We start from the raw sequence: 288358 nt of genomic DNA on the forward strand, positions 1-288358 counted from the left end.
CGACGTAATGTCCATGCTCACGTGGGTGTGGCCATTGATTTGGTTAACTTCATATGAAAAACCCATACTCTCATTTAAAGGTTAACATCACATGACATCTTTTGTCACTAAAGCACTAAATAAACTTCAATTAGTGCTAAATACAGCTGCTAGAATCCTGACGAGAACTAAACAATTTGATCATATTACTCCAGTCCTAGCCTCCCTACACTGGCTTCCTGTTATGGCAAGGGCTGATTTCAAGGTTTTACTGCTAACCTACAAAGCATTTCATGGGCTTGCTCCTGCCTATCTCTCTGATTTGGTCCTGCCGTACATACCTATACGTACGCTACGGTCACAAGACGCAGGCCTCCTAATTGTCCCTAGAATTTCAACGCAAACAGCTGGAGGCAGGGCTTTCTCCTATAGAGCTCAATTTTTATGGAATGGTCTGCCTACCCATGTGAGAGACGCAGACTTGGTCTCAACCTTTAAGTCTTTACTGAAGACTCATCTCTTCAGTGGGTCATATGATTGAGTGTAGTCTGGCCCCGGAGTGTGAAGGTGAATGGAAAGGCTCTGGAGCAACGAACCGCCCTTGCTGTCTCTGCCTGACTGGATCCCCTCTTTCCACTGGGATTCTCTGCCTCTAACCCTATTACAGGGGCTGAGTCACTGGTTTACTGGTGCTCTTTCATGCCGTACCGGGGAGGGGTGTGTCACTTGAGTGGGTTGAGTCACTGATGTGATCAAATCAAATTTATTTATATAGCCCTTCGTACATCAGCTGATATCTCAAAGTGCTGTACAGAAACCCAGCCTAAAACCCCAAACAGCAAGCAACTCAAAGATGTCCTTTGTCCAACCTGGATTATGTGGGTTTAGAACCAATACTTTTTGCTTTCTAGAGTGCAGACTCCAAACCAGGACTATACTCATACTGTATGTGTGATGTGTTACTGAGGCAGGTTCTGTGAGTGTGTATGGAGTGCCCCAAGAGAAGTGTATAATAAACCATAAACACTCTGCCATCCTTAGTTTTATTTCTCTTTACGGAAGGAACACAGTGAATGTTTTCTCTTCTGTTTCTCACACTTCAATTCCCTCTCCACTCGTTTCCCCTCATCTCCTTGTCTTGTCTCCCCCTTCTCTGGTGAAGGTCCCATGAGTTGACGTGTGTTTTATTGTGGAAAACATTCATGTGCAGCTGATGGGGAAAACAACTGCACTAACACATCAACCTCCACTAAAATGGAGTCTTCGGTCAATATTGACCTGTGAAGGAATGCTCTTCATAATTGGCCTCTTTGGTCCAAGGCCTTCCTTCTGTGTTCACAGACCTGAAAGAGCTGAATGGATGGAAGCAGTGGGTGGATAGGGGCTAAATGGTGACTCCATTTCTTCCCCTTCTTATGATAGTGAAAGGGTATGCGACTGAGTTATCATCCTAGAATCTAGAAGTTATTGATTTTTACAGATAGCTATTATTTAGAATAGATCATCTTTATTAGACATTGGTATGAATTTGTACATCATTTAATATACAGAAGTACAATGCACAGGAACATGCAATATTTCAATACATACTGAGCTAGAGAGCAGCAAGTTTGTCTCTGAAAATGTTTCCTACTGGGGGGGAGAGGCACTATGTACAGGACAGATGGATCGAATGAGTTTTATGCACAGTACACACATTAGACCTTGTATGATCACTGATGTGTGAGAGCAGTAGACTTGATAATGTTGGCTTTGCCCCCAATCCCCTTCTCAAAACTATACATGAAATACAATAAAAGCACTACTCTGATGACCAAACAGTAGAAAAATAATTCCTCTATAAAAATAGTTGTGGACCGTGCCACAGCAATTGCCTTTCCACAGAAACAAGATACCTGCAGGGGGTTCCATTCATAATGCAATTTGCTAGAATCATTTTAAATCTCAATCACTATATTGGCCAGTTATGGTAACTACTAGGCCTATGCATTGATGAAGGTGGTGAATAACACTAACAACTTACCACCACATTAGCTGCTCTAAAGCTGTCAGTCTTTGAAGGACAGACATAGAAAGTCTTTGGTTTGTATGAAGAGGCCTCCTCGGCTCTACTGGCGGCCCAGCCTTACATCGTAGGACACGATGTGGAAGTTGTCCCAGGCGAAGAGCTTCCTCTGGGCATGGTTGTAGTCCACCATGCTGTTGTAGCGGTACTTATTCCTGAAGGGTAGCGCCACCTCCTTCCCCTGGCCAGTAGCTGTGTCAAACATAAAGTTGATGGTGGTGTTGGGAGCCGTGTAGCTGGCCACTGTGTACAGACGACCACAGATGACGAAGGCGTTAGCCACGCTGTTCTTCCTGATGCTGGTCTCCCAGCTCCTCTTCACCGCCAGGCTGTGTGGGTCCAACTGGGACACCACTATGGCTCCTTTAGCCTTGTTGGTGCTGTAGACGGCCCACAGGCCCTGCTCGTCCACCCCCAGGTCCACATCGGTGTAGCCCCCCCAGGAATAGGGGAACTGGCCGTGGAAGCCAGCGTGGGGCAGGTCTCGGCGGGAAGCGATGCTCTCAGACACCAGGTCGTACCTCAGCAGGGTGCGGCTGCGGCGGCGCTGGTAGTACAGAGAGCCGCGGTACAGAGTTGCTCCAGTACTCTCCACTGGCTCCGGTAACAGCAACACCTTGTGATAGATAATGATAATACAGTCTGGTCAATGCTCACACTTTACATTATACCTCAATATGTTATCATGGTTAAGGTAAAGGTTAGTTAGGGGAAGGTAATCTGATCCTAGATCTGTAGTTAAGGTTAGCCTCTAGGACTATCCCATGCCAGTCAGTCACCTTGGAGGGGAAGCCTTTAGAGAGCTGATCCATGTCTTCGTAACCAAAGAGCTGTCTGACCTCTGACCCCACTGTATCAATGCGCCACACCATCTTCCCTCCATAGGGCGCCACAGCCTCTGGGTCCTGCATCCACACCCCGTACTTACCAGCTATACTGTCAGCCTTACGATGGGACACTGGCTCACCTATTGATATCAACTCTCCACAGCCTGTGAGAGAGGAGGGGAGTGTTAGAGATATTAAGAGAGAGATGGGGAGGGCAGTTAGAGACATTAAGTGAGAGATGGGGAGGGGGAGCGGGGCAGTTGTTGTCTATTTTAGACTATTGAGATGCACCCTGTAAGAGAGAGAGTGACATTTGAGATGTCTTTATTCTTCTGTGAGTGTAATGTTTTTACTGTACAGTTTTTATTGTTTACTTTTGTTTATGATCTATTTCACTTGCATTGGCAATGTAAACATATGTTTCCCATGACAATAAAGCAACGTACATTTACATTTAAATTGATGTGAGAGAGTGAGTGAGTGAGTGAGTGAGTGAGTGAGTGAGTGAGTGAGTGAGTGAGTGAGTGAGTGAGTGAGTGAGTGAGTGAGTGAGTGAGTGAGTGAGTGAGTGAGTGAGTGAGTGAGTGAGTGAGTGAGTGAGTGAGAGAGGAAGAGGTGTGTGTAGAGATGATCTGTAGTAAATCATGTTGTTGGATAGGGGGATGGAGGGAAGAAGTCATGGCTTCTGAAAGATATGAGAGATGATCATCAGTCAGTAGAGACCTAGTAGGTCTACAGCGTGTTGGGTTGACATACCCGATGAGTGTGTGTGTGGTACAGAGTTAGTAAGGCAGCAGCTGATCAGATGCAGGAAGGAATCCTTCACCACTTCAAGTCTCTCACTCAGAGAATGATCAGGCTGCTGTAAATTTACCAATTCCTAAAATACATTCAGAATATTCAAGACAGAATGGTGTGTGTGAGGCAGAGAAGGGGGGGCTGTACCTCTGGATGTAAGGTTAAATATAAAGGTGTTACAGGCACAGCCATCACTGATATTAATTATTCCAGCACACACATTCATTTCAGCACGTTTACTTTGTTGATGTTTCAGTCGTTTTCGAGACGTGACAGAAACGGCAACGGAAATGTGCCGAGGTAACGCGTATGATGGAGATAATCTTATCATAGATGTGCCACTCAGTGCGCTCAGAGAGCTTCAATGGATCTCGTTCCCTGTAATAATGGGTCTGTTGGGACCGCGTCAGGTTAATGAACTATTTGATACTCCAGGTGGGTGTTCAGGACAGCTGTGTGTTCAGGTGTGTGTCTCACCTGTGTTGTCCTCTGGGCCCTCAGGACTAGGAGCAGGAATCTCAGTCACTTCAGCCTTCAACTCCTGGAGCACTGGATTACCACCATACTGCCATGCTGGGTCTGGAGTGAGGGGGGGTTATGTTACCAGTTATGATCAGTACAAGTGCCAAGGTCACATCAACCTCACTGCCAGGCGTATCACTAAGATAGCGGGAGAACACAACAATGCCAAGTGCGGATCAGAGATTGTAGAGGGTTGGCTGGTTTTGAAGGAGGAACTGGAGACCCAGACGTGTGAATGCCTGTTCGGCGGTTGTGTTTGTGTTGAGTAAAGCCGTGGCCTTTTGAACAGGAGGACCTATAGACCTAATATGTATTATTATGACAGTATTAAAGCATTGCACGGTGTCTAATGTCTCTATGTATATTTCAGAAATGTGGAACTACTATGATGTTGTCAGGCAGCAAGACTTTGTGAAGACCAACAACCCACTGGGCACACAGTGGTTGAACCAACATTTTTTCCACTGAATTTCAATGAATTGACATCTGTGCCCAGTGGGAAGGCACTTCGGGGGCTCTTAATAATAATAATAATATATGCCATTTAGCAGACGCTTTTATCCAAAGCGACTTACACTTGTTGGTGCCACACACCCCACGCTTTTGGAGTTCATCGATGCCCTGCAACAACAACAGGCTCTGACTGATCCTCAACTGGTCCAGTACTTCGCTGGCAACCTACCACCACCAGAGAGAGTCTGCACGAGCCTGGAGAAGGTAAAGCGGCTTGTGGGGAACTACCACAATCTACCCCTGATGGACTACCTGCGACACATTGACACATTCCAGCTGCAGGCGTGATGACTGCATCAAACCAACAATCATTAAAAGACGATCTCCTGGCACATCTGTCCATGACACTGGACACTGGTCTTCATTGTGTACTTTTTACTTTTTTATTAAGCTATATTCATTCTGTTGAAATAAGATATGTACACGAACATGCAAACACACACTCAGTGGTATTACAGAAGACGCCATACCTCTCAGGCTGCCAGTGTCCCATTGTCTTCCAGGTCTGGAAACCAGGTGAGAGAGAACACCAGCACCTGCAAACACATACTGGATTTAGTATCACACACAATGGTCACACTGACGGCACCAACACCGACCATGCAATGACCATTGAGGCCAGAGCAGCCCACATCAGCCAGCCATGGGGTATCTCTGTGTCTGTGTGTTGGGAGGGGGTCTGTGGCAATACTACTGACAGCAGGTAATGTAAGAGGAGGAAAGTAGGATTCCCAGCTACTGTGGAGTCTGTAGGATACACACACACATACACACAACCTTAAGTCATGGAGCCCCCCGCCATCTGCCCTGCTGCCACAGATAGCGATTCCTCATACCAGTTTAGTTCAACTAGAACAACTCCAAACACTAGCCCAAGCCTCACGCATCAATGCCCATCCCCTCTGCACCATACCCTCTCCTGCTCCCTTCCGTCTTTCAGCCCCTCAGACAACCATTACAATTGATCGTTTTTTTAATGCTTCAGAAGTGTTGATAAACAGCTGCCGTAACTGGTCTACAACAGTGATGGATGCTAATGTGTTTACGACCTTGTAATGGTACAAGGCATGTGTGTGAAGGGTTTACAGGCTCCTAAAGAGCGATAATGATGCAGAACGTGTTAGCCTTAGCATCTGGAAACTGATGTTGATTTCCTCTTTTGATGGAGAGAGTGGGTGAGGTTGGGGTAAAGTTGGAGGAGAAGGAGAGGTGCGGGGTTTGAAGGGGGGGAGACCAGGGCTAAGTTCAACAGGCACAAAACAGAAGAAAGGGGTTTTGAAATGGAGGAAGTACAGCCTGACCTTACACAATGAGAATGTCCATTATTGTTTGCTTCTGTTCATGCCTTGTATGGCCAGAGTCAATGGATGCTTTCTGGGTGGATGAGTATGGGGAGAGGGGGGTGGTGGGGTGAAAGGGTAAGGGAGGGTAAGGGGAAGAGTCTTGCTTCCCTGAACTACATAAGTGTTCCCAGAGGACCAGGTCATTCATCATCTGAGGTAAACAAGAGCATATTGTTTCTCTCTGTGTGTGAGTGTTTGTGTGGATGAGTATGTGGTGGGGTGAAAGGGGTGTGTCTTGCTTCCCTGTCTGTGTTCCCAGAGGACCAGGTCATTCAGCATCTGAAGTAAACAAGAAAGAGCATATTGTTCCTCTGTCTGTGTCTGTGTGTCTGTGTCTGTGTCTGTGTCTGTGTCTGTGTCTGTGTCTGTGTGTGTGTGTGTGTGTCTGTGTCTGTGTCTGTGTGTCTGTGTCTGTGTCTGTGTGTCTGTGTGTCTGTGTCTGTGTCTGTGTCTGTGTCTGTGTCTGTGTCTGTGTGTCTGTGTCTGTGTCTGTGTCTGTGTCTGTGTGTCTGTGTCTGTGTCTGTGTCTGTGTCTGTGTCTGTGTCTGTGTCTGTGTGTCTGTGTGTCTGTGTCTGTGTCTGTGTCTGTGTCTGTGTCTGTGTGTCTGTGTCTGTGTCTGTGTCTGTGTCTGTGTCTCTGTGTCTGTGTCTGTGTCTGTGTCTGTGTCTGTGTCTGTGTGTGTGTGTGTGTGTGTGTGTGTGTGTGTGTGTGTGTGTGTGTGTGTGTGTGTGTGTGAGACAACGGCCCAATCAGCCCTAACCATGTGCTATTAGAGTTATTAGAGCTAAGAGGAAATAAAAGGTTCTAATTTGGTTGAAGGCTGCTCTGCTCTACCTCCCTCAGTGTCAGTCTCTCAGCACGCGTCGGTCCACCTCAATGTTGCTGTGTAGCAGAGCTGTTCTTGGATGCAGACAAGCTCACAATGGGTCGCTTGCCTTGGCTGCTGTTGATAAAATCTATTCTACAACAAAGGTCTCTTCAAAACCCATTAGAAAATTAATGTAACAAAATATATTTAGGGAGAGGTGAGTCAGTCGCTACAGATGTTTTTAGAACCAATATAAAACCACTTCATATTTCAGTTCACCTGGTTAACCATCAACCTCATCTTCTATATGCCTAATTCTGACTGACCAGCCCTAGCTACCCACTATATAACCAGGAAGTCCAATTGAGTTAAACAATAAAAGGAGACCTGAATAAAGCATGGCCTGTTACAGGGCCAGAGAGGTGTTCTAATCTTACCCAGAGGAGCCCACAGTATTTCAACTGGTCCAGTAAAACTGGGCTCTATCAGCCAAGGTCAGCTGGGGATTTATGTTGTGTTTGTTGAGCAGATGGCTGTTAAAACCAAGGACCCCTTTACCATACCTCACCACACATATGCGAGCACACACACATGCACACAAGTTGAAGGTAGTTTCTCGAGCCATTGCTAAATATCGTTAGCGCAATGACTGGAAGTCTATGGGAACAGCTCGCAAGCTTGGCGTTCATGAGTTCATCTGAATCTGGATAAATCAAAAAATTTATTAATTGCCAAAATTGTGCAAAATTCCCTGAAAAGCTTTGTCTTGGCAGAAATATTGAATGTGTATTTTATTTTGTCATATTTTGGGAGTGTTGGAATATGAATATAGAGGAAACACTGTAATTGTTTTACTTTTCACTCTTCTCTTCCCTTTTCATGTTTCCTTCTCTCTGGCTGTGATGCCTGTCCCCTGGGTGTGTGTATGTGTGTGGCGCTGTATGGTGCTCCCCCAGCATGCTATCTGTATGTTTCAGCCTGCAGGTGCTTACATGAGGATCTAACCAGATGCCACAGAACCATGCAGGGAAATATATCAAATCAAATCAAATGGATTTATATAGCCCTTCGTACATCAGCTGATATCTCAAAGTGCTGTACAGAAGCCCAGCCTAAAACCCCAAACAGCAAGCAATGCAGGTGTAGAAGCACGGTGGCTAGGAAAAACTCCCTAGAAAGGTCAAAACCTAGGAAGAAACCTAGAGAGGAACCAGGCTATGTGGGGTGGCCAGTCCTCTTCTGGCTGTGCCGGGTGGAGATTATAACAGAACATGGCCAAGATGTTATATGAAATATATGAACTCCTTTTAGGGCTGCTCCAATAGGGCTGCTCCAATAGGGCTGCTCCAATAGGGCTGCTCCAATAGGGCGGCTCCAATAGGGCTGCTCTGGGATATGGAATCTTAGCAAAGGAGGATTTACGGTTTAAGACTATCTCAGTTTTACAAGACACACACAGAGTTGAGCGTCATCAAACCTAAGGTGAGATGGAGGTGAGACTGAACCCCCCTCCCCGTGTAATGTAGGAAGTTCAGGGAAGCACCATCATAGAGAAGGTTCTGGTCGTAAATACCAGACTGATCCTGTCTGTCGCTGGCTGTCTTCTGGAACCTTCTCCCTCCCTCTGCTCTTTAAAACAGACCGATAGCTGAGAAACCTGACCTTACTTCTGCATCCTTGCTTGTGTTGCCCAAACACAGACATGTACACACACATGCCCACCCATATGCACACACAGGTCTGTGGCGTCATGTTTTTACTCAGCTCTTCCAGTTAACTCAGAATCTCCTGACTCACTATAAAACCACAAGACACAAGATCTGCAGCAAAAATAGGTCTCAGAGGGAATGAAGAACACTTACAGTTACAACACAGTCTGTCTATAATGTTTGCACCACTTAATCAGGAATCTTATGAACTTCTGACCATAGCAGAAGAGAGAACAGACAGAGAGAATGTTGTTACTCACCTCCGGCAGGTCGCAGACCACTGTCCTGTAGTGGGATGCTGGGTGGCAACAGAGGGGGTTGTGGGTAACAAGGTCTGCTCTGCAGTCTCTCAGTCTCTCTCCTCATCTCCTCCATCCTCCTCTGAAGCCCCTCCACATCTCTCTCCAGACGCTCTTTCTCTCCCTGCAGCAGGATCCTCTCTCCCATAGCCTGGGTCAGAGCCTCCTGGAGACCAGCCTGGGACTGGGACCCAGCCCCAGGACCCCCTATCTCCCCTCCAGTCAGCCTGGCCACCAATACCTCCAGCAGGCTGAGTCTAGCCTTGAGCCCCTCCATCTCTGGTCCTCCGGAGACTGTAGGGGAGCAGCTGGTCTCGCTGGGGCTGGGCACGGTGAAGGTGTACTGGCAGCGCCCGCTGTGGTCGTTTCCCCTCCAGAGAGTGGCACGGTCCTGCCCCTCACTGCACCCCAGCAGACAGAACACACACACGCTAAGCAGCAGCCGCATGGTGGAAACAAACAGCTACACACACAGATGTAGACTAGACGTGGTTCTTCTGCTCTCTCACACTCTCTGTCTTCAGGGTCTCTCTTCCACCACTGTGTTTCAACCCTTCTCCTTTTTCTCTAGCTATGATAATTTCCCCTTCTATCTTTTCACCTAGTTCTTACCCAACTGTTTTCATTTTCCTTGTTTTTCTCAATGTGTTACAGCAGATTATTGTTCTTACTCTCTGATTAGTCTGTCTGTTTTCTTGCTGCTGCCTGTCTGTCTCTCTTCTTTCTGTTCTGGTCTGTTTGTTTCTCAGGTCTCTGAGTCCCTCTCAACAACTCAGGGATATTTATACAATCTGGGAAGGAGGGAGAGGAAAGAGAGGAGGTGAGTAAGGAGAGAAGAGGAAAGAGAGAGAGGGGAAGGAAGGAAGAAAAGGCGGGAGAGATGGGAGGGGTGAGGACTGTTTGTGTGTTTTCACGTGCATGCTGGTGTATGCATGCATGCCTGGGTGTGCATGTGCACATGCAGAGAGGGTAAGCAAGGAGAGACTACAGGCTCGCTCTCACTTTCTATATGCAGTTGCACTCCCTGTCAGCTATAACAGAGCTGGGCTATCTGTAGCTATGTGCAGTGTTTGGTCCCAGGGATAGGGGGGCATGGCAGGGGAGTCTCCACAGGGATGGGAGGGGTAGCTGGGCCTTGGGGGATTAAGTTACCATCCCATAAAGACGGAGAGCCCCCATAGGGTGCCAAAATGTGATGCAAGCAGACAATTGGTTTGTCATAAAAGAGACTGATCACTACAGGACTCCTGACCCATGCTGTCCAGATTCAAATCACCAGTTTGAAGTATTATTATCAGTATTATTAATATGGGCACATCTTTCCAGAACCCATTTCAAAGGGTCAAGGGGATGAAAGAGATGAGAGATAATGTAGGGAGTAGTTAAACCACAAGTCTCTTTGGAAGTCCTGGCTGGTGTTCCCTCCATGTTGTCACCCTGCTGAATATGTACGTAGTACTGCTGCTGTAGCCAACAAGAGTGGTGAGTGTCAGACTGGGTTGTTGTGATGCTGATTTATTCTCTACTACTTCCTCCAGGTAGCCACATCCATCTCCCTCCTCCTGCTGTCTGCCCCGTCCTTCAGTGTCTGGTAGTGTGTGTCTGATTCCGCAGTCCCTCAATAGGCTCATTTGTCCTGTAGTGAAAAGCAGGAGGTTGGCAGAGCAGAGTCTTACCCAACTACTATTTCTCAAATGTTTCTCTCTTTACCGGTATATGACTGCTGCTTTGTCTGGATTATGACATCATCCAGCCCCAACTGGACCAATACACGCTGTCCTGTGTCGTGTCTTTGGCTATGCCGGATTAAGTGATATGACATGCTAATCTATAAAATAATGTATATGTAATTAATATTACTTGATTGAGCTAATCATGTAAATGTAATTAACTAGAGTCGGGCACCACAAAATAATATTTATAGAGCTGTTATCTTCCGAATAAACTCTTAAAGACCTAGTAATATTTTACATCAATAGCAGTCAATATTAATCGTCATCATAATTCAGTCTCATCTGAAAGTTGTAAATTCTTGGTTATCTGCACGAACCCTGGCTCACAAGTTGAATCAGCAATGCAAAATTGGGTTTAATGATTTATTTACTAAATACCTAAATCATTACTAAAGAACTAAATCACACAGAAATACACATACACATAATTAAATCTTAACTTGATTACAAATTACGTCATAAAGGAACACGTCCCTAGCGGGCGGAACAGATATGACAGCTTGTTACACAAAAGGAAAGGGGCTGGATTTGAGTGAAAGAGCGGGAAGACTGAGGAACAAAGGGAAGAAGCTGTGCTATCGTAAATACAGTATCTTATGCATTCTAAATTACCGCCCATTTGGAAAAGGAAAATGCAATAAATATTTACTGAGCTGCGCTTCGGTAGGTTGGTGGTAGATGGAAGGCCGTGTTGCCCAACTGAGTCTTTTGAAGAATGTCTCTGGTTGTCAATTAGATACGTTGTAGTAACGTCGTTGTATGGTAGACGGGATACTCTGTCTGTTCCTTCCTAACCCTTGTTTGCATCTGCTGTTGCTAACTCAACGGCTAGGAGGTATCACTTCTGTAGTGAATAAGAGTTCAAAGTTCATACCATTCCCAACCAAAGCTCACCCTGATGTTGGCTTCGTTCTGTAGTTATCTGAACCATTCTGACAGAGGACCTTCGTCTTCACGTCCTCGGAACAGGAGGTTATATTGTCGTCAAGGGCTTATATAGGAAGGGAGATGAGGGCGTGTTTGAAAAGTTGTATAGCCCATTGTCCCTTCACAGGGGCGGGCCACTGATTGAGCAGAGCCCTATCTTATGAAAACCCACATTTTAGAAGCTAAAATCACATTTCATCCCATCACAAATAATTTCATATTCAAGCATTTAAATTGAACAACAATTCCATGTGAATCCGATAACTCTGATGTGTAGACTTTCCACTGTAGAGTTTGTGTCATCTTATCATTGATGAGAATGTCTCAGATGACAACCGAACTGACATAATATTCATTAAGTACCACCGCATATGTTCAATTGGTCAGATTACCAGAATATAGTTCATTTCCCCCCACGTTCTGATGTTCCCAAAATCTCTATGTTAACCAAGGGTTTGCAAATGTAACATCAGTAGGGTAAAGAGAGGAAAAACTGGGAAAGAGGTATTTATGACTGTCATAAACCTATCCCCCAGGCCAACGTCATGACACCTGCCAAAGTGTGTGTTGGTAACCCATAACAAGGTGTGTGTGTGTTGGTAACCCATAACAAAGGTGTGTGTGTGTTGGTAACCCATAAGAAGAATCGCTCTCTCTGAAGAGGTATAAAGAAGATTAAAGCCTGGGGTCACAGAGCTGGAAGCTAGAACCAGTAGTCATCTATATGACCATACGTACAACTTTCCACTGTGTCATTGACTCTACATTTACAAGTGGGTGCCAGGTACAGTAGTAGTGAGATGAGAGGCACAGCAGGAACACTAATATAACAGTCAGTCTGGGCTTTAACTACAGAGAGCTTTGAAAGTCACTAATAAAAAGGGCAGATAATGAGATGAGAGAAATACCAGCAGCACGGTCTCCACACACACACACGGCAAGATGGCACAGGAACCACCTCTCTGTCCCAATGATCACCTCTCTCTTCCAACCACTCCTCCCCACTACTCTGTGTGACATAAACAAGACCAAACCAGTTGTATACAGATATCCTTTAAAATAATTTTATTAGCTCAGAGAAACATTACAGTAGTTCAGTTTGTCAATGCCAGAGTATAGTACATCATTACAGATCAATATTTACACCTCAAATAAATTACATTAAAAAACAAAAGGAATGAAGATGTAGGGGTTATTGTATTGTACAGATATGCAAGACGCTGTGGTGTCATCACACTAGGCAGTGTTACACCGCAGTCTGTGTGTGTTTCACAGCCCATAGAGTCATTGTAACTCATTAACCAGCACTCTTCCAGACACATAACAATACAAACTAATAACATTCAAATTAAAACGAATTATGCCACCCAAGTCCCAACACCCTCAGAATGTATGGGTCACCCAAATCTCTCCCACACACACACACACACACACACACACACACACACACACACACACACACACACACACACACACACACACACACACACACACACACACACACACACACACACACACACACACACACACACACACACACACACACACACACACAGTGGTACTAGACAGCTTATGACCTCCAGCAGATGCAGTGGAATGAACAGTGTCTGTCCCTTAGCTCCTCAGGGTTAATGGGAATAGCAGCAGACATTCATAAGCTTCATGATGACCTTCCAGCAGAACTCAATATCACAGAGAAAATACATCATACACAATAGAATTCAACCATCTAGAGTTAGACAACTAACCTAGCATTACCAATGGGAAATTAGATCAAGTGGCCAAGCAGTACCACAGGGAAAGGGGATACCGCATTTATGACCTAGTGTGCCGTACTAGGTCAGTAGGACACACTGTGTCCCAGTTAGGCCTGGTATACCGTCTAATGTGTTATTTGGAAACAGCCACGGGATGGTTTTTCAATACTGTCAAAACTATTTATTTTAATTAAAAAAAAACATGTGAATATCTGTAGCTACTTTTTAAGTAAATCCCTCAAGTCAACTTGTGCAATACATTAGGAGATAAAGACAAATGTGATCTTCATTTCACCTGTCACATAATATTTTTCATTATGAAGCTTTTCGGTCGTCCCTAGCTACATGGTGACACAATGACGAGAGAACAGAGCCTTTTGAGTCACTCACTGTTGTTCAGCACAAGCCAGGTGATCTAGTTACAGCATGTCATTTACAACTAAATGTTTGCCAGCGAGATATCTTATAACTATTAAGTTAACGGTCTAAAATGTGGCAAATGCTTTGGTTTGCTAATTTAGTAGCTAGTTAGTGAGCTAAGTGGTTAACTTCTTCCAAAATAACGCTTTGCTTGGTAACAGCAGAAAATCCCTTCCTGGATCAAGATCCTTGCTAAGATTTGTTTTGTGCGTGCAACAAACTGTGACTAGCATTTTTTAGTTATTTGTACAACTTTAGTATTTAGTTAGCATTCTATATGGGTTTTTACATGTACTTGCATTGCTTACATTCGGATTACAGAGGCAGAGTTGGGTTTGAAAATAGCGCTCCTTGGGTGGCAGTATTATCGAATATCCTGGTATGGCTTAAGGTTTGTATGAAGGTAGGACAATCTGGATACCGCCCAAGCCTAGTTCAATACTTCACAGTGGCTTCCTCTCACTGGCTAGAACCTATCCTACTAGTGTTGGATCAAGCTGGGTGTAGAAAAGGAAAGCAGGAGACAAGTAAAGGAGGCCACTGTAGAGTATTGAGATACATCCATTACTTCATTTTCAGTTCTGGCTTGAAAGCATTTTAAATGTGTGAGAAGGGACGAGGGGGTGGTAGTGGGGCTTACTTTCTTTATCTTCAAATATTTTGGTGTGTTACAAGTCCTGTATGACATGTTCCTAAGCTGTTGATAGACAACCGCAGACAGATTGACTAAAAGTCTGACTAACAATAATACGTCTGACTATAATAATACTACTACATCTGACTATAATAATACTACTACATCTGACTATAATAATACTACTACATCTGACTATAATAATACTACATCTGACTATAATAATACTACATCTGACTATAATAATACTACTACATCCGACTATAATAATACTACTACATCTGACTATAATAATACTACTACATCCGACTATAATAATACTACTACATCTGACTATAATAATACTACTACATCTGACTATAATACTACTACTACATCTGACTATAATAATACTACTACATCTGACTATAATAATACTACTACATCTGACTATAATAATACTACTACATCTGACTATAATAATACTACTACATCTGACTATAATAATACTACTACATCTGACTATAATAATACTACTACATCTGACTATAATAATACTACTACATCTGACTATAATAATACTACTACATCTGACTATAATAATACTACTACATCCGACTATAATAATACTACTACATCTGACTATAATAATACTACTACATCTGACTATAATAATACTACTACATCTGACTAACAATAATACGTCTGACTATAATAATACTACTACATCTGACTATAATAATACTACTACATCTGACTATAATACTACTACATCTGACTATAATAATACTACTACATCCGACTATAATAATACTACTACATCCGACTATAATAATACTACTACATCTGACTATAATAATACTACTACATCTGACTATAATAATACTACTACATCTGACTATAATAATACTACTACATCTGACTATAATAATACTACTACATCTGACTATAATAATACTACTACATCTGACTATAATACTACTACTACATCTGACTATAATAATACTACTACATCTGACTATAATAATACTACTACATCCGACTATAATAATACTACTACATCCGACTATAATAATACTACTACATCCGACTATAATAATACTACTACATCCGATTATAATAATACTACTACATCCGACTATAATAATACTACTACATCTGACTATAATAATACTACTACATCTGACTATAATAATACTACTACATCCGACTATAATAATACTACTACATCTGACTATAATAATACTACTACATCTGACTATAATAATACTACTACATCTGACTATAATAATACTACTACATCTGACTATAATAATACTACTACATCTGACTATAATACTACTACATCTGACTATAATACTACTACATCTGACTATAATAATACTACTACATCTGACTATAATAATACTACTACATCTGACTATAATAATACTACTACATCTGACTATAATAATACTACTACATCTGACTATAATAATACTACTACATCTGACTATAATACTACTACTACATCTGACTATAATAATACTACTACATCTGACTATAATAATACTACTACATCTGACTATAATAATACTATACATCCGACTATAATAATACCCCTATTACCAGCCTGTTCAACCTACTCTTTCATATCGACTATAATAATACTACTACATCTGACTATAATAATACTACTACATCTGACTATAATAATACTACTACATCTCCCCTCTTCAAAGGGGGAGACTATAATAATACTACTACATCTGACTATAATAATACTACTACATCTGACTATAATAATACTACTACATCTGACTATAATAATACTACTACATCTGACTAATAATACTACTACATCTGACTATAATAATACTACTACATCTGACTATAATACTACTACTACATCTGACTATAATAATACTACTACATCTGACTATAATAATACTACTACATCTGACTATAATAATACTACTACATCCAATCACTATAATAATACTACTACATCCAGACTCTACATAATAATACTACTACATCTGACTATAATAATACTACTACATCTGACTATAATAATACTACTACATCTGGTCTATAATAATACTACTACATCCGACTATAATAATACTACTACATCTGACTATAATAATACTACTACATCTGACTATAATAATACTACTACATCTGACTATAATAATACTACTGCATCTGACTATAATAATACTACTACATCCGACTATAATAATACTACTACATCCGACTATAATAATACTACAAATGCACTACATCCGACTATAATAATACTACTACATCTGACTATAATAATACATACTACATCTGACTATAATAATACTACTACATCTGACTATAATAATACTACTACATCTGGACTATAATAATACTACTACATCTGACTATAATAATACTACTACATCTGACTATAATAATACTACTACATCTGACTATAATAATACTACTACATCTGACTATAATACTACTACTACATCTGACTATAATACTACTACATCTGACTATAATAATACTACTACATCTGACTATAATAATATTACTACATCTGACTATAATAATACTACTACATCCGACTATAATAATACTACTACATCTGACTATAATAATACTACTACATCCGACTATAATAATACTACTACATCTGACTATAATAATACTACTACATCTGACTATAATAATACTACTACATCTGACTATAATAATATTACTACATCCGACTATAATACTACTACTACATCCGACTATAATAATACTACTACATCCGACTATAATAATACTACTACATCCGGCTATAATAATACTACTACATCCGGCTATAATAATAAATAATTATAATAAGTTGACTATAATAATAATAATACGTCTGACTACAGTATATGATATGAAATGTAACCTTACTGGCAAAGGTCACCAATCGGTCTATCGCTGGTCGATCTTCAAGGCATTCCTAGACGATCACCAACATTTCTGTCGAAAAGCCAACGATAAAGGCAAATCACTTGCACTCCTTTTTTCCCCCGTGTTGTGCTGTTGGTGGTAGAAGCCTTGTCTTGTTTGTCTGAAAATACAAACTCTGCCTACCTGGTGGACCGGGAGATAATCAGATAGCTCAAATCACCGTGCCTACCTACAGCTTTCACGTCCCCGCCCACAGCAAAGTTTAATACTAGCCTATGTAAGATTTCATACCTTTTTTTGTGTGTATTTTACCCCCTTTCTTCTCCCCAATTTCGATCTTGTCTCATCGATGCAACTCCCCAACGGTCTCGGGAGGCGAAGGTCGAGTCATTCGTCTTCCGAAACATGACCCGCCAAACCACGCTTCTTGACACCCGCCCGCTTAACCCGAAAGCCAGCCGCACCAATGTGTCGGAGGAAACACCGTTCACCTGATGACTGAGGTCAAGCCTGCAGGCACCCAGCCTGCCACAAGGAGTCCTTAGAGCGCGATAAGCCAAGTAAAGTCAAACCCTCCCCTAACCATGACGAAGCTGGGCCAATTGTGCGCCGCCCTATGTGACTCCAAATCACAGCCGGTTGTGATCGAACCCGGATCTGTAGTGACACCTCTAGCACTGCGATGCGGTGCCTTAGACCGCTGCGTTACTCGAGAGGCCCTAGATTTCATAAATTTTAAAACCATGTCCAGAGAGAGACGGTCAAAGAATACAGCAAAGAACTGCTGTTTTTATGAGTGAGTTCATGTCTAAGTTTTATTCAGCACTGTCAACACTGTTTTAATTCAAACTATTACAAAACATTAAACACTCTTCTCTCCTCTTCCACTCACACTGAAGCAGCAAAGAATGAGTAGCCAAGTGTATCGATAGCCCTGCGTTTTATTATTATTAGCAGCTCATAGTGTATATTTTAATATCAAGGAGTATTTCACTTTCTTTGGTCATAGGAACAACAAGAATTTGTGCCTGAGGCAGATGCAACTTGAGTTTCGCCATCAGTTGAAAGAGTATGTCCCCTCTCTCTGGTCTGAGGAAAGGAGAGAGCAGGAACCGTGAGAGGCAGACCCTCTGCTGCTCTCTCCCTCCCTTGAGACTAATACCGTTTTTACAAAAGAACTGAAATCTCAGACTTCCCAGTTGTCTTGAACACACTGAAGTCGGAACTCTGAAAAAAAATGAGATCCAACTGGGGAAAATCGTTTTGAACGGTAATCCAACTCTGTAACTCCAGCATCTTTCAGTGCTCCGACATTCCCACCTGAAATTCACTGAAGTCATGATTTGACCTCGATTTTTCCGAGTTCCCAGTTGTCGTGAAAGCACCATGACCATCAGATGCAGGTACCATACGTCCAGTAAAATAATAAAGCAAATTCTAAAATATATGCTCAACTGTGCCTAAGGCTGTTGCGGTGACCGTATGTCATGAAGGCAGTCAAATTCCACATGACCGTTTAGTCACGGTAATTAGGCTTCTCCAAGCTCTGAAGTTGCTGCTGGTCATTAGTAGCCTACCAAACTTGATAACTACCTGGTCCTCAGCACTCTATTGTCCCTCTAATCACTTCAACATCAATGCAAATATATTCAAAGATCTAATCAAACACTTCATGAGAGCCGATGAGCTCAAGCTGCTCAACATTTCTATAGGCAATGCAATTGCGTGAGATTTTTTCCTGCTGCCCCGTTTCAATACAGGTGCATGATAATGGTCCATTCTAAATCAAAACTAATGTCACATATATTATTTAGTATATGTAAAGACAACATTAAATGAAGAATAGTCTGATGGGTGACAATATTAGCTTATCACGTATGAATGATATATTATCACTTGTGAATGATGCCCAGCATAAGAAACAAATACTTTTTTGTTGCGACTTGTTCAATCATATTCGCACACCTCGTGTAGTCTAGCCCATAGGCCTATATGTTTTAATACGGGTTGTATCACAACTAAAGTGGTCAAATAACTTAAAATTAAACATATTAATCACCTTTACAAGGGGTGTAGATCCTAACTGGCATTTACAAGCAGCGCGTGAGTTTCCAGTTTTCACCATTAAAATGCACCTTTATAGTAAAAGCATTACATGTATATGTATATTTGCATTTGCGGTCACTTTTAATAATATTGTTTCCCGCTAATGGAACATTTGCGCTTATTGCCTATTACCATGTGTGCATTGCTGCGGTTATAATGTGGAAGAAAATAGCCTAATAGTTTATTAACATTTTAAGCTATATGTTCTGATCTGTTGCGTCAGCCACATTGCATAAAAACGTTTTTTTATGCTAGTGGTTATATTAAATTGGGATCTATCGCATCCCACAACTGTCCCAGACTATGCTTGAAATATTAATTTCTCGCATAGAATAGGTCGGCTTTTGTACTATAGGGGATAGTACATTGACATATGCTAGTGCTTTTCGTTAGGCCAACTCATCTTGTTGGCGAATGAAAAGAAAATGTGGACAGTTCTTCCAATATCTTCAATATGCACTTCGTAATTGGATAAGGACGCGCTCAGTTGCGTCTCTGGTGTGTCAGAGCCGTGTGAGAGAGACGTTTCGGATTGCGCAGCAGACTCAGGGAGAAGGGCACAATGCAGCACTCCCGGCCACAAAAGGCATGGGTTTTTATAGGATGCATTACGGCCACAAAAGGCATGGGTTTTTATAGGATGCATTACGGCCACAAAAGGCATGGGTTTTTATAGGATGCATTACGGCCACAAAAGGCATGGGTTTTTATAGGATGCATTACGGCCACAAAGGGGATGGGTTTTTATAGGATGCATTACGGCCACAAAGGGGATGGGTTTTTATAGGATGCATTACGGCCACAAAGGGGATGCCGCCTTGAACTTCTAGGCGTTGTCAAATCGCTTGTCAAATTGTGAATGAGAGACTGTGTTCAGCCTGCGCAAAAAAACAAAGCAGAGATTTAAAGTTGCATCATGCGACCTTACCATGTATAAAAAATCTAAACATAAAGCCAGCCCAATGATTGTAGAACAAGTGACATAAATAACTCTAAATTAAGCAATATAGGAGTACCTATGTCTTTGTTAATGCTCAACACAGAACAGCCGCATGTGCACACTCCCTCAAATCATTTGGAGAAAATATGTATAATTTTATTCAGTTTTGTAAAATTGTATTCTTCATACTATAAAATAATATAACACCACGGAATTATAAACGAATCTTGTCTGCTAAATGAACTAGTGTAGCCAACAGCTATTTGTCAGACACATCAGGAGTATGCTATTATTTTATTCTGAAATAGAATACAATTTCTTCATATCATGCTTCTTTAGATCTGTCTAAAATGAATAATGGATTTATTGTGGAGGTGTAGGCTATATTACATGGATTTATTAGACATTTTAAATGGCTTGTAGGCTGTGTGTGGAAGTCAGGAGATGTTAAACATGTATGTTAATTTACGGTCAATTACCATGAGGCAGACAGTTATTTGCTTGACAATCACAGCTGATGAAATGTCATGACCGCCACAGCCCTAGCGATGCCTTGCAAGTGCTACATCAACTGATCTATTTTGTAATCAAAGCTCAAGTTGTGAAAAATAATTTGGTCTGAGAAGAACAATATTGGCAGTCCAGGCATATAGTCAATATGCTGTGAGAATGTATTAGACCTGCTGCCCGAACCTCATTCCTACATAACTATTGAGTTAATGTTAAATTTTTTAAGTAATGTAAAAAATCTAAGTGGTAGATCTCGGCTTGCTTTTTGACTGTAAAAGAGATCTTGACTCAGAAAAGTTTGGTGACCACCGGACTAGCTGATGTGTATCATGTATTGAATGGAGTTCTCCTTAAGTTTGGTGACCACCGGACTAGCTGATATGTATCATGTATTGAATGGAGTTCTCCTTAAGTTTGGTGACCACCGGACTAGCTGATATGTATCATGTATTGAATGGAGTTCTCCTTAAGTTTGATGAGAGGACTGAGACACAGGCAGCATGTCAAATGACAACCTTTTCCCTAAATAAGGTGTCATTTGCAAAGCAAAACCAACCCGTATGTAACAGCAACGTAATGCTACCTATGTCACCCTTGGCCCGGAATCACAGAGTAGGATGAAGTGGTCTCTAGTAGACACTGACCTTAAGATTGAAAACACAAAACTGACCTAACGGTAAAGGTTAGCATTGGAAGAGGGTGAGCTGGTCCTAGATCTGTATTTAAGAGCAACTTCTACCCAGAGCCACACAGGCTGGCACAGCAGTGGTCTGGGAGGCTGGGTGGTGGCCCCTGGCTGATGTGGAGGACTGTGTGCAGGAGAATGGGAGGAAGATGAGGAGATATTCTTCCTCCTCCTGGCGACACTAGCGATACCGCAATATCACTGGAACTGAGAGACAGCGTTAAGTGTGTATTCAGTGCTATACGTTGAATCAGTGTGATAATATTCTTGATTAATACAATATGTGTTGTTCAGGCTGACACTCACTGATGATGATAAGTAGCAGAACGACCACCACCAGAGCTATGATGGCCTTCATCTGTAGAAGACAGAAACAAGCATTTACACAAAGACATGGATACATACACGGACACACACACGTTGACTCACCTTCATATCTCTCCACCACATCCTCCTGTGCAGCTGCTTGGCTCTGGTGCTAAAGGCTGAAGCGTTGTCTGATAGGCTCTCTGGAAGGTCATATGACCAAAGGGGACACGTGCAGGGAGAGAAGATGGGGACAGACAGGGAAGAGGGGGACAGGGAGACACATAGAAGAAAACAGAAAGGTGTAAACAGCATGTGATAGGAGCTGTCTGTTGTATTCTCTGTTTCTATGATTAAGAACTACCTCACCTCATACTCTGGTATGACAGGGACAACCTCATGTTGCCAAAGCAAAACACACAACTTGTTCCTTCTGCCTCTCCATATTTTTATTTCTAAAATTCACCTTTATTTAACCAGGTAGGCAAGTTGAGAACAAGTTGTCATTTACAATTGCGACCAGGCCAAGATAAAGCAAAGCAGTTCGACACATACAACACAGAGTTACACATGGAGTAAAACAAAAATACAGTCAATAATACAGTAGAAAAATACATCTATATACAAATGTGAGCAAATGAGGTGAGATAAGGGAGGCAAAGAAAAAAAAAGAAAAAGACAATATAGCAAGTAAACACTGGAATGGTAGATTTGCAGTGGAAGAATATGCAAAGTAGAGATATAAATAATGGGGTGCAGAGGAGCAAAATAAATAAATAAATAAATACAGTAGGGGGAGAGGTAGTTGTTTGGGCTAAATTATAGATGGGCTATGTACAGGTGCAGTAATCTGTGAGCTGCTCTGACAGCTGGTGCTTAAAGCTAGTGAGGGAGATAAGTGTTTCCAGTTTCAGAGATTTTTGTAGTTCGTTCCAGTCATTGACAGCACAGAACTGGAAGGAGAGGTAGCCAAAGGAAGAATTGGTTTTGGGGGTGACCAGAGAGATATACTTGCTGGAGTGCGTGCTACAGGTGGGTGCTGCTATGGTGTAGACAGAAACTAAAACAAGAAGCTCCCGCGCTGAGGTCTGTTCAACGCTGGTCCGACCAATCTGATTCCACACTCCAAGACTGCTTCCATCACGTGGACTGGGATATGTTCCGTATTGCGTCAGACGACAACATTGACGAATACGCTGATTCGGTGTGCGAGTTCATTAGAACGTGCGTTAAAGATGTCGTTCCCATAGCAACGATTAAAACATTCCCAAAGCAGAAACCGTGGATTGATGGCAGCATTCGCGTGAAACTGAAAGCGCGAACCACTGCTTTTAATCAGGGCAAGGTGACTGGAAACATGACCGAATACAAACAGTGTAACTATTCCTCCCGCAAGGCAATCAAACAAGCTAAGCGTCAGTATAGAGACAAAGTAGAATCTCAATTCAACGGCTCAGACACAAGAGGTATGTGGCAGGGTCTACAGTCAATCACGGATTACAAAATAAAACCAGCACCGTCACGGACCAGGATGTCTTGCTCCCAGGCAGACTAAATAACTTTTTTGCCCGCTTTGAGGACAATACAGTGCCACTGACGCTGCCCGCAACTAAAACATGCGGACTCTCCTTCACTACAGCCGACGTGAGGAAAACATTTAAACGTGTCAACCCTCGCAAGGCTGCAGGCCCAGACGGCATCCCCAGCCGCGCCCTCAGAGCATGCGCAGACCAGCTGGCTGGTGTGTTTACGGACATATTCAATCAATCCCTATCCCAGTCTGTTGTTCCCACATGCTTCAAGAGGGCCACCATTATTCCTGTTCCCAAGAAAGCTAAGGTAGCTGAGCTAAACGACCACCGCCCCATAGCACTCACTTCCGTCATCATGAAGTGCTTTGAGAGACTAGTCAAGGACCATATCACCTCCACCCTACCTGACACCCTAGACCCACTCCAATTTGCTTACCGCACAAATAGGTCCACAGACAATGCAATCTCAACCACACTGCATACTGCCCTAACCCATCTGGACAAGAGGAATACCTATGTGAGAATGCTGTTCTTCGACTACAGCTCGGCATTTAACACCATAGTGCCCTCCAAGCTCGTCATCAAGCTAGAGACCCTGGGTCTCGACCCCGCCCTGTGCAACTGGGTACTGGACTTCCTGACGGGCCACCCCCAGGTGGTGAGGGTAGGCAACAACATCTCCACCCCGCTGATCCTCAACACTGGGGCCCCACAAGGGTGCGTTCTGAGCCCTCTCCTGTACTCCCTGTTCACCCACGACTGCGTGGCCACGCACGCCTCCAACTCAATCATCAAGTTTGCGGACGACACAACAGTGGTAGGCTTGATTACCAACAACGACGAGACGGCCTACAAGGAGGTGAGGGCCCTCGGAGTGTGGTGTCAGGAAAATAACCTCACACTCAACGTCAACAAAACTAAGGAGATGATTGTGGACTTCAGGAAACAGCAGAGGGAACACCCCCCTATCCACATCGATGGAACAGTAGTGGAGAGGGTAGTAAGTTTTAAGTTCCTCTGCGTACACATCACAGACAAACTGAATTGGTTCACCCACACAGACAGCATCGTGAAGAAGGCGCAGCAGCGCCTCTTCAACCTCAGGAGGCTGAAGAAACTCGGCTTGTCACCAAAAGCACTCACAAACTTCTACAGATGCACAATCGAGAGCATCCTGTCGGGCTGTATCACCGCCTGGTACGGCAACTGCTCCGCCCACAACCGTAAGGCTCTCCAGAGGGTAGTGAGGTCTGCACAACGCATCACCGGGGGCAAACTACCTGCCCTCCAGGACACCTACACCACCCGATGTCACAGGAAGGCCATAAAGATCATCAAGGACAACAACCACCCGAGCCACTGCCTGTTCACCCCGCTATCATCCAGAAGGCGAGGTCACTACAGGTGCATCAAAGCTGGGACCGAGAGACGGAAAAACAGCTTCTATCTCAAGGCCATCAGACTGTTAAACAGCCAACACTAACATTGAGTGGCTGCTGCGAACACACTGACTCAACTCCAGCCACTTTAATAATGGGAATTGATGGGAAATGATGTAAAATATATCACTAGCCACTTTAACCAATGCTACCTAATATAATGTTTACATACCCTACATTATTCATCTCATATGTATATGTATATACTGTACTCTATATCATCTACTGCATCCTTATGTAATACATGTATCACTAGCCACTTTAACTATGCCACTTTGTTTACATACTCATCTCATATGTATATACTGCACTCAATACCATCTACTGTATCTTGCCTATGCCGCTCTGTACCATCACTCATTCATATATCTTATGTACATATGCTTTATCCCCTTACACTTGTGTCTATAAGGTAGTAGTTTTGGAATTGTTAGCTAGATTACTTGTTGGTTATTACTGCATTGTCGGAACTAGAAGCACAAGCATTTCGCTATTCTCGCACTAACATCTGCTAACCATGTGTATGTGACAAATACAATTGGATTTGATTTGATTTGGTGACCAGCGAGTTGAGATAAGGGGGACTTTACTTAGCAGGGTCTTGTAGATGACCTGTATATATAAGCATATATATAAAAAAAGTTTGATTTGATCTCTATGTTTGGAGTCAGACAGTTGTTTGACATTATGTGTGTTGGTAGGGACATGAAAGCTGCTGAACTGAGCATGCAGAGATCTCCTGTTCTCATGGTGAACACCTCTCCTCCCATGTCATCTCCTGTGCTTGTAAACAGAGCTGAACTTGCTCCAGCCAATAACTAGCAGACTACCTACAGACAGGGATAATAAGAACATTGTAATCATGCACCATCTAAAATCTAATTGTATTTGTCACATGCACCAAATACAACAACTTGACAGTCAAATGCTTACTTAACTGCACTGTGAATTAAGGGCGTGTAAGATGATTTTTTTTTTAAATACAAAGGAGGTTGCGGCACAGAGTCAATGTGCGGGGGCATCGGTTAGTCGAGGTAATATGTACATGTAGGTAGAGATAAAGTGACTATGCATAGATAATAAACAGAGAGAGTAGCAGCAGCGTAAAAATGGGGAGGTCGGGACAAAGCAAATAGCCCCGGTAGCCATTTCATTAACTGTTCAAGAATCTTATGGCTTGGGGGTAGAAGCCTTTTTGAGCTAGACTTGACAATCCGGTAACGCTTGCCGTGCGATAGCAGAGAGAACAGTCCATGACTAGGGTGGCTGGAGTCCTTGGCAATGGCATAGAGCTCCTGGATGGCAGGAAGCTTGTCCTCAGTGATGTACTGGGCTGTTAGCACTGCCCGCTGTAGTGACCTGCGATCGGAGGCCAAGCAGTTGCCATACCAGGCGGGGATGCAAGCAGTCTCTCTCGATTCTCTCGATGGTGCAGCTGTAAAACAGTTTGCCAAATCTTTTCAGTCTCCTGAGAGGGAATAGGTGTTGTCGTGCCCTCTTCCTAACTGTCTTGGTGTGTTTGGACCATGATAGTGTGTTGGTGGACACCAAGGAACTTGAAGCTCTCAACCTGCTCCACTGCAGCCCCGTCGATGAGAATGGGGGCGTACGCAGTCTTCCCTTTTCTGTAGTCCACAATTATCTCCTTTGTTTTGATCACGTTGAGGGAGAGGTTGTCATCCTGTCAGGTATCTGACCTCCACCTTATAGGCTGTCTCATCGTTGCCAGTGATCAGGCCTACCTCTGTTGTGTTGTCGGCAAACTTAACGATGGTGTTGGAGTTGCACTACGGTGTTGAATGCTGAGCTGTAGTCAATGAATAGCATTCTCACGTAGGTGTTCCTTTTGTCCATGTGGGAAAGGGCAGTGTGGAGTGCAATAGAGATTGTATCATCTGTGGATCTGTTGGGGCAGTATGTAAATTGGAGTGGGTCTAGGGTTTCTGGGATAATGGTGTTGATGTGAACCATGACCAGCTATGGGTCAGTAGTCATTTAGGCAGGTTCTCTTAGTGTTCTTGGTCACAAGGACTATGGTGGTCTGCTTGAAACATGTTGGTTTTACAGACTCGGTCAGGGACAGGTTGAAAATGTCAGTGAAGACACTTGCCAGTTGGTCAGCACATGCTCGGAGTACACGTCCTGGTAATCCGCCCGTCCCTGCGGCCTTGTGAATGCTGACCTGTTTAAAAGGTCTTACGTCGGCTGCGGAGAGCATGATCACAGTCATCAGGAACAGCTGATGCTCTAATGCATGCTTCAGTGTTACTTGCCTCGAAGCAAGCATAGAAGTTATTTAGCTCGTCTGGTAGGCTCTTGTCACTGGTCAGCTCGCGGCTGTGCTTTCCTTTGCAGTCCGTAATAGTTTGAAAGCCCTGCCACAAGGGCTTCTCAGTGCTAGGGGTGTCACTATAGACCTTGGTTCAATTCCAGGTTGTATCACAACCGGCCGTGATAGAGAGTCCCATAGGGCGGTGCACGATTGGCCCAGCGTTGTCGAAGTTAGGGTGTCATTGTTAATAAGAATTTGTTCTTAACTGACTTGCCTAGTTAAATAAATATACACACACACACACACACACATATATATATTTTCCCCCATTAAAAAAACATAAAATTGATCAGAAATACAGTGTAGACATTGTTAATGTTGTAAAAAGAGGTCAGATGAAGCAGATGCTATGTTACAGGACTGTTTTGCTAGCACAGACTGGAATATGTTCCGGGGTTCCTCCGATGGCATTGAGGAGTACACCACATCAGTCATTGGCTTCATCAATAAGTGCATTGATGACGTTTTCGATGTTTACTTTCTCACTTAGTCACGATTCATTCAGGACTATCCGTAATCATGGTAGCATCCACATTAATGTACAAGTGTTTAGAAACATTTTGTTCACAATAAAGAGTCTCCAAAATGACACAATACACTATTTACCATTATTTTGTGCCCAAAAGAAATGAATCTGAAACAACCAAAACAAACAGATGCATCCAACAAGTTTGTAGAGTCACAAGCTTGATGTAATCATTGCGTACTAGGAATACAGGACCAAATACTAAAATGTTGACTACTTTAATACACTTAAGTAAATTTGTCCAAATACTTTTGGTCCCCTAAAATGGGGGGACTATGTACAATAAGTGCTTTAATTTCTAAAACGGTTAACCTGATATGGTTAAAAAAAAACTAAATTTAAAGCTGACAGTTTTCCCGTTAAAACTCAGTCATTGTATAATTTCAAATCCAAAGTGCTGGAGTAGAGCAAAACAATCAAATGTGACACTGTCCCAATTAGAGGTAGACCGAAAATGATTTTTCAACACCGATACCGATTATTGGAGGGCCAAAAAAGCCGATTAATCGGCTGATTTAAAAATAAATATTTGTAATAATGACAATTACAACAATACTGAATGAACACTTATTTTAACTTAATATAATACATCAATAAAATCAATTTAGCCCCAAGTAAATAATGAAACATGTTCAATTTGGTTTAAATAATGCAAAAACAAAGTGTTGGAGAAAAAAGTAAAAGTGCAATATGTGCTATGTACGAAAGCTAACGTTTCAGTTCCTTGCTCAGAACATGAGAACATATGAAAGCTGGTGGTTCCTTTTAACACGAGTCTTCAATATTCCCAGGTAAGAGGTTTTAGGTTATAGTTATTATAGGACTATTTCCCTCTCATTAACCTTTGACTATTGGATGTTCTTATAGGCACTTTAGTATTGCCAGTGAAACATTATAGCTTCCATCCATCTCCTCGCTTCTCCCTGGGCTCGAACCAGCAACACAACGACAACAGCCACCATCGAAGCAGCGTTACCCATGCAGAGCAAGGGGGACAACTACTAGATGGCTCAGAGCGTGTGACGTTTGAAACACTATTAGCGTGCGCTAACTAGCTAGCCATTTCACTTCGATTACACCAGCCTTATCTCGGGAGTTGATAGGCTTGAAGTCATAAACAGCGCAATGCTTGACGCACAACGAAGAGCTTCTGGCAAAATGCACAAAAGTGCTGTTTGAATTAATGTTTACGCGCCTGCTTCTGCCTACCACCGCTCTGTCAGATACTTAGATACTTGTATGCTCAGTTAGATTATATGCAACGCAGGGCACGCTAGATAATATCTAGTAATATCATCAACCATGTGTAGTTAACTAGTGATTATTATTGATTGTTTTTTATAAGATAAGTTTAATGCTAGCTAGCAACTTACATTGCCTTACTGCTTTCGCGTAACAGGCAGTCTCCTTGTGGAGTGCAACGAGAGAGAGGCAGGTCATTATTGCGTTGGACTAGTTAACTGTAAGGCTGAAAGCTTGGATCCCCCGAGCTGACAAGGTGAAAATCTGTCGTTCTGCCCCTGAACAAGGCAGTTAACCCACCGTTCCTAGGCCGTCATTGAAAATAAGAATGTGTTCTTAACTGACTTGCCTAGTAAAATAAAGGTATAACAAAAAATAATAATAATAATAAATGTTTAAAAAAAAAATCAAAAAAAATAAATCGGCAAATCTGCGCCCAAAAATACCGATTTCCGATTGTTATGAAAACTTGAAATCGGCCCTAATTAATCGGTCATTCCGATTAATCGGTCGACCTCTAGTCCCAATACACCAAAACTGTTTTAGGGTTCCTTCCTAAACACACACCACTGTGTTCCAAATGTGGATATTGTGCTGGTGGACATGACAGAGACAACATCTGTGTATGTCATGATGGACCTGGAGTACCCAGGACGGCTGTTCATCCCAACAGAGAAAGCAGGAAGGCGTGTGAGCGTGTGTGAGAGAGAGAGAGCGAGCGCAAGTGAGAGCTAGGCTGTTAATGCATTCAACCTGTAGAGATCATGAACACATGTAGAGTGTACTGAGCAAAGGGATCATGTCTTGTCTCATCGCTGCAACTCCCATACTGACTCGGGGAGTCGAAGGTCGAGAGCCATGCGCCCTCTGAAACACAATCCAACCAAGCCGCACTTCTTATATTATATACTTCTGTGTATTGATTTTAAGGAAGGCATTGATGTTTATGGTTTGGTACATTTGTACAACGATTGTGCTTTTTTTCGCAAATGCGCTTTTGTTAATTCATCACTCTTTTTAGCGAAGTTGAAATAGGCTGTGATTCGATGATAAATGAAGAGGCACCGCTCTGATTATATGCAATACAGGACAAGCTAGTTAACCTAGTAATATCATCAACCATGTGGAGTTAATTAGTGATTATGTGAAGATTGATTGTTTATTATAAGGTAAGTTTAATGCTAGCTAGCAACTTACCATTTGATGCTGCACTCGCGTAACAGTTGGTCAGCCTGCCACGCAGTCTCCTCGTGGATTGCAATGTAATCGGCAACCAAAAAGGCTGATTACCGATTGTTATGAAAACTTGAAATCGTCCCTAATTAAATTGACCATGCCAATTAATCGGTCGACCTCTAGCTCTGATCCATGATAACCAAAGAAGAGCAGTCAAGAGTGAGAGCTAGCCTTGTCATATCTCCCCCCACATTCCCATTCCGGAGTGAGTGAGTGGAATTCTCAGTGGGAAATTAGCTCCTGTAGAGGATGACTAATGGACCTGTCAGAATCCCAGGTCATCTCCAACAGGAATGTTCTCTTGCTTGTACAAACTTCTGGCAGGGTACACTCATAGGATCACATATACAGTCTCTTTCCCTTCCTATCTGAACTGTTTATGTAAGAAAGGAGTCTACCGTGGTTTTATGTTAGTCTCAGATTCTGTACATATCATTTTAAAGATATTAACCTGATCTGAATAGGATTTGAGTCTCACCTGACTTGTCCTGCAGGTCCTCAAGTCGCTCTCCCCTGTCGATCACCTTGGAGATGTTCTCCTGCATCACATCGATGACCTCATCAACCTGCGACTGCACTCTGGGGAGAGAAACAAACTTGAATGTCAACACACAGAAATAACAAGTTGTGAACAGTGTTGAAGGTGTAGGAGTTAGCTGGTACAGGTGTTCTTACTGACACATTCACAAAACCACACACACACACAGGGACGTTCAAATAAATGCACACCAGTGGAGGCTGCTGGGGGGGAGGATGGCTCATAACTGCCTGAATGGAATCAAACATTGTTGTTTTAACTGTATCAAATCCAAATCAAATCATAGCAAAGCAGAGGACTAGAGGTCAAGAGGGAATTAACGATCAATGGAAAGAGTTGTTTCTTTGAAGATGAATGGGTCAGGGACACGGGAGGAATTTCAGTCCTGGACTTATAGCTACATGTGGCAAGTTCTCATTGGTCCAAATTGTCTATACATTGATCTTAAAAGGGGTACTTGTTATTTGGCCATTGGCTCAATTTTACTACAAGGAATTCTAATTGATCAACCACAGGCTAGGGTTGGAATATAAACTTCATCCTGTCTCTTTGTTCAGTGGAGAAACATTAAGGACAGAGAAAAATAAACATCTACTTCCCAGCATAACAACTATGATTTGTTCTCTTTAAATACATGTGGAACTATGGAGAACTAATTTAATAACTTTTATTGTAAATAAGAATAGAATATGTTTCTAGGCCTCCCGAGTCGCGCAGCGGTCTAAGGCATGGCATCGCAGGTGTTGTGGCATCACTACAGTTACTCTAAATCTTTGAATTTTTCTCCCTGATTTGCTTTGGGGTCTGTGTTATTGAAGAATAACATCAACTGCTAACAAGGCCCGTCGTGGTATCGGCGTGAGGGGGAATATACACGGCTGTGACTATAACCAAAGACAATTGGGAGGTATTCTATTGGGAGGTAATACCATGAAAGATTCACCCCGCCTTTCTTCTTCCTGGATAGTTCTTTATTCCTGTCTGCGCGATGTACTGAGAACCAAGCTGGCTGTATGGACGTGGACAGTATGTCCCGAGAGAGCCACGTTTCCGTGAAACACAGTATGTTACAATCCCTGATGTCACTCTGGAAGGAGATCCTCGCCCTGTGCTTGACTACTTTATTATCCAGACACTGAACATTAGCAAGAAATATACTATATAAGCGGTGGATGGGGTGCATGCTTCCTGAGTCGGACGAGAAGTCCACTCTGAATGCCTCTTCTCTTCCGGCTGTGTTTTGGAGCAGCCTCTGGAATACGTTCAATTGCCATGGGGGGGTACAAAGGATTCAATTTGGGAAATTAGTATTCCTGGTCGTAATACCTGCACTCTGATATCCAAAAGTTATTTCCGGCTGTATGTAATAATACAAAACATTTTCTGGGCTAATAATGTTAGAAATTTAACACACAAAAAAATATACTGCAAAGTTGCTTAGGAGCTAGAAGCAGAGCTGTCATATCTGTTGGCGCCACTGATGCACGCACGCACGCACACACACACGCACGCACGCACGCACGCACACACACACAAAATTCTCTGGACCTATACATTTTTTAAACCTTTATTTAACTTGGCAAGTAATTTAAGAACAAATTCTTAACGACCTACCAAGAGGCAAAAGGCCTCCTGCGGGGATGGGATTAAAAATACAAATGTAGGACAAAACACACATGACGAGACACCACAACACTACATAAAGAGAGACTTAAGACAACAACACAGCATGGTAGCAACACAACAACAACACGGTAGCAGCAAAACATGGTAACAGCATAAACATTGTACAAATATGGTTAGGCATAGACAACAGCACAAAGTGCAAGGTAGAGACTATACATAATGTGAAGCAGCCTCAAGTGTCAGTAATAGTGTCCATGATGAGTCTTTGAATGTAGAGATGAATGTAAAACTATCGAGTTTGAGTTTTTTTTGCAGCTCATTCCAGTCGCTAGCAGCAGCGAACTGAAAAGAGGAGCAACCCAGTGATGTGTTTTTTTTTCCTTCATTTTACCTTTATTTAACCAGGCAAGTCAGTTAAGAACACATTCTTATTTTCAATGACGGCCTAGGAACAGCGGGTTAACTGCCTGTTCAGGGGCAGAAAGACAGATTTGTACCTTGTCAGCTCGGGGGTTTGAACTCGCAACCTTCCGGTTACTAGTCCAACGCTCTAACCACTAGGTGTGACCTTTAACAGAATGTGACTGGCAGAATGGGTGTTGTGGAGGATGAGGGTTGCAGTAGGTATCTCAGATGGGGGGAGTGAGGCCCAAGAGGGTTTTTATAAATAAGCATCAACCAGTGGGTGTTGCGTCAGGTATACTTAGATGACCAGTTTACAGAGGAATATAGAATGCAGTGATGTGTCCTATAAGGAGCATTGGTGGCAAATCTAATGGCCCAATGGTAAAGAACATCTAGCCGGTCGAGAGCAGCCTTACCTGCCGACCTATAAATTACGTCTCCGTAACCTAGCATGGTCATCTGAATCAGGGTTAGTTTGGCAGCTGGGGTGAAAGAGGAGCAAGGTCTCTCGAGGGGCGCAGTGGTCTAAGGCACTGCGCCACTAGAGATTCTGGGTTCGAGTCCAGGCTCTGTCGCAGCCAGCCACAACCAGGAGACCCAATTGGCCCAGCAGTGTCGTCCGGGTTAGGGGAAGGTTTGGCCGGCAGGGATGTCCTTATCCCAGTGACTCCTGTTGCAGGCCGGGCGCAGTGCACGCTGACATGGTCGCCAGGTGCACAGTGTTTCCTCTGACACATTGGTGCGGCTGGCTTCCGGGTTAAGTGGGCATTGTGTCAAGAAGCAATGTGGCTTGGTTGGGTTTCGGAGGATGCACGGCTCTCGACCTTTGCCTATCGAGTCATTACGGGAGTTGCAGCAATGAGATAAGACTAACTACCAATTGGATACCACAAAATTGGGTAAAAAAACTGAGATTTTTTTGTTGTGTGTGATTTCGATAGAGGAAACGAAGTCTAGATTAAACCTTAGCCTGTAGCTTGGAGATGTGCTGAGAAGGACAGTGTACTGTCTAGCCATATTCCCAAGTACTTGTATGAGGTGACTTCCTCAAGCTCTAAACCCTCAGAGGTGTTAATCACACTGATTGGGGGGGGGCTTCCTACTGCCTGTGCTATGTTGTTGATGTAAATTGATAGGAGTGTGGAGCCTAGTATCGAGCCTGGAGGGACTCCCTTGCTGACAGCCCGTGCCCTAAATAGCAGATGTTCTTACTTTACACACGGCACTCTTTAAGAGAGACAGTTGGGTAACCAGGCCAAAGACCTCTCAGAGACACCAATTTTCCTTAGATGATCCACAAGAATAGAATGGTGTGCCGTATCAAAAGCTTTGGCCAAGCCAATACAATAAGGAGCACAACATTGCTTAGAATCAAGGGCAATGGTGACATCAGAGGACTTAAGGTTGCAGTGACACATCCATAAACTGAGCAGAAACCAGATAGCATACCAGAGAATACACTAAACATCAAGCAAGCCAGTCAGTTGATTATTGACACATTTTTCCACTAAGATAAACAGGGCAAGATAGAAATTGGCCTATAACAGTTAGGATCAGCTTGATCTCCCCCTTTAAATATAGGATGCACCGTGGCTGCCTTCCAAGAACTGGGAACCTCCCCAGAGACAGGTTATAAATGGTGAGAGATGGGCTCGGGGATGATAGAGGCTGCAACCTTATAGAAGAAGGATGTAAACCATCTGACCCAAATATTTTTGGGGGGTCAAGGTTAAGGAGTTCTTATAGCACCTTAGACTGAGTGACTGCCTGCAGGGAGAAACCGTGTAGCGGGGCAGGGGAAAGAGAGGGAGGAGCATCAGGGATAGTTGCATTAGAAGGGCTGAGGGATTAAGAAGTGTTGGACAGGCAAGAAGGCATGGTGGAGTCAAATAGGAATCCTGACAATGTTTTGTGGTGATTAAAGAGCTCAGCCAGTAACATCCACATCACAAACAGTAAGGGACATGGGCAGCAGTGAGGAGAAAGGTTTATTCTCCAGGTCTTTCACCATTTTCCAGAACTTCTTGGGGTTAGACCCAGAGAAAGAACTGCTACTTAAAGTAACTAACTTTGGCCTTCCAGATACCCTGAGTGCACTTATTTCTCATTTGCCTGAACGAGAGCCAGTCAGCCTGAGTATGCGTGTGCTGAACCTTTAACCAAATGGTGTTCTTGAGGTGGAGCAACTCTGCCAGATCACGGTCGTACCAGGGGCTGAGCCGGTTTTACTCTATTCTAATCAATACCACTCAGACAATGCTCATCATAATAGTTAAATAATTCTTAATTCCATTATTTTACTTTTAGATGTGTGTACTGTTAGATATTACTGCACTGTTGGAGCTAGGAACACAAGCATTTCGCTTCATCTGACCAATAAAATTAGAGTAGATGTCCTCTCTCCCACGGTCCTGGACCACACTTAGACTGACCACTATCCTCACCTGTGCCCAGCCATGGCGTGCGTACACACACACACACACACACACACACACACACACACACACACACACACACACACACACACACACACACACACACACACACACACACACACACACACACACACACACACACACACACACACACACACACACACACGCACGCACGCGCACACACGCACGCACACGCACGCACGCACACACACACACACACACACACACACACACACACACACACACACACACACACACACACACACACACACACAGAATGAGGGAGAGGGAAAGAAAGAGTATGTGTTGCAGAAGAATTTAACTTTTGGAAAAGTTAAAACTGGGCTGATGATTATGTAAGATCCTCACATAACTGGAGTTCAATGTGCTGCTGTGTCCCTATGGAGAATATAACCATTAAAACACCACCAGAACACACAAACACAAGTTACAATCTGACCTGGGGCAGGGGTGAGGGGTGCAGGGCAGGGGTTAGCTCCCCACCAAACAAACAAACATTTCCAGGAACCTGAGTTATGATCTAATTAGGCCTAATTATTTATAACAGCATCACAGTATGACCAGAGGGGAACAGGAGAGTCCGGTGTCAATCAGTCTTAACAATGACCTGCTTTGTTCTCTATTGCTCTGTGCTGCTGTCGCGAATATGGAAAAACACACTACACGTCTTCAAAGACTAGCAGCCTTACTACCCAATGATGTAAACAACACTAAAAAGGTAGTGTTACATAATAATCAGAACACTGGTAAACAATGTTAGACTCTGTTAATTAATTCCAACACAGTCTGTGGGCTGGGCTCTCTGTCTGAACTCTGCCAGTACTGGGGTGTGTGTGGGGAGCACACATACGCTCATTCGCAAGCATGCACACAGAGACACACTCCATTGTCAGATGACAAAATAATTTGATATACAATCTGTGATATGATTTCAGTGAGTACAGTAATAATTTTCCCCCTCAATGAAAAGAGCCATGTTTAGATATGAGGGCAAGCAGTTCAACACAGGTAAGTCATATTATTCACCATTTTCAGAAGTATTGGTCCATTATGACATCACAACTACATAAGCACAGAATGTCATTGTAATTCTATGTGAGCCAGCCATGTCACAACTGATCAATACATTCCAAACATTCCCTTTGAACATTCTGGTGACTGAATACTGAACATATAACACCAGTATCAAGAAGACAATCTCAGATTCCACCTGAGACATAGTTATTACAGCAGCCCACCATAAAATATAGAACGTGTTACTAGACGAAAAGTTGAGATTGCAGAACAAGGTGTGAAAGATGACTGTCCATATCATTGATGCTGAGGAGAATCCTGCAGCCGATACAAGAAGATAATAATTCAATAGGGAACCTTGGTGCTGCCAGTACCAACTCCCTTCATCCTGCCCCACCACCTCAACCCAGGGCCACCGAGAAGCTTCCTGAGCGCAACCAGAAGGTTCATCACACCTCGCATCCTTCCTACAGAATCCCAGTACTGGAGTTGACTGAAGAAAGTGTGCTCTGCAATAAATTGCCAGTTTGAAGGCAGTGGGAAAGATTGTGACAGACGAAAATAAGCCACATCCTCCTTCCAGAATCCCAGTTGTGCAGAAGAGTGCTATCTGCAATGGGATTCGTTGAGGACTGCATGCAGCTCCAACATATCAGCAGACAGGGAAGGATAGTTTTCCTCACATTCGGAAGCCGAGACCAATGTGTAGTGGAAGACATCTTCCTCCATAGTGCCAAGCCATTGAAGGAAGTCCATGGAGCCAAAATGGCCACCAAGACGCCATTGCCTTCCATTAGATCCAGAGTCACTGTGCCTAACAATGGTCCCAAGAAGGAGATATTCCGGCCAGTCACACCAGAGGGCAACCCGCGTCCTACTTTAAAGTTCAGAAGGCAGGTCGTGAAGAAACATATTCAGATCAAGACTCAGACCCTAACTATACAGGATCTACTGACATAAGATGGTATTGAAAGTATTTTATTATGAGGCTGACCAGTTGATGGCATATCTGAAGGCCAATCTGATCAGTGTCACCCAGGAATTGAACCTGATGAAGAGTGGGGCCAAGATGGACACTCAGGCTTTGGAGGAGAAGAAAGCAAAGGAACAGTTCAAGGCAAAGGTAGAGAAGTACATCCAGGAGATTTTCCTGATGAAGGTGGATTCTGACCTACAGGCCTGCCATCATTCACTTTTAACTGGACTGTGTTTACAGGCATAGCGCGACTTTAGAGCATTAGAACACATTCGCCAAAAGCCACAAAATACACCTGAATGGAGTTCTGTAAATACTTCAGGTGTCCTCCTACATTTAGAAACTTTACAGTCCTATTGATCAAACAACCTCAGTTGCTTATACACATCAACAAGATCAACAACTAATGCTAGCCAGAGCGAGATTAGCTAAAAATCTAACGAGGGAACATTAGATTAACACTATCAAACTGTTTAGTTAGTTTGCCGTCAAAACTGCACTGATAAAAGATGGGGAATAGTAGCCTGTTCGTTCTTCTGCAGCTTGCCTACCAATGCATGCTTGTCCCGACCCACAACTGAATGGGAACTTGCCTGCTATGTCCCTGTCCACTTATGTATATAAAGATGATGTATATCGCATTAACATATTAAAACAAAAACAGAGAAATCATATTTGTCCAGCCTTTGCTGCTATACTTGCAGATCTGCATAATATACTGTGACCCAAATCTAAGAGTATTTAATAACTCTAAATAACAAAAACATAGGTTGTTGTAACATTTAAACATTTGCACTGCATGGATCACTGGTGCAGTTGAATACAGAATTGCTGTATGGTGTTTTGTTGCAGGTTTAGTTTTATGGTTATTAATTGTCAAGCTCTAAAAACCAAAGCCAGACTGCGCCATTTTAGTAGCTAGGACTGTGGCATGTGTCTGTACACTTTCCCTCCGCTGTAAATCTGACACATGAAAGCAGTGCAGCTGAAGTTGAATTCACCCATGCGAGCACATCAGGCTGTAACTAGTAGACTCATTTATACTCGCTTGTTTGTCCTATTCGGACCGCGGGCCTTTTGTTTGACACGTAGCCTATTAAACACATGATGACCGACTTGTGATCATTGCGCTTGCTAGTTTGATTGTATTGACATTCCCAGCCTTCGTTATAGCCTCCCATTTTTGTTTAAAATATTGAGTCATTGAGGCAGCAAACAATGTGTCAGACCAGCTGTGATTTCCAACCTGATAGTAATATTTTTTGGACTACCAAGAAATAAATGTCTTGTTGAATTATATGAATCATGCATTGAACTGCATCCATACAGTCTGCCAACAATTCCTTAGTGTGCGTCATGGAAGTTTGAGGAAAATAGAACCTATTTTTAAAACCTCTTATAAAGTTGGTTTTAAACTAGGAATTTTATATTTTTTACTGGTATGTCTGGTTGTTTCATATCTGCAAAGTAGTTAAAATGCTGTCAGATCCACTTGAAATATTTTACCACTTTCTGACCTAGTTATACTATTCTTTACAGTGCTATGCCTCTTACACCGTTTATGATGGAAACCTTAAAACTTGCAGACTAGTTTGGAATAGTGTGTATGTATACAGCTTTCTGATACTATCTATACTTTTTAAACTTTTATTAAACTTCATCCATTTCTATGGGGTTTCTTCAACATTCTAAAGCTTCCATTTTGACAATATGACTTCCAACATTCCAGTCACTGTGAATGCAACATGACACAAATCAGCTACTTTATCCACAAATTAGAGCATATTAGATATTCCTATATTTCTCTGCTATTCAAATCTGAAATCAGTTAAAAAATATCTTCTATCAATCTAACGATACAGCTGTTTTAGTAGCCGCATAAACAAAATTCTCTAACTTTTTACAAACTGGACATTTTTCACCACTTTCATAGCACTTTAGACAAAATATTATGTGTGTGACATCTTGATCTACTTCTCTGCTATTCAAATCCAGAATCAGAACAGAATTATCTGATACTAGGGTGACCGTATTACCGCCACGCCGGCAGTCATGACCACAGTAAAATTCCACGTGACCATTCACCGTAATCTCCTCATATGCACTCAGGACATGTGTTGGTAGTATCCAACTCAAAGCCTAACATCGAAATAGACAGCACTTTGAAAAGGTAATGGTTAATTCAAGACACCCATACACATATTAGAGCTTATACATACACATAGACCTATATATGTGCCCAAGACTGAAAAAATATTACAATGATGATTGTGCAGTTCCTTATACAACACATAGCCTATGCATATTATGCAGCAGAGAAACATATATATTAAAATTTAAAAAAACTGATTTAATATGTTTAATTGGTCTAGCCTATACTCCAAAATTGTGTGTGGACTGTATTATTATGAATACTAGATGAACTGGTTACCTTATGCTACACTTTAAAGTTTCTATTCATGAGTCTGAGAGAGAACGTATAGGCCTAGGTGATGCTGTTGGTTCATTGATTATGCAGGGTGGCTTACAGAGTCAGCCTACAATAGTGCATGTATATTTGATTTTGAATGGCCTAGTAATGGGACTTTTACAAATAATTTCAGAATGAATAGGGTGACACATTTACCTTTAGCTGCAGAATATATCACCACTGTGCTTTTCCATCTCCTCCATTCCTTTCTCAAGCAAGCAGAGAGAGTAGCTGTCAACAGTTTAATGAAATATGTTTCCTTGTGAAAACATGTTACTTTCAACGTTCCTGACAGATTTCACTTGGTTTCCCAAATTAAGCAATTGGCAGCTGCAGGAACAAGGTTGGGGAGCCCATGGCATTCAGAGTTTTGTTGGAATATCACCTGTCGTGCAGTGAGAAGTTGCATGCTCCTCAAACAATGTTTGCTGCATGGAGTGAAACACCCGGAGTATCCTACACTAACGAACAGATGGGAAAGCAGCGTCCATTCGCTATTCGACTGCATAAGCATTTGACATGTATTTTTTCCCTGCCCATTTGATAATGGGCCATTCTAAATCTAAACTAATTTAACATACTAGTGAAGACAATATTAAGAATAGGGTGATATGGTCACTTGATAAGAGTACATTGTGTGCAGGCTGATGCAAGGAACAGAGGCTAAGCTTTTTTTGCGACTTTCTCAAATTATCAATAGCCTATAGTTGAATCATGCAGCACATAGAATGTCTTAGAAATCTAAACATATAAAGGTTTGTATCATTAACAACTAAAGTTGCTAAATAACTCTAAATCTAGCGTAGCCTATAGGACTGGTTTCAAATGATCACTTTTACGCTCAACATAGCCTTCATATGCGCACGCGCTGCAGAATGGGGCCTTTCGATTGTATTCAGCTAAGTTCAATTATATTCTTCTTACTATCAAATCATATAAAGTAATGACACGGGACTTAAGCATATCTTGTCTGCTAAATGAACAAGCCTACAGCCGATGGCATGTCACATAGCCAGATAACATACAACTCATATTCAATTCATCTGAAATATATTTTTCATATCACAATGTTTCTTTACCTACCTAAAATAATGGATGTATTGTTATGGTTTATATTAAAATGAATTTATTAGACTTGTTAAAATGCAGATGTTCCAAAGGCACGCAGCAGCAGCTTGTACGTGTGGAGGCCTGAAGATGCTAAACGTGTGAGACGGGCAACATTTTGCTTGACAATAACCGTCTGACACATTTCATGAATGACCGCCACAGCCCTATCTGCTACCAATAAAACGTTACAACCGTTTGTTGGTGTTGAAAAGTAACTAGCTAGTATCAGCTAACAGCTCATTGTTATTGATCCCAATGCATTTCAATGGCAGAAAAAGGGCCATAGACTAGAATGGTAAAGAAATCTAAAATTCTAGACCCATCTCCTCTTTCACCATTTAAGCTATCAACTCCAAACCAGCGCTGACATGTTCAGACTAACCCTACTTAGATTGCCTGTCAAAATAGTTTTTATAGTATTTACACCTTTTGAACTACAACCATTTAAAATAAATAAACATGAGTTTGAATGAGAACCATAGGAATACAGAGGTAGCTATTCGAAATGGTCCTGCTCCTTAGCCAATTAAAAAACAAGACCAACTATAAAACATTCAGGCTATCCTAACTTCAAAATCTTTTGAATCTTTATCAAATGTAAACATTTGCATAAATTAGCATAGAAAATAATAACTCACCAACAGTAACTCTTGATCTGTTCAAGCTAGAGACACCAAACCAACTTTAAAATGTGCAGGCTATCCGAACATCAAATTCTTTAAAATGTTTATCAACTATAACTTTAGAAATTTACATAAAACAACTCAAAAACAGTAAAATATTGAACTGTTCAAGTCAGAGAAACCAAACTAACTTTCACATGTTCAGGCTATCCCAACTTCAAATTCTTTAAAACGTTTATCAACTATAACTAAACAAACATTCATACATTTGCATAAAATAACCTCCCACAGTAATAACTCTTGAACCGTTCAAGCTAGACAGACACCAAACTAATGTTCACATGTTCAGGCAATCCTACCCACTGCCACAAAAATAATTTACAAGAGCTGAATGAAGCAAGTCACATTTTCCTTAATGGATTTCTTTTCTAATTGTTGTGATCACATGTAGGCCTATTTGAAATACATACTGTAGTTTGTATGCATTTATTCAATTTAATTGTGTGTAAAGTGCCTTTAGAGTGCCTGAGCTGTGCATTCGCTTGCCCATCTGATAACGAGGAGGACCACAATGGAAATAATTATGTTTTATTCTTGACCATTTTAAATGTGTGTAGTGTTGTATTCATAATGACTGAGGAAACTCAATGTATTTGACATTTGTCAAAGTAATAAACCAATTAGGATAATTACTTCATTCAGGTGGAGACGAAACATCGATTTGGGATAAGTGTGGCCAGCTCCAAGCTGAAGACATGGGAGCACTGTGGCCGGTGCTTTCATCCCAGCCGCCTGGAGAAACACAGCGAGGTCTGTGTCAAGCTGTCCTCCAAGAGCTCCAGATGAGGAGGTCTTTGACTCCACCAAGCACCGGCTCAAGGGCACCGACTATGTCAAGCAATACGTGGTGTGATGCACCAAGGGTCTGTCTGGAAATTACCACTCTTTTGTGTTTTTTACTGAACAGACAGACCGGAGACAGACCGGAGACAGACCGGAGACAGACCGGAGACAGACCGGAGACAGACCGGAAGAGCAGCGGGGTTGGGATTCTAGAACAGATGTGCTGTGGGCATTGGCGGTGACATCAGACCAATCGCTAGAACAGCTGTTGCCCAAAAGATTACCTCTAACTTGGTAACAGCGAGGGTTCCAATAAGAGGCAGTACTACTAAGAGGCAATATTTTCAGAACCATCTAAATCAACTGTGTTCAGCAGTGCCACAGAAACATATGTAGTTCTTCAATAAAATAATGAATCAAAGAACTCATACATTTTTTTGTTGTCAGATTTGTTGATGGTTCAGAAAAGCAGAGAATATTAACAAAAAACAGAATGACATCTTTCGTTCATAATTTCAAATATAAGAGTGTAGACTCTTATATTCCCATAAGAGTGTAGACTCTTACATCCCAACACACACACGTCATGTGCATACACACTTACTGTCTGATTGTGTCACTTCCAGCTCCAAATCTGGGTCCAGTTGGTCCCCTCCTGAAAGAAACATACAAAGAATCTGTACCTCCACATACACAGCACTGTATAAGAAATAGGAGGTCAATTCAGTCAAACACACTAATGTTTTACTCACAGGAAGAAGTCCTCCTCTTCATCAGAGTCTTCCTCCAGCAGGTTCCTCTGTGAGGGGGCAAAGGTTAGATGTCAGGGGTCAGACACACCACCACTGATACTGATTGGAGGTAAATCAAATAAATTACATGATCATTGAGAAACCATGCAACATCTAATATATTTTCTGTTTTGCTTACATAAGCTAATAAAAAATATATATTTCTGCTCTGTTGTGCTGGTCTCCTGTGTGTCTTGTTGCTATAAACATTACTTGAGAGAGAATGTTGTTTGTTTAGCCTTTCACAGTGTATTAGAGTATGGAGTCTATTAAGAGGAGCTGAGTAGTATTTATTTTTCCCCCCTTTATTTAACTAGGAAAGTCAGTTAAGAACAAATTCTTATTTTCAATGACGGCCTCGGAACAGTGGGTTAACTGCCTGTTCAGGGGCAGAACGACAGACTTGTCGGCTCAAGGGTTTGAACTTGCAACCTTCCGGTTACTAGTCCAACACTCTAACCACTAGGCTACCCTGGTGGTTAGGCTTCCAGAGACTGGCTGATCTGAGGTCAGCTTACCAACCATCATATACCTACCTCCAACAAGACAGACTCTTCAATTGTGTTATATAAGACCCTATATAAATGTGGGTTAAAACTGGGCTCAGTTAAAACCCTATAATAGACTGTGTAAACTGATCCCAGTGAAGGAATGGTATAAAACCGACTGGGATGGTTTTTACATCTTTCTCAGGTGGCGAGTTGGCTACAGAATAAACAGAATGTCTCTGCTTATTATTCTTCTCCTGTCGTGTGGACTTTACTAGCCATTACCAGGTAACTCAGACAGACTGGGGTAAACCACATCCTTATCAGGGATATCAGATCCTTGTTCAATCTTATTCTACCAGGGACAGGTAGGATATGGCCTACAGCCATGGCTCTGGCCATAACAACCATAACATACAGCAGGCCTATCAGAGTCTGGCAACAACAGTGGAGAGGAATCCCCAAAAACATGCCAAAGAGAGCTCCATAAATTCTATATCTAGCCTCAGTCATATTTTTATTTAGTTAACTAGTTAAGAACAAATTCTTATTTACAATAATGGCCTACCCCGGCCAAACCTGGACGATGCTGGGCCAATTGTGCGCCGCCCTATGGGACCTCAATCACGGCCAGTTGCGATTCAGCCTGGAATTGAATCAAGGTCCGTAGTGACAACTTTAGCACTGAGATGCAGTGCCTTAGACCGCTGAGCTACTCGGGAGCCCACACATATAAATACACTATATGACTAAAAGTATGTGGACATCTACTCGTCGAACATTTCATTCCAAAATAATGGGCATGAATATGGAGTTAGTTCCCCCTTTGCAGCTATAGCAGCCTTTCCACTAGATGTTGGAACATTTCTGTGGAGACTTGCTTCCATTCAGCCACAAGAGCATTAATGAAGTCGGGCACTGATGTTGGGCGTTTAGGCCTGGGTCGCAGTCGGCATTCCAATTCATCTCGAAAGTGTTAGATGCGGTTGAGGTCAGGACTCTGTACAGGCCAGTCAAGTTCTTCCACAACAATCTTGACAAACCATTTCTGTATGGACCTCGCTTTGCGCATGGGAGCAATGGCATGCTGAAACAGGAAACTGTTGTCACAAAATTGGAAGCATAAAATTGTCTAGAATGTCATTTTAAGGCTGTAGTGTTAAAGATTTAGGTAAAGTGTTTAGTTCCTCCTCTTTCCCCCTCCACCAAGCTCGTCTGGAGGTTCGTTAACAGTGTCCAAAGGGCCAGAAGTATTCAGAATGGTGTCCTCTGCATAGAGGTAGATCAGAGAATCATCAGAAGCAAGAGCGACATAATTGATGTATACAGAGAAGAGAGTCGCCCTGACAATTGAACCCTGTGGCACCCCCATAGAGACTGCCAGAGGTCCAGACAACAGGCCCTCCGATTTGACACACTGAACTCTATCAGGAAAGTAGTTGGTGAACCATGCGAGGCAGTCATTTGAGAAACCAAGGCTGTTTAGTCTGTCGATAAGAATGTGGTGATTGACAGTCGAAAGCCTTGGCCAGGTCGATGAATGCGGCTGCACAGTAATGTCTCTTATCGATGGCGGTTATGATATCGTTTAGGACCTTGAGCGTGGCTGAGGTGCACCCATGACCAGCTCTGAAACCAGATTGCATAGCGGAGAAGGTAAGGTGGGATTCGAAACGGTTGGTAATCTGTTTGTTAACTTGGCTTTCGAAGACCTTAGAAAGGCGGGGTAGGATAGATATAGGTCTGTAGCAGTTTGGGTCTAGAGTTTCTCCCCCTTTGAAGAGGGGAATGATCGCGGCAGCTTTACAATCTTTGGGAATCTCAGACGATACAAAAGAGGTTGAACAGGCTAGTAATAGGGGAAGCAACAATTGCGGTGGATAATTTTATAAAGAGAGGGTCCAGATTGTCTAGCCCAGGTGATTTGTTGGGGTCCAGATTTTGCAGCTCTTTCAGAACATCAGCTATCTGGATTTGGGTGAAGGAGAAATAGGGAGGCTTGGGCGAGTTGCTGAAGGGGGGTGCCGGGCAGTTGACCGGGGTAGGGGTCGCCAGGTGGAAAGCATGGCCAGCCGTAGAAAAATGCTTATTGAAATTCTCAATTATAGGGGATTTATCGGTGATGAGTGTTTCCTAGCCTCAGTGCAGTGGGCAGCTGGGAGGAGGTGCTCATATTCTCCATGGACTTTACAGGGTCCCAGAACTTTTTTTGAGTTTGTACTACAGGATGCAAATTTCTGTTTGAAAAAGCTAGCCTTCCTAACTGCCTGTGTATATTGGTTCCTAACTTCCCTGAAAAATTGCATATCACGGGGGCTATTTGATGCTACTGCAGTACGCCACAGGATGTTTTTGTGCTGGTCAAGGACAGGCAGGTCTGGAGTGAACCAAGGACTAAATCTGTTCCTGGTTCTAAATTTTTTGAACGGAGCATGCTTTTTTAAAGATGGTGAGAAAGGCACTTTTAAAGAATAACCAAGCATCCTCTACTGACAGGATGAGGTCAATATCATTCCAGGATACCCCGGCCAGGTCGATTAGAAAGGCCTGCTCGCTGAAGTGTTTTAGGGAGCGTTTGACAGTGATGAGGGGTGGTCGTTTGACAGAAGACCCATTACGGATGCAGGCAATGAGGCAGTGATCACTGAGATCTTGGTTGAAAACAGCAGAGGTGTATTTGGCGGGCAGGTTGGTTAGGCTGATATCTATGAGGGTGCACGTGTTTACGGATTTGGGGTCGTTCCTGGTAGGTTCATTGATAATTTGTGTGAGATTGAGGGCATCAATCTTAGATTGTAGGATGGCCAGGGTGTTAAGCATGTCCTAGTTTAGGTCACTTAGCATCACAAGAAAATAGATGGGGGGCAATCAATTCACATATGATGTCCAGGGCACAGCTGGGGGCAGAAGGTGGTCTATAGCAAGCAGCAACGGTGAGAGAATTATTTCTGGAAAGGTGGATTTTTAAAAGTAGAAGCTTGAATTGTTTGGGTACAGACCTGGATAGTATGACAGAACTCTGCAGACTATCTCTGCAGTAGATTGCAACTCCGCCCCCTTTGGCAGTTTATCTTGGCGGAAAATGTTATAGTTAGGGATGGACATTTCTGGGGTTTTGGTGGTCTTCCTAAGCCAGGATTCAGACACGGCTAAGACATCCGGATTGGCAGAGTGTGCTAAAGCAGTGAATAAAACAAACTGAGGGAGGAGGCTTTAATGTTAGCATGCATGAAACCAAGGCTTTTACGGTTACAGAAGTCAACAAATGAGAGCGCCTGTGGAATGGGAGTGGAGCTAGGCACTGCAGGTCCTGGATGACCCTCTACATCACTAGAGGAGTAGGATAAGGGTACGGCTGAAGGCTATCAGAACTGGTTGTCTAGTACCTTCGGAACAGAGAGTAAAAGGAGCAGGTTTCTGGGCGTGATAGAATAGATTCAAGGCATAATGTACAGACAAAGCTATGGTAGGATGTGAGTACATTGGAGGTAAACCTAGGCATTGAGTGATGAGAGATATTGTCTCTAGAAACATTTAAACCAGGTGATGTCATCGCATATGTGGGAGATGGAACTAAATGGTTGGATAAGGAATACTGAGAAGGGTTAGAGGCTCTACAGTGAAATAAAACAATAATCACTAACCAGAACAGTAATGGACAAGGCATATTGACATTAGGGAGAAGCATGCGTAGCAGAGTGATCATTAAGGTCCAGTGAATGGTTGAGCTGGCTGAGGACACGGCAATTCAGAGAGCTAGCAGGCCGGGGCTAGCAAGCTAGCAGCGGGCCTTAGAGGGACGTAGCGACAGAGGAAAGTCTGTTTTAGCCTCCTTGTGCGTTTCCGTCGATAGACCAGTCGTGATGGATTTGTAGAGGTCAGTGTAGCAGAGGGGTCTAGTCCAATTGGCAAACGGATCTATTCAGCTAACAGTCAAATATGCTCTAGACAGATGGGCATGTCGTGATGGAGGGGCCTGTTGGAGAAAAAAAACCTTGGGCAAATTACGTCGGTAGTCCAGTCGTGATGGATAACCACAGCTTTGTGTAGTAAAAGGGGCCCAGGCCGATTGGCAAAATAGGAATAGTGGCACGAGAAATTGGCCGATGGACCTATTAGCTATCAGTCTGATATGCTCTAGACAGCTAGCGGGCCGTGGCTAGCAGATGGGCATTCAGGGGACATCGCTACGTAGGAGCCAGTTGAGTAACCCCCTCGAACAGATTACGTGGGTAGTCCAGTCGTGAAGAATTGGCGGGGTTCCGTACCCTGTATTGGTAGTAAAAGGGGTGCAGGCCAGTTGGCAAAACAGGTATTGTAGCCCAGGAGTGGCTGATGGAACTCTTCAGCTAGCCGGGAGATGGGCCTAGCATGGGTTAGCTCCAGGCTAATTGGTGCTTGCTACGGGACAGAGACGTTAGCCAGGAGTACTCACTCGGATTGCAGCTAGCTAGCTGCGATGATCAGGGTGAGAAGGTTCAGAGCTTGGGGTAGGAATCGGGGGTTATGGAGAGAAAATAGGTCCGGTATGCTCTGGTTTGAATCGCATTGTACAAACTAAATGTGATCCATATGATCATAAGGACAAGCCTTTATCTGATGAGTGGTCCAAACCCCCCTTCTTCCTCTCCTCTACCCATGTTCCATCCCAGCCATCTGACTGCATGTCACTGCTCAGCTCTGTCCAACTCCTGGATGTCTGATCCCAGGAGCCAGGAGAGGACTGAGAGCTAATATCAGAGAAGGGGGATGGAGGGAGGAGAATGGAGAGGGGTGTGTATGTGTTACAGATGTGGCATCTTAATGTGACCCAAATGATTCCTGTAGCACCAGCATCTGACTGGGCCATTCTGTTCCTGCAGGAAACGGATAGCCTCCCTTTTAATGCAAATTCTATAACTTGAATCTGAACCAATGACTTAACTGTCCCTGCATGAAGAGAAATGGTTTATTTGGGTTTCTGTTGCATTTATGTTAAACACAAAGCCCATTTGCGACCATTTGCTTTTTCCTGTGGAGGAGGAAAACTTGCTGCAACAAATGGGTGATCAAATTAAGATGCCAGATCTGTATGTAAGAAGTAAGTCTGTTTCTCTTTGAATTCAGCTGAACACAACAACACAATCCTGAGACAGAGGAGGGAGTCTTCTCTGAACCTCAGAGAAGCAAAGGGATAGAGGAACTATGATGGAGAACATACGTTTGGCTAGAGGGCTCTGGAGTGTCATCCCTCCATCTCTTGGTCTCTTTAACCCCTCTGTCCCTTGTGTTTCCAATGTTCCCCTCCTTTCATGACCCATCTGCGTCTCCTATATCTAGGATCATTTCCACTTGCCGGACGTGGATGCCTTCCCCTCTCTGTCTCCCTGCAATGTCCCGCTCTCAACCGCTCTCTCCACCCCGTCTTAAATAAGTTTGCACTTGGGAAATGTTTTTGTAAATGTAACTAATAAAAACCCTTGAACCTTGCTCCATCCCTCCCTCCACCCGTATCTCACCCTCTCGCTGCATATGGATCCCGTGACCTCTTCATCATTGAGGTGTCGTTTGAATTTGGGAGGCATGATGGCGTCTTCAGGTTGCTCCTCCCGCTCTGGCTCCCTCTGTAGGACAGGAGGAACACACCTGTTACAAACCTCACACACATATTAATGATACAGTTCAGCAGAAACCCTGGTCCTACTGGGGTGCAAGCTTTTTCTCCAGCCCAGCACTAACATCGTTTAAACTAATCAAGGATAAGTCTTTATTAGTAGAATCAGGCGTGTAAGTGATGGGCTGGAAATGAAAGCCTGCAGCAAGTCCTCTGCTGCTACAGTCATTATACCAATTGCAGACAATTACCAAACAAGCAAAGCACACACTCAGGTGGGCCTCAATACCAGCTTGGTTATCACATAAAATATATAGTATGACAAAGCTGGTCTGAATGCTTGACTCTTTTACACACTTTAAAAAAACCTTGGTTCAAAGTTATGACTGGTCCTGGTTCCTCTCTAAGTTTCTCCAAGCCACTGCAGACTCAGGTATTGCTCTCTCAGAGTTTAGGTCCTGGGGTTGTGAAGTGTTCTGTGACTGGACTGACCAAACAGAAACAACTAGCCTACTTACGGTATCAGCCTATATGTCACTTAGCAAACAGAGCAGTGAAGACGGGACCCTCGCGCTCATGTTGGGAGGTGTGTGTGAGTGCTGCAGGCTGATAACGATAACTGCAGCCTTGGCCTCACCATGAAGAGTGTGAGAGCAGAGAGGAACTAAACACTTCACCTAAATCTTCAAAACATGTAGAACTCATTTAGGATAGAGTTTTTAAACAAGCATGGTTTTTAAACCATTTCCCCTAACCCCTAAGACTGTAGGGATTATGTCAGGCTTGCCAGGATGTAATTGTGAGAGTTAGGCCTACTTATGCGTGGGTGGTGGCGTTGGACTAAATGTTCCATCTCAGCAGAGCGGCCTGGTTGTTATTCAAGGTTTCTCCTCTCCTGCCTGTTCCCTTTTGAGGGGTGGAACATGGGAGCAGTTTTAATGGGGAGCAGAGTTTGATTTAACTCTGCTGGCTGGCTATGCTGTGGAACCCAGCTCACTCAGGGGAGGGCTCCTGTGTCCGCTCACTGCTCCATCTCTATTCCCTCATTCCTGTCTCGGAGGCCCGGAGTAGAAAACATGCTGTTCCTCCATTTAGCCTCAACCATCCCTCTTCCTCAACCAGTTGATTGGCTGTGCATCAAACTCAGCCCCAGTAACATACAACACAACCCCTGCTGTTCAGTGGTTTTAGGTGGGGCACAAAGACCTCCTGTACCGCCTGTGAGTTATACAGCCTACATCAAATGGTTTCACTGAAATCAAATGCTTTTCGATGAGAAGAGAGCTAGGCAAGGCTCCTCCTCACAGAAGTCAAGGGAAAGGAAATACTTCCCCACCCCAAACCCATCGCTTGTTTCATTATTTTATGCTGCATATGAATTGCCCATAGGGGAATAAAGATTGAATTAATTTAACTGAATAAATTCAGGGTATAATTTTAGACAAATTTGTCTAAACACACCCCATCTCTCCTCACAGGTTCTACCCCGAGCCCATCTCTCCTCACAGGTTCTACCCCGAGCCCATCTCTCCTCACAGGTTCTACCCCGAGCCCATCTCTCCTGCCCCTTATGTACCATTGAATCCAGCTCAGACTGAAACTGTTGCTTATCTCAGCGTCTCCTTCTGGCAGGGCAGTTGGTAAAGGGACGTTCCATGGCCAGGAGCGGAACGTTCCGGTAAATAGAGGAGAGAGTGGTAGGGGTCAGAGCTCTATCTCAGGCAACTACAGAAAAGAGAGAGAGATGCACAGAAAAGGAAAGAAGAGGAAAGAAAAGCCAAGCTAGCAAATCTGGGTTGCAGATATGCAAGTAGACAGCTTTGAAAGAAGCACTTTAAAAAGGCATAATCTGTAACATCTACTTCAGGTAAGATGTTTTGTTCATCCAAAAATCAATGAAGAAGAGTGGGATGAGAGGAGCGAGATGTAGAGGGGGGTGTTTGTTAAGTTTCGCACTCGATTGTATTGGGGCGATTCCACACCAGGGAAAATATTTGTGGTTACTCAGATTGTTCCAGCAATTCTCTTATCATAACTTAATTGGGAGGAAGTATGTTTAACATGCTTTTAACATTTGTATCACAAACCATTTTTGGGAGAATCATGATGAAATTTAAACATATAGGCCCTTTTTAGACCTATACATGCCTCCTGTAAGACCCTATGACCTGTAGATGATACACTGTGAACTGTACATGATACAGACAACATTTTGGTGTCATTAAACTCTATTGCAGAAGTACTCAACTCGAATCCTACAGGGACCAGAGCGTGCTGGTTTTCTGTAATTAATTGCACACAGCTGGTGTCCCAGGTCTAAATCAGTCCCTGATTAGAGGGGAAGAATGAAAAAAAGGCAGTGGGACTGGCTGGCTTCGAGGTCCAGAGTTGAGTTAGAGGGCTCTATAGTGTTCACTCAAATATGGAGTTTGTATAGATTCTGAAATACAAAAAATATATAAAATATGAATCTCAAAACCACCCTTTCTGATTGTGCCTATTTTCACATTTTTTGTAACAAAACTCTTCAACAGTCAAATTTCCAGAGCCTTCTGGTACTTTTATTGATACGACCCATTTTAAAACAGAAATCGACATTATAGGTAATTAATCAATCACAGCCCTCCTTTAGGATTGCACATTCAGCAAGTCATCAGCAAAGGGTGAATCCATTTCAGAAAAGGGTGAATCCATTTTTCCATTCCCATTTTTGAATGGGAATCCATTTTCCCATTCACTGTGTTGGTGGTGCCAATTACGTTAACCATAGCTTCAGAATTAGCAGAGAGCCCACTATGGACATATTATTTACCCGAAGAGTATATTGTTCCAAACAGTACGTCTTAAAATTAACTAAATCTAATCTAATAGTTGAGATATTTTTGATGTTGAATAAATTAATATTCAATATCGACAGACTACTTATAGTGTACTCTCGAATATAGAGTATAATGACACCAAGATGTTGTCCGTATCATGTACGTGTCACAAATTATAGGGTCTTACAGGAGGAGGCATGTATAGATCTAAAATGGCCACTCATCATAATTTTATTAAAAATGGTATGTGATAGAAATGTAAAACACAGTTCAAACATCCTTCCTCCTAATTAAGTTTATATGTGAGAAATGACAGAACAAGCTGAGATAAAAAAAATATATATTAAAAATCTGCTCACGCTGGCATGGAATTGCCCTATGGATTTAAATGCATTTAAAATCAAGCTTAGAAAAAACAGGAATCAGCTGAAAAGGGTATAGCCTAGGCCAAGTATCTAGGCTAAATGGCAGAAGCTCATCAGCTACAAGGGGAATGAGGAAATGACAGAGAGCCTAAAACTGGTTCAGGCAGCCATGCTCAGTTTTTGTTGTTGTTGAGGGAAGTGGAACTGATATTATATTTGGCTGAAAGCACAGTTCACAGCCTAGTCTATGGACAGGAGGAAGAGACTGGCACTAAGACATGAAGCAGGACCTGGCCCTGTAGCACAGCTAAACTGCAGTTTACCATTTGATGCTCACAGTATTGAATGGATTACATTATCTAGCTAGCACTAAATAAAATCTAGTTTCCACACTGACACAGCTCCTCTGATGACATAACCATGTAATCCTGAACCAGTATCTTTGCGTTAGAGAACCTCTTAAGCACAGATACTGGTTCAATGTAATCCTGATCATCAACAACACTGATTGTGCAACACCAGCCAACTAGCTAACGTTAGCTATCCTCTGCAATTCGTCATCAAGAATAGAGTGAGCCATGCCATCTTGCAGTCCCGGTACCTAGCTTGCTAAACCCGAAATATCGAGAAAGCCAGACAGACATAGGTCTTCTGTGAATGGTAACTGTAGCTAGTTACCTAACTAGGATGACAACCAGCTGAGAACAGCGTAACGTTAGTTAGCTGGCTAGCAATATCATTAATACTTGAATTCAACAAATACAACCTAATTGTATGAAGCTATCAATCTAATCAAATCTGTTTGGTTATTATGCCTACTGTTCGCTAAGATTATTATCCAGACACTGACACAGACCGCTGGTAACGACTTTCATAGTCACACTGTAGAAAAAAACATTAGCTAGCAAACTAATGCTAACGTTACCTGCTAGATTCGCAATCTTGCATACAGACGACCAAACAAACTTAGTTTATCTTCGTTAATAAACACAGACTCACAATGTTCTATTTTGCGTTCTAAAAGAAATCCAACTGAGGATGGTTGCTACAGAGATGCCTTTCCCAATCCTCCCTACTCTCTCTGATCAGCTGACCACAGACCAGGAAGCTGGGGTAGAGCAATTGCGACTGTTTAAAATATATATATATTTTTTTTATATTTTTTATATATATATATATATATATATATATATATATATATATATATATATATATATATATATATATATATATATATATATATAATTAACAACAAGTACATGTGGGAACACAAGTATATACAAATAATATTCAAAGGACAATCGGGCTAGGGGGTACAATATCACATTACACAAGGACCTTAAGGGACATACATACACGTATTATTCTAACAGCTTTTTTGTTAGTAGAGTATTTAATTGGCTTAAATCCAATTTCGACAGTTACTAGAGGGAATAGAGCCACAGATAGAACAATTAGACATATATTTTACAGGATGTATAAAGGTGAAGCATCCGCTTGTCATTTCCACTCACTATCAAAGCCCATTGACCGGCAGTCGGAGACTATGAAACGATATGGATTTTGGCCGAGATTCGGTTAATTTTCCCATCGATGGAACATTTACTCTCAATACAGTTTTCTGCACCCAAAACTATAACCTGTTACGAACAGAGTGGACACTTTACACAGACTTTACACTTTTCCAAAGTAAAAAATATATAAAAAATGCGTTGTTTAGAAGGAGTGCAAAGGCTAATTGAGTTATTGCACATGTGCACTTCAGAGTAGGCGTTCCCTAACGGAAATATGCAAATGTGTTAATTCTGTACTACCATGAAAATAAAATTCAAAACCAAATAGATCCCGAACTTCTAGGGAATGGGTCCCAAATAGATCCATAAAACGCTGCTGCGAACATACTGACTCAAATCTCTAGCCACTTTAATAATTAAAAATGGGATGTAATAAATGTATCACTAGTCACTTTAAACAATGCCACTTTATATAATGTTTACATACCCTATATTATTCATCTCATATGTATATTCTGTACTCTATACCATCTACTGCATCCTGCCTATCCCGGTCAGCCATCACTCATCCATATATTTATGTGTACATATTCTTATTCATTCCTTTACACTTGTATAAGGTAGTTGTTGTGAAATTGTTAGATATTACTGCATGGTCAGAACTAGAACCACAAGCATTTCGCTACACTCGCATTAACATCTGCTAAACGTGTATGTGGCCAATAAAATTGGATTTGATAGGGTATATGTAAGGCCCTGTGGTCTCATCAAACACTATCACCACTTTCCACTCCAACACATCACTGCTCTTGCTTCCTACCTTGGCCCTCTTTATGCTTTCTTTACGAGACGCTCCACTGCTTTCTGTATCATGATCTCTCTTCTTCCTATATCATTCCACTATCAACCACTCCGGTCCTTGAACCTCATCCTCCAGCTCCATACCATCACAACTGAAAGCCATAATGTTTGCATTCCAGCACAGTTGTTGCTTCACCAACTTTTTTCTCAATTTCGTCCGCACACGTCACTGTCATTTCTAACCTCCAACGCTCTCTCACACTCCTGGGATACATCTTATGTTAAATTACATCTAAAGTAGATATTTTTTTCATATGTAACCCTAATCCTTTTCCTAACCTCAATCGAATTATCCTAACCTGCTTCGTTAATTCTCATAACCTGCTGAGCAAGATCTCCTAACCTGCTACGAAAAGTTAATTCTGGTCAATTGTGGCAAACTGTATTCTATCTAGTGAAATCAGTGTTTGTCCACTTCCTACATTCCTCTTCTTCCAGGGAGTACAGCTATGACCAGGAGTTACTTTTTGTAGCAGGTTAGGAGAGCATTTTAGCTAACCCTAACCTTTTGCCTAACCTTAACCTAAGTCTCCTAACCTGCCACCTTAATTATCCTAACCTGCTGCATAAATAATGCTAATGTCAAAAGTCTAGGTGATGCAGGTAAGGCGGAGACAGGCGCAGGACACAGGTGTGCACAATGAAGACAAAACAAATGGAAAATGAAACGTGGATTGGTGGCGACTAGAAAACCTGTGACGTCGACCACCGAACGCCGCCCGAACAAGGAGAGGGACCAACTTCGTCAGAAGTCGTGACACCTAACTTGCTTTGAAAAGTATCTTCAAGTTGTAGCTGTAGTCCCTAGAATCACTGCCTGCCCAGTGCCCAGTTTCTCCCAGATGTGAAGCAGCATCAATTAGAAGATTCAAATTCATTGATTTGAAAGTCAATACAATTGCTAGATGACTGATAAATACTGAAAATATACATTATCTCTCATTTTGAGTATTCTTTATTGAGAAAGAGAGAGAAATGGCTAAGCTTGGGAACCTTCATAGGTGTGTCCAGGCCTTGTATTTATTTATAAGAGGGTGACCACGGCTCAGACATGCCTACTGGTATTACACTTTTATGCCATGCCTCAGATGAGGTCTTGTCACCCAGGTCCCAAGCCTTCAACTCAGCCAGCATTTTTAAGGGGCTCTGTCTAGTATCCAGATCTACTAGTAACAGCCATAGAATAGTCTGTTCTGGTGTGTGTAACCCTGGCAGAGAATCAATGAAAGACCAAGAGAATTTGTAGAATGGAGCACCAGAGGTCCTAATGAGAGCAACAGACTAGCGCCTGAGAGGGGCTCTTGGGCTGGAGAGAGGATGAGGGAGCTGAGATGGATCGAACGCTAGAAGTGAATGAGGAGAGGAGGAAGGAGGGGAGGGAGGATGTTGAGAGGAAGACGGAGGTCATTCAGTACGCACAAACACACGCATGCATACACACACAACACCAGCAGCAGCACCAGGGGAGTTTAGGTTATAAACTACCCTAGAACAGGAACTGAGCTCAAACTTGTGAGTGATGCCTCCCAGATGTGCCGACAGAACACACATATACACACACACACACACAACTGTCCCCAGAGCTTAGCCCAGACTAACACCAGATAATTTATCTCACACACATACAGGTATGTCAAAACACACACACACTCATCAGCTGAAGCTGGATTTGTCCCCATTTATCAGTTACAGTTTACACTAATGGGACATCACGTTTCCCTCATGATCAACTGTTTATCTTATTAAACCATTCAGAGTCAAACTAATCAGTCTAATATAATCATTAAGTTTAGATTGGGCCTCAACAGTAAATGCTTTGTTGAGGAAAGTCTGAGTCAGCTCATAGTTAGTTTAGTTTATTGTATCTACTTTGGGAAACTTTCTCTTGCATCTTATAAAGTAGACAACTCTGTGTCTGTATCCCAGCACAAATGTGGCAAGTGATTTGTCCATTATGTGAAGCCATGGCAGGGCACCCATTATTTTAGAGGAGGCATGAACTACGTGAGGATGGAAGGGGGTTGGTCCGGAAGGTCTTCACCCCACTCCTGAAGTTGGAGAATTTAGCATGTTTCATACACCAGCATCGGCTTTTTCCTGCAATCTAGTACCAAATCATTATGATAATTATACAGTACATGCGGAAAGTATTCAGACACCTTGACTTTTTCCACATTTTGTTACATTACAGCCTTATTCTAAAATGGATGTTTTATTTTATTTGATCATCAATCTACACATAATACCCTATAATGACAAAGCAAACACGGGTTAGACATTTTTGCAAATGTATTAAAAATAAAAACAGAAATACCTTATTTACATAAGTAGGGCGCTGTACTGCAGCGCCAGCTGTGCCACCAGAGACTCTGGGTTCGCGCCCAGACTCTGGCTTAACTGGCCGCGACCGGGAGGTCCGTGGGGCGATGCACAATTGGCCTAGCGTCGTCCGGTTTAGGGAGGGTTTGGCCGGTAGGGATATCCTTGTCTCATTGCGCACCAGCGACTCCTGTGGCGGTGCCGGGCGCAGTGCACGCTAACCAAGGTCGCCAGGTGCACGGTGTTTCCTCCGACACATTGGCGCGGCTGGCTTCCGGGTTGGATGCGTGCTGTGTTAAGAATGACTTTCAACCTTCGTCTCTCCCGAGCCCGTATGGGAGTTGTAGCGATGAGACAAGATAGTAGCTACTAACAATTTGATACCACGAAATTGGGGAGAAAAAGGGGTAAAAATGCAACAAAAAAACAATCTCTGGAGACCTGAAAATAGCTGTGCAGCGATGCTCCCCATCCAACCTGATAGACCTTGAGAGGATCTGCAGAGAAGAATAGGAGAAACTCCCCAAATACAGGTGTGCCAAGCTTGTAGAGTCATACCCAAGAAGACTTGAGGCCGTAATCCCTGTTTCAACAGGGATTACGGGTATGAATAAAGGGTATGAATACACGTCATAGATGTTTTTTTTGTGGAAAATTGCAAACAATTAAAGCAGAAACAGGAAGTACCAGTGATGAGCTCAATACAGAAGAGGTTAGAATTAGAAAAACCTGTTTTTGCTTTGTCTTTATGGGGTATTGTGTGTAGATTGATCGGGGGGAAAACAATTTAATACATTTTAGAATAAGGATAAGAATAATAACTTAACAAAATGTAGAAAAAGCACTTATTAATGAAGCCGGTGACTGATGTTGTATTCTCCTCAATGCCATCGGATGAATCCTGGAACATATTCCAGTCTGTTCTTGTAGTTTAGCATCCACTTCATTGGACCTCTTCTGTATTGAGCTCATCACTGGTACTTCCTGTTTCTGCTTTAAGTATGAATCAGGAGGATAGAGTTATTGTCAGTTTTGCCAAATGGAGGGAGAGGGAGAGCTTTATATGCTATGTGGAGTAAAGGTGATCTAAAACTTTTTTCCCCTTCTCTAATTGCACGTGACATGCTGGTAGAAATGAGGTCAAACAGATTAGTTTTCCTGCATTAAAGTCCCCAGCCACTAGTAGCGCTGCATCTGGATGAGCATTTTGTTTTGCTTATGGTCTTAAAACAGCTCGTTGAGTGCCGTCATAGTACCAGCGTTGGTTTGTGATGATAGATAAGAATATAGATGAAAACCCTCTTATATTGTGGTCTACAGCTTATCATAAGGTACTGAGAAAAACCTCAAGACTTCCTAGCCCCCTTTCCCTAGTCCAGTGGTTATATCCCTATTTCCGCTATCTCACACCAGCCCTGTTGTACTCCCAGGTGTGAGGTCATGACCGATGCTAGAGCACACATGGACTCTCAATCCCAGCCTCGCTGCTCCGAGTAAGATACTGGTAGCCAAGGGGAAATTATGTCCCCCACTTAACACTGCCATGTACGAAAACACATGCCAGATTCTAAATCTGAAAAAAAGTGTGTTAATTATAATCACTAACAGTAAACAGAAGGTGTTGACGGAAACAACACTTTCCATTTGACTGTTTTCATCACAGGTCTGTGTCTTCTAGTGAACAGCAGTTTAACATGGCGATCATTTATTTATCCGGTGCTGTGTTTTTCCAGTCACAACATGGCTGTAAACAGATTGACCCCCGATGGGAGAAGTAGTCATATATTCCACTCTATGTAGAGGCTATGCAAAAACCCACACATAACGAAACAACCTGTAAACACACACTAAACAACCGTCAATACCGTGTATTTCTGATGACAGACAAATGTGATATGCACGTGCGCAAACACAAACACACGTTTACGTAGACTGGATGTGTCTGTGTCCTGACTAATAAAAGGCCAGTGATTACGATGTGTTCAAAAGGACTTTACTAGGGGCTTCATGGAGAACACATTAAAACACACATTATCACGCAGCCTTTCTACCCTGTAGGTGATTAAACACCACCCTCTCAGGTGTGAAATCACTCAGTAGTTTAAAGACTCTTTGGCTCTGCGTTGTGTGGAAATAGGAGCGTGACAAGTGGGGCTGAGGCTCATAACGTTCAGAGTTCCATGAAAGCCATTGTTCCACTATTCCTAGAATATTGTCTCCATGCAGCAGTTCTCAGTTGGGCAGGATAGATGTGTAACTTGACTGGAGCATTTTTGACTGAGGGCTGCATGCTTAGTGTTATACGTTTTATTATATCATCACGTTTGTCAGCTTTGTAATAGATGTTTAAACAGCAATAGTATGTAGTGTGAAAGTCCCTTTGCCAGTCATTCCTGGTATGGTGTGTCTGATGGCTGGTTCCTCATCAAGGAGAAGCAGGATGTTCTCATACCGCAGTCTTCAGAAGCAGACGCAACACATCAATAACACGTTTACCGGTACCTCTCTCCACACATACATGCGATGTGGGTGGACGGGAGACAGGACAGAGGTATTTCCACTGGATTAGGAAAAGAGGAATGTTGTTTAATTGGAGGAAGGAGAGAGCAACCCCACCCCTGCTTTTATGAGTTCTCTCCATCGTTAACCCACCAAGGGGCAGAGAGGGTTTGATGTGCTATAGAGGGGAGTCTGTCCTAGCCTCCTAAATACTTCCCTCTGAGGTTGGCCAAACATACCTTACTTCACCAGAACCTACACCAGACTTTCTCAAATGACCTATTGCCCATGTAGTACACTACTTCTGACCAGAGCCCTTTGTGTAACCCCAAGTTCTTCAACAGAATCGGTCCACAAATCATGACATGAATCATAATGGAATGAACTCCAGAGTTTCTTGCCTGTGACGGACTCCATATTTCCAAATTGGTTTCAGTTGACAGCTTCAAAGTGGTTGTGATGATTTACAGCCCACTTCTCATAGTCTCATAAATACTGAGGAACCCCAAATGAAGTGGGTCAAAGGTTAAAAATGTTGGAGAATCACTTCAGCATGAGACTGTGGTAGGACTGAATGGTCAAAAGTTGATCTTCCACATTCCTCCTAAATCCTGGCCTCTGGATTTCCACCCTAACTGGCCGTGTGTGCAAAGCGTGCGAGCAGTGTCATTTCCACTGTGATCTTAAGTAAATGTTGAGTTTTCCCTCCTACGGTACTTGTCTTGAAATTCCCATCTAGTGGTGCCATCTGTAAGTACATGTTGGTTCTTCAAACGGAATCAGGAGTTAATAGACTCAAACTACCCCAAACACAGGGCCACTTTTTAAACAGCATATTATTTTATTAGTTTCTTAACTAAAACCAAGAATGTAAGACCGTACATATTTTAATACAGCGATGTACCCCCTGTACAAGTAAAAGAAAAAACAAACCAATTACCCCCCACTCTGTCCTCCTACACAAGGTTCCTCATCCTGTGTTCTGGTTAGGGGTATACCCCTCCCCACTAGTGGAGCACACTACTGTACATTTCTGAAGGACCCTTGTCACCATGGTAAAACCTGCGATGAGAGTGGTGTAGGTTTGAGTGAGTGGAAGTGAGATGAGACAGGAATAATCTCTCCTCAACACTAACACCTGTCCTTCTGCCCTGAAATGCAGCAGAACTGCAGCCTGCAGTCAAACACAAAGCTATTTCTAATTGTTTTGTTTCTCCCCCTTCCGTCTCCCTTTCCCTCTTGGTGAGGGTTAACAGAAAGCCACACTGAACTGTTTTGTTTCTACAGTTTTGAACTCGTACTCACTCTCCCTTTCTGTTAGTAGCAGCAGGGTTGGGTGCCCTACAGGCAAGTGAGCAGTGGTGAGGTATTCTATCCTCCTCTCTCAAGGGGGAGGAGGAAAGCTCCCAGACTGAATTCAGGGTGTGTCTGTCCATTTACAGACAGCCCATAATAAGCAGTGGTGAAGAGGTATTCTATCCTCCTCTCTCAAGGGGGAGGAGGAAAGCTCCCAGACTGAATTCAGGGTGTGTCTGTCCATTTACAGACAGTACATAATAAGCAGTGGTGAAGAGGTATTCTATCCTCCTCTCTCAAGGGGGAGGAGGAAAGCTCCCAGACTGAATTCAGGGTGTGTCTGTCCATTTACAGACAGTACATAATAAGCAGTGGTGAAGAGGTATTCTATCCTCCTCTCTCAAGGGGGAGGAGGAAAGCTCCCAGACTGAATTCAGGGTGTGTCTGTCCATTTACAGACAGTACATAATAAGCAGTGGTGAAGAGGTATTCTATCCTCCTTTCTCAAGGGGGAGGAGGAAAGCTCCCAGACTGAATTCAGGGTCTGTCTGTCCATTTACAGACAGCCCATAATAAATCCCCTTCCACTCTGCTGCCATAGCAACAGGGATTCTCAAGGCTCTGTGAAATCATCTTTGCACGCTTAACCTTTGGCTAAAGATACAGGAGAAAACTGGGCAGTGGCCTCCCATGTGCCCCACGCAAACACACACAAACACCACCTTTATCATTCCGCTCAAAGAGATGCGAGCAAGAGAAAAGGCAGACTAATCAGTTAAATCAATCAACTGCTGCATCTTACATTTCCTTTCGAGACAAACCCTCATTTCATAGTTTCACTCTTTAGTGAACGTTGGTGAAAGCGTTGAGCGCTAGAGGGAGTTTGTGTGTGTGGTGATCGTACAAGCTTGTATATACTCACACAGCTGTGTGTTAGCAATGATGGATGGAAGACTGGCAGAGGAATAGAACACGTCTGTGCTTCACTAAAATACATCTTTAACTAAGATTGTTTCATCCAACTACAAAAACAAGATTGCTTGATTCTCCTGTTAACAAAAAGAACAGCCCTGTCCTCCTAATAACGGGATTCTATTGTGAAAAAGAAAGGAACAGAAATCATAGGGCTATAAAAATGGCAAACTGGCAAATCTTTTTTCTCCATTCAATCTTTTTTTACCATCCTAGTAGACATTTGAAGTACAGCTTGCCGTCTTCCGCCCCGCCCAAATTACAAGAGGTGGGGCTTAAAAAAAATATCACACACAGACTCCCAAGAGTGGAGGACAAGAGAGGAGAAGGGGAGAGAGAGAAGAGGTTGGAGCGCACACACACACAGTAGCCCCCTCAGTAACCATTGACTAATACACCCCCACCTCTCCTCTCTTTCTCCGCCTCTAACACCAGAGAGGGTGATGTGTGTGTGAGTGATTGCATGAATATGTGGAGCAGCTGGATCATCTCTCTCCCATCCATCTGTGGAGATGTGTGAGGCTCTACTTCCCCTCCTCTTGTTTGATGGCCTGGGGCTTGATGGGGCCGGTGCGGATGGGTTTGCCTGCTGACAGGGATGGTTTGTCGGGCTCAGGGCGCTCCACAACTACCACCGTCTGGTGGTTGGGGGGCAGGATGTCGAGGGGGGGTTTGCAACCCCCCTGGTCGAGACGAGAGGGTTTGGAGACTGACGGAGCCTTGAGCTGCTCTGAGAAGAACTTATGAGTCGATTGGAGCACCTCGGCTCGCTGCTTCGCCTGGGGACAGCAATCAAATTAATCACTCAACCACATGCTGGGTTCATTTGGGAGACATCAGGATTTCAACACCAGGCACATTCTAGGTCAACCAGTAAACTAATCAGCAAGCAGTACTATACCTTGAGGTCCTGCTCTGCCTGGTTGCCTCGGGGACCTGTAGGGCCTCTAGGTGCGAGGGGGGGAAGAGGCCCTCTAGGGGGGTGGGACAGGTGCATCTGGGGAAACTGCTGCTGCTGCGGTGGTGGCCGGGGGTGAGGCATCAAACCCCCTCCCAGAGAGGGAGACATGGGGGGTGGGCCCATAGGCGAACGCTGCATCCCTCCACAAAATGAGTTAGCATGCTGGGTGTGGGAGGGAGGGCGCACCAGAGGAGAGACCAGGTTGGGCTGGGACAGAATCTGAAAGGAGGGAGAGGATTGTTAACATCATTAACTCTTTATATTAGAAATCCACAGAAAAGGTGGTGTTAAGCTGGCCTCTATCACAAGTGTCAAATGTTCGTCATAATGGATGTGTGTGGGTACATGAGTGAGTGAGGTCAGGTGTGGAGAATCAGTGCAGGTGGTCAGTCCAGTTCAAGTGTTCAGCAGTATGATGGCTTGTAGATGGAAACTGCCTCTGAGCCGGTTGGTATAAGACCTCATGCTCTGATATCGTGTGGCTGAGGTGTGTGGGATCCTTGATGCTGCAGGATCTTCCCCAGCCACCGTTTAAAGTAGATGTCCTGGATGGATGGGAGCATGGTCCCAGTGATGTACTGGGCCGTCTTCACCACCCGCTGGAGGGCCTTGAGGTCGTGGACAGAGCAATTCCTGTACCAGCCCGTGATGCAACCGGTCAGGACGCTCTCGATGGTGCAGCGGTAGTATTTGGAGAGGACCCGGGGCAGCATGCAGTTTCTTCAGCCGCCTTAGGAAGTAGAGACGCTGTGGCGCCCCAGTGTGTGTGTGTGTGTGTGTGTGTGTGTGTGTGTGTGTGTGTGTGTGTGTTACCTGTGGGTTGAACTGTCCAGGGAAGTGCTGTGTGATCCTCATGGCAGCAGAGCTGGGCTGGAACTGTTTCTGGTACAGCATGCTGTTCATCTTACTGGACTGGCTGCTGGGAGATGTGGAGCTGGCCCTGACCAGACAAATACATCAGCTTTTGGTATACTCATAAAACCGGTAGAAGGTGGGACAGGTTCTGCGTGAGAATATGTGTTACCTGTAAGGACTAGGTGTAGTGTGTGTGTGTTACCTGTAAGGACTAGGTGTAGGGGTAGTGTGTGTGTGTTACCTGTAAGGACTAGATGTAGGGGTAGTGTGTGTGTGTGTTAACTGTAAGGACTAGGTGTAGTGTGTGCGTGTTACCTGTAAGGACTAGGTGTAGTGTGTGCGTGTTACCTATAAGGACTAGGTGTAGTGTGTGCGTGTTACCTGTAAGGACTAGGTGTAGGGGTAGTGTGTGTTACCTGTAAGGACTAGGTGTAGTGTGTGCGTGTTACCTGTAAGGACTAGATGTAGGGGTATTGTGTGTTACCTGTAAGGACTAGGTGTAGTGTGTGTGTGTTACCTGTAAGGACTAGATGTAGGGGTAGTGTGTGTGTGTTACCTGTAAGGACTAGGTGTAGGGGTAGTGTGTGTGTGTTACCTGTAAGGACTAGGTGTAGGGGTAGTGTGTGTGTGTTACCTGTAAGGACTAGGTGTAGGGGTAGTGTGTGTGTGTTACCTGTAAGGACTAGGTGTAGGGGTAGTGTGCGTGTGTTACCTGTAAGGACTAGATGTAGGGGTAGTGTGTGTGTGTTACCTGTAAGGACTAGGTGTAGTGTGTGTGTGTTACCTATAAGGACTAGATGTAGGGGTAGTGTGTGTGTGTTACCTGTAAGGACTAGATGTAGGGGTAGTGTGTGTTACCTGTAAGGACTAGGTGTAGTGTGTGTGTGTTACCTGTAAGGACTAGATGTAGGGGTATTGTGTGTTACCTGTAAGGACTAGATGTAGGGGTATTGTGTGTTACCTGTAAGGACTAGGTGTAGTGTGTGTGTGTTACCTGTAAGGACTAGATGTAGGGGTATTGTGTGTTACCTGTAAGGACTAGATGTAGGGGTATTGTGTGTTACCTGTAAGGACTAGGTGTAGTGTGTGCGTGTTACCTGCAAGGACTAGATGTAGGGGTATTGTGTGTTACCTGTAAGGACTAGGTGTAGTGTGTGTGTGTTACCTGTAAGGACTAGGTGTAGGGGTAGTGTGTGTGTGTTACCTGTAAGGACTAGATGTATGGGTAGTGTGTGTGTGTTACCTGTAAGGACTAGATGTAGGGGTAGTGTGTGTGTCTTACCTGTAAGGACTAGATGTAGGGGTAGTGTGTGTGTGTTACCTGTAAGGACTAGATGTAGGGGTAGTGTGTGTGTGTTACCTGTAAGGACTAGGTGTAGGGGTAGTGTGTGTGTGTTACCTGTAAGGACTAGATGTAGGGGTAGTGTGTGTGTGTGTTACCTGTAAGGACTAGGTGTAGTGTGTGCGTGTTACCTATAAGGACTAGGTGTAGGGGTAGTGTGTGTTACCTGTAAGGACTAGGTGTAGTGTGTGTGTGTTACCTGTAAGGACTAGGTGTAGGGGTAGTGTGTGTGTGTTACCTGTAAGGACTAGGTGTAGGGGTAGTGTGTGTGAGTTACCTGTAAGGACTAGATGTAGTGTGTGTGTGTTACCTGTAAGGACTAGATGTAGGGGTAGTGTGTGCGTTACCTGTAAGGACTAGGTGTAGTGTGTGTGTGTTACCTGTAAGGACTAGATGTAGGGGTAGTGTGTGCGTTACCTGTAAGGACTAGGTGTAGTGTGTGTGTGTTACCTGTAAGGACTAGGTGTAGGGGTAGTGTGTGCGTGTGTGTTACCTGTATGGACTAGATGTAGGGGTAGTGCGTGTGTGTTACCTGTAAGGACTAGGTGTAGTGCGTGTGTGTTACCTGTAAGGACTAGATGTAGGGGTAGTGTGTGTTACCTGTAAGGACTAGATGTAGGGGTAGTGTGTGTTACCTGTAAGGACTAGATGTAGGGGTAGTGTGTGTTACCTGTATGGACTAGATGTAGGGGTAGTGCGTGTGTGTTACCTGTAAGGACTAGGTGTAGTGCGTGTGTGTTACCTGTAAGGACTAGATGTAGGGGTAGTGTGTGTTACCTGTAAGGACTAGATGTAGGGGTAGTGTGTGTTACCTGTATGGACTAGATGTAGGGGTAGTGCGTGTGTGTTACCTGTAAGGACTAGGTGTAGTGCGTGTGTGTTACCTGTAAGGACTAGATGTAGGGGTAGTGTGTGTGTGTTACCTGTAAGGACTAGATGTAGGGGTAGTGTGTGTTACCTGTAAGGACTAGGTGTAGTGTGTGCGTGTTACCTGTAAGGACTAGATGTAGGGGTAGTGTGTGTTACCTGTAAGGACTAGATGTAGGGGTAGTGTGTGTGTGTGTGTTACCTGTATGGACTAGATGTAGGGGTAGTGCGTGTGTGTTACCTGTAAGGACTAGGTGTAGTGCGTGTGTGTTACCTGTAAGGACTAGATGTAGGGGTAGTGCTCCTAGCACTGTGAGGCGTTGTCCCAGGCTTCATGTCCATCCCACTGCCAAACAGCTTCAGGTCCATCTCACACATCTGGATAGAAACACACAGAGCAGACACACATTGCGTCATGTACTGCTAGCATCTCACCAACACAATGCTCACCAACACAATGCTCACCAACACAATGCTCACCAACACAATGCTCACACACACACACACACACACACACACACACACACACACACACACACACACACACACACACACACACACACACACACACACACACACACACACACACACACACACACACACACACACAATAATACAGGTAGCTATAGGCCATGAAAGGGCTTTGGTACACACAAGTCTGTCTCTCACACATGCAGAACTTTGTATCATTCCCTGGTGAGTACCTTGCTGGAGGGGGGGTGCATCACGCTGTGTGTGTGTCCGAAGGGTCCCCTGTAGGGCTGGGAGACTGGGGGCTGGCGGCTGAGGCTAGGGGGCTGCGCCTGGGTAGGGGTGGGGGGCAGAGCCAGGAGGGGCTGGCTGCCCACGGAACCATAGTTAGGAAGACCGAGCTGAGAGCCTGGCATAGGGACTTGCACCTAGAGGGAGAGGGAGGGCGAGAGAGCAAGAAGAGGAGATTGGGAGGGGTGAGTTAGTTGCAATGTCACGACTGTCTGTTTTGATAATCTGTTCCTTTTGCAGGAACAGAAAGTGTGTAAATGATGTGTATACCTGCTGCATGGCAGAGCTTGGAGACTGTGTGTTACTATAGTAACTGCTCTGTCCGTGTTGTTGCACCTGTCCTGAGTACAGGTTAGAATGTGGACTCATCCCCTGACGCTGGAGCGAGAGAGAGGAGAGAGGGTTAGGGCAATAACATTCATGACCACTTCTTACAAAGCTCTTGTATGACCACATACATATAAGCTTGCTTCAGCATTGACAAAGATATCATGAGTTCTCATCAGTTCAATAAATTCTAAGAGAGTTGGAACTACGTTGTATGTACCTTATTCCATACCTGCAGTAGGTGTGTATCTATTAGCTGGGATCCTCCCATGCCAGAGGGCTGGTTGAGCTGTGGTTCAAACAGGATGGGGATGTGCTGTGTGTGTGTGTTGGAGGGCTGCTGGTAGGCCAAGCTGGACTGGGGCTTGCCGAGGTCATGGCCCCCAACACCAGGGTAGCTGTGGAGAGATGGCCCTGATAACATCATGGGACTGGGCTGGGACAGACTGCTCTGCATAAAGGCCTGCTGTGATCTGAAGGACAGAGGAAAGGAGATGAGAGAAGAGAGTTAAAATATTGTGTGATCAAACACACAAACACACCTCTTACCAGTCAGAATGACAAAAAAATTGAGCCAAACAGCATTGTTTGATAAATACATATCATTGTGTGTGTGTTTGTTACCTATAAGGCTGCAGTGAGGAGCTGAAGAGGTCCTGTGGCTGGGAGACGGGAGGTCCAGTGCTGAGGCTTAGCTGGGCCTGGTGAGAGTGTGTGTGTGTGTGTTGGTGCTGCCCCGGTAGGGGAGCATAGATTGGGATAGGAATCTGCTGCACAGCCGCCTGCTGCTGGAGGGGAGAAAATAAGGCCTTATAAGGCATCATATGGAGAGAGTAAGGCTACATATGGAGAGAGTAAGGCTACATATGAAGAGAGTAAGGCTACATATGAAGAGAGTAAGGCTACATATGAAGAGAGTAAGGCTACATATGGAGAGAGTAAGGCTACATTAAAGGCAGTTTAAGCTTGAAGTGGTGTTAAAGAGATTCTTGTAGTGTGTACCTGTGAGAGTCTAGGCTGGTAGCCCTGCTGCTGGTGCTGTGTCAGAGAGGGAGGTGCCAGGCGGGAGTGGGGGTTGCTGAACAGGTGACTGGTGTCCATGTAGAACGCTGGAATCTGGGCTGCAGAGCCTACACACACACACACCGCGAGGAGAAGATGAAAACTACTGAATTCACAAACACACCACAATTCTGACAAATGCATGACTATTGTGTGTCCTGAGGACATTTTAAATCACTTGCATCACCTTCACAGTAACATTACAGCTGTCTCCAGCTCAGATCACATAAGGTTTGTGAATACATTGACCTTTCTCTAAATAAGTGTCCTCTATGAGACATGAGGTAATTATGTCCTATATGAGCTGTGATGGCTGTTCCTGTGGGCTCAGCACTCCCTGAGTGAAGATAATACCTGACCTTCCTATGGGGCCTACTGCACTGTACTAAGCTCTATAGCTAGCATCCCAATGAGAGGCTCACTCAGCAGTCACTGATACGACACGAGAGAGGAGCACAACACTAAATGGCTGTCTCATCAAAAGCGGTACACCTCCATGCCCATTTAACAGAACTGTTTTCATTCAGGTTTAGTAGTATCTGCTAGACTAAGTCTAAGTAGGGCCAAGTCATTTCCTGGTGAGGTCATGTAGTTCAGGAAAAACTCCTGGCCCTAGTCATACCGCTAAGTGCACAAAAGTCAGATGTGTTTGAGGACTCACCCGCTGCAGACTGAGAGACGTAGACCTGTGGAGTCTGTTGCTGCTGGGGAAGCAGGGGTGCCACACAGCCCAGCTGGGAGAAGCTGGTCCCACCCATGGATCCAGTCTGCAGCTGCTGGGGTTTCACCTTGCAGATGTTGGGGGGGTCAGAGGCCGTGGTGGTCTTAGTGCTCAGAGCGGACGTGGTGTATGTCCCAGCACCTGGGTGGACGTGACAGGAGATGGAGGAAGCTAGATGTCACTACACCCAGTTGCTGTTTACGTGGGTGATGTTGCCCAACCGTCAATCCATTTAGCATTAGTGTAAAATCATTGACTTACAAAGAAAGACTGTACCTGTCAGAGAAGTGCTTGGTGTGACGGAGGCTACTGGTATCTGAGGCATGGAGGCAGAGGAGAAGGAGGAGTAGGAGGAGGTGATAGGAGAAGAGGAGGTGACAGGAGAACTCTTTTCTACCAGGCTGGGGGAGTTCTCCCACGCTTTACGGGCTGACTCCATCTTACCAAAAAAATAAGATAACGTATTAGAAGCAGATAGACACAGTATGCATAGAAGGGTGTGTTGTGTGTGTGTGTGTGTACCTTCAGTGTGAGATCAACAGAAGCAGGAGAGACAGTACTGAGGCTAGAGCTCTGCTGTAAGGCCTCTCTACGAGGGAGAGGGTGAGGCAGGGCCACGTTGGCCACCAGGCTCTCCTCCATCTTACTCCCTCCAGTAGGAACGCTGTCCGCCAGAGAGGAAGAGGGGGTGGTGTAGTCGGTCACTGACTCCTGGCAGGGGGAGGGTTAGGGGCAGACAAGTTTAAGTCAATAGAACTGGAATGAATGGAGCATTCATGAATGTGGTGGATAGACTGGTGGCCATATTGGGTATACCATACAAACCATCCCCTCTCACCTTGGAGCTGCTGGCGTACTCCGCCGAGGGTATGGTGATCATCCCCTCGATATCGCCCCCTAGCTCAGGAACAGAGGCGTCTGTGTTGGGGGGGCTGGAATCTACTGCTCTGTTGGTCCCTCCACCTGGTACTATCCCCCCATCAAGACATTCTTCCCCCCCCACACGGACGTCCTTAGCCTTGCGGTTACGCAGGGAGCGTTCTTTACCAATAGGGCCAGGCTTGTACTCCTTAGGCTCTACTGGCTCCATGTCAGGGAGCTGGAAGTAGAGAGAAGAGATACAGTTCAAGTTGAGAAAATATGAAGAATCATGTCAATGTAATTCCTTGCACAAACATATCAGTCACTATGGATTTTCTGAGTATTTGTGTCAGTCAGTGTGTTTGTTTAGTACCCTACCTTCTGTGTTTTGATAGGTCCAGCACGGGGCTGTTTCTGTCTCTGTTCTTTAGGAGCAGGTAGTTTGTTGTCAGGTCCAGGCTCTAGCATGGCTGGAACACCATCGCTGTCTGTACTGCCAGCTGAGGAAGGGGCTCCAAACTGGATACAGTCCATCCCTAGATCCACACTGCCTTCTGAGCCAGGCTTCACACCCTACAACACAAAGGCACTTTTAACTAACCAACCCATTTATTTGGAGCCACAATAAAACAGAACGAATCCATAGCAAGTCAGTCTGTTGTACAATACGGGTTGTGAAACGAGAGATATTGAGAGCAAGAGAGGAAGTTTGTACCTCAGGAGTGACAGTCCCAGTGAAGGAGGTGAGAGGTTTGTTCCAGGCACTGACTGAAGGAGGCTGAGGAGGGCTGATGGGTCCAACTGAAACACACAAATCAGATGAGACCAAGCATATGAAAAACCCTCATGTATAATTGTTTTTTGTTGTTGTTTTTTTACCCCTTTTCTCCCCAATTTCATGATATCCAATTGGTAGTTACAGTCTTGTCCCATCACTGCAACTCCCCTAAGGACTCAGGAGAGGCGAAGGTTGAGAGTTATGTGTCCACCGAAACATGACCCTGACAAGCCGCACTGCTTCTTGACACACTGCTTGCTTAACCCAGAAGCCAGCCGCACCAATGAGTCGGAGGAAACACTGTACAGCTGGCGACCGAAGTCAGCGTTCATGCGCCGGGCCGCCACAAGGCATCGCTAGAGCGCGATGGGACAAGGAAATCCCGGCCGACCAAACCCTCCCCTATCCCGGACGACGCTTGGCCAATTGTGCGCCGCCTTCTGAGTCTGTCAGTCGCGACCGGCTACGACACAGCCTAAGATTGAACCCGGGTCTGTAGTGATGCAGTGCCTGAGACAGCTGCCCACTCAGGAGATGTACACGTTTTAACTAACGAAACATCATCTCGTTGTGAAAAATGACTGTCCTGATGTTGTGTGACTCACGTTTCTTGACGTCAGGCAGTATGATGGATCCGGCCACCTTGTTCTCCCAGAGTTCTGTACCGAGAGTGCTGTGGGTCTGCGTGAGCAGCGCCACAGGGGGAAGGGGAGTCTTGGAGGTGAAGTCCACAGTGGTGGGGGTAGGGGCGGGGGGTAGGGTGGCCACAGAGCCTTCCAGAGTCTGGGGAGAGGCAGCAGGCTGGGAGGGGGTAGGGAGCTGGGAGGCAGATAGGAGGGGTTGGGGTTGCTGAGGGGGAGGTGAGGGCTGTTGAGGCTGTGGCTGTGAGGCTTGCTGTGCTTGTTGTTGTGATGCTTGTTGTTGATGCTGCTGCTGTTTTTTGGCGAATCTTGGTGGCAGCTTGCTTCCTCCTCTCCCCTTTTCCCCTGATCCTTTCTTTCCATAGTGCTATAAACCGACAAGGCAACGAGATACATGTTAGGTATGTCAGATGTTAGGGTCCTCAGTGTGAATAAAAATCTTGTGTTTAGTCAATACAGGAGTAACTGCCTCCCAGTGGTGAATTGCACACTCTGCCTCTCTCACCTGTGTAGTCTGCTCCTCTTTCTTCCTCCTCTCCTCGTCCTGTAGTCGTTTCTGTTGTTTACGTGAGACCACCTCAGTGAAGCCGTCATCTGTAGTGTTAGACTGGGGGTCCTCTAAGGTTGTCACCTCTGGATGGTCATCTATGATCACCACACCTATAGGACAGCACAAAGTGTAATTATTTCCATGGACTAGGTTCAAGTTCTAGAACAATAGATCTGTCAAATTCAGTATTGAGTATGGCTGTGACGATACCAGTGACGCAATATGTTTTCCTGCTGTATGCAAAATAGTGTGTGCTATAGCTCGGAAAATAAATACAAGTGTTTGTTTCCAACATTACGGCTGTTTTCCTAAAGAAGTTAAATTCACTTCGTGTTCCGTTTCTTTGCCATAACACTGACGAGCATTGCAATACCAGTATCATCCCAGCCCTAGTACTGAGCCAATAACGCATTACAGTACCCATAGCATATTGAAAAATATACAGTACAGGTCAAAAGTTAACACCTACTCATTCAAAGTTTTTTTTTCTTTTTACTATTTTCTACACTGTAAAATAAATAAGTGAAGACATTACAATGATGAAATAACACATATGGAATCATGTAGTAAACAAAAAAAGTGTTAAACAAATCAAAGTATATTTTATATTTGAGTTTCTCAAAGTAGCCACCCTTTGCCTTCTTATTGGTATCCTTTAGAAGTGGTTTCTTTGCAGCAAATCGACCACGAAGGCCTGATTCCCAAATAAAATAAACGCTTCAGAGTTCAAGTAACAGACTTATGTCAACATCAACTATTCAGAGGAGACTGCATGAATTAGGCCTTCATGGTCGAATTGCTGCAAAGAAACCACTACTAAAGAAGACCAATAAGAAGAAGAGACTTGCTTGGGCCAAGAAACAAGAGCAATGGACATTATATGGGTGGAAATCTGTCCTTTGGTCTGACGAGTCCAAATTTCAGATTGTGGGTTCCAACCGGTGTCTTTGTGAGACACAGAGTAGGTGATCAGATGATCTCCGCCTGTGTGGTTCCCACCATGAAGCATGGAGGTGGTGTGATGGTGATTTGCTGGTGATTTGCTGGTGACACAGTCAGTGATTTATTTAGAATTTGAGACTAAATTGATTTTATTTATGCATTATATTACGTTAAAAATAAGTGTTCATTGTTCATTCAGTATTGTAATTGTCATTCATTACTATATATATATATATATATATATATATATATATATATATATATATATATTGCTCAAAAAAATAAAGGGAACACTTAAACAACACAATGTAACTCCAAGTCAATCACACTTCTGTGAAATCAAACTGTCCACTTAGGAAGCAACACTGATTGACAATAACTTTCACATGCTGTTGTTCAAATGGAATAGACAACAGGTGGAAATGATAGGCAATTAGCAAGACACCCCCAATAAAGTTCCTATGCTTCCTGGCTGATGTTTTGGTCACTTTTGAATGCTGGCGGTGCTTTCACTCTAGTGGTAGCATGAGACGGAGTCTACAACCCACACAAGTGGCTCAGGTAGTGCAGCTCATCCAGGATGGCACATCAATGCGAGCTGTGGCAAGAAGGTTTGCTGTGTCTGTCAGCGTAGTGTCCAGAGCATGGAGGCGCTTCCAGGAGACAGGCCAGTACATCAGGAGACGTGGAGGAGGCCATAGGAGGGCAACAACCCAGCAGCAGGACCGCTACCTCCGCCTTTGTGCAAGGAGGAGCAGGAGGAGCACTGCCAGAGTCCTGCAAAATGACCTCCAGCAGGCCACAAATGTGCATGTGTCTGCTCAAACGGTCAGAAACAGACTCCATGAGGGTGGTATGAGGGCCCGACGTCCACAGGTGGGGGTTGTGCTTACAGCCCAACACCGTGCAGGACGTTTGGCATTTGCAAGAGAACACCAAGATTTACAAATTCGCCACTGGCGCCCTGTGCTCTTCACAGATGAAAGCAGGTTCACACTGAGCACATGTGACAGACGTGACAGTCTGGAGACGCCGTGGAGAACGTTCTGCTGCCTGCAACATCCTCCAGCATGACCGGTTTGGCGGGTGGGTCAGTCATGGTGTGTGGTGGCATTTCTTTGGGGGGGCCGCACAGCCCTCCATGTGCTCGCCAGAGGTAGCCTGACTGCCATTAGGTACCGAGATGAGATCCTCAGACCCCTTGTGAGACCATATGCTGGTGCGGTTGGCCCTGGGTTCCTCCTAATGCAAGACAATGCTAGACCTCATGTGGCTGGAGTGTGTCAGCATTTCCTGCAAGAGGAAGGCATTGATGCTATGGACTGGCCCGTCCGTTCCCCAGACCTGAATCCAATTGAGCACATCTGGGACATCATGTCTCGCTCCATCCACCAACGCCACGTTGCACCACAGACTGTCCAGGAGTTGGCGGATGCTTTCGTCCAGGTCTGGGAGGAGATCCCTCAGGAGACCATCCGCCACCTCATCAGGAGCATGCCCAGGCGTTGTAGGGAGGCCATACAGGCACGTGGAGGCCACACACTACTGAGCCTCATTTTGACTTGTTTTAAGGACATAAGTTGGATCAGCCTGTAGTGTGGTTTTCCACTTTAATTTTGAGTGCGATTCCAAATCCAGACCTCCATGGGTTGATAAATTTGATTTCCATTGATAATTTGTGTGATTTTGTTGTCAGCACATTCAACTATGTCAAGAAAAAAGTATTTAATAAAAATATTTCATTCATTCCGATCTAGGATATGTTATTTTAGTGTTCCCTTTATTTTTTTGAGCAGTGTATATTTTTTAAAGTCAGATTATTCTGTATCGGCATTTTTTGGTCCTTCAATAATCGGCTGCGGCGTTAAAATCATAATCGGGCGACCTCTAATCTAGATAAATGGGTTCCGATACAGGAACAATACGTTTAGTTTGAAACGATTCGGTGCAATTTGATTTATGGACTGAATCGATTCGATTTAGGTCGATTCATCGCTTTAACAATTGTTGCATGAACACATTCATTTTCCATTCTAAATTAATCTGATACCGATGGAGCTCATGAGCTGGATCTGTCTGAGCCGACTTCTCTGAGCAGAGTGTGAGAATGATGTACTGGGTGAGCTGAGACATAGGGCATCTACCACTATCAGATTAGGCAGGGCTATTCATGTCTTGTCCCCCAACTTCTTCATCACCTACTGATTAACTTGTCATATAGCAGATTAAAATGTTTTGAGCTCGTAATATGTCAATACTTATCTTTAAAAATGTGCAATGAAATGTACATAGCCAATTAATATCAATACAGCTTTGGATTTCATCCCGTCTCAAAAGCAAATGGTTTGGAACTTTATGGAGGAGAGCTGCCCTCTTCTCCCATTCTGACTAGTGTGGCTCGAAAATGGTTGAAATTACACCTTTACCCTGTTCATGTAAAACTGACCAAAGGCACTGACTGACTGTAGCAGAATAAACAAAAATATTTTGTAAGGTGAGTCTGGCAAGGAAAAGCCCCAGTCAGTGGGCGCCTACACAGCTCCACGGGTTTTACACTATTTTCTACACCGCATTTGGTAACAATTACATTGGTTGTCCCTCAATTAATATTGCAAAAGCCATTTTACAAACATCTGAATGCTTTATTTTATTTAACCCTTATTTTACCAGGTAAGTTAACTGAGAACACATTCTCATTTACAGCAACGCCCGGGGAAATAGTTACATGCTGAAGGTGTAGCCTTCAAATATTAGAACAGAGATGGTGTAGGACTACGCTCTGAGTCTCCCGCACTGTGCACGCAGTTATCTGACTTGTAGATCAATGTCTTTCTCAGTTACTGTACTTGCATAAAAGTTTGATAGGCTGAAGGAGAGGATGCATCAACTCAGTCAACAGATCAGGTATTTTTGGAACGAGGCAAAAAATAAATAAATCAGCTTGTGAACCCAGCGATTCATAACGTTTGGATCGGTTCCCTTACTGATGCATGCTTCGTTTGGATCGGTTCCCTTACTGATGCATGCTTCGTTTGGATCGGTTCCCTTACTGATGCATGCTTCGTTTGGATCGGTTCCCTTACTGATGCATGCTTCGTTTGGATCGGTTCCCTTACTGATGCATGCTTCGTTTGGATCGGTTCCCTTACTGATGCATGCTTCGTTTGGATCGGTTCCCTTACTGATGCATGCTTCGTTTGGATCGGTTCCCTTACTGATGCATGCTTCGTTTGGATCGGTTCCCTTACTGATGCATGCTTCGTTTGGATCGGTTCCCTTACTGATGCATGCTGAATGAATTACTGATGCTGGTGAATCGTTACATCCCTACTAGATAGCAGGTGTGTACATCTGTGTGTGTGCACATTTGTCTCACTGGCATAGTTGTTTAGGTCAAACTGCAACAGAGCGTTCTCCTTCTCCTTGGGTTTCTGTTTGGTCTCGTCCTTCCTGCGTCCAGCAGGGTCTTTACCCCCAGTACGCACCCCTCCCCCACTCGGGGCTGAGTCTGGGTTAGGGGCCGCTCTGGATGGGAAGAGAGACGTGTTAGGGAAAGAGAGATGGAGACAAGAGGACAGGCCACTGTACAGAGAAGCAGCAGATTGATAAAAAACTCAAACAAGACGGGCATCCCCAATAGTGTAAAAACTTTAGGATCTATAGTGGTCCTCTCTGGTAACAAAATATAGTAGTGTAATAATTTCACATCAGTGAAGGTGAGGAAACAAGGAAAGGAAACCACTTTAGACTATTGAGATGCAGCCAGAAAGGGAGAGGAAGTGATGTGTACCCAGTGTATTCTCCTCTAGAGTGAGGGGCCACAGAGATGTAGCAGACTATATATATCTCAACTCCATACCAAAACACACAGCCAGCAACTAGAACAGGATACGAAAGGAGATGAGAAACATTTGTCCTTCAGGAAGAGAGTGCTTCTACAGCTCTTATTCACACACACAAACAAAAATAGAAAAGAGAGTTTGGTTGTTTAATAAGATATTGTTCATTATGTTAAAAGTGAAGATATAACATGCAAACAGTCAGTGAACAAGACAAAAGGCCAAACCAAATCATGTTGTGATATTGGTTGATGACTCACCCTCTGCGTCCAGCCTTGCCCCCTCCTCGCCTCTCTCCCTTCCCCCCTGCGTAGCCGCGGCCTGGTTTGGGTCCGCTGTTCCCCCAGCGGTTCTGCCTCTCCACCGGACGCTGACTGGAGAAACTCCTCCTGCCCACGGTGGGCCCGGCTGCCTCGCGTTTGGGTGTCATCCCTCCCTCGGTGGGAGTCCTGCTGGGGGGTGCTGAGCCCTGAGGGGGTAGGGGGGCTGGTGTCGAGGTCTGGGCATTGCCGCTAGCAGCCTCCCGCGCTCCCCTCCTCTCCTCCCGTTCTCTACGCTCGTTAAAGTCGCTACTCTCCGACGCTGTCTCCCACTCCTCATTGGCCTGGTCAGAAGAGTTCTGCGTGGACAGGTCAGGTGACTTGGTGCCCACGGCAGAGGTGGTGGGAGGGGTGGCGTCAGGCAGGGCTGGGTCAGAGGTTAGGTCAGTGGCTTTGGGATCCTTATCTACAGGCAGGGTGAAGGGGGCCCCTGGAGCTCTTGAGAGAGTAGGGGACAGGGGGACAGGGCCAGGCACTAAGGCTGGGACGGGGGCAGTGGAGGTGGGTCCAGGTCCTGTGTCTCCTCCAGCTAAGACCGCAGCCTCTCTCTCCTTCAGCTTCCGGAAGCGGGGGGGTTTGTCCTGTCTGGGGGGTCGGGCTGGCCGAGGGCGACGGGGCCTCTCTCTGTCTCTGCTACTCTGGAGCCCCCCCTCCCCAAACTTCTTCCCCTCAAACTGTCGGTCTCTGTCCCCTCGAACGGGCCGTCTGTCAGAGTGATGGTCCCAGTTGTCATAGCGTGATGACGAGGGTTCTGTGTCCTCAGGGCGGAAGGTCTCCATGGGTTTAGAGGGCCACTGGGAGGACGACTCTCTAGTTCCTGGGCGTCTGAGAGGAGCTGACCTAGGACCTCCTCTCTCCCTGGCTCCCCCTCGCCTGCTGTACAGTCCCCCTCTCCCACGCCGTGAAGGATCTCCTCTGGGCAGGAAGCCTGGCTTGGGCCTTCCCTCATCTCCTCCCCTGGGCCCTCCTTTCTCCCCCAGGTGATGGGGTCCGAAACCAGGTTTGTGTGGTCCGGAGCGGGGCTCTCCTGGTATATCCCTGCGGAGCGGGCGGGGTGGTTTGGCACTGGGCTCACGGTCTGAAGCCCCAGTGTCGCTAGCGGACTCCCGTCCTCCTTCGCTCTCCGAGTCGGTATCGGAACCACGACGCCGTCTGCGTTTGGGCATCACTTCGAAGTCTGAGCTCTCGCTGCGCGTCTCGCTCTCTTCACGGCAGCGGAAGGCAGCAGCGCCACTGGCGGCAGGAAAGTCTGAGCGAGAGCGCGGCTCCTGATAAGGGTACTCCCATCGACTACGACCCCGGCCACCTCTACTTCGACCAATATAAGTTCCCCGGAAACTCCGTCCTCGAGAGTAGTACTCCCCTCTGCCTCGGCCTCTAAAACCATCAGCCGGCCAGTCTCGCTCTCTGTCCCTTTCCATCTCTCTCTCCCGGTCTCTTTCCCTCTCCTCACGGCGGTAGGTCCGTGGGGGCAGGTTGGGCTCCTTCGTAGAGGGTAATTTAGGTTCAGGGTTTATGTCATTGGTTGGTAGTTGGTCTGTCTTGCCGTCCTGGGAGGCTGGTATCGGGGCATGTATATCTCTGGATCTCTGGAGGCCCTTCCCAGGCTCCTCTGTCTCAGGGGCCTCACTCTTCCCATCCCTCTCCCCTTGGAGTCTGTCCCTGTCCCTCTCCCCGTGGGGTCTGTCCCTCTCCCCGTGGGGTCTGTCCCTCTCCCCGTGGGGTCTGTCCCTCTCCCCGTGGGGTCTGTCCCTCTCCCCGTGGGGTCTGTCCCTCTCCCCGTGGGGTCTGTCCCTCTCTCCGTGGGGTCTGTCCCTCTCTCCGTGGGGTCTGTCCCTCTCTCCGTGGGGTCTGTCCCTCTCTCCGTGGGGTCTGTCCTTCTCTCCGTGGGGTCTGTCCCTCTCCTTCTCTCCGTGGGGTCTGTCCCTCTCCTTCTCTCCGTGGGGTCTGTCCCTCTCCTTCTCTCCGTGGGGTCTGTCCCTCTCCTTCTCTCCGTGGGGTCTGTCCCTCTCCTTCTCTCCGTGGGGTCTGTCCCTCTCCTTCTCTCCGTGGGGTCTGTCCCTCTCCTTCTCTCCGTGGGGTCTGTCCCTCTCCTTCTCTCCGTGGGGTCTGTCCCTCTCCTTCTCTCCGTGGGGTCTGTCCCTCTCCTTCTCTCCGTGGGGTCTGTCCCTCTCCTTCTCTCCGTGGGGTCTGTCCCTCTCCTTCTCTCCGTGGGGTCTGTCCCTCTCCTTCTCTCCGTGGGGTCTGTCCCTCTCCTTCTCTCCGTGGGGTCTGTCCCTCTCCTTCTCTCCGTGGGGTCTGTCCCTCTCCTTCTCTCCGTGGGGTCTGTCCCTCTCCTTCTCTCCGTGGGGTCTGTCCCTCTCCTTCTCTCCGTGGGGTCTGTCCCTCTCCTTCTCTCCGTGGGGTCTGTCCCTCTCCTCTCCGTGGGGTCTGTCCCTCTCCTCTCCGTGGGGTCTGTCCCTGGGGCCCTCAGACACCGCAGCAGCAGCGGAGGCAGCTTTCACTCCTCCTCGCTCCTCTTTCTTGGGTCTCTCCCCCTTTTCTCCTCTCTCACGGTGTCGCTCTCTCTCCTCCCGCTGCTCTCGCTCTTCCTTCATGTCTCTGAGTACAGGTTTCTTAATAGGTCCAGACCTGCGTACCGGCCTCTCTCCCCCTGGTCCATCCCTCCGGCCGGCCCCAGACCTCCCTCCCCAGCGCAGCTCAGCCTTCTGCTTGCTGGGGGCCGGCTTCTCGAGCTTGTGGAGGCCGTCAGCTGGAGGGGTGTCCCCGGTCACAGCAGCCTGCGAGAAAGGCTCTTTACTGGCCTTTATATCTTCCCCGCCTGGCCTCTCTTCGGGATCCTGGAGCTCAAGTGTCTTTGTTCCCAGGTGGAGGCTGTCGAACCTGGGCTCATCCAGTTTGAGGGAGTGGCTGGAGCCCTGGGAGATGGTTCTTTGTAGCATGGCCTGTCCCAGAGACTCCACCTCTGCAGTGGGCAGGCTAGGCTCCACTGGCTCAAAGGGAGACCCACCAGGCCCCATTTCTGTCTGCAGGGGTTCTGGAGCCTCCTCTGGGCCTGGGCCTAATCCTGACAGGGGCTTTGTGGAGTCTCTGAAAAGGTCTGATTTGCCACAGGGTTCCAGGGGATTGTGATCCTGGCTGGGGTACATGGCTGGGAGACCCCTTTCCATCTCCAACCCAGAGTCCAGTCTGGGAAAAGGAGAGATGTTTTAATAAAAAAGTGGCTTCCTCTTATTACTATCTACCGTGGAGACAAGAAATGTAAAAAAAAAAAAATGTTTTGTTTAACCTTTATTTAACTACGTAAGTCAATTAAGAACAAATTCCTAACTACAATGACAGCCTAGGAACTGTGGGTTAACTGCCTTGTTCAGGGGCAGAACGACAGACTTTTACCTTGTCAGCTCTGGGTTTCGATCTAGCAACCTTTCGGTTACTGGCCCAACACTCTCACCAGTAGGCTACCTGCCGCCATGTTAGTGTAATAAGATGCAGCCTGAGTGTTGTCGTCTACTCACCTGCTGTCCTCGTCCTCCCGTCCTTTAGGGGGTGTGACAGAGGGAAGGGGTTCAGATTGGGGGTATGGGTCAGATCCCCATACTATGCGCGGTTCAGAAGGGAGACTGTGGTCCCGTATGGGCCTGGTCAGGTGGTCGAAGGAGTCAGAACTGGAGCTGTCCCCTGGCTCTCTACGAACTATCTGCTTAGGAGGAATCCGCCCTGGAGACGATGAGAAGGGACAGTCAAAATGTTAGATATATATCCATCTCTCTCTCTAACAATTCATGGCTTTTGTGCCAAACACATACAGGGCAGCAAATCTCACAGAAGACATGCAAACCTAAACAGTCAAAAGAGACACAGTATGTCAGTATTGTCGTACCAGGTCCAGGGTGCATGTTTGGCATGTCGAGCGGTGGTCTTCCAGACATAATGCGGGGGTCCATATATGACTGCATCATGAGCCAGCGGGGGTCAAAGCCCATGTTAGCCAGGTGCTGCTGATGCTGGTGGTGAGGGGGGCCGACGGGCTGGTACAGGGAGCGGTGCTGCTGCTGGGAGGCAGCTACACATCCTCCACCCGCACCTCCTCCTGATGGGGACACAGCCCCACCACCACCACCCCCCTGCTGCTGCTGCTGCTGCTGCTGCTGCTGCCACTGCTGCTTCATCTGCTCCTGCAAGGAGAAAAAAGTAGGAGTTCGATACAGGGATTCTCTTCAAAATAACATGGACAATGTTAAAAAGATCAGGACTCCAGCGATAGAATGTAATGGAATTTGGTAACTGTTTTCTATATCCAATTTCACATCTGAAATTCCTCTTGGGAAAAATTAAGCAACACAAGTCCAATACCTGCTGCCTGAGGAAGCGCGGAGGCAGAGACTTCTGGAACTGTTTCGAGTATCCAGAGGTGAGAGAGGGGCGCATGGCAGCCCCCACCTCTCCCTCAAGGTCCAGGGGGGCCACAGGGGCGTCCTCTCCACTGAGGGGGTCCATAAGGGGCAGAGTGAGCGGCACAGGTTCCTCCACTAGAGAGAGAGAGCGAGAGAGACACTGAAATTAAACAATTGAAATAAACAAATAGTGGCTCTTCTTGGAGTGAAAGTGTGGGAGGTAAAGCGGCTGGTTAATTTATGTTGGTGGAAACACAGGGCTCTGCCAGGGGGCTCACCTCTGCTCTCATCGGTGCTGAAGTAGTCTCTGATAGGCATGGGTGTCAGTCTCTCAGTCTGGCTTTCCTCCACCAGAGGGCTCACCTCACTCAGGGGACCCTCTCCGAGCCGAGGCTCTGGGGGTATGGACAATGGTCTCTGGACTGGAGGGCTGGGCTGGCGAGGCACAAACTGACTCTCTTCCTTCGCACTAGGCTCTACTCTCTCCACACGCTCTCTCTCAATCCTTTCCCTCTCCACACGCTCTCTCTCAATCCTTTCCCTCTCCACACCCTCTCTCTCAATCCTTTCCATCTCCACACTCTCTCGGTCTTGGAGAGGGGCTGATATGTTCGGGGGCTGAGAGGAAGGGGCAGGCTGCGATGGTGCAGGGTTGGAGACAGGGGGAAGAACAGACAAAGGAGGTGCGTCTTCACACACAGCTCCAGTCTCTTCATTGGTTGTCTCGGCAGCAGGGCTGTGCTTGGCATCTGTTGCCGGGTGGAGTTTCTCGTTGAGGCGTTTGAGTTTCTCTGCGCAAGCGGTGAGTCTCTGTTCTTCCATCCTCCTCTCCTCCTCTTCTCTCCTCCGCCTGGCTCTTTCTACCGCTTCCGACAGGTCCTGCTTCTTGTGTTTCTGGCGCCAGGCCTCACACTCCTCCTCACCAGCAGGGGGAGCAATGGTGGGGGGTTTGGCCACGCGAGGGGCTCCTCTGCCCACAGAGCGCCCACCTAGCTGACCCTAGAGAGAGAGAGCGAGTGAAAAAGATGATCTAACACTACTACTTTACCTTAGAACCTCCAAAGCCTAAATGAACTTGTATAGTAAAGCTCTTGATGGCGCATTAGTCCTGGACCCCTCCATCCAGTCAAACACACCCCAAACCGAGTCAACCAGCCACCCTCAGCCTCACCTGGTGGTCCTGTGGTGGGCCGGTCTTGTACACCCCCTTACTGCCTAGGGAAAGCACCCTGGGGTCCCTTCCATCTACCCATGAGCCTTTGCTGCCCTCCTGGCCGTCTGACGGGCGCTGTGCCCTCATCCGCTCCACTTTACCTATCCACTCCCTGAGTGAGTGAGAGAGAGAGTGCAATGGTTAGGAGTCTTGGTAATGCCTAGGCTAACAGTCTTGAGGTGTACCGAAAACCAATGTTCAAAAACAGTCTCTCACACCCAGGTAGTGAGGCAGAAAAGGAAGCACCTTCTTCAGTGAGACTCACCAGTTTTCCCCTTTCTCTTTGGCGGCATGGTTCTCCTCGTCGTCACTGAAGTTGAGTTTCTCTGTGTAGTCGACCTCCATCTGAGCTCCTGGAGAACAGATAGGGAAAGCTGAGGGTTACAGTTACATCAAGTTTATGTGAAAAGCCACGAAAACGTAATGAAGGTAAATAATCATTATGTATAAATACAGATGAGTCTTACCAGCCCAGCCCTCATCAGCCTCTGTGTCCAGGTTGTCAAGCTCTTTAAGCTCTGTGGCGCTGATGATGGAGGGTCTATCTGGGTCCTTGATCCAGGCCTGGGGGGGCCCGTGCTGGGGACGGACTCTCCTGGGGAGCCAACACACAGGAGGGTCAGTACACCGAGGTCTACGAAGTTGTGTTGTAATAATGATGAAGAGTGTTGGGATGTAGATGTGGGTGTACTCACCTGGCTCCATCCTGTGGAACAGGGTATCTGATGTTCCCTGGCACTGGAGTAAAGGGCATCCTGGGATACGCATTGAACATCTACAACAGGACACAGAAACACACAACACCCAGCCATTACTAGGAGAATCCTACTCAGCAAGTTTAAAGAAATGTTTAGCAAACTAGCAACTATTGTCAAGAAAACATCCCGCATTAGGGGATCTTTTTATTCACCTTATTGTTTTCCTACTTCCGGCCCAGTCACAAGCAAAACATCCTTAAATACAAATTCAATGTCAAAACTATTACAGAATTAGAAAGATATGTTAATACTATGTTGAGTAAAATTATAGAAAATATTTAAACATTTTTCATCTATGCTACCGGCCTTGAATATGTTCCGGGCATTGGAGGAGTTTACCACCTTAGCAGCAGGCTTCATTAATAAGCGCATCGACAACGTCGTCCCCACAGTGACCGTACGTACATAACCCAACCAGAAGCCATGGAATACAGGCAACATCCACACTGACTTAAAGCTTCCTCTTTCAAGGAGCAGGACACTAATCAGACATTTATAAGAGATCCCGACTCCAATGAACCATCAAACAGGACCATGATCGAATCCTACTACACCGGCCCGGATAATCGTTGAATGTGGCAGGATTGCAAACTATCACGGATTCCAAAGGGATAACCAGCCGCGAGCTGCCCAGTGACGCAAGCCTACCAGACGAACTAAACGCCTTCTATGTTCGCTTCGAGGCTAGCAACACTGAAGCATGCATGAGAGCACCAGCTATCTGGGTGACTGTGTGATCAAGCTCTCCTTAGCCGACGTGAGTAAGACCTTTAAACACGTCAACATTCACAAGGCTGCGGGGCCAGACGGATTACCAGGACGTGTGCTCCGGGCATGTGCTGACCAACTGGTAGGTGTCTTCACGGACATTTTCAACATGTCCTTGATTGAGTCTGTAATACCAACATGCTTCAAGCAGACCACCAGTCCCTGTGCCCAAGAACACAAAGGCAACCTGCCGAAATGACTACAGACCCGTAGCACAGACTCGTAGCAATGAAGTGCTTTGAAAGGCTGGTAATGGCTCACATCAACACCATTATCCCAGAATCCCTAGACCCACTCCAATTTGCATACCACCCAAACAGATCCACAGATGATGCAATCTCTATTGCACTCCACATTGCCCTTTCCCACCTGGACAAAAGGAACACCTATGTGAGAATGCTGTTCATTGACTACAGCTCAGCATTCAACACCATAGTACCCTCAAAGCTCATCACCAAGCTAAGGGACCTGGGACTAAACACCTCCCTCTGCAACTGGATCCTGGACTTCCTGACAGGTCTCCCCCAGGTGGTGAGGGTAGGGAGCAACACCTGATCCTCAACACTGGAGCTCCTCCTCAGGGGTGCGTGCTCAGTTCCCTCCTGTACACCCTGTTCACCCACGACTGCATGGCCAGGCACGACTCCAACAACATCATTAAGTTTGCTGACGACACAACAGTGGTAGGCCTGATCACCGACAATGACGAGACAACCTATAGGGAGGAGGTCAGAGACCTGGCCGGGTGGTGCCAGAATAACAACCTATCCCTCAACGTAACCAAGACAAAGGAAATGATTGTGGACTACAGGAAAAGGAGTACAGAGCATGTCCCCATTCTCATCGATGGGGCTGTAGGGGAGCAGGTTGAGAGCTTCAAATCCCTTGGTGTCCACATAAACAACAACCTAGATTGGTCCAAACACACCAAGACAGTCGTTAAGAGGGCACGACAAAGCCTATTCCCCCTCAGGAAACTAAAAAGATTTGGCATGGGTCCTGAGATCCTCAAAAGGTTCTACAGCTGCAACAACGAGAGCATCACTGCCTGGCCTCCGCATCATTGCTCGGCCTCCGACCGCAAGACACTTCCTCTGACACCAGGCGGTGTCAGAGAAAGGCCCTAAAAATTGTCAAAGACCCCAGCCACCCCAGTCATAGACTGTTCTCTCTACTACTGCATAGCAAGCGGTACCAGAGTGCCAAGTCTAGGACAGAAAGGCTTTTCAACAGTTTTTACCCCCAAGCCATAAGACTCCTGAACAGGTACAGGTAACCAAATGGTTACCCAGACTATTTGCATTGTGTGCCCCACCCTCTCTCTTTATCTTATATGCATAGTCACTTTAAGACTCTCCCTCTATACTGCCCCTGTTGGAGAAAGTGCGTACCCATAGTATTATTGAATAGAAAACACTCTAAAGTTTCTAAAACCGTTTAAATTATGCCTCTATGTAAAGCAGAACTGCCAGGGCAGCCTTTCTCCCAAACTCTCTCTTGTGAAGAGAAAAGTTGGGTCAACTTTGACGTCATGGCCCCCACCCTTCCCAGGGAGCTACAGATCCAGGAACAGTCTCTCTTCAGCGCGATGTCAGCTTTCAAGTGGCGCGTTCATTGTGAGAATCCCACGAGCCCTGCACGTTTGGCGGGCGAAATTGCTCGTGTCCCTCTGAAAATCATGCACTCTTTTGCGCGCGGCCGATTTGGAGAACGTCTTTTTCCATGATGCAGCATTTCAAGCCAGATTGTCTGTTAGCGTTGCTCTTTGTTCTACATGCTAAAAACATCATAAAGCTCGATGTTGCACATCGTTTGACCAGTTGAATCAACATATAATATGTAAATTGGAAGTTTTGATGCGCAAGCGTGCTGGACCAGAAGTCATTTTTTACGCATTTCAACAGAAGCTGTTAGCATATGCTAATACAGGGACACACAACGTGAAACCAAACGATGTATTGGGTAAGTATGACTCCTTCTACGTCTTCAGATGGAAGAACATCAAAGGTAAGGGAATATTTATGTGGTTATTTGGGGTTTCTGTGGACTCCAAACGTAGAGGAGACATAGTGCTGATATCTGAGCGCTGACTCATAGTATAGCCCAGTGAACGATGTCTGTAACGTTAAAAATAAATGTAATACAGCGGTTGCATTAAGAAGAAGTGTATCTTTGTAAATATGTGCAAAACATGTATATTTAGTCATGTTTATTGCTTGTTATCTGACATTATCTGTCGGAGCTATCATCATTTCTCCGGACATTTGAGAAGCATTTTTTGAAATGTCGTCATTGTAAACCGAGATTTATGGATATAAATGGCATATTATTGAAAAAAAAAATGTACTGTGTAACATGTAATATTACTGTCATCTGATGAAGATTTTCAAAAGGTTAGTGAATTATTTATTTTTTAATCCTACTTTTAAATTTGATTTTTTTCTGGGACAAAATGGCCGCCACTTGCCTTTTGTTTCGGTGGTTATCTAATATAAATATGTGCTATGTTTTTGCCATAAAACATTTTAGAAATCTGACTTGCTGGGTAGATTAGATTAACAAGATGTTTATCTTTCATTTGAGCTATTGGACTTGTTAATGTGTGGAGGTTAAATATTTTTAGGAATATTTTTGCACATTGTGCGTTATGGTAATGAGCTTGAGCTGTAGTCACAATCCCGGATCCGGGATGGGGAGTCGTAAGAGGTTTTAACTATACATTCATGTACATACTACCCAAATTGGCCCGACCAACCAGTGCTCCCGCACATTGGCTAACCGGGCTATCTGCATTGTGTCCCTCCACCCGCCTACCCCTCTTTTTACACTTCTGCTACTCTCTGTTCATCATATATGCATAGTCACTAACGATACCTACATGTACATACTACCTCAATAAGCCTGACTAACATGTGTCTGTATATAGCCTTGCTACTCTATTTTCAAATGTCTTTTTACGGTTGTTAAATTTCTTTACTTACCTACACACACACCTTGTTTTTGACACCATTGGTTAGTCTTGAGTCTGTAAGTAAGCATTTCACTGTAAGTTCTACCTACACCTGTTGTATTCGGCACACGTGACAAATAAATTTTGACTCCACACTGTCCTTTCCCACCTGAACAAAAGGAACACTTATGTGAGATTGCGGTTCATTGACTACAGCTCAGCGTTCAACAAGCTCATCACTAAGCTGAACATCTCCATCTGGATCATGAACTTCCTGACAGGCCGGCCCCAGGTGGTGAGGATAGACAACACATCCACCACGCTGACCCTCAACACGGGGGCACCTCAGGGGTGCGTGCTTTATCCCCTCCTGTACTCCCTGTTCACCCACGACTCCAAGACCACCATTAAGTTTGCTGACGACTACACGGTGGTAGGCTTAATCACCGATGAGACAGCTTATAGGGAGGTCAGAGACATGGCAGTGTGGTGCCAGGACAACCTCTCCCTCAACACCACCAAGACAAAAGAGTTGATCGTGGACTACAGGAAACAGAAGGCCAAGCACGCCCCCAGTGCAGTTATCATAACACATTATTATCTGTGTTTGAGCCTAACTAGATAATATGGCTCTTCAGTCGACCCTCTACTTTTTCGAACATTCTGTTAAAAATCGCGCAACATTTCAGCGCCCTGCTACTCATGCCAGGAATATAGTATATGCATATGATTAGTATGTGTGGATAGAAAACACTCAGACGTTTATAAAACTGGTTAAATCACGGCTGTGACTAACATAACGTGCGTTTCATTGAAAAGTGCAGGAAAATCTGATCACTGAAAGTGGAAAAATATATCCATCCGCCGCTTCAACCCATTGTTATGGGCGAAAGACATTAAATAGGGCTGAGGTTGCAGTACCTACAGCTTCCACACAATGTCAACAGTCTTGTCATTTGCCAATTCTTTGTTTCTTGGTCAAACGAACAAGAGACGGGCTTTTTCTTCAGGTCTCCGACCGGATATTTTGGTTGAGAAATACACGGACAGTATTTCAAGACGGACCCCTATAGAAAACACTTCGTCTCGTGATTAATTTGATCGCTTATTAACGTTTACTAATACCTAAAGTTGCATTGCAAAAGTATTTCGAAGTGTTTTGTGAAAGTTTATCGTCGACTTTTTGAATTAAAAAAAATGACGTTACGTTATGAAACGCTATTTTTTTCAGTTTATCACACAGTCTTCATAGATCGATATCTAGGCTATATATGGACCGATTTAATCGAAAAAAAGATCCAATAGTGATTATAGGACATCTAGGAGTGCCAACAAAGAAGATGGTCAAAGGTAATGAATGTTTTATATTTTATTTGTGCGGTTTGTGTAGCGACGACTATGCTAATTATTTTGTTTACGTCCCCTGCGGGTCTTTTGGGGTGTTACATGCTATCAGATAATAGCTTCTCATGCTTTCGCCAAAAAGCATTTTAAAAATCTGACTTGTTGCCTGGATTCACAACGAGTGTAGCTTTAATTCAATACCCTGCATGTGTATTTTAACGAACGTTTGAGTTTTAACTAATACTATTAGCATTTAGCGTAGCGCATTTGCATTTCCAGAGCTCTAGATGGGACGCCTGCGTGCCAGGTAGGAGCAAGAGGTTAAAGCCCTGTGGAAAGTTACGTAATTTAAATAAAACCAGAGGATGAGGTGAACTTAAGAATACTTGTGAATTTGCGAGGCATGCGAGACAATTAAGACATTGCGAGATGCAGACTACTAAGACATGTGCGTACGGTTCTGCCTGCCCCTCCTCTCTGACGATGGCCTTTCTGCTCGGTCTCTTCACTAGTGATGGGAGTATGTGTTCAGTCTTCAGTCTGTTGCATGTAGAACATCCTAGCTTATTCATGGGATCGATGTCGTATAGTATCTTCGGGCCAGTCTTGTGCGCATGGCGTAGGCTACTCTTCGTGGCTGAGGGCGTTTTTGTCTCATAATATGAAATTACAGTAGGCTACCAGTATAGCCTGTATCGATTACTCTTTTCAGATAACGGTAGGTGGCCCCTTGAAAACACCTGGGCTACAGCATGTTTGTTTGTCCGTTAGGGTAGGTTCTACTACGTTTATTTTTACTGGATATTTGTGCATGTACTTTTTACCCATTTTTCTCCCCAATATTATGATATCCAATTGGTAGCTACAGTCTTGTTCCATGGTATGGACTCGGAAGAGGCGAAGGTCGTCCTCCGACACACGACCCAGCCAGGCAGCACTTTTGACACCCTGCTCGCTTAACCCGGAAGCCAGCCGTACCAACGTGTCGGAGGAAACACAGTACAACTGGCGACCATGTCAGCGTGCATGTGCCCGGACCACCACAAGGAGTTGCCAGAGCGCAATGGGACAAGGCCCACCGCCTCAAGTGTCTCCCGGTCGTGGCCAGCTACAACACAGAGTCGAACCCGGGTCCGTAGAGATGATTGCGATGCATTTGCCTTAGACCACTGCGCCACTCGGAAAGCCCTACGGCTTTTTAAATGCTGACACGAAACCTTCTCTGGAGATATGAACTACATTTTTCTTGTCTGTAAAGTAATGCCACTGCTGAAGCAGGACTAACTTCCATCACTAAGCAACCAGAACTGTCAATCCTAGACTGCATGCGCGCAGATCCCTATTTCCTAAAAAAGTCATTTCAATTGAAGTTAAAAATTGTAACTTACCAAGACATTTAGTCGATAGAAAGCACACCTAAAAAACTGCATAAACACAGCAGCACATCAATCAGCAACGTTTGTTGTGGTCGGGGAAACAATACAGAACTTTATATGCCGGAGCAGAATTCTACTGTCTGAATTCTATTTTTATTGTCTGAAAATGTATCAATTACAGACATGTTACTGTACCGCGTTCTGTGTCTGAAGGGCCGCGGTAGATATAAATGAATTACCCGGCTCTGGAGGTCATACATACGTAATAGAACCATTATTCTGGGAATGGACGTGGAATTTTAGCAATAAAAAGGCAGTAGTAAAGAGGGCACAACATCGCCTCTTCCCCCTTTTAGGAGGCTGAAAAGACTTGGCATGGACCTTCAGATCCTCACAAGTTCCACTGCTGCACCATTGAGAGCATCTTGACCGCCTGCATCACTGCCTGGTATGGCAACTGCTTGGCATCCGACTAAGGCACTACAGAGGGTAGTGCGTACGGCCCAGTACATCACTGGGGCCGAGTTCCTTTCCATCCAGGACATCTATACAAGGCGGTATCATAGACTGTTCTCTCTGCTACCGCACGGCAAGCGGTACCGTAGCGACAAGGCGTCTGAACAGCTTCTACCACAAAGCCATAAGACTGCTGAACAGTTAATCAAATGGCTCCCCTGACTATTTGCATCGACCCCCTTTAAATATGTACTGACTCTTGCACCAGCTATATGCACACTCCAGTGAGTGTGCACTACCCTCTGTAGCACCTTAGACACACACACCACATATGCTCACACACACTCAGAGACACACTTCACAATCGTTACATACGCTGCTGCTACTCTTATTTTCTATCCTGATTGCGTCAGCTTTTGACTGCTTATACGAGGTGAAAGAAAAAGTGTAAATCTTTGTTTATCATTTTCCTTCACATATAATTAACATATATTCAAATTGTGTGCACATTATGGTAGTTTTGACAAATGTCCTCAACATTCATCAATGTGTTGCTTGTTTGTGAATGGGCCATTAAGGAGGAAAACAATCATGTTCGAACAGGAACTGAATCAAGTGAACAGGCATTATAAATTAATACCAAGTAAAAATCAATAATCAGTCCATTACTTACGTAGGGTGGCATCATGCCCCTGAACTGGGTGTGGAACTGGGGAGGCACACCGGCAGGGGCCTGCTGGCCACCATTGAGTTTAGGCTGGGCTGGAACAGAGGGGGGTTGTAGCTTGGGCTGAGAGGAGAGGGGTGCAGGCTTCGCAGACAGGGGCAGCCTCTCCCTGACCTCTTTCTTCTCATTAGGGGGCACCCTGCCTCTCTCCTCCACCTCCCCAGGGGGTGAGGGGGTGCTGAGAGCTGCCCCTCCCTCCTCTGGCCCACAGCTGTCCATCTCAGAAAGGCTAGCTGAGGTGGTCAGATTCTTTCCCCCGCCCTCGCGCCAACTACCAACATCTATAGGGGAGCAGAGACAAGACAACACAGGCCAGTCATTTCTATGGTAGGGTAACAATCTTTGGGTCGGTAATTTGGTCCATCAGTTAGCGGGTAGAAGAGTGCAACGCTCATGTTCTAAGGACAGACTGGGGAATGTGTGTGTGGTTATGTGAGTGTGTGTTCGTACTCTGAGGTCGGAGGCTGGGTCCAGGTCCATAAGGCTCCTCCTCCTGCCCCTCCCCTTTCTCCGACTCTCCAGCCGCCTGCAAACTGGGGAACTCCTGGTGGAACTGGCTGCTCACACGAGGGGCTCCTCCATCTAGCTGTGGTGGCGGTGGCTTGCTGTTGGCCCAGGATCTGCTGCACCCTATAGAGGACGAGACCTCTGGGGGTTGGGGGGGCCCTGGGTTAGGCTGGGGTGGGGGGGTATCGGACTGCCTGATACACACAACACAAAGGGGGGGATCGTGGAAAGTAGTTGTTTATTATTAGGGCTCAGAAACAACCTAAAGGCAGAAATAACTATGACCTAGTAACAGTGTATGTAGAGACCCAGTAAGGGACAGCCCTGGTATCTCACCTCTCGTCTCCTCCCTCAGGTCTGGAGGCCCAGCCGCTGCCGTCCTTGGGGACAATGTTAACGTTGGGGTCGTTGCCCTTGTTCTCGGCCTTCAGGCTGGGCAGGTTGGCAGGGGGGGGCATGCGCCGACTAACAGCAACCTTACCCAAACTCTGGAGCCCATGTCTGGCAGCCACTGGACGAGGGCATGAAACATTGACATTAAGCAAGGAGCAGTTTACATAATCACATTTATTACAGGGATGCAAACTGTTGAGGACCCAAAAAGGCAGAAAATTAATTGTGCGGAAACATGTGACAAGTCAGTGTGATTTTTTGGGGGTCTATTTTTTGATAATAAGTCATGTATATAATACACATTTGATTAATCTCAAAACGGTTAACTTCCAAACCACCATAGACAGAAAATTGTGTCCTGGGGTGGGGAGTAGGGTTCTTTGGTCTACGTTTAAGGTTTATCATGACATGCAGTCTCCCCGGACAGGAATACATAGGGGAGAATTTGTATTTATTTTTGTAGCCCAAATTCCGTTATCTTGGTTTTGTTTCTCCGGGTTTTGGATTTCCCACTATTTTTAAAAATTCTTCTTCAGATCTACACAATTCACGTGAATGGTCTATTTTCAGATCAAAACTGCAAATATTGCTGGAAAGCAACGAGTTCGCATCCCTGCATTATGGACAAACCCAAACTGGCCTCTCGCCACAAGGAGAGGCAAACATTTTACAATGAGACATTGAAAAGAAAATGTGTGCGTGTTGGGAAGCACGAACGTACCTGCAGTTTTCTGGGTCTCCAAGGACTTGCCCTTGTACGTGTTGAAGAGGCTAAGGGTTGCATACTTGGTCTTGCCATCCTTTGCCTTGGTGCTCTGCCCTGACTTCTCTGACATTTCGCTGGAAACTCATTGAGTCTGGTCCTCTGGTCTCACCCCCAGAACCAGCCTCCTGCAATACAAATCAAACTTTATTCAAAAAAGTGCTACACAGAATTTTTTAAATGACATTTGTATTGTAACTTCAGAAAATGTATATAATATACAGTGCATTCGGAAAGTATTCAGACGAGTGATGCACCAATATGACATTTTTGGCCGATACTGATATCCGATATTTTCCTTGACATAAAAACCGGATACCGTCAATCAATATTTAACATTTCAGCAGCCTTAAGCATTCTAGTACAGTTAAATAGTTAAACACACACATGGACCCAGCGTTCTAAGGCACTGCATCTCAGTGCAAGAGGCATCACTACAGTCCCTGGTTCAAATCAAGGCTGCATCACATCCGGCCGTGATTGGTAGTCCCATAGGGCGACGCACAATTGGCCCTCATTGTAAATAAGAATTTAACTTCTTCGATAACGGGGGCGCTCTTTTAATTTTTGGATAAAAAAACGTTCCCGTTTTAAACAAGATATTTTGTCACGAAAAGATGCTCGACTATGCATATAATTGACAGCTTTGGAAAGAAAACACTGACATTTCCAAAACTGCAAAGATATTATCTGTGAGTGCCACAGATCTGATGCAACAGGCGAAACCAAGATGAAATTTCAAACAGGAAATGCCCCAGATTTTGGAGGCGCTGTGTTCCAATGTCTCCTTATATGGCTGTGAATGTGCAAGGAATGAGCCTACACTTTGTCGTTTCCCCAAGGTGTCTGCAGCATTGTGACGTATTTGTAGGCACATCATTGGAAGATTGACCATAAGAGACTACATTTACCAGGTGCTCGCTTGGTGTCCTCCGTTGCAATTATTGCGTAATCTCCAGCTGCGTGCATTTTCCCATTTGGTTCAGAGGAGAAACCAAACTGCCACGAATGATTTATCATCGAATAGATATGTGAAAAACACCTTGAGGATTGATTCTAAACTACGTTCGCCATGTTTCTGTCGATATTATGGAGTTAATTTGGAAAAAAGTTAGGCGTTGTAATGACTGAATTTTCAGGGGTTTTTCTTAGCCAAACGTGATGAACAAAACGGAGCGATTTCTCCTACACAAATCATCTTTTTGGAAAAACTGAACATTTGCTATCTAACTGAGAGTCTCCTCATTGAAAACATCCGAAGTTCTTCAAAGGTAAATTATTTTATTTGAATGCTTTTCTTGTTTTTGTGAAAATGTTGCCTGCTGAATGCTAGGCTTAATGCTATGCTAGCTATCAATACTCTTACACAAATGCTTGTGTAGCTATGGTTGAAAAGCATATTTTGAAAATCTGAGATGACAGTGTTATTAACCTGTTACTCCTACCCCCTACTTTTTCGAACATTCTGTTAAAAATCGCGCAACATTTCAGCGCCCTGCTGCTCATGCCAGGAATATAGTATATGCATATGATTAGTATGTGTGGATAGAAAACACTCAGACGTTTATAAAACTGGTTAAATCACGGCTGTGACTATAACAGAACGTGCGTTTCATCGAAAAGCGCAGGAAAATCTGATCACTGAAAATGGAAAAATATATCCATCCGCCACTTCTACCCATTGATAAAGGCGAACCACATTAAATGGGGCTCAGGTTGCAATACCTACAGCTTCCACACGATGTCAACAGTCGTGTCATTTGCCTAGGCTTTGTTTCTTGGTCAAACGAAGAAGAGACAAGCCATTTGTTCAGGTCTCCGACCGGATATTTTGGTTGAGATTTACCCGAACATTATTTCCAGACGTACCCCATATAGAATATACATATCCTCGTGATCAATTTGATCGCTTATTAACGTGTACTAATACCTAAAGTTGCATTACAAAAGTATTTCGAAGTGTTTTGTGAAAGTTTAGTCGACTTTTTTAATTTAAAAAAATGACGTTACGTTATAAGACGCTATTTTTTCCATTTATCACACAGTCTTCATAGATCAATATCTAGGCTATATATGGACCGATTTAATCGAAAAAAAGATCCAATAGTGATTATGGGACATCTAGGAGTGCCAACAAAGTAGATGGTCAAAGGTAATGAATGTTTTATATTTTATTTGTGCGGTTTGTGTAGCGACGACTATGCTAATTATTTTGTTTACGTCCCCTGCGGGTCTTTTGGGGTGTTACATGCTATCAGATAATAGCTTCTCATGATTTCGCCGAAAAGCATTTTAAAAATCTGACTTGTTGCCTGGATTCACAACGAGTGTAGCTTTAATCGAATACCCTGCATGTGTATTTTAATGAACGTTTGAGTTTTAACTAGTACTATTAGCATTTAGCGTAGCGCATTTGCATTTCCAGATGTCTAGATGGGACGCCTGCGTGTCAGGTAGGAGCAAGAGGTTAACAAAAGGCTAAGCTTGTGAGCCAATATATTTCTTTAATTTCATTTGCGATTTTCATGAATAGTTAACGTTGCGTTATGCTAATGAGCTTGAGGCTATGATTACGCTCCCGGATACGGGATTGCTCGACGCAAGAAGTTAACTTGCTTAGTTAAATAAAGTTTACACACACAAAATAGTTATTTTCTTGGCATTTACGCATGTCCCCATTACCAGTAAAAACCTAATTTAACCTAACCTAATTTAACCTAACCTTTCTATGGAACACCCGTTTGGGTCTTTATGTGTCAAAAAATATACCATGTAATACTATTTGACTGGTCAAATAAGTTTGTTGACCAAGCAGGACCTGAATATGACTGCACGTCACAATTTAACGCGCTCATAGATGTTTTACGTAGTTATTACGCTATTACTCGTATTTCATATGTCACTGATTCATCGATACGTATGCTATGATGCTGGTAAAGTTGTCTCGTGCACCTACAGTGCTGGTCATAAAAAAAGCTATCTAGCTCATGAATACAAACAATGTGCTTCCCCAAAAACAAAACGACAATCTGTTTCAGTAGCTATAGTTAGTTAGCTAACTATATAGATAGATGTCATCATCAGGTAGCTAAGGGGGAAATGAGCAGGTAGGGGGAGAGAAAAAGGGGGAGGGGGAGAGAATGAAGGTAACTCCACAGCTCTTCAGAGTGAAGGAATGACTTGACTAGGAGAGACTCTACACCTCTCCATCACAATGGCTTCTCTCCACTCAATGGGGCATGTCGTGTTGCCATGCCGACAGGCCCTAAGAGAGCAGCCTTTGTTGAGCCATGCGGCTGTGCTGCCTAACGGCCAGGAGCCATTCATAATTGATGGAGGAGCGATGTTTGAGCATGGTGGGGGCCAGGGCAACTAACAGCACAGCAATGAGGCTAACAGTGCGGTTTCCCAAATGCTCAATGTCTTCTGGTGGGTGGCATCACTCCTACATAATGCTGATGGAAGATGCTCTGATATAAATGAATGGCCAAATGGTAGAGCAGGACCCACTAATTGTTGTTGCAGATCACTTACATTCAAAATTCAAAAGCTTTCACGATTGCAGTAAAAGTTCAACAACCCGAAATGTAATAGATATTTCCTCAACTCCGGTAGTTCCATTGTGTTTTTTCATTTTCCCTCTCTAACCAGGGACTGATTTAGACCTGGGACACCTGTTGGGTGCAATTAAGTATCAAGTATAACAGAAAAACAGCAGGCTCCGGACCTCATAGGGTAACAGTTGAATACCCCTGCTCTAGGCAGTGGGCAAACTGATTGTATGAGCAAAAGCAAAGTCACAAATAGGCACACTGTGCTGACAACCTCCAAGCCACACTAAACTGGCACACGTCTGCTAGCAAAGAACGCAGACCGCCTGGGAGAGGGGAGGCATGAGTGAGAGATAAGCAGAGACACTTCCTCCACAGGGAAGGCCAGCCCCTACGTGTGCCACAGGCACAAGGGAGAGACCCCAGAAAGGGAGAGTCAATCAAGGACAGAGTGTGAGTCACAAGGACAAAGCAGCCTAAACAGACATTCTGCTCCTCTGATTGTCATAAACACCCCCCCCCCATAAACCTGACCAGCCCCCAAGTCATACCTTGCTTAGCCCTCACCTCTATCTGCCAGGTCTCCAGCCACACATAACCCAGCCATGCTCCCAAAGAGGTCATTGCCCAGCCTTGCACACCTGCTCAACCCAGACCCAAACCCTCATCACAGCTTCAGTTCAAATCATGCCCAGTCATCTCTCTCTGCAAACCAGCTCTACCATATAATATTCTTTGAGATGTTTTAAAAAAAATCAAGTGACATAACACTTAGAACTCCAACCATGGCCTTTCGCCTCCAGGGAGAGCGGAGATGAAAAAGAGGTGCAGAAGGCTCAGGAATGGGATGTGACCTCTAGGCAGAAAGTATCCTGATTTGTTCCTTGCCTTCACCAAGTACATTCAGATCTCTGTAAATGAGGGTAAAGAAAACAAGGAAAGGAAACCTTTAGACCAGGGGTGTCATAATCCTTCCATTGAGGGCCTAGGGTCTGCAGGCTTTTGGGTTTTCCTTTCAATTAAAACCTAGACAAGCAGGTGAGTTCTTTATTAATTAGAGACCTAAATTCAACTATCAAGTACAAAGGAAGTGCGAAAAGCCGCAGACACTCGGCCCTCCGAGGAATGAGTTTGACACTTGTGCTTTATGCTGCAGTTAGTTGGTATGAGGTAGACTGCAAACCGGATGTCATTTGTTTTTAATGAGAGCGCGAAGGTAAATGCCTTTGAGGCTGGCGGTGAATGTAGTCAGCCGCCATGGTAGACGGGACTTGCCACAAGTTAAAATATTTCCACTTTCGTCATAGCGTTTTTTCTCTCCCAGATGTTGATTTGCACTGATTGTTTACCGAAATCACAATAGCAACGCATAATGTCGTCCTGGCTCGCCTTTTCTGTCACCAATTTTCTTTGTCACGCTATGCCGACTGTTATGACGGTTTTTGCATGTCTCGTCTAAACGCAGCATTAGACTATCGAGATTGGCCCCCATGGCAGGAAGCTACATACAGACCCAAGATTGTGTGCACTGTGCCACCTGAGGTGGATAACAGCTGAGTCACCTCTCACAGAGATACAACAGTAGTCAACAGATTGTTCCATGGAACAGAGGGCCACAACACACCTAGAATGATCTGAAATCCCTGATGGGATTAATCCGCCATTTTGCTTCTATTCATCCTGTTTTCAGATAAGTAGACACGAGCGACAGGAGACGCAGCGAGGAAGCCACTTTAGACTATTGAAATTCAGCCCATAATAAGTTATAGTGAGCTGCAGCCTCTTGGGAGGAGGGAACATCAATATCTTCCAGTCTGTAGGTAGATGGAATTAGATGGTTTCTAAACATTTTCCCAGTCATTGGGGACTAAAGCCTCATGTTTTCTTCCCTAAGTACATACAAAACAGATGGCATTGAATATGGAATCAGCTGGACTATGGACCACTTTTAAGGACTTAACATCAAAGTTTGACTTGCGGGTGAACTAAACACTGCCGGCACACAGCAGGGTGGTGTGGCTTTTGGTTGGAACTTGGTATCTCCTCACATGTGCTGACTTTTTCAAATCAATATCAATTTAAGTGGATAAATTCACGTTCCTATGAAATGGCGTCATCTGGCCCACTCTGGGAATTCAGAAAGACGGTAGGTCGATTCACTTTGGACTGTTTCCTAAACCAATCTCCTCTGACACGCTGCACATGCTCACTCATCTCCTCACCACACTCATGACCAGGTCAAATGCCTTGTCCATTTGCATACCAGTCACACCAGAGAACACAATAAATACCTGTATTGTCAGTGATCGGAATCAATGGTAGCAGAGGTAATCAACATGGATTTTGGCTCATATAATTTACTAATGGCCTTGTCCAGAAGACAGATTCACGGTCTACCGGAAATGTTAAAGACCTGTGGACTGTGGTTGCCAACTGTCTGGGTAAATGTATTCCGAGTTGTCTAGAGAGGATGTTTATAGGTTAATATTTTTTTGTACATTTTTAAACTGGGGACACTGACACTGTCACGCCCAAAACACAAAGAAATGTCGATGTAACGTGTTCAAACCTCTAGCAGTGCTATTTTATTTTAGCAATAGCTCCAAGGCTTGGAGATGGTATTAAAATATCGGTGCAGCTAGCTAACTGGTCAAATTGTAGCCTAACTGGTTCACCACAACGGGCAGGCCGATGGTTTGATTGATCAGATTTAGGTTGAGACATGATGGGTCACATCGGCCCGGCGCCTTTTCTAGCCCAAAACAATCGAACACAAATTAACGATATCAAACATGATTCTAAACTAGTAGAATACTATTTGGCTGCAATCGTTCAGATTTACGATACTGCAACATGGTGGGTTAAGTAGTTGAGAAGAGTCAAAGATCAGTTTCAATTCTTAAATCGCAATCATCATCATCACATTCGGCTTTTTCCCAGTGGACGTACAGTGCTAGTTAAGTGGTCAACGTAGCTAGCGTACACCATCACACCTTCTAACCTGCTTTTCACCACGAACTAGCTAGAAAATTCTTGACATGGCGACCAACCTGTCACCGCCGGTCTCTCTTCTTCTAGTATGTCGTCTGGGTTCGGCTTGTTTTGTAGTATCCAAGCAGAGTGTGTGGCCGGCGGATTACAAAAACTGGCTAGCTTGCTAACGATAGCTAGTTAGGTAACTAGCGTGGTACAGTAGCTAGCATCCAACCATTTCCTCTCGACTTGCACGGGCCTCAAATCTATTCTGTGCCAACACGGTGCCCTTTCTTCTTTCCCGGGGTCTCCACCGTTGTTTGGACGTTAAGAGGGTCACTATTTGTGTTTCTGTCTTTTTTTGTTGTTGCCCACCCGTTATCGCGTGTGAGACAGTGCTGCTCTCGTTGAGTGCTGCTTGCGCCGCGGCCTGTCTCACAATCAAAGATGGCAGACCGCCAGTCCACGGGTGTCTGACGTCATCGCGCACAGAAGACGGCGGCTGCAGAGCGACAGTTTTGGTAGTAGGATGAAGCCAGAGGAAGACGCGAATCAAGAGAATTTACTTTATACAAAATCTGTTAAAGAGAGAGACGCTCTTTTGTATAGTGGTCTGAGTATCGAATTGCGCGACGCTTATTTGATCGAATAGAAGTTTCGTAATCTTGAGCCTGTTACAAATGTACTGATAAGTGGATACACGTGGCATTCCGGCAACTTTGAGAAAAACGAATTATGCCAAGTTCAAAACCGCTGGGAACTCGTTGTAAAATAAGAATTTGTTCTTAACTGACTTGCCTAGTTAAATAATAGAAAATACATAGAGCTCCGATTTTCTGACCTGAAGATCACCGACGTCATGATTTGACCTAATTTCTGAGTTTCCACGCATATCTGCCCTCTCATTGGCTAGAATTGTCCTACCTGATCTCGTCTGACTTCAATCATTGAGGACATGCATTTCTTTTGTTAGAGAGGTCACTCGGCTAACTTGTCAATATAATAGATCATTTTTGATGACGCCACAGGTGAGCAGATAGATTCAGGCCTTTTAATGTCAGTTCAGTTTTGCATTTCCCCTCACAAAGAATTAAGGGTAAGGATGGTGTTGTGAGAATAAACAGATTTTAGATCAGTGTTTAAGGGCAACTTCTAGCTGGATCAAATTGTTTGGAGGGCTTGGCTTGGAACCCTACTGTAGCTCAGCTATGCATCATTAGCCCCACAGCTGATAATAACACCCTATGTACAGTTAGGGTGGCTGTTTCTCTAAGACAGACAACCAAAGATTGTTGGGGATGAGGCTTGTGGTTTACATTGGGCCCCAGTGGTATAAAGTACTTCAGTAAAAATACTACTTAAGTATTTTTTGGGGGGCTATCTGTATTTGACTATACTATTTATATTCTTGACTACTTTTACTTCACTACATTCCAAAAAAATGTAATATACTTTTTACTCCATACATTTTCCCTGATACCAAAAAGTACTTGTTACATTTTGAACGCTTAAGCAGGACAGGAAAATGATTCAATTCACACACTTATCAAGAGAACATCCCTGGTCATCCCTACTGCGTCATTAAACACATGCTTCATTCGTAAATGATGTCTGAATGTGCCTCTGGCTATCCGTAAATTTAAAAAAACAAGAACATTGTGCAGTCTGGTTTACTTGAGGAATTTGAAATTATTTATACTTTTACTTTTGATACTTAAGTATATTTTAGCAATTACACTTTTGATACTTAAGTATATTTAAAACCAAATACTTTTCCTCAAGTAGTATTTTACCAGGTGACTCACTTTTACTTGAGTCATTTTCTATGAAGGTATCTTTACTTTTACTCAAGTATGACAATTGGCTACTTTTTCCACCACTTTTGGGTCCTTGCTATTTGGCATCCTTGGGATGTCCCAAGTGACGTGCATTGAAGGTGGCATTTTAAATGGTTACGGTAGGGCTACGGTAGGGGAGAAGGTTACTGTTTAAGGTAGGGCCTTCCCAAGGATCCCCGAAAACAATAACTGTTTACATAGTGGGCTGAGAGGCTAAGGCAAATGTCATTCATTTTTTATTTTTGAATCTATTCTACAATAATGTTTCAAATTCATAACTTGTTTTCATCCCATAGTATTACATTAAAATGTTAAACCCAACAAAGTAAATGTTGTTGGGCTAAAAAACATACAACATTACAAAGAAATTAAACCTAGAATCCTTAATTGAAACAATAGCAAAGTCAGCACCCTGCTTCAGTTTTGGGAAAAACCTGAGGGATGGGCCCAGAGAAATGTAACCGCTCTCAAATCATAGACAGAGGATGCATAGACTGAACATCCATGAAATCAAAATTAAAGTTTTAAAAATGTTGAGGCTACACAGTGTTTGTTTAACTATGCATTGTTTACAAAAATGTGAGTAAAATTAGCTTGTATTTTGGGTTCGGATTGGGTACGACATTTGAAGTAAGCGCGAGTGTCACGCCTTGGTCATAGTATTTTGTGTTTTTGTTATATGTTTGGGTAGGCCAGGGTGTGACATGGGTTTATATGTTGTGTTTCGTATTGGGGTTTGTATTAATTGGGATTGTGTATGATTAGGGGTGTGTCTAGTTAGGCTTGGCTGCCTGAGGCGGTTCTCAATTGGAGTCAGGTGATTCTCGTTGTCTCGGATTGGGAACCGTATTTAGGTAGCCTGAGTTCGCTTTGTATTTTGTGGGTGTTTGTTCCAGTCTCTGTGTTGTAGTCACCAGATAGGCTGTAATTAGTTTCACGTTCTGTTGTTTTTGTAGTTAGTATCAGTTATTTCATGTACCGCATTCTTTCATTAAAGTCATGAGTAACCTACACGCTGCGCTTCGGTCCGACTCTCTTCAACAGACGAACGCTGTTACAGCGAGACATTTCTAAGTTTATTCTTGAATATAATGGGTACATTTTAATTAGTCAAAAATAGGATGTAGCAACTAAGGATTCTAGCTTTAAAGTGCGACTGCCTTTAAAAAGCAACAAATCCCTTTGAAAACAGCCTGTGACAAATTAGCAAGATACAGTTAATCTACTGTCAAAATTGACTATATAGTGTAAAATAATTTGTCATAAAGTCATCTCATCTAAAACAGAGTTTGGACCATCTGTGCGTCACAACGGATAAATTAAGTTTGGGTTTTGATTTGATGTCCATTTGCCAACTAACATGGGGTGAACAGCTGTGTGGATTGCTCACTCTCCAATAGCATTGACAGTGAGACAGACCTGCCCAGCAGCTCTAACTTGGCTTACATAAGACAACACATTGCACTTTTTTTTTTACTTGAGAAATACTACACCAAACACCTTTAGTTAGACGTAAAATTGCGCAACATCCTCGTCAAAAATGTCAAAATGAATGACAGATTTCTTGAGTTATTTATTCTGGGGATTTTGAGGAAGTGAAACAGGCTTCCGCATCTACAGTGTCTCATGGGGGACAAACATAATTAACCAAACGCCCAATCGATCCAGAAATCAACATTTTATAATGAGCATCAGAAGAACACGTGCCAATCGACGTGTTCAGTGTCTCTTTAAACATCCAGACACCATGCCTAGCAACTACCTCCTGTCTCCTACCACCCTAGGCACCTGTATAGATCTGAAAGGGATGACAGACAAGGATGGCAAAAATGCCATATATCCATTCACATACAAATGCATAGAGGCTAGGGGGGGGTTGTCTCTGGGCCACACTTTAGTGGTTTATAAGGATGTTCCTGGAGTAGGCACTTAGTGGTGACATTTATCATTGTCACCAGTACATCGTAAGGAGGGAGAAGGTAGAGGTTAGTGTGTGCATACATTTGACTAGATTAGTGAATTACAGACTTGTAACACTCAAAGCCAATCCAAACATGAAGGCAAAAATGTATTACACTACACTCTCCTAAAATCATTTTGCTATTTCGAAAATAAGGTTATAGAACAAAATAAATTATATTATAATATATCTGATCAGTCTAAGGCACTGTGGCATCAAGTAAAATTGAATCCCAAAAATTATGAGAACAGGCTGTGGATAATACACTAATATTGCACTATGCATTATTTCCAATTCTGTGCATACATTTAGTGAATTATTGGTTATGAGAGATTCATATTAACATCATTTGTTCGCTGATTAGTTGGTAGAGCTCTCATCTTTCACAAAGATGACCTGGCATATTAATTAACAGACAGTAAGGTTAGTGATTGCTGCCTGCTATTGCATTTCTGTATTTAATAGCTCATCTGGATTATGAGTTTGTTTCAGGTCACTGTCTTGGTGTAACGGAGGTGACCTCCTTGGCTTTAGCTCAGTGGGCTAATGGGCATTAGTCAACCAAACCAGTGTTACAATACCTAGTACTCTGGGACCCTCAGTCCTTAAACATATGTGTTCTATACCACCACTAGTACAGCTGGTTGTGTACTGGAATTGAATAAATAGGTGGAATGGCTGAGGGCTAGGCTTTAGCATAGTGGGCTAACATGACTGTGTTAGCCACCCAGTCACAGCCTGGGTTTGATCCCTGGTGGGTTACCACAACACTGGCAGGTATGGTTTGATCTTGTCCTGCCAGGTGGTGGGGTCCAGGGCGATGAGGAGGGATGGGTGGTTGTGTATGTTCCAGTAGTACCCCAGAGCCAGGGCAGCAGCCCCCACGGTTAGGGTCAGGGGTAAGGAACTCTGCTTGGGCTCAGGGATGTCCGAGGGCCTGGTCTTCAGGGCTCCTGCCATCCGATCCCATGTAGTCAGGATGGCCTGGGGGGGAGGTAGATGTTTCAGTTTCTCTAATGTCCCAAGTAATACTTAGGCCAGTATCGAAGACAATTAATTTAAATAGGAAGAATTAATACACATTAATAGTTAGTTCTGAATTTCAAGCTCAGCTTTATTTTAATGATTGTATTGATACCAGAAAACACAACATTATCAGCAGTATATTTTTGTATTAATACACTGTAGGCCCATCCCTACCTGTCGGGCCCCGTCCCACTGTCCCGGCCCTCTCAGACGGTACTGGTACGGGGTGCATGGCCCCAGCAGCACACACAGCCACACACTAGGATCTCGTAGCAACAGCCCTAGGAGGCTGGGACGCACCCCCACCTGGTAAGCTATCTGGTCCATGTAGTCAATGTAGTCCACCTGGATGGTGTGTCTCTGGGAGGTCACATACCTGAGACAGGAGAGTTAGGCCCTGCCCAAAAACAACCCATCGGCCCCCCTCGGTGTTTTGCAGATCTGAAGGAGCAGGATATCTAATCAAATCAAATTTTAGATAGACAGCGAGTAGCAGAAGTGTAAAAACAATGTAAATGGTCAGGGTGGCCATTTTGATTAACTTTAACAGTCTTATGGTTTGGGGATATAAGCTGTTGAGGAGCTTTTTGGTCCTAGACTTCCGGTACTGCTTGCCATGCAGTAGCAGACAGAACAAGTGGGTCTAGGGTTTCCGGCATGATGGTGTTGATGTGAGTTATGACCAGCCTTTGAAAGCACTTCATGGCTACCGATGTGAGTGCTACGGGGCGGTAATCATTTAGGCAGGTTACCTTTGCTTTCTTGGGCATAGGGACTATGGTGGTCTGTTTGAAACATGTACAGACTCGGTCAGGGAGAGGTTGAAAATATCAGTGAAGACACTTGCCAGTTGGCCCGTGCATGCTTTGAGTACATGTCCTGGTAATCCCTCTGGCCTCGCGGCTTTGTGAATGTTGTCTTGCTCACATTGGCTACAGAGAGCGGCTGTGGCTGCAGGTAGCCTAGTGGTTAGAGCGTTGGACTAGTAACCGAAAGGTTGCAAGATTGAATTCCCGAACTGACAAGGTAATGTAAAAATCTGTCATTCTGCTCCTGAACAAGGCAGTTAACCCACTGTTCTTAACTGACTTGCCTAGTTAAATAAAGGCAAAATCAATTTAAAATATAGAGTGAGCACACAATTGTCCGGAACAGCTGGTGCTCTCATGTATGCTTCAGTGTTGCTTGCCTCGGAGTCTAAAAGGCATTTAGATTGTCTGTTAGGATCGCATCACAGGACAGCTCGCGGCTGGGTTTCCCTTTGTTTTTCCGTAAGATATTTCAAGCCCTGCCACATCCGACGAGCGTCAGAGCCGGTGTAATAGGATTCAATCTTAGTCTTGTATTGACACTGTCTGTTTGTTGGAGGGCATAGCGGGATGAATCCCTGAATATATTCCAGTCTGTGCTAGCAAAACAGTCCTGTAGCGTAGCATCCGCGTCATCTGACCACTTCCGTACTGAGCTCGTCACCGGTACTTCCCGCTTTAGTTTTTGCTTGTAAGCAGGAGGATAGAATTATGGTCAGATTTGCCAAATGGAGGGCGAGGGAGAGCATTGTATGCATCTCTGTGTGTGGAGTAAAGGTGGTCTAGAGTTTTTTTTTTCCCCCTCTGGTTGCACATGTGACATGCCGGTAGAAATGAGGTAAAATGGATTTACGTTTGTCTGCATTAAAGTCCCCCGCCACTAGGAGTGCCGCTTGTGGATGAACATTTTCTTGTTTTCTTATGGACTTATACAGCTCGCTGAGTCCTGTCTTAGTGCCAGCATCGGTCTGTGGTGGTAAACAGACGGCTATGAATAATATAGATGAGAACTCTTGGTAGATAGTGTGGTCCACAGCTTATCATGAGGTATTCTACTTCAGGCGAGCAATACATCAAGACTTCTTTAATATTAGACATCGAGCACCAGCAGACACACACCCTGTCCCTCGTCTTAACAGACATAACTGCTCTGTCCTGCCGATGCACGGAGAAGCCAGCGAGCACTATATTATCCGTGTTGTCGTTCAGATACTTCTCAGTGAAACATAAGATATTACAGTTATTAATGTCCCATCTGTAGAATAGTCTTAATCGTAGATCGTCCAGTTTGTTTTTCAATGATTGCACGTTGGTCAATAATACAGGGAGTAGTAGTGGTTTACCTACTCGTCAGCAAATTCTTACTATGCACCCCGCCATCCTCCCCCTTTTTTCTCTGTCTTTTCTTCACGCTGATGACGGGGATTTGTGCCTTGTCTTGACAAAGCAGTATATCCTTTGCGTCGGACTCGTTAAAGTAAAAATCTTTGTCCAGTTCGAGGTGAGCAATTGCTGTTCTGATGCCCAGAAGCTCTTTTCGGTCATAAGATACGGTAGCAGCAACATTATGTACAAAATAAGTTAAACAATGCGAAAAAACAAACAAAATAGCAGAGTTGGGGCCTCCCAAGTGGCACAGTGGTCTAAGGCACTGCATCGCAGTGCTATCCGTGCCACTGGAGATTCTGGGTTCGAGTCCAGGCTCTGTCGCAGCCGGCAGAGCACAATTGGCCCAGTGTCGTCCGGGTTAAGGGAGGGTTTGGCCGGCAGGGCTATCCTTGTCTCATCGCGCACTAGCGAATCCTGTGGAGAGCCAGGCACAGTGCACGCTGACACGGTCGCCAGGTGTACGGTGTTTCCCCCGACACATTGGTGCGGCTGGCTTCCGGGTTGGATGGGCAATTGAGTCAAGAAGCAGTGCAGCTTGGTTGGGTTGTGTTTCGGAGGACGTGTGGCTCTCGACCTTTGCCTCTCCCGAGTCATTACGGGAGTTGCAGCGATGAGACAAGACTGTAACTACTACCAATTGGATACCATGAAATTGGGGAAAAAAGGGATGAAATAGCACAGTTGGTTAGGAGCCAGTAAAACGGCAACCCTCCCCTCCGGTGCCATTATTAAATAGGTGCAAGCAATATGGTGGTAACTTCCCTAAATCCAATTAGAAAGGTAGGTGGAGCCATCATTATATTGCTTAAACTTATCCTGTCCCCTCAAATCTACTAAATCAATCTCAGTACCTCTTGGCAATTGTCTCCTCCTTGTGTTTAATGTCCTTCAACATGCAGTCCATTGAGGGAAGCTTATTCAGCCCTGTGGGTGAAACAGATAATCCAACTGATATACAGCATGGCTCTGGACAAAATAAGTGCACCAAAGGGACTGTTGGGTCATTTTGATCGTTTTTAAAAAGAACTGTAAGTGCCTTCTGAACAGAGAGGTATGCTTGTGGGAACAAGACAAAGAGAGAGAAAGCAGGAAGTTAAACAAGTGGGCCAATGTCTGGTAAAATAACAGTGACGTACCTTTGAAGACCCTGGTGGCCCATCGGGCCTGCATTTCAGAGATGGGCATGATGGCTCCAAGCGGCTGCACCAGCCCTATAACGACCAGTGTGGGACGCTCTAACCCCGGAGGGAACATGTACTTATACAGATTGGCCTTGTTCCCGGAAACCGGCAGCATTTTGGACGGTAGGAAGGGGAAGGAGAAGTTGTAGCCAGTGGCAAACACCTGGAAATAAGGTAATGGACAGGTGAAAGGTGGCAACTGTGCGTGAGTTTGGGTGTGCGTATATATGACTATGTCTGGTTACGCACCACCAAGTCTATGTTGTCCTCCACGGTTCCGTCGTCAAACTCAATGCTGGACCCCTGGAGCCTGCGGATGTTGGGTTTGACCTGCACTGTGCCAGACAGGATCCGGTTGGGCAGCTCATCATTCACTGTAGGGTGCTGGCTGAACAGCCTGGGACATACACAACAGGTTTAAAATATATTCCGTTCTCTTTCTTTCTTCTTTCTTTGTGTGTGTGCTCTTACCTGTGTTTGGGCTGTAGAGAGTAGAGGCTGTGGTTGAATCTCTGGTTGATTTTGTTCTCTCCCAGTCTGCAGGCCAGGCCAAAGGGCAGGACAGACAGGGCCATCTTTAACACCCTACTAAATAGAACCAACGCAATGTTAGATTACACTGAGTATACAAAACGTGAAGAACACCTGCTCTTTCGATGACGTAGACTGGCCAGGTGAATAAAGGGAAACGCTATGATCCCTTATTGATGTCATGTTAAATCCACTTCAATCAGTGTAGGTGAAAGGGAGGAGACTGGTTAAAGAAGGATTTTTAAGCCTTGAGACAATGGAGATATGGATTGTGTATGTGTGCCATTCAGAGGGTGAATGGGTAAGACAAAAAATGTAAGTGCCTTTGAACGGGGTGTGGTAGTAGGTGCCAGACGCACTGGTTTGTGTCAAGAACTGCGAAACTACTGTGTTTTTCACGCTCAACAGTTTCCCCTGTGTATCAAGAATAGTCCACCACACAAAGGACATCCAGCCAACTTGACAACTGTGGGAAGTGTTGGAGTCAACATGGGCCAGCATCCCTGTGGAATGCTTTCGACACCTTGTAGAGTCCATGCCCCAACAAATTGAGGCTGTTCTGAGGGCAAGGGGGGTGCAACTAAAATATTAGGAAGGTGTTCCTAATGTTTGGTATACTCAGTGTATGTTACTGATGGAACGCAACCTCCTTCAAGTGGAATCCATTGATCAGGCGTGTTTCTGAAACAGGTGACATCTACGACTAAGCACTTCCTTTCATCTGTCCAATCATTTCTTATCAGTAATGATGGAGGAAGACCGTTTGCATTTGTAATGTTTTTAAAGTGTAAGGCACAAAAAGGTGATTTCCAGACAATCTACCTGTTAAATTGAAAGTCATTGGGCACCCCTTGTTGACCCACACGGTTGAGGATCCATGCCCCACGCCTGGTACTGAGGAATACCTGGAGAGAGAGATGGGAGAACATGGGAGAGATTAGGGAAGAGGATGAGGCGAAGACAGACAGAGGTCTGAGGATGTTTTGACAGAATAAAATGGTACTTGGATAGACAGACTTGCCTTGTTTTACTGTTTCAGACTTCTGCCCAAGTTTGCAATCTTATCTCAGTACCTCTGAGCATATGACAATATTGGCCCCACCTCATTACACACAGCAAATTGGGCTACATTTTGTGAGTGTGTTCAAATGGTTTTGATCATTTCTAGGAAGACGTTTGATATGAATATGAACTGATTGTTACAAAATGCCCTGTTTGACTGGGGCCTACTTGGTGGCTCGTAAAAATGTTTTTGCTTGGTCGTTGTACCTGTTAGGATTCTAACTCCCCGCTGTTCTACTGTACCTGTTTGGTGACCCTGCTGAGTTCCACAGCGATATCTCCTCCAGAGTTGCCGATGCCGATCACCACCACCCTCTTCCCCCGCCACTCTTCTGCAGTCTTATAGTCCCGACTGTGGAAGTACTGGCCCTTGAATTTGTCGATACCTGGAAGACAGGCCTGTGTCACTGACTGACTGACCACCTCGCACAGTACTACTAGGGGTAGTAAGAGCACAGTAAGAGAGATAAGACTGTGGCTGAAATGAGACAAGTCAGTTAGTCAAATTTCTGCCCTGGTTGAGCTGCGCCGGTCAACTGTAAGTGCTGTTATTGTGAAGAATAAACGTCTAGGAGCAACAACGGCTCACCTGAAGTGTTAGGCCATACAAGCTCACAGAATGGAACAGCCAAGTGCTGAAGCACGTAAAAATTGTCTGATCTTAGTTGCAAAACTCACTAGTGAGTTCGAAGCTGCCTCTGGAAGCAGTGTCAGCATACGAACTGTTCGTTGGGAGCTTCATGAAATTATTTTCCATGGCCAAGCAGCTGCACACAAGCGTAAGATCACCATACGCAATGTCAAGCGTCTGCTGGAGTTGTGTAAAGCTCGCCGCCATCGGACTCTGGAGCAGTGGAAACACGTTCTCTGGAGTGATGAATCACACTTCACCATCTGGTAGTCCAACGGACGAATACGGGTTTGGCAGATGCCAAGAGAACGCTGCCTGCCCCAATGCATCGTGCCAACTGTAAACTTTGGTGGAGGATGAATAATGGTCTGGGGCTGTTTTTCATGGTCCGGGTTAGGTCCCTTAGTTCTAGTGAAGGGAAATCTTAATGCTACAGTATACAATGATGTTCTAGACCAGGGGTGTCAAAGTCAAATGGACGGAGGGCCAAATAAAAATTTAGCTACAAGCCGAGGGCCGGACTGTTCGAATGTTCATTGAAAAATGTTTAAATGACGCATATAGTCTAGTGAACCTAATTGAACCTACTGAAAACCTAACAAATATATTCCAATATGATCAGATAAATAAAGCAATATTTTCTTATGGCTCTGTCAGTAATCTTTAATTTTCAACAGACACAAAAGACAAATTTCCTTTATATAAAAATCCCCATAACATGAACATTAAATGAAAGAAACCGGTATTCAAGGCACCATCAGTAGCCTATATTTTCTATTTTAGCAAAAGTGGGCTAAATTTACTTCAAAGAAAAAAACAATAATAGCAATTTTCTATCATCCACTCAACTGAAATATTTTTAAAATATAATTGGATTGAAATACAATAAAATAAAGTGCAAAAATCTATTAATCAAAAACAACACTTTGTTTAAGGAGAAGTAACATGCAGTGAAAACAAATATTAAACGTTAACTTTTAAACTTGAACTGAGTAAAAACTCTAAATATGTGATTGCACAGTAATGTTCACTTGTTTGAGGTTGAGGGTGATACTTGGTGGTGTCCCATCTTTTCCACAAGTTCATCAATGTTCGGGGTAAGGCTCTGAGCTGAGGAAATCCTCAGAATTGAGTGGAGGTGTTCAGCAGTAAGTCGACTTCTGTGTGATGTTTTGTTCAAGTTCATCAAAGAAAACAGTTGTTCACACAGGTATGTGCTGCCAAACATAGACAACGTTTGAGCAGCCTGGATGCGCAGCTGGGGCATTGTGTCGGGGAGGAAACGGGCGAACTCCGCAGCACCCACTGCCGCATATTTTGCCCTCAGTGCATCATTGCATTGGAGGTCAATCAACTCCATTTGGAGGTTTGGTGGTGAGCTTTCCACGTCAACAGCAAATGGGTTACCGAGCAGTTCCAACCTGCTTTTTTGTGCTTCAAAGTCAGCAAATCGGCGTCGAAAGTCAGCGGCAAGCATACCTATTTTATCAGCCAACTGTGCGCTCGGGAACGCACTGGTAGAGAGCTTCTCTTTCATGGTCTGGCAGCTGGGAAAGTGGCTCAAATTTTCTTTCCGCATCTGCGTCTCCCACAGAGTCAGTTTGGTTTTAAATGCCTTCACTGTACTGTACATATCAGAGATGACACGATCCCGACCCTGCAGCTGCAAGTTCATTGCATTCAGATGACTCGTAATGTCACACAGAAAAGCCATTTCACACAGAAACATTTCGTCTCGGAGTTGTGTTGTGTCTTTCCCTTTGCTGTCCAAGAACAGACAAATCTCCTCACGAAGCTCGAAACATCTTTGAAGCACCTTTCCCTGGCTTAGCCATCGCACCTCTGTGTGATAAGGCAAATCACCATGCTCCGTTTCTAACTCCGTCAGAAATGCCTTGAACTGGCGGTGATTCAAACCTTTGGCTCTGATAAAGTTAACTGTGCGCGTGATGATGCTCATTACATGCTCCATTTTCAAGGCTTTACCGCACAACGCTTCCTGGTGTATGATACAATGATAAGCTGTCAGCTCACCTGTCGCATTTTCCTCTTGCATCTTTTCCCGTATCTTCGCCACCAGTCCGCTCCTGTGTCCACACATCGCAGGTGCTCCGTCGGTTGTCAAACCCACAAGTTTTTCCCAAGGCAGCTCCATCTCATTTACACATCTTGACACCTCTTCATACAAATCATGCCCCGTAGTTGTGCCATGCATAGGACGTAAAGCCAAAAACTCCTCTGTCACGCTTAGGCTGGAGTCCACTCCGCGGATGAAAATTGACAACTGGGCAATGTCAGAAATGTCGGTGCTCTCATCCACAGCCAAGGAATATGCAATGAAATCTTTTCCCTTTTTCACAAGCTGCTCTTTTAGATTGATGGACAACTGGTCTACTCTCTCGGCAATGGTGTTTCTGCTCAGAATCACATCTAAAAAGAGTTGCCTTTTTTCTGGGCAAACTTCGTCACAAACTTTAATCATGCAGTTTTTGATGAAATCCCCCTCCGTAAATGGCCCGGCTGATTTAGCGATCTCTTCTGCCAAAATAAAACTGGCCTTGACAGCAGCCTGGCCTTGTGATTTGGCTTTTTTGAACAGAGCCTGTCGAGATTTGAGGCCTCGTTTTAATTCCTCTGCCTTTTGTAGCCTTTGTTCCATGTCCATATTCTTGTTTTTGTCCGCGTGTTTCGTTTCATAATGTCGTCTCAGATTATACTCTTTCAGTACCGCCACACTTTCTCCACACAGAAGACACACAGGTTTTCCAGCTACCTCCGTGAACAAATACTCCGACTCCCACCTTGTTTGAAACCCCCCGGTTCTCAGTGTCCACCTTCCGTTTTGCCATTTTTGATGGGTATCTGAAAGTTAATTTTACTGTGATGCTGACAACTGCTGTGCCAATAAATATTGAAATGAAGCAGCCTACTGCTCGGTGCGTCACCGTTGCATTGTGGGAAATGTAGTATTGGTGCGTGTAAAAGATCTGCGGGCTGCCGGCTTGCTGCGGTCTGCGGGCCGGTTCTAATAATAAATCAAGATCATCCCAGGGGCCGTAAAAAACCTTCTCGCGGGCCGGATGTGGCCCGCGGGCCTTGACTCTGACATATGTGTTCTAGACGATTCTGTGCTTACAACTTTGTGGCAACAGTTTGGGGAAGGCCCTTTCCTGTTTCAGCATGACAATGCCCCTGTGCAAAAAGCAAAGTCCATACAGAAATGGTTTGTCAAGATCGGTGTGGAAGAACTTGACTGGCCTGCACAGAGCCCTGACCTCAACCCCATCAAATATCTTTGCGATGAATTGGAACGCCGACTCCGAGCCAGGCCTAATCGCCCAACATCAGTGCCCGACCTACCTCACTAATGCTGTTGTGGCTGAATGGAAGCATATCCTTGCAGCAATGTTCCAACATCTAGTGGAAAGTCTTCCCTGAAGAGTGGAGGCTGGAATAGCAGCAAAGGGGGGGCCAACTCCATATTAATGGCCATGATTTTGGAATGAGATGTTCATAAATACTTTTGGTCATGTATTGTATCTACAGGATACAGTTCAAGGTTCACTCTGTATTGTGCCAACGTCTAAAATAAAACCCTATTCCTTATGGGTGCTGCGTCTAAAATAAAACCCTATTCCTTAGGGGTGCTGCGTCTAAAATAAAACCCTATTCCTTGGGTGCTGCGTCTAAAATAAAACCCTATTCCTTGGGTGCTGCGTCTAAAATAAAACCCTATTCCTTGGGTGCTGCGTCTAAAATAAAACCCTATTCCTTGGGTGCTGCGTCTAAAAGAAAACCCTATTCCTTAGGGGCGCTGCGTCTAAAGTAAAACCCTATTCCTTAGGGGTGCTGCGTCTAAAATAAAACCCTATTCCTTAGGGGTGCTGCATCTAAAATAAAACCCTATTCCTTAGGGGTGCTGCGTCTAAAATAAAACCCTATTCCTTAGGGGTGCTGCATCTAAAATAAAACCCTATTCCTTAGGGGCGCTGCATCTAAAATGACATACCTTTGGGTGGGTGTCATTTGAGATTGGCCTAGTATCTGAGGTCACTGTGTTGTAGGCTACCTGGGAAATCGTGTAGAGGCAGGTTGGGGTGACAGTGGTGTCCTATACAGATCATCACAGCATCAAAGATATGTTTCTCCTTCTCTCCCTTCTTGTTCTCTGTCTCCACATCCCACTGGCCCGAACGAGAGAAGTCGGGTCTTGGCTTCACCTGGAGGACTCTGATCTATCACGCACACACACACACACACACACACACACACACACACACACACACACACACACACACACACACACACACACACACACACACACACACACACACACACACACACACACACACACACACACACACACACACACACACACACACACGTATGTTGTGTAACATATGCAATGTTCTAAATGCCTCACCTCCCTGATTACAACTTTGAAACTGTATAAATGATTACTGTGACTAGGAACTGAGCTCCTACCTGGAAGCGTATGTGCTTGGTGAGTTGGAAGTGTTCGGCATACATGCGGAAGTAGTCCATGATGAGGGAGTTGTGCATGTAGTTGGGGAAGTGGGCTGGGATGGGAAAATCAGAGAAACACATCATCTCCTTGGAGGTGTTGATGATGACAGAGTGGTAGATACTGGCCCTGTCAGCCTCTGGGTTCTCCTAAGGATGGAGAGAAGAATAGGTGTAAAAGGTCAGAAAATGATTTTTCCATACTTTTTATGAGCAATTCAGACAAGGAGATGAAACCACTTTAGCCTATGGAGATGGAGAGAAGATGAGGCCACTGTATCTAGAGCAGTGTTCATTTTGGCAGCTATTTTAATTATTGTTTTAGTGTTAGCCTTTATGGCTAAAATACCTTTTAATAGTAGCAGGGAAGACTTATTTTGCTACTGAGTCCAGCAACCAAAAACACGAGTCATTGCTAAAATATAACTTAAGTCAAAAGCACATCAAGTTCAGGGACAAGTGCATCGGGGCAGGGGAGAGCGCAACATCACTAACGGAGTTAGAGATTGAATTTAACACTGCTTACTGCATTACCAAATTCAGACCCATGTTACTCTCCCAGAAAATAATGGATTACAAATCTACCCGACATATGGAAACGAGGTGTCCTGCGCAAACATTATTGGCACCATCGAGAGCACTATCCGGGAAGAGGGTTAGTATTACCCGGGATCCTTGGGTTATATCTACCCTAAGCCTTAACCCTAAGAGCAAGTTGATTTAATAGCTATATTCTCAATCAAAGAAATTGATTTGTTATTGTGAGAGGCGACTAGACATTTATTTCATTATCCAAGTATCAGCTCATAGTCAGCATGTTACTTTGTAACAACATAAATATTATTAGCTACATAGTTTTGTATTATTATTATTCTGTTAGCTGAACGCAGTTATGGATAACAGTTCAGTTTGCAGTTGCACTTTTAAATACAATAAAGATTGTTTTTAATCATCTATATACATTTCTTTGCTGTTGCACTTTTGAATAGAGTCAATGTTTGTTTTGTATATTACTTTGTCCAAAACTAGTCACCTATGCAAATATGTTTGCAGTTGCACTTCTGAATAAAATGATTTAAAGTATTTTTTTTATTGTAATGTCTTTCCCACTAGTGATGTGTTCTACAACATCAAGGTAACAACTGATAACAATCAGGAATGATAGGACAGTCATTTGCAGTACATTTTGTCTGGTGCTCCTTTCTTTTTGAAGTTAGTAGCAGCAATGTGACCAATTAAAAATGTTAATTTAGAGCACTGACTATAATCATTTGCGGACCGTGATAGCGGCAACACAGACGAATAACAGCGCATATGGGAAAATAGAGCTTCTGATGTGATTAAAGCTAAAATAGCCTACATGAAAGTAAGAGAGAGTAAACATTATTGTTTCTAGTTTAGGTTAGTTACAATTTAAGTGTCTTGTCCTCACTGCGCATCAGTTCAAAAGATTACCGAGTGACTGAAGTGACCGCCCAGGAGCTGTGTGACTCAGGGCAGATCAACTTACAGACCACGCAACTGAAAGACATTCATTCTGCCAATGAGAGGATTACATTAAATATTCTACAAAGGCTGGACAAAACAGATGTCATATTGAATGTCCATTAGTCACACTTGTAATTCTCATCGTCACAATTTTTTCCCATTAACTAAAATGAAAACTAATGTGTTACAGCCATCGTTTTCTTCATGGCATCCCGTCTCATTGTCATCATTCGTTTCCGTCGGGGAAAATAGGATTACAGATATTTTTCGTCATAGTCAATGTTGACGAAATTAACACTGAGATGCAGCAGTCTGTTTTACCTTGAACCTCCACAGTCCCCCGATGTCATCACTGCTCTCGAAACAGGTGGGCTCCAGACCCTCGTCCAGACAGCTCTTGATGCTGGTCAGACCTGAACTTCCCCCTCCAATCACACACACGCGCCGTGACATACCGTCTGTCTGCCTGCAGAGGCAGGGAAAGACACAGTATAACGCAAAACGTTAGGGTTAGTAGCCTACAAAAAAATACATGCTGTCCGTCTCCACAGGAAGGACAGAAGTAGAGAGGAGATTCAGTAACTCATGGAGGATAAATGGAAGTTGATACTGTATACAGACAAGATCTAAATCTATCCAAACTCTCCAATCAGTGGGGTGGGTGTGACCGCTGGAGAGCTGCTTGTTTACCCGTCCTGCAGCCCAGGCTACTGTAGATGTTGCTGAGGATCTCAACTCTGTCCATATCAAAAGAGGCTTGCTGGCAGGAGCTATAGGAGGACGGGCTTATTGTAATGGCTAGAATGGAATCAATGGAGCGGTATCAAACATATGGAAACCACATTTGACATTCCAGCCATTACAATGAGCCCATCCGCCTATAGCTCATTCCACCAGCCTCCCCTGGTCCATATATACATCTATACTGAGTTGAGTTGCGATTTGTGTAGGCGGAGTCTCCCACCAACTACATGGAGTCGCTATCAGTCGACACAGGGCAATTCCACGGAATCAGAATGATGCTGAGACTTTTCACTTCAACAAACAAAACCAATGATTTAAAAGTTAAACAAACCATACAACTCTATGCACAAGAACTACTTGTAACAATGTACACATTTACTTGAAGAACAGTGCAGATGCCAAGCTTGGTAACAAAATTACAGTTTGTGCTGTCATTCTTTTACCAAATGTTGTATCTGCACTGTTCTTAAAGTAAAATGTTCTGTGAAAATTGATCAAAGTAGTCCTTGTGCATAACGTTGTATGGTTTCCAACTGGGCACACACTGCTTGAATCAACATTGTTTCCACGTCATTTCATACATAAGTATTCAGACCTTTTACTCAGTACTTTGTAGAAGCACGGTCAGGTTGGATGGGGAGTGTTGCTGCACAGCTAGATTCAGGTCTGTCTCCAAGTCCCTGACACTTAAAAAAATCCCCAAAAGCATGATGTTGTCACCAACTTGCTTCACTGTAGGGATAGTATTGGCCAGGTTATGAAAGGTGCCTTGTTTCCTCCAGATGTGACGCTTGGCATTCAGGCCAAAGAGTTCAATCTTGGTTTCATCAGACCAGAGAATGTTTCCCATGGTCTGAAAGTCCTTTAGGTGTCTTTTGGCAAACTCCAAGCGGGCTGTCATGTGTCTTTTACTGAGGACTGGCTTCCGTCTGGCCCGCTACCATAAAGGCCTGATTGGTGGAGTGCTGCAGAGGTTCTCCCATCTCCATAGAGGAACTTTGGAGCTCTGTCAGAGTGACAGAGGCCCTTCTCCCCCAATTGTTCACTTTTGCCAGGTCTAGGAAGAGTCTTGGTGGTTCAAAACTTCTTCCATTTAAGAATGATGGGGGCCACTGTGTTCTTGGGGACCTTCAATGCTGCAGACATTTTTTGGTATCCTTCCCCAGATCTATGCCTTGGCACAATCCTGTCCCGGGGCTCTACGGACAATTCCTTCAACTTCATGGCTTGGTTTTTGCTCTGACATGCATTGTCAACCGTGGGACCTTTATGTAGACAGGTGTGTGCCTTTCCAAATCATGTCCAATCAATTGAATTTACTACAGGTGGCCTCCAATCAATTTGTAGAAACATCTCAAGGAAGATCAATGGAAACAGGATGCACCCGAGCTTAATTTCGAGTTTCATAGCAAAGGGTCTGAATACTTATATAAATAAGGTATTTCTGTTTTTTATTTTTAATACATTTGCAAAGAATTTTAAAACCTGTTTTCGCTTTGTCATTATGGGGTATTTTGTGTAGATTGAGGGGAAAAAATCATTTAATCCAGTTAAAAATCGGTCTAAAGTTACAAAATGTGGGAAAAGGGAGGGGTTTGAATTCTTTCTAAATGCACGGTACATTTCAAAGTTTTTTTGATTAACATACATTCTCAAGCCTCATTACCTATAAGCACTTGGTTATGTAACGCTAAAAGTCCTGCATTTCAATGGCGACGTCCACAATGGAGTGAAAACGCAACTCCCCCTTGTGGTTCAAGGCTCCGTTGCGAGACGGACACCGCATACCTTGACATTTTTCTAACTTTGCATTGTCTTCAGTCCAGCCAGAGTCCCATCAAAGAACAGAAAGTTACCAAAACAGAGAAGATGAAAACGTGTTTTTCGGTGTTGGCTTTATGGGATAGCTAGCAATTTGTAAACAATTCCTATATGCGAGTACTATTTTAATAGTAATGTTAAATAATACACATTGGCTGTTAAGCCAATTATATTATATGAGACTGTTGCCCGTGTAATTTTATTGTGATGGTAATGTCTGTTTTTGATAATAACTGTTAGGATGAGGTCGCTAGCTACAATGTTATCTTCAACCTAGCCTAGATTTAGCTCGCTAAATATAGTTGCTCTGCAGTGCGTTTTGTTCATTGTTTAGCCCACCAAGCAAGGAGCTTTTGAGGTAGAGGTCAATAAGAGGATGTCAAATTTGGTCAACAATGAATGGCTTATTTGCTACGTGAGGTTTATTTGATCGAATAGAAGATTCATAATGCTTAGGTTGTTACAAGTGTACTGATATAAGTAGGCCATGTGACATCCTGGCAACTGAGAAAAAACACTATAGTTGTCTCAAGATGGCTATGCATGTCCATGGTATGAGGCCTGTAGCATAGAATCTCTCTTCATTGAATACAGACCGTTGATCTCAACATAATGAGACTTATTCTCCAATCCAAAGAAAGGATAGGGGGAGCTAGACAGCCCGCCGTGCCGCTTTGTGGACGACGACAACTTTTTTTAATGTCGGAGAGACAAGTAATCTTGTCAGTATATCCATAATCTTTGCTTGCAATAAAGTTAGAGAAACAACTTGAGGAAAAAGTGACTAAACAATATATTTATCCTTGTTTGTTCCTTATATAATGACAAATTGGGGCGTAGGTTTAACTACTTTTAATGAACATAAACTTCAGCTAGAAAACTCCATGTTTAGCCACGCAAGGCGTTCTTTAACCCATCCGCCTAGCCTGCTGGGTAACGTAGTCTAAATGCTTTTCTATGTAACTACACATGTCACATCAAATTTGTTTACTCAACCTGCATAACATGCAATTTTCAATAACACATTTCTTTTCCCAAATTGTTTTTCTTGAAAAATATAATATTTTTTAAATATAGTCTGTCCAACAATACTCTATTGTGGCTCTTTCTTTTCACGTTAACAAAACATTCAGTCCAGGTGCCCCTTTTTTGTATTTTTTTAGCAGTTCTCAATACTCCTTTCAGGGGCTCTGACAGTCCTTTTTGGTAGTTCTGCTGAAGTGCTTCCTGAAACAGTTTGACAGCGTTCATTGTCAGTCAGGGTGCTCTGACTGAATTGTCCATTTCTAAAGGCATTTGACGCTTCAGCAGTATGCTCTTGATGAGCCTCAGTCCCTTGACTGAATGGCTGAAGCCTTAGATCCACTCCTTAGATCCACGCCTTAGATCCTTAGATTCACTTAGTCTCAGTTGTGATCCATGCTCCGTTTGGATCTCATAGGATCGCGGTGCAACTTCTCTCTGCACACACCCTTGCTGCATCCAGGTTCCTGTAGTGACGTCTCGGAGTCGTACATGTTCTCCAGGTTTCAGTTCAGGTAAGTGTCTTGCACTTTTGTGTCGCTGTTTTTGTTTGTCTTTCTATTTTTTCTTTGCGAGTTTGACTTTGTGAGCACCTCTGGGTGTTAGCAAGTCCTCATGGATGGGTAGGTTGGTTCTGACATGACATCCCATCAACATTTGTTCCGGTTGAAAGTCCGTTCTGCAGAGGTGCGCTGCAGTAGATCAGATTTTTTTAGGAAATCCTCCCTTCCATTGTGTGCCTTTCTCACCAGACCTTTGACAATTTTGTAGTAGGGTCTGTTGGGTACTGGATGAGGCATTAACGGCTCTGCTTGCTGCTTTGGCCTGTAGGTCAAACAGTTCACATGAAGCAGTGGTCTGGCTGATTTCCTGGTTCATTCTTGGCCAGTACATTACTTCTTGTGCTCGTCGTTTGCATTTTTCCTCACCTAAGTGGCCCTCGTGTATTTTCTGTAGCATTTCTTTGCGTAGTGTCATGGGAATGACAATCTTGTTGCCTTTGAACACTATGTCATCCACAACGGTGAGCTCTGCTCTGAACATCCAGTAATCCGGTATTCCCCTTGGACAGTTGTTTTTCTGTGCGGGCCATCCTATCAGTGTTGTTTCTTTCAACTCTGTCATTGTTTGTTTGGTCAGCTGCGGTCTCTCTTTTGATCTGCTCCATTCTCTCAGAAGACACAGGAAGTGATGCTACAATCATGTCGACGTAGGCCTGAATCTCAGTATTTTTCTGTGTCAAAGCTCTCCTTGTCGACTGCTCGAGAAAGAGTGTCAGCCGCGAACAAACTTTCCCGGGGTATAGATCATCTTCAAATCATACTGTTGCAGTCTGATCAACATTCTCTGGATTCTCATTGGATAATCATTCAGTGGCTTAGACATGATTGACACCAATGGTTTGTGGTCGGTTTCTACTTCGAAGTCTTGTCCGTAGACGTATTGGTGAAACCTTTCGCAAGCGTATGTGCTTGCCAGCAGTTCTTTCTCTATTTGTGCATACCTTTCTCTCTGCGCCTGTCAAGGCTCTGGATGCATATGCGACGGGTTGCCATGTGTCGTTATGCTGTTGCAGAAGAACTGCTCCCAGGCCAAACTGTGACGCGTCTGCAGAAATCCTTGTGCTTTTCTCTGGATCATAGAACCTGAGCACGGGCTCTTCTGTGATTGTCTTATTTTGTTTTTTGAAACAGTTTCCTGTTCATGGGACCATTCCCATTCTGTTCCAGAAGACATCTGAGTGGAGCGGACTGTGCTGACAGTTGAGGTATGAACTTTGCAAGGTAAGTGATCATGCCCATGAAGCGTCTCACATTGTCCTTGTTCTTCGGGTGCTCCATGTTGTTGATGGCTGATGTTTTCCTCGGGTCTGGTTTGACTCCGTCCTCTGAAAGTACTTCTCCCACGAAGGTAAGTGTTTTTACACCAAACTCGCATTTGTCCTTGTTTAGTTTTAGGTTGACTTTCCGTGTCAGGTCCAGCACTTGTCTCACTCTCGTGTCGTGTTCTTCTTTTGTGGACCCCCAGACGATGATGTCATCCATCATAGTCTCCACTCCTGGAATGTGCTCGAAGATCATGTGGATTGTCTTGTGGTAGACCTCTGGCACTGAGAGAATCCCATATGGTAGACGAAGAAATCTGTACCTGCCCTGTGTTGAATGTACATAGCCTTGAGCTTGTATCATCTAGCTTCATTTGCCAGAATCCTGATAAGGCATCAAGCTTACTGAACCACTTTGCTCCAGCAAACTGCGACATTATCTCTTCTCTGGTTGGCTACTTGAAATGCTCTCTCTTGATTGCTTTGTTGAGATCTCTCGGGTCTAGACATATCCTGAGATCGCCGTTCTTTTTCACCACAATAACCAGTGAGCTTACCCAGTTCATCCATTTTTGTGACGTCCATCTTTTCCATGCGTCAGAATTCCTCTTTGAGCTTTTTTCCTCAGTGCAAATGGAACTTTTCTGCATGCATGCACAACTGGAGTAATTTTGTCATCAGTACATATTTTGTGTTCTCCTGGTAAACATCCAAGACCCTCAAACACATCCTCATACTCAGCCAGTATTGATTCTTGGTCATTTTCAGTCTGTGATGTCACTACATACACTCTTTTCAAGAAATTGAGATTTTCACATGCATTGATTCCTAGAATAGGTTGTACACTCTTTTCCACGATCAGCAGCTGTGCTCTGAACTGTTTTCCTTTGTGCTGTAAAGTTACTATGCAGCTACCTTTGACTGGTATGTTCTCCCCAGTATAACCAGTAACCTTCATTTTCATCGGGTGTATTTTGCTCTTCACCTTCATTGTTTTGTAGTCATCCAGCGACAACAGGTTTACCTGTGCTCCAGTATCAAGCTTGAATGGTATTATAGTTTCATTCACCTTCAATGGCACAATCCATTCAGCATTTACTGCATTGCATATTTCCACAGAATCAACAAAGAATTCTTCCATCTCCTCGACTGTGTGAACTTTTTTCTTTGTAGCCTCAGCTTTGCAGCATTTTGAGAAAATATTATTTTTCCCACAGTTATGTGAGGTTCTGTGTTATGCACTATAGCCTGTTACCATATCATATGTGATTGAATATTATCTGCTGTTGGCTTGTGTGTGTGTATGTGTTATGCAACATAGCTGACTTGAGACATTGTTTACAGTTTCAGGGCCATGGGCCTTTCACGTGATGGAAAAATACAGAATAACATCAAAACAGGGACTGTGCAATGAGTTGCGGGGGACACATACAGAACGTAGACACATACAGAACGTAGTGTAGAGAACAAATGGTATTTTGTTAGATAACAGGAGCCAGGTGTGTGATAACTGTATCAAGAGTATGAGCACACAGATATTCTACATAACAACGCCTGTCCGCTGAAGCACCTAGGGGGCTGGGACCAGTTCGTGCGCCAACAATCAACGATAGGTTGGGTGAGTTTAAACCATGCCCAGTCTCTACTCTGTGACAGGCGGGCTCGGAAGCAGGAACTACTTCTGTCAGAGTATATTATAATAACTTTGTCAGGAACAAGTCAGTTCTCTGTTCTACCCTGCGTGGTGTTACAGCGAACCCATATATACAAAAATTGCATTTACCACTTATTGCTTAGCTAATAAAAAGTACATAGTATGCAAACGGTGACTGTGTCATATTTATCCTGATACCAGATTCGATTGACGCAACCCTTAATTTCTTGACGCTACCCATCCGCCGCAGGATCATTTGTCAGCAACCGCTGAATAGCATAGCGCAACAGTCAAAAAATATTTACAAAAATGTTTTTATGAGATCACAAGTGCAATATTGCAAAACACAGCTTAGCCTTTTGTTAATCCACCTGTCGTCTCAGATTTTGAAATTATGCTTTACAGCAGAAGCAATCCAAGCGTTTGTAAATTCATCGATAGCCAAGCATAGCATTATGTACACTTAGCATCAGGAAGCTTGGTCACGAAAATCAGAAAAGCAATCAAATTAACCGTTTACCTTTGATCTTTGGATGTTTTCACTCACGAGACTCCCAGTTACACAACACATGTTCCTTTTGTTCCATAAAGATGATTTTTATATCCAAAATACCTCCGTTTGTTTGTCACGTCATGTTCAGAAATCCACAGGTAAGAGCTGTCACGACAATGCAGACGGAAATTCTAAATAGTCCTCATAATGTCCACAGAAACATGTCAAACGTTTTTTATAATCATTCCTCAGGTAGTTTTTTAAATATATATTCGATAATATATCAACCGAGTGTGTAGGTTTAACAGCGGGAGGAACAATGGCGGCTTTACTCTGTAGAGCAAAAACTCACTCTGAGAGCCCCCACCTATCCACTTACGCAATGTGATCTTTCACGCTCATTTTTCAAAATAAAATCCTGAAACTATGTCTAAAGACTGTTGACACCTTAGGGAAGCCAGAGAAAAAGGAATATGGTTGATATCCCTTTAAATGGCGGATAGGCATGCATAGGAACAGAAGGATTTCAAAATAAGAGGCACGTCCTGATTGGATTTTCCTCAGGGTTTCGCCTGCAATATCAGTTCTGTTATAGTCACAGACAATATTATTATATTGCATATTCTAGCATCTGGTCCTGAGAAATAGGCCGTTTACTTTGGGAACGTTATTTTTCCAAACATAAAAATAGTGCCCCCTAGCTTCAAGAGGTATTAACAGTTGTTACATGATTTGCCATATGCAGGGCATTTTTTTTGGCTTGTGGATAAATCCACATTTTCCACATGTAGTGTTTTGATTCCGTTTCTGATCATGAGAGAAAAACTTGTATCTCTCAAACGTGACATTCTGGCTTGGTACAAAGTACTCCTCAAATTTAGCCATTAGCACAGTCAATGTCAAGTTTGCCTCGTCTTGCTGAAAGCTATTGTAAATCTCCAATGCATCCTCTCCAATAACATGCAGAAAAATGGACGCTTTCAATTTGTCATCATCTACCCTGCACCACTGGCTGCTAGGTAGATTTTGGATCTCTGTTTGAAACGTTTCCAATTGTCAGCTAAATTGCCTGTTAACTGCATAGGGGTAGGAGGACTAAGTCTATCCATGACGGAGAATAGGAACAGTGTCAATTTCTCTTATTTCAGTATTTGGCTCATCAACATGCTCGTCAAGATTCCAATGCAACCTCGCTCTCGCTGCTGTCACTCTCGCTGCTGCGGCTCATTGTCCTCACTCTTGCACGCTAGCATCTTCGACTACTCACGTCACTTGACTTGTGGTAGAATGTTTAATTTTCGTTTGTTCCTTATATAATGACAAACTGGGGTGTAGGTTTAACTACTTTTAATGAACATATACTTCAGCTAGAAAACTCCATGTTTAGCCATGCAAGGCATTCTTTAACCATCCGCCTAGCCTGCTGGGTAACGTAGTCTAAATGTTATTAACACATAACAACACAATCCTGTCTCGAATTAAAAGGCTATAATTTGCAATCTCCCAAAATAAATGCAATCTCTGACAAGAGACTGGCTCTGTGTTACAAACACTACACTTGTCTGTTCAGTAGCGGGGCAAGACTCCTTGAAGATGAGGTACGGCGTAAGGAATTATATCACGATGTGAACATGGCATCAGCATCATTCGGTTATTGTAGAATTGCCCTTCTTGTAAAAATGTCAATCATTGAATGCCTATGTAACTCTGAGCTTTTCTTAGGGTGCTGAAATCTGTAATTTTTTATAAAAGTATAATTTTTTGTTTGTTTCTTAACAAAGAAGGAGCAGCCTGTCATTGCACAGCAGATTCAAAAATTAGGGATTCCAATGTCAACTGACAACACTATATCAATCAGGACAAGCACAGGTACACAGTAAGCACTAAAGAATGGATACTTTTCTAACAGTATCAAGTGGTAGAGCACATTTGAAGTCGTAACTTCGTACTCCATTGTAAACAGTGAATTACTGGGTGCAATTTGGCAGACCAAAGAAAAGCCCATAGTTGCACAGGACAAACATAGGTACAAGGTAGGCTATACGCATTAAATAATGGACTTTTTTTTACAAGTATCAACTGATAGCAGCTCAAATGAAATTGACAGTGGTACACTCTGCCGGCACTCATCGTAACTCAACTCAGTAGAGACAGAGTACAGTCATGACCTAAATTATTGGCACCCTTGATAAAGATGAGCAAAAAAGGCCGTATAAAATATATAATACAAATACTGAGCTATAATGCACATTTTGTTGTGGGGGAATTATATTTTATACTAACCCACCACTGGTGTGTGCATGGCTATTTTCATGTGATCTGACCATAGTACCGGTTCCAATCCAATGCCATTTTTTTAATTTAACCTTTATTTAACCAGGAAAAGCCCATTGAGACCCAGAGTCTCTTTTTCAAGGGAGACCTGGCCAAGAAGGAAGCAACAATCAATACATGACATAATTAAAACATATAACGATACAACAACATGATCCAGCCTAAGAAAAGCATTTACACTTCTCTGTAACAGAGTCTCCCATCAATATTTTAAATTCATTCAGTGGCACTAACATATCTAGATGAAGCATGGATTGTAGATTATTCCATGCGTCTGGTGCACAAGAAGAGAAGGCAGTCTTGCCTCCTACTGTCCTGAATGTCCTGGGGACTTTAAGTAGCAACCACCTAGCAGACCGGGTATGGTAACTGCTGGTGGTGAAGGAGGCCAGACTACAGAGGTAAAGAGGGAGTTTACCCAAATGGGCTTTGTAGATGAACACATACAAATGTATCTTTTCTGCGCATATAAAGTGAGATCCAAACTACCATTTGGTACAATGTGCAATGGTGGGTGAATGACTTGGCATTTGTAACAAAGTGAAAGGATGCATTAAGGATGACGTCATTTCCGGCCACAACTTGCAGGCTTGTTTTCGAGTTGCTGTGCGTTTTGTTGCCAACCTATTTTGCTACCTGACAACTTTTACGGTTTTCACTTTTTAATTACCGTTCATATATTTATTTATTTTTTCCTCAACTTTTTCACTCCGGACGCTTTATCTGGACACGATTCGTCAGGACCTCCAACAGCCGAAGCTAAGTAGTAACATTAACATGATGCCTACTATTTGTAGTCGCTGTACTCGCCTTACGGCGAGGATAGCTGTGCTACAAGCCCAGCTTCAGACGCAATCGTTAGGCAAGGGTAATTTCAGTGTAGGAAAGGATGAAACCGCGTCTGTGCCACCAGTAAGTACAGATGGTAGTATAAATCCCCTGGCACAGTCCCCGCAGCCGGACAACTTTCTCACGGTTTCTGGAAGGAAATGCTGTAGGAAAGCTCAACCGGTGTCGCTCATTCAGCCGACAGAAACTTTCAACCGGTTTTCCCCATTAAGCGAGTCAGAGTCAGAGGCAGAGTCTTCTCTGGTCTCTACTCCTCCCGTTACGGGGTCTGAGACGCCGAAGCTTCCCACCATTAGCTCTGACAAATTGAAAACTCCAGTCATTGGCGACTCCATTACCCGCAGTATTAGACTTAAAACGAATCATCCAGCGATCATACACTGTTTACCAGGGGGCAGGGCTACCGACGTTAAGGCTAATCTGAAGATGGTACTGGCTAAAGCTAAAAATGGCGAGTGTAGAGAGTATAGAGATATTGTTATCCACGTCGGCACCAACGATGTTAGGATGAAACAGTCAGAGATCACCAAGCGCAACATAGCTTCTGCGTGCATATCAGCTAGAAAGATGTGTCGGCATCGAGTAATTGTCTCTAGCCCCCTCCCAGTTAGGGTCCCAGTTGAGTCTCACAACTCAATCGCTGGTTGAAAACTGTTTTCTGCCCCTCCCAAAAGATAGAATTTGTAGATAATTGGCCCTCTTTCTGGGACTCACCCACAAACAGGACCAAGCCTGGCCTGCTGAGGAGTGACGGACTCCATCCTAGCTGGAGGGGTGCTCTCATCTTATCTACCAACATAGACAGGGCTCTAACTCCTCTAGCTCCACAATGAAATAGGGTGCAGGCCAGGCAGCAGGCTGTTAGCCAGCCTGCAAGCATAGTGGAGTCTGCCACTAGCACAGTCAGTGTAGTCAGCTCAGCTATCACCATTGAGACCGTGTCTGTGCCTCGACCTAGGTTGGGCAAAACTAAACATGGCGGTGTTTGCCTTAGCAATCTCACTAGGATAAAGACCACCTCCATTCCAGTCATTACTGAAAGAGATCATGATACCTCACATCTCAAAATAGGGCTACTTAATGTTAGATCCCTTACTTCAAAGGCAATTATAGTCAATGAACTAATCACTGATCATAATCTTGATGTGATTGGCCTGACTGAAACATGGCTTAAGCCTGATGAATTTACTGTTTTAAATGAGGCCTCACCTCCTGGCTACACTAGTGACCATATCCCCCGTGCATCCCGCAAAGGCGGAGGTGTTGCTAACATTTACGATAGCAAATTTCAATTTACAAAAAAAAGACGTTTTCGTCTTTTGAGCTTCTAGTCATGAAATCTATGCAGCCTACTCAATCACTTTTTATAGCTACTGTTTACAGGCCTCCTGGGCCATATACAGCGTTTCTCACCGAGTTCCCTGAATTCCTATCGGACCTTGTAGTCATAGCAGATAATATTCTAATCTTTGGTGACTTTAATATTCACATGGAAAAGTCCACAGACCCACTCCAAAAGGCTTTCGGAGCCATCATCGACTCAGTGGGTTTTGTCCAACATGTCTCTGGACCCACTCACTGTCACAGTCATACGCTGGACCTAGTTTTGTCCCATGGAATAAATGTTGTGGATCTTAATGTTTTTCCTCATAATCGTGGACTATCGGACCACCATTTTATTACGTTTGCAATTGCAACAAATAATCTGCTCAGACCCCAACCAAGGACCATCAAAAGTCGTGCTATAAATTCACAGACAACACAAAGATTCCTTGATGCCCTTCCAGACTCCCTCTGCCTACCCAAGGACGCCAGAGGACAAAAATCAGTTAACCACCTAACTGAGGATGCACTGCAACTGTGCAGTTGCACCCCTAAAAACTAAAAACATTTCTCATAAGAAACTAGCTCCCTGGTACACAGAAAATACCCGAGCTCTGAAGCAAGCTTCCAGAAAATTGGAACGGAAATTGCGCCACACCAAACTGGAAGTCTTCCGACTAGCTTGGAAAGACGGTACCGTGCAGTACCGAAGAGCCCTTACTGCTGCTCGATTGTCCTATTTTTCTAACTTAATTGAGGAAAATAAGAACAATCCGAAATTCCTTTTTGATACTGTCGAAAAGCTAACTAAAAAGCAGCATTCCCCAAGAGAGGATGACTTTCACTTTAGCAGTGATAAATTCATGAACTTCTTTGAGGAAAATATTATGATTATTAGAAAGCAAATTACGGACTCCTCTTTAAACCTGCGTATTCCTCCAAACCTCAGTTGTCCTGAGTCTGCACAACTCTGCCAGGACCTAGGATCAAGAGAGACGCTCAAGTGTTTTAGTACTATATCTCTTGACACAATGATGAAAATAATCATGGCCTCTAAACCTTCAAGCTGCATACTGGACCCTATTCCAACTAAACTACTGAAAGAGCTGCTTCCTGTGCTTGGCCCTCCTATGTTGAACATAATAAATGGCTCTCTATCCACTGGATGTGTACCAAACTCACTAAAAGTGGCAGTAATAAAGCCTCTCTTGAAAAAGCCAAACCTTGACCCAGAAAATATAAAAACTATCGGCCTATATCGAATCTTCCATTCCTCTCAAAAATTTTAGAGAAGGCTGTTGCGCAGCAACTCACTGCTTTCCTGAAGACAAACAATGTATACGAAATGCTTCAGTCTGGTTTTAGACCCCATCATAGCACTGAGACGGCACTTGTGAAGGTGGTAAATGACATTTTAATGGCATCGGACCGAGGCTCTGCATCTGTCCTCGTGCTCCTAGACCTTAGTGCTGCTTTAGATACCCTCGATCACCACATTCTTTTGGAGAGATTGGAAACCCAAATTGGTCTACACGGACATGTTCTGGCCTGGTTTAGATCTTATCTGTCGGAAAGATATCAGTTTGTCTCTGTGAATGGTTTGTCCTCTGACAAATCAACTGTAAATTTCAGTGTTCCTCAAGGTTCGGTTTTAGGACCACTATTGTTTTCACTATACATTTTACCTCTTGGGGATGTTATTCGAAAACATAATGTAAACTTTCACTGCTATGCGGATGACACACAGCTGTACATTTCAATGAAACATGGTGAAGCCCCAAAATTGCCCTCGCTAGAAGCATGTGTTTCAGACATAAGGAAGTGGATGGCTGCAAACTTTCTACTATTAAACTCGGACAAAACAGAGATGCTTGTTCTAGGTCCCAAGAAACAAAGAGATCTTCTGTTGAATCTGACAATTAATCTTAATGGTTGTACAGTCTTCTCAAATAAAACTGTGAAGGACCTCGGCGTTACTCTGGACCCTGATCTCTCTTTTGAAGAACATATCAAGACCATTTTGAGGACAGCTTTTTTCCATCTACGTAATATTGCAAAAATCAGAAACTTTCTGTCCAAAAATGATGCAGAAAAATTAATCCATGCTTTTGTCACTTCTAGGTTAGACTACTGCAATGCTCTACTTTCCGGCTACCCGGATAAAGCACTAAATAAACTTCAGTTAGTGCTAAATACGGCTGCTAGAATCCTGACTAGAACCAAAACATTTGATCATATTACTCCAGTGCTAGCCTCTCTACACTGGCTTCCTGTCAAAGCAAGGGCTGATTTTTAAGGTTTTACTGCTAACCTACAAAGCATTACATGGGCTTGCTCCTACCTATCTCTCTGATTTGGTCCTGCCGTACATACCTACACGTACGCTACGGTCACAAGACGCAGGCCTCCTAATTGTCCCTAGAATTTCTAAGCAAACAGCTGGAGGCAGGGCTTTCTCCTATAGAGCTCCATTTTTATGGAACTGTCTGCCTACCCATGTCAGAGAAGCAAACTCGGTCTCAACCTTTAAGTCTTACCTGAAGACTCATCTCTTCAGTGGGTCATATGATTGAGTGTAGTCTGGCCCAGGAGTGGGAAGGTGAACGGAAAGGCTCTGGAGCAACGAACCGCCCTTGCTGTCTTTGCCTGGCCGGTTCCCCTCTTTCCACTGGGATTCTCTGCCTCTAACCCTATTACAGGGGCTGAGTCACTGGCTTACTGGGGCTCTCTCATGCCGTCCCTGCAGGGGGTGCGTCACCTGAGTGGGTTGATTCACTGTTGTGGTCATCCTGTCTGGGTTGCCCCCCCCTCACTTGGGCTGTGCCGTGGCGGAGATCTTTGTGGGCTATACTCAGCCTTGTCTCAGGATGGTAAGTTGGTGGTTGAAGATATCCCTCTAGTGGTGTGGGGGCTGTGCTTTGGCAAAGTGGGTGGGGTTATATCCTTCCTGTTTGGCCCTGTCCGGGGGTGTCCTCGGATGGGGCCACAGTGTCTCCTGTCCCCTCCTGTCTCAGCCTCCAGTATTTATGCTGCAGTAGTTTGTGTCGGGGGATAGGGTCAGTTTGTTATATCTGGAGTACTTCTCCTGTCCTATTCGGTGTCCTGTGTGAATCTAAGTGTGCGTTCTCTAATTCTCTCCTTCTTTCTTTCTTTCTCTCGGAGGACCTGAGCCCTAGGACCATGCCCCAGGACTACCTGACATGACTCCTTTCTGTCCCCAGTCCACCTGGCCATGCTGCTGCTCCAGTTTCAACTGTTCTGCCTTACTATTATTCGACCATGCTGGTCATTTATGAACATTTGAACATCTTGGCCATGTTCTGTTATAATCTCCACCCGGCACAGCCAGAAGAGGACGGGCCACCCCACATATGCTCTCTCTAATTCTCTCTTTCTTTCTCTCTCTCGGAGGACCTGAGCCCTAGGACCGTGCCCCAGGACTACCTGACATGATGACTCCTTGCTGTCCCCGGTCCACCTGACTGTGCTGCTGCTCCAGTTTCAACTGTTCTGCCTTGTTATTATTTGACCATGCTGGTCATTTATGAACATTTGAACATCTTGGCCATGTTCTGTTATAATCTCCACCCGGCACAGCCAGAAGAGGACTGGCCACCCCACATAGCCTGGTTCCTCTCTAGGTTTCTTCCTAGGTTTTGGCCTTTCTAGGGAGTTTTTCCTAGCCACCGTGCTTCTACACCTGCATTGCTTGCTGTTTGGGGTTTTAGGCTGGGTTTATGTACAGCACTTTGAGATATCAGCTGATGTACTTAGGGCTATATAAATACATTTGATTTGATTATAAACAGAGTCCAGTCTCTGTAAGACAGAGGAGGTTGCAAGCATATACAACAAGTCACCATAATCCATTACAGAGAGAAAAGTGTCCTGAACAAGCTTCTTTCTAGCCATAAGCGGGAAAAAAGCCTTATTTCAAAAATAAAAAGCTTTGTAACAAGATTATCCACATGAACTTTAAAGGACAACTTGTCATCCAATGACACTTTTTTTCAATGGATAATCCACCAGATGTGACAATGCTAACGTTCTCTGGCAGAGTTCTAGCTCTGGTCAGGAATTTAGTTTTTTGTAGATTCAAGACCAGTTTGAGACCATAAAGGTAGGCCGGCTGTGACTGAAAAGCAGTCTGGAGCTCTTCAACAGCCTGAACCAGAGAAGGAGCACACGAATATACACTGCTCAAAAAAATAAAGGGGACACTTAAACAACACAATGTAACTCCAAGTCAATCACACTTCTGTGAAATCAAACTGTCCACTTAGGAAGCAACACTGATTGACAATAAATTTCACATGCTGTTGTGCAAATGGAATACACAACAGGTGGAAATTATAGGCAATTAGCAAGACACCCCCAATAAAGGAGTGGTTCTGCAGGTGGTGACTACAGACCACTTCTCAGTTCCTATGCTTCCTGGCTGATGTTTTGGTCACTTTTGAATGCTGGTGGTGCTTTCAATCTAGTGGTAGCATGAGACGGAGTCTACAACCCACACAAGTGGCTCAGGTAGTGCAGCTCATCCAGGATGGCACATCAATGCGAGCTGTGGCAAGAAGGTTTGCCGTGTCTGTCAGTGTAGTGTCCAGAACATGGAGGCGCTACCAGGAGACAAGCCAGTACATCAGGAGACGTGGAGGAGGGCAACAACCCAGCAGCAGGACCGCTACCTCCGCCTTTGTGCAAGGAGGAGCAGGAGGAGCACTGCCAGAGTCCTGCAAAATGACCTCCAGCAGGCCACAAATGTGCATGTGTCTGCTCAAACGGTCAGAAACAGACTCCATGAGGGTGGTATGAGGGCCCGACGTCCACAGGTGGGGGTTGTGCTTACAGCCCAACACCGTACAGGACGTTTGGCATTTGCCAGAGAACACAAAGATTGGCAAATTCGCCACTGGCGCCCTGTGCTCTTCACAGATGAAAGCAGGTTCACACTGAGCACGTGACAGACGTGACAGTCTGGAGACGCCGTGGAGAACGTTCTGCTGCCTGCAACATCCTCCAGCATGACCGGTTTGGCGGTGGGTCAGTCATGGTGTCTGGTGGCATTTCTTTGGGGGGCCGCACAGCCCTCCATGTGCTCGCCAGAGGTAGCGTGACTGCCATTAGGTACCGAGAGGAGGTCCTCAGACCCCTTGTGAGACCATATGCTGGTGCGGTTGGCCCTGGGTTCCTCCTAATGCAAGACAATGCTAGACCTCATGTGGCTGGAGTGTGTCAGCAGTTTCTACAAGACGAAGGCATTGATGCTATGGACTGCTCATTCCCCAGACCTGAATCCAATTGAGCACATCTGGAACATCATGTCTCGCTCCATCCACCAACGCCACGTTGCACCACAGACTGTCCAGGAGTTGGCGGATGCTCTAGTCCAGGTCTGGGAGGAGATCCCTCAGGAGACCATCCTCCACCTCATCAGGAGCATGCCCAGGCATTGTAGGGAGGTCATACAGGCAGGTGGAGGCCACACACACACTACTGAGCCTCATTTTGACTTGTTTTAAGGACATTACATCAAAGTTGGATCAGCCTGTAGTGTGGTTTTCCACTTTAATTTTGAGTGTAACTCCAAATCCAGACCGCCATGGGTTGATAAATTTGATTTCCATTGATAATGTGTGTTGATGTTGTTGTCAGCACATTCAACTATGTAAAGAAAAAAGTATTTAATAAGAATATTTCATTCATTCAGATCTAGGATGTGTTATTTTAGTGTTCCCTTTATTTTTTGAGCAGTGTATAACTGTATCATCTGCATATAGATGTAACTTTGCTGGTTGCATCCTATTTCCCAAAAGGCCTTTGATAAATCCACTAACAGATGCATGGCTGCCAACTTTTTTGAAGAAAGCTTGGATTGAGATTTGCTATGTGAATTTCATTGCCCCCTGGTACAACCCCTAAATGGAAAATGTGACTGTTTTAAAGATAACTTCCTGCAATTCTACGTAATTTAACATGGCCTAAGGCGTATGAACATGGTGGAAATTTAGAAATAAAAAATACTAATTAAAACAGAGGCCAGGTGTATTCAGGGTTTTTTGAGCATTAAATTAACACCCAATTCAATTACATTGTTACTTTGAGATTTGGGGGGGGGGGGTGAAATTTAAAGAATGCTAATATTTTTTAAATATATTTTTTAGGTGGTTTGACAGTTTATTCAGACAAATGAGATAGGGAGACAGGCAAATGCTAGAAACAGTGGGAAGGTTGGAAGCAGGGACTTATCCCTGTTCTCGGGTGGAATGTTGTATGTGACATGTGCCAGGAGTGTTACCACTACACCAAGGCTCTGCACAGGAAATCATCAGAGTAATGGTTGATGGCAGTGGGGAACCAAATCATAGATTGCAGTCTACTTGTTCATAGACTGCTTTTAAGGTAAGGACACAAACCTTTTGTAATTTGGGTGAACTATCATCTCTGCCTAGCATGTGCACAATACAACATGTAAACAATTATATTTGATTCCCGGACCATTTAATATCCAAAGCTTATTTGTATGACATATTCAAAACTGGCCATGAATGGCTGCAATAATACATAGCTTCATATAATTCATTTTCAAAGACACAAGTAGGCATATTAGATTTCAAATATGTGAATACACTGGCAAAATTAGGAAGAAATGGAATAATAAAATAAGTGTTCTTGCTGACAAGAACAGTAATTACCCTATATTTTAGCCCATTAAGAATGAGAATTGTTCCACTGCTCAGACTAAATAAAGTAAATAGATAATCAAATTTCTTGAAGACAAAATTACAAATCTGCCCTTACACCCTAACCAAATTATTTTTATATTAATTGTCCCTCCTCTAGAATCAAACTTACACTCTTCAGTTCACAATCAGTTAGGCAAAAAATTTCATAGTTACAAATCAGGTCACTCTACCAAATATCCCTGCTAAAATGTGCTGTATGTAGGTCTGTCTGCTGCCTTTTCGTTGTCACAGCCTAAATGCCAATCACCAAATGAGGGGACTAATGCAAATGGATTATATCAACTTTAGTACATGCTGTCAAAAGGCTGCATTCTGCAATAGGGACTGAAGTAACAGCAACCAAATTGTTGACAACATTTTACACTGAACAAAAATATAAACGCAACATGTAAAGTGTTGATCACATATTTCATGAGCTGAAATAAAAGATCCCAGAAATGTTCCATACGCACAAAAAGCTTATTTTTCTCTAAATGTGTGGATACATTTCTTTACATCCCTGTTAGTGAGCCTTTCTCCTTTGCCAATATAATCCATCCAGCTGACAAATGTGGCATATCAAGAAGATGATTAAACAGCATGATCATTATGCAGGTGCACCTTGTGCTGGGGACAATAAAAGGCCACTAAATATGCAGTTTTGTCACAGGACACAATGCCACAGATGTCTCAAGTTCTGAGGAAGCGTGCAATTGGCATGCTGACTGCAGGAATGTCCACTAGAGCTGTTGCCAGAAAATGTTATGTTCATTTCTATACCATAAGCTGCCTCCGTCATTTTAAAGAATTTGGTAGTACGTCCAACCAGCCTCACAACCACAACCATGTAACCACACCAGCCCAGGACATCCACATCAGTCTTCTTCACCTGCAGGATCATCTGATACCAGTTACCCAGACAGCTGATGAAACAGAAGAGTATTTCTGTCTGTAATAAAGCCCTTTTAACTAATTCTGATTGGCTGAGTCTGGTTCCCCAGTGGATGGGCCTGGCTGCCAAGTGGGTGGGCCTATGCCTCCCAGGCCCACCCATGGCTGTACCCCTGCCCAGTCATGTGAAATCCATAGTTTAGGGTCTAATGAATTTATTTCAATTGACTGATTTCCTTATATGAACTCTAACTCAGTAAAATCATTGAAATCGTTGCATGTTGTTATATTTTTGTTCAGTATATACAACTTTTTTTTTTTAGTTGCCAGCAAAGCTACTACACAAGACAACACTAAATAATACATTAATTGCACTATAACGGTGACAAATGGTGCCACAAACTATTAGGGGCTGCATAAAGCTGTCCTAACAGCAGTGCTTTCCTTTCAGCACCATGGAGTGAATCCTTTCCACAGCTACACCTGGATATCAGCTGAGTCTTGTATGTTAGTGAAACAGTTCATTCAGCCTCATTTACTGCCTTTTTAGAAAACATAGCTGATATGGCTGACTTGCTTAAACAAATGTGGTTACTCTGGACTCCTTGTGGATTTGAGTAAGTCGATAAGAACCGCAAAGTTGATAAGAACCGCATTCTCCTTCAATAATAACAAACAGCATAAGGAGTTTTGACTTTTGAACCATACACAAACCTTATTACATGTATGTTCAGTAAATTCATGTTTATTCTTATATCATTAACACGAGCTGCGACGAGGTAGGCCTATTCATTCATCACTTTCTAAATGGACACAGACAGAAATTGAGACAGATGTTAGTTCAGATAAATTCAGCAACATGAGGCCTTGACTCCTCTTTAAGTCACCACAGAGAGAGAGAGAGAGAGAGAGAGAGAGAGAGACACTTGGTTAGCCTACCATTTGAAGTATTTTAGGAAGGAAAATACAATCATGAGGATCCACTATATACAATATACCGACGCACAGACAGCGCATTGCGCAAACAAAACAACCCTCGCAATATCAACTTGAATTATATGGGTCTATTACTGAACTTTTTGTTGAAAACAAATATTTGAATTTGAAGAGACTGTCACTGGCAAACATGGCTACAGACCCAACAACATTATATAGTATCTCCTCCGCGTAAAGAAATGCACAAACTAATTATAATACACAAAGTAAGCAAAACTATGAAATCCTTCCAACTTTGCCTAAAATCCGGGAGACACTAATGAAATAGATATATAACAATATGCCTATAACAAGTGAGATGTACAAACTATGGCATAAGGGAACGATGAGCGGATAAGAGGCTATCCCTAATTTCGATTAAGACATTAATGAATGAGATCAGATGGACGTGGTCAATATAACTATTTGTTCAGCACTTTTGAAATGTACAGCGACATAATTGAGAACATGGGCTCTTCTTACAGTATTCTCCCTGTACACCAAGTCAGAACCAAAGGATAAATAAAGGGGGCGTATAGGCAGACAGAGAAAGCTCTTACAATATTGGATAATGACATTTCTCTAATTCAGGCTATAGGCTACATGTGCACCACCAAGTCAAAGCAGTAGGCTAAGTTCTGAGGGGAAAGGGATCAAATGATTAGGGTGAGGCACATGGACTATTAACAGCTTACTACACAACATACTCTTATTATTACTTTCTTAGCTATAGTATACATATCTCCCTGGCATATTACATAATTTATGCAGCAGCATACAATACGTTTTTGGACTTGTTGTGCTGTGCTCACTTGAATTCTGAGTATTCAACCTTTTCAAAACGTATTTTCCTAGTCAGAGCTAGACCCCCCCCCCCCCAGAGTCCCAGTTGTCTTGAACTCACTGAAGTCTGAGATTTCCCAGTTCCGAGTTTCCAGTTATTTTGAACATGGCAGAAGTCATGCTGGAATGACATCATGGCCAATGTATTCAACCTTTTCTGTCTCATGGTGTTGCATGTTATTATTTATCCTTATAAGCTTGGAAAAGAGACCCTTTCAGATAGGTGTTTTAAATCCTTGAACCCAGACTTGGACCACACACCCTCTCCACCGAATAGCAGGCAGGGGAAGCAAAACAGGGATTGCTTTGCAACGTTTGCAGTTTGCCACTGATTCATTCAAAACCACTCATTGTTGAATTCACAATTTCCTACTTGGTTTTATCTATAATTTCTCTTTATATGAGAAGGATTTGCCAGTAGATTGTCGACGTGATTCACGATGATGACTGCTTGTCTAGCTTTTTTAATATATATATATATATATATATATATATATATTTTAGCTAAGATTGAAAGTATGATGTATCAGTCCAATCAAAGTTATGGTGACAGAACACTGAGCCAATCACGGCTCAAATAGAGAAGATTACCAAAGCATACACTCTGTATTTTCTGCTGGCTGCCCCTCCTCCACAGAAAGCACTGAGCTAGGCTGAATCAGCTGCATTTTGGAGTTGCCTAAACAGGTGGGGCTCAAAACACCTGTCCTGAATGACGGGTCGCCACTAAGCATAAATAAAACAGCGCTACACTTTTTCATTTTCTAAACTCAGCAGAGAACATTCTCTCGCTCCATTCTGCTCAGCTCTAATCTTGAGGGGCGTGTCTTTAAAACATGCATCCAATCCCCTTGATCCCTTACATAACTAGACCAATCATATGCTTCAATGTGCAGAGGTTCACAGTACTGTGGCAAGATCAGGACAATAAACTTTTTTTCTATTGTATTATTGATTGTATGTTTGTTTATTCCATGTGTAACTCTATGTTGTTGTTTGTGTCGCATTGCTTTGCTTTATCTTGGCCAGGTCGCAGTCTTGTTCTCAACTAGCCTACCTGGTTAAATATAGGTGAAATAAATAAATACATAAAATGACAGCATTGCAGGCGCAGATGCTCAGAGAAGAGCGTCAAATGTATTTCTCATCCTCGCTTCCTTCTCAAATCCCATTGGATGAGAAAGTCAGAAGTCCCACTCCAAAGGTGAGCATGCAAAACGTGTGACTTATTTTAGAAGGCATTGTTTTGAATTATAATGGCCCAACCAAAGCAAGCTGGGCGGGCGGGTTGTCTAGTTTGACACCTCTCAATTATTACAGTATAGTTTTTTGACCAGAGGATGCGCCTACTCTTGACATGCTTCACTTTACTTGAAATTTGCATTACCAAAACAAATCGCTCCGCTAGCAAGGTTCTCGCCGTTCACTTCCCACAATCCCCTGCACATTCCTCCGTGTGCACATGTTGAAAAATAATGGGGGCGGACCTTCGCCTGCTGAATGGCAAATATGCATAAAGATAGTGCAATTAAGATATGACGTCATCGTTTGAGCACTATCCAGACTTTTTAAACTATGGTTCAATAAATCAGCACAATCTACTTTTTTGAGATATGGACTATCCTGCTAGCATACAGTCCACTGCTCTGCCTGTCTCGTCCTTTCCACCCGCCTTGCTCTGCTTGCCCGCTCGCTTCTGGTGAGTGGAGTTCGTGTTGCAAGGCCCGGTGTATCAGTTGGGTGGAAATTCGTATCAGTTGGGTGGAAATTCACTTAAGGACCAATGGAATGGTCTAAAACCCGAAACTCCCATGCAAAACGATCTCCACCAGTTTTTCGCTTTAGTTGTTTGTGCCTGTTCTTCACACGCTTATTGCCATAGTTGAGGACATGTATTTCCATTGTTAGAGGAGTCACTCGACTATCTTGTCAATATAATAAATCATATTTGGAATAGCTAGTTTTTGCTGTCTATTTTCCAATAACCTGTTTGCGAAGTTATTAAAGTTATAACGCAAAATAAGACACTGTTATACGATTAAAGTACGACTTCGAATAAAACCGTGGTCATACCTCGTATTATCCCGAAACAAATCTGCAAATAGAAGATCAGGTAACTTGCTTGTTGAAACACAAAACGTCCAATGTATAATGTTGAGGGCAGAGTCTAATGGCGTTTATATAATCATTGGTCTGCTTGTGTTAATAAGGTCCTTGCTCTCCGGGATTCTTGGGAAGTCCCAAACCACATTGAAGTTGAAATGTAACATGGTTAAAGGGGCAGTCAGCAGTTGCTACATCCATTTTTGGACCTATTATATTAATTAAATGTATCAAATCGAATACAATTGTATTTGTCACATGCGCTGAATACAACAGGTGTAGTAGACCTTACAGTGAAACATGTACTTACAACCCCTTAACCAACAATGCAGTTACGAAAATATAGTGTTAAAGTGTGTACTAAAATAAAGTGATGTAAAAATTACAGAAATAATAGAAAAATAACAAATAATTAACGAGCAACAATAAAATAACAGTAACTAGGCTATATACAGGGGATACCGGTTCAGAGTCAATGTGCGGGGGCACAAGTTAGTCGAGGTAATATGTACATGTAGGTATCAATATAACCATTGATTCTTGAAGAATATAACTTATGCCTCACTGTCCTACCACATCAGAACCCTAAATATAAGCTTGTATTACTCCAATGTCTGTAAACAAAGAACATGTAAAAGCCTCAAAATATGGTAAAACTACAATTTTTACATCATGGATGGTCAACTCTTGCATTCATAGCGCTGGTCCCACCTGATCTCGCCTCCTGCCTGCCTTTCATAGTTGAGGACATGTATTTCCATTGTTAGAGCGGTCTCTCGACTATCTTGTTAATATAATAAAACATCTTTGGAATAGCTAGAACCTCCTTGCAAAATTATCGTTAACGTTATAACACATAATAAGACACTGTTATATTTACATTGTTCTATTATTAAAGTATGACTTCGAATAAAACCGTGGTCATACCTCGTATTATCCCGAAAAAAATCTGCAAATTGGAGTTCAGGAAACTTGCTTGTTGCAACACAAATCGTCAATAGTGTGACGACCCTGGCTTTATAAACGCGGAAATCGATTCTGCCGTACAGTCGATAGCGCGCCGGACCTCGGGCTCGAAGGGCGAAGGTTCGAGATCTGCTCCCTGCTGTTTCATTACATTGGTGTCAGAAGTGATCGGACCTTGTATCCACGACAGTGCGTGTGCTTGGCCGGTGAGCGCGTTCCTGTAAGACGTAGAGCCGGAGCTAGCACGAGGAGCACTCTTCGCTTCTGCCGCGCGAGCATGCTTTTGCTGCACAGTCGGTAGCGCGCCGGACCTCGGGCTCGAAGGTCGAGGGTTCAAGACCTGCTCCCTGCTGTTTCATTACAATATCTAATGTTGAAGGCAGAGTCTAATGGCGTTTATATAATTAATTGGCAGAGTGTAACTTTACTTGTGTAAAGGTCCTTACCACATTAAAGTTGAAATGTAACATGGTAAAGGGACAATCAGCAGTTGCTACATCCAATTTTGGATGTATAAATTAATTATATGCATCAAATCGAATACAATTCTATTTGTCACATACGCTGAATACAACAGGTGTAGTAGACCTTACAGTGAAACGTATGAAATGCATTATTTGTTAAGGGCTTGTAAGTACACATTACATTTAAGTCATTTAGCAGACGCTCTTATCCAGAGCGACTTACAAATTGGTGCATTCACCTTATGACATCCAGTGGAACAGCCACTTTACAATAGTGCATCTAAATCTTTTAAGGGGGGGGGGTGAGAAGAATGACTTTATCCTATCCTAGGTATTCCTTAAAGAGGTGGGGTTTCAGGTGTCTCCGGAAGGTGGTGATTGACTCCGCTGTCCTGGCGTCGTGAGGGAGTTTGTTCCACCATTGGGGAGCCAGAGCAGCGAACAGTTTTGACTGGGCTGAGCGGGAACTGTACTTCCTCAGTGGTAGGGAGGCGAGCAGGCCAGAGGTGGATGAACGCAGTGCCCTTATTTGGGTGTAGGGCCTGATCAGAGCCTGGAGGTACTGAGGTGCCGTTCCCCTCACAGCTCCGTAGGCAAGCACCATGGTCTTGTAGCGGATGCGAGCTTCAACTGGAAACCAGTGGAGAGAGCGGAGGAGCGGGGTGACGTGAGAGAACTTGGGAAGGTTGAACACTAGACGGGCTGCGGCGTTCTGGATGAGTTGTAGGGGTTTAATGGCACAGGCAGGGAGCCCAGCCAACAGCGAGTTGCAGTAATCCAGACGGGAGATGACAAGTGCCTGGATTAGGACCTGCGCCGCTTCCTGTGTGAGGCAGGGTCGTACTCTGCGGATGTTGTAGAGCATGAACCTACAGGAACGGGCCACCGCCTTGATGTTAGTTGAGAACGACAGGGTGTTGTCCAGGATCACGCCAAGGTTCTTAGCGCTCTGGGAGGAGGACACAATGGAGTTGTCAACCGTGATGGCGAGATCATGGAACGGGCAGTCCTTCCCCGGGAGGAAGAGCAGCTCCGTCTTGCCGAAGTTCAGTTTGAGGTGGTGATCCGTCATCCACACTGATATGTCTGCCAGACATGCAGAGATGCGATTCGCCACCTGGTCATCAGAAGGGGGAAAGGAGAATGATTAATTGTGTGTCGTCTGCATAGCAATGATAGGAGAGACCATGTGAGGTTATGACAGAGCCAAGTGACTTGGTGTATAGCGAGAATAGGAGAGGGCCTAGAACAGAGCCCTGGGGGACACCAGTGGTGAGGAGACAGATTCTCGCCACGCCACCTGGTAGGAGCGACCTGTCAGGTAGGACGCAATCCAAGCGTGGGCCACGCCGGAGATGCCCAACTCGGAGAGGGTGGAGAGGAGGATCTGATGGTTCACAGTATCGAAGGCAGCCGATAGGTCTAGAAGGATGAGAGCAGAGGAGAGAGAGTTAGCTTTAGCGGTGCGGAGCGCCTCCGTGATACAGAGAAGAGCAGTCTCAGTTGAATGACTAGTCTTGAAACCTGACTGATTTGGATCAAGAAGGTCATTCTGAGAGAGATAGCGGGAGAGCTGACCAAGGACGGCACGTTCAAGAGTTTGAGAGAAAAGAAAGAAGGGATACTGGTCTGTAGTTGTTGACATCGGAGGGATCGAGTGTAGGTTTTTTCAGAAGGGGTGCAACTCTCGCTCTCTTGAAGACGGAAGGGACGTAGCCAGCGGTCAGGGATAAGTTGATGAGCGAGGTGAGGTGAGGTAAGGGAGAAGGTCTCCGGAAATGGTCTGGAGAAGAGAGGAGGGGATAGGGTCGAGCGGGCAGGTTGTTGGGCGGCCGGCCGTCACAAGACGCGAGATTTCATCTGGAGAGAGAGGGGAGAAAGAGGTCAGAGCACAGGGTAGGGCAGTGTGAGCAGATAAATAAAAAAAATAAGAAAGTGTTTACTAAAATAAAGTGATGTAAAAATTACAGAAATAATAGAAAAATAACAAATAATTAAAGAGCAACAATAAAATAACAGTAACTAGGCTATATACAGGGGATACTGGTTCAGAGTCAATGTGCAGGGGCACAGATTATTCAAGGTAATATGTACATGTAGGTATCAATGTAACCATTGATTCTTGAATTAGGTCATCTACAAGGCCATGCTAGGCAAAGCTCCGCCTTATCTCAGCTCACTGGTCACGATGGCAACACCCATCCATAGCACGCGCTCCAGCAGGTGTATCTCATTGATCATCCCTAAAGCAAACACCTCATTCGGCCGCCTTTCGTTCCAGTACTCTGCTGCCTGTGACTGGAACGAATTGCAAAAAATCGCTGAAGTTGGAGACTTATCTCCCTCACCAACTTCAAACATCAGCTATCTGAGCAGCTAACCGATCGCTGCAGCTGTACATAATCTATTGGTAAATAGCCCACCCATTTTCACCTACCTCATCCCCACAGTTTTTATTTATTTACTTTTCTGCTCTTTTGCACACCAATATCTCTACCTGTACATGATCATCTGATCATTTATCACTCCAGTGTTAATCTGCAATATTGTAATTATTCGCCTACCTCCTCATGCCTTTTGCACACATTGTATATAGACTCCCCTTTTTTCTCTACTGTGTTATTGACTTGTTAATTGTTTACTCCATGAACTCTGTGTTGTCTGTTCACACTGCTATGCTTTATCTTGGCCAGGTCGCAGTTGCAAATGAGAACCTGTTCTCAACTAGCCTACCTGGTTAAATAAAGGTGAAAAAAAATATATATATATATATATAAAGCCAACTGTCCTACCCCATCAGAACCCTAAATATAAGTTTGTTTAGCTGCCTCGCTTCTAGTCCTTAAGAAACTTTGCAGTATTTTGTTTAATGTAAAATGTCTTACAAAATGTACAAGCATTTCGCTACCCTCGCAATAACATCTGCTAACCATGTGTATGTGACCAATACAATTTGATTTGATTCACAGAAAGAGAGGTAACCAAAGAACAGTGCTAGCTGCCTGTGCACTTGAATTAAAGGGTAACTACATAAATATATATATATTTATTTATCCGAGACCTCAAAAGTAGTCTCCTGATGTGGTTTAAGCATAGTTCTAGTGATTGAATGTTCTATGAAAGTGTGACTTTGAGAGCAAAAACCTGAAGAAAAAAAGAAACCTGTGAATTGATGACTCTTTTAGGCCTACTTACTATTAGCCTACATGCACAGTACAGTTTGGGTTGGCCTGACTGTGAAAAACCAATATGATATTTATAATTTTAGGTCATTCAGAGTACATGTTACTGTTTCTCGTATAATTTTTCCACACGGGGCTCCTTTCCTTTGCCGGGCAGGCCGTTTGGGAAATGTTAAGCAAAATTACAGTATACCCACTTCTCCAGACACCACTTGCATTGGGCGTATAAGGTGGACTGACTGAGGCGGCCTGTCTGACTTTATTTGAACTTGCATTCTGTTTATTAAAAGGGATACTGTAATCGGGGATTTTGGGAATGAAAGAGCCATTGAACACGCAGATTGGCATGTGCGTTTTTCTGTTGCTCATTAGAAAAACAAGATTTCAGTCTTGGAGTTGTTTCCTGGCCGATTCTGCATTGGTTAATAATGATTGTCCCCCATGAGACACTACAGACATGGAAGCCTATTTCACTTCCTCAAAATCCCCAGAAGGAATCTAAGATGACTCAAGAAATCTGTAATTAATTGATGTTTTTGTAGAGGATGTTTTAGTTGCATACTTTTACATTTAAGGTGTTTGGTGCAGTATTTCTCAAGTAAAGAATGTGACGTGTTGGTCGGAGCTGCTGGGTAGGTCTTTCTCACGGTCTATGCTATTCCATAGAGAGTAATCACCGCAGCTGTTCACCCCATGTTAGTGGGCAAATGGACATTGTCAAATCAAAACCCAACCTTCATTTGACACACACAGATGTTCCAAACTACATTTTAGATGAGATTGACTTTATCAAAAATTATCCTATTTACACTTTATAGTCAATTTTGACACTAGAATAAATGTTTGATTCATATCGATGCCACATAAGAAGTTTAAGGGATTTGTTGCTTTTTAAAAAGGTAGTCACACTTTAAGTTGTTTTTCTACCTACTCAAGAGTCAGATGAACTTATAAATACCATGTTTATAGCTCTGCATGCAGTGTGAAGGAAGTTAAAGGTAGTTTCACAAGCCAATGCCAACCAGCGTTAGCCAAAGACTGGAAGTCTATAGTTACAGTAACATACGCTAGTAACAAACATTTTAATGTAGGCCAATTGATAAAAGCTGGTGGGTAATGTGTCTCGGTAATTAATTCAACAAACTGCCCCAATCAATGTGTTTCAATAACTGTATTAATCAAACTATTTAATAGATGATAAAATATTTATATATAATCATCTCCATTCATTGACAAATACTTATTTTCAACTCCTGCCAGGCCTACTTTACATGCAGGGGCTAAGGCAAGCTCTATTGCAGGGCATATCCCTATTCATGGAGAGCTACCACCCTGCAGGTTTTCACTCCAACTTTTAATGTAGCACACCAGATTTAATTAGCTGGTTGATAAACTGAACCATGCTGCTTTCATAACCAAGTGGGAAGGTGGTAATTACCCGTTGTGAAGTCGTAAATATGAGCTGGGTACATTTACGTTTTGAACTGGGAAATACAAACATGGACGTCTTTAGAAGGCTTGTGATTGAGCAAAACAGACACTTTCCGCCCATAAAAAGTATATCCAGAGCTGATTTCACTTTATAAATCAAAATAAATAACAGAAAGAATTGTGTATCAACAATTTGTATTTAGTTCTTACCATGAACAACAACTGCTGAAGATGCTGCCAGGCTTGTAGTCTTTCTGTTGACAGTGATATCAGAGGTGCAAGTGGGAAACTCAAAGCACAGTAATGAGACAAGTTTCCCACTACTAATTACCAGTTGGAGGGCCATTGAACTGGATTTTTCCCAGTTGTTTGTGGTAAATATTACCGCCTTCCCACTTGGTCATGAACGCAGCATCGGGTTAGTTACAACTGGGGTTGGTGCGAAAACATACGAGGGCAGCTCTCCAGAAACAGGGTTTGATAGCCATGCTTTATTGCATTCTCTTGTCATTTTTCTCTAATAAGACAGCACAATGGTCTTAGTCTACAGTAGTTGTCCTTCACACACTTAGCCTACCCCCTGCTCTTATGGGCCCATTGCAACCAACAGGCAGAACTTAACACGCAGTTGTATGTTAGCACTTGATGCTACTAAATGGGAAATTACATGCACCTAAGTGTTAAGACAAACTTGCTTTCAACCAAATATCCACAAGATTAAACCCACAGATCAGTTGGTCTCATGTTGTTACCATGTCAAACAAGTCTGATAGCCAAGATGCAGATGTTTGGTATCTACTCCCGTCCCCAATGAAGTATCCAACTATAAGGATCATTCCAAATCAGAAGGCTGGTAAATCATGTAAAATGCATATTGTAAGAATATTAGGGCTGCCAAACTATAAAAACATGTAATTGAGTTAATCGCAAGATTTCCTGTGATTAATCACGATTAATGGAAAACTCAGAAATTGCTCAAATTAAGCTGTGATTTAAGAGGTTTTATTCAAAAGTAACGGTTAGCAAAATCAGGTAGATTGATAAAGCACACTTTCTTTAACCTCAATTTCATCTTATTTTGACATTGCATTGTTGTTTTTAGCTGTATAGATTGTTTTCAGTGTATTTTGTGCACTTTTAGACAATTTGATTAACCACAATAAAAATAAATGTGAGCACTAAAATTACAAAAACGTAATTTGAATTAACTGAATAACTCTTACAGCCCTAAAGAATAAAGTATTATATATTCATATAAACATACTAGAATATAATTTGTGTAATCTGAAAAACCTTGATTAGACTATAATTTAATACAGATTATATTAACTCAATCATGATTGGCTTGATTTTGTTACACATTTTAGATGGACAGTTTAGGGATATTTTAGCCATACTTAATTACACAAGTAATAATTCATGAATTACATAATTTGTAAATTAATAAGTAATGAGTGCACCAACATGAGTTTCTCCTTCATATAACCTATATTGCCACAGTATAATTGCAGTCTTAAACAAGAAATTACTATTGTAGTTGTACTGAATGATTATCAAATATTTAAATCACCCCTTAGTCAGCCGATTACCAGGTTTTATTTCTACCAAAGAGAATACCCTGCAGAGTGTGAACATGTTGGGAGGAAACAGGACTAACTTAACATCAACCTCACACGTAGCTCTGCTTTTTGGGAGCGGCAAATTGGGAAGCAATTGAGATCAGCTGTATGGGTGATGTTAACGTGTATTGATGGTTTAACAAGAGATCACCTGGAGATAAAATGGTGGCCAACAGTGGTTGCAATAGACCCAGTGTTCATTTCCACCCCCACATGGTCTCAGATGGACTGTACAGCTTATAGAGGAGGCCTGTGGGATGTGAGAGGAGTGATGAGAGACTGTGTCTAGTATAGAGGGTTAGTAGGAGAACAGCGCCAGACAGGGTCAATGTCAGTCTCAGACTACAGGAGGCTCTGGTTCTGCTCTCTGGTTGTGCAGCCATCCTGGTTCTGAATGGCTGGGCTACTCGCTCCCACTGGGTGAGGATAGCCTGGCGGGCCCCGTCCCACTGCCCTGGCCCTCTCAGACGGTACTGGTACGGAGTGCAGGGCCCCAGCAGCACACGAAGCCCCACACCAGGCTCCCTCAGCAGCAGCCCTAGGAGGTTGGGTCGAACCCCTAACTCCTCTGCCATGGAGTCCAGGTAGGGGATATGGTCCACCTGGAGAGGGTGACGCTCCAAACAGGCAAACCTGGAGGGAGAGGGAGACGTACACAGGTGAATAGTTTGTTACCTATTAGCAAAATAATGATGGGAGTGTAATAACGCATGGTTGTTGTCCCACCTGTTTTGCAAGGTGCTGGTGTCTCTCTTTATGTCCTGCAGCATGGCTTCTTCAGAGGGCAGAGTTAGTAACCCTGGAGCAAGAAATGATGTATTCACACATTAATAATGACAACAACCTCAAAGCTTCAATCACTCGCATTCAAATACACTTGTCAAGCCAACAACTTCAGACACAGAGCTGGACAATTCAGGAAAAGGGGAGTTAATGAGTTAGTTTTTACCTTTAAAGACCCGGGTGGCCCAGCGGGCCTGCATCTCAGCCAGAGGGTTGATGGCTCCCAGGTTACAGACGAAGCCCACTACAGCCAGACTGGGCCGGGCAAGCCCAGGGGGGAACACATTACGGTACAGAGACAGGTGGTGACTGCTATTAGCTAGCAGACCCGAAGGCAGGAAGGGAAAGTCATAGTTGTAGCCGGTGGCAAACACGACAACATCCACCTAGGAAGGTGAGGTAAGGTAGGGTAGAGGGGAAGTGAGAAGGGAGGAGGTGAGTGTGTGTGTGTGTAACAGTATAACTTTAGACCGTCCCCTCGCCCATACACCGGCGCAAACCAGGGACCCTCTGCACACATTAACAACAGTCACCCACGAAGCATCGTTACCCATCACTCCACAAAAGCCGCGGCTCTTGCAGAGCAAGGGGAACTACTACTTCAAGGTCTCAGAGCAAGTGTCGTCACCGATTGAAACACTATTTAGCGCACACCACTGCTAACTAAGCTAGCCGTTTCACATCCGTTACACTCACCCCCCTTTTGACCTCATCCTTTTTCCGCAGCAACCAGTGATCCGGGTCAACAGCATCAATGTAACAGTATAACTTTAGACTGTCCCCTCGCCCATACCCTGGCGCGAACCAGGGACCCTCTGCACACATCAACTGACACCCACGAAGCATCGTTACCCATCACCCCACAAAAGCCGCGGCTCTTGCAGAGCAAGGGGAACTACTACTTCAAGGTCTCAGAGCAAGTGACGTCACCGATTGAAACGCTATTTATCGCGCACCACCGCTAACTAAGCTAGCCGTTTCACATCCATTACATGTGTGTGTGTGTGTGTACCTTGTCCACAACACTGCCGTCCTCAAATGCCACACTGGAGCCTCTGATCTCCCTGATGTTAGGTTTGATCAGAACACGACCAGAGATGATTCTACCAGGCAGGTCATCATTCACCACCGGGATCTGGGCAAAGAACCTGAAATAGATGGATCGGTCAGCCAGCCAGCCAGCCAGCCAGCCAGCCAGCCAGCCAGCCAGCCAGATATGTATAGAGCATACCTGTGTTTTGGCTGTAGGCCGTACAGTCTGTGGTCAAAGCTCTGATTCAGATTCTTCTCCATCATCCAGGTAATCCAGGAGGGGAAGAGCTTCTGCAGCAGTTTGTCCAATCGTGAAGTGCCCACCAGGTCACCTGGCAAGCCCCCTGCCCCCACCCTGCTGACCACCCATGCCCCCTTCCGTGTGCTGAGGTACACCTGTAGACCAGGAGAGGAAGGGTTAATGATCTTTGTCAGAGGTGGCCTAGTTTCATTATACACCGACGATATCTTACATTGTTTAGATAAAGTATCTCAATACCTCCCAAACGCTTTGAAGATCATAGACAGATTCAGCACCATCTCAAGTTATAAAATAAATCTAACCAAATCTGCCTCTCAAGACCACGATGGAGGACTCCATCTCTACTCATGGAATCACAATAGTTTTCCATTTTAATATTTAGGAATAAATATATTTCCTTCCATAGATAAAACCATTTCTAGAAACTTCAACAGAACAATCAAGTCAATACGACCTCAGTAGATAGACTAACATCCCAGTTGCGTTAATTGCCACTGATGAATTTCTGTGCAGTGCCTTCAGAAAGTATTCACACCCCCCGACTTTTTCCACATTTTGTTGTGTTACAGCCTGAATTTAAAATGGATTCAATTGATGAGTTGTCACTGGCCTACACACAATACCCCATAATGTCAAAGTGGAAATTCTAATTAAATAAAAAGCTGAAATGTCTCGAGTCAGTAAGCATTCAATCCCTTTGTTATGGCAAGCTTAAATAAGTTCAGGAGTAAAAAGTTGCATGAACTCATTGTGTGTGCAATAAGTGTTTTAACATGATTTTTGAATGACTAACTCATCTTTGTACCCCACACATACAAATAATTGTAAGGTCCCCCAGTCAAGCAGTGAATTTCAACCACAGATTCAATCAAAGACCAGAGGTTTTCCAATGCCTCGCAACGTTCTTGACCCTAACCAGTCAGGCTTCAAGACGGTTCACTCAACCAAGACTGTTCTTCTGTGTCAGAGGCTCTGTGCACTGCCAAAGCTGACTCTCCTCTGTTCTCATCCTCCTAGATCTGCTGCCTTTGACACCATGAATCATCAGATCCTCATCTCCACCCTCTCAGGCTCTGCACACTCTTGGATTGCATCCTACCTAGCAGGCCACTCCTACCAGGTGACGTGGAGAGGATCTACGTCTGCACCACATACACTCACTACTTGTGTCCTCCAGGGCTCTGTTCTAGGCCCTCTCCTCTTCTCTCTACACACCAAGTCACTCAGTTCTGTCATATCCTCACTCGGCTCGGTCATGGTATCTCCTATCATTGCTATGCGGATGACACTCAACTACTTTTTCCTTCCCCCCCTTCTGGCACCCAGGTGTTAACACGCATACCTCCATGCCTGGCAGATATCTCAACTTGGATGATGTCGGCCCAACACCTCAAGCTCAGCAAGACTGAACTGCTCTTCCTCCCAGCAAAGACCTTCCTACTCAAAGATCTCCCCATCATGGTTGAAAACAGTGTCACCCTCCCATAGTGCAAAGAATCTTGGCGTGACCCTGTCGTTCTCTGCAAACATCAAAAGCAACGACCCGCTCCTGCAGGTTCATTCTCTACATTATCCATAGAGTACAACCTTTCCTCACACAGGAAGCGGCACAGGTCCTAATCCAGACACTTGTACTCTTCAGTCTGAAATACTGCAACTCGCTGTTGGCTGGGCTCCCTGCTTGTGCCATCAAACCCCTGTAACTTATCCAGAACGCAGCAGCCGCCTGGTTTTCAACCTTCATGTTCTATCATGTCACTCAGCTCCTCTGCACATTCCACTGGCTTACAGTTGAAGCTTGCATCCACTACAAGACCATGGAGCTCACCTATGGAACAGCAAGAGGGGAAGGTTGCTCTAACCCTACACCCCAACCCGAGCACTCCGTTCTGCCACCTCTAGTCTATTGACCCTCCCATCCCTACGGGAGGGCAGTTCCCGCTCATCCCAGTCCCACCCCAATGGTGGAACCAGCCTCCCCCTGAAGCTAGAACAGCAGAGTCCCTGACCATCTTCCAAAAACATCTGAAACTTACCTCTTCAAAAAGTATGTTAAATAATCCTCCTCCTCACCTCGACCCCTTCTAGCGCTGACTCTACTGACAGCCACATTGAGGAAAAATTTACTTTCTATGCCTGTGATATGTTGTTGTCCCACCTAGATATCTGAAGATGAGTGCACTAACTGTAAGTCGCTCTGGATAAGTGTCTGCTAAATGACTAAATTGTAAATGTAAAATGCAAAGAAAACGCACAGGGATTTCACCAGGAGTCCAATGGTGACTTTAAAACAGTTCAATTTTAAATGGCTGTGATAGAAGAAAACAACATTGTTACTCCACAATACTAACCTAATTGACAGAATGTAAAGGAAGCCAGTACAAAATAAAAAATATTTCAAACCATGCATCCTGTTTGCAACAAGGCACTAAAGTAATAGTGCAAGAAATGTGGAAAAGCAATTCACTTTTTGTACTGAATACAAAGTGTTATGTTTGGGGCAAGTCCAATGCAACACATTACTAAGTACCATTCTCCATATGTTCAGCATAGTGGTGGCTGCATCATGTTATGGGTATGCTTGTAATAGTTAAGGACTGGGGAGTTTCAGGGTAAAGCAGAAATTGAATGGAGCTAAGCAGAGTCAAAATTCTAGACCTAGTTCGGTCTGCTTTCCACACAACCCTGCTAGATGAATTCACCTTTCAGCACAACAATAACTTAAAACACAAGGCCAAATATACATTGGAGTTGCTTACCAAGAAAACATTGAAGGTTCCTAAATTTCAGAGTTAGAGCTTTGACTTAAATCTACTTGAAAATCTATGTCAAGACCTGAAAATGGTTGTCTAGTAATGATCAACAATCAATTCGACAGAGCTTGAAGAATGTTTTAAATAATAAATGGTCAAATGTCACACAATCCAGGTGTGGAAAGCTCTTAAGAGACTTACCCAGAAAGACATTTCAATAAATGTGCAGAGAGAAATTGTAAACATGGTTCCCTTTGTCATTATGGGGTATCGTGTGTAGATTGGTGAGAAAAAAAACATATATTTAATCCATTTTGAATTTAGGCTGTAACACCCCCAAAATGTGGGATAAGTATCCGTGCATGGATACTTTCTGAAGGTACTGTTGTTCAAATGCTTCCCTTGTCTCCCCCTTCTGGCTATTGGGGGAAAATAATGCATAGTAGGTTTCTAAATGTACATGACAAGCAAGGTAAGCGATCCCGGGTTAAAATGAACAAAGAGGGAAAGACGTAGGAGGACTATCCGTACTAAACTTTAAAATTGTATTTCCAGGCAGGCTGGGTCCATCGACTCATGCGGTTTACGCCAAATCCTGACTCTGCCATCAGCGTGATGCAACAGGAACCGGGATTCGTCAGACCAGGCAATGTTTTTTAACTCTTCAATTGTCCAGTGTTGGTGATTGTATGCACACTGGAAATGCTGCTTCTTGTTTTTAGCTGATAGGAGTGGATCCCGGTGTTGTCGTCCGCTGCAATAATCCATCCATGACATGGATTGGCGAGTTGTGCATCCTCGAGATGCCGTTCTGCATACCACTGTTGTACTGTACCATTATATGTGTCTGTTAGCTTAGGAAAGCAAATTAATGCCAAAATCTGTGCAATGTTGTGCGTAATTTTTCCAACATAATGACACTTATTTGGAGTCTGTGGCTCAAGTGGTTTGAAAGCGCGAATATTCGTCGAATACCTCAGCTAACAGGCTGAGGTAAAGACAGTTTCAAGTTGGATATTCGATGGATATTCGCGCTTTCAAACCTCAATAGCTTTCAAACCACTTGAGCAACAGACTCCAAATAAGTGTCATTATGTTGGAAGAAATTGCGCACAACATTGCACAGGTCTTATTTTCACGATTTGGACATGAATTCACTTTCCTAAGCTAATAAACATGTGTAAATGTGAGCAGCATTTTGTATTCCTAGCTGAATTAGTTAGGGAGTGTAAACAAAGTAAACTTTTTTTTTTTAAACATTCAAATTTCAATAGCTTGAACTTGACTCAAACAAGGTCCAGAATGTCCACTGACTACCCTTCTATATATTGCACACCCTTAAGTTTGTCCATTTTCATCTCACAAGATTATACACAAATTTTTCCAAATCTAAAATTTCAATAGCTCCTTGGTCATGTGACCTACTGACCTCAAACAAGGTTCAGAATGTCTACAGACTATCCCTTCATATTGCACACTGATGCTTGTCTACTTTCATCTCATGCTATTAGACTTAAATATGTAAGCTTTGCAGGCCTTCATTTCACATGGGCGTTAAACTTCTTTTTTTTAAGTTAACAAATGTTCCAGCCTCGCAATAACCATCTTTTATGTGGACACTGAAAAGACCCACAAATGGCTGTATGTGGAATGGATCAAGGACAGGAGAGGTGTTCGAACAGAGGTGCTTAAAGGAAGGAGCACAGGCAGGCCTCATGAAAAACAATGTTTCATATGCTCTTTTTAATCACAGTAATAGGCAGTGATGTTAGTCAGAGTGAGCTTGATAAGGTGAAATAATTATTTTCATAGCACCACTTTCATATACTGCACATTAAGACTAATCCTTCTAAGTTGAGTATTAGAACGCAGTTTCCATAACCTGATAATGACTTGATATTTGAGTGCATTCACAACAAGCCACCTGCAGACAACGTACAAAATGCAATAGTGCATTTGAGGGTTGGTTTTTCTGATGAAAATAATGATTTGATGCACAGCCTACTATTTCTAACTGTCTTTTGGAAGTAAAATCCTTTTTCCAAAATTAATTTAGGTACACTTTTGTGAAGAGGTATGAGGGTTGTGATATGGGTCATTTAATAGTAAAATATTTTAAGTGATCAAAACATTTCTATATTGCTTCCCCAGTATCTGCATGAACCATCAGGCCAAGTGTTTTTGGTTGACCTTGCTGGACAGGAAGAGGGGGAATCAGAAACACGCTGCATTCAAATTCAGGTCTTAGTTATTCCAGTGTACTGGATCTAATACATATTAGCATTTGACATACATTCATAAGTGTAATAACTTTTTAGGACATACTGTGAAAAACCATCTTGGCTGCTGGCTCTGTCACTTTCAGCCATGCGCAGAGCAGACTGAAAGGGGAAGGGTAGCTCTTGACTTGAACCACAGGGGTTCTCTGTAAAGAGAGTAATCCAAAAGGCACAGACACACCCCTTGACCTGTATGTATTCTCTCCTGATTGGCTCTGTGGTGAACTGACTAAAGTGCCAGAGGTATGAGGAGAGACATCCTCTTTTGTATTTATGGGAACAAATATTTCATAACACTTTGGATCCTATTATTGGAGAGTTAGAAGACAAAATGCATCAATGCAAAAAAAATGTATTACTAATTACTGTCCATGAGTAACCTCAACCTTGTGGGTCTATGGGTGTTTTGGCCAATAAAGTGCCAACTCAATTCTCCCAGTGACGAGTCTCTCATGCCCCTATGAACAGGGACACAGGGCAATAGTTTTTCATCTAAACCAGCCCTTTTTTACTAGAGTACACTAACCCCTAATTGGGGCTCTTTTCTTGACACATAGTAGCAGTTTACCAGATAACAAGTCAAGAAGAACAAAACGTAGATTGTTGTAAGGGTGTATTACATCCTGTGCTGGCACCATTGTCATATCCATTCTGGATTCTGAGAGGTAAAATCAGAGTTGAAAAATGCCTCTATGTATGTGAATACATTTTCCACCAAGACAGAACTGCCAAAGGGGGTGGAGTTGGAATCTACTACAGAGTTCTATCATGCTATCCAGGTCTGAGCCCAAACAGTTTAAGCTTCTACTTCTAAAAATCCACTTTTCCAGAAATAAGTCTCTCACGATTGCCGCTTGTTACAGACCCCCCTCAGCCCCCAGCTGCACCCTGGACACAATTTGTGAATTAATTGCCCCCCATTTATCTTCAGAGTTGGTAATGTTAGGGGACCAAAACTTGGATATGCTTAACACCCCGGCCGTCCTACAATCTAAGCTAGATGCCCTCAATCTCACCCAAATTATCATGGAACCTACCAGGTTCAACCCCAAATCCGTAAACTCGGGCACCCTCATAGATATCATCCTGACCAATCTGCCCTCCAAATACACCTCTGCTGTCTTCAACCAGGATCTCAGCCATCACTGCCTCATTGCCTGCATTCGTAATGGGTCCACAGTCAAACGACCACCCCTCATCATAGTCAAACGCTCCCTAAAACACTTCAGCGAGCAGGCCTTTCTAAATCGATCTGTCCCGGGTATCCTGGAAAGATATTGACCTCATTCCGACAGTAGAGGTTGCCTGGTTATTCTTTAAAAGTGCTTTCCTCACCATCTTTTAAATAAGCATGCCCCATTCAAACATTTTAGATATAGCCCTTGGTTTACTCCAGACCTGACTGCCCTTGACCAGCACAAAAACATCCTGTGGTGTACTGCATTAGCATTGCATAGCCCCTGCGATATGCAACCTTTCAGGGAAGTTAGGAACTTATCAGCAGACTCAACAGCCTTGGATTCTCAAATGACTGCCTCGCCTGGTTCACCAACTACTTCTCAGGTAGAGTTCAGTGTGTCAAATCGGAGGGCCTGTTGTCCAGACCTCTGGCAGTCTATGGGGGTGCCACAGGGTTCAATTCTCAGGTTGACTCTTTTCTCTGTATACATCAATGATGTCGCTCTTGCGGCGGGTGATTCTCTGATCCACTTCTACGCAGACAACACCATTCTGTATACTTCTGGCCCTTATTTGGACAATGTTAACTAACCCTACAACTCTCCTTCCGTGGTCTCCAACTGCTCTTAAATGCAAGTAAAACTAAATGTATGCTCTTCAACTGATCGCTACCTGCCCGCCCGCCTAGCATCTCCACTCTGGACGGTTCTGACTTAGAATATGTGGACAACTACAAATACCTAGGTGTCTGGTTGGACTAAACTCTCCTTCCAGACTCAAGCATCTCCAATCCAAAATTAAATCTAGAATAGTCTTCCTGATGCGCAACAAAGCATCCAAACATACCCTCGTAAAACTGACTATCCTACCGATCCTTGACTTCGGTGATGTCATTTACAAAATAGCCTCCAACTACTCAGCAAATTGGATGCAGTCTATCACAGTGCCATCCATTTCGTCACCAACGCCCCATATACTACCCACCACTGCAACCTGTATGCTCTTGTTGGCAGGCCCTCGGTTCATATTCCTCGCCAAAACCACTGGCTCCAGGTCATCTATAATTCTTTGCTAAGTAAAGCCCCGCCTTATCTCAGCTCACTGGCCACCATAGCAGCACCCACCCATAGCACTTGCTCCAGCAGGTATATTTCACTGGTCACCCCCAAAACCAATTCCTCCTGCTGCCTTTCCTTCCAGTTCTCTGCTGCCAATGACTGGAACAAATTGCAAAAATCACTGAAGCTGGAGACTCATATCTCCCTCACTATCTTTAAGCATCAGCTAGAGCAGCTTACAGATAATTGCACCTGTACATAGCCCATCTGTAAATAGCCCATCCAACTACCTCATCCCCATATTGTTATTTAATTAATATATTATTTTGCTCCTTTGCATCCCAGTAGCTCTACTTGCACATTCATCTGCTGCACATCTATCACACCAGTGTTTATTTGCGAAATTGTAATTATTTCGCCACTACGGCCTATTTATTGCCTTACCTCCCTAATCTTACCTCATTTGCACACACTGTATATAGAGTTTTCTATTGTGTTATTAACTGTACGTTTATTCTATGTGTAACTCTGTGTTGTTGTTTGCCATACTGCTTTGCTTCATCTTGGCCAGGTCACAGTTGTAAATGAGAACTTGTTCTCAACTTATATCCTTCCTGTTTGGCCCTGGGTGTCCTTGGATGGGGCCACAGTGTCTCCTGACCCCTCCTGTCTCAGCCTCCAGTATTTATGCTGCAGTAGTTTGAGTTGGGGGGCTAGGGTCAGTTTGTTATATCTGGAGTACTTCTCCTGTCCTATTCGGTGTCCTGTGTGAATCTAAGTGTGCGTTCTCTAATTCTCTCCCCTCCTTTCTTTCTCTCCCTCTCTCTCTCGGAGGACCTGAGCCCTAGGACCATGCCCCAGAACTACCTGACATGATGACTCCTTGCTGTCCCCAGTCCACCTGGCTGTGCTGCTGCTCCAGTTTCAACTGTTCTGCCTTCTTATTATTCGAACATGCTGGTCATTTATGAACATTTGAACATCTTGGCCATGTTCTCTTATAATCTCCACCCGGCACAGCCAGAAGAGGACTGGCCACCCCACATAGCCTGGTTCCGCTCTAGGTTTCTTCCTAGGTTTTGGCCTTTCTAGGGAGATTTTCCTAGCCACCGTGCTTCTACACCTGCATTGCTTGCTGTTTGGGGTTTTAGGCTGGGTTTCTGTACAGCACTTTGAGATATCAGCTGATGTACGAAGGGCTATATAAATACATTTGATTTGATTACCTGGTTGAATAAAGGTTAAATAAATAAATACTGTACGTGGGAATGTCTTATGTCCATCCTACATGTAGTGTTGGTACATGGAATATTCCTCAACTGCATATATCATAAATTGCAAATAGAAGTATCATGTTCAACAACTGACATTTTCAGATATTTTTTTGACAAACACACTTTGGTGCTTACAATTCATTCTCTATTGTCATAGATTTGGTGGGCACTGTCATCTTTGTGATATGACTTTCTTTAAGCACGTACTGATGAAACTGTCACTTCATCATTTTTTCTTAAAGTCTACAAACGCTCTACATTTATTCACTCTGATAGGGTTGGATCCTATATTCTACTTTTATTATTGTCCTGTAAATGGTTCAGTGCCTATAATTTAAGCTGTGTGTGTGTGTAAAATGGGGCATAAAGGAAGTTACGTCTACAACTAAATTACTACTAGATCATAGTGATAAGGAAAACAGCTTACAAATTTGGCCTATATAGAAGGGTACATTCTGCACCATGTTTGAAGTCAGTAGGTCACATGACCAAGGAGGAGAAAAATTAATGTAAAAATGTGAGATGAAAATTGACAAACTAAAGGGTGTGCAATGTGAAGGCCCACTGAGTGGACATTCTGAACCTTGTTTGAAGTCACATGACCAAGGAGCTATTGAAATTGTACATAAAAAAAAAAAGAGTAAAATGTTGTGACATAAATGGACAAACTAAAGGGTGTGCAATATAGAAGGGTAGTCCATGGACATTCTGAACCTTGAGTGCAGTAGGTCATATGAAAAATGTAAATAAATCATTTGAAATAGTGCGAGATGCAAATCAACAAAAAATAAGTGTGTGTCTATGCCATCGGGTTAGCTAGAACCAGTTTTTAAAGTTTTAGGAGTAATGGTTAAATAGCTATTGAAATTAGAAAAATTTGATTTGTCACTATGTTGACGGTCCCTAACTGCTGTTGGTGGACGTAAGGAAAACTAAAAGGCGAACATCCAACCTGAAACTGTCTTTACCTTGGTTTTTAAAATTTGTTCACAGACTATTTAACACAGGAAATGTTTTACGATGAAATTGTCCCCATATGATGTGGGAGTGCATGCAGTTAAATGCTGCTGGGACAAAGTTACAAAATTAATTTTGAAGTGCATGAATTTAAATATTAAATGCTTTGCATTTACTATGTTACTTAACAATGATAGCTCCGTACAGAGCTGCTGCAATAAAGATGTTGACTCTCAGATGGCAAATCACCTCACTCTTTCCCAATTTGCCAGTGGATACGGTTACCATTAGAATTATTGACAGCGAGAACGAATGGTGCTAAAGATTGCTTAGTCTCTTCCTGTTCATGATAGCTAGGAGTTTTGCAGAGAAATACTTCCAGAAGAATCAGATGATTTCCCACTCACCTGCTCCGCTACTCTGCTGGCATCCACAGCGATGTCACCTCCAGAATTCCCGATCCCGACCACCACCACCCTCTTCCCCTGCAGCCCCTCAGCACTGCGATATTCCCAACTATGTAAGTACCTGCCCTCAAACTCCTCTATACCTGGGTGGATAAGAAAAACAAATTATAAATAATGATACACTATCATGGTAATTGATTAATGATGATAATTGAGCATATTATTCAAATTACAAGTTGTGAGGGCTATGACTGGAATATACACATGATGATGTATGTAAGAAGGATGTGAGTCTATATATCTCCAGTGATAGTAGCATATAAAATGGACAATACACAATGTCACCGGGGACTATGATAGCGACAGAGAGTTGACAGTTACCTGGGAAGTCTTTGAGAGGCAGGTGTGGTTGTGTAAAGTGACCGGTGCAGACCATCACAGCATCAAAGACCTGAGACTCCCTCTGACCTTCTGTCCTCTCTGTCTCCACCTCCCACTGGCCCGATACTGGGAAGTCTGGCCTCTGTCGCACACTCACCACAGTGGTCTGACACACACAGGTAGACAGGCAGACATGCACGCACACACCACAAAATGAATCACTATTTACCATTGAAAGGGATCATAACATAAGATGTGACTGAATAAACATAAACTTCCTTCCTTCATGCCCCCTGACCTGGAAGACGATGTGCTTGAAGAGGTCAAAGGTCTCAGCGTAAAGTCGTAGGTAGATCAGCAGCTGGGAGTGGTGCATGTTGTTGGGCAGGTGAGCTGGTGGAGGGAAGTCGCTGTATGACATCATTTCCTTGGAGCTGTTGATTATGACTGACTGGTAGATGTTGGCCCTGCCTGGGTCTGGATGCTCCTAAAGGACAAGGACACCGACTAAGGATATGCGCCAATAGACACACAACTTATAACACCTGGCAAGTTTATTTGGTAAATATTTTCTTAACTCTTCTTGAACTGCACTGTTGGTTAAGGGCTTGTAAGTAAGCAGTTCACGGTAAGGTCAACACTTGTTGTATTCTGCGCATGTGACAAAGTTTGATTTGAAGGGCGCATCCAAATGGTTACGAATGTTATCCTCCTTACGGCCCATTAACAAACAATATGATTTACCTTTGTCAAAACTATTAATTAATGTTAATTCTATGTCGAGGAAAATTATTTAAAAAATATAAAAGTTTGTTTTCACATAGTATAAGCACTCGGAAGCGGACATTATTTAGCATTAGTATTCTCAGAGAATGACTGGCGGTGTTAGCTAGCTAGCTTTGTGACAAAATATTGCAAATATCTTAATGTTATCTATACAGAAAACATTTTGAACACGGTTTTAGTCTTCATTGATATTCTGTGTCTAACATTGCCATTCAAGCATTGATCTTTGTTTAGGATACAGCCTCTAAGTATAACGACCATTTGATACAGTCTAATATGCTAACTAGCTATCACCGTCAATCATTCTCTATCAGAATGCTAACTAACGTCAGCTTCCGAGTGCTTATATTACGTTAAAACAAACTTTCACATTTTTTCAATAATTTTCCTAAACAAAGAATAAACACATCTTTCAAATTCTGTGCAAGTTTCGACCAATTTAATTAATATTTAATGAAGTTTTGCTTGTTTGTGAATGGGCTGGAAGTAGAACAATAACGTTCGATCAGGAACGTGTCATCACTAGTTACCACAACGACAAAGTCATAAACCCTGCCTATTTCTACAATCTCTCTTCTAAAAATTGTATTTTAAACCTAACCGCCGTAACACTAACCACACTGCTAACCTTTAGCCTAACCGTAAACTTAAATTATGACCAGAAAGCACATTTGTTTTCATTCATGTTTTCTTTGTTGGTGTGATAACTAGTGGAAACCCAGGAACTAGGTCAAGTGAGCAGGGCATCATAAGGTGAATAGACCCCTTCTAAATGTGTCCAATGCATTAGATATTGGAACAAAGCCTGGGTAATCTATGATGCATACACTTTAGATATTGAAACAGAGCCAGTGTCATTTATATTGGATATTGAAATCTCCAGCAGTAGTGGGCAATCCCAAAACTCCATATAGGTACACTCACAACACACACACACGTACGTATGCACACACACAGAGTAGATTAGTGTTGATCAGGCATCAGGTTCCTCACCTAGTCCACTCACCTTAAACCTCCACAGCCCTCCGATGTCTTCACTGCTCTCAAAGCAGGTGGGCTCCAGACCCTCATCCAAACAGCTCTTGATGCTGGTCAGACCTGAGGGACCTGCCCCAATCACTGCTACTGTACGCACCATGATGGAACTACAGGGAGAGAGAGAGAGAGAGCAATGTTTGTACCATTGGAATAACTACAACTAATTTACAATATCACACTCACCTGGAGAAAGACTGACAGTGGTGTAAATCACGTCATAATTTCCTCAAAGTTTGTACCGACAGATGTAGCTTATTGAATAGCCTCAAACACCAAGTTAGGCATACTTCATTTAAAAATTCATTATCATGAATGATGACTCATGTCCAAACTGCATCTGCATGCCATTCATTTGATCTCAATCAGTTTCATAGATGGGAATATGCATTTAGCTATTCTTGAATTACTCTTTCGTGAGTGATTTAGAGCAGATGGCATTAAAAACTATTAGACTTTCTTGTATTTTGTTTCAATCAAAGCATATGTGACCGACCGGCTCCAAACCGGTCTTATATAGAAACATTTGGACCTGTCTTTTACATTGGATAAAAGTAGAGATTCAGAGCTCCAACATGCTATATCATACACTACAGTTGAGGAACAATGGGAAAGTCATTTTGGTTTGATAGTTGATAAACTTGTAAACTTTTTTTTATTTTGTAAAATGGCCTTTGAATGTTTCGGTACTAATATTGAAGAGCCTTCTACAATCATTCAGCATCGTTCACACCCTCTTAAGCTTTAGCACCGCGCCCACCTCTAAGGGTTGAGCAGAGCGTTCTGTACGAACAGAAGTCAAGCACCCAAGCTAACTTGCTAGCTACTTCCAGACACAAATGACATAACATCTCACTGAATATTACTCGTCCTAGCAAAGCTGGTTAGGCTGTTATGTTATCTAGAGCGTTGGTGACTGCAACTGTGCTGTCAGATTGTCAGTTCGTAATTCAAAACGTGTGGCTTTCGGAAAGTTCAACGCGCACTCTGGACACTCTGGCCGATGAGTAGGATTGATCCAAATGTTCTGGCCTCAACGGCAGTAATAAAACAAAGACATGTAAAAAAATAAATAAAATAAAAAGTCTACATAGAAATCTCAGTATATCACAAACATATGTGTCTGTAGATGTGGAGGTCCGTCAATCAGGGATTCAGTTCAGTTTGTGGTTCAGCGCATTGTTCCTTTGTGCTCCTGAGTCCCCCCTCTCGCTCTGTTTCCACACCCAAGCTTACTGGCCAACATTGGCTAGCTTGCTAACTACTTCCAGACACATGAGAGAACACCCCACTCTGACCATTACTTGCCCTAGCAGAGCTGGTTGTTGTTTTGATGTTATCCAGAGCGTTGGTGACTAACTTTGCTGCAAATATCCTAAGCAGGGCTACAGCAACTTCCAGAGGCGGTCAGGCTCCTTGGGCTTTTCAGTGGCCACTCTGGTTTTGGAGTCTTTGGCAGAATGGTGTCACATATCATTCTGGGTTCCACTGCGCAAGAGGGGGTCCGTGGAGTTTTATTAACATCAATGCAGACGCAGTGAATTTGGAGCATAGATACCGCTGGTGTGAGAAAGTTAATCTGTTTAAACCCCGTCACACTCCGCCGAGCTGCAGATTTTTCCCCCACAATCTTATTGGCCAAACTTGTCAAGCCTGACGGGCCTCCGCAGTACACACACACACACATAGCCTACAGTTCTTCATAAATCTCGCCACTGTCAGAGAAAAGACACTGCCACTTACCTACCTTTAGGCTGCTATACATATTTATTTGGTTTGCCATTCAGCATGGGATTTTATTGGCAATTAAATATAATTTATCAAAATTAATTTTCCAAAAATAGTTTTACCAGCTCCGAAAAAGTGAGGGAGCACCACTAGCCCACGCTCCAGCAGCACTACACTTCTGGACACTAGGAAACCTGCACATGCAGGAGAGGGTCATTGCCAGACCAGATCAGTGCCTGATTGGTTAGTGGGAATGGCACGGTTTCTGGAGGATGGTCACGAAAAATGTCCAGCTAAGAAACAAAGTTTATGACCCCTTGACCATAGGCCCTGGTGGGGCAGTGGAGTGGACCGAGGTGTGAAATGGGGAATTCAAGGCTTTTTTCCCCATTTGTTTTATTTTAACCATGTTTTGCATTTCTCTGAAAGCACTATTTCTTTAGAAACTTCACAGATTGGATTATAAATCCAAACACCATTGTCAATCAATGATTGGCTTAGCAACTCACAGCTATTTACAGCGCATTCAGAATGTATTCAGACCCCTTCTCTTTTTTCTACATTTTGTTACATTAGCCTTATTCTAAAATGGATTGAATTGTTTTTTTTTCCCTCAATCTGCACATTATACCCCAGAATGACAAAGCAAAAACAGGTTTTTATACATTCGCTGAAATATCACATTTCTATAAGTTTTAGACCCGTTGCTATGAGACTCGAAATTGAGCTCAGGTGCATCCTGTTTCCACAGTAGCCTTAATCATTCTTAATTGGAAGAATTTGGAACCACCAAGACTCTTCCTAGAGCTGTCCGCCCGGCCAAACTGAGCAATCGGGGGAGAAGGGCCCCGATCAGGGAGGTGACCAAGAACACGATGGTCAATCTGATAGAGCTCCAGAGTTCTGCAGTGGAGATGGGAGAACCTTCCAGAAGGACAACCATCTATGCAGCACTCCACCAATCAGGCCTTTATGATAGAGTGGCCAGACGGAAGTCACTCCTCAGTAAAAGGCACATGACAGCCTGCTTGGAGTTTACAAAAGGCCCCTAGAGGAATCTCAGACCATGATAAACAATATTCTCTGGTCTGATGAAACCATGATTGAACTCTTTAGCCTGAATACCAAGAGTCACATCTGGAGGATGGCACCATCCCTACGGTGAGGCATGGTGGTGGCAGCATCATGCTGTCGGGATGTTTTTCAGCAGCAGGGATGGGAAAAATAGTCAGGATCGAGGCAAAGATGATCAGAACAAAGTACAGAGAGATCCTTGATGAAAACCTGCTCCAGAGCGCTCAGGATCTCAGACTGGGGAAGGTTCTACTTCCAACAGGACAACGACACTAAGCACACAGCCAAGACAACGCAGGAGTGGCATCGGGACAAGTCTCTGAATGGCCCAGCCAGAGCCCGGACTTGAACCCGATCCAACCTGACAGAGCTTGAGAGGATCTGCATTTTTGAACAAGGCTGTAAAGTCAAGGTGTCTGAATACTTTCCGAATGCACTGTGAGTTTGAGTCCGTCTATACTGTAACTTCACATTAATCTATATATTTTCCCCTTTAATCAATGGATGTACACCTCAAACTAAATGCTATCTACAGAGAGAAGCAGCAGTTATGTGGATGTGAACTTTGGTCTAGTTAAACGTTTTTACAGCTCCTGGCCTGGTCTCCACTCCTTGAGGGCTTGAGGCAGTGGGAGAGCAGGGGACGGTAAGGGGCAATTCAGTACATATTACTGAATACTTCAAAGGGCTTTTTTTCTATGAAGAACCCATTTATCAGGGTTAGTTATCAGAATCTTTGCTTTAATCCTCTAAAAAGGTTCTTCCTTGAACTCTCTATGAAAGGCGCAAAGCCTTATTTGCATATTTACCAGTGTACCTTTCGAGTGATCTCGGTGGCCTTGTGGTTAGAGTGTCCACCCTGAGATTGGAAGGTTCAGAGTTCATTCCTTGACTGAGTCATACCAAAGACAGTAAAAATGGGACCCTCTGCTTGGCACTTAGCTATAGATAGATTGGGGGGGGGGGGGGGGGTAAGGCCCTGTATGTGTACATCACGCTACAGAAACAGGAGATCGGCTCCTGCTCATATGAGCTGTTCCGGGCTCGCACAAGCCAAGGGTACTTACTTAACTTTGAGTGAATTGTAGAGTTACTGTGTTTGTTGGTGACAGAGACATGGTTGTTGCATTCAATGGCCTTCACCAAGTGAGAACCTAAATGAATAGTCATTAAAACTTCTTAGGGCCGAGATCCCGTTAACGGGATCGATATGACAACAGCCAGTGAAAGTCCAGGGCGCCAAATTCAAAACCAGAAATCCCATAATTAAAATTCCTCAAACATAGAAGTATTTCACACCATTTAAGATACACTTCTTGTTAATCCCACCAGTGTCCAATTTCAAATAGGCTTTACAGCGAAAGCACCACAAATGATTATGTTAGGCCAGAGCCAAGTCACAGAAAAACAGCCATTTTTCCAGTCAAAGAGAAGAGTCACAAAAATCAGAAATAGAGATAATAACTAACCTTTGATGATCATCAGATGACACCCATAGGACTTCATGTTACACAATACATGTATGTTTTGTTCGATAAAGTTCATATTTATATAAAAATAATCTCCGTATACATTGGCACGTGATGTTCAGTAGTTCCAAAAACATCTGGTGATTTTGCAGAGAGCCACACCAATTTACAGAAATACTCATTATAAATGTTGATGAAAATACAAGTGTTATGCATGGAACTTTAGATACGCAACAGCTGTGTCAGATTTCAAAAAAGCTTTACGAAAAAAAGCAAACCATGCTATAATCTGAGTACGATGCTCAGAGACTAAACAAGCCAAAAAGATATCCGCCATATTGTGCAGTCAACATTAGTCAGAAATAGCATTGTAAATATTCACTTACCTTTGATGATCTTCATCAGAATGCAATCCCAGGAATCCCAGTTCCACAATAAATGTTTGTTTTGTTCGATAATGTTCATCATTTATGTCCAAATAGCTACTTTTGTTAGGATTTGTTTATAAAATGCACTAAGTCACGAAGCACGTTCACTAGGAGCAGACAAAATATCAAAACGTTCCATTACAGTCCTTAGAAACATGTCAAACGATGTATAGAATCAATCTTTAGGATGTTAGCATAAATCTTCAATAATGTTCCAACCGGAGAATTCCTTTGTCTGTAGAAATGCAATGGAACGCGAGCTACCTCTCACGGGAACAAGCGTCACGAGCTCAAAGCATTCTGCCAGACCTCTGACTCATTCCCCTCTCATTCCCCCCACTTTACAGTAGAAGCATCAAACTAGGTTCTAAAGACTGACATCTAGTGGAAGCCTTAGGAAGTGCAACACGACCAATATCCCACTGTATCTTCGATAGGCAAAGAGTTGAAAAACTACAAACCTCGGATTTCCCAATTCCTGGTTGGATTTTCTCAGGTTTTTGCCGGCCACAGGAGTTCTGTTATACACAGACATCATTCAAACAGTTTTAGAAACTTCAGAGTGTTTTCTATCCAAATAAGCATATATTAGCAACTGGGACTGAGTAGCAGGCAGTTCACTCTGGGCACCTTATTCAGCCAAGCTACTAAATACTCCCCCCAGCCATAAGAAGTTCAACTCTTTATGATAATACATGACATATATCATAATGCCTAACTTTGACGGTCTAGTTTTACCCAAACGCACTGGTCAAAACTTCTGGTTTGCAGGCCACATCAGACATGCAAGTCACATTATGCTCACTTGCAAGTGATGTTTTTTTTGCTATTGGAATTCCAGAGTGAGGATACCCAACAATTGGAACGTTTAACCCCCACACAACCTGCAGTTGAAATGACTGCAACGGTAGGGAGTATTTAGAAATGAGACTACTTAAACCAGCTAAACTGGAACAACCATCTCAGTAACAGGGTGCAATAAATCCAACTACTCACAGATAGGAATAGTTTAGAAACATGCATGTTATTGTTTGTTTGAGAAGCATAAGATGAATCCATCAATGTATCTGTCAAGCACAGATATTGAAACAAATGATTCAAAAATCAACCTCCAGAAATATGATAATGATGGGTGTGTTTGAGTATTTCTAAGTGTGTTACTCTACAGAGTAACAATGACCCAATCACATTCAACTCTGGGTATTAACACCAACACTGGGGTTAAACTTTTTTTAACAAATCAAAAACTGAAAAATTGGGTGTGCAAAATTATTCAGCCCCCTTAAGTTAATACTTTGTAGCGCCACCTTTTGCTTTTGCTTGGGGTATGTCTCTATCAGTTTTGCACATCGAGAGACTGGATGGAGAGCATTTGTGAACAGCAGTTTTCAGTTCTGTCCACAGATTCTCGATTGGATTCAGGTCTGGACTTTGACTTGGCCATTCTAACACCTGGATATGTTTATTTTTGAACCATTCCATTGTAGATTTTGCTTTAAGTTTTGGATCATTGTCTTGTTGGAAGATAAATCTCCATCCCAGTCTCAGGTCTTTTGCAGACTCCATCAGGTTCTTCCAGAATGGTCCTGTATTTGGCTTTTAACCATCTTCCCTGTCCCTGCTGAAGAAAAGCAGGCCCAAACCATGATGCTGCCACCACCATGTTTGACAGTGGGGATGGTGTGTTCAGGGTGATGAGCTGTGTTGCTTTTACGCCAAACATAACATTTTGCATTGTTGCCAAAAAGTTGAATTTTGGTTTCATCTGACCAGAGCACCTTCTTCCACATGTTTGGTGTCTCCCATGTGGCTTGTGGCGAACTTTAAACGACACTTTTTATGGATATCTTTAAGAAATGGCTTTCTTCTTGCCACTCTTCCATAAAGGCCAGATTCGTGCAATATACGACTGATTGTTGTCCTAGGGACAGCGTCTCCCACCTCAGCTGTAGATCTCTGCAGTTCATCCAGAGTGATCATGGGCCTCTTGGCTGCATCTCTGATCAGTCTTCTCCTTGTATGAGCTGAAAGTTGAGGGACGGCCAGCTCTTGGTAGATTTGCAGTGGTCTGATACTCCTTCCATTTCAATATTATCGCTTGCACAGTGCTCCTTGGGATGTTTAAAGCTTGGGAAATCTTTTTGTATCCAAATCCGGCTTTAAACTTCTTCACAACAGTATCTCGGACCTGCCTGGTGTGTTCCTTGTTCTTCATGATGCTCTCTGCGCTTTTAACGGACCTCTGAGACTATCACAGTGCAGGTGCATTTATACGGAGACTTGATTACACACAGGTGGATTGTATTTATCATCATTAGTCATTTAGGTCAACATTGGATCATTCAGAGATCCTCACTGAACTTCTGGAGAGAGTTTGCTGCACTGAAAGTAAAGGGGCTGAATAATTTTGCACGCCCAATTTTTCAGTTTTTGATTTGTTAAAAAAGTTTGAAATATCCAATAAATGTCGTTCCTCTTCATGATTGTGTCCCACTTGTTGTTGATTCTTCAAAAATATACAGTTTTATATCTTTATGTTTGAAGCCTGAAATGTGGCAAGAGGTCACAAAGTTCAAGGGGGCCGAATACTTTCACAAGGCACTGTACATACATACATACATACATACCACTGCCAAGACAGAGAGGGGAAATAAAGAGTGCGAGAGAGAGAAACCCACTGGGCACACGCTGGTTGAATAAATGTTTCCACGTCATTTCAATGAAATGACATTGAAACAACTAGGAATAGACATTGAATTGACTTCTGTGCCCAGTGGGAAGAGAAGGACAGGGAGGGTCTAGGGTAACAAAAATGTTGATGTGAGCCAAAGAGAACGGAACATGGCAGAGAGCCAAAACACATATTTCCTGGAAATCCTATAGAGCATGGGAACGATCACTGTAAAGCTGCTCAACTCTCAGTAACACAACATGATAAGAGATGTTCCATGAATAGAGTGCCTTTATTTTACACTCAATTTAACAGCTGGATCACGTACATCTACGCTTTAACTTAACCTCTCTGGTACAAGCACCTCGACAACAGCCAGTGAAATTGCAGGGCGCCAAATTCAAAACAGAAATCCCATAATTAAAATTCCTTAAACATACAAGTATTTTACACCATTTAAAAAATACAGTTCTTGTAAACCCAGCCACAGTGTTCGATTTCAAATAGGCTTTACCGCGAAAGCTCAACAAACGATTATGTTAGGTCAGCACCTAGTCACAGAAAACCATACAGCCATTTCCCAGCCAAGGCTAGGGCTCACAAAAGTCAGAAATAGCGATTAGTGATTAATTTAAACTTTGATTTTCATCAGATGGCACTCACAGGACTTCATATTACACAATAAATGTGCGTTTTGTTCGATAAAGTTAATCTTTATGTCCAAAAACCTCCTTTGAAATTGGTGTGTTATGTTCAGAAATGCATCGTCTCAAACATCCGATGAAAGTGCAGAGAGCCGCATCAAATAACAGAAGGAGTCATCATAAACATTGATAAAAGATACAAGTGTTAACTTCTTGCGTCGAGCCATCCCGGATCCGGTATCGTGACTACAGCCTCAAGCTCATTACCATAACGCAACGTTAACTATTCATGAAAAATCGCAAATGAAATGAAATGAATCTATTTGCTCTCAAGCTTAGCCTTTTGTTAACAACACTGTCATCTCAGATTTTCAAAATATCCTTCTCAACCATTGCAAAACAAGCATTTGTGTAACAGTATTGATAGCTAACGTAGCATTTAGCGTAGCATTTAGCGTAGCATTTAGCGTAGCATTTAGCGTAGCATTTAGCGTAGCATTTAGCGTAGCATTCAGCAGGCAACATTTTCACAAAAACCAGAAAAAGCATTCAAATAAAATAATTTACCTTTGAAGAACTTCGGATGTTTTCAATGAGGATACTCTCAGATAGCAAATGTTCAGTTTTTCCTGAAAGATTGTTTAGGACAAATTGCTCCGTTTTCTGCGTCACGTTTAGCTTCGAAAAAAAACCTGTATCCAGGATTGTGTAAATCTATCCGCAAGCTCATTAGCATAACACAACGTTAACTATTCATGAAAATCGCAAATGAAATTAAATAAATCTATTTGCTCTCAAGCTTAGCCTTTTGTTAACAACACTGTCATCTCAGATTTTCAAAATATGCTTTAACCATAGCTAAACAAGCATTTGTGTAACAGTATTAGTATTAGCCTAGCATAGGATGCCTCTATTTCAGCATGCAACATTTTCCACAAAAACCAGAAAATAATTCAAATAAAATAATTTACCTTTGAAGAACTTCAGATGTTTTCAATGAGGAGACTCTGTTAGATAGCAAATGTTCCGTTTTTACAAAAAATATTAGTGTCGACTAATCGCTCCGTTTTGTTCATCACGTTTGGTTAAGGAACAACAAAAAAAGTCATTAAAACGCGAACTTTTCCAAATTAACTCCATAATATCGACAGAAACATGGCAAACCGATGTTTAGAATCAATCCTCAAGGTGTTTTTCACATATCTATCGACGATAAAATCCATCGTGGCAGTTTACTTTCTCTTCTGAAGAAATGGAACGCGCATGGACCTACAGATTACGCACACAGGACACCGGGCGGGACACCAGGTAAATGTAGTCTCTTATGGTCAATCTGCCAATGATATACCTACAAACACGTCACAATGCTGCAGACACCTCGGGGAATAGACAGAAAGCGCAGGCTCATTCCTGGCGCATTCACAGCCATATAAGGAGACATTGCAACACAGCGCCTTCAGAATCTGGGGCATTTCCTGTATGAAACCTCATCTTGGTTTCGCCTGTTGCATTAGTTTTGGAGACGTCAGAGTTGTCTTTCCAAGGCTGTCAATTCCATGCATCTTTTCGTGACAAAATATTGGGCTTAAAAACGGGCACGTCTTTTTATCCAACAATGACACAGCGCCCCCATAGGTTCAAGAGGTTAAACATACGAATACATAAACTTCTCCTTAATGCATTAATGCAACTGCTGTGTCAGATTTCAAAAAGGCTTTACGGCAAAAGCACACTTTGCGATTATGTTAGTCGCAGCTCCTAGCCACAGAAACCCATACAGCCATTTTAATATATAATAATATATGCCATTTAGCAGACGCTTTTATCCAAAGCGACTTACAGTCATGTGTGCATACATTCTATGTATGGGTGGTCCCGGGGATCGAACCCACTACCCTGGCGTTACAAGCGCCATGCTCTACCAACTGAGCTACAGAAGGATTTTCCAACCAAGGAGAATGTCACATAAGTCAGAAATAGCATTGAAATTAATCACTTACCTTTAATGATCTTCATCTGGTGGCACTCCCAGGTCTCCATGTTAGACAACAAATGTTAGTTTTGTTCGATAAAGTTCTCCATGTCCAAATACCTCCGTTTCGTTGGTGCGTTTAGTTCAGAAATCCAAAGGCACAATGCGCGCTCTCAACACCAAGACGAAAAATCTAAAGTACAATACATGATAGTAGAAACATGTCAAATAATGTTTAAAATCGACCCTCAGGTTGTTTTTGTCATAAATAATAAATCATATTTCAACCGTACAAAAGCTTCGTCAATGGAAAGGGTAAACAAGAAATGTGCGCTCCCGATCACGTGCTGGGTTCATGGATGGAAATGTCCACTGTCCTCTCATTGAAAGTGGTGTACCTCCCTCATTTTTCAGAGTAAAATCCTGAAACAATGCCTAAAGACTGGTCACATGTTGAGGAAGCCATAGAGATCGTGAACTGGGTCCTAAGTCTTTGTATGGTGGATAGGTTTTCAATGGAAAAAACAGCCTTTCAAAATAATAGTACCCCCTGGCTGGATTTTCACCTGCCATATCAGTTCTGTTATACTCACAAACATTATTTTAACAGTTTTGGAAACTTTAGTGTTTTATATCCAAATCTACTAATTATATGCATCTCCTTATGGGCCTGAGTAGCAGGCAGTTTAATTTGGGCACGCTTTTCATTCGGAGGTGAAAATACCACCTGCCCAAGACAGGTTAACCATGTTAAAAATGATAATATTAGTGTTACCCTGTTACCCATACATAGAAAGGCTAGACATTTTTTACAATGTTTTTGTTGCCCCTCCCTTTTACACACAACAAGCATCCATTCCCCCTGTCACAATTTTAAAATGCTACTTTAATTGTCACCCATTATAGGCCATTTTTTGTAATTTAGCCTCTGGAGATGGAAAAACATGTTATGAAGTTGCGCATGTGCTCTTTATGACAATGTAAAAAGTTTTAAATAAATAAAATGTACAAAATTATACCACCCATATGAGTGAGGCAATCAGGAGGCCACAGAAGGGTATAAACATAAAATAATACAATATATTACAAATACCTATGACTAATGCCACGTTCACATGCTAGTCGGAACTAGGAAACGGACATTTCTGACTTGCTAACTTGCTGTAGAAAGATGATCCTGAGTTTCCCACTTGGGAGGTATCAGAATCCTGAGTGGCTCAGTGGTCTAAGGCACTTCATCACAGTGCTAGAGGCATCCCTACCGACCCGGATTCGATCCCGGTCTGTATCATAACCGGCCGTGAATCCCATAGGGATCCACAATTGGCCCAGCGTCGTCCGGGTTAGGCCTGTATTGTAAATAAGAATTTGTTCTTAATTGACTTGCCTAGTTAAATAAAATCAAAACAAACAACAACAAAAAACACACACACAAAAAAATATAAAATAAATCGACCAAGGAAGAGCTACGCAAATGTTAATTTTAAGGGTCGTAGCCAAAACTGTGCCCCTGATTGGTTAGTGCCATTGTTTCTAGGGGATGGTCACAAAATGTCCAACTAGGAGCAAAAGTTTATGCCCCCTTGACTATAGGCCCAGAATAGGGGGATGGGCAGTAGTGAGATGGTGATGAGAGAATGTAAAACCCTATTTTAACCCTGCAGGAGTGGCTGTTTACTGAAAAATCGTAATTTGCATGTCTCTGAAGGCACTGTTTCTTTAGAACTTTACTAATAGGCGTTTTAATCCATACACCATTGTCAATCAATGATTCACTTTGAGACCTACATCTATTTAAGAGTGCTTGATTCGATCAGAAGAATACCGAAAGGAATAAATAGAAAATTACACATGTAATCAAAAATACCCGACTTCAAACTGAACAATAAGAACCTCTAGAAACAAAGTATCTGCCTCTTCAGTGAATAAGGAACACAGAGATCCATGAACATGTTTTATCAGTCTTTCATATAATCAGTGTCTCACCCACTGTTCTGGTTAGATTTTTTTTCATAAAAAGCATGAAACATGCAGCCTGTTCCCGTTAAATGTCCGCTTGTGGGATCTGGTGGATTCGCGAGGCTATGATACGTCATCGATCAACACACACACAAAAAAAACGTTTTCAAACAGTAAACATTGATGATGATGTGGAAGTTGTGCTTACCTCGCTATTCCAGTGGACACCGGTTGAAATGAGCCCAAGCTTACAAACCCCAGAGATCTTTCTCTCTTCCACCCCTCCCCCCAATTCTTCCAGCCCCTTGTCACTGAAACCAGCGCTGATTGGTTCATTTCACTAGCCGTGTGTCCGTGGAACAATTATGATTGGTCAACTGTGGCTGATTAATCAACTTTAGTGTCTCAAATCAAGAGAGGAGAAAAAAGGCTGGATATAGCCTACAAGAGTACAAACTAGAGGATAGAGGCTACATAAAAAAAGTAAAATTGCCGTGTATTTTTGGACATTTGTAGTATTTACTACAGTGTTTTTGTATGGATAATAATGTAGTATTTACATAGTATTCTACAGTTTACAACAGAATTCTATAGTAAGTACTTGTAATATTCTATAGTAAACTTTACTATTTTTTCAGGTGGGCAGTTATGAAGGATGGTTTAATTCAATTTAAGCAGGGAGTCCAATTGAGATCAAGGTCTCTTTTTCAAGAGGGCACTGCATGATAAGATCAGCAGCAATTACACAAATGTTAGACACAGATACTACAATCAAGGGAGCAGAATAAGAAACACACATTTTTTATAAATACAAAACACAATTATAAACTAGAAAATGACATTTCCTGAAGTAAATGTGTGTGCTTTTGCGTTGTTGTGTTGAAGTAGGCTGAAACGGATCAAGAGCAGTGGCAAATCCAAATGTTGCCTTTGAAGTATGAGCTTTTAGGCAAATGTAATGGTCATAGTTCAAAATGTATAGATAGTGAAGGGTTGGCTGAGGACACACTTGATTGATCTTTATAAGGCCATATCAGGACATGTTCAGTATAACCTGTAATTTTCCATTCTGTTTAAGCTGTATTTTTCCACTGAGATAATAAAATGGCTTGTTATAGCGGGCCTTTCTCTGCTGGACACTAGCCAAGTAATGCACACTTGTTTTTAAAATTATAATTTTGTGTGGTTGCTTATGGAGCCTCTTCCAGGCACCAGCTCATTATATCCAATGTCATTCTGTGAATATTCCCTTTGAAACTTATCAGTCTCATATTACCCAAAGTCTGTAATATTGCATGTATACGTCATTCAAAATGACTATATAAACCCTGAGACTCAGAACAATCATTTGCCTTGGAGCCTATAGGGCCTTTGAGACATTTGGCTCAGCCATCTTAGCAAATTGCATCAGGCCTCTGTTGGGACATTAAATACAGTTTCAGAAACTTGATGACTCATCTGAATTGTCGCCTTTAACACAGAATTCTCCCCCCTAAGCCTTCAATAGTATCAAAAGAATTTTGACAAGCAATGTACACATTTTCCACATTTTGTTGCATTACAGCCTTATTCTAAAATGGATCAAATATTGTTTTGCAGGAGTGGCTTCGGGAGAAGTCTCTGAATGTCCTTGAGTGGCCCAGCCAGAGCCCGGACTTGAACATTTCTGGAGAGACCTGAAAATAGCTGTGCAGTGACGCTCCCCATTCAACCTGACAAAGCTTGAGAGGATCTGCAGAGAAGAATGGGAGAAACTCCCCAAATACAGGTGTGCCAAGCTTGTAGCGTCATACCTAAGACTCGAGGCTATAATCGCTGCCTAAGATGCTTCAATAAAGTACTGAGAAAAGTGTCTGAATACTTATGTAAATTGTAATATCAGTTTATTTTTTAATACATTGTCATTGTGGAAAAAGTCAAGCGGTCTGAATACTTTCAGAATGCACTGTACGTTGAGTCAGTCTGCACATTTAAAGTTAGTTTGGCGTTTAAAACTAGTCATGGCACAATGTTTACCATGTTAAAGCCCCCATGCAGTCTTCCTAATTGTATTTTTAAATCACTGCATGTCCAATACATCACTGTGGCCTATTTCATTAAAACAAATGTATTTCCCTGAGCCTCTTTTTGACCTTGAAATGCTCAGTCTGTGGGCATGTTGATACAAATTGTAGTATACAGTATTTACACGCACAGCCCTGAATGGCGGAGAGGATCGTCCAGACCAGGGGTAAGTAACTAGATTCAGCCATAGGCTGACTTTTGTGGGAGTGGATAGTCTGTTCCACAGCCCCCTAATGTCACAACTGCACTGAAACAGGTGGTCTCTAGACCCTCAGTCAGAAAGCTCTTGATGCTGGTCAGACCTGAGGAACCTGCCCCAATCACACACACGCTTAGACATACCGTCCGTCTGTCTGTAGAGGGTGGGAGACATAGGGCAACACTATAGAAGGCAGATGACAGACACTCTAGTTCAGTTTCCACTGAGCCTACAGAGACACAATTGCATCACCACACAGATCCGTTATCGTTCCTCTGTCTCTACTGGCAGCAACAACTGTCCAACTCATTCTACCAACAGAATTGTGGTCCTCTGTAGCTCAGTTGGTAGAGCATGGCGCTTGTAACGCCAGGGTAGTGGGTTCAATCCCCGGGACCACCCATACGTAGAATGTATGCACACATGACTGTAAGTCGCTTTGGATAAAAGCGTCTGCTAAAATGGCATATATTATATTATATTATATTAGAATCACACCTCAGAAAATGTAGATAATTTCATAAACCTGAATAACAATGCAAACTAATCTAAAATCAGTTGGCTGTCACCCATAGATTGTACTCACCTGGTCCAGTGAGTGGATCAAGAAACCTGTGTCTTGCCTGTATATACTACCTGTGTATTACCTGTGCTAGCTGGTGTGGAAAATTTCTAAACTCCCAGAACCCAGGTTTTTGTGTAACCCCAGTCTATAATGTAGTCTGAGTGAGAAGGACTTTGCTCCCTGTTAACTGAAACTCTGTCAGATGCAGGTCATAGTTTGATACCCCACGGATAGCCCTTATCATGACTCCAATTCCATTACATTGGGTCATCGGACGTTCCCTGCAGCCTTGTGAGTGAAATGTCCCGACACAAATATGCCTCTCACACGACAGTTTTGGAAACATTTGCAACTTAACTTTTCATATGAACGAGAAAGATAATTTCTTGCTGGTATGAAAGTTGAGATACAAAGGTTTCCAAAACCGTATCATTGATGTTTCTAAATGTTAAAACACAGCTTCGGGAAAGAAGTTCACATGGAGCCAGCTGGTCCATACCTTCAGCTGAGAACCAAAAGGTAGGCTGGCTGAGCCGCTCCACAGTGTGCTTGTGGTGCTCCCCCATGTTAGATTTTTAAAATTTGAATTTGATTTAACTAGGCAAGTCAGCTAAGAACAAATTCTTATTTTCAATTACAGCCTAGGAACAGTGGGTTACCTGCCTATTCAGGGGCAGGACGACAGATTTGCACCTTGTCAGCTCGGGGGTTTGAACTTGCAACCTTTCGGTTATTAGTCCAATCTTCTAACCACTAGGCTACCCTGCCTCCTCAGGATGCATTCTTGGAATAACTGGATCTGTAAGCTGTAGTGAGACATTCTTTCAGGTCAAACTTTCTAATTCCTTGAGGACTTTAACTTTTCCCTAAGAGGCCTGTCCTGCACACATAGACTCTGACCAGCATATTAGCAGAGTAAAGAAACTTCACAAATCAAGAAAGTGAACAAAAAGCAGAGTAGGGGAGTGAAACAGCTGGGATCCTGGAGGAGAGGTTTGAGAACCACTGCTATAGGCTAACCCTTTTCTGACATACTTAAATAACCCCGAGGGTTGCTACTAGCCTACATAACTCTATTTCATCTACCTATGGGAAGAAGCTGAAACTCATAAACATAATGAACTCATCTCACCATCCACCATTTTACCTTCAGCTTGTTTTGACAGAATCCTCTTGAAGGGGTGGACATGTAAGATAAAGTACAGACCAGAATACTGACAGCAAGGAATAACAACGTATTTATAAATGTTTCTTTTCACACAGAAACCATCAACAAAACACCAAATGATGGAATTTCTTGTGGAAGAATGGTGTCGCATTCCTTCAATAGAGTTCTAAACACTTGTAGAATCTATGCCACGGTGCATTAAAGCTGTTCTCACTTGTGGTGGCCCAAGCCCTATTAATACATTTTATGATAGTGTTTCCTTTATTTTGTCAGTTACCTGCATGGTTAGCGTGAATATTTCTGAGGTACATGTCACCTGTGTGGTCTTGAGGGGCTAGAACATGCATTCAAACTGGGTGAAGATGGCGCGGCGTGCCCAGGGCTGGTGATACTGTACTGGTAGGCGGTGACAGGACCCCACAGTACCCTCTTGAACAGGGGGTAGTCAGTGAAGAACAGCCAGGCCAGGCTGGGCCCGACCCCCACCTCCCCGTATTGTCATCCATGTAGGACACAAAGTCCACCTGCAGCGGCACCAGCTTGGAAACGATGTAGCTGTGGACAGGACAGATTAACAGAGCAACAGAGCTTGGCTAGAACATATTGATGCCCGGCCCCCCATGGCCATCAGTCTCCCAGGCTGACCAAGCGGGACTGCATGTCTGCCTGGGGCATGATGGCTCCCAGGGCATGGATGAAGCCCACCATGGCCAGGGTGATGGGAACACATGCTTGTACAACCCCACCCAGTGGCCAGACTTATGCATTAAGTTGGGAGGCAGGAATTGAAAGTCGTAGTTGCGCCTGTAGGGAACACAATCACATCCACCTAGCAAACACACAACTGGACCTTCATAAAAATAGTCAAACACAAAAAACTATCCTTTTTAAACAAAACTATACAAAAGAAATTCACGTCACCAAATAACTGATTAAAACACACTGTTTTGCAATGAAGGGCTATAGTAGCCTCAACAGCACTCTGTAGGGTAGCACCAGGGTGTAGTCGGAGGACATTTATTTTCCATCCTCTTCTGGGTACATTGACTTCAACACAAAACCTAGGAGGATCATGGTTCTCACCCCCTTCCATAGACTTACACAGTAATTATGACGACTACCGGAAGATGTCCTCCAACCTATCAGAGCTCTTGCAGCATGAACTGACATGTTTTGAATCCAATCAAAGGATCAGAGAATGAATCTAGTACTGAAAGGATAAGCTACAGCTAACTAGCACTGCAGTGCATAACATGTGTTGAGTAGGTGACTCAATGAAAGAGAAAGACAATAGTTTAAAGTTTTTAACAAATGTCTTAAATTAAGGTGAAGCAGCAGATAGAGACATTTTGTAGTATTTAAAAAAAAACTTTCACTTACGCTAGCTAATGCAGTTAATTTAGCCTATTCAACAACCTGACTCAAACAGAGAGGAAGGACATTTATGTTAGCTAGCTGGCTAAGTCTATACAACAGTCTTTGCTTTCGGTTTTATTAATTTATTGCCAACGGGTGTATTCATTCCACCAATTCTGTTGCAAAAAGTTTCTTAAACGGAAGCAAATGGATAGAAACGGGGATGGACCTAACTGAATTTGTCCCAATAGAAACTCGTTTTAGTTAAACTAAACTCTAGATCAGCTAGATACAGGCAAGTGTGTGCATGTTTCACTCTCTGTCAACTTGATTACTCCAATTTGTCTCTAGACCTACACTAAACTTTAATTTGTAGGCTAGGTTCTAACAACCTCATGATGGGTATAGGGCAAATTTGAGTAAGGTTTAGCCTACTACTTCAATCAATGTTAAATTAAGCTGAGTGAATGGAATATGAATGACAGTCTGATTTCGAGGCAACCTAAGGCTGTACAATTTGTTGTTTTGCAAACCAACGCTGTAAGAGCTAAGAAATGCTGTATGCATTTTCTGTTATGGTTATTGATTCAATAATCATTTTGTTGTTCATCGAACAAAATAGTTGGCTACGTTTGCCTGTATATCACATTGCCTGCGTATATACAGCATTAATTCCTACCTAGTCTGAACTACCTACCAGAAAGACAATGAATTTCCAGCATGGCCAGTCAAGTAAAAAATTGCTCATATACATGACATATTGGTGGGCCATCAAATCATGACTCATGCTATGGTTATATTAGCATGATATGTTACACCACCACATCCTATAATTTGAAAAGTATTGTGACTCCTTGACTTTTTCCAAATGTTACAGCCTCATTACAAAATTGATTAAATTGATTTTACACCCTCAATCTACACACAGTACCCAATAATGACAAAGCAAAAACAGGCTTTTCCAAATGTTACCAAAGAGGGAGAGAGGGATTACTTAACCTATCCTAGGTATTCCTTAAAGAGGTGGGGTTTCAGGTGTCTCCGGAAGGTGGTGATTGACTCCGCTGTCCTGGCGTCGTGAGGGAGTTTGTTCCACCATTGGGGGGCCAGGGCAGCGAACAGTTTTGACTGGGCTGAGCGGGAGCTGTACTTCCTCAGTGGTAGGGAGGCGAGCAGGCCAGAGGTGGATGAACGCAGTGCCCTTGTTTGGGTGTAGGGCCTGATCAGAGCCTGGAGGTACTGAGGTGCCATTCCCCTCACAGCTCCGTAGGCAAGCACCATGGTCTTGTAGCGGATGCGAGCTTCAACTGGAAGCCAGTGGAGAGAACGGAGGAGCGGGGTGACGTGAGAGAACTTGGGAAGGTTGAACACCAGACGGGCTGCGGCGTTCTGGATGAGTTGAAGGGGTTTAATGGCACAGGCAGGGAGCCCAGCCAACAGCGAGTTGCAGTAATCCAGACGGGAGATGACAAGTGCCTGGATTAGGACCTGCGCCGCTTCCTGTGTGAGGCAGGGTCGTACTCTGCGGATGTTGTAGAGCATGAACCTACAGGAACGGGCCACCGCCTTGATGTTAGTTGAGAACGACAGGGTGTTGTCCAGGATCACGCCAAGGTTCTTGGCGCTCTGGGAGGAGGACACAATGGAGTTGTCAACCGTGATGGCGAGATCATGGAACGGGCAGTCCTTCCCCGGGAGGAAGAGCAGCTCCGTCTTGCCGAGGTTCAGCTTGAGGTGGTGATCCGTCATCCACACTGATATGTCTGCCAGACATGCAGAGATGCGATTCGCCACCTGGTCATCAGAAGGGGGAAAGGAGAAGATTAATTGTGTGTCGTCTGCATAGCAATGATAAGAGAGACCATGTGAGGTTATGACAGAGCCAAGTGACTTGGTGTATAGCGAGAATAGGAGAGGGCCAAGAACAGAGCCCTGGGGGACACCAGTGGTGAGAGCGCGTGGTGAGGAGACAGATTCTCGCCACGCCACCTGGTAGGAGCGACCTGTCAGGTAGGACGCAATCCAAGCGTGGGCCGCGCCGGAGATGCCCAACTCGGAGAGGGTGGAGAGGAGGATCTGATGGTTCACAGTATCGAAGGCAGCCGATAGATCTAGAAGGATGAGAGCAGAGGAGAGAGAGTTAGCTTTAGCAGTGCGGAGCGCCTCCGTGATACAGAGGAGAGCAGTCTCAGTTGAATGACTAGTCTTGAAACCTGACTGATTTGGATCAAGAAGGTCATTCAGAGAGAGATAGCGGGAGAGCTGGCCAAGGACGGCACGTTCAAGAGTTTTGGAGAGAAAAGAAAGAAGGGATACTGGTCTGTAATTGTTGACATCGGAGGGATCGAGTGTAGTTTTTTTCAGAAGGGGTGCAACTCTCGCTCTCTTGAAGACGGAAGGGACGTAGCCAACGGTCAGGGATGAGTTGATGAGCGAGGTGAGGTAAGGGAGAAGGTCTCCGGAAATGGTCTGGAGAAGAGAGGAGGGGATAGGGTCAAGCGGGCAGGTTGTTGGGCGGCCGGCCGTCACAAGACGCGAGATTTCATCTGGAGAGAGAGGGGAGAAAGAGGTCAGAGCACAGGGTAGGGCAGTGTGAGCAGAACCAGCGGTGTCGTTTGACTTAGCAAACGAGGATCGGATGTCGTCGACCTTCTTTTCAAAATGGTTGACGAAGTCATCTGCAGAGAGGGAGGAGGGGGGGGCGGAGGATTCAGGAGGGAGGAGAAGGTGGCAAAGAGCTTCCTAGGGTTAGAGGCAGATGCTTGGAATTTAGCGTGGTAGAAAGTGGCTTTAGCAGCAGAGACAGAGGAGGAAAATGTAGAGAGGAGGGAGTGAAAGGATGCCAGGTCCGCAGGGAGGCGGAGTTTTCCTCCATTTCCGCTCGACTGCCCGGAGCCCTGTTCTGTGAGCTCGCAATGAGTCATCGAGCCACGGAGCGGGAGGGAGGACCGAGCCGGCCTGGAGGATAGGGGACATAGAGAGTCAAGGGATGCAGAGAGGGAGGAGAGGAGGGTTGAGGAGGCAGAATCAGGAGATAGGTGGGAGAAGGTTTGAGCGGAGGGAAGAGATGATAGGATGGAAGAGGAGAGAGTAGCGGGGAGAGAGAGCGAAGGTTGGGACAGCGCGATACCATCCGAGTAGGGGCAGTGTGGGAGGTGTTGGATGAGAGCGAGAGGGAAAAGGATACAAGGCAGTGGTCGGAGACTTGGAGGGGAGTTGCAATGAGGTTAGTGGAAGAACAGCATCTAGTAAAGATGAGGTCGAGCGTATTGCCTGCCTTGTGAGTAGGGGGGAAGGTGAGAGGGTGAGGTCAAAAGAGGAGAGGAGTGGAAAGAAGGAGGCAGAGAGGAAAGAGTCAAAGGTAGACGTGGGGAGGTTAAAGTCGCCCAGAACTGTGAGAGGTGAGCCGTCCTCAGGAAAGGAGCTTATCAAGGCATCAAGCTCATTGATGAACTCTCCGAGGGAACCTGGAGGGCGATAAATGATAAGGATGTTAAGCTTGAAAGGGCTAGTAACTGTGACAGCATGGAATTCAAAGGAGGCGATAGACAGATGGGTAAGGGGAGAAAGAGAGAATGACCACTTGGGAGAGATGAGGATCCCGGTGCCACCACCCCGCTGACCAGACGCTCTCGGGGTGTGCGAGAACACGTGGGCGGACGAAGAGAGAGCAGTAGGAGTAGCAGTGTTGTCTGTGGTGATCCATGTTTCCGTCAGTGCCAAGAAGTCGAGGGACTGGAGGGAGGCATAGGCTGAGATGAACTCTGCCTTGTTGACCGCAGATTGGCAGTTCCAGAGGCTACCGGAGACCTGGAACTCCACGTGGGTCGTGCGCGCTGGGACCACCAGAGTAGGGTGGCCGCGGCCACGCGGTGAGGAGCGTTTGTATGGTCTGTGCAGAGAGGAGAGAACAGGGATAAACAGACACATAGTTGACAGGCTACAGAAGAGGCTACGCTAATGCAAAGGAGATTGGAATGACAAGTGGACTACACGTCTCGAATGTTCAGAAAGTTAAGCTACGTAGCAAGAATCTTATTGACTAAAATGATTAAAATGATACAGTACTGCTGAAGTAGGCCAGCTGGCAGTGGGTGCGTTGTTGACACTACACTAATCAAGTCGTTCCGTTGAGTGTAATAGTTTCTGCAGTGTTGCTATTCGGGGGCTAGCAGGCTAGCTAGCAGTGATGTTTACGTTACGTTGCGTTAAAAGAACGACAATAGATGGCTAGCGAACCTAGAAAATCGCTCTAGACTACACAATTATCTTTGATACAAAGACGGCTATGTAGCTAGCTAAGTAGCTAGCTACGATCAAACAAATCAAACCGTTGTACTGTAATGAAATGGTGCCAGGTTTCCTCCAGATGTGAAGTTTGGCATTCAGGCCAAAGAGTTCAATCTGGTTTCTCATGGTCAGAGAGTGATTAGGCAAACTCCAAGCGGGCTGTCATGTGCATTTTCCGAGGAGTGGCATCCGCCCGGCCACCCTACCATAAAGGCCATAAACGCCTGTTTGTTGGAGTGCTGCAGAGATGGTTGTCCTTCTGGAAGGTTCTCCCATCTCCACAGAGAAACTCTGGAGCTCTGTCAGTGACCATTGGGTTCTTGGTCAACTCCCTGACCAAGGCCCTTCTCCCCTGATTGTTCAGTTTGGTTGGGTGGCCAACTCTCGGAGGAGTCTTGGTGGTTCCAAACTTCTTCCATTTAAGAATGATGGAGAACACTGTGTTCTTGGAGACCTTCAATGCTGTAGAAATATTTTGGTACCATTCCCCAGAGCTGTGCCTCAATACAATCTTGTCTCTGTGCTCTACGGGCAACTCCATCGAACTCGTGGCTTGGTTTTTGCTCTGACTTGCACTCTCAACTGTGGGACCTTATATAGACAGGTGTTTTCCTTTCCAAATCATGTCCAATCCATTTCATTTACCACAGGTGGACTCCAATCAAGTTGTAGAAACATTTCAAGGATGATCTATGGAAACAGGAGGCACCTGAGCTCAATTTCTGAATACATAAAACATTTCTGTGTTTAGATTAATGAGGAAAATATTTAATTTAATCCACTTTAGAATAAGGTTGTAACGTAACAAAATGTGGAAAAAGTGAAGGTCTGAAAACTTTCCGAATGCACTGTATGTAAAAGGACACTGTTGTGACCAACACTAATGTATTTGATGGTACTGCCTCTACATTTAGCTGTAGTCAACTCAGTGCCAACAACCACCCACAGACTCCTCCCTCCTTTCTCACAACCAACCAAGCAAGAGTATCTCCAGGAACATCAGTGCAAAGGGCTTGGTAAGAAACATGTGCTCATACACAATGGCAGACGTTACGCTCTTTACAAGTATTCTGAGTATACTTGAGAAATTAATATACAATTACATTTAGAAAATATTACCTACCTTCGCTCTCTCAGGTGAGTCCAAGGCCAGTATATTACCTCGCTTTTCTCGCTCATCTGAGACCATGGCCAGTAAATTACCTACCTCTTTGCTCTCTCTCAGGTGAGACCATGGCCAGTAAATTATCTACCTCTTTGCTCTCTCTCAGGTGAGACCATGGCCAGAAAATGACCTACCTCTTTGCTCTATCTCAGGTGAGACCATGGCCAGTAAATGACCTACCTCTTTGCTCTCTCTCAGGTGAGACCATGGCCAGTAAATTATCTACCTCCTTGCTCTCTCTCAGATGAGACCATGGCCAGTAAATTATCTACCTCCTTGCTCTATCTCAGGTGAGACCATGGCCAGTAAATTATCTACCTCCTTGCTCTCTCTCAGGTGAGACCATGGCCAGTAAATGACCTACCTCTTTGCTCTCTCTCAGGTGAGACCATGGCCAGTAAATTATCTACCTCCTTGCTCTCTCTCAGGTGAGACCATGGCCAGTAAATGACCTACCTCTTTGCTCTCTCTCAGGTGAGACCATGGCCAGTAAATTACCTACCTCCTTGCTCTCTCTCAGGTGAGAACATGGCCAGTAAATTATCTACCTCCTTGTTCTCTCTCAGGTGAGACCATGGCCAGTAAATTATCTACCTCCTTGCTCTCTCTCAGGTGAGACCATGGCCAGTAAATTATCTACCTCTTTGCTCTATCTCAGGTGAGACCATGGCCAGTAAATTATCTACCTCCTTGCTCTCTCTCAGGTGAGACCATGGCCAGTATGTTACCAACCATCAATTAATTGATGGTGAATTGGTTAAATTCATAAACAGTGCGTATGTTATCACTAATTTACTCATATCAATGTTTATTTGGTATATGCACAGGATACAGTGGGGTGTATACGGGAATATGACATTGCATTGTACTGTGTACTATTGAAGTAACAATTTGTTTAATTAACTCAGACTCGTCCCACTACCAACCAAGCAAGAGTTTCTCCAGGAACATCAGTGCAAAGGGCTTGGTAAGAAACATTTGTTCATACAGAATGGCAGATATTACACTTGTTACAAATATTTGACCTTTTCCTGATGAAACATGAGAAATGAATATACAATTACATTGAGTTACAATCAATACTTTATTTGTGATTTCAATGCATTCCAGTGATTATTTTCACCCTCTTCAGCATCAACACTGCCGGAGTAACAGAACCTTGGACTACTTGCGGCATTTAACATTAAACATTTAAAAACGAATCACAAATCTTTTGTGTAAAAATCCTCAGTTGTGCACTGGGGCCTCCCACTCCTCTTTCTATTCTGGTTAGGGCCAGTTTGCGCTGTTCTGTGACGGGAGTAGTACACAGCATTGTACGAGATCTTCAGTTTCTTGGCAATTTCTCGCATGGAATAGCCTTCATTTCTCAGAACAAAAATAGAGTGACGAGTTTCAGAAGAAAGTTCTTTGTTTCTGCCCATTTTAAGTCTCTAATCAAACCCACAAATACTGATGCTCCAGATACCGTCTTGGCCGGCAGCCTTGCAAGATTTAATACTTTTAAATGTCTTACTCATGTCGGCCACGGAGAAAGAGGGTTCGCAGTCCTTGGTAGCGGGTCGTGTCGGTGGCACTCTATTATCCTCAAAGTGGGCAAAGAAGGTGTTTAGTTTGTCTGGAAGCAAGACGTCGGTGTCCGTGACATGGGTGGTTTTCTTTTTGTAGTCCGTGATTGTCTGTAGACCCTGCCACATACGTCTCGTGTCTGAGCCGTTGAGTATTTGTGTCTGAGTATTTTTACTAAAGTACTTTATACCACTGTCTATGGCTGACATTTTCCACCATCCAACAGGTCTAAGCTATCCTGTGCATTATAGGTTGACATTGGGAAATGAGCAGAAAGAACTACACGTTTTTTCCCTTAAGATTACCATGTGCCAGACAAAAATACAAAAATGGTTGTTCATCTTTAAAAAATAGTTTATTTATTAGGGTGTTTTGGATTTTCAGAGTTATGCCATTTGAGTTATATGATATCCTGTTGTGTGAAGAGAGAATGGATTGATTCCAAAAGGACAACTTTACAAATGTCTCTACAGTATTTAAAAATGAACATAAGTCACCGTATAGAGAACCCCTGCTTCTCAGGGGCTGGGAGTGTCAAACATAGTTCAATATGTAGGGAATAGGTTGCCATTTGGGCTTCAACCGTTTTCTAGGTATCTTTTGTAAAAAATAAAAAAAATGTAAAGGAGTGTTGTAAATGCTTGACCTGTTACGTTACATTGGAGTTGGGGTTGTGCTATGACCAGTGTAATTTGAACATAACCATCATATGACTTGATGGCCCATAGTCCACCTATATGTCGTGCAGATGAGTGTTACGGAGTCTAGTTGATAGGTAATCGACTAGCTGGACTGTTCTCCGGACTCCGCTTGTAGGGATTTGTACAATGCTTGATCGAGGCTATTGAACTTGACATTGGTGTCTGTCTTTATTCCTTGAACTGCAGCTTCTTCAGGCCAAGACGAAGCTTAACTGATCGGCAGCACTCCATCAGTGCCAGGAGCTTCACATCGTGGTCGCGTTCTGCTTCTTCGTCTGTGTCACCACAGCCTACGATCAGGACATCATCTGCGATGGGTTCAATACCCTTGAACCCAGCCAGTAACTTGTGCTGCTTGCGTTGGTATACCTCAGGCGCCACCGAGACACCAAACGGGAGTTTGAGCCAATGTTTCCGACCCCATGGGGTCCAGAAGGTAGTCATGAAGCTGCTTTCTTCGTCCAGCTTGCATTGAAGGAATGCATCTCGGGCATCAACCAAGGTGAAAATCCTGGCTCTGGAAAGCTTATAGAGGACATCCTCTAGTGTTGGCATGATGTAGTGGGATCGTTTCAGTGCTTGGTTCAGATGCAGATCCTCAGCTTCTCTGTTTTTTCACTATGACCCTATTGCTGGTTCAGTCACAGATGTCATGTGGCCATCGGCCTCATACTTGTGCAGCTGGGCCTTCACAGCCACTTTCATTGCAATGGGCACAATGCGAGGAGCACACTGGACTGGAGTGACACTCTCATCCAATTCAAAGTGTACCTCCACAGGCACTGATTCAACAGGCCTGTTGAATACATTGTTATATCTGCTAAGTAGTTGTTCTTTGGACAGGGGTCCATGCTGGACATGCTCCACAATGTGCAGGTCATTTGGTACGCTGAACTGCATCAGTCCCAGGCGTTAGCATGTAGAGGCTGAGAGGAGAGGATGTTGACTGGTTTTCACAATCTCAAACTCCAGCTTGTGATTGCGTCCCCGAATAACACATTTGGTCTCAAAGATGCCCATAGAGCACATTAGTTCTCCTGAGTACAGCTTTAGTCTAGTGTCGCTGGGCAATAGATGTGTGTCAGATGCCAGATTGATTTTGTCTTTGTAGCTCATTATGTTGCATGTAGCACCGGAATCCAGTTGACATTGTTGTTGCTTGTTGTGTAATCGTAGTGTCATGAACCATTTCTTCCCTCTTGAGTGTACAGCCCCAATGGATTCATGCATGTAAATGTCACTTTCACTGTTCTGAAGATTGAGTAACATCATCAACACAATGAATCTTGCCCTCACTCACCCTTCATTTGCTTTTGAAACACACTTTTGCAAAGTGATTATTAGTTCCACAAGCTCTGCGTGGTTTTCTATAGGCAGGGCAGTGCTCTTTGTGTATGTATTCCAACCGTATTTACATGCTATGGGGCTCTCTCTGTGTTCACCGTTCGTGGTGAATTACTCTGCCTCGATTGGTTGTCTGAATGTCTGCCAGACTCCGCATGTAGGGATTTGTACAATGCTTGAACAAGGCTATTGAAGTTGACATTGGTGTCCGTCTTCATTAATTTATCCAACATATCATACTGAAACAATGAGCCATTGTTTACTGACCACACTGGGTTTTCATTGTCATTCTGGTGGGTAGTTCACACTCGGTAGGAATCAATGCTGTATAGAGGCAGGCAATGTGCTGAACAGGCAAACATAGCTAACTATTTTGGTCGAATTAAAAAACATAACAGAAAATGCATACAGCATTTCTTAACTCCCTTTCAGTTTTGGGGTTTGCACAACCACAACTTGTACAGCCTCGGGTTACCTCGAAAAGGTCTCCACCAGTATCTCCCTGAGAAATACATGTTTGTGTGATGTTACTGTGCCAAATGTTATAGCTAGATGCATTTTTTGGGGTGGTCCTTGGCCAAAAATTGTGTTGACCACCTAGCGAACTAAGTTAGCACTACTGAGGGTGAAGAGGGGGGAGGTGGAGGAAGATGGTGTTCAGACTCTCTGGGGGTTGAGGATGGAGAGGAGGCAGGTGGAGGAAGATGGTGTTCAGACTCTCTGGGGGTTGAGGGTGGAGAGGAGGGAGGTGGAGGAAGATGGTGTTCAGACTCTCTGGGGGTTGAGGAAGATGGTGTTCAGACTCTCTGGGGGTTGAGGGTGGAGAGGAGGGAGGTGGAGGTAGATGGTGTTCAGGCTCTCTGAGGTGTGAGTTTGGAGAGAAGGTAGGTGAGGGAGGAGGGTGGATGGAGGTGGAAGTAGTAGGCTGCTGCTCCTCCCATCATCGCTGTAAGGCTGAGCTTTAGCAGACGGCCCGCCACAGAACATCCCTGCTTCTCCTCCACCTGGTACAAGGAAGGGGAGAAGAACACATCATAGTATAATAACCTATTCGATACCAAATGTACATTCATCTTAAATACAAATATCTTAGATGCATCTTCAGTATGAATATATAATAAATACGTCACCTGTCTGGTCTTGAAGGGCTGGAACATGCGTTCAAACTGGGTGAAGATGGCTCGGCGTGCCCCGGACCATTTCCCTGGGCCGGTGATACGGTATTGGTAGGCAGTGACGGGACCCCACAGAACCCTCTTGAATAGGGGGTAGTCAGTGAAGAACAGCCAGGCCAGGCTGGGTCTGACCCCTACCTCTCCAGCAATGTCATCCATGTAGGACACAAAGTCCACCTGCAGCGGCACCAGCTTGGATACGATGTAGCTGTGGACAGGACAGAGCAACAGTCATCAGTTATTAATTATTCAGGATATTGATTAGTAATACCCAGCTTTTTTTATTTATTTAATCCATTTTAGAATAAAGCTGTAACGAATCAAAATGTGGAAAGAGTCAAGGGGTCTGAATCATTTCCGAATGCATTATTCATGTATGCATGAAGCTTAGATATTATATGGCTTTGGGATGGACAGCCATCTCACTTCTTGTCCATGTCCTTGGTGTCGCACTCCACAGCCTTCAGCATGGCCTGGTTGGACGGTAGCTTCTTATGACCTGAGAAACACGAGACAGAACTAAGACCACTCCTCTGATCAGAACTACACATGAAGCAGGTGGGGGTAGAAGCAAATGATGTGCAGTAATGGATCCTGATACCTCTCTACTGGCTATCACTCAGTCTGACCTTTAAAGACACGTGAGACCCAGCGGGACTGCATCTCTGCCTGGGGCATGATGGCACCCAGGGCATGGATGAAGCCTACTACGGCCATGGTGGGGTGCTCCAGGGTGGGGGGAAACACATGCTTGTACAGCCCCAACCGGTGGCCAGACTTATGCATTACGTTGGGAGGCAGGAAGGGAAAGTCGTAGTTGTAACCCGTAGCGAACACAATCACATCCACCTAGAAAACGAAACACACTTAGCCATGTTAAACGTTAATAGGGTGTGTGAATGCGAGCATGTATGTTTTAGTGTGTGTATCTGTGTCTGGCTGTGTGTCCACCTTGTCCACCACACTCCCATCCTCAAACACCACACTGGAGCCTCTGATCTGTTGGACATTGGGTTTGACCATGACTCCACCAGTCAAGATCTTATTGGGAAGCTCATCATTTATCACTGGAATCGTACTGAACAACCTAGTTGAGAGCGGAAGGGATGAAAAGAGAGGATGTATTCATGTATTGTGTACACACACACACACACACACACACACACACACACACACACACACACACACACACACACACACACACACACACACACACACACACACACACACACACACACACACACACACACACACACACACACACACACACACACACACACACACACACACACCTACCTACCTACCTGTGTTTGGGTTTGAGGGCGTACATGGTGTGGTCATACATGGCGTTGAGCTTCTTCTCTCCGAACCAGCTGAGCCAGTTAACTGGCAGCAGTTGGAACAGGATGTGGACGAAGCGTGTGTTATACTTCATGTCCACGGGCAAGCCGTTGTCCGACAGCACACGTATAACCCACGCACCGCGACGCGTGCTCAGATACACCTGCAGAAAGGGAGATAGGAGGGATGGGATAATTCATTTATCAAGAGAGAACATAAGATAACATTCTTCCCCCAGCTCACACGTCATTCACAGACCAAGAAAACAGACAATAAGAAACAAACAACCCATACAAATAAACACAGAAACTATGCCAATTGAAAATCGGACCCTGTATTAGTGGTTACCTGCTCTGAATCTGACCCTGTATCAGTTGTTAGTTACCTGCTCGGCCACCCGGCTGGACTCCACAGCGATGTCTCCTCCAGAGTTGCCGATGCCGATCACCACCACCCTCTTCCCATGAAGGTCCTCTGGACCCTTATAATCCCAACTGTGGAAGTACTTCCCCTCAAACGACTCAATACCTGAAACCAACAGAATACTCGATTGGCATGCTCTACTGTGTGTGTGTGTGTGTGTATATACAGTATATACAGTATGTGTGTGTCAGAAGATAGTCTCAGCTAACTTCTTGCTCTGGGGGTCTGGGCCAGGTTATTGTAAAGCACTTTTTTATTTAAAAAATGATTTTTATTTGTTGATTGATTCTGCTGACCTGAGAAGTCTTTAAGTGGAAGGTGTGGGTAGGAGTAGTGACCAGAGCAGACGATGACAGAGTCAAACGTGTGTCTCTCCTCCTGTCCCTCCCTGTTCTCTGTCACCACCTCCCACTGGCCTGAATGACTGAAGTCTGGCCTCTGTCTCACACTCCGCACACTGGTCTGAAACACACACAATTAACCAACCTTGAACCCAGCAACCAGCCCGTTATTCCCCCTAATTGGGTTTGTAAAGTCACTGCTGTCACCTGGAAGTGGATGTGCTGCAGCAGTTTGAAGTGTTCAGCATAGAGCCTGAAGTACTGCAGGATACGGGAGTGGTGCATGTAGTTGGGGTAGTCAGCTGGGATGGGGAAGTCGCTGAAACACATCATCTCCTTGGAGATATTGATGGTGAGGGAACGGTAGATACTGGCTCTGTTGGGCTCAGAAACTTCCTGGAAGGAGGCAGACATGTTTAAGTCATAGCGCTATGATCATCAACATCCATATTATCATCTGATAACTGACTACTCTCTTGTTCTTACATAATAAATAAGATCTCACTCTGTGAGCACATTAGGTCAACTCAAACGTGGAACTGTTTCACCCATTTATAATCATTACATTATGTTAGCTGCGCTAGGCACAACAGTGTGGTAACTATTCTGTAGAATTGATACATACAGATATATAACATGGATTTGATTCTATAACACCCTCCACTCTTCTGGAAAGGCTTTCCACTAGATGTTGGAACATTGCCGCGGGGACTTGCTTCCATTCAGCCACAAGAGCATTAGTGAAGTCGGGCACTGATGTTGGGCGATTAGGCCTGGCTTGCAGTTGACGTTCCAATTCATCCCATAGGTGTTTGATGGGATTGAGATCAGAGCTCTGTTCAGGCCAGTCAAGTTCTTCCACAATGATCTTGACACACCATTTCTGTATGGACTTCGCTTTGTGCACGGTGGCATTGTCATGCTGAAACAGGAAAGGGCCTTCCCTAAACTATTGCCACAAAGTTAGAAGCACAGAATCCTCTAGAATGGCATTATATGCTTCACCAGAACTAAGGGGCCTAGCCCGAACCATAAAAAACAGCCCAAGACATTATTCCTTGTCCACCCAACTTTACATTTGGCACTATGCATTGGGGCAGGTACTGTAGCATTCTCCTGGTATCCACCAAACCCAGATTCGTCCGTCGGACTGCCAGATGGTGAAGCGTGAGTCATCACTCCAGAGAAAGCGTTTCCACTGCTCCAGAGTCCAATGATGGCGAGCTTTAACCCACTCCAGCCGACACTTGGCATTGAGCATGGTGATCTTAGGCATGTGTGTGGCTACGCGTCCATGGAAACGCATTTCATGAAGCTCCCGACGAACATTGCTTCCAGAGGCAATTTGGAACTGGGTAGTGAGTGTTGCAATCGAGGACAGACGATTTGTACGCACTATGAGCTTCAGCACTTGGCGGTCCCATTCTGTGAGCTTGGTTGGCCTACCACTTCGCAAACTGAGCTGTTGTTGCTCCTAGACCTTTCCACTTTACAATAACGGCACTTACAGTTGCCCGGGGCAGTTCTAGCAAGGCAGCATTTTTGACGAACTGACTTGTTGGAAAGGTGGCATCCTATGACGGTGCCATGTTGAAAGTCACTGAGCGATTCAGTAAGACCATTCTATTGCCACTGTTTGTCTATGGAGCTTGCATGGCGGTGTGCTCGATTTTATACACCCGTCAGCAAACGGGTGTGGCTGAAATAGTTGAATCCACTAATTTGATGACTACATACTTTTGTATATATTGTCCACCTTTGGACTGTTGGTGCCAACATGGCGACCATTATAACGTCCTGAATAAATATGCAAACTAAGTTTGCCAAATGTAATGTACATCAGTCCCTGGTCCCAGGCCTTGCCTTGAACTTCCACAGCCCCCCGATGTCATCACTGCTCTCAAAGCAGGTGGGCTCCAGACCCTCGTCCAGACAGCTCTTGATGCTGGTCAGACCTGAGGGACCCGCCCCAATCACTGCTACGGTACGCACCATGATGGAACTACAGAGAGAGAGAGAGAGAGAGAGAGAGAGAGAGAGAAGGTTAGTACCATGCTGGAACTACAAGGAGGAGGGAGAGTGATGGTTAGTATGGCACTACAGGGAGAGACACACTTCAAGCCCCTACCCCCAGACAAGGGAAAGGAGAGAGGGAGGAAGAGTAGGAGAGGAGAAAGAGAGGGAGGGAGAATATAGGAGAGAAGGATAGACAGCAGAGGTTGTAGGTAGAAGAACTCATTTTAAAAAGCAGTTTGTTGTGCAAACCTTAATTGCTCTAATTTAACTTACATACACTGAGTGTACACAACATTAGGAATGCCTGATCTTTCCATGACATCCTGACCAGGTGAAAGCTAGGATCCCTTATTGATGTCACCTATTAAATCCACGTCAATCAGTGTAGATTAAGGTGGAGGAGAGGGTGAATGGCCAGTACAAAAGATTTAAGTGCCTTTGAACAGGGTATGGTAGTAGGTGTCAGGTGCACAGGTTTGAGTGTGTCAAGAACTGCAATGCTGCTGGGTTTTTCCACGCTCAATAGTTTCCAGTGTGTATCAAGAATGTTCCACCATCCAAAGGACATCTAACCAACTTGTGGGAAGCATTGGAGTTAACATGGTCCAGCAGTGGAACGCCTTCGACACATTGTGCAGTCCATGCCCCCGACAAATTGAGGCTGTTCTGAGGGCAAAAGGGGGCGCAGCTCAATATCAGGAAGGTGTACACTCTGTGTAGATGATATCAGGCAGGAGATATGTTCTTTAGTGTTATGATACACATAGAATGCTGAAGACAAGGTCACAGCAATGGCTTCTCTCCAGGTCGTTTAGTTACATTTAAATGTAACAATCTGACTTTTGAGCGATAACTATGCCACACCCTGCAAACATTGACCAGTTTGAAATTAGGCTAAACATTAGAAAAAGCACAGGCCAAACTTGCACGCCTATTGTAATACCAGGTGCATGGAGAAAAATTGCATGCTGATTAGAAAACAAACTGCTGCATGCTGGTGATCTTAAAGGGGAATTCCACCCACTGATTTGGCCTAGTCTTTTGGCTTGCTCCTCATGTAATGCTGGCAGCCATGACACACCCATCTGTCAGAACCTTGCCAGCATCCGCTTCCCTCCACTCAATCACAACAAACAAACTTCCTGCAGGTTGCGTTCAATTCACATGACCAGACGTGAAATGGGTTTAGAATATTTTTTAAAGGAATGGCATGTGACCTGTTTGGTCAGGTTTAAGTAGGGGGGTAGTGGTGATTAAGAAGAGTGAAAACAGGGGTGGAGATTAGCAGTTAGTAGCATCTGGAGCGTGTTTGAGGAGTTACGTTCAAGGCAAACTAGTAAAGTGTTGCAAAAAATAGGCTGATTTGCAATGGTTAACAGCTGGTGCTTGTTGAGTTTATAGGCAACTAGTTGTGTTATATTCAAGTCTGGTCCCTTCTCCTGAATTTGTTTAATCCTTAACGCCATTTCACGAGTGTCAGGACTAGACATGAAATGAGTTTAGAATATTTATTGAGGAGGTGGAATGGATGCGAGAATGAGAATTCAGCAGGGAAATGAAAATGGACCGGATGAAGCCAAGGGCTGCAGATCAAAAATCCGGAGGGGCTGACTCTGTAGGGTTTGGCTTGGAGCCTCAGGTAAACATCACCGTCGTGGTACAGTAGTTAGGCAGTATCCCCAATAAGAGAGCACCAAGTTCGTTGGACCCTGGATAGGAAGTGAGCTGTTCTGGACTTCATGTCCTGAATGATTGGCGATATAGTGGAGGTAGAACAGTCATACGGACAAGGTGCCCATGGAGAAAGCTAACCATAGACCTCAGGAGAGCAAGCAGAAGTAACCGTGGAAAGGAAAAAACTCCCTTGAATGAAAAAAACCTTGAGGAACCAGACTCAGCTGGGGAACAAATACTCTTTTTGCAGGTTGGGCAGGATACAGTGCGTGAAGTAGATGGTGTCTGTGAAATGAGGCGGAGACTGGAGGACTGAGACTGAGTTAATGCAGGTTCTGTGAGATTAGCATGTTGTGGGCTGTCCTGATGTTTATGTCAGAGCGGATGTAGGAATGATAGACTTGAGAGGACCAGTGGCCGAGGAGTTGTACGGTGTGGTCTGCGATGCTGTGTCGGGATGCCATGGAGGCGGCAGGTGTGTCCAGAGAATTGGTCAACAAAATAACCGGACAGGGATAGTATTTGTCTCAGATGGGAATGGAATCACTGACGAGAGGCGATGGAAGCAGAATCAGTGTTGAATAGTGGGTCGGATGGAGAGGCATGTTGAGATTGTCTGAGCTGCAGGAAGTAGGTAAGTGGTTCACAGAGGCTGAGGGTAGATGGTAGATGGTAGAGGGTAGATGGTAGATGGTAGCCGGAACTGGTAGACTGGTGTGGTCCTGCCAAACTGATTGAGGATGGGAACGTCTGACAGACTAGGATATCGAGAAGGGTTGTAGATCGTAGATGAGGATGTAAACTCTGAACATTGCAGGAATCCCCCAAAATGCCAAAAGACACATTGATTTTAGTGTGGAAGAGACTGTGATGGAGATGTAACCAGACCGCAGCGTCTGGATGCAGGCAGACAGGATGTCGAGTGTTATGGACTGGTGTCGAGGGTGGGACTTCTGTGCGTTGGAAGCCCTTGAGGAGAAGGGAGACATGCAGGTGAGAGGAGGAACATGAAGACCCAGTAAGCAACTTGAGAAAGATGTTGATCCTGGCCAGATACATCCAGATGGATGATATCTGCATGAAGAGGGATGAGCTGGCATGGGTGAAGAAGGCAAACATGGTGACCAAGTCATTGGAGGAAAAAGGCAGGTGATAGAGGGCATTCGGAAAGTATTTAGACCCCTTGACATTTTCCACTTTGTTACGTTGCAGCCTTATTCCAAAATTGACTAAATAATTTCCCCCCTCATCTATCTACACATAATACCCCATAATGACAAAGCAAAAAGAGGTTTTTCAGAAATATATAAATATATATACAAATACAAAAACTGAAATATCACATTAACTTTTTTTTACCCTGTATTCTCCCCAATTGGTAGTTACAGTCTTGTCTCCTTCGCCCCAGTCTGAGGTCCTGAGCGCTCTGGAGCAGGTTTTCATTAAGGATCTCTCTGTACTTTGCGCCGTTAATCTTTCCCTCTATCCTGACTAGTCCCCCAGGCCCTGCCACTGAAAAACATCCCCACAGCATGATACTGCCACCACCATGCCTCACCGTAGGGATGGTGCCATGTTTCCTCCAGATGGGACACTAGGCCAAAGAGTTGAATCTTAGTTTCATCAGACCAGAGAATCTTGTTTCTCATGGTCTGAGATTCCTTTAGGTGCCTTTTGCAAACTCCAAGAGAGCTGTCATGTGTCTTTTACTGAGAAGTGGCTTCCGTCTGGCCACTCTACCATAAAGGCCTGATTAGTGGAGTGCTGCAGAGATGGTTGTCCTTCCGGAAGTTTCTCCCATCTCCACAGAGGAACTCTGGAGCTTTGTCAGAGTGACCATCGAGTTCTTGGTCACCTCCCTGACCAAGGCCCTTCTCCCCTGATTGCTTAATTAGGCCAGGCGGCCAGCTCTAGGAAGAGTCTTGGTGGTTTCAAACTTCTTCCATTTAAGAATGATGGAAGCCACTGTTTTCCTGGGGACCTACAATGCTGCAGACATTTTTTTGGTGCCCTTCCCAAGATCTGTGCCCCTGACTCAATCCTGTCTCGGAGCTCTACAGACAATTCCTTCGACCTCATGGCTTGGTCTTTGCTCTGACATGCATTGTCAGCTGTTGGACTGTTGTCTAATCAATTTAATTTACCACAGGTGGACTCCAATGAAGTTGTAGAAACATCTCAAGGATGATCAATGGAAAAGGATGCTCCTGAGCTCAATTTTGAGTCTCATAGCAAAGGGTCTGAATACTAAAGCACATAAGGCATTTCTGTATTTTTTAAGGTCATCATGGAATAAGGAGTGACTGGGGTTGGTAGGGGTTCTGCATTTGTGGCCAAGTGCCGTAATCTCTGAAATTGGAGACGGGACAGATAACATTGGCCGGTTACATGTCCAGCTCTGAGAAGAAACTGACAGACGTCTAACCTAGCTGTCTTAGGAAACTCTTGATAGGGAGGGAGTCAGAACGGCCCCGGTTAATGATGGCCCTTCTGGACTCTTCATTTCCTCAGAGAAAAGCGGCTACGGCAGCAAACCAATGGCCTCTGTAGAAACCTCCGTACCCAATGGAAGAGGCAGTGCAGTGAAAAGCTGTAAGTCTTCAGGAGAAGAGACAGTCATCATAGAAAAAGGTGATACTGTTCCAATGACTGAGGAGAAGGTGAGCTCCGAGAGGCATGAGGGATCTAAGACCACGGCGTGAAGCAGGAAAGGCACGGAGGTGGCCAGGGAGAGAAGGTGGGACAGGAAGGAACTGCCTTAAGGGGTGATCCTTTTTTAAATTTTAACTTAATTTTGACCTTTATTTAACTAGGCAAGTCAGTTAAGAACAAATTCTTATTTTCAATGATGGCCTAGGAACAGTGAGTTAACTGCCTGTTCAGGGGCAGAACGACAGATTTTGTACCTTGTCAGCTCGGGCGTTTGAACTTGCAACCTTCCGGTTAGTCCAACGCTCTAACCACTAGGTTACCCTGCCGCCTGATGGCAGAGATCAGGTGGCCCAGCAGTGAAAGCCGCTGACTTTTAGTGCAGTGTGGAGATTATAAGTAATTGGATAGCGGGAGGGAAATGTGTTTGTAGAGAGGCCGGGAGGCCTGAAAGGAGACTTTGTCCAGTATGATTCTGAGAAATCCGAGGTGAGTGGAGGGGCCTTCGGTCTCTCTTCAGAGAGAGGTACGCCAAGGTGGCTGAAGGTGGAATATTGAAGAATCTTACATATTCATACGCACTACCGTTCAAACGTTTGGGGTCCCTTAGAAATGTCTGTGTTTTTGAAAGAAAAGCAACATTTCTCCATTAAAATAGCATAAAATTGATCATAAATACAGCATAGACATTGTTAATGTTGTAAATGACTATTGTAGCTGGAAAAGGCAGGTTTTTAATGGAATATCTACATAGGCGTACAGAGGCCCATTATCAGCAACCATCATGTGTTCCAATGGAAAGTTGTGTTAGCTAATCCAAGTTGATACTTTTAAAGGCTAATTGATCATTAGAAAACCTTTTTACAATTGTTAGCACAGCTGAAAACTGTTGTTTTGATTAAAGAAGCAAAAACCTGTCCTTCTTTAGACGAGTTGAGTATGTGGAGCATCAGCATGTAGGTTCGATTACAGGCTCAAAATGGCCAGAAACAAAGACTTTCTTGTGAAACTTGTCAGTCTATTATTTTTCTAAGATATGAAGGCTGTTCCATGTGAGAAATTGCCAAGAAACCGAAGATCTCATACAACGCTGTGTACTACTCCCTTGACAGAACAGCGCAACCTGTCTCTAACCAAAATAGAAAGAGTGGGAGGCCTCAGTACACAACTGAGAAAGAGGACAAGTACATTACAGTGTCTAGTTTGAGAAACTGACGCCTCACAAGTCCTCAACTGGCAGTTTCATTAAGTAGTACTCGCAAAAAACACCAGTCTCAACGTCAACAGTGAACAGGTGACTCTGGAATGCTGGCCTTCTAGGTCAGAGTTGCAAAGAAAAAGCCCTATCTCAGTCTGGCCAATAAAAATAAAATATCAAGATGGGCAAAAGAACACACACTGGACAGAGGAACTCTGCCTAAGCCAGCGTCCAAGTCACCTCTTCACTGTTGGCGTTGAGACCGGTGTTTTGCGGGTACTATTTAATGAAGCTGCCAGTTGGGGACTTGTGAGGCATCGGTTTCGTAGGGACCGTTCATTTCACTAGGCAAGTCAGTTAAGAGCAAATTCTTATTTACAAAGACAGTCAAGGACCAGTGGGTAAACTGCCTTGTTCAGGGTCAGAACAACAGATTTTTACCTTGTCAGCTCAAGGATTTGAGTAACCTTTTGTTTACTTGCCCAATGCTCTAACCACTAGGCTACCTGCCGCCCCAGACTTGAGGACCGACGAACTCCATACTAGGGTCCTTTGGCAGGGTATGCAAACCATAGAAGTTTGGCTGCGGAGGCATGGTCAATCTGTAGCTATAGGACACATGATCCTTTCAACGCATTTGGGGGCGATAATGGAGCCCTATTCACTGAAGGGAAGCAAAGTGGGCGGAGGGGTGATTTGCAAATGGAGCTTGGCAAAAGAGGGCATCATTGTAATCCAAACCCAACCTTCTTTATGACTAAAATGATCCTATTCACACATACATTTTAACACTAGAATAAATGTTTCTGACTCATATAAATGTTACATGGGCTGTTTTGAAAAGGACGAGTTGCTCCTTAGGGGCAGTCGCTCTTTAATGCACCACAGAATTGAAGGCTCTTTTTTTACCCACGTTTTGATTTCAACAGACATTCATTGTTTAATTCAAACATGAAATCTAAACCTCGTGAAGATAATCCTACCTCTAACACTTCAATTTAGACAAAAGGTTTTTCCAGCATTAAGACATTAGGATTAAATATAACAGAACATCTACAGAATTCTTTATTCCACTGTAATTGCAGTATACATTCTGCATAATAGTGTACAGAGCACATGGCATTTCTACAAAGATTCTAGACAATTACATATGGTGAAGCAGTAATGTCTACCCTAATGAGACTTACCTTTGTGTTGTGTGTCGGCAGGTGAGGGTTGTGTGTGTGTGTGTGTGTGTCAAAAGGGAAGAGCTCATCACAGCCTTTATTGCCGAGCAAACACAGTGACGTTTTTAAAAAATCATTACAAAATAAGACCTGGATCAAAGTGAACATGTTTAACATTGACAGGAGTGCAATGACCTGGGTTATATTGGTGGAGGTTAGATATTACAGTCAAAACAAATATCTGGCATTGCACCACATCTGGTACATTTCCATGACGCAGATTTCTACCATACTACATATTCTAGATCAGATTTAAAACAAACAATTCTGCAGAATAGCGTCAAGCTCCATTTAAAATTCCACTTTGACATTTCTAGTTTTCAGCTACTTCTATTAGCCACAAAAGATAAAACTGATGTAATTTTGTCCCAGATATCTAAATATAAACCACATGGTAAGTCAATGACACAATTTGACACATTAAAAAAAAAACATATATACAGAATTAGTGCAATCATTCTGGAGTACGCCTCTAAAATCCATAGAATAAAGTCAAATTTGCTACAGTATACAGTCAACCCAAAATAACAATGTTTGTGTCGGCAAACTTTGTTTGACTGTACAGAGGCTGAGATGGCCAAACTGGTAGCGCACAGTTCCAAACAGACTACTAGCTCCAAGTCTGGGGCCTATAGGGTTCTGGCCAAAAGTAGTTTGGGACTAAAAGTTGTCAAACTCCAGTCACACAAGTCATAGACAGTTCTCTCTGCAAGCAGTATCAATGCAGTCTGGAACCAAAAGGAGCTCCTATTCACAAGCCATAAGACTGCTGAACAGTTTGTTAAATAGCTACCCGGACTAACTCTTTTGACTCATCACATACGCTGCTGCTACTGTTTAGCTAGCCTGTCACCTAGACACTTTATCCCTAACTACAGTATTTTTATTTCTTTAATTGAATCTTTATTTAACTAGGCAAGCCAGTTAAAAACAAAGTCTTATTTACAATGACGGCCTACACCGGCCAAACCCGGTCGACGCTGGGCCAATTGTGCACTGCCCTACGGGACTCCCAATTACGGCCGGTTGTGTTTCAGCCAACCACTCCAAAAGTTTGGACACACTTACTCTTTCCAGGATTTTCATGTATTTGTACTATTTTCTACATTGTAGAATAATGGTGAAGACATCAAAGCTATGAAATAACACATGGCCATGAGGCCAGTGGTGACTAAAACAGAGTTTAATGGCTGTGATAGGAGAAAACTGAGGATGGATCAACAATATTGTAGTTTCTGGAGCTAAGCACAGGCAAAATCCTAGAGGAAAACCTGGTTTAGTCTGCTTTCCACCACACACACTGGGAGATAAATTCACTGTTCAGCAGGACAGTAACCTAAAACAAGGCCAAATCTACACTGGAATAGTTTACCAAGAAGACGGTGAAATGTTCCAGTGGCCAAGTTACAGTTTTGATTTAAACCTGCTTGAAAATATCTAGCAAGACCTGAAAATGGTTGTCTAGCAATGATCAACAACCAATTTGACAGAGCTTAAAGAATTTTTCAAAATAATAAAATGTTGCACAATCTAGGTGTGGAAAGCCCTTAAGAGACTTACCCAGAAAGGTGGTTCTAACATGTATTGACTCAGTGTTGAATACTTATCTAAATTAAAATATATTAGTGTTGAATCAATGCCTTTTTTGTTTATAGAAATGTTAGAATTTGTCTTCCACTGACAGAGTATTTTGTGTAGATTGATGACAAAAAAATTACAATTAAAACCATTTTAATCCCACTTTGTCATAAAATGTGGGGGGAAAAAATCAAGGGGTGTGAATACTTTCTGAAGGCACTGTATCTACCTCAATGACCTCGTACCCTGCACATCAACTCGGTACAGGTGCCCAGTATATACTGCCAAGTTATCCTTACTCATTGTGTATTTATTCCTTGTGTTATTATATATTTTTTTGCATTGTTGGTTAGGGCCCATAAGTAAGCATTTCACTGTTAGTCTACACCTGTTGATTACAAAGCATGTGACAAATAACATTTGATTGGGCATAATATTCTCAGACATACGTTAGTGAGTAGATAGGCAACACACAACAGAATGAGATGCGTTCTTCCTTATTGCAATGTTAAGAGAACCATGACTTTGGTTGGTTGTTGGTTGGTTGGTTGTTTCTCATCAGAAGATAACAGAATGCAGTTTCCGGGGATGCCATGTCATTGGTTCTTGAATCGGTACAATTCAACCAATCACTGGTTAGGTCTAATCTCTACTACTGCATTATTGCTAAAGAAATACAGCTTGTATGTATGCATGTATGAATATATATGAGAGAGAGAAATTGTTGTTTACAACAGTCAGAGACAAAGACCCTACTGATGTAGACCATCTCTCAGGGAACAGTACATGAAGACTAATCAAGATCAACTCATCATGTGTATCTGCACTCACTGCATTGTAACATATACCAAATCTTCACCATCAAAATATTTCTCAGCAAAATACTTAATGTTAAGTTTGGAGTCATACTTGAGCATGGATGTAACATAACAGTAGATAAGTGAGGGAGAGTCAAGGGAAAGTAGTGATTCAGCTGGAGGGAATACAAGATACATGGCGAAGAGCAGCTGAGGAATGGAGCGCTAAGGGAGTCTGACTCTTCTCTCCGAGAAGAAGTAGACACGGGGGGCCGAGAGGGAGGGAGGGAGAGAGGGAGAGAGAGAGAGAGAGAGAGAGAGAGAGGGGAGAGAGAGAGAGAGGGAGAGAGGAGAGAGAGAGAGAGAGAGAGAGAGAGAGAGAGAGAGAGAGAGAGAGAGAGAGAGAGAGAGAGAGAGAGAGAGAGAGAGAGAGAGAGAGAGAGAGAGAGAGAGAGAGATACAGCTGTAATAGAGTGAGGGTGAGAGACGGTAAGAGAGAGAGGTAGAGAGAGAGAGAGAGAAAGAAGGGGCTAATAAGCTGCTCCTCCATATTTAACCACGGCGAATGTGTTTGAGTGGGTGGCCTCCTCACTCACACACACCTCTTCCAGGTTTCTCTCAGTTACAGCAGAATCCACTCAGCTGAGAGGAGGATAGGAGAGAGAGTATTTTTGGTCTCAGAGTTGAGGAGATAGAGAAAAGTGGCTGGAGGATACAAGAGGGAATATTAGTCATCAGAGTCAACAAAATAATGTTCCGTCTGCCAGGATTAGGGTGTGTGCAGGATCTTCACAATGTGACAACAGCCAAATGACCACTGTCTGTAAACACCCAGGACACCTGAGAACTCTCTGACTGAGTCTCCCACTCCTGCCTCACATGCACCAGAGAATGTACATTCAAATAGAGGGGAGGCCATGAGTAGTCAGAGCAGAGAGCAGTTTAACAGTTGGGCAGTTAAGGACACGGTGAAAAGCACTTGGCCACTAGATCCGGCCCACAGCTAACTAGTGGCTAAGGCACGCACCATGGTTACACCATTACCACCCTTAGCGGAGTTGCCAACAGCCAGATGTATCCCTTTAACATTGAAGGGGGATTTGTATTTTATACCCAAGAGCAGGAACAGCACCATTTAGTGGCCAGAACCTGGTAATATCAGAATGTATTACAACTTCAAAGACTAATCTCTCTGAACAGGGGGAAAAAAACATCACCAAATTCACTGAGAATGTATTACATAGGATGAAGAAACAATACTCTGAGCCGCAGCTTCATACTACTTGTCAAACATATAAAACTGGTACTGTATACGTGTTGGGTTGAGAGTGGCGTGGGGTGTGGTGGTCTCTGGGTGGCTTTTCACCATTTCTTTGGAATCCTCATGTCTAACTCATTGTTTGAATTTTTGGGGGTCCAAATCAGATGCTATGTAGTATATTTATAGAATCCTATAATTTAAAAATGGCCAATTTGGGTGCAATCAATTAGCTTAATTTCTTAGAGATCAAATTATATTTCAACCAAATAATGTTGCAATAAGGCAAATCTCATCAGTTTCTAACTACAGAGACATTTTCAGAACAATCGGAGATGGTGGGCGTCATGGCTCACTGAAATGACATGGAATGACCCGCCTGCTACGCTAGGTTACACCGCTATTACAGCAGGCGTCACACAGGGGTTTAACCTGGACAAACATTAAATGATGCACCTCAGACGGGTGCTTTGTCTACACCTACACACAGACATTACAATGTGTGTGTGTGTGTGTGTGTGTGTCAGTTACACCTGTAACAAAACAGTACAGCAGGAATGAGCAACCAGTCTTGGACATTCACCGTCTTGTGATCTCAAATGTGGAAGACATATTTCAGTTGAAGGCATTCAGTTGTACAACTGACTAGGTGCCTTCCCTTTCTATCAGAAAGACAAAAAGCTATTCTACTTCTACCATCTCTGGGACTGAACTATAAAACCTGCCCTGGCCTCTCCGGTTTTCCCTGCAACCACTGCAAACCTGTTGCAAAACTATTTAGACTGTTACTATAAGGAATCAACTCTCCACAAGATGAGAACCATTTTCAGGATCAGGTCTCAGAGCCATAGATAAGGAGAGATCACGTTTAACACATTAAAAGGTTATAAAATGAATGAACTACATGTTTGATGTCAGCGTAGCTGTAAAGTTGTTGGGTAATCTAATTTGGAATGAAAACCATGCCTCCTGTCTCTGGTTAAAATATCATCAATGTTAATGATTTTTTAGCATTCACCCATCTGTAGACAACTGGTATTATTCCTCAAGATCTGCAATAACACATCCAGGGTGACTATATTTCAGTGAGAAATAAAAAACACAAACCATTTCATTTTGTGAACTTTACATAGAGTAGCGCAGTATGAGTCATAATACCCGTAAAACCAAATGGTCAAACAAGTTAATTGTTCCAAACATTTTTCCACCATTCACTTTAGAAACACTTCACTGTGTTTCATGTAGGCTTACCTTGGCATGACATTTTGATAACCGTGTAAATCTCTCTAGGACAAGGTGACTTTTATCAATATATTTGCCTGTATTTACCCCCCAAAATGTAAACGTTAATAATTAGCTGCTAATGTGACTTAAAAAGAACTACAAATGCCATGATGATGTGGACGAGAATGCCGAGTCGAGGCAAAGGTAAGAGTCTCAAGATTAACTAACTATCTAATGTTAGCTAAATATATATAGTAATGAATAAATTGGCTACATTTCTTTAAAATGGACAATTCTGTGAATGGTCTTGTGCAAGTTTTAAATTGGAAGGCCATAAAGGCCAGGAAGGCCATAAAGATCATCAAGGACAACAACCACCCGAGCCACTGCCTGTTCACCCCGCTATCATCCAGAAGGAGAGGTCAGTACAGGTGCATCAAAGCAGGGACCGAGAGACTGAAAAACAGCTTCTATCTCAAGGCCATCTGACTGTTAAACAGCCACCACTAACATTGAGTAGCTGCTGCCAACACACTGACTCAACTCCAGCCACTTTAATGATGGGAATTGATGTAAAATATATCACTAGCCACTTTAAACAATGCTACTTACTTCATATGTATACGTATATACTGTACTCTATATCATCTACTGCATCTTTATGTAATACATGTATCACTAGCCACTTTAAACTATGCCACTTTGTTTACATACTCATCTCATATGTATATATACTGTACTCGATACCATCTACTGCATCTTGCCTATGCCGCTCTGTACCATCACTCATTCATATATATTTATGTACATATTCTTTATCCCTTTACACTTGTGTGTATAAGGTAGTAGTTTCGGAATAGTTAGTTAGATTACTCATTGGTTATTACTGCATTGTCGGAACTAGAAGCACAAGCATTTCACTACACTCGCATTAACATCTGCTGACCATGTGTATGTGACAAATACATTTGATTTGATTTGATACCTGTTAGCAAAGGTGTCAGCTAGAGATGACTTGCTGGAGCTTACAGGGATTTGTAGTCTTGCATGATGTTCTAGTTTGATGCTAATTAGCATTGTCAAATTTTCAAATAGAGCCGAATATATTGATAAAAGTCACCTTGTATTTAGCCCCCAAAATGTAAACGTTAATAATTAGAGAGATTTAAACACAGCCCTTATTGAAGTGTTTCTAAAAGTCCGTATGAGAAAAATGAATGGTGGAAAAACGATTGGAGCCATTTCCCTGTTTGACCGTAAGGTTCTATGGCTGTTATGACACCTCCACTGTGAGGCTCTATACCATACACGTTTCAAATAAGTCAATACATGATGGGTCCTCCATAAATTACATTGCTCTTTTCAGAGCACCCCACAGACACCATAATCAATTCATAAGTTTTAACTTATAGCATTCATTCTCCCCTTTGAGAACACATCTCTCTGAGACACGCACACAGACACACACTTTCTCTCACTCCCTCTCTCTTTTATCGCAGTATGGAAGAGCACCCTGCTCCTAGGTACTTCTTGGTTCAAAGCCTTGGTTTTATGCATGTCAACATCAGAAGCCTCCTCCCTAAGTTTGTTTTACTCACTGCTTTAGCACACTCTGCTAACCCTGATGTCCTTGCCGTGTCTGAATCCTGGCTCAGGAAGGCCACCAAAAATTCAGAGATTTCCATACCCAACTATAACATCTTCCGTCAAGATAGAACTGCCAAAGGGGGCGGAGTCGCAGTCTACTGCAGAGATAGCCTGCAAAGTAATGTCATACTTTCCAGGTCCATACCCAAACAGTTTGAACTACTAATTTTGAAAATTACTCTCTCCAGAAATAAGTCTCTCACTGTTGCCGCCTGCTACCGACCACCCTCAGCTCCCAGCTGTGCCCTGGACACCATTTGTGAATTGATCGCCCCCATCTAGCTTCAGAGTTTGTTCTGTTAGGTGACCTAAACTGGGATATGCTTAACACCCCGGCAGTCCTACAATCTAAGCTAGATGCCCTCAATCTCACTCAAATCATCAAGGAACCCACCAGGTACAACCCTAACTCTGTAAACAAGGGCACCCTCATAGATGTCATCCTGACCAACTGGCCCTCCAAATACACCTCCGCTGTCTTCAACCAGGATCTCAGCGACCACTGCCTCATTGCCTGTATCAGCCACGGAGCCGCAGTCAAACGACCACCCCTCATCACTGTCAAACGCTCCCTAAAACACTTCTGTGAGCAGGCCTTTCTAATCGACCTGGCCCGGGTATCCTGGAAGGACATTGACCTCATCCCGTCAGTTGAGGATGCCTGGTCATTCTTTAAAAGTAACTTCCTCACCATTTTAGATAAGCATGCTCCGTTCAAAAAATGCAGAACCAAGAACAGATACAGCCCTTGGTTCACTCCAGACCTGACTGCCCTCGACCAGCACAAAAACATCCTGTGGCGGACTGCAATAGCATCGAATAGCCCCCGTGATATGCAACTGTTCAGGGAAGTCAGGAACCAATACACGCAGTCAGTCAGGAAAGCTAAGGCCAGCTTCTTCAGGCAGAAGTTTGCATCCTGTAGCTCCAACTCCAAAAAGTTCTGGGACACTGTGAAGTCCATGGAGAACAAGAGCACCTCCTCCCAGCTTCCCACTGCACTGAGGCTAGGTAACACGGTCTCCACCGTTAAATCCACGATTATCGAAAACTTCAATTAGCACTTCTCAACGGCTGGCCATGCCTTCCGCCTGGCTACTCCAACCTCGGCCAACAGCTCTGCCCCCCCCGCAGCTCTTCGCCCAAGCCTCTCCAGGTTCTCCTTTACCCAAATCCAGATAGCAGATGTTCTGAAAGAGCTGCAAAACCTGGATCCGTACAAATCAGCTGGGCTTGACAATCTGGACCCTCTATTTCTGAAACTATCTGCCGCCATTGTCGCAGCCCCTATTACCAGCCTGTTCAACCTCTCTTTCATATCGTCTGAGATCCCCAAGGATTGGAAAGCTGCCGCAGTCATCCCCCTCTTCAAAGGGGGAGACACCCTGGACCCAAACTGTTATAGACCTATATCCATCCTGCCCTGCCTATCTAAGGTCTTCGAAAGCCTAGTCAACAAACAGGTCACTGACCATCTCGAATCCCACCGTACCTTCTCCGCTGTGCAATCTGGTTTCCGAGCCGGTCACGGGTGCACCTCAGCTACACTCAAGGTACTAAACGATATCATAACCGCCATTGATAAAAGACAGTACTGTGCAGCCGTCTTCATCGACCTCGCCAAGGCTTTCGTCTCTGTCAATCACCATATTCTTATCGGCAGACTCAATAGCCTCGGTTTTTCGGATGACTGCCTTGCCTGGTTCACCAATTACTTTGCAGACAGAGTTCAGTGTGTCAAATCGGAGGGCATGCTGTCCGGTCCTCTGGCAGTCTCTATGGGGGTGCCACAGGGTTCAATTCTCGGGCCGACTCTTTTCTCTGTATATATCAATGATGTTGCTCTTGCTGCGGGCGATTCCCTGATCCACCTCTATGCAGACGACACCATTCTATATACTTTTGGCCCGTCATTGGACACTGTGCTATCTAACCTCCAAACGAGCTTCAATGCCATACAGCACTCCTTCCGTGGCCTCCAACTGCTCTTAAACGAAAGTAAAACCAAATGCATGCTTTTCAACCGATCGCTGCCTGCACCCGCATGCCCGACTAGCATCACCACCCTGGATGGTTCCGACCTTGAATATGTGGACACCTATAAGTACCTAGGTGTCTGGCTAGACTGCAAACTCTCTTTCCAGACTCACATCAAACATCTCCAATCGAAAATCAAATCAAGAGTCGGCTTTCTATTCCGCAACAAAGCCTCCTTCACTCACGCCGCCAAGCTTACCCTAGTAAAACTGACTATCCTACCGATCCTCGACTTCGGCGATGTCATCTACAAAATGGCTTCCAACACTCTACTCAGCAAACTGGATGCAGTCTATCACAGTGCCATCCGTTTTGTCACTAAAGCACCTTATACCACCCACCACTGCGACTTGTATGCTCTAGTCGGCTGGCCCTCACTACATATTCGTCGCCAGACCCACTGGCTCCAGGTCATCTACAAGTCCATGCTAGGTAAAGCTCCGCCTTATCTCAGTTCACTGGTCACGATGGCAACACCCATCCGTAGCACGCGCTCCAGCAGGTGTATCTCACTGATCATCCCTAAAGCCAACACCTCATTTGGCCGCCTTTCGTTCCAGTACTCTGCTGCCTGTGACTGGAACGAACTGCAAAAATCGCTGAAGTTGGAGACTTTTATCTCCCTCACCAACTTCAAACATCAGCTATCCGAGCAGCTAACCGATCGCTGCAGCTGTACATAGTCTATTGGTAAATAGCCCACCCATTGTCACCTACCTCATCCTCATACTGTTTTTATACTGTTTTTTATTTATTTACTTTTCTGCTCTTTTGCACACCAATATCTCTACCTGTACATGACCATCTGATCATTTATCACTCCAGTGTTAATCTGCAAAATTGTATTATTCGCCTACCTCCTCATGCCTTTTGCACACATTGTATATAGACTGCCCATTTTTTTCTTTCTACTGTGTTATTGATTTGTTAATTGTTTACTCCATGTGTAACTCTGTGTTGTCTGTTCACACTGCTATGCTTTATTTTGGCCAGGTCGCAGTTGCAAATGAGAACTTGTTCTCAACTAGGCTACCTGGTTAAATAAAGGTGAAAAAAAAATTGCAGTTACATATGGGTGGATGGTTGGTGCGGGGTAGGCTTTGTAGTAGTTGTTTGTCTTGAACAGGCAATGATGAGTGACCACAGTGTCAGTATGGGACAGGATCGGTCAATGTTTCATACATATTGGGACAGGGCGTCTGTCTCCCACCTACCACACCCTCCTCTCCTCTCCTCTCCTCTCCTCTCCTCTCCTCTCCTCTCCTCTCCTCTCCTCTCCTCTCCTCTCCTCTCCTCTCCTCTCCTCTCCTCTCCTCTCCTCTCCTCTCCTCTCACCCCTGGATGAGCCCCAGGAGCCCCTGCATGCCCAGCGATGGTACCCAGAGCATCTCCACCAGGTTGTACTGGCAGTAGCCCATCAGGAAGCCAAACAGCACCTCGGTCATGTTGTGTCTTCCCAGCAGCACCCGGCTCAGCCCCACCAGACCAGACCACAGGAACACAAGCACCCGCAGGGGGGTGGCCAGCACCAAGTGGAGCAGCAGGAAACGGGCACACATGGCTGCGCGAGTGGCGTGCCCCGTGGGGAAGGAGTAGCGGTCCACGGAGAAGGTGGCGAATATGTCCATGCGGTTGTGGGATGGGCGGCGCCGACGGACGACCGCTTTCACGATGCCAACCAGGATCAGGTCAAGAATGAGAGCTGAGGGGAGAAGACGCAGAATGGGGTAGGAGATATGAGAGCTGAGGGGAGAAGACGCAGAATGGGGTGGGAGATATGAGAGAGAGGGGGAAAGAGATGAGAGCTGAGGGGAGAAGACGCAGAATGGGGTGGGAGATATGAGAGAGAGGGGGAAAGAGATGAGAGCTGAGGGGGAAGACGCAGAATGGGGTGGGAGATATGAGAGAGAGGGGGAAAGAGATGAGAGCTGAGGGGAGAAGACGTAGAATGGGGTGGGAGATATGAGAGAGAGGGGGAAAGAGATGAGAGCTGAGGGGAGAAGACGCAGAATGGGGTGGGAGATATGAGAGAGAGGGGGAAAGAGATGAGAGCAATTACATGGTTGGCAAACAGACCAGTCAGTAAACAGTATACAGTACCAAAACAAACAAATGTATGCACACACTAACAAATACACATTGCACCCAGCATATAGTATTCGGAGCAATACACATTGCACCCACACAAACGTATAATGTTATCACAGTATATGAGACAACAAACTCTACGCCTGTTTGAGCCGAACCTCCACACAAACACACACGCGCTCAGTAACAGCTTTGACCTTTTGCCATTGAGAGAAAATGTGTGAGGAAAGAGAAAGAAACAAAGACAGAGAGAGCTGCAGTCTTTTCGTCCTTATCTGGGCTGTAAAGTAGCAGCTGTCATTGGCTTCTCCAGCCCTTCTGGCTACATCACACAGTCACACAACAGGGACTGCCTCTCCCGTCTGCTTATGTCACACAGCAACAGACTTCTGCCGACTGAGCTGTACTGACACACTCTGCTACTGTACTGCAGATTCTAGCTCAGGCTGAACCTTGTGAATACTTAAACTGCACAGAGGACCCCTCGCTCTCTGTAACTCTCTGTAACTCTCTGTCTGTTTATTTTTCTGTCTGTGAGACAGGCAGACATTCAGACACTCTTTCACCCCCGGACCACACCACCACTACACATCAACAGGGGACATTCTCTGTCTCTTCTAGTGTCTGACTGTTCATAGCGTTGGAAGACTTGTGACGACAAAAGATGGCACACTCTGCCTGATCCCCCCTGGATGTGTATTTCTAGCATCAGCATTGTAAGTGTGTGTGTGTGAAAATCTGGCACCAGCGTTGTAAGTGTGTGTGTGTGAAAATCTGGCACCAGCGTTGTAAGTGTGTGTGTGTGAAAATCTGGCATCAGCATTGTAAGTGTGTGTGTGTGAAAATCTGGCACCAGCGTTGTAAGTGTGTGTGTGAGAGAATCTGGCACCAGCATCTGAAGAGTGTGTGTGCGTGTTTACTAGTGATGCGCGGGTCAGCCGTTTGTTCACACGCATTTGTTAATAACACATCCGAAACCGCCTGACTATGTGATGAAGTGAAACTGAGTCCTGCACCCAACCCTAACCTGCAAATAGGCCAATAGAAAATGCTCTGTACAGATGGAGACAGCACATTATCCTGAACAGGTGGTGCGGGATCATTTTTTTATACTTAATTTAGATATGTTTCTGCTTATAATTTCTGACATTTTGGTAGAATATTTGTTAGTCAACTTATCTATAATTAGATACAAAAAATGATTTTTCGGGATGTACTGCAACCCCCCTACCCCCCACGGCTATGCCAAAGGGCTAAGCTTAGAGTGCATTGACTGCAATACATTTTTCTATTTGGGCTAGCTAGTAATCTTAATCAAAATGTCTTTATATATGAAAAGGAAGCATTTGAAACTTTACACTAATCACCTCTGCCTCAGTGAGATCGCTGCTTTGATTGGTGGGGGATTTTACATGCATGTAATTATTTGAATCAGTTGTGTAGTGCGCAGGCAAAAAACAAAACGTCCTCCCAGGAGCAGCCCCAGGACCGAGTTTGGGAAACTCTGGCCTAGACATAGAGACAAAAGGCCAATTTGCGTCGGCATTTATGTAGTCAACTGAGTGGGACTACCAACTTCATTAGCTGATCCTTTCTAGTGACCAACTGGGTCATCAGGAGGAATCAACAAATCGTGAAGAAGAAAATAAAGATTATCTCACTGGCGCTGCCCATGCAGTCACTGATGCTATAAATTGTACAGATATGAGCCAGAGCCTATTTTATGTCTGCTACATTAGGCTACCTAGCCTATAACCTACTACAGCCACAAAGTCATTAATCCCAACTATTTCTACAATTTATATTATTAAAATATTATTTTAACATTAGCTTAGCCATAACCTTAAATGAAGACCTTTAACGTTTTTACGATACAGCCAATTTTGACTTTGTGGCTGTTATAACTAGTGGAAACTATATAACATCTATATCACATCTCCTCGCCGCTGAGAGAGGACCATACCTGGGATACTGCAACTTTGAAGCCGAGACAACCATCGGGAAGATCAAATTCCATGACTTCCTAGGAAACTAGATAGTGCTACATGTTGTAGGCTAAACAAGTCGGTGTGATGATCTGCGGTAGCCTACCTGTACCTCAACTGTTATTTTGTCAAATCAAATGTATTTATAAAGCCCTTCGTACATCAGCGGATATCTCAAAGTGCTGAACAGAAACCCAGCCTAAAACCCCAAACAGCAAGCAATGCAGGTGTAGAAGCACGATGGCTAGGAAAAACTCCCTAGAAAGGCCAAAACCTAGGAAGAAACCTAGAGAGGAACCAGGCAATGAGGGGTGGCTCGTCCTCTTCTGGCTGTGCCGGGTGGAGATTATAACAGAATATGGCCAAGATGTTCAAATGTTCATAAATGACCAGCATGTTCAAATAATAATAATCACAGTAGTTGTCGAGGGTGCAGCAAGTCAGCACCTCAGGAGTAAATGTCAGTTGGCTTTCCATAGACGATCATTAAGAGTATCTCTACCACTCCTGCTGTCTCTAGAGAGTTGAAAACTGCAGGTCTGGGACAGCTAGCACGTCCGGTGAACAGTTCAGGGTTGCATAGCCACAGGCAGAACAGTTGAAACTGGAGCAGCAGCACGGCCAGGTGGACTGGGGACAGCAAGGAGTCACCATGCCAGGTAGTCCTGAGGCATGGTCCTAGGGCTCAGGTCCTCCGAGAGAGAGAAAGAAAGAGAGAAAGATAATTAGAGAGCATACTTAAATTCACACAGGACACCGGGTAAGACAGGAGAAGTACTCCAGATATAACAAACTGACCCTAGCCCCCGACACAAACTACTGCAGCATAAATACTGGAGGCTGAAATAAAATAAATACATTTTGATTTGAACTGTTATTTTGTATCTGCAGCAGACTGTCATCAATTGCATAATCAGTAGCCTAATTCACTGATGGTGTGTTTGTATAACATTTGACATACAGACAATAAACAAATATACTTGCTTGGCTGCATGCTCATTGCCACGACAGTTTCAGTTCCATTGCCAGTTTCAGTTTTTAACATGTAAATCCGTGTTTCGGGGTCATATGGAAATTGGAGAACGCTGATCCCATATCAGATCTTAAAACCGTGGAGGCAAGAGGTCACGCAAAATATGTTGTCCCTCAATCCCTATTAAAATGTCAGTCAATCGTTTAGAGGAACACAATAGCACCAGTGTGTTAAACCAGCCTGCACTGAGAGTGTGTGACTGACCAGACAAGGTTGCCATTGTTTAGGAGTGTGTGCTTCAATTCGCTTTTGTCTCCGAGCCAGGTGACCATCCAAAGTATTTTTCTTTTGTATAGTTTATTAATCCGACCATTTAAAAAAAACACACACAACTTGAAAAAGCTTAAGCAAAGTCATCAACGATATGACAAAGTCTGGGACTTATTTCCAATGTGGTCCTCTTGAAACAAGATGGCTAGGCAAGATTGAACACTGTTGAACACAGTATAACAGCGAGATAATAAAACATAAAAACAAAGAACAACTATCTATCATTGCAGTTACATCGTAGGGTACATTCGTATGGGCAGTTTTTTTACTTTATTTTTAAAGCTTCGCAGAGAGGATGTCGTTTTTGTGGGCAGAGGCAACTCATTCCACTCTGAGGCTCCAGTATACAAGAAAGTACCTTCCCAGCATTACTCCTGAACCTGTATAAGCACACATTAGCAACACCTGATCAGGTGCTGTGATTGTGTGCAACTTTAGCATGGGGAAAGTAATCACTTAGATATCTCAGTGCAGAACCATAAATACTCCTGTAAACCTAACCCAGTCTGATCTAAGACACCCTCAACAGGCAGCCAGTTAAGTTCCTGAAAGCTGCTCCTGTCTATGTGAGTACGTAGACTCACCTTCAATACTACCCCGATCAGCTTATTCTGGGCTAGCTCGAACCAGGAAGTACTAGAGTAGTCAAAATGGCATTGAATTGGGGCAGTGGCTGGCGCTCTCATGGAGTTCTTGTCATGCAGCTTGGACTTTCTAGCCCAAAACTTAGTCCTGGTATTACCCTTCCCTAGCACTTTAGTGGCCATACTCACACCTCCCAAGTTTCCATAGAGGATACATACAAGGTAGCTAACAGAGGTTTTAGTAGTCCGCACCTCACCTCCTAACGCCACTTTGATTTCAGAGGACCTACACAATTTAGGTCTGAACCCAAAAATAATTGCCTCCGGTTTACCTAAGTGCAGAGATTAGCGTATTAGCTCAAAGCCATTTGCTAATGTTAGTAAGCTCTGTGCTAAGTATGCGCTCCAACATAGTTTTACTTTTGTGAGACACCAGAAGAGTAGAGTCATCCGCATAAAGGAAAAGATGGCAACACACATTTTTTATACAGTAAAAATAGAAGAGACCCAACCACGCTCCCCTGTGGAATGCCACAACTCATTGGTTTTGCCTTAGTGAACCATTAACCTCTACCACTTGCTAACCCCCTTTCCCTTTCCAGTTTGGAGATTGGGAGACAGTGGTTAACCTTCTGCAGGTCAAGCAGTACCATTCCACAGATATTTCCCTTATCAATCGTTTTCCTGATTGAAGTCAGTCACGTAAAGTGCAGCTGGCTAGTTTAGTTACTCAAACACTTGGCTCAAACAGAGGGAGTTACCTCAAAATGTAATTAAATTACTAGTTAAACTACATGTAGTTCACTACTCTCCAACACTGAATACAGAATGATGTGTAAATTGTGGTACTTCAGTAAAAACATCAGACGGTGGTCACAATTACTGTCTTGACCTGTCCTACCAAAGACCACCTGTTACACTACTTTGAATAATTTTTCCAACCTCCATACTGTCCCAGTCTGACACAATGAGTGGTGAAGGGATGGGAGGAGAGCAATGTTTAGAGAGCTTGCTTTAATAGCCCATGACCCAGTTTATTGTTTTGATGTAACATGATACTAAAAAGGTGTGGTTCTATGAAGCATCTGTTACCAGTCCACAAGTGTTCCTGTTATTTTCTTCACACTTACACACTCCACACACTGTTGCATCATTGATTAACCATATATTCCAAAGACTGGTCACATAATTTTCAGTCTTTCCATCCACCTGCCTTTACGTAGTCCAACGTGTTAACGGCTAAAGTGAAACACGAACACTGTGTAATGTTTTAGGCCTGAGTCTGTTCCCACCCCTACCCACTTGTTGCTCTCTGGCTGCAGAGCATTTGGACTGGTATTTCCTCTACTCTGCCTTGAGACCTACTGATAGCTTCTCTCCTCCAGATGGGGAGTTCTGTTCTCCCACACCCAGGACTTTACTCCAGTGTGTACCACAGAACTGGCCTGTGCTGCCAAGATCAACTTTGAGTTTAAGAAACACAACTTCAAGAAGATCGCTCTGTCCATAGACAGCGTGGCTGACCATCTTGCCTGGAGCAAGGTTTGCCTCAACCTGTCTCTCTGCATCCATTGCCTAAGTGGTTCAAATGTAGAGCACATTGCCTAACTACAATATGGGAAGCCACTCTCTCACAGATTTACTACCATATTGTAACACTGTCAGCCATGTCTAAATGAAAATTACATGCACAAACCCTGTGTAATCCCCCAAGACTGGTTTAGTCTGCACAGCTGTTACTCTGGCTCAACTGCATTCACAGATGGCCATTTCTTTACAAAAATATATTGTGTAGAACATGTTTGTCTGTCATGTAGAACAGTTAGTTCTATTCATTACATTTCTATCTGCAAGTTCCTAAACATTTGACCTCCTCCCGCCAAAGCCTCTCTCAGGTCCAACAGGGAAAGAGTTCCTCTGGCCTGCCAAGTTATCAAATCTTACACTGGGGTATTGGTGATGGGCCATATGGATAGGTTGCTAGGTTACAGCAACACTGCCCCTGTCTTCCAAAGTTCGCAACAACAAGTTTTTGGGAAGAAAAGTTAACTACGTAGTGAAAATCTGTCCTGTGAAAACCACTTGCCCCAACCCCCTCTACCAACACATACATTTCTGTAACCGTGTGACTAATGGCAGCCTTCCTTCCCACAATGAGGAACAGTATTAATTTCATCTGAAGTCCAGCCATTCTACTGCTATTTATACTGCTGTTGTGAACACAGGAACGTTCTCCACAATTTTAACACTTGAAAAATAAAAACATGCACTCTGGCCACAACCTGCTCTAACCCAGTCACCCTAATGTTGATGTGTCTGAAAGAGCAGAGTGTCAGGTTCTATAGTTTACATTTCAGACTAGTTCTGTAGATTATACTACAGATACAGTCAGTTTCTGTTTGTAGTTCACACCATGATTACATGAGTGAGTTACTGAGCAAAGAAAGGACACTTTTACCCTACTAGCAGTGGTGTAGTCTGTAAAGATTAAAATGATCAAAATCGGTGCCACTAAAGGTGATACGGTCCCCTACCCTTCCCCCTCATTGCTGACCCCTGAATTCTAACCTCTCTCTGTCTGTAGGATGTGATGCCGTTTAACAGTGAGAGTGGGTGCTCTCTCCTGCCCTTCCCCATCATCGCTGATGATGAGGGAGCTCTGTTCAGCTGGGCATGCTGGACCCTGATGAGATTGACAAGGATGGCATGCCCCTCACCACACTCTGTGTAAGTGAGGTCACACACACACACCCATGAGACGTAAAGGGCAACATATTTTTGCTGAAAGAAATTAAGGTCCAATTGGTGTTTGTGACACTTCCCCTTTGGTCCCTCCCCCAGGTGTTTGTGGTTGGTCCAGATAAGAAGATGAAGCTGTCCATCATGTACCCGGCCACCACTGGTAGGAACTTTGACGAACTGCTTCGTGTCATCGACTCTCTGCAGCTCACTGCTCTCGAGAAGTTGGCCACACCTGTTGACTGGAAGGTACACAGGTTGACTGGAAGATAAACACTCAATCTCATTTCGATATTGGTCAACTTGAAAAGGTATGACACATTTTTTTAAAGTGAACTTTATAGGTGCCATCTTGGGTTTTTACTTCATATTTCTCCTTCTGTTGCGCTCTGCCTGGTCAGAAGTGTATGGTTATTCCCGCTCTTTCTGGTGCCGAAGCCGCTGAACTGCAATAATCAAATGATCTCACTATTATGGTTTTAAGGAGGTAGCATTGAATTGGGTACAGTCATATCTAACTGACAGGAAACATTCCACCTATAAATGGTTCATTTTCTTCCCCTAATGTGTTAAACTGTGGAATACCGCAGGGCAGCTGCCTTGGGCCACTTCTTTATTTAATATATACCAACGACCTTCCCTATGCCTTGGTTGAAACTCAATTTACTATATTTGCAGATGATACTACAATTTATGCAGCAAGACAATCGGTTCAACAGGTACAGCAGGCTTTACAAGGAGATTTGGAAAATATCAGGAAGTGGGTTTGCCAAAACAAACTTGTTTTAAACACCAAGAAAACCAAAAGTTATGTTGGTCTGTTCAACTAGGAAAAGGCCAAAAGGCATGGGATACAATTAAGTATGGGAGGAGTACAAATTGAAGAAGTGGCAGAAACCAAACGATTGGGAGTGCAGCTAGACAACTGCTTATCATGGTTGTCTCAAATAACTAATCTATGTAAAAAAAAAAAAAACATTAAAACAGCATGCATAATCAGAAGGATAGCTAAATATTTACCAGGAAAAATTATTCAGCAAATAACACAAGCATTAATTGAGAGTCAGGTGAACTACTGTTCGGTGGTCTGGGGAAATGCATCATCTAGTGAAGTTAGGAGACTGCAGAATGCACAGAATAAAGCAGCAAGGATTGTTTTAAGGGGGAGATGTGGCTCTTCTGTTGCAGTCATGCGCAGTGGTCTTGGTTGGTCATCAATCGACAAGGTAATTGAAAAACATGCTTATTTTATTTTATAATATACATAATTTAAAACGGCCAAGTTCTATTCACAACGGTATTCAGTTGGTAAGAGACAGACATTCCGTAAATACTAGGAATAGATTGTCCACCATCTATGCGTTATCCAGACAGGAAATAGGCAAAAGAACATTTCGATTTAGAGCAATACAGAAATGGAATAAATTAACTGAGCAAACTAGAAACTTTTCAATATATACATTTAAACATTATTTTAAAACATTTTAAATATAGTTTATAGAAATGTTGTGGGATTATAGTAGATTGAGCATTTATTGGGTCATTATGCTAGTATTATGTATGTTTGTAATAGTGTGTTATATGGGAAAGTGTGTTTGTATTATAAATTGTATTTTAATGTTTAAGGACTCTTGGAAGATTAGTCCAAATGGGGACTAAAAGAGATCCAAATCAAATCACTAATACTTACATCTCGACTAAGCATCCATTCATTCATTCTTCTGTGGAGCAGGGCTTTAATGTCCGTATTGTTTGTACAGTGCCTTACTACCCCAATAAACACACGTTTGTAATGACCACTGTGGGGTGTGTGTTTTTGGTGGTGAAGTTGGAAAGCCATTTTGAACTTGGTACAATACAGGTCTGCTTCAATACTTAGTTAAATAACTTAAAGAGAAGCCATGAGCTTACCACAAAGGAAATCAAGCTCATGAATTGATGTAATGTATCCAAGTGAGCAGACACGTAAGGCAATTGATTCATGAATGGTTCACTCCTGATACTCTCAATTGCCCCTTCATGCCTGCTCCCATAACCCATAATTCAGTATTTCTTTGTGCTTATCATGTATACAGATACACCAGAGAAGCCACATCCCTGCTTGGTAGATGAGTGACAACCCTGATTAGAAGCACCTGGTGCTCACCTGTGTTCACTACAAATGCTGTTTTGAATTAAAAAGATATCTACCAACACACTGAAAAAGGCTGCAAAGCTGAAATGTCTGTGTACACTATCTGTGATGCAGTGAAAACACTAAAAATAAATACAATTGAAGTAAGCTTTATGCAACATATGATTGCGGAAAGATCCCACCTTCTTGTTTGTCTGCTTCAATACTTGAGGAAGGCATCCTTCTTTCCGGTAACTGAATAGTAACTTTGCTTTCACTTGATCACTTATTTAATCTCCTACAGACCATTGATGACCTCAAGGAAGGATCCATTTGACCAGTATACAAACAGGCCCAGTCATTTCCTCTGAATTACCTCCTGTAATGATTGTGTTATCAGATGGAGTACCGAGGCCTTAGAAAATAACAAACCGTTATTTAAGTGTTTTGATAGAGGCTAGGTAAGATTGAACACACCGTCCACCCACAGGCCAAAGCCCTGTTGTAGTGTATAGTCTGTGGGCTATTATTCCTGTAGGGCACTGGTGCCTAAATGATGGGTTGGGTCCCTGTAGAGGTGGACAACTCCAGTCCTTGAGGGCCTGATTGGTGTCACACTTTTCTCCATCCCTAGCAAACACAGCTGATTAATCAAATTGCATTCTAAACTGATTAAGTGATTATTGGAGTCAGGTGTGTTAGCTGGGGTTGGGGCTAAACTGTGACACCAATCAGGCCCTTGAGGATTGGAAATGCCCACCCCTACTAGTGGGTTCTCCTGGGTCACAGCGCAATACTGAGTTATGCATGGAAACATGAATTTGGTTAGGTACTTGAGTCACGATAAAGACCAGAAGCTTTAGTTGGGTCCAAGCACCCTAAAAGATAGGAAACCACTGATCTAGAGCTGTTGCTGACACACTGCTGAAACCCTCCAATGCTTTACTGTTTTACCAGCAGATGGCAGTACATCCACTAATGTAAAGGAGGACTTCAGAGCCATAGATGGCTACAGTAAACTTGAGTTTGGCTCTGTTTTTAATCTGAGATGTAACCGTTTAGAACTCACTGACTGGTAATACTTTGTTTTCTGGAACCAGATGGAGAATAGAGAATAGGGAATAACCATTTGAAATTGAGTTATTATATACTGTATATAAGTCCAGGTAAATACTGACTGGGAAAGTAGCTTTCAGTGTGGCATGAGAGGAACTCTAGTTAATAATTGACATGTGAACCTGATCAAGTGTTCTAACTACGATGGTGTGTGTGTTACCTAACAAAGGTAATCAACCCACAGAGCATAGTACTGTAAAGGACCCAGAGGCCTGAACACACGCACACGCACCCATAGAGGACACTCGCTGCCAAGGATTATTTTTCCTGCTGAACTCCAAGGACAAAGAGGAGGGGGTTAGAATGTCTTTTTAGACTTAGGCCATGCCCCCTGACCCATCCTGTTGCCAGGACACTGCGAATCAGAGAGCATGGCATCTTTTCACAGTTCTACTCCACTCATCTCCACTGCCATTCCCACAAAGTAATTTTTTACTTGCTCCTGGTAACTACATGCTCTGATGTAGTGCACACTGTCAGGATAGTCCCAAGTACCGGTGAGCGCATGGAATCTCCTGTCTTTGTATTACCAAAGTCTTCTAGATCCTGACTGTTCTGAGAAGGGGTGTGTATGGACAGTAAGCCTTTCCTTACATGGTGTATCCTCTAGATAGCAATGGTACAACAGTTGACTCACTGGGGCAACAGTACATGCATACTAATAATTTGATGTTAAACTGATTATGGCATTAGTCATGTAAAAACCTTACTGTGCTTATCTCAGTCGGCATGAAGTCATAATCATTGCATTTTATTTATTTATTTAATTTAACGAATCAAATTCTTGTTTACAATGATGTCCTACCAAAAGACAAAAGGCCTCCTGCAGGGACGATGTGCTGTGATTAAAAATAAAAATATAGGACGAAACACACCTCATGACAAGAGAGACACCACAACACTACATAAAGAGAGACAACAACATAGCATGGCAGCAACACATGACAACACAGCATAGTAGCAACACGACATGACAACAACATGGTTGCAGCACAAAACATGGAACAAACATTATTGGGCACAGACAACAGCACAAGGGCATGAATGAAGAGACAACAATACATCACACGAAGCAGCCACAACGGTCAGTAAGAGTGTCCATGATTGAGTCTTTGACTGAAGAGATGGAGATAAAACTGTCCAGTTTGAGGGTTTTTTGCAGCTCGTTCGAGTCGCTAGCTCCAGCGAACAGAAAAGAGGAGTGCCCCAGGGATGTGTGTGATTTGTGGACCTTTAACAGAATGTGACTGGCAGAACGGGTGTTGTATGTGGATGAGGGCTGCAGTAGGTATCTCAGATAGGTCTAGGATCGAGCCTTGGGTATTCCCTTGGTGACAGGCAGTGGCTGAGACAACAAATCAAATCAAATTTTATTTGTCACATACACATGGTTAGCAGATGTTAATGCGAGTGTAGCGAAATGCTTGTGCTTCTAGTTCCGACAATGCAGTGATAACCAACAAGTAATCTAACTAACAATTCCAAAACTACTGTCTTATACACAGTGTAAGGGGATAAAGAATATGTACAAAAGGATATATGAATGAGTGATGGTACAGAGCAGCATACAGTAGATGGTATCGAGTACAGTATATACATATGAGATGAGTATGTAGACAAAGTAAACAAAGTGGCATAGTTAAAGTGGCTAGTGATACATTTATTACATAAGGATGCAGTCGATGATGTAGAGTACAGTATATACGTATGCATATGAGATGAATAATGTAGGATAAGTAACATTATATACGGTAGCATTGTTTAAAGTGGCTAGTGATATATTTACATCATTTCCCATCAATTCCCATTATTAAAGTGGCTGGAGTTGGGTCAGTGTCAATGACAGTGTGTTGGCAGCAGCCACTCAATGTTAGTGGTGGCTGTTTAACAGTCTGATGGCCTTGAGATAGAAGCTGTTTTTCAGCTGTTTTTCAGTCTCTCGGTCCCAGCTTTGATGCACCTGTACTGACCTCGTCTTCTGGATGATAGCGGGGTGAACAGGCAGTGGTTCGGGTGGTTGATGTCCTTGATGATCTTTATGGCCTTCCTGTAACATCGGGTGGTGTAGGTGTCCTGGAGGGCAGGTAGTTTGCCCCCGGTGATGCGTTGTGCAGACCTCACTACCCTCTGGAGAGCCTTACGGTTGAGGGCGGAGCAGTTGCCATACCAGGCGGTGATACAGCCCGTCAGGATGCTCTCGATTGTGCATCTGTAGAAGTTTGTGAGTGCTTTTGGTGACAAGCCGAATTTCTTCAGCCTCCTGAGGTTGAAGAGGCGCTTCTGCGCCTTCTTCACGACGCTGTCAGTGTGAGTGGACCAATTCAGTTTGTCTGTGATGTGTATGCCGAGGAACTTAAAACTTGCTACCCTCTCCACTACTGTTCCATCGATGTGGATAGGGGGGTGTTCCCTCTGCTGTTTCCTGAAGTCCACAATCATCTCCTTAGTTTTTTGACGTTGAGTGTGAGGTTATTTTCCTGACACCACACTCCGAGGGCCCTCACCTCCTCCCTGTAGGCCGTCTCGTCGTTGTTGGTAATCAAGCCTACCACTGTTGTGTCGTCCGCAAACTTGATGATTGAGTTGGAGGCGTGCGTGGCCACGCAGTCGTGGGTGAACAGGGAGTACAGGAGAGGGCTCAGAACGCACCCTTGTGGGGCCCCCGTGTTGAGGATCAGCGGGGAGGAGATGTTGTTGCCTACCCTCACCACCTGGGGGCGGCCCGTCAGGAAGTCCAGTACCCAGTTGCACAGGGCGGGGTCGAGACCCAGGGTCTCGAGCTTGATGACGAGCTTGGAGGGTACTATGGTGTTGAATGCCGAGCTGTAGTCGATGAACAGCATTCTCACATAGGTATTCCTATGGGTTAGGGCAGTGTGCAGTGTGGTTGAGATTGCATCGTCTGTGGACCTATTTGGGCGGTAAGCAAATTGGAGTGGGTCTAGGGTGTCAGGTAGGGTGGAGGTGATATGGTCCTTGACTAGTCTCTCAAAGCACTTCATGATGACGGAAGTGAGTGCTACGGGGCGGTAGTCGTTTAGCTCAGTTACCTTAGCTTTCTTGGGAACAGGAACAATGGTGGCCCTCTTGAAGTATGTAGGAACAGCAGACTGGTATAGGGATTGATTGAATATGTCCGTAAACACACCGGCCAGCTGGTCTGCGCATGCTCTGAGGGCGCGGCTGGGGATGCCGTCTGGGCCTGCAGCCTTGCGAGGGTTAACACGTTTAAATGTCTTACTCACCTCGGCTGCAGTGAAGGAGAGACCGCATGTTTTCGTTGCAGGCCGTGTCAGTGGCACTGTATTGTCCTCAAAGCGGGCAAAAAAGTTATTTAGTCTGCCTGGGAGCAAGACATCCTGGTCCGTGACTGGGCTGGGTTTCTTCTTGTAGTCCGTGATTGACTGTAGACCCTGCCACATGCCTCTTGTGTCTGAGCCATTGAATTGAGATTCCACTTTGTCTCTGTACTGACGCTTAGCCTTGCGGAGGGAATAGCTGCACTGTTTGTATTCGGTCATGTTGCCAGACACCTTGCCCTGATTAAAAGCAGTGGTTCGCGCTTTCAGTTTCACGCGAATGCTGCCATCAATCCACGGTTTCTGGTTAGGGAATGTTTTTATCATTGCTATGGGAACGACATCTTCGACGCACGTTCTAATGAACTCGCACACCGAATCAACGTATTCGTCAATATTTTTATCTGACGCAATACGAAACATGTCCCAGTCCACGTTATGGAAGCAGTCTTGGAGTGTGGAGTCAGCTTGGTCTGATCAGCGTTGGACAGACCTCAGCGTGGGAGCCTCTTGTTTTAGTTTCTGCCTGTAGGCAGGGATCAGCAAAATGGAGTCGTGGTCAGCTTTTCCGAAAGGGGGGCGGGGCAGGGCCTTATATGCGTCGCGGAAGTTAGAGTAACAATGATCCAAGGTTTTACCACCCCTGGTTGCGCAATCGATATGCTGATAAAATTTAGGGAGTCTTGTTTTCAGATTAGCTTTGTATGCTATAAATGTATGAGACCAAGTAAAGAAATAGTGGGCCTATACTAGTTAATTAAAGTGTTTCTGAGTAAGCTCACGTAATTAGCTTCACAAGTTCTGACTTTATAGACTGCACTCTTTGAGAGAGGTAGTTAGAAAACCAGCCCAAAGACCCCTCAGAGACACCAATACTCCTTAGCTGGGCCACAAGATTGGAATGGTCTACCGTATCAAAAGCTTTGGCCAAGTCAATAAAAATATCAGCACAACATTGCTTAGAATCAAGAGCAAAGATGACATCATTTAAGACCTTTACGGTTGCAGTGACACATCTCTAACCTGAGCGGAAAGCAGATTTCATACCAGAGAGAATACTATAGACATCAACAAAGCCACTCAGTTTATATTGAACGTTTTTCCAACACTTTTGATAAACAGGGCAAAATAGAAATAGTCCTATAAAAGTTAGGATCAGCTTCGTCTCCCCCTTTAAATAAAGGATGAACCATGGCTGCCTTTCAAGCAATGGGAACCTCCCCAGAGAGGAGAGACAGGTTACAAAGGTCAGTGATAGGCTTGGCGATTATAGGGGTAGCAAACATAAAGAAGAAGGGCTCTAAACCATCTGACCTAGATGTTTTTGGCGGGGTCAAGTCTCAGTGACTGCCTGCAGGGAGAAACTTTGTAGTGGGGCAGGGGAAAAAGAGGGAGGAGCATCGTGGCTAGTCACATTAGAAGGGGTGGGAGATGAGGAAATGTTGGACGGGCAATGAGACATTGCTGAGTCAAATAGGAATTCTGACTTAATGAAGTGGTGATTAAACAGATCAGCCATGTGCCCCTTGTCAGTAACAACAACATCATCAACATTAAGGGACATGGGCAGTTGTGAGGAGGAGGGTTTATTCTCCAGGTCTTTAATCGTTTTCCAGAACTTCTTGGTGTTAGGCCCACAGAGAGAGAACTGCTCCTTAGACTAACTAACTTTGGCCTCCCGGATAGCCTGAGTGCACTTATTTCTCATTTGCCTGAACGAGAGCCAGTCAGCCTGAGCATGCGTGTGCTGAGCCTTTTGCCTAATGGAATACTTGAGGTGGAGTAACTCTGCCAGATCACGGTCGAACCAGGGGCTGAACCTGTTTTTAATTCTCATTTTCTATATGGTTGGCATTGAACAATACCACTGAAAATATTAAAAAGAAGGTCTAAGCATCTTCGACAAAGGGGATCAAGCAGATTCTATTCCAATTTACAGAGAACAGGTCATGGAGGAAGGCTTGCTTATTAATGTTTTTTAGCAAGTGTCTATGACAAATCAGCACAGGTCATTTCACTGAGCAGCAATTATGAACACAGGCTGTAAAACAGTGATCACTAAGGTCATTACTGAAAACACCAGACTGATACCTATCAGGATTATTTGTGAACATCAACGAGAGTAGCCTTTTGTGGGTGTTTGGAGTAATACCAAATGGGATTGGTAATAATCTGAGAAAGATTTATGGAGTCCCATTACTTTAGGACTCAGTCAGGTGGTTTAAGCATGTACCAGTTTAGGTAACCGAGCAGGACAAATTCAGACCTAGTGTAAGGGGCCAGGAGAGAGTTTAGGTAGAGTACAGGCCGGTACTGATGGTGGACGATAACACCCTGCAACAGTCAACAAAGAGCTATTTGAAAGTTTAATGCTTAAAACCAGCAAATCAATTTGTTTGGGGACAGACTTGGTGGAGACAACCGAGCACTGAAGGTGTTCCTTGGTAAAGATTGCCACTCCACCACTTTAGGATTATCTGTCTTGCCGAAAAGGTTATAACCAGAAAGGTTAACATCACTGTTCAAAACACTCTTTGTACATGCACATTTCCAGATATCATCAGCAGTAATACAATCAGGGCACGGCAGAGGACAGGGAGAGCTCTGCAGTGTTGATTGTTTATGACATTTGAATGCGCATCAGATGGCAACAAGATCATATTATACAGCAACTTCATCAGGTTACATGAATACAAAGCCAGAGAGAGGTGGTTAGACTAGGATGGGAGACCAAGAGTCTAAATAACCGATAGAGAGTCAGAGTCCAGAATGTGGGAACAAACATAGTCTGTCCCGCGGTTGGGAAAACAAGCAAGTTCATCGTCAACAAAGGCGTCATGAGGCAAATAGCATAAAGCAGAAGAAAATAAAATAAAATATTGCCATTGTTATTGCCCTACCTCCCTTATCTTACCTCATTTGCACACAATGTATATAGACATTTTTCTACTGTATTATTGATTGTATATTTGTTTATTCCATGTGTAACTCTGTGTTGTTGTATGTGTCGAACTGCTTTGCTTTATCTTGACCAGGTCACAGTTGTGAATGAGAACTTGTTCTCAACTAGCCTACCTGGTTAAATAAAGGTTAAATAAAACATTTATAAATAAATAAAAAGTGTAAGTTCAAAGAGTCACTCGCCCCAACAAGATAACTTGAGTGAGTAACTCTCTATGAGTCAAGTAGGCTATAAATGTATGAGACCAAGTAAAGAAATAGTGGGCCTATACTAGTTAATTAAAGTGTTTCTGAGTAAGCTCACATAATTAGCTTCACAAGTTAATTAGCCTACCTAACATTCAGATGAGTCCAATGTCTGCGGTGTGTGTTTAAGTGTGTGTGTGCTGGAGGCAAGTGAAAGCTCAGAAGAGAAGGGGAACTTGTACCAGACAGGGAGAGACAGGCCAGGGCAGACAGTCAACAGATTGCCAGGTGGAATCCAAGCAGCAGTGCTGCAGGCAACTGGAGTAGGTGTCACACCCGCTTGGGAGAAGCTTTTTTCAGGAGGCAGATTCCTTGTAGAAAATCCCAGCTAGCTAGCTAACATAGTTAGCAAGTCTTTGTCCACCATTTCTTTTCCATGTGCAAAAGGAGGTTGTTAGCTAGCTATTCTTTTCAGTTTTGGCAAATGGTCCTTTACGACATCCAAACAAAGTTGTCCTGTGGCTGTTGTATTTTGGAGATTGTGAGCAGGATATCTTCTGATTTGATCCAAGCAACAATATTGTTTCTTATTGAGGTAATTTACAATGGAAGTGCATATCAGTTCAAAATATAGATTAATCCAAGGGGTACTGTATTGTAATTACCTCTGCACAGAGGGAGGGGGCTTCAATGGCCTCTGCATTTGGGTGAAGGAGGCTGTGAAACCCCCTTGCAATTGTTGGGCTCAAGGGCTTTGACACCTCTCACTTCACACCTCAGTGCTAATTGAAGTTACAGCCGGATTTGTTTTGCCCTAGCAAGCTTGGTAGCCTGCAATTAGTATTCAGTCCTTATAAAGTAAAATATGTCAGTGTAATTTATTTTTATTATTGGCTTTATAAGTAGCTTCAGACTAAACATTACACACTCAGTTCCAGGTTGTATGGTGTTTTCAGGTTTCTGTTCTGATAATTTTGCTGGTCATTGGTTTGCCAGAGTATTACCTGTATATTACTTGGAAATATAAATATTTGGTAGTAGGATTCCTTCCAGGGATTTTTGTCCAAATCAGGTTGTAGTGAAGGTTGTGTTGTGGAGGGTAGTATCCTGTATACAGTATGTCCTTGTAGAAAAATATTTTTGTAAAAACATGCTAAAAATGCAGGATCCCATCTGCTCATGATCTCTCTCTATTCTTGGCAGCCTTGTAAGCATACACCGCTTAAAACACCTGGTTTCTGAACAATCTTTTGAATTATTAGGACTGCTTAAAGAGATTCTATGGTCATTTTGTATACTTAGCCAGTAGTTCTGAAAGTAGCTCTCCCTGGCCAAAAATGATCCATCATTGCTATCTCTCTCTGCTCATAGATTATGCATGAACTACACATAATTGACACATCCAGCCCAAAGAGGGATGTTTAAAAAACATTTAGTAGTTGTCAAAGTCCTGGAGCATATCTTTAATTGGAGATCCAGCAGTGTATTTGATCTGTGCATGTGCCAGCACCAGCAGTGCAAGCCTCCATCTTAAACCAATGTATGCTTACTCTGGCAATGCGGTCTGGAGGCTCCATATGGAGAGTGTGATGCAATTTCGGAGCTTCCGTCCGCTTGCAGAGGCAAAATAGAGCTCCTTACCGCATCCCTGTGCACCTCCCACATTTTTTACAATGTGGAGGGCTCCGTATTGCCATGTATAGCTCCGCATTGACATTATTGGTTGACGGTAGGTAGGGGCGGGAGGTCCTGTATAAACACAAACTCACTTCCTTGACAACTTCCTTCACAGAAGGAAGCATGGGAGGTCAGAAATAGCCAAACTTGTAAATTGGGCTAAGGAACCGAAGTGGGGTTTTGGAGAAACGCCATCACACATCTGCAAGCAATGCAGCGGATGAAGGCGTGGCAAGAGCGTGGGGAACAGATAGATGTGGTTATGGACAGCGAGGAAGAAGGAGAGGAGCCGAGTGTAGTGGGAAGATGTGTGTTGAGGAAGAATGGCGTCACACATGATAAAGAAGAATCTGAATCAGTGACGGTAACTTGTAGTGGACTTGTGACATTTGTTTGTGTTCTTTCCAACCCCAGGGAGCAGGCGCTTTGTGTCACGCAACTTGGGTCAAGATCTGTTTCTTGCTTTGCTCTTAGGAACAGGGCACCATTGAAAGGAGTGATTTCTGTGGTAGCGTTAAGTGTGGAGGAGTAATTGATGTTGAAAATTCCTGGTGTTTGTGACACCCCCCCTTTGGTGCGTTGCAGACCCGGCTTGGAGTGTGGTGAAACAGACTGTCAGTACTTTTGAGTTTTGAGTCAGTCTCTACCAGACAAAGTCAGGTTAAGATGTATCAGTTATCCTGTTAGTGTTACGGGGTTCTTCCGTTGAAGGAGAGGCGGACCAATACGCAGCGTGGTTGAAGTTCATGGTTTTTTAATAAGAAAAACTATACATGAACAAACTACAAAACAATAAATGTGAAAACCCGAAACCAGTCCCGTGTGGTACAAACACTGACACAGGAGACAATCACCCACAAACCCCAACACCAAACAGGCTAACTAAATATGGTTCCCAATCAGAGACAATGACTAACACCTGCCTCTGAGTGAGAACCATATCAGGCCAAACACAGAAACAGACAAACTAGACAAACAACATAGAATGCCCACTCAGATCACACCCTGACCAAACAAAACATAGAAACATACAAAGCAAACTATGGTCAGGGTGTGACAGTTAGAACTTTTGTTCAGAATCCACTGTGCCATTTCAGGTGCAATGTTTATGGTAATGTGCAGTAGAATGTAGGAGGGAGATTCCAAGATGTGGGAAGTGTGCAGGAGGGCATGGGACAGAGAATTGTGTAGTTTTGGTGGGTAAAGTTGCGTGTGTCAACTGTCTGGTTGCTGGGGATCGTAAGTGTCCGGTGAGAGAGAGGCAGGTTGAAGTGGCCAGGGTAGTGCAAAGGGTATTGTATGCTGAGGCAGTGAAGAAAGTAGCAGAGGATGGGTCAAAGGTGAGGGATCCTGAGAGGTTCCCAGTGAGAAGTAGATTTGTGCCAGCACGCAGGAATAGGTCAAAGAGAGATTTATAAAATAGTGGTATATACACTACAGTTCAAAGGTTTGGGGTCACTTAGAAATGTCCTTGTTTTTGAAAGAAAAGCAAAGAAAATTGTCCATTAAACTAACATCAAATTGATCAGAAATACAGTGTTGCCTCCCGGGTGGCGCAGTGGTTAAGGGCGCTGTACTGCAGCCCCCAGGTTCTGTCGTAACCGGCCGCGACCGGGAGGTCCGTGGGGCGACGCACAATTGGCATAGCGTCGTCCGGGTTAGGGAGGGTTTGGCCGGTAGGGATATCCTTGTCTCATCGCGCACCAGAGACTCCTGTGGCTGGCCGGGTGCAGTGTACACTAACCAAGGTTGCACGGTGTTTCCTCCTCCGACACATTGGTGTGGCTGGCTTCCGGGTTGGATGCGCGCTGTGTTAAGAAGCAGTGCGGCATGGTTGGGTTGTGTATCGGAGGACGCATGACTTTCAACCTGTCTCACCCGAGCCCGTACTGGAGTTGTAGTGATGAGACAAGATAGTAGCTACTAATACTTGGATACCACGGAATTGGGGAGAAACAGGGGGTAAAATTAAATAAAAGAAAATAAAAATAAATACAGCGGCTATTATAGCTGGAAACGGAAGATTTTTAATGGAATATCTAAATATGTTCCAATGGCACGTTGTGTTAGCTAATTCAAGTTTATCATTTTAAAAGGCTAATTGATCATTAGAAAACCCTTTTACAATTATGTTAGCACAGCTGAAAACTGTAGTGCTGTTAAAAGAGGCAAAAAAACGGTCATTCTTTAGACTAGTTGAGTATCTGGAGCATCAGCTGTTCTTTCAAAAACAAGGACATTTCTAAGTGACCCCAAACGGTGGTGTAAGTGTAGGGTTAGCTGGTGGTGCAATTTAAAAAAATATTTTTTGGAGGAACAGGAATAATGAAGATAATTTAATGTAGGTAGTCCGAGACTGGCCTCACACTTCAGTACATTAGGTGGCTGTGTATGCACTTTAAAGTTGGATGCGATCTGGCAACTCAATCCCAAAGACGAAGAACTTCCTTCACAACAGCTCTGCTCCGCAAAACGCAAGTATGAATGCGCTGACTTCTGCTGAGACCCCATCACAGTAAATGTTGTACTGCCAATGCAGATGCCGGATTGACCATGCAGAGCCATTCACAAGTTCAGAAAAAAATGAAGTATGCATGTTAGCCCTCTATTGCACATTATTGCCCTCAGGCAGCAACAGAAAATATTTTTGCCCCTCACACCCGCCTATATATATTGTCAATTACCACTATGACAACATGTGATGACATGTCCATAAACAATCTAATGAGGTGCAGAAGTTAGTATGATGTATCAATTAGGGAAGGGTCCTTCTTTCAGGAAGCAGAGTGACATGAGTGAATGGTGTGAGAAAAGATTTGCATTGAATTATTTTGCATGTTTAAATAGATAACTTCACAATAAAAATATGCTATTGTGTCGGAACCTCCAAAATAATTATATTTGATAGGTTTTGAACATATTTCTAGTTTTTATTAGAAAAACATGTATTTTATTTTTGTTGCCCCAGGGTACATTGCAGTTAAAGGCGGATTCAGATTTAGGAATTCTCACCTTTTCTAGCATGCCTTTTCTACGCACTTCTCAGTACTCAGACTTACCTTATTCAGCCATGTAACACGCTCTGTAGGTATGCCTACCTTGTGCACTCTGAATACATTTAATTCAACCGCTGAATACCCTCCCACTTGCTGGCCAACAGATTTTCTTATGGAGTTTTCATTCAATAGGGTTTTCAGTAAATGTATCTTAAGCCATCCCCTTAAATACAGTGTACCTTTTAATTAGAAGTTTGTCTACAGACTCTAGAATATATTGAGAAAATGGGTTCATAATATTGGGGGATCAATGAAAGAAAGCCATCTAAATATATGCATATTTGTCTCCATTTAGCACCAATTGGTAGATTTAAAAAAATACTCTAACCATGTAGTTTATTTAATTTTAGGAAAGTATTTATGAATCATAAATAAAATAGCTTTCAGAGTCCTTACGCACAAAAAGAAAGAAAACGGTGTTTGATTCATTCTGAAAATTGCCACATTCAGTTCTTCAACCCATGGTAATGTTGCAAGATAAGTGTACATATAATTATTATAGGGAGAATATTGTGCAATAGTAGGCAATACCCTAGTCTATTGCCTGCACTAACAATGGAACTGTGGGATGTGTCGGGTTGAAACATTTAGGGTTTGGTCTGCGCTTTGCATGTTTTAAAAAATACATATATTATCTACTGTTACTAATGATCCTCAGCAACAAACATACGGCAGTGACTGTGTTTACAGAAGAAGCAAACAAACGTAAATGAAACAATGTAATTAAATGGAGTGATAATGTATGCTATACCAACTGAAAGGAACTAACAGTAAATTGGCAGTTGAATGTGTGGTTATTAGGCCTACTGACTGTCGATAATGATTGGGGCTCATTTTTAACATGATAGAAATAGGAAATAGAGAAAGTCGGGTGTTATATGAATTTCGTTCTTATGTGTTCATTAACTAAACATTGAAAACCGTCTCATTCGACATTGGCTCCTCATTATTAGAAGACACAGAGCCTTCTCCTAGGCCTAGAAGTCTGTATTCTTCATCCCACTGGTCAGAGCTCGAAATCAGTCCGTATCTCACCATCTATTCCGTCATCGATTTCTCCAGTCCTAGGAATGAGAACCTTTCTCACAACATCCGCACAAAACTAACACAGTCGCACAGGTGAAGGTTGCCCAAAACACAGTGATCATGACGTTTATTAATATCCCAAACACACTATAAAACCAATTTGTTAGAGCATTATCTACCCCAGAGTTCTCTGCCAGGGCCTTGGTCACTGATCTGTTTGGAGCTGTGTCATTCTGGGATGAAACCTCATACACCCCCACCCTTTTCAGCCAGTAACAAATCCAAGGCTATTCTATCCTGACATCCCATCAACCTAGTTGCAGCCGTTATCACCATAAGATGCTTGATTCCAATCCAGAACTCAACAGGTAACCCCCTTTGAACTCCAATGCTATCAATGTAAACTCTATTGTCAAAAGATCCTGATGGTGCACTCCTTCTCTCTCTTCTACCTGGCTCTGGGTAAGGGTGAAGAGCATGCCTAGCTGCACTAGTGCACAACTAATGGTAGGCCGGTTAGGCCACAGCTTCATACCTCCACACTCTAAGCCTTTTCATCTGCCAGTCAGGTCCCTCATTGTCTTGTCGGTTGTGACATTCTCTGTCCTATGGCATGTTCTTACTTCCCCTACATCTCATCCGTGGGTGATGTAGCGAGTCATTTGATAATAATGTCCTCCTGTAACTGTGAAAAGGGGAAATCTGGATGTAATAGGCACATGGGGATACAGATAATGCAGATCAATGCAACTGTCATTGTCTGGTTTCCCTGCCTTCATGACCAGCTTTACCATACAGGCCATTCCCCTGGGTGAATCAATTCCACCAAATGGAAAGGGAATGGTTATTAACTGAAAACCTTACTTTCACTACACTCCATCTTCTTCCATACAGGGTATGTGGATTTATGTTGCCCTCTCTCTCGGTGTGAGCTATAACCAAATCAAATCAAATCAAATGTATTTATATAGCCCTTCGTACATCAGCTGATATCTCAAAGTGCTGTACAGAAACCCAGCCTAAAACCCCAAACAGCAAGCAATGCAGGTGTAGAAGCACGGTGGCTAGGAAAAACCTAGGAAGACACCTAGAGAGGAACCAGGCTATGTGGGGTGGCCAGTCCTCTTCTGGCTGTGCCGGGTGGAGATTATAACAGAACATGGCCAAGATGTTCAAATGTTCATAAATGACCAGCATGGTCAAATAATAATAAGGCAGAACAGTTGAAACTGGAGCAGCAGCACGGCCAGGTGGACTGGGGACGGCAAGGAGTCATCATGTCAGGTAGTCCTGAGGTAGTCATAGTCCTATGTGGTGGTGACCAAGATATAATACATTTCTGGATATGGACACATCTACCTGGTTCTTGCCGGGCCGTCTGTAATGGGCAGAGCTAAACATCACATAAGTACATAGCGGCTGAGGGCTCCAAAGCCAACCGCTCAGACAAGCTCCAGCTATTTTTTCAAGATCTTTCGTATCGCCGGATTCTGACCTGGCTACAGTGAAGATGTTATCTCTTGGTCACCACCACACAGTTGCACACCCACATTATCATGGTTGCAAAACTGCAGGAATTTTCCATAAATTCCCTGGTTTTTGAGAAATCCTGATTAGAGGATTCCAGATTTTCTGCTCATTCCCTTCTGAGTCCAGGTACTTCCAACTGGGATTTTGGGAAAACCAGGGAATTTATTTACATTTACATTTACATTTAAGTCATTTAGCAGACGCTCTTATCCAGAGCGACTTACAAATTGGTGCATTCACCTTATGACATCCAGTGGAACAGTCACTTTACAATAGTGCATCTAAATCTTAAAGGGGGGTGAGAAGGATTACTTATCCTATCCTAGGTATTCCTTAAAGAGGTGGGGTTTCAGGTGTCTCCGGAAGGTGGTGATTGACTCCGCTGTCCTGGCGTCGTGAGGGAGTTTGTTCCACCATTGGGGGGCCAGAGCAGCGAACAGTTTTGACTGGGCTGAGCGGGAACTGTACTTCCTCAGTGGTAGGGAGGCGAGCAGGCCAGAGGTGGATGAACGCAGTGCCCTTGTTTGGGTGTAGGGCCTGATCAGAGCCTGGAGGTACTATTTAAAGTTCCCGGAATTTTGATACCCTACGACTACACATCATAGAATAAACACACTGTTAACTTGGTAACGATAACTTTGAGCATAAGTGGGAGGGGCCAGAGTCCATTTGGTCACGCTGATTGGCTGAAAGGAAGGGACTTTTTTTAGGCTAGCCTTTGCACCACTAGCAGGATTTTAGCCACATGCTGTCATGTGCTGTCTAGTCTTTGTTTTATAAATGTGCAATGAGCATAAAAAGACACATTTATATAAGGAATTGGCAACTTGTTCTCATTCTTAGAAATAAGCATCTTGATTTCAATATCTTAACAAAAAGGGCATTTTTTTATAGACAGACTTGAAAGAAAGATAGGTGATTATTACACAAAAGCAGGTTTAACTATTTTGATAAAACAATGAAATTATTAGTGGGTCTTATGGGTGTGGTTTCTTATATTTAGCCTCGGTATAATTTTACAAGCCCTGAATTCATTAGATTATTTGAAATGTTTTTTTATTGTCCTTTAATTGTGGAACAAAGCTTACTCTGAGAAAACATACAACACATGTAGATACAGTATATATTGTGAAACGCTCATAAGTTTGAAATAAAATCTAGATATGATTTTTAGGTCATGTCGCCCAGCACTACCTCAGGGCAACATTGTGCAGCTACTTTTCAGGGCAATATCATGCTCAAAGAAAGACGTGGAAAATGATGGCCTTGGCCAATGTTTTGCCAACATATCCACTGACATTCACAGGCAATGGACACAGGGACATTCTATCGGTGAAAGTAGCCTAAACAAGTAGTTAGGATCATACCCTCTAATAGTGAGGAGAGTGGATAGAAACTTTAGGACAGCAGTTAAATACTAGTTTATGCCCAACTTGTATTTTCATATGAAAAGAGTGTCTGTTTCTACTATATTTCACTTAATAAATGTTCTGAAAATATTACGTTTTCGTTGGTGTTTTAGTACCCTTTTCATTAAGCAACGAACATGTTCTCGGTGTGGAGGGGCAGGGGGAGAAAGTCATTTCTTTTTTATATTATTGATGCATTTTCAGAAAGCTTAAATCTAAAAAAAAATCCAGGATGGAATATTTTATTTGAATGAAAAAACAAAATGTGCAGTAGAGTATAAAAATAGTTTTCACATTTTATATGTCCGAACTCAGAATCAAATATGCTTCCCAAAAATAACATGGTCGTTGTGGTAGAACTTTTATTCTGATTTATGATTTTCTGCATTTATCAAAGTCCCATCAGGTAGCCTGACTTCAGATGTATCCATGTAAACAGGATTATTAGGGAAATAGTTTTTCTTGCAAAGCAAGTAAACGTTTAAATCAAACTATTATATTATATTACCGTAGACAACCCTAGGTGCTTAGTGAAAGGTAATCTATCAAGTTTGGAATAATCATCCCTTTACGGAGACGAATGAAGAAGAGACCATAATTTACAGTGAGAGGCACTTCGTATTGTCAATGTACAGAGCAGATACAAAACACACACACGGCAGTGGAGCTGCAATACACAGACAATACCCATATTCCCAGCCCCAACAACAACCCCACCCCAATCAACAGCAGCAGATGTGTGTGTAATATAACCCTTCTCCTGGGCATGTCACTCTGAGCAACAAACCCAGCATCAGCAGCTGCTAGTAACACACATGCACGCACGCACGCACGCACGCACGCACGCACGCACGCACGCACGCACGCACGCACATACACACACACACACACACACACACACACACACACACACACACACACACACACACACACACACACACACACACACACACACACACACACACACACACACACACACACACACACACACACACACACGCACATAATCCATATCTTAATGCTGATTATCACAACAAAGAGGGCAACTAACAAGAGTTATGGCTGGGGGAGTGAGGTGTGTGTGATGTGCGCGAGTGTGCTTTTGTGTGTGTGTTGGAGGTTGTTATTCCCATGTTGAGTTCCAGGCACTGACTTCATCACCTGGATCTGCCAGTGACCTACAGGTTAACAAGCCATAGACGGGGAGGGAAAACACACACTCACACACACACAAAAACAAACACACTGCCCTGATGCTTTCCAGACCATCTCTCCCTTTCTCCTCCATTCCCCATCCCACTCTCCCACTCTTATCTCCCCCCCTCTGCCCTCTGTGCTCTCTCACATAACAAAAATATCCAAGTTCAATCAGCTCTTTCTCACTACCACTCTTTCTTCTTTCTTTTTGATATCAGCTGGATCCAACTGAATCCAGCTTGCAGACAGACGACCACTGTAAACACACTGCAGGGCTCCCACAAGACAAATGACTGTGTCCGATGCCCATTTAGTAAGAGCTGTAAGTTAGTGCTGCTTGAACCATGTGATAAATGTCCACATAAAGGTGCTATCATCTCTGCCCCCCCTCTCTCTCCACCCCTCCTCTGTAACTGGAACACATACATCATCACTAGTGGCGTATCACCTGAGTAGTGGTGTGTGTGTGTGTGTGTGTGTGTGTGTGTGTGTGTGTGTGTGTGTGTGTGTGTGTGTGTGTGTGTGTGTGTGTGTGTGTGTGTGTGTGTGTGTGTGTGTGTGTGTGTGTGTGTGTGTGTGTGTGTGTGTGTGTGTGCACTGCTGATTGATCATAATAAAGAGGATTTTGCCATTTAAAGGAGACATCAAACACAGGCAACATGCATCAGCCAGGCCACAGAGCAGAGCACTTTAGCAGAGCACTTTTTGGAGTGAGAGAGCCACTATGTTGGCATACAGACATACACATACCTAAAATATGTATGCATTCAAATACATATTGTATAGCCAGATAAAGAGAGAGACAAGCGGACAGAGTGTGTGGTTAGGACAGGAGAGTTTTGTTGGCTTGCTTTGGTAACTGTTTGGGGTTTAGGTTACAGGCTACAGTACAAAACCATAAAGACACATTTTAGTCCGTAATGAAACCAGAATGGGTCATGTACAGAGGCTGCACACGCATGCACACACGCACACGCACACGCACACACACACACACACACACACACACACACACACACACACACACACACACACACACACACACACACACACACACACACACACACACACACACACACACACACACACACACACACACACACACACACAGCTGGAGGAGTGAGAAGCACATGTTTTGATTTAGTAGATGTTTATGTTCATGCATCGAAGTGGGAGGAGGTTGATGGGGAACCATCAATTAAAACAATGATCATAAAACACACACTGGTAAACAAACATCGCAAAGTTCACAGAAAGACAGAGACAGACATATAGATAGAGAGATTGGGAGAGAGAGAGGGGGAAAGAAAGGAATTCTATAAAAGGAAATACTTCTTTATTGAATACAGGATCAAGTCTCTGCTGTCTCAGCCAGGTCACCCATGATATAAACCAGTATTCGACGTCCACCCATGTCTGAGGATGTCGGGAGATTACGTGGAAAATGGCCACTAGGGGCAACAGTGAGCACTGTTACCTTCAAGTAGATTTCGGTTTTGCTAGGGTGTTGTGGACGGTGATGGAGAATGGGCATAAACATCTGCCTCTGATGGTAAAGATTGTATTTTTGTATCCAAGAATAGATATTTTTTGTTTTAAGCCTATCCCAAACCTTAACCCTTACCTTAACTATTTGGAGTTTGACGTTTGGAACTACTTCGAAATTTGACGTTTGAGAAACATGGATGAACGTCTAATTCTGACATGAGACTGTGAGAGCCTGCTGCCTGTCTAGTTCAAGTCCTGAGAACTCAAAACATACTAGGGGCCTTTTGGGGTCCAGGGCTAAAGGTCATAGGCCCTCACTACCAAAGGGGTGTGTGTGTGTGTGTGTGTGTGTGTGTGTGTGTGTGTGTGTGTGTGTGTGTGTGTGTGTGTGTGTGTGTGTGTGTGTGTGTGTGTGTGTGTGTGTGTGTGTGTGTGTGTGTAATAACTCAATGTGTTAATGTCCCCTGTGCCCCCCACCCCTCCCTTCCCCTCCCTCCCCAAACTTAGCCCTATTAACCCCACTTCCATTCACAATGTTTATTTAGGTAGGTTGGTTTGTAGTTAGAGGGAGGAGAGGAGAGGGCGAGGAGGGGAAGGGGGAGGTGAGGAGGCTGCCTCTACACATGTTTATTTATGTAGGGCTGGTTTGCAGTCAGAGAGGGAGTGGTTGAGGAGGTGAGGAGGGATAGGGGAGAGTAAGCTGGTGTTTAGGTAGGAGTAGTTAGTGAGTTGATGGAGAAGAGGGTGGTGAGGACAGGTGAGGAGGGGTGAGGAGTGGGTGGGGAGAGAGTGCATTGGTGTCACTGTGCTGGCTACACTAGTTACTGACATCATATCACGTTTTCTCCATCAACCCTGTGAGCCCTGTCAGAAACACACACTGTTGTAAAGAAGGCACAACAGCACCCCTTCCCCCTCAGGAGGCTGATAATATGTTGCAGATCCTCAAAGTTATACAGCTGCATGTGTGTGTGTTTCTGTTGGGGTGTCAGTGTAAGTACAGTATGTGTGTGGGTAGAATCCAGTTTGTGTACATATAGTCAGTGCAAGAGTAAAAAAAGAGTCAATGCAGGTAGTCCGGGTAGCCATTTGATTAGCTAAAGCAACTGCAAGGCACCCGACCACAAGGTGCTACAGAGGGTGGTGAGTACGGCCCAGTACATCACTGGGGCAGAGCTCCCTGCCATCCAGGACCTCTATACCAGGCGGTGTCAGAGGAAGGCCCTAAAACAGGTGAAAGACTCCATCGACCCAAGCCATAGACTGTTCTCTCTGCTACCGCACAGCACGCGGCAGCAGCGCACCAAAAAGGACCCTGTACAGCTTGTACCCTCAAGCCATAAGACTGCTAAACTACAGTAGGCTGCTAAATAGCTCATCAAATGGCTACTCGGACTACCTGCATTTACCCTTTTTTAACTCTTGCACTGACACCATGTACACAAACTGGATTCTACCCACACACATACTGTATTTACCCTGACACCCCAACATACATAACATGTGTCACGTTCTGTCCATCGTTCGTGTGTGTTTTCCTTGTTTTAGTGTCGGTCAGGACGTGAGCTGGGTGGGCATTCTATGTTGTGTGTCTGGTTTGTCTATTTCTATGTTTGGCCTGATATGGTTCTCAATCAGAGGCAGGTGTTAGTCATTGTCTCTGATTGGGAACCATATTTAGGTAGCCTGTTTTGTGTTGGGTTTTGTGGGTGATTGTTCCTGTCTCTGTGTTTGGACCAGATAGGACTGTTTAGGTTTTCACTTTTCTTGTTTTGTATAGTCTATTCATGTATAATCGTCTTTATTAAAAACATGAATAACCACCACGCTGCATTTTGGTCCGCCTCTCTTTCACCAGAAGAAAACCCTTACAGAATCACCCACCAACCAAGGACCAAGCGGCGTGGTAAACAGAGGCAGCAGCAACAGCAGCAGCAGGAGAAGCGACAGGTGCAGCAAGAGCAACAGCAGCAGCAGCAAAGGCAGCAGCAGGAGAAGCAACAGAGGCAGCAGCAGCAACAGAGGCAGCAGCAGCAGTGGGAGAGGCTGCACTATTTGGATAAATGGACTTGGGAGGAGATCCTTGACAGAAAAGGACCCTGGGCAAAGCCAGGGGAATATTGCCGCCCCAAAGCCGAGCTGGAGGCAGCGAAAGCAGAGAGGCGGCATTATGAGGAGCTAGCGCGGCAGAGCGGCTGGAAGCCCGAGAGGCACCCCCAAAAAATTATTGGGGGGGGGCACAGGGAGAGTGTGGCAGAGTCAGACCTTAGCAAGCTCCCCCTGTTTACCGTAGGGAGCCATGGATGGAATTGGAGCTGTCGGCGAAGCAGAGTGCTGAGTCTGAGAGTGTGGCGGATGTATCGGACAGTGTAGATAGAAAACTGTTGGTTTGGCATAGTATGCACGGCATACCAGTGCCAGCACCACGCATCAGGCCTACAGTGCGTCCCGCCTGTCCAGAGCTGCCGGAGCCTTCCTCCTCTCCAGCGCAGCCAGAGTCTCCCGCCTGTCCGGCGCTGTCAGAGCTACCGCCCCTCATGCCAGAGGCGCCAGAGCCCCTCATTCCAGAGGCACCAGTGCTCCTCAGTCCAGCGCTGCCAGAGCCTTTTTCTCCAGTCAGCCCAGCGCCGTCTGAGCTATCAGTCTGCCCTGCGCCGTCTGAGCTACCAGTCTGTCCAGCGGCGCCAGTGCCGCCAGGATCCGCCAGTCTGCCAGGATCCCCCAGAACTGCCAGTCGGCCAGGATCTGCCCGGAGGCCAGGATCTGCCAGTAGGCCAGGATCAGTTAGATCCGCCATTCAGCCAGGATCCTCCAGTCTGCCAGGATCCGACAGAAGTGCCAGTCAGCCAGGATCTGCCAGGATCCGCCAGTCGGCCAGGATCCGCCAGTATGCCAGGATCCGCCAGTCTGCCAGGATCCGCCAGTCTGCCAGGATCGGCCAGGATCTGCCAGTCGGCCAGGATCTGCCAGTCTGCCAGGATCAGTTAGATCTGCCATTCAGCCAGGATCCGCCAGTGTGCCAGGATCCGCCAGTCAGCCAGGATCCGCCAGTCGGCCAGGATCTGCCAGTCGGCCAGGATCTGCCAGTCGGCCAGGATCTGCCAGTCGGCCAGGATCCGCCAGTCGGCCAGGATCAGTTAGATCCGCCATTCAGCCAGGATCCTCCAGTCTGCCAGGATCCGACAGAAGTGCCAGTCAGCCAGGATCTGCCAGGATCCGCCAGTATGCCAGGATCCGCCAGTATGCCAGGATCCGCCAGTATGCCAGGATCCGCCAGTCTACCAGGATCCGCCAGTCTGCCAGGATCTGCCAGAACTGCCAGTCGGCCAGGATCTGCCAGTCTGCCAGGATCAGTTAGATCTGCAATTCAGCCAGGATCCGCCAGTGTGCCAGGATCCGCCAGTCAGCCAGGATCCGCCAGAACTGCCAGTCAGCCAGGATCCGCCAGTCAGCCAGGATCCGCCAGTCGGCCAGGATCTGCCAGTCGGCCAGGATCCGCCAGTCGGCCAGGATCAGTTAGATCCGCCATTCAGACAGGATCCGCCAGTGTGCCAGGATCCGCCAGTCAGCCAGGATCCGCCAGTCAGCCAGGATCCGCCAGTCTGCCAGGATCCGCCAGTCTGCCAGGATCCGCCAGTCAGCCAGGATCTGCCAGAACTACCAGTCAGCCAGGATCTGCCAGTCGGCCAGGATCTGCCAGTCAGCCAGGATCAGTTAGATCCGCAATTCAGCCAGGATCCGCCAGTCTGCCAGAACTACCAGTCAGCCAGGATCCGCCAGAACTGCCAGTCAGCCAGGATCCGCCAGTCAGCCAGGATCCGCCAGTCAGCCAGGATCTGCCAGAACTGCCAGTCGGCCAGAACTGCCAGTCAGCCAGGACCTGCCAGTCAGCCAGGACCTGCCAGTCAGCCAAGATCTGCCAGTCGGCCAGGATCTGCCAGTCGGCCAGGATCTGCCAGTCGGCCAGGATCTGCCAGTCAGACAGGATCTGCCAGTCAGCCAGCATCAGTTAGATCCGCAATTCAGCCAGGATCCGCCAGTCTGCCAGGATCCGCCAGTCAGCCAGGATCCGCCAGAACTGCCAGTCAGCCAGGATCCGCCAGTCGGCCAGGATCCGCCAGTCGGCCAGGATCCGCCAGTCGGCCAGGATCTGCCAGTCGGCCAGGATCCGCCAGTCGGCCAGGATCAGTTAGATCCGCCATTCAGCCAGGATCCTCCAGTCTGCCAGGATCCGACAGAAGTGCCAGTCAGCCAGGATCTGCCAGGATCCGCCAGTATGCCAGGATCCGCCAGTATGCCAGGATCCGCCAGTCTGCCAGGATCCGCCAGTCTGCCAGGATCTGCCAGAACTGCCAGTCGGCCAGGATCTGCCAGTCTGCCAGGATCAGTTAGATCTGCCATTCAGCCAGGATCCGCCAGTGTGCCAGGATCCGCCAGTCAGCCAGGATCCGCCAGAACTGCCAGTCAGCCAGGATCCGCCAGTCGGCCAGGATCCGCCAGTCGGCCAGGATCCGCCAGTCGGCCAGGATCTGCCAGTCGGCCAGGATCTGCCAGTCGGCCAGGATCCGCCAGTCGGCCAGGATCAGTTAGATCCGCCATTCAGACAGGATCCGCCAGTGTGCCAGGATCCGCCAGTCAGCCAGGATCCGCCAGTCAGCCAGGATCCGCCAGTCTGCCAGGATCCGCCAGTCTGCCAGGATCCGCCAGTCTGCCAGGATCCGCCAGTCAGCCAGGATCTGCCAGAACTACCAGTCAGCCAGGATCCGCCAGAACTACCATTCAGCCAGGATCCGCCATTCAGCCAGGATCCGCCAGTCAGCCAGGATCCGCCAGAACTGCCAGTCGGCCAGAACTGCCAGTCAGCCAGGATCTGCCAGTCGGCCAGGATCTGCCAGTCGGCCAGGATCTGCCAGTCAGCCAGGATCAGTTAGATCCGCAATTCAGCCAGGATCCGCCAGTCTGCCAGAACTACCAGTCAGCCAGGATCCGCCAGAACTGCCAGTCAGCCAGGATCCGCCAGTCAGCCAGGATCCGCCAGTCAGCCAGGATCCACCAGAACTGCCAGTCGGCCAGGACCTGCCAGTCAGCCAGGACCTGCCAGTCAGCCAGGATCTGCCATTCAGCCAAGATCTGCCAGTCGGCCAGGATCTGCCAGTCGGCCAGGATCTGCCAGTCAGACAGGATCTGCCAGTCAGCCAGGATCAGTTAGATCCGCAATTCAGCCAGGATCCGCCAGTCTGCCAGGATCCACCAGTCAGCCAGGATCCGCCAGAAGTGCCAGTCAGCCAGGATCTGCCAGATCCACTAGTCAGCCAGGATCCGCCAGTCAGCCAGGATCTGCCGGAACCACCAGCCAGCCAGGATCTGGTAGATCCATCAACCTGCCTAAGCTTCCTCTCACTGCTGAGCTTCCCCTCGGTCCCGAGCTTCCCCTCGGTCCCGAGCTTCCCCTCGGTCCCGAGCTTCCCCTCGGTCCCGAGCTTCCCCTCAGTCCTGAGCTACCTCAGTCCAGTGGGGCCCGTTGTTAGGTTTCCTAGGCCAAGGTTAGCAGCGAGGGTCGCCACTCAAGGGACACTAAGGAGGTGGACTAAGACAATTATGGAGTGGGGTCCACGTCCAGCGCCAGAGCCGCCACCGTGGACAGATGCCCACCCAGACCCTCCCCTATAGGTTTAGGTTTTGCGTTCGGAGTCCGCACCTTGGGGCGGGGGGGTTCTGTCACGTTCAGTCCATCGTTCGTATGTGTTTTCCTTGTTTTAGTGTTGGTCAGGACGTGAGCTGGGTGGGCATTCTATGTTGTGTGTCTGGTTTGTCTATTTCGATGTTTGGCCTGATATGGTTCTCAATCAGTGTTAGTCATAGTCTCTGATTGGGAACCATATTTAGCCTGTTTTGTGTTGGGTTTTGTGGTGATTGTTCCTGTCTCTGTGTTTGCACCAGATAGGACTGTTTAGGTTTTCACTTTTCTTGTTTTGTATAGTCTGTTCATGTATAGTCGTCTTTCTTAAAAACATGAATAACCACCACGCTGCATTTTGGTCCGCCTCTCTTTCACCAGAAGAAAACACTTACAACATGAGCACACATGCATACTGACGCCAGACACAAACTCACACCACTATCACACTCACCACATACTCTGCTGCTACAGCTCAGTCTAATATCTATCCTAGCTTAGTTACTTAACCCCTACCTATATGTGCAAGAACCGACGCTGGAGATGAGAAGCAGGTATGGAGAGTTGAACATTTAATTTAACACAGACATGGAACATGACAGGAACAGCGGTAATACAAAGACATACGACAATCAATGCTGAAGCGGGGAACAGAGCTGGGGGGACAGACAGATATAGGGGAGGCAATAACACAGGTGATTTAGTCCAGGTGAGTCCAATGAATCGCTGATGCATGTGACAAGGAAAACAGGTGTGCGTAACGATGGTGGCAGGAGTGCATAGTGTTGGGAAGGAGAGCCAGTAAAAATTCCCTGTCTAAGGTCAGTTAGGATCACAACTTTATTTTAAGAATGTAACATGTCAGATTAAAAGCAGAGAGATGTATTTATTTCAGCTTTTATTTCTTTCATCACATTCCCAGTGGGTCAGAAGTTTACATGCACTCAATTAGTATTTGGTGGCGTTGCCTTTAAATTGTTTAACTTGGGTCAAACGTTTCAGGTAGCCTTCCACAAGCTTCCCACAATAAGTTGGGTGAATTTGGCCCATTCCTCCTGACAGAGCTGGTGTAGCCGAGTCAGGTTGGTAGGCCTCCTTGCTCGCACACACTTTTTCAGTTCTGCCTACAAATTTTCTATAGGATTTAGGTCAGGGCTTTGTGAAGGCCACTCCAATACCTTGACTTTGTTGTCCTTAAGCCATTTTGCCACAACTTTGGAGCATGCTTGGGGTCATTGTCCATTTGGAAGACCCATTTGGAATCAAGCTTTAACTTCCTGACTGATGTATTGAGATGTTGCTTCAATATATCCAAATTATTCTGCGCCTCATTATGCCATCTATTTTGTGAAGTGCGTCAGTCCCTCCTCCAGCAAAGCACCCCCACGACATGATGCTGCCACCCCCGTGCTTCACGGTTGGGATGATGTTCTTCGGCTTGCAAGCCTCCCGCTTTTTCCTCCAAACATAACGATGGCATTATGGCCAAATAGTAATATTTTTGTTTCATCAGACCAGAGGACATTTCTCCAAAAAGTATGGTCTTTGTCCCATGTGCAGTTGGAAACCGTAGTCTGGCTTTTTTTATGTTGGTTTTGGAGCAGTGGCTTCTTGCTGAGTGGCTATGTCGATATAGGACTCGTTTTACTGTGGATATAGATACTTTTGTACCCGTTTCCTCCAATATCTTCAAAAGGTCCTGTGCTGTTGTTCTGGAATTGATTTGCACTTTTCACACCAAAGTACTTTAATCTCCTGGAGACAGAACGCATCTCTTTCCTGAGCGGTATGATGGCTGCGTGGTCCCATGGTGTTTAAACTTGCGTACTATTGTTTGTATAGATGAACGTGGTAGCTTCAGGGGTTTGAAAATTGCTCCCAAGGATGAACCAGTCTTGTGGAGGTCTTTTTCTGAGGTCTTGGCAGATTTCTTTTGATTTTCCCATGATGTTAAGCAAAGAGGCACTGAGTTTGAAGGTAGGCCTTGAAATATATCCACAGGTACACCTCCAATTGACTCAAATGATGTCAATTAGCCTAACAGAAGCTTCTAAAGCCATGACATAATTTTAGGGAATTCTCCAAGCTGTTTAAAGGCACAGTCAACTTAGTGTATGTAAACTTCTGACCCACTGGAATTGTGATACAGTTAAATAATCTGTCTGTAAACAATTGTTGGAAAAATTATCTGTGTTATGCACAAAGTAGATGTCCTAACCGACTTGACAAAACTATAGTTTGTTAACAGGACATTTGTGGAGTGGTTGAAAAACAAGTTTTAATGACTCCAACCTGTGTGTATGTAAACTTCAACTCTAGCTACCTCTATTACCTTGTACCCCTGCACATGGCCATGTTATTGTTACTCGTTATTGTTTTTCATTCATTCATTCCTTTTGTCACTATTTCCATCTTTGTTGTTGGAAAAGGACCCGTAAGTATGCATTTCACTGTTGTTTGCGAAGGATCTGACCAGTTGCATTTGATTTATAAACACACAAATCTTATGTCCCAGGCTCCAAGCCCCTCTAATGATGTCTGTCATGCATACTGTACACTAAAAATGTTTTTTTTTTTGCTGTCCCCATAGGATGACCCTTTTTGGTTCCAGGTAAAAACACTTTTTGGTTCGAGATAGAACCCTTTTGAGTTCCATGTAGAATGCTCTGTGGAAAGGGTTCTACATGGAACCCAAAAGTGTTCTTCAAAGGATTATCCTATGGAGACAGCCGAAGAACCCTTCTTTAAGTTGTAGCTAGAGTGTATACTGTAGGTCAGTGCTTTCACACCTCAGTCCTCAGCTCTGCTGGCCAATGCGACCAGAGGCTAGCATGGAGCTCTCACACACAGAGGATAGTTTACCCCCATAGTGAGCCCTCAGACCAGGCAGGACTCAGCTCTCTGTGACCCCTCACACCTTGCCAGATGTCAGAGGCCAGGAGTTAGGACCTGACTTTTACTCAAGGTCCACAAATGTGTACTCACGCACAGATCACCTCATATTGTGGTGTTGGTCAATGATTTAATGTACAGGGAACTGATATGTTTGTCCAAATTTGCAAATAATTGCGAACTAAATTATTGTTTTAAATCAGCCTTATTAAATCCATGTGTATCCCTGAGTTATTTGAGGCATTTTCTTTGCGCACACCACCCTTAGGAAAGGGCATAAAAACAATAAAGCTGGTGTGTTTTTGTATCTTTATTTCTTATCCATTACCTCATACTGGTTGTGGTGTTTAGTCTATGATGTCATGTATAGTAATAATGTAGTCACTAGTTATGTATAAGGTGACTAGACGCTGTGTAAGCTTGACTTAGACACATTCTCTGGCAGGCTGCTGCTCTACATTTACATTTGACATTTGAGCCATTTAGGAGACTCTATTATCCACAGTGACTTAGTCATGAGTGCATACATCTTGGTACATCTTTGTACAAGTTGCATGCACCTTTCTCTACTAATTTAGAGAGAGAGAGATCCAAGTCAAAACTCTAATCCTCACTCTACTCACAAGTTTACAGGTTCATGAACAATGAGTCCACTCTGAATAAAACCAGGACCTTGGCTTGGCATTGATAAATCAATATGTTATAGATATCAATTTGTACATATGTATTAATTGTGTTCTGTGGGCAAATAGCAAGTTCTGGCAGGGTACGTGTGTGTAGATGTCATGCTCTCTGGCAACAGTCCGGTCAGTAGCATGAGGACAGTGGGGTGATGAGGGTGCTGGGTAACGGAGAGAGGGAGTGAAGGGAATTCCTGTAGATTCCTGTGGGGCAACTGCAGAAGCAGCACACAGCTCAGAGGGATCGACTAAGAATAGAAGCAGGGTGATTCAGCAGGGATTTCCTCCTTGCTGACTCCCTCCCCAACCTTACCCCTGCCTCCACCTCCCTCACCCCGTCCCCATCGCCTGATCCCTCTCCTCCCTCACCCCTGCCTGTTCCACTGAGGAATTTTCACACTAAATCCTGTCACTGTGGCCATGCTCTCTCTCTCTATCTATCTCTCTATCTATCTATATACACCTCACCCACAAGACTCTGCTGTAAAGGCTAACTGGCACCAGAGGGTGAGCTATTTCTGAGGTGCCAATTTCAATTTCCACCAACAGCCCTCTCTCTCTCTCTCTCTCTCTGAGTTTCTCGCAGAGCTGGAGGGAGGAGAAGGGGAGAGACAGAAGGAAAGGTTTAAAGTAGTCTGTATAATCACACAGGTATTTTTAACTGGTGCCCACTAACATTATGAGCTCCAAACCCCTGCCCAGTCTTCAATTTCTAGTGCATTCTCAGCACACATGTACATGCCCAATAGACCCATTCACGCAATAGAGGTGCCATTCGTTTTTGCTCTGTAGTTAAACTGGAACAGGAGCGACTCAGATAGAAACACAGCTAGAACAGTTCTGAGCCTCACATCATTATCCAGTAAACTGATTCTCAGTGGTATTTTTAGTTTCTGGTTTGTTTTCAGTTTAAGTTCGCTATATACAATGTGAAGCTCCTCTAGGAATGTGTTTGCGGGTGAGGGAGTATGGGGTAAAATACACTATATCGTACCTATTACTACCCAAACTGCAACTATTTGTAACTAGGCCACCACAACACAGTACAGCTATGCTGTGAAAAGGGTTCTCTGATGTGGGAACTTCCAGATGTAATGACCCCTGACCCCTAACTCCTCTCTCTTTCTGAGATGGCATGTTATGTCAATTACAGGTTAGAAGCCGGGAGGCACCGCAGCGTTTTAATACAACTTAACCAAACCCCTTGCTCTCCTCTCTCTCTCCCCTTCTTCTCCTCTGGAAACAGAGATAAGGAGATGAACTCGTACACACAGACACACACACAGAGGGGTTAGTGACAGATAGAGACATCCTTTATCTTTATGATGTCTGAGCAGGAAACTCTAAATTACATCTCTCTCTCTCTCTTGTTGCACAACAATACCAGGCTGAGAGTCTGTTCTTTGACAGTTTATCACACACACACACACACACACACACACACACACACACACACACACACACACACACACACACACACACACACACACACACACACACACACACACACACACACACACACACACACACACACACACACACACACACACACACACACACACACACACGCGAACTATGAACAAACGCCTGCACCTACACACGTCAGGCTTGTTATAAGAGATTAGATGTTTTAAAAAAAAGGATTTTAACAAAGAGGTAGCAGGCAGCGGAAAGGGATCTTTGCCACTTGGCATGCTGCTATTTTCCATTTAACCTCCCTGTGTTCTCCTCCCTTCTCCGCCTCTTCTCCTCTCCTGTTCGTGTGTGTGTTTGTGTGTGAGGTGCCCCCATGTGCCTGTGTGGTCAGGTTTTAGAGCTATAAGACTAAGCTGTTGTCCAGTAATCATCACATCAGAAATGAGAGGTATCCTCCTGGAGATACCATTATCTACAGGATATCACAGAGGACAGAACAGAGTGCCGGTGTGTGTTTATCTGTGTGATAAAAACAACCATCAGCAGAACAAACACACCATTTATACTAGACCCTGTGTCAGTAGGCAGAACACGGAATGGGAGAGGGAAGGGGGATGGAGGGGGGATGGAGTTAAGGGGAGGACTCTGGGAAAACTGACTGACCCAGCTGCAGCCCTCTCTCTCTCTCTCTCTCTCTCTCTCTCTCCGATCATGGTGTTGTGTAGTATCTGCCCAGTGGCCCCAGCCAGTCTAACAGCCTTCACCCACTTGCTGTTCTGTCATGGAAATAAATGTACTTCCTGTTACCAAGTCATTTACGGTTTCTATGCCTTTAGTTTTCCATGTGGACCAATTTAGCGGTGAATTCTGAAAAGCTATCAATGATTGTTCCATAGGTTTGTGTTTTTAAGGAGTGGTATTGGTTGTTGTAGAATACGATTCATTTGTTATAGTGTTCTACCTATGAAGTTGTTCATGTTCTTAGCTTCATCCTCTGAAAATAGACAGGTAAAAATATTATGGGAATGAGCGCGCGCATCTTCAATATGTACCCATTGTTCCTCTTCAGTGTATTTAACTATATGTTGCAAGTAAAAGCCTTGGGTAGCGAGTTCAAACCACCCTCAGGCTTAGGAAGATGGAAAATGTTATTTTTTATTCTATTCATTTTATTTGCCCATATAAAGTCTGTTGTGACGGAGTATACTTTTTAAAGAATGTCTTTGGTGGGATAATTGGTATTACTGAAAATAAGTACAAAAACGTTGGGACCCATGCCATTCTGAAGAAATTGACTCTACCTATAAGATTTATGGGAAGATTGTTCCATTTAGTTTGATCAGTTTTCATATTGTTGAGTAATGGAATAATGTTATCTTTATATTTCTGCTGTTTGTTGTCATTTATTAAGCATCCTAAGTATTTCATGTTTTTTGTGGTCCATGTAAAGGATTGCTGTAACGCCTGAGTTATTCTTTTTCATATTATCAATATTTCGGGGATTTTCCACATTCATTTTATATCCTGAGATTTTCGAGTATCCTAAAAAATATTTTTAGAAAGGGGGCATTCAATATTGGCCAGGCATATCAGGATATAATCTGCAAATAAGTGTTGTTTATATTCATGTTTACGAATGCTGATAACTGTTACGTTTGGGTCCTGTCTAATTCTTTCTGCAAGTGATTAACCTTTTCACACCTACCAACATATCGGTGTGATAATTCTACAATGGTCCCTGGGGAGTAAGATCAAACCGGTGTGATTATTCTACAGTGGTCCCTGGGGAGTAAGATCAAACTGGTGTGATAATTCTACAATGGTCCCTGGGGAGTAAGATCAAACTGGTGTGATAATTCTACAATGGTCCCTGGGGAGTAAGATCAAACTGGTGTGATAATTCTACAATGGTCCCTGGGGAGTAAGATCAAACTGGTGTGATAATTCTACAATGGTCCCTGGGGAGTAAGATCAAACCGGTGTGATTATTCTACAATGGTCCCTGGGGAGTAAGATCAAACCGGTGTGATTAGAATGCTTATTTAGAACGACAAGTTTCGGTATGATGCAACAATCAGCATTTGAGCTGGCACAATGTTTTTTCAGAAATATTTTGCACAAACACAGTCCTTACAAAGTTATGTCCAGAATGTGAGCAGTTTATTTTTGGATGCAATGTTCAGACATTCACAGAAGTAGCTACAGCATAACACAATCATTCAAAGTGGGAAAATGTGGGCTACATTTGTCCTAGCGCTAACTGAGAAAAGATTGATGTAAAACAAGCGGTCATATTTTTATAACTCTCGGCTGACAGGAACTACAATATGAATTAGCTAATAGCAATTACTATTTATAGTTAATCACACCACGGGTGAGCTCACCATTGATCGAAATCATTGAGTAAAACACTTTCTGCCATTCAAGAAGTGCTTCTGCTTTTTCTTCTTCCTCGTTAGTGTGTCCTTTTCCCCTGTTATTGCTCTGCTGTTGTCATCACGTTCATAGAATCTAGTGATTTTCTCTTCTGTGGCAGTGCTAACTCTGTTACACTGATTTTTCCTGGAGTATTGAAGACTTATTGAAGTATTGAAGTATTGAAGGCCTGTTTTCATTTGCCCTCATTGCTTTTGCTGAACATCCTAATTCTCTGTTTGCAGCTTTGACCAGGCCATACTTTCTCAGGATGTTGCCTCTGACAATTTTTGAAGCCACTTGTTTGTCTTTGGCACTGCACATGTTTTTTATACTTTTGTTTTAACTCTGCAATGATGGCATTTTGAAACAATAAAATCCTTCTCAAGTTCTTCGGAGTTCCCTTCATTTGCTGTTCTGTATTTGTCTTTGGGGAATCTTGTCTCTTCATTTTGTTCATCAGTCGATCCTACCTTTTTTTTTTGTTGTATTTTTCACTTTCTGTAAAGCATATATTATTATTACATTAAGGTTGACATTTGTCATACTAAGATCTCTGTATGCTTTTGAACGACCTTTTCCAACATTTTTCCTTCCAGCAAGTATTCGACTTCTCATTCATGTTGCAGACGATAAGGAAGGGGTATCGGTGTGCATCAGGTATGCAGGTATGCAGGTATGTTAGCCTTATGTTCTGGCTGCAAGTCATCTGGTGACTGAGGTGGTGTGTTGGCTGATAGGTAGGTCTCCATTGCAACTGTTCTCTTTAAAGTATGTCTTATATTCCATTGGTTACATTTCATTGCCATCTCGTGTTTCTTTGTTCTCGCTTTGTAAGCTCAGAGATAGATTTCACTTCTCCCATCTCTTTTTTTCTTCCAGTATCTCTTCCTGTCTTTTTGCAGATGTTCCTGATATTGTATAGGATAATTTTTTATTTTGTTTCTATATGTTTGTGACCTCTGTGCTGTTTTATGTGGTATCTTCTAAAAAATTAAGACAAATACTAATTCGTTTTGAACTTGTTGTCATGCCCTGACCTTAGATATCTCTGTTTTCTATATATTTTGGTTAGGACAGGGTGTGACTAGAGTGGGTACTCTAGTGTTGTATGTCTAGGGTTGTTGGAGGTCTAGGGGTTTTGTATTTCTATGTCGGCCTGATATGGTTCCCAATCAGAGACAGCTGTTTATCGTTGTCTCTGATTGGGGATCATATTTTGGCAGCCCTGTTTCCCACTTTCTGTTGTGGGATCTTGTCTATGTTGCCTGTCAGCACTCGTTTGTATAGCTTCACGTTTCGTTTAGTTATTTTGTTAGTTTGTTCAGTGTTCATTCTTTTAATAAATTAGAATGTACGTATACAACGCTGCGCCTTGGTTCGATCCTTATAACCAATGTGATACTTGTGCACAGCTTGGAGAATTTTCTAGATTCAATTCATTTAAAACATGATTAAATAAGCCTAAAGCCTAACCTCTCACTCAACCTCTCACTGAGCCATTCAGTGTTGTAGTTTATGTGTGTAGCTAGTGAGCTAAGCTGTAGCATTAGCAATGTCTTTCAAAAGGAGACAACTCACAAATTCTGACTGAGTCTGAGTATGAAAGTCAGGAATCGGATTCTGACAGTGACAGTGACCGTGAGGAGCTGCCCCCCAACCTTGTAGCCATTGAGAACCCTGAATCTGAGGAACACTTGTCCACTGACGAAGTCCCAGGTCCCTTTTGAAGATGCTAATGGTGATGGAGGGAGACCGACAGTGGATGAAGTACAATAGCTCTGTGGTAGCTGGATGGCCGCCAGCCATTTCACCCCTCCTGGCCCTGCTGTTTGCTTGATGAGTCCCAGTCTGGAGTGCAAAGCCCCTTGCCATTTCCATCTGAGGCAGAGTGCTTCAAGTTGTTTCTGACAGAGGAGCTGGTGGGAGACATAGTAGAGGAGACCAATCACTATGCTTTGGAGCTACAGGAGAAGAGAGAGCCAGGAGTGAGGGGGGGAAACTTGTTAAATGGGTGACAACCACAATTAGTGAAATGTATACCTTCCTGGTGACAGTCCTTCTCATGGGGATAGTAAAGAGGAACTCCATAAGAGAATACTGGAGCACAGATCCTATGTTTGCAACTCCCTTCTTTGCCACTCTCTTTTTCCAAGACCGCTTCCTAGTTCTTCTGCAATGCCTGCATTTCGTCAACAATGCTACTGCCAACCTAAATGACCCGTTATACAAAATAAGAAATGTTCTTACCAGCCTGACATCAGCATTTGGTCGGGTCTTTGTGCCATACAAGGACCTATGCATTGATGAGTCCCTGATGTTATGGAAAGGTAGACTGTTGTTGCGTCAATATATTCCCTCCAAAAGGCACAGGTTTGGGGTCAAGTTCTTTGTCATGTGTGACGTGAAGACAGGATTTGTCTAGGACATTATAGTTTACACAGGGTCCACCACTGACATCCAACATTACGAGGCTTGGGGTGTCCGGGTCCGTGGTGATGACCATGCTGGCTCCTCATCTCAGCAAGGGACACACTTTGTACGTGGACAATTGGTACAGCAGTCCCACACTCTTCCAGCTTCTGCTCTCCCACAGCACAGGGACCTGTGGCACATTCAGGTCGAACAGGAAGGGGATGTCGGCATTTGGATGCAGGAAGTTGCAGAGAGGGGAGGTGGAGTTCAAGGAGAACAGTCAACAACTGGCAATAAAGTGGCATGACAAACGAGACAGCCATGTCCTTTTCAATGTCCATACAGCAACAATGTCGCCCACAGGGATGGTGGACCACCTGACGGGAGAGAGAAAGATCAATCCAGACTGTGTGCTTGACTATAACCTCAAAATGGGGGTAGTGGATAAGGCGGACATGATAACCAGCTTTGTGGAATGCACTCGGAAAAGGACCAAGTGGTATATGAAGATATTTTTCCATCTGATCGACACTGCTGCCCTTGATGGTCACATAGTTCTACGCCAACTAACAGGTGAGATGAAAAAAAATAGTAGTTGATTTCTTTTGATTTTCAAAAGAGACACTGAGTTTGAAGGTAGGCCTTGAAGTACATCCACAGGTACACCTCCAATTGACTATCATAAGCTTCTAAAGCCATAACATAATTTTCTGGAATTTTCCAAGCTGTTTAAAAGCACAGTTAACTTAGTGTATATAAACTTCTGACCTATTGGAATTGTGATACAGTGAATTGTAGGTGAAATAATCTGTCTGTAAACAATTGTTGGAAAAATGACTGGTGTCATACACAAAGTAGATGTCCTAACCAACTTGCCAAAACTATAGTTTGACAACAAGCCATTTGTGGAGTTGTTGAAAAATAAGTTATAATGACTACAACGTAAGTGTATGTAAACTTCCGACTTCAACTGTATGTGTTTCACCATGCTTTGGGAGTATCATATGCTCAAGCACTATTGGGCACATCTGCATCAATTACTGACTGACTGACCTGACAGGTGACTTGACAGGTGACCTGCCATGATACTATGCCTTCAGAGGTGGGGGTGGAAATTCAGTTGTTGTTCAGTCACTGCATAAATATGAAATATGAGTTATGCATATTTAGTTTTTTCCCCCTCTAGTTAAACACGTTTTTGTTGTTGTTGTTCAACCAACCACCACCAATACTGCAATAAAATAGACAACTATTACATATTGGCCTATGTGTTTTCTTGCTGTGTTTTCATCCAGTACAACTGTTAAAAACTTCTTAAGTCTATGGGTTCCCCTACAGGAACTCCCCCCCCCCCCGGTTCAGCTGAAACGGTGGCGCAGGGAATGCAAAAATGTTCTTAGGAATATTTAACCTCCACACATTAACAAGTCCAATACCTCAAATGAAAGATAAACACCTTGTTCATCTACCCAGCGTGTCAGATTTTTAAAATGTTTTACGGGGAAAACACAGCATATATTTGTGTTAGACCACCACCAAAACAAAGAAAAAGCGTAGCCATTTTGTCCAACAAAATATAAAATGACAAAAGCAGGATAAAAATCATTCACTAACCTCCTGAAAATCTTAATCAGATGACAGTCATATGACATGTTACACAGTACATTTATGTTTTGTTCGATAATATGCATTTTATATCCATAAATCTCGGTTTACATTGACGCCATGTTCAGAAAATTCTCCAAAATATCCGGAGGAATTATAGAAAGCTACGCCAGATAACAGAAATACTCATCATAAACTTTGACTAAAGATATATGTTCTACATATAATTAAAAAGATACACTGGTTATTAATGCAACCGCTGTGTCACATTTTTTTTTACGTTACGGAAAAAGCCCAACATTGCAATAATCTGAGACGGCGCTCAGACGTAACAATATTTCTCCGCTATTGTTGGAGTCAACAGAAACACAAAATTACAACATAAATATTCCCTTACCTTTGATGATCTTCCATCAGAATGTAGTGCAAGGAGTCCTAGTTCAACAATAAATCGTTTTGTTTCATAATGTTCAATTCTAGTGTTCCAAGTAGCAGCATTTGCTACCACTTTCAGCTCAAATGCCCCAAAAAATTACTTCTGGTCCAGGATAACTTTGCATCAAAAGTTCCAAATTACATATTATAGGTCGACGAAACTGGTCAAACTAAGTGCAGAATCAATCTTCAGGATGTTATAATCATACAGATCTAATAGCATTCCAACCGGACCATTCATTTTCATCTGGGGCTGATTGGAACAGCTGAAGCACTCAAACGCAAACGCGCCTCAAGCACATGGAAATCTTTTGCGACACTTACTACTTTCCTTCCCATTAGGTCAAAGTTCACAGCAAATGCTCCATTACACTTTCTACTGAATGAGGACATCTAGTGGAAGACATAGGAAGTGTTTCCAGATCCATATCTTGTTGGGAAGGGAGGGGGCGATGACGTCAAAGTTGCCCCAACTTTCAGGATTTCAAGACTAGTTTGGAAGATTGCCTGCCCTGTGAGTTCTGTTATATTCACAGAAATAATTCAAACGGGTTTAGAAACTTCAGTGTTTTCTATCCAATATTAAGAATAATATGCATATATTAGCAATTTAGGACAGATTTTGATGCAGTGGGCACGCAATTCATCCAAAGGGGAAATACTGCCCCCTATCTCTAACAGGTTTTAAGGAGTGTACGTTAGCATACAAAAATCTCCATCTTCAGCTCCAAACATGTCCAGTTCCAGTTATGATATTGGCAAATAACGTTTGTGTGTTTGGTTTCTGAAAGTACAGAATAAAGAGGAATTATTAGTAATTGGAATACAATATCAGGATATAGCAATAAAACAATATTACAAAGAAGTAACGTAATAAACACCGCAATGAAAATAATAAAATCACAAATTTGAGTTATAACAGTAAGAAACTGTCACGTTCGTCATAAGGATCGTACCAAGGCGCAGCGTTGTATGCATACATTCTTGTTAATTAAAAGAATGAAACACTGAACAAAATAACAAAACGAAACGTGAAGCTATACAAACGAGTGCTGACAGGCAACATAGACAAGATCCCACAACAGAAAGTGGGAAACAGGGCTGCCAAAATATGATCCCCAATCAGAGTCAACGATAAACAGCTGTCTCTGATTGGGAACCATATCAGGCCAACATAGAAATACAAAACCCCTAGACCTAAAACCCCTAGACCAAAACCCCTAGACCTAAAACAACCCTAGACATACAAACCCTAGACATACAAAACCCTAGACATACAACACTAGAGTACCCACCCTAGTCAGACACTAACCTAACCAAAATATATGGAAAACAGAGATATCTAAGGTCAGGGTGTGATAGAAACAGTAACAGTAACTGTTGATCTCCACAAGGGGGCAGGACAGGGCAGAACAGAGCTATGCTAAATAGGCTAAATAGGCCAAATGAAAACAAACCATGGTCATATATGTTTTATTTATTTAACTATGCAAGTAATTTAAGAACAAATTATTGTTTACAATGACAGCCTACACCTTCCAAACTTGGACGATACTAAGGCAAAATGTGCGTCGCCCTATGGGACTCCCAATCACGGCCGGTTGTGATACAGCATGGATTCAAACCAGGGTATATATAGTGATGCCTCTAGCACTGCGATGCAGTGCCTTAGACCGCTGAGCCACTTGGGAGTCATAAGGCCAATGTAGCTTCAAAATACAACACAAGCTAATACTTCCCTGATGCAATTAGCATTGTTTTACAGCGCTAATAGAATGTAGCAAGCTACATAAGTACGATTGAATATTACACCATAAAGGTTATGAAATGAGTAACGTTACCTCACGTGTCTACGGTTATAAGGAATATACACAAATATATTATGCTCCATACATACAGTGAGCTACAGTAGACGACATACAGAAAATATTATGACGTAATAAGGCACTAACTTTGATATAAACACACATATTTCCAAAGTTAGTATTATTAATGAAAACAACAATGACTGCGATGCGGGCACCAGACGGGAAATGTGAAGACCTGGGTACAGATCCTGCTGAAGAAATTTGGCTTGTCACCAAAAGCACTCACAAACTTCTACAGATGCACAATCGAGAGCATCCTGGCGGGCTGTATCACCGCCTGGTACGGCAACTGCTCCGCCCACAACCGTAAGGCTCTCCAGAGGGTAGTGAGGTCTGCACAACGCATCACCGGGGGCAAACTACCTGCCCTCCAGGACACCTACACCACCCGGTGTTACAGGAAGGCCATAAAGATCATCAAGGACAACAACCACCCGAGCCACTGCCTGTTCACCCCGCTATCATCCAGAAGGCGAGGTCAGTGCAGGTGCATCAAAGCTGGGACCGAGAGACTGAAAAACAGCTTCTATCTCAAGGCCATCAGACTGTTAAACAGCCACCACTAACATTGAGTGGCTGCTGCCAACACACTGACACTGACTCAACTGCAGCCACTTTCATAATGGGAATTGATGGGAAATGATGTAAAATATATCACTAGCCACTTTAAACAATGCTACCTAATATAATGTTACATACCCTACATTATTAATCTCATATGCATACGTATATACTCTATATCATCTACTGCATCCTTACGTAATACATGTATCACTAGCCACTTTAACTATGCCACTTTGTTTACATACTCATCTCATATGTATATACTGTACTCGATACCATCTACTGTATCTTGCCTATGCTGCACTGTACCATCACTCATTCATATATCTTTATGTACATATTCTTTATCTCCTTACACTGTGTATAAGACAGTAGTTTTGGAATTGTTAGTTAGATTACTTGTTGGTTATTAGTGCATTGTCGGAACTAGAAGCACAAGCATTTCGCTACACTCGCATTAACATCTGCTAACCATGTGTATGTGACAAATAAAATTGGATTTGATTTGATTTGTTCTGACGGGAGATGCGCAAATGTCTGCAGACTTGAACTGCACAAACATATGGGAAGTGCTTGGGGAATTTTGTCCAGGTCAGAAATTCCCCCCAAAATAATTGTCCGCAAAAGTAAAAAGGCCTACTTTTATGTGAATTAATGAGTAAGCAGAGCACACCTCAATTCAAATTGTTCTTAGGAAATAAAAACTACCAACAATTAGAAATGTACAAAAAAACAGGCAGCGTTCCTTGGTTTGAGGGCAGCGCAGATTAAATGTCCTGTTGCGTAACAATAATATTTTGGAATGGTGAGGGCATTCAACATCACAGGCATAAAAAAACTCATGCTGGGGTGACCGTTAGAGATATTTGGAACTCACATATGAAAAGGTTAAAATTCCAGTGTAAACAGGAGGGAGGAAAGGGGACAGCTCTGCCTTGTGCCCCTTTTTAAAGCAATTTCATCAGATAATATATTATTTGTGTATATTTTTGCTTGAGAACACTTATATAATATGTATATACAATGCATTATTTCAGCTGGTTAGTTGATAACTTCCTATGTTTTGAATAGAAAAGGCCATTCAAGACGGTCTAAAGTGTTTTCAGCATCAACAGCCATTATTGACAAATCTATATTTAGTTTTTTTGCATATTGTATTAAATTGAAACATGTTCTTGTATTTTTTTGCAAGTGTAGATTTTTTATAAATCCTGTTTGATATTTATCAAGTCTGGTAATACTTTTCCATTCTATTGTTTTTGTTATTATTTTTATTATTTTGTCACAATTTATTAAACTTATGGGTCTATAACCAGCAGGGGACTATCCAGATTTTCCTGGTGTTAATATAACTGAAATAACAGTTTGATACATGGAACTAGGAAGTACTGAATACTTTGTCCCAAAATGTTGAATAGAATTCTACGCGGAAGCCATCCATTCCTGGTCCTTTTTTCTACGCATTTTTTCTACACATGAAATAACTATTACAAAATACAAAACAACAAACGGAACGTGAAACCTATTACAGCCTATCTGGTGAAACTACACAGAGACAGGAACAATCACCCACAAAATACAAAGCGAAACTAAGGCTACCTAAATACGGTTCACAATCAGAGACAACGAGAATCACCTGACTCTGATTGAGAACCTCCTCAGGCAGCCAAGCTTATACAACACCCCTAATCAGCCGCGATCCCAAATACTACAAACCCCAATACGAAAATACAATAACATAAACCCATGTCGCACCCTGGCCAGAACAAATAATTAAAGAAAACACAAAATACAATGACCAAGGCGTGACACTAGATATTAACCAGGTTTACTTGAAATTAAGTAGTATGCTTTATTTGAGTTTAACCTGAAGCTGTTGTCTCTCTTCAAAAGTAAAATATCGTATTCCTGCTGAAGTTTAGAAATTGTATTTTCTTCTTTACCTTGTAAAACATTTTTAATGGACTTTTTCTAAAATTATTTTTTATTTTATTTTAATTTCTAAATAAGATAATCTCGTACTCTGTAAATGTTTTATCATTCCACCTAATGTATGCCTTAAAGTTATCACATATTTATATTCGGGGTATAATTTTTTCTGTCCTCTGTCTACATTTCTAATGGTAAACTTTTTTAGTTTTTGTTTACTTATTTAATACATTTCGGGTCCAGAGTATGAGCTCAGTCATTCTCCAAATTCTGTCACTATGTGTATTTTCTATAATTTAGGATGATACTGGAGAATGATCCGACATCACTATATCATACATTTTTTATCCAGCAAATTGGAAATAAAGATGTAGTCAATTATTGAATATGTTTTCTTATTTTGAGAAAAAAAAGTAACATGGAATGAGGCCATGCAACTTATTATGTGATTTGTTAAGCACATTTTCACTCCTGAACTTATTTAGGCTTGCCATAACAAAGGGATTGAATAGTTATTGATTTAAGACATTTCAGCTTTTAATTTTGTATTAAATTCCACTTAGACATTATGGGGTATTGTGTGTAGATCAGTGACACAACATCTCTGTTTAATCAATTTCAGGATGTAACAACAAAATGTGGACTAAGTAAAGGGTGTGAATACTTTCTGAAGGCATTGTTAACGTGCTGAATAAGACTCACACACCTTTCAATCTTTTACCCAGATTTTAGCAGAGATGCAGAGAAGCATACCTGGTTTCTTTATAAAGAGAACCACCACTCAGCGATACAGACAGCTCAAGATATTCTTAGATATAGAAAAAGCTGTTTCAGGTGTTCGAAAAATAAAGAATTCTCCAACTTATGGTCAGGGGTCCTATTCCCTCTTCGGTCCACCCCCAACCATCATCGCGTACTTTGTTCCCCCTCAGATTTTTGGGGTGCATAATGCCCCTGTATACAAGTGTTGTATATGGCCTTTGACCTCTCCTTTGCCTGCCTATCTGTCTCTGTGTCTCTGTGAATAGTAGATCATCAGTCTCAGAGTGCCTCAGTGACAGTTATTACTAAATCAATGGATCTCTATTCTGAACATCCCCAAGCATCTGGTGACATGAAACACTATACAGCAACACGACGGCAGAATACACCATATAATCTATAGTTTGAGGTGTGTGTGTCTGATACAGGAAGTTATCACAAAAATATCTTTACTTGAAAACAGTCCTTCAATTGCTCCCAACTCAAACCCACAATCCCCTCTACTCTGCAAATCCTCGTTCTGATTCTCATCTGTCAGGGGAGAAGGGGTTCCACCGAGCGAGATACCCCTGTCCCCCTGCCACCCTGAAGGAAACCCAATCTCTTTCATATGTGCAGTTCAAACACAAGGAAAAATGTGCTTTAGAAATTCTATCTAACCCCTCACCACTAACAACATTAACAGAAAAATTACTAGAACTTTGTGGGAAACAATGATAAGAAATTAGCAGGATAGCATGTGCTGTGTGAATGTACCCTGATGCTGGTTCCCAAAGATGAACCTGACCTGGTGATAGCTCCCTCTGCGAGGGAGCCCAGAAGCAGTTGCACATAGCTTCAAGACTTATTGCTAAGGATGTGTGTTTATCAACACAGTAATCTTGACTTATCATCAGACATAATGATCCAGTAACAGTCATTACAGTTAGTTAGGTGATTAAAATAGCTGTGTAATAGTGGATCTAGAGATGAAGACCAATTTCTCCCAAAGGACAGCCAAGGAGGGTGAGTATACGATGAGTAATGCCCATGCTTTCTACATATATCCTTATGTACATGTTCCTTATCCCCTTACACTGTGTATAAGACAGTAGTTTTGGAATTGTTAGTTAGATTACTTGTTGGTTATCACTGCATTGTCGGAACTAGAAGCACAAGCATGCATTAACATCTGCTAACCATGTGTATGTGACAAATAAAATTTGATGTGATTTGATTTGATTTGATTTGAACAAAGACCCTGAGAAGTGCTCTACTAAAGCCACAGTCAATTTCAACCATTCACTCTCCTATGCTTTAATTTTCGAAACAACCTCTAAAAACAGTTTAAAAGTAGTTTCTATACTAGGTAGTCCAACCTTAGAGCTTTTTCTCAGCAATCAATTAAAAACCCGTTGTGATTGAAACAACCCTCAGTGTGGCTTGTTGTCATTTGAATAGTGAGTCATCATCCCATTCCCTCAATGTTTCTCTGCATCTCCAGTCAGTCGTCCCATTCCAACCTCCTGAGGGGCCCCTTAAGGCCATAAAGGCAGGGGGAACACCAGGGCATCATGGGGCCCAGTCACCAACAGTTACAGGCTGATTAAAACCAGAACTGAGCTACGTTAGCACGTAGAATCATTAGCAGCCCTGCCTGTGATGGAATGGGGTTTAGTGGACCACAGAGACCATAACAAACCAGCATGGGCAGGGGGGGGGGGGGGGGGCTGGGTGAGGGGGAGGTGACTGGGATGGGGGAGAGAGGGAAAAAAAACAACCGAAGTGCCCAACTAATCTCTTCTCAAGGTTTTGGTTTCACTGTATGTTGTATTCCTGATGTGAAATAAAGTACAGGCTAGTATCCATAGTTTTTTTCTCCTTCAATCAGATGAATGGCTGTGTGCAGTCCAAGCCAGTTCAGGCTGGCTCTTATCTGAATAGTGTGGCTGAGGCTGAGCCAAGCTATAAACCCCAGAGCCAGGCTGCCATAAAACATACCTAAAGAATCTCCACAACCCACTGGCTAGCCACTCACATGTTGTCCAGATGGGCATAACAGGAACACAATGTATTGCATCCCAACGCTATCATGCCCACTCTCTTTCTGTTTCTCTCTCTCTCTTTCCCTTTTCATGGAAGTATGATTGTTTTACATCAAGGTGAAATAGTGCCAATATTTATTTATCTGTTTCTCTCTCCCCCTCTCTGATTCTCTCTCTCTTCCCCTTTGTCTCTCTCTCTTCCCCTTTGTCTCTCTGTTTTTAGAAACATCTGTGATTAGTTACATACATTTGTGCTTTTTCTGCCAGTGTATTCAGATATGCACTGAGTATACAAAACATTAAGAACATTCTCTTTCCATGACATAGACTGACCAGGTGAATCCAGGTGAAAGCTATGATCCCTTATTGATGTCACTTATTAAATCCACTTCAATCAGTGTAGATGATGGGGAGGACACATTAAAGAAGGATTTTGAAGTCTTGAGACAATTGAGACATGGATTGTGTATGCGTGCCATTCAGAGAGTGAATGGGCAAGGCAAAAGACTTAAGTGCCTTTGAACTGTTTACGGTAGCAGGTGCCAGGCGCACCGGTTTGTGTCAAGAACTGCAACGCTGCTGGGTTTTTCACACTCAACAGTTACCCATGTGTATAAAACATGGTCCATCACCCAAAGGACATCCAGCCAACTTGACACATCTGTGGGAAGCATTGAGTCAACATGGGCCAACACCTTGTAGAGTCCGTGCCCCATTGAATTAAGGCTGTTCTGAGGGCAAAAGGGGGAGGGGGGGTGTTTGGTATACTCAGTGTATTGGCGATATGTGTAGCAGAGGGAGGGATGGTCTATGGGTATGGGCCACTTCCCCTGCAGTGCCAAAACCCAGATGTAAATGACAAGTTTAGAATTTCACATACTTTTCTTTATTTTTCAGTCTCCAAACCCCCCACCCTCACATTCTGTAACTCCTCTTACCATTTCTCTTTCTCTCCCTGTCTCCCACCTTTCTCACTTTCTGTCAAACCCTCTCCCTCTGTCTCACTCCATACCCCCCCACTCCGTCTTGTGAAATGGATCAGTAGTAAGAGGGGCCCTAACGTGTCCCTCAGTACCTATCTCTGCTAAAGGCTTTCTCCCCTGGGGCCCCTCAGGTCTACTGTTGGCCCCAACCCTGTCATAAAACCTTGGGTGGAACCAATGGCTTCACCTGTTGCTGTTTAAACATTGTATTCATAACACTATATTTTCAGACATTCAAATGGTTCATTATTGTTTACTTCTCTTAATATAGACTACCGTTCAAAAGTTTGGGGTCCTTAGAAATGTCCTTGTTTTTGAAAGAAAAGCTCATTTTTTGTCTGTTAAAATAACATAAAATTGATCAGAAATACAGTGTAGACATTGTTAATGTTGTAAATTACTATTGTAGCTGGAAACGGCTGATTTTATATGGAATGTCGACATAGGCGTACAGAGTACAGGTCGACCGATTAATCGGTATTTTTGGACACCGATTTGGCCAATTTTTTATTATTTTTTATTTTTACACCTTTATTTAATCTTTATTTAACTAGGCAAGTCAGTTAAGAGCACATTCTTATTTTTAATGATGGCCTAGGAACGGTGGGTTAACTCCCTTGTTCAGGGGCAGAGCGACAGATTTTTACCTTGTCAGCTCGGAGATTGAATCCTGCAACCTTACAGTTAACAAGTCAAATCAAAATCAAATCAAATGTATTTATATAGCCCTTCGTACATCAGCTGATATCTCAAAGTGCTGCACAGAAACCCAGCCTAAAACCCCAAACTACAAGCAATGCAGGTGTAGAAGCACGGTGGCTAGGAAAAACTCCATAGAAAGTCCAACGCTCTAACCACCTGCCTCTCATTGCACTCCACGAGGAGCCTGTCTGTTACGCGAATGCAGTAAGCCAAGGTAAGTTGCTAGCTAGCATTAAACTTATCTCATAAAAAAACAATCAATAAATCAATCATAATCACTAGTTAACTACACATGGTTGATGATATTACTAGTTTATCTAGTGTCCTGCATTGCATATAATCGATGCGGTGCGTATTCACGAAAAATTACTGTCCTTGCTCCAATGTGTACCTAACCATAAACATCAATGCCTTTCTTAAAATCAATACACAGAAGTGTATATTTTTAAACCTGCATATTTAGCTAAAATACATCCATACACACGTATTTCTGTGTGCTATTATGTTATAATTAAGTCTATGATTTGACAGAGCAGTCTGACTGAGCGATGGTAGGCACAAGCAGGCTCTTAAGCATTCATTCAAACAGCACTTTCGTGTGTTTTGCCAGCAGCTCTTCGTTGTGCTTCAAGCATTGCGCTGTTTATGACTTCAAGCCTATCAACTCCCGTGATTAGGCTGGTGTAACCGATGTGAAATGGCTAGCTAGTTAGCGGGGTGTCACGCTAATAGCGTTTCAAACGTGACTCGCTCTGAGACTTGGAGTGGTTACTCCTCTTGCTCTGCATGGGTAACGATGCTTCGAGGATGGCTGTTGTCGATGTGTTCCTGGTTCGAGCCCAGGTAGGGGCGAGGCAATACTAGAGTGCCTATAAAGTCCCTATAAGAACATCCAATAGTCAAAAGTATATGAAATACAAATGGTATAGAGAGAAATAATCCTATAATTCCTATAATAACTATAACCTAAAACTTCTTACCTGGGAATATTGAAGACTCATGTTAAAAGGAACCACCATCTTTCATATGTTCTCATGTTCTGAGCAAGGAACTTAAACGTTAGCTTTCTTACATGGCACATATTGCACTTTTACTTTCTTCTCCAACACTTTGTTTTTGCATTATTTAAGCCAAATTGAACATGTTTCATTATTTATTTGAGGCTAAATTGATTTTATTGATGTATTATATTAAGTTTAAATAAGTGTTCATTCAGTATTATTGTAATTGTCATTATTACAAATAACTAAAAATAATTGGCCGTTTAATCGGTATCAGCTTTTTTTTGGTCCTCCAATAATCGGTATCGGTGTTGAAAAATCATATTCGGTCGACTTCTAGTACAGAGGCCCAATAGCAGCAACCATTACTTCTGTGTTCCAATAGAAAGTTGTCTTAGCTAATCCAAGTTTATCATTTTGAAAGACTAATTGATGATTAGAAAACCCTTTTGCAGTTATGTTAGCATAGCTGAAAACTTGTTCGGATTAAAGAAGCAATAAAACTGTCCTTTAGACTAGTTGAGTATCTGGAACATCAGCATTTGTGGGTTAGATTACAGGCTCAATATGGCCAGAAACAAATAACTTTCTTCCGAAACTCGTCAGTCTATTCTTGTTGTGAGGAATTAAGGCTATTACATGCGAGAAATTGCCCTGACTGATGTCTTGAGATGCTTCAATATATCCACATAATTTCCCCTCCTCATGATGCCATCTATTTTGTGAAGTGGACCAGTCCATCCTGCAGCCAAGCATACCCACAACATGATGCTGCCACCTCCGTGCTTCACGGTTGGGATGGTGTTCTTCGGCTTGCAAGCCTCCCCCTTTTTCCTCCAAACATAACGATGGCATTATGGCCAAATAGTAATATTTTTGTTTCATCAGACCAGAGGACATTTCTTCAAAACGTACGATCTTTGTCCCCATGTGCAGTTGCAAACCGCAGTCTGGCTTTTTTTATGGCAGTTTTGGAGCAGTGGCTTCTTCCTTGCTGAGTAGCCATTCAGGTTATGTCGAATAAGGACTCATTTTACTGTGGATATAGATACTTTTGTACCTGTTTCCTCAAGTATCTTCAAAAGGTCCTTTGCTGTTGTTCTGTGATTGATTTGCACTTTTCACACCAAAGTATGTTAATCTCCAGGAGACAGAACGTGTCTCCTTCCTGAGCGGTATGACAGCTGCGTGGTCCCATGGTGTTTAAACTTGCGTACTATTGTTTGTACAGATGAACGTGGTACCTTCAGGCGTTTGGAAATTGCTCCCAAGGATGAACCAGTCTTGTGGAGGTCTTTTTCTGAGGTCTTGGCAGATTTCTTTTGATTTTCCCATGATGTCAAGCAAAGAGGCACTGAGTGTGACGGTAGGCCTTGAAATATCTCCACAGGTACACCTCCCATTGAATCAAATGATGTCAATTAGCCTAACAGAAGCTTCTAAAGCCATGACATAATTTTCTGGAATTTTCCAAGCAGTTTAAAGGCACAGTCAACTTAGTGTATGTAAACTTCTGACCCACTGGAATTGTGGTACAGTGAATTGTAAGTGAAATAATCTGTCTGTAAACAATTGTTGGAAAAATGACTTGTGTCATGCACAAAGTAGATGCCCTAACCGACTTGCCAAAATTATAGTTTGTTAACAAGAAATTTGTGGAGTCATTAAAACATGAGTTTATATATATATATATATGGTACACCGTACCAGTCAAAAGTTTTGACACACCTACTCATTCAAGGGTTTTTCTTTATTTGACTATTTTCTACATTGTAGAATAATAGTGAAGACCTCAAAACTGTGAATATATATAGCCATCCTTTGCCCTTATGCACACTCTTAGCATTCTCTCATCCAGCTTCGTGAGGTAGTCACCTGGAATGCATTTCAATTAACATGTGTGCCTTGTTAAAAGTTCATTTGTGGAATTTATTTCCTTCTTAATGCATTTGAGCTAGTCAGTTGTGTTGTGACAAGGTAAGGGTGGTATACAGAAGATAGCCCTATTTGGTAAAAATATTAAGACAAGAACAGCTCAAATAAGCAAATAAAAATGACAGTCCATCCTTACTTTAAGACATGAAGGTCAGTCACTTTGGAAAATTCCAAGAACTTTGAATGCTTTGTAAAGTGCAGTCGCAAAAACCATCAAGGACTATGATGAAATTCGCTCTTAAGGGGGCCGCCACAGGAAAGGAAGACCCAGAGTTACCTCTGCTGCAGAGGATACGTTCATTAGAGTTTACTGCACCTCAGATTGCAGCCTAAATAAATGCTTCACCGAAGCATGAACAGACACATCTCAACATCAACTGTTCGGAGGAGACTGTGTGAATAAGACCATCATGATTGAATTGCTGCAAAGTAACCCTTACTAAAGGACACCCACAAGAAGAAGATCATTGATTGTGCCAAGAAACACAAGCAATGGACTCTTCCAATGTCTTTGTGAGAGTAGGTGAACGGATGATCTCCACATGTGTGGTTACCACCGTGAAGCACAGAGGAGGAGGTGTGATGGTGTGGGGGTGCTTTGTTGGTGACACTGTCAGTGAATTATTTAGAATTCAAGGCACACTTAACCAGCATAGCTACCAAAGCATTCCAGGTGAAGCTGGTTGAAAGAATGCCAAGAGTGTGCAAAGCTGTCATCAAGGCAAAGGATGGCTATTTTGAAGAATCTAAAATATATTTTTATTTGTTTAACACTTTTTTGATTACTTTAAGATTCCATATGTGTAATTTAATAGTTTGTCTTCTCTATTATAATACAATTAGAAAATAGTGAAAATAAAGAAAAACTCTTGAATGATTAGGTGTGTTGAAACTTTTGACAGATAGTGTGTCTCAATCACAGAATCTTAATTTGTTAATTCTGATATTTCAGATAACAACTGCAAATCTGTGAACCAATACACTTCAATTTGAAAACACAATAATACACATAACACAACTAATTCTATCAAGTGAAGCTCCTAAAATTGTGAGGACTGCCATTGTACACCCCTGAGTCCCGTCCCTTGGCTCATCTAGTCCCCAGGTTGGGTGGGGGCCATCTACCACGGCGGTCCCTCCTCTGGACCTTTGCGAAGGGAAGTGGTAATGTACAGTAGACATCTGCAGCAGAATGGTGATGTGGAGCTGGTATATGTATGTGTGAGCGTCTGTGTGTATGTGTGAGAGAGAGAGAGGTACTGCTGGTGAGGCTGCATCTAGGGTGGGGCTGGGTAGGACAGTTAGATCTGTGTGTGTGTGTGTGTGTGTGTGTGTGTGTGTGTGTGTGTGTGTGTGTGTGTGTGTGTGTGTGTGTGTGTGTGTGTGTGTGTGTGTGTGTGTGTGTGTGTGTGTGTGACAGTGAAGGGGGGAGGTGTTGGGGTTAGTTGGCTGTCTGCCATGCTAATGAATGGAGCTAAAAGCCTGGAGTTATGGCCCTATTAGATACTAATGGTGTCTGAGACAGCTGAGACCCTGGCACACACACAGGGCTCCTTACCGCACCCAGCACCACCACACCCCAACCTGTGTAACCCCTCCCTCCTTTTCCCTCCCTCCAGTTAAAGGTATTTATGAGAGGCAGGAATGGTGGAGGGGGATAAGGGGGTTTCACATTCCTAGCCATCGCTGTAGTTGAATAAGGGTCAAGGACTCATTTTTCATCCAAACCAATTACTCCCCATTCCTGCCATCATTCTCTCCCTCTCTGTCTCTCTCCCTTGTTCCCATCTCCCTATCTCTCTCGGAGCTCTGCTTCATCCCGCCCCTATTGACATCCACTGGGACGTACACATTCATACACACACACACACACACACACACACACACACACACACACACACACACACACACACACACACACACACACACACACACACACACACACACACACACACACACACACACACACACACACACACACACACACACTCCTCTTCATATCTCCAGCACAGACAGACACACTGACTGAGGGGAGAATGAGAGAAACGAGTGGAATTCCAATTGGAATTTCTCTTCATCCATTTATTCCCCAAATGCTGCTTTCATTCCAGAGATTTTGTGTGTGTGTGTGTGTGTGTGTGTGTGTGTGTGTGTGTGTGTGTGTGTGTGTGTGTGTGTGTGTGTGTGTGTGTGTGTGTGTGTGTGTGTGTGTGTGTGTGTGTGTGTGTGTGTGTGTGTGTGAACCCAGTGCAGGGATGTGGGAGACCCTAGGGGGAGGTTGAGTGAGAGAGGGCGAGGGGTAGGGGGTTAGTTAGGGGCAGGGGGGTGACCTTGTTGCTTGCAGCGGCATGCTAAGTATGCAATGGGAAAGCAGTGGAGAGCATCTATTTAGCTGCAGACATAAAGACTAGCTTGTTGGACTGGTGGTTGTAGTGGTTGTGTATGGGAGATGGGGTTGTGTATGGGAGATGTGAGGGGGGGGCAGCTCATGGAGAGGGGTAGAGTGGGGTGGACAAGGCGTGGGTGGGGGGTCGATTATGACTTCTAAGAGGGTTTGTGATTAACCCTGTAACCTCTTCGTTCCCATACTTAACCCCGCACAGGGGTCAGAGGTCATGGGTAATAGGCTGTAAGTGGTCTCTCTCCCTCCTTCTCACTGTCTTTTCACCATCTCTCTCTTTCTTGTTCTCCCTCCTCTCTCTGTGCACCCCCTCCCCCACACACACACACATATTTCCAAGAACAGACTGAACAGACAACTTCTACCAAACTCGCCACATAGAGCAGATTTTCCTAATATAACGCCCACAGAGTGAGGCTGATTGAGGATTATTCCCTTGGTGATCACAACACACGTGAACCTTCTCCTCCAGCATACCAGGGTGATGAGTGTCCTAGTACCCCAGGGAGGGTGACACTACTGTGACTGCAAGGCTAGAATACACCGAGACCTAGCCAGACTGAGGGGGTATCAGTGGGCATGGAGAAAGCGAGTAGGGGGTTGGGATGGATGGAGCCAAGCCACAAGTCCACTGTTCCAACCAACAACATATGGAAAAATAATATCTGGGTAATGGAGTGGCATGGTGTGATAGAAGGGTTCATTCAGGGTTTGTCATGACCCATAGAACATTAGGAAAACACCATATTGTGTATGTATGTATGTATGTATGTATGTATGTATGTATGTATGTATGTATGTATGTATGTATGTATGTATGTATGTATGTATGTATGTATGTATGTATGTATGTATGTATGTATGTATGTATGTATGTATGTATGTATGTATGTATGTATGTATGTATGTATGTATGTATGTATGTACAGTGGGGCAAAAAGTATTTAGTCAGCCACCAATTGTGCAAGTTCTCTCACTTAAAAAGATGAGAGAGGCCTGTAATTTTCATCATAGGTACACTTCAACTATGACAGACAAAATGAGAAGAAAAAAATCCAGAAAATCACATTGTCGGATTTTTAATGAATTTATTTGCAAATTATGGTGGAAAATAAGTATTTAATCAATAACAAAAGTTTATCTCAATACTTTGTTATATACCCTTTGTAGGCAATGACAGAGGTCAAATGCTTTCTGTAAGTCTCCAGAAGGTTTTCACACACTGTAGCTGGTATTTTGGCCCATTCCTCCATGCAGATCTCCTCTAGAGCAATGATGTTTTGGCGCTGTTGCTGGGCAACACAGACTTTCAACTCCCTCCAAAGATTTTCTATGGGGTTGAGATCTGGAGACTGGCTAGGCCACTCCAGGACCTTGAAATGCTTCTTACGAAGGCACTCCTTCATTGCCAGGGCGGTGTGTTTGGGATCATTGTCATGCTGAAAGACCCAGCCACGTTTCATCTTCAATGCCCTTGCTGATGGAAGGAGGTTTTCACTTAAAATCTCACGATACATGGCCCCATTCATTCTTTCCTTTACACGGATCAGTCGTTCTGGTCCCTTTGCAGAAAAACAGCCCCAAAGCATGATGTTTCCACCCCCATGCTTCACAGTAGGTATGGTGTACTTTGGATGCAACTCAGCATTCTTTGTCCTCCAAACACGACGAGTTGAGTTTTTACCAAAAAGTTATATTTTGGTTTCATCTGACCATATGACATTCTCCCAATCTTCTTCTGGATCATCCAAATGCTCTCTAGCAAACTTCAGACGGGCCTGGACATGTACTGGCTTAAGCAGGGGGACACGTCTGGCACTGCAGGATTTGAGTCCCTGGTGGCGTAGTGTGTTACTGATGGTAGGCTTTGTTACTTTGGTCCCAGCTCTCTGCAGGTCATTCACTAGGTCCCCCCGTGTGGTTCTGAGATTTTTGCACACCGTTCTTGTGATCATTTTGACCCCACGGGGTAAGATCTTGCGTGGAGCCCCAGATCGAGGGAGATTATCAGTGGTCTTGTATGTCTTCCATTTCCTAATAATTGCTCCCACAGTTGATTTCTTCAAACCAAGCTGCTTACCTATTGCAGATTCAGTCTTCCCAGCTTGGTGCAGGTCTACAATTTTGTTTCTGGTGTCCTTTGACAGCTCTTTGGTCTTGGCCATAGTTGAGTTTGGAGTGTGACTGTTTGAGGTTGTGAACAGGTGTCTTTTATACTGATAACAAGTTCAAACAGGTTCCATTAATACATGTAACGAGTGGAGGACAGAGGAGCCTCTTAAAGAAGAAGTTACAGGTCTGTGAGAGCCATAAATCTTGTTTGTTTGTCGGTAAACAAATACTTATTTTGCAAATAAATTCATAAAAAATCCTACAATGTGATTTTCTGGATTTTTTAAAACTTCATTTTGTCTGTCATAGTTGAAGTGTACCTATGATTAAAATGACAGGCCTCTCATATTTTTAAGTGGGAGAACTTGCACAATTGGTGGCTGACTAAATACTTTTTTGCCCCACTGTATGTATGTATGTATGTACAGAAGCTATAATATGCACCATTTTGTGATATATATATACAATGTGTTGTTTGGGGACGTAAGTTTTGTTAGCTCAGCTCAAAGTGAACAATGGTCAAAGAAACCATGAAAAAAAAGCACATGTATCGTTTGGAAAGGTTCTGTCAACACTTATTCTGAAATAAAAAGTGATATAAAGCAAAAGAGAGAAAAGTAGGGAAAAACAACAAAAATAGAGATGAGAGAGCACATCTTGGGTTTGAGCTGTGAAAACAGAGAGGGAGGGAAAGCCTTGGCACTTGTGCGTGTATGTGTGTGTTTGTAAGCCTTGCTATTGTGCCCTCAAAAGAGAAAGAACTTACGCCACGATCAAAGCTCCACTCACCACCCCTCTCTTTTTCTCTTAATTTTTTTTCTCTTAAATTTCTCTTAATCTGTTTCTCAACTAAACATGCTCATTTAAAAACCTTGCCCAATCAGATAGCCTAACCAGCTGTAATACTGCTAGTAAAGTTGGTCCCGTGGGACAAGCTAAGGAGGGAGGGTAGAGGCTGCATGCATGCATACACTTACACACACAGTAAATACCCCAACATGTGCACACCACACCCTCCTAGTTTCATGTAGGCGCTTGCACACACATTCCCCTAAAACCACCCTACACATTCCTCCTCTTGACATATAGAGCTATACACAAACCTCATACACAAAGCACCAGCTTCAAGCTAGTCCAAGCCCATCTGTAAACACCACTCAGAGAAACAGACAACTTGTTTTGTATTCTTCCTGCACTCAGACATGATAATAGCGTCTCTCCTAGTGTCAGTACTTCTAGAAGTAGTGGGTGGAGGAGTCAGGCGCAGAGAGCAGGGTAGTAGATACGTGGATCGTTTATTTCCATAGCAACAGTGTCGGTCAACGCCACACACACGGGCTAATAGACCCAGTCCAAAACAAACAGGACGAAACGTTTCGGGAAAATAACATCCACAAAAATCACACACACCAATAACAGAAAAACAAGCCCGCACAAAAGCCGGCGGGCCTACCGGGTTTAAATAGCCCAAAACCAAAACCTAAACAAGAAACAGGTGCAAATAATCAGACAACACTAAATGAAATAGAAAATGGGATCGGTGGCAGCTAGTAGGCCGGCGACGACGACCGTTGAGCGCCGCCCGAACAGGAAGAGGCACCATCTTCGGAGGGATTCGTAACACCTAGTCTCACTTATAGATTCAGCTCAATGGTACTTCCTGGTTTAGCTGAGGAGTAAATAAAAACTATGTAGTGGACTCTTTAGGGGGAAACCCATTCACACTGATTCTATACTCCCACCTTTACTGAGAAGTCCCACCTGCACTAGAATGGGCATTCACACATACACATTCCTCCAGTCAGTGAATGATCCGTCTGAAACTACCCAGAAGCACCTGGCCATCAGTTACTGGTGGGTTTACAACTGCTTTGGTGAGATACTGTAAATCAGTTGTCATTGGGGAGAATATATTGTTGAATATTCTTTTGATATATTCTGATCGGTGAAAATCCCAGATTTGACAAAATAATGCAAAATAAAAATTCACCTGATGTTACTAGATCGTTCCGAGAATACATGTAGTCTGTTCTTTATACGTTCCCAGAATGTTTATTTAGGTTGTGGGAACATTGTGGGGATATGACAAGAGATAAGTTCGCTAAACACTAAAACTGTTCAGTTGTGCTGACATTCAGATCAGTGGAGGCTGGTGACTTGAAAACTTAAGGAGGATTGGAGACCCACGGTATAGGCACGAACCACATGGAGACTACAAGCGTCTTTCAAAAATCGTTAAAGACTAATTATTTTAACATAAAGTATTTAATAAAGACGTTTATAGTGCAATATTACGAGGAATGGGAATGAGAGGGCTACTTACTGTACACAGTTGGGAAGGGATCACAGCAGTGATTAAATGAGGGTATGAGGCATGAGTTGAGGTGTTCAGAGGCTTGACTTCAGTGCAGGACAGAGGTTGAGGTGTTCAGAGGCTTGACTTCATTGCAGGACAGAGGTTGAGGTGTTCAGAGGCTTCAGTGCAGGACAGGCTCATTATGGATGGATGGTGTTGGAGAAGAAAGAACTCGTCCACTGAGGGCAGGACACAACACACTACAGTTAGACAAAAGAGCTACGAATGAGTTAGTCCAAGCAAGTAGTAAAATAATGTATGTGTAATAATGTGATTGTGTTTGCCTATGTGATTGACTCTACATAAAGTAATGAGAGAAAATTGACAGGTCTACTCACAGTGTTTGGAGAGGAAACATTCAATGTGCCAGTGGATGAGAGGGTGCATGAGACATGGCTTCAGTTCATGTCAGGAGAGAGTTGACAATGGTAGTGGAATGGAGTGTTCATCACCTCTTAATCAGGTTGCAAGCAGACTGGTGCCACCATAGGTCCCAGAGTGGCAGGGCAATTATTTCCCCCTGGGGCCCAGAGTTTTTCCTTATCTGGTAACCTAACCAGGAAAGCTCCGGACCTTAACCGATTAGAACACTTTTAAAACACGGAAGCCAAATGCGGAGACAACTTCCTCCACACTCGCTCGTTATTATAATTACACTAGAAATCCCTGCATTAGCATGTTCCTGTTAGCTGACACTGTACGCCATGACAAATGCACCATATTATTGTCCTGCTAATGTGCCTGGACTGTGTAGGCTAAACTGCAGAGAAAAACAACATAACTGATCCAAATGGCTGCCCAATCAGGCAACCTAGTTACACATATTTCGAACTGAATATGCATTTTAAATGTTAGACTTTTGAGCAGTTATTCAAATGAAATAGGCGATTCACTGTAGTTGACAACCTAGACTAGAGTTTTGTACTCACTTGAAAACAATAACATGATTCATTACATTGTGTTGTTATAGCCTAGGTCCCTTACAAAAATGTACCATGGTAGTACAATGAAAAAATTACCATGTTTTTTGGGTCATTACCATGGCAGGAAAATACCATGGTACTGGTGCAAATACCATGGTATTTTCTTTCCATGGTAGTGTCATTGTACTAGCTATCCTGGTACACAGGGGAACCATGGTAGTACAATGAAAAATATACCATGGTTTTGTACTAGCAGCATTTAGTGAAACATAAAAGCATGGTAGTTCTTTACAATGGATTATGGTGTCCCACTGCTTTTCAGGTAAAGTGACCAAAAACAGTCATTTATGGTACTCACATAATGCATCATTGACTACTTGCTCTGCAATGGCAAAGTGTAGGCCTTGTACCCTCTTAAAGCTCACAGTGAAAAACCACAACATGGTCTAGTAGTGTAGTGTACCCTCTTAAACCTAGGGTCCTGGATAGGGTATGGTGAGAAGAATGAAGGGAGTTTGAAACCTTGAATATTTAAAATAGTTTATCTTGTGCGTCTCTCTTCAATACAGTTTTCAGTTGTTTCTCTCTCATTCAACTGACTTGGCTACTCTGAAACAATTCTAAATAGCCAACATACAAAAAAATATATACAATTTGGAAAAAGGTTTCCATTATCCTCTTATCTCATAGATACATTTTCATCATGTAATTTCAAAGTATCCCTAAAAACAACAAGTTGGTCCTGTCGCCATGTCTACCACAGGCTAGCTTGATTGGGGCTAACTTTAGCCGACGTTCGCTTCTATGCTAACATACTTTTCTAAATTAATTAAACTATCAAAACATCATCAACAAATAACAACAATTATATCATTACACTCGAAACAAGCACAACACCCCCTGACTATAAATACTGTAAATTATTACAACATGTCAAAGATTAGGCTACAATATACTGTATCTAACATTCTCCCACATTTCAGGTTGGCAACACAGGGAACCCAAAAATGAGCAACTATTTCCCCTTTCTTGGATGTTACAGACAAACTATGACCAGCAATAGTAGCCTGCCTCTGACTTTATCAGAAACTTGCCCATACTGCTATATAAATGAATCAATATAATACCAACCAACCTCTTCTGACCTTGGGTGGGGGGGTATTTATTTAATGCATTATGCTGTCATTGTACTATGGTAAAGCACAATTGATAAAGATTGTACCATATGATACTTTTTGGTACAATTGATCATAATTGTGCATTACCATGGTAGAATGTATAATGCAGGTTAAAACCATGGTACATTTCCATGATTCAGATCTATAAAATTGTATAGATGATGCCATAACATGGTCATATGTAGGTACAATGGCAGTACCATGGTACTACCATCATACTTTAAGGCTAAAAACATGGTACATTTCCATGATTCAGACTATAACATGGTAGAAGTGAAAGTGCCATAGTGGTACCATGGTATTAATGAAAGTACCATAGTAGTACCATGGTATTAATGAAAGTACCATAGTAGTACCATGGTATTAATGAAAGTGCCATAGTAGTACCAGGGTATTAATGAAAGTGCCATAGTAGTACCATGGTATTAATGAAAGTACCATAGTAGTACCATGGTATTAATGAAAGTGCCATAGTAGTACCATGGTATTAATGAAAGTACCATAGTAGTACCATGGTATTAATGAAAGTGCCATAGTAGTACCATGGTATTAATGAAAGTACCATAGTAGTACCATGGTATTAATGAAAGTGCCATAGTAGTACCATGGTATTAATGAAAGTGCCATAGTAGTACCATGGTATTAATGAAAGTACCATAGTAGTACCATGGTATTAATGAAAGTGCCATAGTAGTACCATGGTATTAATGAAAGTACCATAGTAGTACCATGGTACATATCTGTAAGTGGGATACTAGTCAGACTCAATCTCACAGGTACAAACATGACTCAACTCACATTACCACGGTAAAATCCCACCCTTAAAGGGGCAGGTGAACATGTTTGTCTCTGTGATATTTTGGTTAAAAGACACAGGTTACAAAAAATGAAATGAAATGAAACAATATACCACATTACTTCTTACTAGTAATACATTTATTTTAGAAATATTACAACCCATGCTCAAACGTTTTTATGCGTTTTGTTGGTGTAATTTTAGTGGACCAAAAATATTTTTTCTTGTAAAAAATCTGAGTGGCTGCTAGATTTCCAAATCTACCTGCCACGGTGGCTGTTAGACCAAAAAGTACATTTTAGGTCTTGATTGTACCAATCTTAATGGTGCTAAATTAGGAACTTTCAAATGAAGTGTGACATACATTAGACATCTGTTATTGTTAACGTTAACATGTGATTAATTTTGTCTCACAGAAGTTTCTCCAACAAGCTCACCTGGCAGACCGTCCCCCAGCAGAGGTAAATGACTTAAAGTAACTTGATAATTTAAAAAAACATTGAAGCATTCACATCAAAACAGTGGACACTATTTTGTAGTGTCAAACTTTGGAGCCTGAACTCTAACATTTTTAAAAATGTATTTATTTATCCTATATTTAACCAGGTAGGCCAGTTGAGAACAAGTTCTCATTTACAACTGCGACCTGGCTGAGATAAAGCAAAGCAATGAGACAAAAACAACAGCACAGAGTTACACATAAACAAATGTACAGTCAATAACACAATAGAAAAATATATGTACAGTGTGTGCAAATGCAGAAGAGTAGGGAGGTAAGGCAATAAATAGCCATAGTGTCACGAGGCTCCTCTTCCTGTTTGGACGGCGCTCGGCGGTCTTCGTCACCGGTCTACTAGCTGCCTCCGATCCCCTTTTCCTTTTCTGTTAGTTTTGTCTTATTGGTTACACCAGTTTCTTGTTTAGGTTTTGGTTAGGGCTATTTAAACCGGTTATGCCCGCCTGCTTTTGTGCGGGCTTGTTCCTCTGTTCATTTTTGTTGTGCATTTTTGTTGTTTTCTCCGGACTGTTTGGGTCCTGATTTTGGGCCGGTCATTTCTATGTGCCTGGTGTTTTGGCGTGACCGTTTCTGTGCCGGAATAAACACGATTGTCCTTAACCCTCTGCTCTCTGCGCCTGACTCCGCACCCACTACTCCTAGAAGTGTGTAACAGAAGCACGCACCACACATGGAGTCAGCAGGAGCAGCGGCCACCCTCTTCCATCTATGGAGGAGCAGCGGCCACCCCTCTTCCATCTATGGAGGAGCAGCGGCCACCCCTCTTCCATCTATGGAGGAGCGCGTCCTCCATCATACAGCTATCCTCCATCATACAGCTATCCTCCATCATACAGCTATCCTCCATCATACAGCTATCCTCCATCATACAGCTATCCTCCATCATACAGCTATCCTCCATCATATCGGGTCGGCGATGGACCAAATGATGGAGAGAATGGACCGATGGGAGAGGAGTGGTCTCCCTACCTCACCTCCAGCTCCTCTGACGACTCAACCCACGCCTCCGGCGGCATCCGGCCCCAGCGCACTTCATCTCGCGCCCCCGATGGAGTACGATGGATGGGTGTCAGGGAATTTTGCTTCAGCTCGAGCTGTACCTGGCTACCGTTTGGCCAACTCCCTCGGGTGAAGAGAGTGTGAGCGTCCTCGTCTCCTGCCTGACAGAGCCCTGGAGTGGGCCAACGCAGTTTGGAATAGCCCAGACTCTGCTAGGGACCACTACCCAGAGTTCACCTGCCGTTTCCGGGCTGTGTTCGACCACCCTCCAGAAGGCCGAACTTCTGTTCCACCTTAGGCAGGAGATGAGGAGCGCGCAGGACTTCGCACTGGAGTTCCGGACCTTGGCCGCTGGGGCGGGGTGGAATGACAGGGCCCTGATGCAGACTCCGGGAGGACTTCCACAGGGAGCTAGCTTGTCAGGATGCACTCTCTCCCTCGATGAACTCATAGACATGTCGATCCGGCTGGACAATCTGCTAGCTGCTCGCGGGCGTTCAGAAAGGGCCCTGTCAGTTCCACCTCCTGGCCCTCCTGTTCCCATACCTATGGAGTTAGGGGAGGCCGCATCGAGGGTGACTGGAGGAGGAGGTTCCTCCTGCACCAGCTGTGGTCGGAGAGGACACACTTCTGACCGGTGCTGAAGGAGCTCGTCTGGGAGTCGAGACAGCAGGCAGAACACTTCTTGGTCACCCCAGGTGAGTCAGCACCAAACTCACCCAGAGCTCCCTGTTGGTCACATGTTTTTATTAATGTATTTTTCGGAGTTTTCTCCCTCTCTCCAGCAAAGGCGCTTGTCGATTCAGGCGCAGCTGGGAACGTTATGGATCTCCCGTAAGTTGGGGATTCCGCTGGTGCCAATAGATCCACCCTTCCCCGTGCACTCCTTAGATAGCCGACCGTTAGGGTCAGGGCTGATCAGGGAGTAGTAAGAAGAAGAAGAGCAAGAAGAGCGTGACAAATGCACCCCCCCACCCACCCACCCACCCTTCTCACCGATGCTGATAGAAATCCTAGTGGAAACACTGACACACACACACACACAGAAACGAAAACAGGCAAGCACACAAGTCCGCCCAGTTCCAGACTACAGTATATACCACCAGGGAAGTAATTGCCTGCATGCCACACTTAGAGGGGTGGCAGGTAGCCTAGTAGTTAGAGTGTTGGACTAGAGCCTTGAACCGAAAGGTTGCAATATCAAATCCCCGAGCTGACAAGGTAAAAATCTGTCGTTCTGCCTCTGTACAAGGCAGTTAATCCACTGTTCCTAGGCCTTCATTGAAAATAAGAATTTGTTCTTAAAACTGACTTGCCTAGTTAAAAAAGAGGATACAATGCACAGGTCACAGACAAACAGTCTATGATTATACAGGCTTATTGAGCTGTCTCATTTTAAAGACAGTTAATTACACACACCACACCTAACTTTAGGAGGATCAATTAGCCTAAACCATGACAAGACCAAACACAGGTATGGTTAACTAACCACTCAGCATCAGTATAGCTGTAGGCAATAAACATTCAGATGGCAATAGGGTTGATACAGGTTTTGCAGATGATTTTAATTCTCTCTCCATCTCCCTCAGGCCCTCTTCCTCGCTCTGGAAATTCTGTCTCAGCTCTGGTTACATGAGGCTAAATTGACTAATGGAAATCAACCTCTCTTTCATCCTGCTCTTTAATGCGAGAGATGGAGGAATTTCCAAGGTGCTGGAGAGCTGTGTTTTCTTGCCAGGTTGACGGTTGGAGGTGTTCTGTTTTCTTTAGAGGGTTACGGTACTTTTGGGGTTAGACTGGCTTGTTCTGTGAAGAGAGACGGATTAGCTCGGACCCCGAGGAAGGAAAAGATATGTGGAATACACACACATTTCCTTCCAGCTGAGATTCAAACTAGGGAGGAGAGGAAAGGAGGCAAATCCAAAACACATTTTCACCCTTCCTTGGACATGTGGAACTTGTCTTGCAAGTGTTTTCTTTTCATCAGGCTCGTGTTTGTCTGTGGGGTTTTAACAGGGTCTTTTCTCTCTCCAGGGGGATTAACCTGACCCAATTAATGCAAACCCTAACTTTGACCTTCTAACCACATCATCCCAATCTATGGTGAGAAGTCATCTACAGTGTAGACATTTTGGTCAACTTCAGAACTGGGTGCTTTTCTATCCAATCGACTCTTGATATTGTAAGCATGCCTGTATGGGAATGTTGTGACAGAGTGCACTAAACTGAAGCATGCCGTTACAAGGTCCAGAAATGGGATTGACCTGGTTGCCATACATACAGTGCATTCAGAAAGTATTCAGACCCCTTGACTTTTTCCACATTTTCTAACATTACAGCCTTGTTCTTAAATACACACAATACCCCCGAATGACAAAGCAAAAACAGGTTCAAAGAATTTTGGGCTAATAGATCAAAAATACAAAACTGATATATCATATTTACATAACTATTCAGACCCTTTACTCAGTACTTTGTTGAAGCACTTTGGCAGCAATTACAGACTAGAGTCTTCGTGGATATGATGCTACAAGCTTGGGGAGTTTCTCCCAGTCTTGGCTGTGTGCTTAGGGTTGTTGTCCTGTTGGAAGGTGAATTTTGGCCCCAGTATGAGGTTCTGAGTGCTCTGGAGCAGGTCTTCATCAAGGATCTCTCTGTACTTTCCCAGTCCCTGCCGCTGAAACACATCTCCACCGCATGATGCTGCCACCACCATGCTTCACCATAGGGATGGTGCCAGGTTTCCTCCAGATGTGACACTTCGCATTCAGGCCAAAGAGTTCAACCTTGGTTTCATCAGACCAGATCATCTTGTTTCTCATGGGCTGAGAGTCTTTTTAGTGCCTTTTGGCAAACTGAAAACGGGCTGTCATGTGCTTTTTACTGAGGAGTGGCTTCTGTCTGGCCACCTTAACATAAAGGCCTGATTGGTGGAGTGCTGCAGAGATGGTTGTCCTTCTGGAAGGTTCTCCCATCTCAACAAAGGCACTCTGGAGCTCTATCAGAGTGACCATCGGGTTCTTTCTCCCCCGATTGCTCAGTTTAACCAGGTAGCCAGCTCTAGGAAGAGTCTTGGTGGTTCTAAACGTCTTCCATTTAAGAATGATGGAGGCCACTGTGTTCTTGAGGAACTTCAATGCTGCAGAAATGTTTTGCTACCCTTCCGCAGATCTGTGCCTCGACACAATCATGTCTCTGAGCTCTACGGACAATTCCTTCGACCTTATGGCTTGGTTTTTGCTCTGACATGCACTGTCAACTGTGGGACCTTATATAGACCAGGTGTGTGCCTTTCCAAATCATGTCCAATCAATTTAATTTACCACATCTCAAGGATGATCAATGGAAACAGGATGCACCTGAGCTCAATTTCGAGTCTCATAGAAAAGGGTCTGAATACATATGTAAATAAGGTATTTCTGTTTCTTACATACATTTGCAAACTTTTCTAAAAACCTGTTTTTGCTTTGTCATTATGGGGTATTGTGTGTAAAACAATTCAATCCATTTTAGCATGAGGCTGTAACGTAACCCAATGTTGAAAAAGTCAAAGGGTCTGAATACTTTCCGAATGCAGTGCAACATAAGCCAGATATTCCTGGGAGGAGCAGAGGGGACCCACTGTTGGGGAGATTCTAGTTAAAAGCAGAACATAAAAAAAGGAGTGTTGATTGTGTGTATAGATGTGATATGGAGCACAGCATTTAGAAACCCCCTAGTGGGTGTGTGTTGTGGTCTGCAGCACAAGACGTGTGAAACAGACGCACCCCTATTCTCTTTTACCCCTGAGAGCGAGGAGGACAGAAAGAATGAGTGAGCAGAAAGGAAAGAGAGCAGGAAAGAGGAGTGTGGTGTGTAAATGTCAGGCTCTGTGAAAGAGCAGTGTGTCAGAGTGACACGGACTGCGACCACCAGCCCTTTACTCCCCGATCCCTCTTCTATGCCGGTGACCACAATCACCACACACACTCGAAACACACATACTCTCAAACACACACACACAGTGAAATGAGGGTGTCCCTGTCACCCAGCCGTGTCACAGCCACACCACAGCCGAGGGGCGAGAGAGAAAATCGTCACACTGCATGTCTGAGATGCTTCACTGGCTCATGTCTCGACTGGCCCATGTCTCTACTGGCCCATGTCTCTTCTACCCCGGGTTTCCCTATCTCATGACGCCCACACATCTTACACCTCTTCCCCTTATAATGAGTCAATACATATTTAAATGTTACACAATGACATTTGGACATTCACCCAGCTATAGGTTGAGGCCTTTCCAAAATGGCACTTTCGTAACTGTTGCACAACAAAGGCCAAAATGTACAGAAAATATACAGAAGTCCCACTGACACAATAAACACACAGAAACTGTCACAAAAAGTACCTGGAACAATACTCTGTTAAAAGCAACGGGGCTGATCTCAGGTGTTTGGTTTCAGAACAAAAATGTATATCATGTCTGCATGGTGCCACCAAAAGTTCCAAGAGAGTTATTTCATAGCTATGCTTGTTTGCAGCAGTGTATGCAGTTCCAAGCAAGGCATAGATATGGGGTTCTTCTCATACATATATTCTCATCACAGAGACTCTAAAGGTTACCTAACCACAACAACATGGTGTGCCACAATGCTCCTGACCCTCTGACTCACAGACGCTCACAGCACAACCACATGTGGGCAGAGAAAACTACAATAGAGCGGGGCCAGCAGAGAGAGAGAAGAAAGAGAAGCCATGAGGTGTGACAGAGCAATGTGTTGCTAGCTGGGAATCCCTCTGCTCTCAACAGGCCCGCTGAAAAAAAGGACGGCTCGCATGGGAGGATTCAGATGAGTGCACCTGGTGCAGGGGTAGACAGAAAAGTTAGAGCTAAATTACAGTAAATGCTCTCACCCTTCCCCTCCTGGCTATCTGTTTGACAGAAACCCCAACCCATGTTTGATAGGTCAAAGAGCAATAGGGGTGGGGGATATTGAGACCTATAGATTTGAGTAATTTATCAGATACTTAAAGTTAGTGTTGGTTGCACAATATTGTAACTTTTCCAACTAACCAGATCAAATCAAATCAAGCTTCAAATCAACTTTGATTTGTCACATACACATGGTTAGCAGATGTTAACGCGAGTGTAGCGAAATGCTTGTGCTTCTAGTTCCGACCATGCAGTAATATCTAACAAGTAATCTAACCTAACAATTTCACAACAAATACCTTATACACACAAGTGTAAAGGAATGAATATGAATATGTACATTAAATATTTAAATGAGTGATGGCCGTATGGCATAGGCAAGATGCAGTAGATGGTATAGAGTACAGTATATACATATGAGATGAGTAATGTTGGGTATGAAAACATTATATAAAGTGGCATTGTTTAACCTCTCTAGGGTAGGTGAGACGCTCACGTCCCACCAGGCGAACATCCGGTGAAACTGCAGAGAGCTAACATTTTAAATACACCATTCGTTGTATTAAACATTCTTGTAAATACATGGATCTTACATCATTTAAAAGATGAACGTCTTATTAATCCAGCCGCTGTGTCAGATTTCAAAAAGGTTTACTGCAAAAGCAAACAAGCCATTTACTGAGGACGGCGCCCCACACACACAAGTATTACTAGAATTTTCCAACCAAGTATTAGAGTCACGAAAGTCAGAAATAACAATAAAATAAATTGCTTACCATTGAAGATCTTCCTCTGGTGGCAATGCCAAGTGTCCTATCTACACAGTGAATGTTCGTTTTGTTTGATAAAATCCATTTTTATAGCCTAACACAAAACATTTGTAAACCGGTTGCATCGTGATTTCCATCTCATTCAACTTTGGACGAAGCGTTCGTGGTAATTACACATACTAAACAAATGTTTATCCAGTCATGGTTGGGTTCATTGCAATCCTCTGGTTGTTACTAACACAACCATACATGATGTTTATTTTCCCGGGACATATTGACCGAAACCAACCGATTTGAAGACACCAATCAATGACCTCATTGCGCACCAATGGTAGGACCGGTCTATCGTTGATTGACTGTATTTTGGCCCAAGGACCACTGATCATCTTGAAATCTAGCTTGGAAGATAGCCAATGAGCTGAGGTAAACGGCAATATGTAATGGTTATACGTTCGAAGACCAGCCTTTGTCGTAAACTCTGGCGTAAAAGAGGTTCATTCGCCATTGCATATCCTACTTGACGGAGCCACGAGTGTTACGCATAGCAGTACATATTAAATATAATTTTCAACAAGTTTACATATTTAAATTATGGCAAATAAATCAGGAAAAGCTCAAACAAAGTCTAGGTATACAGTTTTAACCCAAATTATAGAGGAAATTGATCGAGACAGAGTTTCTTCAGGAAGATGAATCTTTCAGCGAAGCTAGTTTTGCTAGTTTTGACTACCAGGCAGAAGACATGTTTCTGCACGGCAAGGATGCCATGCTGGATTGGTAAGTTCTAATGCTAATGTCATTGTTTGAAATTAATATGAAATATTATTAATTTGAGATTTTGGGGGGGATTTTCTTATTTTATTTGCAATATATAAAAAATATAATCTGTAATGAAATGTGTAAAGTACACATTGGCAATACTGTGTGTGTGTGTGATATATTTTTTACATTTATTTTACATAAACATGGAATGGAACAGCACTTCACCATAGTGATTATGTTCCCTGTACTCTATATATATCTGTTTATTTTACGTGTTGATACAGGGCTCATTACGTGAACGTATTGTTACTTTAAAAAAAATCTTTCACAGTGGCAGTGATTATGATTATGAGCCGCCAATGTCTAGGTGTCCATCTCCCTCTGAAGCTGGTCCATCCAGCCGGACCCCAGCTGTCTCCGGCTCCACACCTACCCGGCCATCTAGAGGTGTGAAGTCAGTAACAAAGAAGAGGAGGTGGGGAAGAGAGAAACCTGCAGACAGAGGGCCAGAGAGTCGTTGGCATTCTGTGTTAGAAGATGATGTGGAACCAAATCCACCAGTTTTTAGACCCAAAAGGCAGCCAGGACCTCAACTAGACATGACTGCAAAGTACAGCCCCCTTCAACTTTTTCAACTGTTTTTCACCTCATCAGTTGTTGATTCCCTGGTGTCGAACACCAATAAGTACGGGGCTAAGAAGCAGCAGGAAAGAAAGAGGCATGGAAGACCATTTCCATGTCAGACCTTTTCTGCTACTTTTCAATGGTCATTTACATGGGGCTGGTGAAGTTTAAAACTCTAAAGGACTACTGGAAAATGTCAGCTCTCTATCAACTGCCTTTCACCATGACTGTCATGTCTTGTAAAAGGTTCCTGACAATCTCATGGGCGCTTCACATCAGTGACCCAAAAGTTGATGGGGAGAATGACAAGAAGAGAGGCACACCAAGGTTTTATATGTTCTGTAAAATAAAACCTCTCTACTCCAGCATCGTTGATGCCTGCAAGACTTATTTTCAGCCTGCCCAAAACCTGTCCACCGATGAGAGGATGGTAGCCTTAAAAAGGCCAGAATCAGCCTCAAACAATACACGAGTAACAAACCAACCAAATGGGGTTACAAGCTGTTTGTTTTGGCTGATTCTGTGTATGCCTACACTTGCAATTCTTTTGTTTATGAGGGGAAAAACAGTTTTGCTACCGGTAATGGACTGAGTTAAGATTCTGTTATGGAGTTATTGGATTTTCAACTGCTGGAGAAGGGCTACAGACTGTTTGTGGACAACTTCTACACAAGCCCTACCCTGTTTACAGAGCTAAGGAAGCGGGAGATGTGGGCTTGTGGCACCATTCGTACCAACAGGGTGGGATTTCCAAAGACCAAGGTGAACAACATGCCTAAGCGGGCTGAGCGGGGTACCATGCGATGGATCCGTGAAGATGGACTGCTGTTTGTGAAGTGGATGGATACCAGAGAGGTGGTCATGTGCTCCAGTATCCACAAGTCCTTCAGTGGAGATCACGTCGTCAGGCGTGTGAAGGACGGTGCCGGGGCATGGACCACAAAAAATGTCCCCATTCCAGCTGCTGTGAAGGACTACAACAAGAGAATGGGAGGTGTGGACCCGTCAGACACGCTGATAGGATACTACAATGTTCTTCACAAGACCATGAAATGGTACAAAACATTTTTCTATCATTTCAATGACATTGCTGTGGTGAATTCCTTCATCCTCCAGAAGGAAATGGCCAAGAGCTGTGGACAGCCCCCCATCTCACAGCTAGCCTTCAGGGAGCTGCTCATCCAGGAGCTTGCTAGCTACAGCAAGTCCACTGCAGTACCTTCTGCTCCAACCAGTGGTGTTCACCTGTCCAGATTCACAGGGCAAAAAGAGCACAGTAGGGAGACGCCCTTTGTCACAGGAAATGCCCCATCACCTGCACCACCTGTTCAGTAAGCCTCTGCTTTACAGCAGAAAGAGACTGCTATGGGCCATGGCACCAGCAGCACAATATTGTGTAGAGGACTGAGGGTTCACAATATTGTAAATAGAAAATGTGTAAATAGTTACCCTTGTTATTTCTTTGTTTATTATAATTTTTTTTATTTTTTTTTATTCCATATATACATATATATACAGTGCCTTGCGAAAGTATTCGGCCCCCTTGAACTTTGCGACCTTTTGCCACATTTCAGGCTTCAAACAAAAGATATAAAACTGTATTTTTTTGTGAAGAATCAACAACAAGTGGGACACAATCATGAAGTGGAACGACATTTATTGGATATTTCAAACTTTTTTAACAAATCAAAAACTGAAAAATTGGGCGTGCAAAATTATTCAGCCCCCTTAAGTTAATACTTTGTAGCGCCACCTTTTGCTGCGATTACAGCTGTAAGTCGCTTGGGGTATATCTCTATCAGTTTTGCACATCGAGAGAGTGACATTTTTTCCCATTCCTCCTTGCAAAACAGCTCGAGCTCAATGAGGTTGGATGGAGAGCATTTGTGTCATGTTTTGTCTTATTTTGTCTTGTCATTTTGCTTTTCCCTCTGTTCGTTTTCCCCCTGCTGGTCTTTTTAGGTTCGTTCCCCTCTTTCTCTCTTCCTCCCTCTCTCTCTTCTCTCTATCGCTCCGTTCCTGCTCCCAGCTGTTCCTATTCCCCTAATCAATCATTTAGTCTTCCCACACCTGTTCCATATCTTTTTCCCTGATTAGAGTCCCTATTTCTCCCCTTGTTTTCCGTTCCTGCCCTGTCGGATCCTTGTCTATTGTTCACCGTGCTGTGTCTGTGTATCGCCCTGTCGTGTCGTGTTTCCCTCAGATGCTGCGTGGTGAGCAGGTGTCTGAGTCTGCTACGTTCAAGTGCCTTCCCGAGGCAACCTGCAGTTCAAGATCGAGTCTCCAGTCTGTTCTTGTCATTACGAGTGGAATTGTGCTTTATGATTGTATTTTTACTTTACTGGATTAAAGACTCTGTTTTCGCCAAGTCGCTTTTGGGTCCTCATTCACCTGCATAACAGAAGGATCCGACCAAGAATGGACCCAGCGACTATGGATTCTCTCTACTCTACTCTCGAGTTCCAGGGAGCGATGCTCGGCAGACACGAGCAGGAATTGTCTGCTGCTCGGCATGCCGTTGAGACCCTGGCCGCTCAGGTCTCCGACCTCTCAGGACAGTATCAGAGTCTTCGTCTCGTGTCACCAGCTACTTCCGGTTCTTCCGAGCCTCCGGAACCTAGGGTTAATAACCCACCATGTTATTCTGGGCAGCCCACTGAGTGCCGCTCCTTTCTCACCCAGTGTGATATAGTGTTCTCTCTCCAACCCAACACATACTCAAGAGAGAGAGCTCGGATTGCCTACGTCATATCACTCCTTACTGGTCGGGCTCGGCAGTGGGGCACAGCTATCTGGGAGGCAAGCGCTGAGTGTACTAACAATTATCTGAACTTTAAAGAGGAGATGATAAGGGTTTTTGATCGCTCAGTTTTTGGGAAAGAAGCTTCCTGGTCCCTGTCTTCCCTATGTCAAGGTAATCGATCCATAACGGATTACTCTATAGAGTTTCGCACTCTTGCTGCCTCCAGTAACTGGAACGAGCAGGCGTTGCTCGCTCGTTTTCTGGAGGGACTCCACGCGAAGGTTAAGGATGAGATTCTCTCTCGGGAGGTTCCATCCAGCGTGGATTCTTTGATTGAACTCGCTATTCGCATTGAACGACGGGTAGATCTTCGTCACCGAGCTCATAGAAGAGAGCTCGCATTAACTGTGTCTCCCCTCTCTCCGACACTACCGTCTTTCCCCACTGACTCAGGTGTTGAGCCCATGCAGCTGGGGGTATTCGCATCTCGACTAAGGAGAGGGAACGGAGAATCACCAACCGCCTCTGTCTCTATTGCGGTTCCGCTGGTCATTTTGTCATTTCATGTCCAGTTAAAGGCCAGAGCTCATCAGTAAGCGGAGGGCGACTGATAAGCGCTACTAGACGGTCCTCTCCGTCAAGTACATGTACTACCTTACCGGTCCATCTACGCTGGACCGGATCGGCAGCTTCCTGCAGTGCATTAAT

The 288358-nt window shown here is 43.8% G+C and overlaps 7 protein-coding genes and 1 pseudogene across 17 annotated transcripts; 1 reads left to right on the forward strand and 7 right to left on the reverse strand.

Annotated features, from left to right (window-relative positions):
- Positions 1-1449: 1449 nt before the first annotated feature.
- Positions 1450-9620, reverse strand: LOC123996946 (myocilin-like). Its single transcript, XM_046300829.1, has 5 exons — positions 8826-9620; positions 5175-5240; positions 4147-4248; positions 2824-3035; positions 1450-2660 (listed from the first exon to the last, which is right to left on the reverse strand). Exons 1-5 carry the CDS (start codon positions 9310-9312, stop codon positions 2088-2090), a joined length of 1440 nt encoding a protein of 479 aa, XP_046156785.1. The 5' UTR covers positions 9313-9620; the 3' UTR covers positions 1450-2087.
- A 7469-nt stretch (positions 9621-17089) lies between these two features.
- Positions 17090-53264, reverse strand: LOC123997973 (vesicle-associated membrane protein 4-like). Of its 5 annotated transcripts, XM_046302732.1 has the most exons (9): positions 53118-53260; positions 50585-50633; positions 48914-49018; positions 42889-42935; positions 42741-42791; positions 30554-30654; positions 21892-21971; positions 21769-21820; positions 17090-21669 (listed from the first exon to the last, which is right to left on the reverse strand). In XM_046302732.1, exons 2-9 carry the CDS (start codon positions 50585-50587, stop codon positions 21644-21646), a joined length of 465 nt encoding a protein of 154 aa, XP_046158688.1. In that variant the 5' UTR covers positions 50588-50633; positions 53118-53260; the 3' UTR covers positions 17090-21643. The 5 variants fall into 5 exon arrangements, with proteins under 5 accessions (XP_046158688.1, XP_046158686.1, XP_046158687.1 ...); XM_046302730.1 differs by lacking the exon at positions 17090-21669 and having other exon boundaries at positions 21677-21820; XM_046302731.1 differs by lacking the exon at positions 17090-21669 and having other exon boundaries at positions 21677-21820; positions 50585-50733.
- A 6939-nt stretch (positions 53265-60203) lies between these two features.
- Positions 60204-99125, reverse strand: LOC123997225 (protein PRRC2C-like). The gene is made up of 33 exons (XM_046301387.1): positions 98735-99125; positions 92092-92261; positions 91314-91488; positions 90921-91171; positions 90417-90751; positions 82787-82866; positions 82559-82686; positions 82357-82444; positions 82050-82203; positions 81157-81877; positions 80838-81013; positions 80365-80659; positions 80000-80201; positions 78815-79670; positions 76422-78238; positions 75699-75847; positions 71336-71490; positions 70795-71197; positions 70127-70212; positions 69790-69984; positions 69389-69649; positions 69073-69261; positions 68827-68989; positions 68491-68691; positions 67770-67897; positions 67392-67555; positions 66988-67240; positions 66711-66818; positions 66383-66577; positions 65953-66056; positions 63428-63554; positions 62555-62833; positions 60204-62432 (listed from the first exon to the last, which is right to left on the reverse strand). The coding sequence occupies exons 2-33, from the start codon at positions 92204-92206 to the stop codon at positions 62178-62180; spliced, it is 8808 nt and encodes a 2935-aa protein (XP_046157343.1). The 5' UTR covers positions 92207-92261; positions 98735-99125; the 3' UTR covers positions 60204-62177.
- A 2923-nt stretch (positions 99126-102048) lies between these two features.
- On the reverse strand, positions 102049-139885 carry LOC123996868 (flavin-containing monooxygenase 5-like). Of its 5 annotated transcripts, none has more exons than XM_046300651.1 (13): positions 139627-139885; positions 136753-136757; positions 115418-115565; positions 113570-113758; positions 113154-113319; positions 108697-108839; positions 108214-108296; positions 107332-107448; positions 107110-107257; positions 106816-107023; positions 106531-106603; positions 103656-103857; positions 102049-103439 (listed from the first exon to the last, which is right to left on the reverse strand). In XM_046300651.1, the coding sequence occupies exons 3-13, from the start codon at positions 115547-115549 to the stop codon at positions 103215-103217; spliced, it is 1686 nt and encodes a 561-aa protein (XP_046156607.1). In that variant the 5' UTR covers positions 115550-115565; positions 136753-136757; positions 139627-139885; the 3' UTR covers positions 102049-103214. The 5 variants fall into 5 exon arrangements, with proteins under 5 accessions (XP_046156607.1, XP_046156608.1, XP_046156609.1 ...); XM_046300652.1 differs by lacking the exon at positions 139627-139885 and adding an exon at positions 138670-138812; XM_046300653.1 differs by lacking the exon at positions 136753-136757 and having other exon boundaries at positions 115418-115562.
- Positions 139886-144467: 4582 nt separating this feature from the next.
- On the reverse strand, positions 144468-175463 carry LOC123996870 (flavin-containing monooxygenase 5-like). 3 transcript variants are annotated; one of them, XM_046300657.1, is made up of 10 exons: positions 175342-175463; positions 160519-160657; positions 159025-159213; positions 158727-158892; positions 158346-158488; positions 148376-148572; positions 148157-148292; positions 147311-147530; positions 147088-147160; positions 144468-146994 (listed from the first exon to the last, which is right to left on the reverse strand). In XM_046300657.1, the coding sequence occupies exons 2-10, from the start codon at positions 160648-160650 to the stop codon at positions 146559-146561; spliced, it is 1692 nt and encodes a 563-aa protein (XP_046156613.1). In that variant the 5' UTR covers positions 160651-160657; positions 175342-175463; the 3' UTR covers positions 144468-146558. The 3 variants fall into 3 exon arrangements, with proteins under 3 accessions (XP_046156613.1, XP_046156612.1, XP_046156611.1); XM_046300656.1 differs by lacking the exon at positions 175342-175463 and adding an exon at positions 172701-172784; XM_046300655.1 differs by lacking the exon at positions 175342-175463 and adding an exon at positions 172520-172662.
- A 9741-nt stretch (positions 175464-185204) lies between these two features.
- LOC123997668 (flavin-containing monooxygenase 5-like) lies at positions 185205-199007 on the reverse strand. The gene is made up of 11 exons (XM_046302122.1): positions 198918-199007; positions 192057-192195; positions 190401-190589; positions 190149-190314; positions 189815-189957; positions 189393-189592; positions 189040-189175; positions 188718-188937; positions 188515-188587; positions 188044-188296; positions 185205-187917 (listed from the first exon to the last, which is right to left on the reverse strand). Exons 1-11 carry the CDS (start codon positions 198983-198985, stop codon positions 187765-187767), a joined length of 1740 nt encoding a protein of 579 aa, XP_046158078.1. The 5' UTR covers positions 198986-199007; the 3' UTR covers positions 185205-187764.
- A 9821-nt stretch (positions 199008-208828) lies between these two features.
- LOC123997226 (phospholipid phosphatase 6-like) lies at positions 208829-210300 on the reverse strand. The gene is made up of 2 exons (XM_046301388.1): positions 210215-210300; positions 208829-209240 (listed from the first exon to the last, which is right to left on the reverse strand). Exons 1-2 carry the CDS (start codon positions 210298-210300, stop codon positions 208829-208831), a joined length of 498 nt encoding a protein of 165 aa, XP_046157344.1.
- A 496-nt stretch (positions 210301-210796) lies between these two features.
- LOC123997227 lies at positions 210797-216651 on the forward strand (annotated as a pseudogene).
- The last annotated feature ends 71707 nt before the right edge of the window (positions 216652-288358 follow it).

The sequence above is a fragment of the Oncorhynchus gorbuscha genome, linkage group LG15 (assembly GCF_021184085.1).
Source record: "Oncorhynchus gorbuscha isolate QuinsamMale2020 ecotype Even-year linkage group LG15, OgorEven_v1.0, whole genome shotgun sequence".
Classification (NCBI taxonomy): Eukaryota; Metazoa; Chordata; class Actinopteri; order Salmoniformes; family Salmonidae; genus Oncorhynchus; species Oncorhynchus gorbuscha.

What these genes read in the sequence shown, in the direction of transcription:
- LOC123996870 (XM_046300655.1), bottom strand. Translation starts at nt 172,629, where the DNA reads ATGACGTATCATAGCCTCGCGAATCCACCAGATCCCACAAGCGGACAT. An exon ending in AAATCTAACCAGAACAGTGG is followed by an intron (nt 160,658 to 172,519) that starts GTGAGACACTGA and finishes CTCTCCCTGTAG; the next exon opens with TTCCATCATGGTGCGTACAG. An exon ending in CCAGCAGAGTAGCGGAGCAG is followed by an intron (nt 148,573 to 158,345) that starts GTGAGTGGGAAA and finishes CCTGGTCTACAG; the next exon opens with GTGTACCTCAGCACACGGAA.
- LOC123997225 (XM_046301387.1), bottom strand. Translation starts at nt 92,206, where the DNA reads ATGTCAGAGAAGTCAGGGCAGAGCACCAAGGCAAAGGATGGCAAGACC. An exon ending in GGCAAGGCTGGACGCAGAGG is followed by an intron (nt 75,848 to 76,421) that starts GTGAGTCATCAA and finishes CTTCCCATCCAG; the next exon opens with AGCGGCCCCTAACCCAGACT. An exon ending in TACTGCAGGTATGGAATAAG is followed by an intron (nt 66,819 to 66,987) that starts GTACATACAACG and finishes CTCTCGCTCCAG; the next exon opens with CGTCAGGGGATGAGTCCACA.
- LOC123997668 (XM_046302122.1), bottom strand. Translation starts at nt 198,985, where the DNA reads ATGAGCTCTTCCCTTTTGACACACACACACACACACACAACCCTCACC. An exon ending in CCAGCCGGGTGGCCGAGCAG is followed by an intron (nt 189,593 to 189,814) that starts GTAACTAACAAC and finishes CCCTTTCTGCAG; the next exon opens with GTGTATCTGAGCACGCGTCG. An exon ending in AGCCCTTCAAGACCAGACAG is followed by an intron (nt 187,918 to 188,043) that starts GTGACGTATTTA and finishes TCCTTGTACCAG; the next exon opens with GTGGAGGAGAAGCAGGGATG.
- LOC123997226 (XM_046301388.1), bottom strand. Translation starts at nt 210,300, where the DNA reads ATGCTGATGCTAGAAATACACATCCAGGGGGGATCAGGCAGAGTGTGC. An exon ending in GTCTTCCAACGCTATGAACA is followed by an intron (nt 209,241 to 210,214) that starts GTCAGACACTAG and finishes TTCTCCCCTCAG; the next exon opens with CTCTCATATCTCCTACCCCA.
- LOC123996946 (XM_046300829.1), bottom strand. Translation starts at nt 9,312, where the DNA reads ATGCGGCTGCTGCTTAGCGTGTGTGTGTTCTGTCTGCTGGGGTGCAGT. An exon ending in TGGTCTGCGACCTGCCGGAG is followed by an intron (nt 5,241 to 8,825) that starts GTGAGTAACAAC and finishes ATGTGTTTGCAG; the next exon opens with GTGCTGGTGTTCTCTCTCAC. An exon ending in CTAAAGGCTTCCCCTCCAAG is followed by an intron (nt 2,661 to 2,823) that starts GTGACTGACTGG and finishes ATCTATCACAAG; the next exon opens with GTGTTGCTGTTACCGGAGCC.
- LOC123997973 (XM_046302730.1), bottom strand. An exon ending in GATCCATATGCAGCGAGAGG is followed by an intron (nt 42,936 to 48,913) that starts GTGAGATACGGG and finishes GCCCCCTCACAG; the next exon opens with AGGAACCTGCTGGAGGAAGA. An exon ending in GGAAGTGACACAATCAGACA is followed by an intron (nt 30,655 to 42,740) that starts GTAAGTGTGTAT and finishes TTCTCTCCCCAG; the next exon opens with AGTGCAGTCGCAGGTTGATG.
- LOC123996868 (XM_046300653.1), bottom strand. Translation starts at nt 115,549, where the DNA reads ATGTCACGGCGCGTGTGTGTGATTGGAGGGGGAAGTTCAGGTCTGACC. An exon ending in AATGACTTTCAATTTAACAG is followed by an intron (nt 107,449 to 108,213) that starts GTAGATTGTCTG and finishes GGTTCTATTTAG; the next exon opens with TAGGGTGTTAAAGATGGCCC. An exon ending in GAGGAGACAATTGCCAAGAG is followed by an intron (nt 103,858 to 106,530) that starts GTACTGAGATTG and finishes CTCCTGTCTCAG; the next exon opens with GTATGTGACCTCCCAGAGAC.